Source organism: Plectropomus leopardus, chromosome 17 (assembly GCF_026936395.1).
Source record: "Plectropomus leopardus strain MGB_pleo_1.0 chromosome 17, ASM2693639v1, whole genome shotgun sequence".
NCBI classification, from domain to species: Eukaryota; Metazoa; Chordata; class Actinopteri; order Perciformes; family Serranidae; genus Plectropomus; species Plectropomus leopardus.
In genome coordinates this window covers 3489038-3715144 of record NC_142192.1, presented here as the reverse complement: position 1 = coordinate 3715144, position 226107 = coordinate 3489038, and the positions used below count along the sequence as shown (strand labels likewise).

At 39.7% G+C, this 226107-nt stretch overlaps 2 protein-coding genes and 2 long non-coding RNA genes across 7 annotated transcripts; 1 reads left to right on the top strand and 3 right to left on the bottom strand.

Moving 5' to 3' along the window:
- The first annotated feature begins 4951 nt into the window (after nt 1-4951).
- Nucleotides 4952-195333, top strand: nrsn1l (neurensin 1-like). Of its 4 annotated transcripts, XM_088090302.1 has the most exons (11): nt 4952-5475; nt 51571-51754; nt 95049-95117; nt 117207-117291; nt 153163-153263; nt 173904-174020; nt 178483-178550; nt 188853-189005; nt 190772-191114; nt 192266-192358; nt 194832-195333. In XM_088090302.1, exons 7-11 carry the CDS (start codon nt 178497-178499, stop codon nt 194921-194923), a joined length of 735 nt encoding a protein of 244 aa, XP_087946428.1. In that variant the 5' UTR covers nt 4952-5475; nt 51571-51754; nt 95049-95117; nt 117207-117291; nt 153163-153263; nt 173904-174020; nt 178483-178496; the 3' UTR covers nt 194924-195333. The 4 variants fall into 4 exon arrangements, with proteins under 4 accessions (XP_087946428.1, XP_087946430.1, XP_042362764.2 ...); XM_088090304.1 differs by lacking the exon at nt 192266-192358 and having other exon boundaries at nt 4958-5475; XM_042506830.2 differs by lacking the exons at nt 192266-192358; nt 194832-195333 and having other exon boundaries at nt 4964-5475; nt 190772-191966.
- LOC148186581 (uncharacterized) lies at nt 69693-73199 on the bottom strand. The gene is made up of 3 exons (XM_088090494.1): nt 72679-73199; nt 71150-71336; nt 69693-70764 (listed from the first exon to the last, which is right to left on the bottom strand). The coding sequence occupies exons 1-3, from the start codon at nt 72687-72689 to the stop codon at nt 70618-70620; spliced, it is 345 nt and encodes a 114-aa protein (XP_087946620.1). The 5' UTR covers nt 72690-73199; the 3' UTR covers nt 69693-70617.
- Nucleotides 78606-95311, bottom strand: LOC148186580 (uncharacterized). The gene is made up of 2 exons (XR_015779453.1): nt 95071-95311; nt 78606-79244 (listed from the first exon to the last, which is right to left on the bottom strand). It is a non-coding gene; the product is annotated as an uncharacterized LOC148186580 (long non-coding RNA).
- Nucleotides 195318-219343, bottom strand: LOC148186579 (uncharacterized). The gene is made up of 8 exons (XR_015779452.1): nt 219198-219343; nt 217539-217602; nt 217126-217155; nt 215682-215715; nt 198145-198567; nt 196594-198027; nt 196346-196446; nt 195318-196184 (listed from the first exon to the last, which is right to left on the bottom strand). It is a non-coding gene; the product is annotated as an uncharacterized LOC148186579 (long non-coding RNA).
- Between the last annotated feature and the right edge of the window lie 6764 nt (nt 219344-226107).

The window sequence follows — 226107 nt, the reverse complement described above, 5'->3', positions numbered from 1 at the left end:
CTGTCCTGGTGGATCGTGCAGGAGACTGCTCCCAAATCCAATTAATTCCTTCTGGATGCATTCATTTGTCTCGTGCATCTGACGAGAAAGAAAGAGAGAGAGAGAGAGAGACCCCTGAGGTACAGTATTTAGTGTGTATCAATTTACGCCCTATTCCACAAGAGACATTGGTAATTATTTCCATCTCTCTCTCTGTCAGGAGAGCAGAGTCGTCTCCAGCTTTCCTCTGACATGTCGGGCCGGGTAATGAGAAAGATAAGGCATGGTCATTACCCACACCATCCCGAAGACAAGACGCCGGCCCCCAGATGTCTGCAATAAGCCTGACATCACACAGGAAATGGTGTGTGAGGTGTGTTCGAGGTGTCCCTGTTTTAGAAAAAAAAGTCCAATCATGATACCAGAGACTAAGGGGAAGATACAAAGATGCTCTCCTCTCACACACACGCACACACACACACATGTTCACACATGCATTCATGAGAGGAGTAGAGGAAGACTTGACCCCCATGGATGTTAAAACAGCTTATTTGTTTCCTGCGTTAACCTGTGTGAGTCAGAGAAACATCACGTCCATAAAATACAAGCCAAAAATACAAATTCAGTTATAACAGTGTGCTGCAAAACCTTCACTTTTTTTTGGACTTTGAAGCAGAATAAAGCTATGTTCTAAAAAAATCATAAGGTTGTTTAAAGTTTGTAAAAAAAATTCTAAACTAAAAGCATGTTTTGTACTGTAAGAAATCAAAGCTACTAAAGTACATTCACTCAATTACTTTACTTAAATGAGCACTTCACTCACAAAATGATCATGTGTATAACAGTCACTCACTAAATTACATTGAATTTGTGTAGAAAAACATTCAAAAATATATCAAAACATCTGTTCAGATATAGTTTTTAGTTTTTATATCAAAACTTCAATTTACGATCTCTCACACAACTGATGCAGTATCATCAGGGGCATGACAGACATCTACTGTTTGTGATACACTGACTATTGGACTATTGGTAAGTAACTAACCCAAACTAACCCTTTAATGCAATCAAATCACCTCTTATTATGTCTCCTCTGGAAGTTTTTAGCAGCCATTCCTATTTAAAATCTTACATCATGACTGTATATCATTCTACACATTAGGGTATTTCCACCACTGCATTGTATGTACTGTATGAGAGCTTTTATATTTTCACAACACAAGTAAGTCCCCAGGAATATTGCAGTGATAACTTAAAAGATAAACATAGCATAAAGTGAGGAGAGATCCTGCTCAAGGCTGAGCTGGTTCACTCCAAGTCCCGATGGGAATGTTACAGGAGGACTTTAGAACATATGGTATTGATAGTAGAGGAGATCCAAATACCATTAAGCGCACACAAATGCGCCTTTGAGCATCACAGACGCACTCAGACTCCCTGCGGGCATCATATAGGAGCTTTGTGCTTTATTTTTTTTTTCACGCTGCCGGTGAAGTTGAAGGCGGGACACAAAGTCATAAGGCATGCACAGACAAAGAAATACACAAACGCCGCTGTCATGGCACGCAGCCCAACTTTTGTTTCATTGATTGCATCCAGTTGCGCTCCTGACGCAGCGAAGAAAACATGCAGATATTTTTATCCGATGGAGGTAAAAAGTTTGCGGAGTGAAACTTTGATCCCGGGCGGTGTGAGTGGAGACAAAGCAAAGAGCTGAACTCGGGATGTTTGTGTGTAAAATTTCGGAAAAGTGGAATCAGCAAGAGTTGGGAGAAACTTTGATAGGTAGGCACCTTTATACTAATAATAACCTGCTATATTACACTTTTATTTTGAAGCACCGTGTCCACGTGCTGTTTTATTTTCATGTCACCAAAAAGTTTCCTGTTATAGAAATGGCTGTCATCTTAAAGATGAGAGTTCGGTGTGCGTAAAGAGACATCTTCTCTCAAAGGAGCCACCGCGAGCTTTTATTGTTGTGTAAAAAGTGCTGTAAAGGTAGTTTGCAGGAGGATGTCTGATGCTAAATCTGGACTATAAAGGTAACCTCTGCCTGCCACACGTCAGCAGCTGCAGACAATACCAGAAAAAAATAAAAGTGTTGTTGAGTTAATTAGTGTGACGATTAAATACTGTTTGGAGTTCCTACTGACTGTTTCAGCATACACAGGGCTGGACAGCGGCTGTCTGGAATGGTTTTGTGTGTGTGTGTGTGTGTGTGTGTGTGTGTGTGTGTGTGTGTGTGTTTAAAACAGTTGTGCATACAGCAATGATAAGTTTGTTTGCTGTCTGATGGGTGACATATGGACATTACAGCACAATCCAATACAGTGGACAGTCACAGGACAGGGTTAAATGATGTCTGGCAGTGCAGGGGGTGGAGGGTATAGGACATGTTTGCCCTGCGGCACCCGGCTGGACAAACAGGGTAGTGCCCCCATTAAACCTCCATCAATAGATAAACTGTGGACTGACACACACTGACAAATCATAGCAGGAAAACAGTTGTAAACATATGAGTGAGTGGGTTAAAATAAGTCCTGGTGTTTACTGCTAAACAGTGATGCTGATTTAGGGACTGTATAAAAGTTATTGGGCAGGGGAAGGGGGATGAACATGTTTTAAGGAGCATGTCAATTTCCAAAAAGCTTCGTAAACTTCAGTATTTCACGCAATTAAAAAAACCTATGGTCATGAGCTTTGGGTAGTGACCGAAAGGTGGCTGGGCTCTCCCTTAGAGATAGGGTGAGAAGCTCGGTCATCCAGGAGGAGCTCGGGGTAGGGCCGCTGCTCCTCCGCGTTGAGAAGAGCCAGATGAAGTGGCTTGGGCATCTAATTAGGATGCCTCCCGGACGCCTCCCTGGTGATGTGTTCAGGGCACGTCCCACAGGTAGGAGGCCCGGGGAAGACCCAGGACATGCTGGAGAGACTATGTCTCTCGGCTGGCCTGGAAACACCTCGGGATCCCCTGGGAAGAGCTGGACAAAGTGGCCGGGGAGAGGGAAGTCTGGGCTACCCTGCTTAGGCAGCTGCCCCCGCGACCCAACTCCGGATAAGCAGAGAAGAAGGTGAAGAAGGTGAAGGTGTGACTTAAATCTTGCGCAAATCTGTAATTGAAACCCGCCCATTGATAACATACAGGCAAAGCACAAAAATTTTCAAAAACCGCCAATAAACATTGTAACTTTTATTGCACTTTTATTTTATTTTTTCAAAAAAGCTGAATTTCAGGCCGTAATAAGCCCCAGAACAGCCTGTGAAATGCTGGAGGGACTGATTATATTATGAGCTAGCTATACATATTTAACTTTTTCCTTTGTGTGTGATAACTACTGGTAGAGATAATGTGTAATATCTTATAAACTGAAGACCCAGTGCATTTGACTCTTTTTTGTCTTGCTTACATAAAATATATATCATGTGTGAGAAAACATAAGTAAATTGCCTCCCCCATGCTCCCGAAACAACTCAGAACAACTTCTGCTCAGCAAAAAGAGAAAAAAAAACATAAAACTTGTTTCCTCACCACATCTTCTCCCTGTAATAATTTTCATACAGTCCCTCACTGCATCAGCGTCTGACTCACTCTGTTCTGGCGTTCGTGAGTATGGACAGTGGTAAATAGCAGCATGTCCTCACAATACAAGCTCGTGAGGACACACAAGAGACAGTATCACTCCACCTACATCCAGGCCCGGGCCTCAGTGTGCAGTCAGACACTGTGGCACGCTGTGTACTGCACAGAGAGAACTCATTGTTAGGCACTGTGCAGAAACAGTTTAGCATGACAGAGGAATTCTGAGTCAGAGTAGTAGGTGTTGTACTGTAATATGCCTGAAAAGATAGGGACAAGTTCTGAGAACACTGAGGCTTGGATCATAATTTCTGAAGGCTTACGTGGCAGAATGTGCAGTCTGGTTTGTACAGAATAGGACACTCTGCAAACTGTTGTGCAAGGTGACATTGACACTGCAGTTAAATGGACACTGGTCCTGTCCTGGATGGATTTATCTCCTCTGACGTGATGCAGACATGCTCCTTTTTCAGTTGTAATCTGGATCATATGGATGTGAGATAAAAGACTGCATCCCGAGACAGGCGGCCTACATGCAGCTTGAATTTAAATGCTCAAATTGGAATGTGTCATTGTTACTGTGACACAACCTAAATTACATCATCTCCTTGGACAATTGTCATAATTTCAGCGCTCAGCTTGTCTGCCAACATGGAGGACTGCAAAAGGAATAATGAAGTAAAACGGAAGCAGAGTGACTCGTTAAGTACATTTTGGTTCAATTTAACCCTCTGAAACCTGAACAAATGGCCTTGATTTCTTTCAAAAAACATTTAGGCATTTATCCCAGAAGGGCAATTCAGTTTTACAGTCTACCCAGACCATACACAACAACGTCCACATGGGAGGGTGACGAGCAATTTAAAAAGAAATGACCCAAAAATTAGCAAGAAATTAGTAAAGCTATAAGAAAATTACCAGAATATAAAATAAATAAATATAATCATAATTGTAATAATAATGAAAAATAAATAAAAAATACATAAATGAGTATTATTTCTTCTGTGATGAAATTTGGAATATATAAATAAGACAGTTTTACATATAGTTTTCTGGACATTTTCCCCTAGTGTTTTGATAATATCTGATTATTCAATCCAGCCAAATAATTTCTTTGTTAGCCTACATAAGAAATTAAAAATCATAAGCTAAAATATGGACATGTATTGTAAATCTTAAACATTTATATCTTTAAAATCTATTGTGTACATTGTGAAATAATTTTAAAAAGAGCAATGTGTAGTAAAAATATGTCTTTGGAAAGAGTTGGTGGTTTAGTCTCTGATGTTACTGGTGACGATGAGCTGGAGTCTAATACTGTGTTCCCATTGGCTGATGCCTGTGGGCACGAGGGAAGTGCGTGATCAGTGAGGGGCAGTGAAGCAGGAGTCAGGGAGCGCCGTGTGCAAAACAGAGTTGGTAGAGTTAGAGTTTTAACGAATGTTTTTTGTTTGTTTGTTTTGAGTTTGTTGACTGATTCTTGGACATTCCACTGACGTTTAGTGACATTGACGGGATTTTGTTTGCCGGTTTTTGTGCGCAGTGGAAGAATCCATCCTATTAGGTTGTTTCACCAGCTGCATCATGCTAGCTAATTGAACAGCTACGTCCACTTAAGCGTAGCTAATTAAGCAGCTTGCTAAGCTACACAGTACATTCATTAGCGCAGTGAATGGACAGTAGGGACCCCGTTAGCGAACAGAGCTTATTTAGAGTATTCAAACGACGTTTTTGACGAGGAACAGCCGAGGAGAACCAGAAAGCGTTCTGAGCTACCGGCCGCTCAGACTTCCTCTGGCCGCGGTGCAATAAAGGACGCAGAAGGAGCGTCTCCTGCCAGAGGGCTCCATCACCACGTCCGGACATCAGGAGACACCGACTGACTGGAAAACACGCCATGGAAACCTACACCATAACACCAGGTAGCTTTTATTTTATTTTCTTTCTTTTTAAATTGGTGAAAGGACCATTGCACACAACACACATGTGTCACGCAACATTTAAACAATATAACAGAAGAGAGTGTGCTTTAAGGTGATTTGAGCAGGGCAGTAATGGGTTAGCATCTCTGTGGCAAGCATTACCTAAGTGGAAAGGTTCAGCTATCTCAGTCTTGTTATGACAAAGATAACAGCTGAAAAAACATTTTTTCTATACAGATTTAATTACTACATCTGCAAACTTGTATTTTATTATGCTAGTCACTCTATGTCTTGGCACAGCTAAAGAGGATGCCAGACATTTCCAATAACTCAAGAGCAAGGAAAAGTTAAAAAGTCATAATCAATGAAAAATGACAGACATATCATCATTTTAGGAAATGCACAAGGTGTTGTCATCTAACGGAATGTTTTGCTTCAACCCATATTTGATGTCCTTAGCCTATATTTCCCATCATGCCTAGACCTGGACTGAGTAGTTTTTAGTTTGCAGTTAGTTTTGTTGTTTATGTTCCAAAATGCAAATGTCACTTTGTGTCAGTGTTTATAATGTGTATGTACAGAACAGGGGGATTTATGCTGGTTAGTGTCATCTTTGTGATAGTTTATAGTTTACACTATTTGTGAACTGGCTAGTACTTGAGCTGAAACTAAATTTGAGCTGTAATTCACAAGTGCTTTGAAATATTTTTTACATCATACTTATCAATAACATTATGCTCTGAAAGGCTCCCTGAACATTGCCCTAATTCTGGATTTTATGCAAATGCAGTGTTTAAGAATATTTTCAGTGTTGAGGTTTGCTGTCAGGCAGATTTGAGCACATTCTAAATGTCTTGTTGACCAATCAGAGGGCTTGGTTGGAACTACTTGTTATATAATTGTTGTTTTAAAGTGGTTTGACTCGCCTTGTGTGTGTGAGTGGAGAGAGTGGGCTCAGTAAATGGAAGTGTATTTGAACTTTATGTAGGAAGTGTTAACATTTTGTGTTAAGAGTACAAAGCGCTAATTTTTAGATTTTGCGTTCATTTGATTTTGTATTTGTTTTCTTTTGTGTGAAAAAACATATCTTTGTTTAACTCTGACTAACTCTCTAACACCTAGATCAACATCAGTTTCCTTGTGCTACTTTTAGAAGCCTTTCATTGGGATTTAAACCTTTGAAACCTGGGAAAATTGGTTTGATTGTTTTCAAAAATATGGGAAAAACATGATGAGCAGATTGGCAAGAAATGCTCTGCAAACTGTAAAAAAAAAGAGTAAAAGTTAAAGGGTTTCAAGAACAAAATTCAGTTTTTCCTTCCCTCCCATTCCCATTAAAATATTACTGTTGATTCTAGAGCATCAATGGTAATTTTTACAGCTGCAAAGTCACTATATGAATAATATTCCTAATATCTCAATATTGAGTGAAGTTTAGCTTTTAACTGCCACTAAAGGCCATTCCCCCTTTCCTCTGTCCTGCCCTCCCTCTGCTGTTTTCATTCACTGCATGCATGTGGGGGAAGAGGAGCCGTTTGACTCAGCCAACAGCTATGTATAAAACAATTTGCCCAATTTAAGATAAATTGCAAACTAAGCTCAACAGTTAGACTCTATACAGACAGCTTTCATTTTAGCTTATTTGTAAGAATTTGCTTTTAGCTGAGCTAGCGCTCTGTGCTTGTGTAAAACATAATTTTAGTGGCGGTAGATGAGAGACTGCAGATGGAGCTTTCTACATGTTTTCGTGGTAATGCTCACTAGTGAACACAGGTATCAGTAAGTTTTGTCTTTTTGCTTTTTCAAAGGTTTAATTTCACTTACAGTAAGGAGCTTCGTTGCCCTCTAGTAGTTTTTTGAGTTAACTTCAGTTATCCACTGCAACCTGTGTGTACCAGTAACGTCTGAGCTTATCAATACTACTGTCCTTGTTAATTTAGCACCAGTGCTTGTTTAATCCTTTGTAACCTGGATCAGCATCACTTTTCTTGTGCTGATTCAGATGCCTTTCACAAGTATTTAAACCTTTGGATTGGTTTGGTTTCTTTGGAAAACAATAGTGAAAGGGCAATGGTCAACTTAGCCATGAAATGTCCTACAATGCAAGAAACTAGTAGATTTAGAAAGCTAAATTAAAAAAGCTTTTTTTTTTTTCCAGAAAACAATATCAAATCATACTTTTATATTTAAACTCATGTAACAAAATTAAAATTAATTTTAAGCCCCAGGTAATTTCCTTGTTTGTTTTTGTTCATACTTTCCCTTTTTTGGGTGCTATTTTTCTGGTATCTTATTGTACTTTGATTTTTTATTTTTACAAATGTCCTGCAAATTTTGGTATAATATATTAAGTTGCTCATTACCTTCACCTTTTTTTTAAAAAAAAGATTATTTTTTTTGGCTTTTTATGCCTTTTATATAGTGAAGTTAGAGAGCGACAGGCAAAGGGGGAGAGAAAACGGGCGTGACATACAGCAAAGGACGGCAAGCCGGAGTCGAACCCAGGTAGCTGCTAAAGAATCAGCCTACATGGGGCGCTCGCTTTACTTACTGAGCTGGAGGCCGCCCCCTTCTTCACATTTTTTGAAAGAAATCCCATCCATCCCTAATCTCCTGTGAATATTGTTGAGACTTGAAAAATGTGGCTTGATCCCTTAAGAAATATTGTGTTAAATTTATTTGATTTAAAATTACTATATCTGAAGATGCATGGTTTTCACTATGACACACTATGGCACATGTGTTACTTAGCACAGATTCATTCTGTTGGAGTTGGTGCAGGGAAGGCAGTGAATAACATGCTGAAAGAGATAAGCAGAGATATAGGCAGCAATTAAGCAGAAGGCAGGAAGGTGTGAAAGCAGACTACTAATAAATAGGATATGCTAAACAGCTTCAGTAGTAGGATTATAGCTCCGTAGGGGCCCGAGGTGGTTGGAAGGCTGTCAATACCAGACGGAAGCAGACAGACTAACACCTGAGCAAACTGTTTAGGTGTTTTGCTCTCAGTGGATCAGTGCTGTCTCTCAGATGAAAGTTTTCCATAAAACACAGGGATAGGAGACTTGATGACAATCTCTTTTGTCCTATTCCTCTGCCGGCTGCCTACTGAGAGGCGATACAGCGAGTCTTAGAGCAGAGGCGGACAGGAACCGAGGATGTGAAGATGTTTTGATTACTAAAGCTAAGAATGGGTTGTGAAGCTCTGAGCTACCTGCGGGGTCCTCGGGAAGCAAATCCTCTGGTGGGCTTTAGGAGATGTTCTCATGCTATTTGAGGGGATGATGGTGGACTATAGAAACATTACAGACACGGCTGAGTTCACTGTTTAGCCCTTCATCTGCAGCGAGATGATGAGCAGGCAGTTTCTTTCAAGTCAGTGCGCCATGTCACCTGCAGGCTTCAGTGCTCAGCTCTGAGTTATTATTCTTCCCCTCCTTCGAGACTTGCTTATTATTAATGGACGCACACATAACAGAGCCCTGTCTCTCAATGCAATACGAAAACCATATACCAAAAGTCAAATACTTTTAGTGAAAAGTGTGATAATATGTGATACGTGCTCTGCATGATACTCTGCCTCTGCCTTGTACAAACCAATAGCCAGAGAAAATGCTGGCGTGCATTTCTGCAAGCCACAGATGCGTTACATTTTGTGATGTAGCAGAAATGTTGAAAATTTTAAATTTTAATGTGTAGTTAGGTTCAGGCACAAAAATCACGTGGTAATGGTTAGGAACCATGTTTTGGCTTAAAATGCCCGTTTTGGAGGGCACAAACCCATTAAAAAAAGCAGCCATGTCCTGGTAAAAATTAACTGCTGCTGCAAATGCTGTTTTTGTCGTTTATTGGTGTTTATTTTTTTGTTTTTAGTAATTTAGTAATTGATTGAAACTTTTTATCTTATCTCTTTCTCTTTTATTATGAACCTGTATCTTTTATTATGTTTTTATATTTTATTATTCTGTAAAGCACTTTGAATTGCCCTGCGTATGAAATGTGCTATACAAATAAAGCTGCCTTGCCTTGCTCATCTCTAATCACAGTATTGCATGAAGGCTCCAAACAGGAGGTCAAGGTAAAATCACTGTGTACCAGAGACTTTCAGGCTGACTTTGTTGAAAAACAACAGCACAAAACATAAAAATCTCCTATCCTTAGATTTTTTACAATTAGTTTGATGTTCAGTCCCAGATGAATGCATTTATTCAGTTATGTTTTACTTTGACTTACATGCTCACTTAATTTCCGACGCTGTCAAAAGATGTTTGTGGCGGGGCGGTGAGATATCAGCTGATTAATCAGCTATTTGCTTTTTCCAGTTCCAAACTATTGTTATTATATTGGCCTCTAAAAATCCATGATTGGTCGACCTTTAGTCTGCAGGTTGGCAGGTGTCCTGCCGTCCATCATTCCCTCCTCCTCCAGCCGACAAAGTCAGCTCATTATGACATCACTCTTAGAAACCCTGATATACATATATGAAATAAATGTAACATATTCGTGACTTGCAGAAACATACAATGTCAACATTTTCCTCTGGTGACTGGGCTGCCTTGTGATGCCTTGAGAGCGCCACTTCAAGTGACTTGTTTTACGCACCAATAATTGTTCAGTGCCTGTGCCGTCCACAAAATTACGCAGCTTGACAGGAGCATTGCAGGAGGCACAGTATGAGGCTCTGGCAGCAGAGGAGGGGAAAGAGCAAAATATTTCTGTGATGCATTAAAGAGCAGGGGAGCAGGAGAGTAGAGCCATCCACATAAAGTGCCGTCTTTACATCAGGAACCACACAGCCCACTTAGAGATGGACTGGACTACATCAGGTACAGTAGAATAATTCATTCACCTTTTAATTATAATAATTAACTTACCAGTGCTAATATAGGGATGGAAAAAAAGACTTGGACATCAGTCTAGTACCGTGATATGAATACAGTTTCTTTATGACCTTGTGAATTTAAATGTGGGCCAGTGGGTGCATTGTTTTACTCGGTGTGGTTACGGCCTGAGAGTTGATGAAGTTTCATCCATGCCAGAGGCAAGGGGGAAAATCTGCAAAAGGTCACTTTTGTTAAAATATCCGCAGGGTCAGGGAGCAAGGAGATATAGATTTTTTTTTTTCACATGGAAATGCTGATCTGCGGTGACTTTAGAGAGCAATGCAGTGTTTTGAATTTTCTGCCGTTGCCTTAATAGCAGTTTAAAGTTCAAATATGGACTTTTGAAGCCCGTTCCCAAATGAGGCCCCTGTGGCTATGGCCATGCTTCTGAGTGGAGATTGAAATGAGTCCACTCAACAGCAAAATAAGTAATGCTACTCATTCGGGTGACTCACAGCAGCCAGTCTGATCTATTTCCTTTTTTTTTTTTGCATTATTTTGTTTCATCTAAATTGGCTTATTAATGATGTCCATGTGTCCCAAAGTGACCTCTGCACATTATCTGCAGTCAGTGACCTGTGCAGTCTCCAAACTCCTCAAAAAAACATGAAAGTGCTTCGTCAAGATTGGAAAAAAAAGAAAAATGTGTGTTAAAAAATAGCCTCCAGGTTGATGATGGATTTAACTGCGCAAAGCCGACTGAAAATATTTTTTTCAGCAGCCTCTGTGTCTCTAATCCAAGAGGTAGGCATGGCTTGTCAAATCATTTTTAGATGAATGCATTTATTTAGAACTGGCAAGTGAATTAGCAGATGTGTACAGGAGAGAAAAACTGTGTTATAATCTTTCCATTTTCTCATTTGTCGTCCCCATGCCTGTCAGCAGCAGTTAGGTGCAGAGTAATAATTTCTAATTGTATGCTTCGCACTGCCGCCAATTTCAGACCGTGGTAAACTGATGGTTAGTTCTGTCAGGAACTGCAAACGATCATTCCCCGCTACTTTTGTCCCGTCCCCGCCCTTACTAAGGTGAAGAAAGCCCAATCTGTTCTCCAAATGAACAGAGAAGTAAAATTTGAGCATGAAAGCAACGTGGAGGCACTCTTTTGTGGACCCATATGTGCAAATGTTATGTGCTTGTGCGTTTGAGCGCGGATGTGAGCGCATGTGCACGGCTGCACGTCTGGAGGAACTGCGAGATATGTTGTTGTGACATGCCTTGTCTTCCGTTCTGTAGAAAAACAAAGACAGTCGCTGCTGGATCCAGACAGCATAACTAATTAGTCACGAACACACATGCGAACACACACACACACGCAGAGACACACAGAAACACAGCATGGATACATGCGGGAGCCAGCGAGTAGGATATGATGTCACCTCCATAACCATAATTACCCATCATAAATCATGTGGTGTGACACCCTGTCACAGAGTGAATGGGTGTCCTATGTGCCAGCCAGGGATGGCTGCACTTTACTGCTGGGTGCCACCGTGCCACCGTACTACGGACTCAAGTGTGTGTTTTGACGTTCCTTTTCCTTCACTCATCATAGCCTCCTGTATGATACAAAGTGTTCCTTTATGGTTCCTTTGCTATCGTTTAGTAAAAGTCAGCATGGGGCTGACAACACTCCACAGTGGGGATTTTCTCCCGCTTGTTGTTTGTCTCTTTGTAAAGTGTACAGCATGGAGTAAGTTAACCCAGTGTGGCTAACTTTATTCAAATTGTAGCATTAACACATTAAAACAATTGCGAATAAATGCAAAGAAAAGGCATATATTTGGTGATATCCCAACATTTACCAATAAAGGGATTCATTCCTGAAATTCCATAATTGCATTTCAGTTACTAATCCCAGTACTACTCGGCTACTTTGACAATTTTGTTGATGGACTTGGTTGTGGTCTTACTGGGAGTCTGACTGAGAGAATTAATTTGTGCTCAGAGAACAGACCGCTGTGGAACAATAGCTTAGAGCTGCGGCCAGACGTGTTAGTGGTGTTTAGCAACTAGGCTACCAAAAGGCAACTCTTGCTTATGTAAAAGTTGTCATATTTACATATTGTTTTGTTTAAGCTGCCTGTTAGCTGCCATGTGGCACTGCCTACAATTTGGCTAATCACCCTTCAGTTACAGCAGATGTCCACCGCTTGCATGTGCGTTGCGTTACGGCTCCGCTGTGGTTTTGCTCCGCTGTGGTTTTGCTCCGTGCTCTGTCATCTGTCAATCCCCGCCGGTTGCGTTTTGAGTCCGGCATGGCGCAGCACCGCCGGATCAGCCAGAGTGGCGAGACCAAAGAGTTCTCGTGGTCATTAGAGAATCACGTGCAGTATATCAGTACAGAAGAAAAAGTAGTAACTCCATTCACTCCGTGGATTAATTATAGTGATGTCAATTCACTCCCATAACTCCCAAAAAGTTGCTCCACGCCATTTCCTGTCTATGGTTGTCCTTATAAAAGGATGTGTGGTGTCATAAATAATTTTGTGGTTTTCCAGCTTCCAAATTGGCTTTTCCTCGTCCGTGTTGCCAGTAATGACCTTCGAAAACCTGTGACCTGTTGAATCCAGGCCTGGATCTGCTCATTTTGACGTTTTGTTGATGTAGTTAAGTGAAATATGATCAGACATAAACACAGAGTGTTTTATTCTGAAAAGTAACCGGATGTTTTAATGTTGTATCGCTGTCCGATTTCCTGTCTGTTCTGTGTTAAAGTCGGCTAAATTTATGCGAAGTGATCCAGGGCCCAGCAAAAATAGGAGGCTTGCGTATCTGATCCGCAAGCCTCTGGACTGCCGGAGCGGGGACGGAGTCGATCCGCAGCGCAGTGGAGCTGGTGGAAATTGACACATAGACTATTGTACAATCTATTTGCTCTGTCTGCCGTGATGGAGCGGAGCCGGACTGCACACAGATCTGGTGGAAATCCGGGGTTAGGAGAGGGACTTCTCCTGAGAACTGTGTATGATCAAGGCTAACCCATTGGTGTATGGAGAGGGTGGAGCTGTGGAGGAGCGAGGCGTGAATCTGACTAATAGACTGTAGTGACGCCTCGCAGGCAGCCTGTCACACAATCAGCTTAACCCATAAATATGCGTTACATAACCAATGTTATGTAGGGAATCATGAGGACATGACAGATTCAGTTTGGCCGCATTCTCAACTGACACCGATCGTCAATATATCATGCTGCCATGGCAGGTGATGTCTGGCCATCCAGCGGCATATTAAAACACTGCAAACTCTCTGTCCAGACACGTCTCAGCTGATGCTGTCCAGGGGCATATCATGCGGACGCAAATGGTAACTTTTACAGTTGGGATCTTATGCCTAAAGCACTGCAAAAGTGGCGGTATTTGATGAGTGTGGAATGAGAACGGGCTGGTCACCCATATGTCAGGATGTGACCTGGGTGTGCGGGCTTTGATATTGTGACGGAGACGGGCTGAACGGGTGTGTGTGTGTGACAAGGTGTGATGTAAATAATTAGTTTTGCTGTTGTTAGTAAATTAGTAAATATAATTATTTTTTCAATGAGTAATGTAATGAGAAATCAATGACATTTTACATGTGACACTGAGTAGTAGTCATAGATATTCATGCCAACTTGTGTGGAATCCAATCAAAATGTCACGAGAATTAATTAAATTTAAAGGATCTCTGCATCAAATATTACATGAAATATGTTTAATCATGTACATTAAAAGGTGAATGAAAATGTGGCTGATATCTGAGTTTTAATAAAAGGTCCATATCAGTACGGTGGATGAGCTCATCCATATATCAGTCTACTAAATCATATGTGGCCATACGGTATGTGTGTACTTGTCCTTTGTGCCTATGTAGGAAAGTGTCCTTGCTTTATGGAACAACAACACGGGGAGTTTTCATTCCCCGTGGATAGGCACACATGTACCACACATACACACACACACACACGCACACACACACACACACACACACACACACACACACACACGAGCAAAACTGCTGACGGTGCTGAATGGAGCAGCTTCCCTGTCACTGAAGCCCTTGAAGTGTGGAAGTAGCTCCAGCAGTCCTTCTGCTGTTTAAGTCAAACCCACACCTCCACTTCCCACACCTCCACCTCCTCCTCTTCCTCGTCTCCCTTTTTTGTTCTCACACTAATTCAATGCATTAACTTGACTGCTGTGACTTTCATCTCAAACAATACTGCCAAAGTAGTTGTATAAAATGTGAATTTCCAACAGCCCAAACAGTTTATACATTCGAGCCGCGCTGAGATGATAAATTGCTCTCTTTCTCTCAAACCACAGAGAATGTGTGCAACCCCCTGCCTCCTTCCCCTCCATCTATGCCTGTGTGCCCCCCACCCCTCTCTGACATATAGACTCATGCACATCCTTCTTTCCTTCAAACACACTCCACTGCTCCCCTCACATACACTGTAGCTCACACGCTTGATCAAATATACACGGAGATTCACCGAGCTATATTCGTCTGCTCCTCGCGGTGTTTTTTTTTTTTTTTTCGCTTGTGTAATCCTGCCTTATATAAGTGGACTGGAGGCAGGCGGGGTCATTACATCTGATACAGTGCACTCAGGAGAAGCACTCGGGTTTTGTTTGTGTGTCACGGCTCGTCTAGACGCTGATCAAGGTCGAATATTGGCAAACTTATGAGACTTGGCACGGAGGCTCTTCAGAGTTTCGTGTTTGTTTTATTTATTTATTTTTTAAGAAAATAGTTTGGAAAGAAAAAGCAGGAGTATTCAGGTTGGGCATGAGCAGGGATGGAGCTGATGAAGATAAAGGCCAGAGTGTGACCTATAGTAGCTCATCATGAGGCACACAGCTGCCAATAAAAGACAATTTAACTGTGTTTAACTTCTCTCTCAAGTGTCCATGTGCTTTTGTGTCATCTTTACATTCTTGTGCGCTGCCTGAGTTGTCTTGTATCTTTGGCCTGTAAATTTTTATCGCTGTTACATCAGAAGATGTATTTTTCACTTCAGAGTTCTCTTGAATTCAAAGTTCTTGTGGAAGTATTTGTGTGTGTTACAGAATATAAGATTTTTTTCAAGTTTGGTGGGTTTAATCCTATGGTAAGAGGGTGTTACCACAGGCCTCACTAAGTCTGTGCTAACATTGTAGCCTAAAATCTGAAACACCAACTTTGACAGTACTTTGGGTGTAAGTGCATGACGCCAAAAGGCACCTTTCGCGTGCGGATGAAACGGAGGATGAATGGAGGGCGTCAGCTGAGGACGTGGCCAGACAGAACTGCTGGCTGTGTTATTTTACGCTGGCGGATGACTAGATGGCAGCTTCTGCGTTCACATGATACATGCATGGGCGGTGTCACTTGAGAACGCGGCTGGACGGAACCTGTTAAGTGCACGAGAAACGCGGCAGGACGGCATCAGGTTGTTACGCTACCGGTACCATCATAATATCATAAGGAGCACGACTGTGCCTAAAGGGTGGTGGTAACGGGTCCCACAAACCCAAGACTTTCATGTGGGAGTCTGATGTTCGCTTCCCTTTCTGAATGTGATGTTTTTTTTCTACACCTTGCCATGTGCCTCCTTACCGTAAACCCAACCATCTGTGCAACCATTTGTGTTGACATTCTGGTGTTGGTTGCTACGTGCTGTTGTTTCTGAAACATAACCACGTGCCGTGTCATCCCATCATGTGCATTTGTTGACATCACACTAGCAGCATTTGGAATGTAAACAGCAGAGAGATACCTAGAGCGTAATATGGAGTTTGGATAAGAACGTGTTGGACACACATACCATATGGGTTTATAGGGCAGATCTTCCTATAGGCAACCACCACGTTCTAATCCCATCTAGTCAAAAACCTGCTGCTTTGTCAGTGGACCTACACATCAAAATATGAAATTCTAGATGCCCTCTAGCATCAGTTTTGGATGCTCAGGGACAGCATGTCAATTTACGCGTATTATGTGCACTTTGTCTTTCCCAAATACGCTTCCATTTTCACAGTAAATGTACAGTTTCTGCTTATTCAATGCATACAGTCTTTAACAAAAAACTTGCTTTGGTAAAACACCTCATATTTTGGTTTACTTCTTTAAGGTTAGGCATTAATAGTCTGTGGTTAGGTTTAGAAGAAAATATCCAGATTTGACCTTAAATAATTATGGTTGTTAGTAACATAATAGGATGTCACAAGACATAAATCATGTGATGTGCGTCACCAGCGTAGCATGTTACATATATTCACACACTACATTGTTATTAAATTAACTTAATTGACTTTTTTTTTGGGATTCTGAGTTTGTTTGACTGATCCACCTCCCCTCCTGCCCACACTTTGCTGACTTTCTAAATTTTTATACTAGTTACATGTGGAAAATTAATTGATCAATAGATGCAGTAATTGCTATGCAATTCTGGTAAAGTATGTGCAACATGTTGCTGTGAGCCTGATTGAGGCAAAAACGCATTTGGTATTATTTGAAATAATTAAAGTTTTATTTTTTTCAAATAACTATGAACTAATAAATCAATTTTTAATTTTATCAATAATGGATTAGTAAAGTGCTTACCAATTACAACCCTAGACTTTTAGCATTTAACAAGCAGAAACTGTACATTTCCTGCGAAAACGGAAGTGTATTTTGAAGACAATGCATTAAACAGGCATAAATAGACAGGCCGTCCTGGAATATCAACAGACGCAGGAGGATACTTAGTGTATTCTTTGTAATCCTTCTACCTCCTTGTAATCGTTTTTTCTTTCTTTTTTAAAATATATTTTTATTCTTTGTCGTCCTTATTTTATTGTCATTATATATAGTTTTATACCTACTCTGCGTGCCTTACAAATTGCCCCTCGAGGACGAATAAAGTGAATTGAACTGAAGTGTTGATATTTGCAAGTTGGGATGAGAATCTGTTGAAATATATGGACGAAAGGGTGCCTCTGTGCATCCTTGCCTGTTGCTAGTGTCCACTGACAGAGCAGTGGAATTGACCAGGTGGGAGTGAGAATGAGCTGAGGGGAAATAGACAACTGCCTATGCAGCCACCCAGGCATCTATAAATACACACCACCACACACTGCTCAAAACAATTATGGTTAAATGAATGAATGGGAAAAATGATACAAAAATCAAATGCTAACAGTCGCTCTTTAGTAGGGTTACCACCTCTAGTCGTTGACAATGCAGTTCACCTGTGGCGCTGAATGTGCTGGGTCTGGCACTGTAGGTTTAGTCCAAATATTATGTCTGTTTACGTAAGTAACATTGAAGTTACTAATTACTTTTTCTATTGACTGCTGAGAATGGAATGCTAAACGTGTGGTAAAGAGGACATCAGCACTTAGTGAAGTGCAGGCAGCTCTGTGGCATTTTGACATGAGCTAAATATAGTGTGAAAAACAAGTGCACTTAACTCTCACTGCAATATTGTGAAAAACTTAAATTGAATGTACAACAGAGTTAAGATGTCTTGGAAAATGTATGATGAGGTCAAAGAAAGTCGCATGTATCCAATTAGTGTGTCAAACCACTGATTTATTTCATTAGTGGAAAGTGACAGGAAAATGAGAGGTTGTGGACAGTGGATGGATTTAACTTGGATGAACATGATTTTTTTTAATACTCAACACAGCCTCTTCTTTCAGAGGGTTGTTGAATTTCTCATTTATATCTTGGGTACTGAATTTGTAAAAACAGATTCAATGGTGCACTTGCAGTGGCCTTTCTATCAATCAAACAGCATGTTCATTACTGAACATCTTTCCTGTTGATGAATCCTACCTTTCTGTGGGTGGCACTTTTATTTTTAACACACTGCTGCTGCCTCTGCTGGGGAGAGACACATCACATATCTGAACCAGAGATGTTTCCAACAAAAAGCTTTCATGAACTGGCTACAGGTTGAGTCACTACTTGTTGGCAGAGATTGTAGCAAAAATGGAACAATATTTTTAGAACATGGTATTTTTTCACTTTCCCTTAAGCTTTGTTAATAGCAACAGAAGTTATGAGCATTATTTTTCAGATATTGTCATTTATAATAGTATTATATACATATTTCATACTATCAATCAGAAAAATGTTACTAAATGCTTAAAGGAACAATTCATTCCAAAATCAAAAGAACAGATTTTTCCCATTAGCTGAGTGCTATTTTTAAATCTACATAGTTTTGGTGTGAGTGTTGTAGATATCAGCAATAGAGATGTCTGCCCTTTCTCCAATTAAATGAGACTAGAGGGCACTCAGCTTGTGGTGCTCAAAGCACCAAAAATACATTTGAAAAACTCAACAATAAGGTCTCCAGAAATCATGACCCGGTTAGCCAAGATAATTCACAGACCATGCTGTGAGCAGTTTCAGGTAGGAACTACCAACCAACCATATCACTACGCAGGAGGAAGAGCGCGTCTAATTATTGATGAGAGGCTAGTGACAGTGCAAGATGTAAACATTAATGGCGTCCTTCTCAGCTGAGCTGTTTTGTTAATTAGCTCATCGGTGCTAGGTGAGCTAGCAGTCGATACATGCTTCCTTCTGTGTGGTCAACATGCTCTCATCCTACCTCGTCAAATATCACTGCTTGGTCAGTGCCTTTCACTGCTTACATATGACATGCTTCGTATCCATCTGGGTTTGTTGTTGACTTTCCAGGACGGTGTATCAATATACACATGTTAAATGCATTTTGTCTTTTCAAAATACACATCTGTTTTCGCAGGAAATAAACAGTTTCTCCTTGTTAGATGCAGACAGTATTTTTTTTTTTCTTAAATTACAACATTGGTAAAACACCTCATATTTATGTTTATTTCCTTGTGCAACAAACACACATGGTTAGGTTTAGGCAGCAAAAGCATATGGTTTACTTAACAAAAAAATCATCTTGGTTTGGCTGAACATTCAGATGGAAAGTGAACAGCGGGCTCCCGGGTGAAAGTCTGGGGTTTCGCAAAACTTATCCACTTCCACTCCTGGCATCCGGTGGTGTATCATACAACTGCAACAAGTTCTGTCTGGCCATGCTCTAAACTGACATGTATCATGCGGCTGTGGCGTGGCTTTTAACGTCAGTTTCTGAGTCCCAAACCACTGATCAGGCTGCGGTATTTAACTATCCAGCATTATATAAGAATTAAAAGCTCCATCTTAAACAAACTTCAGGTAAATTTAAGCACATTGTGTTGATAATAGGCACCTCTCCTGACTGCAGGACTCTGACTTCAACTTCTGTTGTGTGCTATTAATCATTTACTTCTGAATTTTTTTTTGAGTAGGCCTATTTCCTCTATAGCTGCCAACAGCCTGCCAACATTCCCAGTTAGAGAAAGAGAGTGTGGCCCCAGGTCCCCAAAACATTGCATCTGCGCCTGGTAATAATAATGAGAGCTCAGTGCGAGCGGCTGGATGAGACATGGAGCGATGCATCTTGGTGTTTCTAAATAATTCCATCCAAAGTCTGATTTAACTTGAAACTTAAACAAAGGAGTCCATAGAAATCTAAACTAGTCACTTTCTGAATGTCTGTCTGTTTGTCTCACTGTGCTCCTGTCGGACCATCAACTGTTTGATGTGCGATAATGAAACGGCGTGGAAGTACACACAGCTCGGTTGTCAAATACTCTACTGCATGAGAGTTGGTAACCTGGGTGGGGAAAGGAATAACAGAATTTAAAAAACAAAAAACCCCCCGAAATAACCGACATGGGGAAGATTATGCCAGTTAAAGGTACTGAATGTTGGTTTTGATTATTTTTTGATTAACTGTCCAGCCCTACTGTTAAATTTTTCAAATGTTTTTTTTTTTTGCGCTTTGAGCACCACAGGCCGAGTGCCATCTAGTTCCATTAGATTGAAGAGAAGGCAGACATCTCTACAGCTGATCTCTCCAACACTCTGCAACTTGCACCATAACTATCTACACTGATGAATAGCATGACACGTTTGGGGAAAAAATATGTATTTTTGATTTGGGGGTGAATTGTCCCTTTAAGATCCCCAAAGTCAGAATAATCCTCTGAAAACCATACATACGTATCTGTAGCAAGTTTCAAGTTGCAAACCTTGGTTAAAGCCTGAACAGTTGCACACCTCTTTAAAATTTCACACTACATGTCGTTTATATACAACATATTTTACTAACATATTATATGACATAATAGCTTTGTATTTCTAAACTAAATGTTGCTGAATAGGTTTGAATTGCTTTCCCCTCCCCTGTATGTCTGATTAGCAGAGGAAGAGAAGAAAGTGCTTTCCTCCTATGCCTCTATACATCGAGTGAAAGGATATATTTTCCAGATGGAAAGCTCTTTAAGTGTACACAGACACAGTGCAAGGCACAAGGCAGACAACCATGTACTAAAGTGCAAGAGAGAGAGAGAGAGAGATGAGTTTACAGAGAGCACATCTGTAAAAGCAATTTCTCTATAAGGTATGGAGAGGAAGAAGGGAATAAAGATAAATGTCCTGTGACATTCTGAAAGTGGGCCAAACCCGGGTGTGTTTAAACTGATCCATATGGGGTTTGAAAGAGAGAGGGAGAGGCTTTATCATCTTAATACAGTTTGAAATATAGCAGTACAGTATTAACCAGTGTATGTTGGCTTTAGAAATACTAGGTTACGCTCACTGTTTTGGCAGCAGTGTTTCTGATTAAAACACATGCCAATGTAGTATATGAATAAATCCATCCAAGAGAGAGACAGAAGACAGAACAAGAGAGCGCTTTTCAGCTATTAATCCAGAAAATACACTCACAATTTGGCCAAAAGTCTATAGACACCTCTTTTACCCAAGTTTTCTTTTCTTGTTAGCGCCAATTAAGAGCACTCTTAAAGGGGTACTCCAGCAATTTAACATCCCACTTGCATTTAAGATCCCCTCTTCAGACATACTTAACAAAAATCTATATTAGTTTTAGTTGTTTGATTTTGGCTACTTTTAGGCAGTTTTTTAGTAGTTTTTGTCAGTCATTTTTGTCTTCTAAAACATTTTCAGGCCACAGCTGATTTTATAGTCTATTGCGAGGTTACATGGAGTGCAGTAGTGGAAACAGTATCTTAGGAATGTTTGCTAAGTAGAGTTAGTGGCGATCAAGAGGAAGAGGTATCTCTCTGAGACCGGCTCTGGGTTTACATTAAAATGGAAGGCAAACCTAAATAGATATCAGTCTCCTCTGTGACTATAATTGATCAAGTAGCAGGATTCAAGATACATGTAAGACTTGTTTTAAGGATTTATTCATTTATTTATTGTACTATTTTCTGTGTTAAATATAAAAGATGTTCCATGTTTACCAGTACGCTGAAGAGAATGTGGTAGCAAGCCTTTAAAAAATTATTCATCATTAAGTAATATAACAAAAATTTTGGGATGTTTTGCTTCTTAATTGAAAAGTCCATTATATGGGCACTAAGGCTTCAAATTCCCATATTGCATTTGGTCAAGTTGTATATACGCGACCCGAAATGACTTCCAGACTAGTTGAGATATCACAAAATCATGCTGGTGTTAAGATTTAAGGTGAGCACAGAGAAACTTTAACCCTTCAGATGCCACATGTGTCAAACTCTGCACAGAAAAGGTCAACCATCAAAGTGAAGTCACAATTAGTTTAACACATGAGTGACAGGGGGCTTTAACTTGGGGATACTTGTGAGAGGCAGGCTTAAAAAATTAATGGACAAAATTGAAGCCACAGAGGCCAAGATACTTAGACTTATAGTCCAGAATGGGTCAAAGTTTAAAAACACTGGATCCTACTAATTCCCATAATGCAACTCAACAGTGCCTTCTGTCACGGTGCGTTCCATTAGGATAGTCATAATTATGGAGTTCCTGGAAGTCCGAATTTCCTAGTTTCCATTTGAAAATTTAAAGTTAAAGGCCCCCTAAAGTCAGAATTTTTACTTGGAAAGTCGGAAATGCCTCACTAAACCTGACCTCAAGCTCCCAAGATGGCTGTTCTGCGTAGTAGTGAAATCTCAACCAATATATTTTTTTATTTGATTTTCTGTCTTATTTATGTCTCATTGCATCAGTCATACAAGTGCTGTACAATTTATATGTGGACATATCGCTACAGTGATTGCATCCATGAAACACAACAGAATGTGTAGATATCAACTTGTATTGCTAACAGTGGCTAACCTGACTGGAACTGGTATTGCTAACAACATCATGTAAAAACCTTGTTGACATAACCAGGGATTATTTTCTAGATTACATCATTGGGATTATCTGGGGGTTCCTGTATGCTCCAATCCATTGTTAGTCGGAAGTTGATCATTCCATTTTGTATTTAAATGAGTCCAAAAAAACATTGACCTCCCCAGCAAACTGATGTTTGCATGGCAAATCTGTGAGTTTCACAAGCATCTACACATGACCTATATCAAGTGCTACAGCATCATTAGCAAAGAGGAATGACGTGAAATAAGTTGACTGCCTTGCCTGTTTTAGCTCATTTAAATACAACAGCTCAAAATTGTGTAAAATGACCTCTGACTTCAGTCAAATACAAGTAATTGGAAATGGCAGCTACAACGTTGTTACAGCACATTTTGTTGTGAAACAAACAAAACACAAAACACTACAAAAAGTAATGTTATTGATGAACAGGTCATTGTAGCTAGATGAATCCTGCCTGAGTCTCTGACTTGAATGACTGTTTCATCGCACTTTCTGAGATTGTTTTTTTCCATGGATCTAGAGAGCTGCTCAGTGGCGCATGAAGCAGAGGAAACTCTTTATCCGGGTTTAGAAAACATGTTAAATACCCGGATCTGTTGGCCCATAGAGCATGTGTAGAAGTGATTAACGACAGCTGAATGCAGCCGAGTGTACCCGAGCACTGACTCCGACTCACTGGCTCGCTCACACAGATGACCCGAGTGCTCGAAGCGAACAGCGCTCGTTCACGAGCATTCATCTTGTAGTAGCTTATTATTAGCAACAGCAGCTAATTGGCAGTATGACGACAGTGGTGCCTTCGGTTTTTACGTGATAATCAGATAATGGTATATTTATCTGTCTCTACACACTCACACACACACACACACACACACACACACAAATATACATACAACTTAACAGGGAATCATATCGTAATTACGACCGGAGAAGTTAAATTAACAGAATCAAAATGTGTTGTGCCCACAAAAATATAATAATAGGTGGTGCCTTGTAACATTGTTTTATTAAACAGCTCAACTGTAAGTAAATACTACCTTCAGTACCTTTCAATAACTGTCACTAGTGCTCCGCGCTGCTCACTGATAACCGGTAGTTTGAATACTGACTGTAGACTGTATATACTCTCTGATACAGACACGGTAAGACGTCCATATTACAGGCTTTAGCGCCAACATTGATGTGTTGTAAAATGGTTATGATTCCAAAATATCCATTACTAAGGCCGTCACGAAGCCTATGCTGTATCAGGGACTCCAAGAGTTACATGCGTGTGCATGTGGTAGAGTCCCGCAGGTCCTATGCGCGTTCATTTTCTGTCTGGAGAAATACCGAATTTCAAATCTTTATTCGGAAAATGGCGCATTTTACATCTTTAGGACTTAATGTTTTTAATAATGGCTATTAAAGAATGTGTTCTAAAAATTCAATGTCTCAAAAAAAAATTATCTAGTGATTTAAGGAGGTCTCTTTTCCAATGTTAAGCAAATGGGGAAAAGTCTTTCTGTGCATCACGTGATGCTGTAGTTCCACTTTCTACTATATAAATTTTGCTTAAGAGGGTGGCGCACTTTCTGAGGGCCTGTTTTTTTCGAGCACAGTGGATCGCTGCATTAGAATGAGATTGTTGGCAATCATTAAAGGGTGCATGGTTTTGGATCTCCACATACTTTTTGGTCATATAGTTAGAGTTGCCTCTTTAATATTGCTAAATACAAAACACACCATTATCTAAATAATACCAACAAAAAGCTTGAGTCTGCCCCATTCAACTAAGGCAGGGTGATATGGCTTTAAAATAATATTGCAATATTTCAAGGCTATATTGCTTTTCCTTTAAACTAATGTTAACTACTAAAAAACAAAAACTATTGAAGAAACTACAGTTACATAAAGTTAAATAAAGTACTTATTGTCATTAAATAAAGTAGAATACACTGTTAAATTAACATTTCATAAAATGTGGTTATATGGAAGTTCAATTAAGTACTTTCATAGTGAAGTTTGAAAAAGTATGGTCATAATTAAATCAGAGCGGGACTGATGGTGCTTTTATTTTGAAAGACCTGGCACGTCTCAGGCCGGTAGTGTCAATGTTTTTGCTGTGGACTTAATCATCCGGTCAATCGTTGGATGCTGGTGCTAGCAGACAGTTAAACAGACACCGTAGTGCCTTTAACCGTTGGGATACATTCACTGTGAGCGGGCAACAAACTTAACAGTGCTCCAGTCCATATATTGCAAAGATTTCTAAGTCGCACTGGTACTGCGTGGTCGCAGAACGTGACTAAATTGTCGTGATTGGAGCTCTGCAAACACACCTCACCCGCTCACACTACTGCCACTACCACTCATTAAGTTAGACTTTTACTGCAGGGTCATCAAACTTAATGATTTATTCTCTGAAACCTGGAAACAAACTAACAGCTCTCCACTTCATATATAAATAATATTTGCAAATCGCAGTCGTGCGCAGAGTGTGTGTTTGTGTCTGTGTGTCTGTGAGAGGCAGAGAGCTGTAGAAGACAACGGTATAACCGATATGCCAGTGGCTTATTAAAACAATACATACTCAATGTTTGCGGTGTTCATTTTATAAATCGCATGTGGAACAAGCTGCGATACCTCAATTATATTTGATATATTTTGATATGGAATCATCCACTTTTCCTAAAGCATTCATACCAGTCAAATGTAAAACTATGAGAAGAGAACCTACGGAACCTAGTCTAAGAACCACATTCATGAAGTGAACATATTGTAATACAGCAGTAGGGACATGTGATATGTAGCTATTCCCCTGCCATTAGTATTGTACTGCTGGCCAATAGATCACACATGTAGAGGCCATGTTTGACCCCAGATTCGCCAGTTTCCATAGCTTCATAATCCCATGGGATGAATCTGTTGCGGTGCATCCCCCCTCCCATACCTCCTCCCCACCATTTAACCAGCCCATTTTACAGTTCTTTTTCATCGTAAGTTTTGATGAATTACATTGGAGATTTGTGCTGTATTGGAGAGGCTGGTATAACAGTTTGAGCTTTTCTTGGTAATGAAATGTGAAGTGGGTGGACTCGAGCCTTGCCATGCATGTGTGAGAGTTAATGTAAACCAGCTATACTGTAGAGGGGAAATGTGATTTTTGGCAGGCTAAGATGTGGTTTGCAGTCTCCCTCTTTTTCTCTCTCACACGCCAGCTGGGGTTAGACGGATATGAGTTTTTGAAGGCCAATAGTGATATTTTTGGTTTGATATTTTTCAATCTTGAATGTAACAGTTTCAGTGTCAAAAGATTCCCTACACAGCTCTATTACTGGTGCAGTGCTTATAGGTGGATCAGCTGCTCCGAAGGCAGGATCGGCTCCTAATCCCACACCACATTTAAGTTATTTCTGACATTGTTTGACAAGTTTTATCACGGAAATAATATAAAATAATGCCAAAATATACACTCCATGGTCAGGGAAGATCACATCATGATGATAGTGATTGGCAGAATGCCATCCTCTACAGGAAGCTTTTCCTTCTTCTCGATTAGGTTTTGTTTCTATAGGTTTTATTGCTCAGTGTAATTACATCTCTTAGAGGGCATCTGACATCTTTTTTCATGAAAAGCTGAAATGTGATATTTGGGTTGAGCTAAGTTAGCACTCAAATTAAAAACTTGATAATTTAAATAAAAATATAAGACTGAAATTTGAGTTTGAAATTCATAATCTTGGGAAAAGTAGCTTTGCAGAATAATGGAGGTCCAATAAAAAAGGCTTAGAAGCTCAGGTAAAAGCTGGTACTGTAAAAGTGAAAAGATAAGTGGACTTTGAGTTAAGAGTCTCTATTGAGTTTCTGACTGTGCTTTTGTACTTCTAGGCAGCCTGTAGTTTTTATGACCAGTAGTGGTGCTATGGAGCTGTGTTTTTGAGAGCAGATGAGAGGAGGTATTTGCAGTTTGCAGTTTGCAGTGTTGTTTCGCTAGATCGGCGCCCATCTAGCGATATCTAGAGAAATGGTGGCTCGCCAATTTTTTTTACACGTGATGCGTGCGTTTGTCAGCAGGAATAGACAGTGACTTTTTACCATAGTAGTCTCTCTCTGTCACAGAAATGAGGAAATACAAAGATGTCTGTTTTACTCCAACTTCCCTGCTTCCCTTTCAAAACAAAAGCCCTTTGACAGTGTCTCTGTGGACAGAATCCCATCAGTTCCTGAGACAAGGCATGTTATTTTGAAACATTTACAGGTCTATGTTGTCAGCTGTGCAGGAGCTTGCACAACTTCATAAACGAGTGGAATTTGTGCTTATAAATGTGGAAATACAGTACTAATATCTGTGGGCCGTGATGCAGCACCAACGTTGCAACAACGCTGCATGTGTGAACACCACAAGCATGAAACACGCAGCAGTTCACCAAGGCTGAAGTCACGCACAGCCCCAAACTTTTGAAGTTTTTGTACGATACGCTGCGCGTCTCTGGAGTTACTGCACTATAAATAACTCAACAGTGTTTTAATACGGCTTTTAATTAACAGTCCAACTCCATTGAGACTTTGGCGGGACAAATTAGACTATGGTAGCCCACCATAGTCTTGTTTATTAATGGTAAACACTGCACTATCATACCATCACCAAAATCACTCTCCTTATTGTTCAGTTTAAAATAATTCTAATGCATTTTTGTACGCCTGCCACCACAGACACAAAGAGTATAAGTGGATTGAGAGAGAGAGAGACCTTCCCCTCTCTTATCCCTCTTTCTGCTAATACTAAATATACTAAAATAAACTGTAAACCAAGGCAGTGTTGATCCACTATAAATCGCGATTATGTTACTGTATTGACCATTTATCACCTAAAAATGTCTTCAGAAAGGTATTTTAGTGCACTCTTTGGCTGTTTAGGAGAATTTGTGAACAGGAAGTATTTGCCATACTGTTTCCTGTACTGTTAAAAAGGAGGCTGAAAAAACTGAGATCAAACAGTAAACCTACTGATCAAATATAAACTAAGATTATTTTACTCTGTTGCATATTTCTCACTTTAGGTGTTTTCAAAAACATATTTTAGTGTACTGTTTAGCTGTAATACAACATTGTTTGTTACCAGCCAGCGGTCCTATTGTTTCCAGTGTCAAAACAGCCAAGCTGGCTTTATGTCACCTACCAAGGGTGCATTACAGGAAGTCTGGATACAGCCATGTGGGTGGGGCCCTGTTCATTCCCATGAGAGCTGCTCATGAAGCAAGAAAAGCTCTATTTATGGATGTAGACTCAGTGTAGAATACCCAGATCTACTGGCCTATAAGGCATGCGCACTAGAGACTTATGGCAGCTGAGTGTGCATGAACGGGTAACTTCCACTGGCGGAGCGACTGACTTCTGGTTTAGTATTTCGCCAGCTTGAATGGCGGTCTAAAAAATTTAATCTTATGGCTCTATTGGACTTTCTAAATGTTATTAAACTAGATCGCTTAAATCTATATAGCGAAGTGAGTCATTTGGTGGGGGTTTTGACTAGGGCTGAAACGATTCCTCGAATAATTCGAATAACTCGATTACAAAAAATGATCGAGGAATTTTCTCTGCCTCGAGGAATCGTTTAATTTTGCCAGCTCAAAGCATGGTATTTCGCCCGGACTACTTTTAATGCGGCACAACGCGCTGACGTCACGCACGTAAAGGAATAAAAAAGAGGCGGCGGATATGTTTGGTTTTAACCACGGATGTACAGGTAACGACGAAGAAGGCGACGAAAGCGAAAGGCACAAAGAAAAGGCAGAAAATGTTAAAAGTGTGGGAGCATTTCAAGCTGGACACCAAGGCGAACACTGCTGCGTGTATTCACTGTAAGACAGCGCTTGCATACCACAACAGTACGTCTTCAATGCTGCAGCATCTCCACCGAAGGCACCCTGTTTACTCCGAGAGCGGAGGACCGTCACCCGAGACAAGGCAAAATGAAGTTAACGTAGCGCTAATTAATGAGATTAACGTTACTGTACCTTGCTAACATAACTAACATACTGTACCTGCGGAGGGCTAGGTTTCTATTAATTATGACTACTGTGGATGCGTGGCTAACGTGCCTTTCATACAGGCTTTATTTAATCTGTAAAAACACAGCGCTGCAGAGTGATGAGGGTGGAAAATAAAAACATAATAAAGCTAACTGGGTAGTTAAAAAAGGAAACCAATGGTTCATTGTTAGGTGAAATGTCTTATTGTCCCATGTATATTTATAATTGCTCTTTAACTAAACAAAAATATGTTTTATCCGATTACTCGATTAATCGATGGAATTTTCAGTAGAATACTCGATTACTAAAATATTCGATAGCTGCAGCCCTAGTTTTGACCCTCACGAAAAAATATTTACTGATTTACTGAAGTCTTTTATAGTTCAATAGGGAAAAGTCTTTCTGGGTCAGTGGGCATCACATGACCAACCCACACGGTGTAATTCCACTCCTGGCCTCTGTGTAAAATTTGCTTCAGAGCCTGGTGCACTTCCAGGAGAAGGCTTGTCACCCACCATTGGGTGGTGGTCCAGTGGGGCATAGTGCATTCAAGTAGTTGAAGTTTTTCTTCCTCTTGAGCAAAATCAAATGCCACAGTCCCTTTTCTGTGTTTTGTCTTGTCATGTAGTACCAGTTTCAGAAGTATTTGCATCTTTCTACTTCCTAGACAGCCCAGTTTTATGAAAAGACCATCTTTCCAGCAGTGAAATATTTCTTTAAACAGAGGTTCGGACATTGGCAGAAGATCACAGATGTAGGCCTTTTAACAGCTTTGATGTATTATAGAAAATCCATTATAGAAGTCTGTTAACAGGACACATTAAAGGACACACAGGGTGGATTATTTACCTGTGCTGTGCTTCAAAAAACTGACCATTTAACCAAGCTTAAGTAGAACTCCCTTGGATGTCTATGACACTGTAACAAAGTCTATGGGGCATGTTGGTGGGGCCATGGAATTACACTAATGAGTAAGTGTCACTGAGTGGCTCAATGCAGAAACAAACAAAGGAGGTTGAAAAGAGTAGAAGCCACTGCGCTATGAGATATTAGTGGTGTATAACACATGTGCAGTGAAATCATGTCTGTAGTTGCAGAAAGGCCCAATAGCTGGCGCACTATAAAATAAAAAAGTTCGTAATAGATTACCATGAACAAACGCTTTCTATATGCAAGCATTCTGTTGTATATTGGCCACCATCAATGTGAGTATACCCAAAAGTTCTGTGAGGTCAAACACACCTAAGGATGCTAAAAAGGGTGCAAAAAGAGAGCACCTGAGCAGACGTCATGTTTGTCCCGCTGGCCCTGCCCGCAGGTTCCGGCTTGGCTCAGACTTGATATTTTTATGACGCCATGCATTTATAAATCACCTTTCTCAGCTTGACCATGCCAACATGGCTCAAAAATTACACATTGCATAATTGTACTTCAACATAAACGTTCTTGAGTCACTTGGGCTCCATTCAGCATGGACCAGTGACCTACTTTTGGACCACGACCCACTAGTTGGGAGCTACTGTTCTAGTGTGTGCAGAATGAGGCACTTAACTTTTTTTCCCACTTCCTCCATTTCTGATTCTGAGATGTTACCTGCTAAAGGTTAGTTTTAACACACTTATTGTGTATTAGACTTTTATTTAGTGGTTGAACTGAGTGTTCTGAAAAGAAGAGTCATTCCCCCTCAACTACATACAGGCCTAGTGTAATCCACAGGTGGAGACCACCCTCACTGAAGGCACTCGCACACATAGTTTCATATAGATGTGCATAGACAAAAACACACACACACACACACACTCAAAAACACCTGGATGTACATTAAATATGCACATGCATGGGCCCAAAAATATGCACACATACACACAGTTATACTGATGTGCACACATGTTTATGCACTAAAGTGGACACACACACACACACACACACACACACGCACACACACTGGGGTGAAAGGATCCCTTGTCCTTTTGTCACAGTGAGGCCCTCCTGGATTGAGATGACATGGCGAGTTTGCTAATGTCAGAGAGGTTTTCTTCTGCTATTACACACACACACACACACACACACACACACACACACACACACACACACACACACACACACACACACACTCATGCATCCCTTAATGCCAGCAGCTGGCTCACCGAAAAGACCACACACACACGCTCACACACACATGCCACAAACTGAGTCACAATCAAGACTGCTGATCCCTATCGCACACACGCACACACCCTCAGCGGTGCCATATGGGGAGCAGTGGTGGTGGCTGTGTGTGGGATCAATGGGTACATGGTGGCAACTGCAGTAAAGCTCTGGAGACAAAACATTAACCTTGACAGAGAGACATACAGACAGAGAGACAGAGGGAGTGACAGAAAGCATGACAGATATCTGCAGCTTTAGACTTTTCAGTACACTGCAGGGGAAGCTGTCATACAATCTCTCTTATACATTTCTCATGGTTTTTATCTTCTCTTTCTGTTTCATGCTGTAAGGCCTCCTTCACATAGTGCGCAGTAATAACTGGGTCATTTCCACTGTGGGAAACAGAAAGGAGCCCATACACAACCCATCCATTTTCCCTCCTCCTGTATTTGTTCCTGTCCTCCGTCGCTCCCACTGTCTGCTTCCTCTCTCCCTCCTTTTTCTGGGATCCTGGGGAAAGTCCCAGTCGCTCTCCCTCTCTCTTTCTTTCTCCTTGCATTCCTGTACAGAGTGGAAAGCAAGGGCCCCTTCACACTGCAGGAATTCTGCTGTGTTTGTGTGTCAAACTGTGTGTGAGTGTAAGAAAACGCCTGTCCGTTTCTAATTGCAACCCGAGTGTTGAAAGTGGTCTGTGAGAGCTGTGTCACTAAATATAACAATAGACAGTAAAAGGCAGGAAGCTGCAAATATGTTGGGGTTTTGCATTGTGTGTGTGTGCGTGAGCTTGTGTGTGTTGTGCTCAATTGCTTCTACAGCTGCAAGCCCCCTTACAGGCCCAGTGTAATCAGTACACTTCAGCTGCACAGTTCTCCCACTCAGTGGACTTAAGCCATTATGCTACTTTCCTTACTGATGTCTCAATTTAGAGTTGAAGGAGGACACTGGAATACTGTAGTTTCACATGATGTTTAATACACATATATTACAGATAACATTTATTCTTTATGGAGTAATTGACTGTGGAAAGCACTCAGTGTGAAATGATTTCAAATAAACATTCTTTGAATTCTAAAAATGTACACACAAAGGTTGTACAGACAGTCCATGTAGTAGCTGTGATTAGTAGTATGTATCATGAAAGTAAATGTAACAGTCCAGCAGTAGTATTAGTAGTATAAGTTGGAGTCAAAGAAGGGTAATATACTGGGAGCTTTTAAAACAGTGTGCAGATCTTCTGTTTGATAATTGCCATATTCATTCCCAGGTTGTCAAATACCAGCACATAGGCCACTTTTAGACAAAAACAGCCCTGCTAAAAATGGAAAAGTTTTTCCTTTAAAAAAAGAATTCAACATTCATACGATAACACTGTAGAAATAATCCTCGTGTACACGGATCCACAAAAACAACTGAAAACGCTGTAGTATGCATGCCAGGCAAGTAGTTGGCGGTACAACTTTGTCACACCATAGAAGAACACCACACATATGCACAAAGTGCAGCTGTGAGGTCACTGTTCTCACAGGATCTGCGCATTGGCAGTTTACAGGGCGACAGAAGGGGTTGCATTTTGAAAAGTTTGTGTTTTCAGGCCCCCAAAACGCTGTTGTTGTGTGAACGAAAGGCTAAACCACAACAAAAGTTTAACATTTCATGCAAGAACTGTTGCTGTGTAAATGGCCCCTTAATCACTCCCCTTGGCATGTGATAACAACACCAAAGGCACCCTTAAGCATCTTTATGAGACACACCAGGCTTTCAACTAACTCCAGTGTAAACCCATCCATGGCAATATTTGACTCTGAGAGGAACTTGTTGTATAAAGAGCTGGAAAGTCTGCAGAGGGTGTGAGAGACGGGAGGTGGATGGGACAAACATAACAGGACATCAACTCAAGAGATGGCTATTCAAATTCTCATGTAAAACCAAAAAGTCAATGTTGTTTTAACATAACGTACCATAATTTATGTCACTCATGTTACATATTTACATCATGTTATGTTACTTAACAAACATACTAATTTTAACCCAGAAGATAGTCTTTTTTTCTAAACCTATTAAGTAAGTATTTTTGTTGCCTAAACCCAAGTGCAACAGTTAAAACATTAACTTAGTGTTACAATATGTTTCCGTTTTGTGTAACATTGAGACTCAAAAGGGTGCCCTGTGCATCGCTTTGAGATGCGCATGGACATGACAAATCGTTTGTATTTTATGACCTCTAAGTGAGAATGGGTTGCAAGTGTAGTAGTAGTCATAGTAGTAGTATTTTATTTTAGCCAGAGCTAGTGGTATTAATTTTTGATAGTAGTTATTAGAGTGTAGTTAGTATTAGTCAGAACAGAAGTAGTAGCACTAGTGCTTATTGTAATACTAATAGTACTATGAGTACTATGAGTACATTAGTACTAATAGTTGGACTGGTAAAATATGTAGTTCTTGTATTACAACTACTAAAGCTACTAGCAATAGTAATAGTATTTGCACAGACAGTAGTAGTAGTAGCAGCAGCAGCAGTAATACATGTGGCCGTAGAAGCATTTGTAATGGCAGTTATTATAGCAGTGGTTATTACTACTACAATGGCAGTAGTAATACAAGTAGAGGTAATAGTAGTTGCAAAGGCAATGGTAGTAGTAGCAGTACTAGCCATGAGAGAAGTATTACTAGCAGGTAGTATAGTTATAATGGCAGTACTGCAAAAATAGCACTGGTGGTGAAAATAAGTAGTGGATGTAGTATATATAATAAAGGTCTTAGTTATTGCAGTATTAGTAGCTGTTACAGTAGTAGCAGAAGTGGTAGCAGTAACTGAAAAAATATGAATATGTAGGCCCATAGTAGTAGTATTAGTAGTAGAAGCAGCTGTAATATTCGTAGAGTAGAGAGGTAGGGTATTAGTAATAAGCAGCCTGTTACATTAGTTTTCAGTAGGCAGTAGTAGCCTCCAGGTTTTTTCACCTCTCCTGAAATGAAATTCACGGAAAACATTGAATAATGTAGAATGATTTGTAAAAGTATTGAGTATTGGCAGCTTCAGATCCCAAACCATGAGTATCAGCCTTCAAAGAGTGTGTATCCTGTGAGCTGGAGTCTCAGTGAATCAGTGTCCAGGCTAAGCCTGAGTTCCTGTTTTCACTCCAGCACGGCATTAACTGCACTGTATTTCTTTTTTGTTTTCATTAGAGGGTTAGACAGCAGCGCCCCAGAGATTCCTCCATTTCTTCTACTTTGCTCACTTCTGCCTATGCTTCAGTGATTGATATTAAATCTGTTCTGTTTGATCAATAATTAAAGGTGCAGTGCCTAGTGTTCCCAGACTAGACTGAGTGTTATGAATTATAGATTGTTATTCCTGCTGGTCTGATCAAAGAATAACAACAACAGCCCTTCGCCGGGTTGGAGCACTACCAGTGCTGATGCTCTCTACTGACTGGATAACACAGGATGATTATTTAATCTTTTTAATACTGATACTTGATCAGGGTTTTTGCTGCTTGGTGTAATGGTCCAAGTTTCTATTCAGGAAGAGAGAGAACCTAGAAAGAAGAAGAGAGAGGAGATGCGTTAAAACGAAGGTCTTTGGCCAGATGGATTCGAACCCTGCCATGTTAATGCCAACATTGACCAGCATGTGCAAAAGACAAGCTTGTTTTAATTATGCCTCAGCACAACAAATTGACTACTGTCACGCTAGGACAAGGTACTTCTGTACACTGTCAGTGATCAAAGTCAGAGCACACACAGGAAGACAAATGAACACATGCTCATGGGCTTCTCTTCTTCTCTTGTTTGAATGAGAGCTCAGTTGTGCCTCCTATAGTTACACCAGTTATTCATCAGTTTAGATTTTCAGACATGAAAGTTTAGCAGTTTGAATTTTTTTGACATGCACTTCATTGCTAGCTTAGTTAAAGTTTGATGAGAACATACTCTTATTTGTTATTTATGAAGCTACAACAGCAGCTAGTTAGCTTAGCTTAACACAGAGACTGGAGTTAATCTTCTAGCATGTTTGCCAGCTGACCTGTGCTGTGTGAGCTGTTATGTCAATGCACTCGCCAGAAGAAAATGTAAGTGTTGTATATTTCTGCAAACCACAGATACATTACATTTGTCCAGAATAATGCGCCAGATGTGTTGGAACTTTTCATTTATTTATGTTTCAATAATGCTTTGGTTAATGTGTGGTTAGGTTAAGGCTCTCTTGGTTATAATAAGGAAAGGATCATGTTTGGGCTAACAAAAATGGCCAGAAAAGCTGTGACAAATGTAACGTATAACTCAAACCCTGTAGATAATGATGAAATATATAGAGGGGAGATGGATGGGTCAAACAAACCCCGGACTTTCAACCCAGGATTCCACTGTTCGTTTCCCATGAGTTGAGCCAAACTGTGATTTTTTTTTTTTCAAAATTCTAACTACATGCTTTCATAGCACAAGGAAATAAACGTAAATACGAGGAATTTAACCAACATTGTAAGTTTGTTTTGAAAAAGACCATATGCAACTAATGAGCTGTCTCCAGAGAGACATGCATCCACACATACATACATACATATAACATACATTTGACTGACAATTTTGTGATTACACACCTGAAATACAGAGACTGGAACGTCAGCCCAGTAGATGTAGAAGGATTCTTAAAATGTTGTTGGTCTTTTTTGCATTGTCAAAGAGAAAGAAACTTGGCAGGTTAACAAACAGCTTTAATGGGTTTACCCCTTTGCTCTGCAGAGTTTTGTCAATTTTCCAAGGACACTTGTGTGATGTGCATATTTCCCCTCTTCTACAGTACAAGAAGACAGCACACTGCCTGTCAAACCACAATGTGCCGTTCTTGCACTTTTTGTAAAAACAGATGAGATTTAACATGTTAACTTTTATTCACTGGAAAGAGCACGGCTTGATGTTTCAGTCTAAGCTAACCAACTGCTGGTTTCATTCTTCAAGAAATACTTTGCCAGTTTCCAGCTTTTTATCAAAAGGCAAGGCAGCTTTATTTGTATAGCACATTTCATACAAGAGGGCAATTCAAAGTGCTTTATAAAGTAATAAAATATGGAACATACTGAGGATAGAGACTCAAATAAAAAAATAAAGAAAAAATATAGAAAAGGTAAAATGATTTGCTGAATGATTTACTTAAAAACAAAATTGATAATAAAGATAAAAAATAGCTAAAGTGCAGAAGAGAGGTGCAGAGATAAAAAGGTTGTTTGAAATGAATTGAAATCAAGTTTAGAAGAGTTTGCAGTTTGCATTACTGTTTGGAGTGGGCCAGTGGTTCCCAACTGGTCCAGCCACTGGGCCCAGATTTTTCCTTAGTCAGTAGTTCAAGGTCAGCACTTAAGAAAAAATACCACATATTCAGTTTTATTTGACAAAATGTAAATAACGTGTAGGCTTAAAAAGCAATGAAATAAAACATATTGCAAGAATAAAGTGCAATTGTTTTAAATAAGGGGTGTTTTCTAGGATTATTAAAAAAAATACAGATTTTTTATTTTTTTAATTTTTTTGTTGATTTAAAAAAAAAAAAAAACAACATGCCAAATCGCAGGCCTGCTAAAATAAAAATCACCAAAATGACACCAGTTATCACAGCCAGAAACTTTTAAAACAGAAATTATCGTTGGATTTGCACATTTCCGACGGTCCTTGAACACATCGTGTGGAAAAAAAACACACATGCATCTTCCCTAAGTCACTCATGGAGGCTCACGTAAAAATATTTGTAGCTTCTGGGAGGGTTAAAAAAAAATCTTGTCTTGCATCATCTGGGAGGTTAATCCAGGTTTGTGCTGCATGTTAACAAAACACTGCTTCACCATGCGGGTATGATGTGTAAATGAACTGAGGTAAACTTACCTCCATCTAAGCAGTGCCTCGATCTCTCTCCCCGTTTAACTGTAATACGAGATTGTTACTTGCTGGCCATCACTGTTTTCTTCATAGGGAGCATTTTTTTGGTTTGGTGTACCACAGTGCATTCTGGTAGTTGTAGGTTTTCTATTTCTTGAGCTAAAGTGTCTTTTTTTCTCCATTTTCTTTGGTCATGTAGCACCAATTTCAAAAGTATTTGCGTCTTTCTACTCCATAGACAGCCTAGTTTTGTTAAAAGGCCATCTTTACAGCAGTAAAATACTTCTTTAACAGACAGATACGAGAGTGGCATCAGTCCTCATCTTACTCTTGGTAGGAAAGCGATTTAGCATATTTCCCAAAATGTCAAAGTCTTCTTTTAAGTTTCACTGCAGGGAGTGTAAAGTGAGCTTGTTTGATCTCGACGTCATTTCCCTCCACAGCTCAGGGACCACATATCAAAACTTGCGAATAAGCAGAAGGGGGAAAACAGGCCATGGCAGCCTCCATGTCTCCATGTGACACTATTGTTTGACACTTGAGCATTGTGTGTGTGTGTGTGTGTGTGTGTGTGTGTGTGTGTGTGTGTGTGTGCAAAGCCCAGACAGAAGCAGTCAAAACAGGAAAAACCCACAAAACAGCTGCCCCTGTCTGTCAGCCTGCGCTCACCTCTGGCTAAGGTTGAGCGCAGGAGTGTGTGTATGCAATTACAGTGTGTGTGTGTGTGTGTGTGTGTGTGCGTGTGTATGTGTCTGTGTGTGTGTGTGTGTTTGTGTGTGTGCATGCGTACATGCAGCATTAACACCTGGCAGCCTCTGTCTTGTCCAGTCATTAATAGAGAGGCTGAATGGGCCAAAGCTGCCTGTAGAGAGAGGAACATTGTTTCAGAGACAATAATAGATCATTACACTGTGGGAAACTGGAATGTCTTTTCAGGGTCTATTCATTCATACAGGAATTGGAGAAATATACAGAAATCCACACACACACATCCAGCAATTACATGTTTCCTTTGTTCACACACTGTAACAGAAATGAGTTCATTAGATAATAGGCATGTAGAGCAATGGGACGTATTGCTACCTAATATGGCTAATTTAATAAGTTGATTCTGGATTGGGGCCTTGTGTATTTATATCCACACTGTCTTTTGGCACATTTTCACATGGCAGCTCTCCAGATCTGATGCCTCGTTTTCAACTTTTGCCAAAACCTCTAAACCACCGTCCTCCATTCTAATTCTAATATTCAGTCCCTCTCTCCTCACATACGTGCACACACAGCCCCATGCTGAGCCTGGCTGTGGTAATTATATACAGTCTGTCTAACTGTCAGACATCAACTGGTACCAGACACCAGACTCCAGCCTCATTGGCTAATCCTCCAGACGCTGCTTCGCATTCCGATTGGCTGTTGCCTCCTCCGCTGCTCTGACTCTGACCCAGTAAACTCGTGTATGAACCAAATCCCCATATTTCCATTGGCTGTCTCTGAGACACATGACTGGTGCTCACAGACGCTCTGTGGCTCAGCTGCTCCCAGAGGAGGATACAGTTATCCTCCTTACAGAGAAAAACAACACCATTCATCACCTCCTTCTCTCTCTTGCCGTCTCTCCTCATCTGTCTCTCTCCCTGTGTTTAGGTTGTTGTGCTGTGTTGTTATGTTTCTGTCTTTGGCCCTCTGAAGGTTCTGTAGCCAGTCCAAGTCTTCAGTTTGCCCGGGTCAAACTGAATTACCTCCTGTCAGACTACTCAACAGCTGAAGTTGATTCTATCAGATCCAGGCTGGAAAGAAATAATCCCACAGGACGTAATTTATCTAGATTGGTCCCCTTATACAGTCTCATTTTTTGACTGGGAAGCCTAATTATTTTTACATCCATTTCCTCCCACATTAGACTCTCACTCCCCCGTCATGCCAATGACCAGTGAGCAGGATAGGCCCAGTCATGGAGCCATGAATGTTTATCCAGCTCACTCATCTGGCTCTTAATGCTCAGCACCAGTTTGATGAGCCAGGATGGGTTTTACACAACATGTTTGTGATGTCATTTCCTGTTGCTGACGGTAGCTTACAAACACTCTGCTGGTCCCAGAGGCTCCAAACCAGGAAGAATGTTTGAATTCTTCCTTTACTTTTACCTTCTTTTACCTTCTTTTCGTTCTCTCGTGGTAGTGTGCTACATGAATGTGTATGGGGTCATATAGCAGTTATAATGGCTGACTTGTCATCAAAAGTCCCAGATTTTTAACCCCGAAACTGGGGTGGAAAACTGCAAATGATGTACTCCACATATACAGGTAACATATAGGCAACTTTGAACAAGGAACTTAAATGCAAACACAGAAAGAAGGAGTTATCATTGGGTGTCCCCTCTCTAAATCTGGACATTTTTGCGGGCCTGTGAATGCAGCACATGCAGAACTCCTGCAGAGTTTTTTTTTTTACTTGGCAGCAGTTTACAGTCATGCAGTGGATAATTAGTCAATTCAGTCAGAGCTGATCAGATTGATGGATGAGTGGAGCAGCTGCTACAGAAGCAAGTGAATACAAACTTTTTGACCGAGTGCAGTTATTGATTAAATTTCACTTTCACTGCACCTGGCGTTCTGCAGCTCTGTCTGTGCCCTGAGTAGGTTCTGCACTTCAAGAGTGTGGTGCAGTGGATATGTGAACGGTATATATCAGTCCGGCCCGTTGGCTGGAGTTTTCACATTATCTTATCTGGCCCCCATTCACAAAAGTTTGGACATCCTTGGTGAATACATGCCAAAAGCAATCTTAATGATCTGTCCAGCTCTAAAGAGAGAAAATCGGCTGGCAGATGTTTTAAACATGGCGCCCGCCACAAATAAATTAATGTAAAGGAAACCTTGGGTATCTTAACCTTCATATGTTCCTGACCTATCAGTGGGAAATATGGGATTTGATGGCATTTGTACGGTTGTACAACCGTGTACGGTTCTACCCACTCAGCACCGAGATGGGGAGTTCATAGCCTACATAGCCTACCACAAGCTCTCTTAGGTTATTCTGTCTGTTAACAAATAAACTCAGAAAATGGCATGAAAGCACACATTCTTACACCTATTTTTAAACATTATTCAAACTGAAAAATGCACTCGCATATGTCCTGAATTCACATTCCTCTCTCTCACCAAACCAAGACAATATTTTAGATGTCTAACAATATTAGAAATTGACGTTGTTTGGACGTTAGCATTATGACATTTTGCTGACTTTGGGTTTTGTCGTCGATACCTTATGTATACATGTAATTTTTCTACATAAAGATGACATTGGCATGAGATGCTTGGAAGATGTTGGATTTAGGTTCCCTAAAAACCAAACTTTAAATCAGTAAAATATCATCATCTGTAGTCAGCAATCTCCGTCAAATTGACATTGGCATTAGACTTTGTCCTGACACAGAATCTTGATCACCCGATGTCACACCTAAATTCCACCAAATATGGTCTAGAAACGATGGTGGCTAGCTGGGCAATCACAAATTCTAGTTTGGCTGAAATACATTAATTCACTGTGTTGGATATGAAAATATTCTATTTTTTTCCTCTGCCTCTCCCCGCCATTGCTGGCTGGCTGTTTACCATCCTGTAACATTATCCCCACCACTCACAGTTGCAGTGTTTATCAGCTCAGCTGTGTGTTTCACTAATAAAGTATGACCTCTGGTGGCCGTGCTGTGCACTACATACAATACATCCTTAATATAGCATCTCCGTTTCACTTCAATATAAAGAGGAGCCGTCCGTCTGTATTTCTAATGACAAGATTTCTAATACCCCGTAAACTTTAATACCATGATACCGCCCAAGCCTTATGTAGGCCTATATATACAGTATGAATACCTCCAATATGTACTGTGTATTACCTTCTTCCAGGCAAAGATGCCAGTGTACACTGTAATGTATGAGGGTCAATTGACTTTACGTCACCCTCATATCCTCGCCAACGATCAGAGGATATTTCATCAGCAAGTCCTATTCACACATACAAAGCGCAAAGCATCATGGTACGCAGAGCTTTAACACACACAGAAGATCACAGATAGAAAGCCATTCAGCATTCTGTATCGGCGTGTTCACATGTTTGGTCAGGCTTTGTGTTTGCTCATATGAAGTGTCACTGTATACGGGTCTATGTACACACTCTCAATTATCTCTTCTCAATAAGCCCTGACTGGATCTGTGGAGCCAGCAGACCGGTGGTGTGTGTAATCCACAGCGCCTGGGCATTAAGGCTGGTCAGTCATGCTTGTGCACACATTTGGTAGCATGGCTAATGGTCCGATCAAAGTTTTTTTTTTCCCAAGTAAATTTATATAATGGAGGCTCCTTGTGCGTGCATGTTCTTTTTTTAGCAGTGCGTTGTTTCACACTTGCACACTCGGCAGATTCCTGGTGCATTTTAGTGCCAGCCACTGAGCAGCTCACACGCTAAAATTGGGGGTTAAATGCCTTGCTCAAAGACACACTAACAAGTGGCTGGTGAGAGGATGGAGCAGGGTTCCTGGTGAACTTCCCTCTCTGAAAAGATGTTTCCAGCTGGTCTTAGATTTGAACTGACAGCTGATCAGGCTCAAAACGGCTTGAAACAAATACCAGTCTTATAGTTTAACTAAAATAACAATTCACTTTTCCAAAAAAACATCATTGCTATATCCTCTGTGCTTGTTTTGTCTTCATTTGTTTAGTCAGAACTGTAATTACCAAAACGAAGTCTATATTTTAGTTATTTTTTATAAATAAGGGTGTGTGATTTTTTTTTAGTACCTACTGAAGATTTTTGGTACTTCAATTTAATTGGTACAGTATTTGTATTTTGGCATGTCGGGTCAACTTTAACAGCACACACAGTTATTTAGCTGTGGGTGATGTTATTAGCTTTTAGCCTCATCTTATTTGAACACGTCTCACAGTACTACTCTGTGACTCCATGTTGGCGTGCTCCATGCTGTGATATGAATCAGGGAATAACATATAATGCACTCTGGTTGCAGGACTAAACACTGGTTTTATTGGGGGGTTTAATTATAACAGAATTAACATACAAATAAGATAAGATAATAAGTCCTGGCAGTAAATGTGGTATACCATAAAATGAAATGGCAAACCAAAAACAAGACATACAAACCAAACCAAAACAAATTACAGCAGAGGTGAAAAGCAGTTGTTGTTACAGTAGTTACAATGTGAAGAAGATTACATGGGCTTAAACATTTAATATTCTTATTTCTAGTTGCCCCTATCCCACTCCTGTCCTTGGTTTTATTGGTCTTTAACATCTGTGTAGGTTCTCAGTCATCCAGGCCATGGTAATCCAAGGTATCTTTTAAAGTGACAACTAGACTTGTTGTCAAGCCCTCCAACACCTTAAACAAAACAGAAACTTGTTCATCCCAAATACCGGATCCCAAGGCACAAACAGAGTAATGTGGTCCATGCCATAAAATGCAATGAAGAATGCAAGGATCTGTACATTGGAGAAACCAAACTACCCCTCCATAAATGCATGGCATAGCACAGGAGAGCCAAATCTTCAGGTCAGGACTCAGCAGTCCCCTTGTATCTTAAGGATACTGGACACTCATTTGAAGACAGCAAAGTCTGCATACTGGCCAAAGAAGAGGGTTGGTTTCAACATGGAGTTAAAGAAGCCATCTATGTCAAGCTAGAAAAACCATCTCTGAACAGAGGAGGTGGTCTGAAATAGGCCAGAAATACATTTCATCTGCCATCAACAACCCTGCACTCCAGAAAACAATCACCAAAGCCGACTAAGAAAACAACACCCCCCCGTCATTCATCCTAAGACTTACCACTGACCCCCTGCCACCCATCTCTCCATAATTCAGAAGTCTCCTCCTCACCACTGCTACATGTAAACACCATACATTACACACATAACATAGATAGACATGCATGCACATGCACACACACACACACACACACACACACACACACACACACACAAATTAAAAACAAAACATCATACCACACTCCACCCCTGTACATCGGTCATTTACCATCACCACATCTGTACCCTTAAAGTTAAAGTGTGTATGATTTTGCGGGAATTTAGTGTATGTTTATGTAGCGATGAGGATTGCAGATTGCAACCAGCTGAAACTTCTCCCAGTTTTATGTTTGTTTTATATCTTGTTTTATTTATCTAGCAATTAAACATTTTAATTGTATGCCCTCCATGTCAATTTTGTCCTGTGGCATTAAAAATGGTGCCATTTTTTTCCAAGGTCTTGTATCGAAGTTAGAAATTTCAGTATCATGGCAAGACTTCCATCTTCCAAACGACCTTACTGCTTTGTGCATGCACAACATTTACGATAATGAATTCAGGGATATGATTGGTTGTTTGATTTCAGATAAGTAGGTGGTGACAACATGACTACGGTTGTAATTATTGATTTGTTTTTGGGTAACACTCAGTGTCAGCGACATAGGCTGCCATGGAAACCATCCGTGTGGATGCTAGTTCTACAGATAGATCAAAAATGGTTTTATTCTCTTTTCAAAAATATGCATCATATACTTTTAACTTTACTTAAACTAAATGTGAGGAGAATTCAAATTCAAGTTTCAGATGTTCCAGATGTATCCCTGTTAGTTAAATAGCTCCAGAATGAAAGCTTTTTCAGAAGAGATGATGAAATTGTTTCACAAGATGGCTAAACTATCCTTTATCTTACTTCCTGATTTGAAAAACACTCAAACACAAACACAAATTGGAGCTCTCTACATCACAACAATGATATGAAAAGGCAAGGACAGTTCACCGTGCCTGTCTCAAGATTTGTGTGAGAACTCAAGTCTCCTGAACATCCTGGAGAAAATCCTATAACTCTAACAATGTGAACCCGATTTCATGCTTTCATTCTTTACACCCAAATAAGCTGAGAACTCCTTGAGGTATATGAGTCACGTACATAACTGTGGCAGCGTGTCACCACCCATATTGTGCAGTCCTCCTCTTGGCCAATCAGCAACCAATATGTCACCTTTAGCTGACCTGTAATTGTATGGGGCCCTTTTAAACCAATTAGTATGAAGAGGAAAAATCTGCTGTGCTGAAAACCATCATGGTCCAAGGTTCAGATATTTTTTGGATAAATGGATGATGACAGATGAAAAAGCAAATAAAGGGAAAAGACAAATCTGTAGAAATGATTGACTGTCATGCCCTCACATAATTTGTCAGGAAGACTATCACGGTTTTGTTTATCAGTGCGGGTATTTTCCAAATTGAATCAGCGGGGGGAATTTCTAAGCTTATCAGCGGTGTAACTTTACGGAGAAAGGAGTCATTTCTATCTGAAGGATGCATTAACAGATCTAGAATGCTTTAAAAATACAGTAAAATTGTTTAAAATTTGGAGTTGCTGATCTTCAACCAGTGATCCAGTCAAAGAAAAGGTGAATTCATAGTAAATATGTTTGGACATACACATGTTGTTTATTGAGAGGGGAGTTTATGAGGAAGTGCTGTTTAGAAGTCTGTGTTATTTGAGGTCATGGACAAGCTTGAGTCATATTGGCTGTCAGAGGAGGAAGAGCAGCCACAGTCAGTGAGTTAGTTAACCATTTATTGGAATAAATTGGAATAATTTTTTTCCCCCAAATCTGTTTATTGAATTTTTCAAACAAGACAGTTAAGGACAGTAAAAAAAGAAAGTAATAATGAGTCAGACTAAAGGAGATTTAACAAAAGTATCTGTCACAAGTGAAAGGAGAGGCAATACGAAACCAAGACAGGACTAAGACAAGACAAATACTACAACTCAAATCAGTACCCAGACAAAAACAAAAACTTAAACTTAAAAATCAGTTAAGATAAGTGGCCTAAGTAAAACTGCAGCAACAACAACAACAAAATACAAACAAACAAACAAAAAAAAAACATTAAAACTTAAAATAATTTGTTGGTTGTCATATCTGTCATATCACAATTTAATGTCTCTTAAATACATGGTCAATCATTCTAGGATATCTGGAAAGTCCAGCTCTTGTACGTGTTTGAAAAATCATGTAAAACTTCCTCAGCGAACCCTTCATTATGCACCTGATTCTTTCTAGCATGGCAAAATTAAGGTCATCCCTTATTCAAAGGGTGTGTGAAGGGGTTTTCGGAGACTTTCACTTAAGTAATATCAGGCGCCTGGCTGGCAGCATGACAAAGGCTGTAAAGTTTGCTTCGATGGGGAAGAGTGGCACTGTGGGTGGGGTTACACCGAATAGTGCAATCATAGCATCAGGCTCTACAGATCTCCCAGTAACCCTCGAAAATGATCCAAAGGTTTCTCTCCAGTAGGTTTCTAATGCAGGACAAGACCAGAACATGTGTACATGGCTAATATTGTTTAAGGAAACTGGTTGCAGGGTGTGAATTTGAGCATATATATATGACATCATTCCTTTCAGGGCAGGTGTTGGTTTGAGGAATGTGTCCAGAGGTGAATCAGTGGGTAAATTAGGAAACTGAGGGAACCTACTGCTGACAAAACGACGGACCTGAAGATATCTAAAGAAATGTTGCTTAGGTAGGGAAAATTTTTCAGATACTTGTTGAAAAGATGGAAATGTATAATTAAAATATAGGTCTTTGATTGATTTAATGCCTAGGGTGGACCAAATTGTAAATGCACCGTCTATCAAGGATGGAGGAAAGACATGGTTTGCAGTTATTGTGGCTAATGTAGAATATGACTGAAGACCAAAATGATGTCTGAACTGACTCCAGATTCTTAATGATGTTTTGACAATTACATTTTTTGTGAAGTCTGAACAGGAACTCTTAATGGGGGTATGAACTAATGCTGGAAGTGAGACTTGACCACAGGAGCTATTTAAGCCAGATAGGAGGGGTGGGGGCTGTATCACACTGTAGCCAGAATTGCATTATTCTAAGATTGGCGGCCCAATAAAATTTGGTAGAGCCATTCCCCCCAGCACCTTTGGCCTCTGTAAAAATTGTTTTAATATTGTTAGAAGTTTTTTATTCCAAATAAATTCTAAAATAATGGTATCAATTCTACTGAAAAAAAAATTGAGTGGAAAAAATAGGTATACATTGAAATAAATATAAGAATTTGGGAAGAGTGTTCATCTTAATGGAAATGATTCGGGCGACTTAAGATAGATTCAGTACCAACCGTCGGCCAAAGTCTTCCTGGACACCAATCAGAAGGGGAGCAAAATTAGCTTTATATAGGTCTCTAAATTTGTCAGTTACCTGAACTCCTAGATAAGCGAAGCATGGCTTTGAAATCTTAAATGGCAGGCTGTGTAGTGGGTACTCATAATCAGCCTTATTTAATGGAAATAATTCATTTTTATTTAAATTTTATAACCGGATATAGCACCAAATGAGTCAAAAATGGTAAGAGTGGGGGGGGGGATAGACACTGAAAAATTGGAAATATAAAGGAGAAGATCATCAGCATTTGGTGGGACTCTGTTCCAGTCCATTCCTGAAGACACCTGTAATACGGGGGTCACAACGAAGCGCGATAGAAAGGGGTTCAATGGCTATAGCAAATAAAAGAGAACTCAAGGGACAACTCTGCCGGGTGGAGCGATGGAGAGGGAAGTATACTGACTGGGTGTTATTAGTCTTATTACTCCAAGGTGTAGAAAAGATACTTCCACTCCACCCAGTCAAAAGCCTTCTCTGCGTCTAAGGATATCACATCTTCTGGTACAGAGGTTGTGGGGGGATAGTAGACTATATTAAAAAGACATCTTAAGTTAAAAAAAAGAATGCCTATTCTTAATAAGTCCGGTTTGGTCAGGAAAGATGATGGTTGGTAACACATTTTCTAAGCGCAGTGCGAGCATTTTGGACAGCAGCTTGAAATCCACATTTAACAAGCTGATTGGTTGGTAAGAGGAGCAGGCAAGGGGATCTTAATTCTTTTTCAATATAAGGGAAATAAGAGCTTGATTGAGCGTGGGGGGGGGGGCTATGAGATTTAAATGATTGAGTAGTTCAACAACATGGTCTGCCATCAGTGTGTTAAATTGTAGGAGGAGGTGTTCCTTATACACATCTGGGGTTGGTGAGGTGGCATATATACTGTCTAGTTGGACAATACGGTCGGAGCCTCCACTGCATGCTGGAGTGGTTCGATTGAGTTCCTTAATTCTTGTCTCACAGATGATATTTCAGAGCGCAGGCTCGTGGACAGGGTGTCAGTTTTCCCAAATATATCGTTCATAAGGGAGTCCATCATTGACTGCAGCAGCGTAGCATCAAGGGCGCTAGTAGCGTTAGCGTCCTCTGTTACCTGTGTGATTTTCTCAGGGTGTTACGGTGCTTTGGGGCCTCCTCCTAACAGCCTCTTGTTTTGGACAAGAATTAGACATTGTGGTCGATTAAGAACCAGAGTGAGTAAGCCAGAAGGTTCTGAAGTTCTTTATAAAATGTTATAGACTATTACTAAACAAAGCTGTACAATAAATAAGTGTATTTGAATTACATTCTCTTGGAGCAGTTTAGGGAAGCGTCTACTCTCCTCTGTGCTCCATAGCGCCCCTCCCCTAATTGGACTTTCTTAATTGAATTTTTCCTGTTTGTGCTTTGTAATACATTTATGGTTTTAATATGTACTCCCAACACATATACATTTACATATACATGTGACCCACTAGGTATGCTGCATCTGACCTTCTCAGACTGCGTGTCAATTTATGGCTGTTAGCTGCATTGCGTCTTTTCAAAATACACTTTCGTTTTCACAGAAAATGTACAGTTTCTGCTTGTCATGTATAGTCTTTTTCAAAATAAACTTGCGTTGGTAAAACACCTCATATTTACGTTTTTATCCTTGTGCAACACAAGAACATGATTAAGTTCGACAACAGAAGCATGTGGTTAGGTTTAGGCAAGGAGAGGTATCTAGCTTAGGTTTAGAAAAGTACCGCAATCGACATCTACATTATCGTTATTTCAAAAACATCTGAAAAGCACTCTTGCAAAGACTCATAGCACTTCACTGATTCATTTTTTGTCTTTTGTATGTTTTTATCAACTTTGTATTACTGCTTAGTCTTGAAAATTTGATTGATTATGCACTCTTTGTTTTTATCTTTTTGTTTTTGTTTTTATGTATTATTATTGTTATTGAATGAAAGCAATATCTCCATAAGCGATTTTTGGCTTCGAACTTCTTCTGCAGTGGTTAAACTTTTAAATTTTCGTTTTTTGTCTTTTCTATACAGACGTGCAATGTTAAGTTTTGTAAGTTAGGTTTAGGAAAAGAAATGTGGTTGGGTGTGGTCACATTACAAACTTAATATGAAGTTACATACTTAAAAAATCTTATGTGGGTTAAATAAAGAATGTAAACTTACATAGGTTTATGTTGAAAAGCACATGGTTGTGTTAAGACAACAAAAGCAGGTGGTTAGGTTTAAATGTTTTGGCTAAACATTCATATGACGAGCGGCCAGTGGACTCCCTGGTGAAAGTCCAGGGTTTGTTGGGCCCATACACCTCCCCCTCCTCTTGCAACACAGGGGCTTTCCAACCTCTTTGTCTCTCTAAACATGATTACTGGCAGTGTTCCAAACTGATGCCCTGTCCTACTGCAACATGTGCCATTCAACCTCATTGTAGACTGATGCCCACTGCCGGCACATTAAACCACTAATCTGTGGTGTCACTCTAATATCTGACGTTTTCGTGGGTCCATGAGTGCAGCACAGCAGTTGGAGTTCTTTTTATCTCCTTCGCAGCTGAAGGTCACTTGTGGAGTGGATAACTGATCTGTTGATAAGTTCACAGCTGATCAGATCGATGGATGAGAGGAGGTATTTGCAGATATTTTAAAGCAGCTGTTACTCTCCAAATTTCACCATAGGATAGAAAAACTCACATCAGCTCTCCTCATGGTCAGTGCCTTAACAAAATTCAAGACTATTCTTTACTTTGATCCTATTCCAAAGTGGTTATTTCCCTGTAAGTTTGCATATTATGCAGTATTATAAGGGCACTCATGTCCTGACCTTTGCCCTTTTGCACTTTTTGTTTACTTGTAACTTCTCCTGAAATGGGAGCTTATTCTACAGCTGTGCACATTTTATGTCCCACCGGATAAGAGCAAGAGCTAAATACCTAAATATGAACGGAAACGAATAAATGAAAAACAGAAAATCCCTGAATGCTTTCCATTGGTCTGATCTGTAACATAAGCTGTTTTGAGATACTTCTTGCTCAAAGCTGAGGCGCACATCCACAACTCCTTGCTGACACCTTGGGGTTAATCTCAGAGACGATTTAGACTCACACACATACACACACATGCACAGAATGAGAGTTTAGTGCAGATTAGGCTATTAGATGAGCATCAGCACTATTCTGAAGCTGATTCAGGACTTTTTCCAGACTAAAGAAGGAAAATGGGCTAATCTCCTGCCCGCACACCTACAATATGTCTGTCAGATGAGGATTTACACCTACAGGGCTGTCTGGGCATATGCTCTGTAAGGAAAGGACCATGTGCACTGAAAGGACTTTGGTTGTGTGTGTGTTGGTCAGCTTGAGGGTGTGACTGCCAGCATTTTGCTGGAAGCATGACCGCTTCTTTACCAGCAACTGGGCTGATGATTAAGTGACACATGGTCTCATTAACTTCCCTCCATTGTCCATCCAGTAAAATGAACCACAAGCAGAGAGCAGGAAGACACAGGAGGGGGATTTATTGACAATGATTATGCCTGTGTGTGTGTGTGTGTGTGTGTGTGTGTGTGTGTGTGTGTGTGTGTGCGTGTGTGTGTGTCTGCTTCTTTATTTTCCTTTTCTTTCCGTCCTCTTTTTTCCTCTTCTTTCATTTCCTCTTTTCTGTAATTTTACCGCTTCCCTTCTGCTTTAAGCCTTCTCTTCACTTATTTTCCACTCTCCTCTCCTCTACTCTCACTTAATTTCAGTTTCCTTCCTTTCCAGTAAGCTATCCCATGTTCTTTTCTTTTCTTTTATTTTCCTTATCATCTCCCCCTTTTTGCCACTTTTTTCTTTCCTCACCTCTTCCTACTTCCTCCTCAAACCTTCTTTACTCCATTGTCCATTCTTTTCTCTTTTTCCCCTCCCTGTCCTCTTCTTTCCTCTCAGATGCTCGTGTCCTTCTTTTTCCAATTAACTCTTCCTTTCTTTCCTTTCCTCTCTCCTGTCCATTAATTCCCTGTCATCTTGTCTCCCTCACCATCATTCCTCTCCTTATCTCCTTTCATTTTCTGCCTTCCCTGTCCTATGCATCCTAACTTTCTCCTCTTTTCTCTCTTCCCCGTTTATTTACTCTCTTTTGCTCCTTCCCTCTCCTCTCCCATAATCACCTTTCCACACCCTCCATTCCCCTCTTCACTTTTCCCCCCAATGTATTGTCTCCATTACTTCTCTTTCCTTACTTTTCTGTGCTTTCCTTTTATTTCCTTTCCTTTTCTTTATTTCATCTTATCCTCTTTCCTTTACTTCCCCTTTTCTTCTCCCCCACAGTCCCCTCTTCTTACTTCCTTTCCACTCATCTGTCCTCCTCTCCTTTCCAATCACTAGGTTTCCCATGGTCATGGGAAAAAAGTCAGAACATTTTTTTTCTTCCTCTCCTCTCCTCTCCTCTCCTCTCCTCTCCTCTCCTCTCTTCTCTTCCCTCCTTCCTGTAATAGCTCAAGGAGGCATGCCTGAGTCGCAGCCACCCTCATTAACCTTATCATTAAGCTGACCCCCAGCTGGACTGCCCTGCCCTCACACCGCTGTGGCTTTGAGGAGCTGTGTCAATACATACACACTTGGCCATTAAACTGGAAAAGCGGGAGCTGGGAGGGAGCTGGGAGGGGTGGAGGCAGAGCCGGTGGATGCACAGTAAATTTATATAAGCGCTGAGGCAGCGAGGGAGGAGAGTGTGAGAGAGGAATGAATGATACATCCAGGTTGATCTGAACTTTCCATGTACTCCATTCCTTTTGATGTGCCTTGAGTGTGTGCGTTCTCAAAGCCCGTGGTGATTAGCCTGTCTATGTCTCGGCGATATGAATAAGACCCCAGGGGAGTAAAGATGTCTAGACTTATTCAGAGAGGAAGGTTTATTATCTGCTGTACAGCAACTATGAAGAGGCTCATATTCACTTTGCAATCCAACTGCTGCAGTGGCCTTACGCAACAGTCCAATAGCACGAGTCAAATCCCAATCAAGTCATCAGGCAGCAGAGTGAATGAGGGCATAGAGAGTGAATAGAGAGATAATGTTTCTGTATATAGCCTACACATTATCCATTTACCATTTCTATGTGAATACACCTTTAGTTCCAAAGCTGTGCAGCTCATTTGAAGCAGAAAAGTGATTAATTTCTAGATATTACTGGAATTTCTATGAACAAAGGAGAAGCATGCATGTTTTATTATATTAAAATAAATGCCATTTCTTCATATTGATACAAATAGATTCCTTTACAAACTGAACAGATGTTTGATTTCAAACAGAATTGCCAGATAGCTTTCAGTTGCAGATGGTGGAAAAACTAAAAGGCTCATCTGAAAATACATGTTTATCTTCTTCAGTAGAATGACGTTGACCAAAGGAGCAATGACAAACTTTTTTTCACATAAAAAAAAATGTAGTCTTCTCTTTTGCATTTGCAAATAACGTTAAATACCTTTTTCCTTTTTGGATTTGCAAATAACGCTGAATACAAAGCACAGCTGAGTTGCAGGTATGTGGTCATAAAGTGATCACCAAAGTTAGCATATTTTATCATGAGGAGGACATGAATGTGTACACCAAAGTTTATGGCAATTCTACCAGTGGTTAAAAAGACATTCTGCTCTGTAAATATTCTGTTTACTTAATTAATGTAGTATCTTTGCAGCTCCTCTGAATCTCTTCAGTTTTTGTGTCTTTCTGTTACCATTTTGAGTGGTCATTAAGTGTTACTTTGTGTGACATTTTGTAGATGAAGGCCAGGCCCTGCTGACACCAGTCCGTGAGGCCTGTTCAACCATCCATCCATGGACAATACGGTTGGTGGTTGTAGTGTGCCATCTAGGTCCATTATTGTGGAGAGAAGACCGACAACTCATCGGCCAACATCTGGCATCTCACACCAAAACAATCAAGACTGATAAACGGTACTACAGGTAAGAGGAAAAATATGTATGTTGGGTTTGGGGTAAACTTTCCCTTAAAGATACATTAGCAACACCAGAATTATCCCCTGGGGACAATGACAACATGTAGAAAGTTTCATGGCGATCCTTTAAATGGGATGAGATCTTTTACTGGGTGAGATCTATGTGGTGCTGCTGGAGAAAAAGTCAGGGGTTCGTCCTCTGGGGCCATGAATATCTTCCAAGTTTCCAGTATCCAATAGTTGATGAGATATTTCGGCCTGGGCCAAAGTGGTGGTCTTACTGACCAACAAGGCCCTCTTCAGAGCCATGACTTGTTGAAAAACATCAGGAGTTCGCAAGATCTCTATTTTATATATATGATTATAGAAGAAGGTAGAAGGTAGATTTATTGGTCATTTTTGAAACCAAGTTTAAAAAAATACCATGGTATTCCACCTTCAGTGGAAGGACTGCATGGCTGGACCTGAATACCTTATCTAATGCCTCTTGTTAAAAGTCAAATATGCCAAAGACTGTTTTTGCCAGCCTCTGAAAAGTAAGGCCTGCTCGTTTCTTTTTGCACTCAGCAGCGATATGTTACATAACAAAACAACACTTCCACTACTAGTCTAACTGCTATGTATTAGGGCAATGGTGGTAATAAGGGGCTGTGATTACGCGTTTGTTTTTCCTCATACTCGCAGCGAGCGGCTATTTAAAGAAGTGTTGCTTTCATTGTAATCATATCCAAGAGATCTCACTGTGCTTCACACATTGTCATGGTGATGAGAGAGGGGGTGGGGGTGGGGGGGGCACTGAATCACACCACTTCCTCATCTCCAACAAGGTGAGAACTTGTCGTCATTGAGCTAAAACACTCAATGAGTAAGAGGCAAATGATTTGGTGGATTTCTGAATGACCACTCTGGCCCTTACATTACCTTCCGTCTTTGATTCTTGGTGTATTTCCTGTCTTTTCCTCCTGCCTGCTCAGATCTTTTAAAGTCAGGTCTGAATGATTGAACTGAGGGCCGAATATCAGTGTAACATGTATGTAATGTAGATGAACATGTAAATGAATCCATAATGTATTCAGATTGGCTCTTTGTCTTGGTGTTTGGAGCTCCTATAGGTGATTCTTGCCCGGGGCATAACAATCATTCAGCGTGTTAATGGGTCGCACACTGAGCTCGTTAGCTATGCACAGCCCTCATTAACATACAAATTCAATTAACTTTCTCTGCACAAAAAAAGAAGGAAAGAAAACAAATCTTTTGTGTGATGCCTACTCTTCCTGCATTTTATCTTCATCTTAGTCACAGTGAGTGGAGGAGAATGCCAATGTTGCAGTGACTTTCTCTGGTTTGATGAATGCTTTATGGCAATGAAACTCAACTTACGGTCTACGGGCCAAATATGGCCCTCGATAGGGTGAAGAGTGGCCCCCCAACTATTTTCTAATTCACAATAGAAATCAACACTGCTAAATATTTTGTACCTTAAGTATACATAAGTTGCCAGAGTGCATAAAACAACATCAAAATAGAGCTTGCTTTAAAAAAAACTGCCAGTGGAGGATCCCCCACACCCCTGACAAAGATTATAGCCAAGCCCCTAATGTCCTAAATCCTATAAGCGTCCTTAAATTCTAGAAACGCCTCAAAATCTTAGAAACTTCTTAACATGCTACAAATATGCTAAAATCTGAGAAACGTGCTGAAATCAGAGAAGCATACTAAAATCCCCAAAACGTGCTTTTATCCAAGAATTGACTTAAAATCCATGAAATGTCCTTAAATCCTAGAAACATCTTAAAATCCCAGAAACGCCCTAAAATCCTAGAACCTTCTTAACAAGCGACAAACTTGCTAAATCTGAGAAATGTCCTTAAAACCTAGAAACTCCCTAGAGTCCTAGAAATGTTCTACAATCCTAGAAATGTCCTAAAGTCCTAGAATTTTCCTTAAATTGTAGAAAGGTCCTAAAACATCCTAGAAACTTGGTATAATCCCAGAAATTTCCAGAAATCCTAGAAATGCCCTAAAATTCAAGAAATGTGCTAAAATCTGAGAAATATCCTAAAATCCTATAAAACGTGTTATATCCCAAGAAACATCCTAAAACCTCACAAATGTGCTGTAAACTGAAAAATTCTAGAAACCTTCTTAAATCCAAGAAATGTGCTAAAATCCTAGAAATATCCTAAAATGTCCTAAAATTCAAAAAACATGTATTGGTCATTTTGCAAAATTCACCCCTATGCAAAGCAATTAGAGTATTCCTGCTTTATAGATTTTTTGCAAGGTGATGCAGTTCAGAGGCAGACATCCTTGCGCGAAATGAATGTTTTGCCCTCACGCTGTATGAAGGAGACTGTCAGGTATTTGTCCTCTGCCATTAGCTGTCTGCGGAGGCTGGATGGCAGCTGTTTTAGGAGGCCATTGCGGGGGAGACAGCCTGGGTTTCTAACTGTGGCAGAATTTAACAGTCCTCACTATGTTGATTGAAAGCCAATTTTCAAAGTGGTGTGTAGTCTGAATGTTCAATAGCTGTGGCCTAGCAGGCAGAGCCTTCATCTTCCATCATGTATTCTACGGGCAATGCTCTTATCATGGGAATTGGTAATTAGTGGCATGCATTGTGTCAGAGGACAGAGCGCTGAATATCAACGACATTAAAGGGCTGATGAGATAAGAGGAGTGTGTGTGTGTGTGTGCTTGTGCTTGTGGCTGTGTGTGTGTGTTCCATGCTCCAGGGACAATGGTTAGGTGCCTCGGCCACAGCAATGCATGACTTCAATTTACATGTTTGCATATTTGACAATTAACCAAATTGATTTCCTGCGTGTGTTTGAGCGGCAGCCCCGGATGTCTGTTTTCCCAAGGATTTTCAATACCGCGGCCATCCCCATATCAAACAGGTCCAATAATGGCAGTGTCTCATTTGCATACCATTAATTAGACATTCATATTAAATGGCTAATTAGCATATATAGCGTTCTGTGTTTTGTTAGAGTGAAAGCTATAGCTGCAATAACTTTTCCTTTCATATCACTTGTTTTTGCTATCTATGCAAATGTGAGTAGTTTGTGATGGTTTTAATCAGTTAGCGTGTGTGTGTCTGTGAGTGTTCGTGAGCAAAAAGGGAGACTCAGGGAGAGATGTTCAACATACCTTTTACAGTAGCGGCTCAGAAGAAAAGCTGTCTCGCAGGCATGGCGAAGGAGAGAAAGAGATAGAGAAACACACTAATGATTGTGTTTTTTTCTGCCACAGAAAGAAAAAGAGACTAATGATGCTTTTTTTGTTTGTAGTTGACATTTTCTTTGAAGGCTGATAATGAAGCTCCGCAGAGAGTTGCAACCACAGCCAAACTTATCCAAGCAGTTCTCCCATTACTATCACTGTTGTTAATGTCACCCAGGAATGTAGCCCAGGATAAACCCACCTGAACTCAGATGACCCACGTCTTCATGTGAAAAACAGGGGGTGGAATTTGGATTTGAAGGGTTGGAGGGGGACACAGTTCCTATATAGAGGTACAAATCCTCAGAAGGGTTTTAGTTTTTCAGATACCCGAGGTAGAAAAAAACATACAGCTTTGTTTTTCATAATTTTGATATGTCCCCTTCATGAGTTGGATGGTTGTAACTACAGTGTTTCATACAGCAAAAAGGGATGAAATTGATCAACACATTTACTTACACAGTGGAAAAAGTGCAGAATAAAACCAATATGGAGACGGTTAATATTTCAACCATTTCTTGGATTTAGTTCAAAATTGTACTTACAGAACCCTGATATCTGCCCTACACCTCAAAACAATATGAATGAGAAAATATGTCTTTGTTTTAAAACTAGAGGCCTTTAAATACTATAATATTAATAATAATAAATAACATAATAGGCAGAAATATCACAGGGCCACTTTTTCAAAAGAAAGTTACTTTTACTTAAGGTATTAAATGTGGGCATAGGTCAGGCCATCATATCGATGAAGAAACTTTGCATGAAAACATAAAGGTAGTGCAATAAAGCAGAATGTGTAAAATAGGGGCTGCATGCATTTTTTCACGTCAGTTTGTCAAAATTAATTTATCTCTTTAATATTTAAATATATCAAAAATAACATTTTAACCCTATGAAGTTCAGGATTTCAAAATGTCCCTCCTCTTACAATGTCTAATGAGATACTCCAAGCTCCACTATAACTGATACTGTAACCACTTATTAAGATTTTACTCAGATTTGTAAAAAATCTGTTTAATATTATTAAACATTTATTTGTTTTTATGTAGTTTTTGGACTGTAAAAACTGGAGGTTTCTAATGTTGTTGCCTTCTATAAAAGTGCTGGGGATATGCCCCCTGTGTCCTACCAATAAATAATGCCCATGGAGCAAAAGTTTAATAATTTACAGAATAATTAAGTCAGCAGGGGCAAAGCTAGTATAAATGAGTGTTTTTTTTTTGTAATGTGTTATTGATTTCCTTAATTTAAATGTTTTGCCTAAAGGCCATGTCACATCAGAAAGAGCTACCACAGAATTAATTCGCGTCTTTGCAGAAATATTTGTGTCGAGAAAGCACTTGAAGGAATACTATGGTTGGCGAGCTAACTGCTAACAGGCTAGCGAGCCAGGAAATGCTAACGCTAACATTCCCTCGTATTAGCTTCCATGAACTTCAAGCCTGTTAGTTTGCTACTCAGTTATTGGTAGGCCGCTATTAACAACTGTCTTTCCAAAGACATCTCCACAGATTTAAAAATAATTATCATTGTAAATTAATATGGTCCATACCATTACAAGTTTTGACCTGATGAAGATCCAGGCAGGATCTGTGTACAGGCGTTACCTTTTTTCCCTCATGAAAGTTGTTTTTTGATAGACTTATATGCGATGTGCGTATAACTATCCTTTTTCAACTTATCACATTACAAGTGAAAAAAAAAGCAGATTTTCAACACTATAAAAAAAAAATTCAGATTCTGGCTGGATCTGCTAATGGCTGTGTTGTGCCACATCTCTGTTGGTGAACAATTTGTTCATTGCCTACCACTGAGAAAGTTCAATAAAATTGGGTAATGACATGAAGCTAGTAAGTTCTGATAGCTCTTCATTCCTTCAAAGGTTAGTCAAGATGACTTGTAATTGTTCAATGGTGAAAATTTGTGGGTCAGAGTGCATCAAAGTTGAACTCAGATTGACTTCGGCCTGTGACCAAATCCACTAATTGTGTTGATTCAGTTGGAATGAATTGATGTCATTTTACAGTTCCGTGTGACCAGGCCTTAAGGATGACCATGGTCCTGATGATGATGGTCAGGGATTACTCTTTCCATGTCCCACTAAACGCTGCTATCAGCTGCAGAGCCCAGACTTCTGCTGCAAGAAAAAAGAGCAAGGAATGGCATGGAAAAAAAAGTTGTATAAATAGAGGAAGACAGAGAGAAAGAGGTGGGAGGGATGGGAACGGAAAGAAGGATGAGGTAAGCCCTATGGGAGAGGCCTGCGCCGACTCGCTAAACCCCTCCAACCTCCTCCTCCTCCTCACTCCTCCATCACCTCTCTTTCCAAGGCGAGACAACAGGAGGAGAGATTAAATAAGAGGAGCAAAAATTAGGGGGGAAGAAGTGACATCAATGGTGACATCAGGTGGAAGTGAGGTCAGAGGTCAAACAGATGATACTTTGTTTTCGCAGAGAAACGACAAGAGTTGATGGCTTTGGAATTTATCAAAACTGAAGCCCCGAGGGCCAGGGTGCCCCTTTTTGTTTGATTTAATCTGTTGGTGTCTTCAGGGTTGCCTGTCGGGTGCTTCCCCGGGGGCGAGGTCATTTTAGATGAACTTTAGCCTTCCTCTGCCTCACTTTGCTCTGACTGAGCTTAAACACAGACCGGCTTGTGTCTCATGGTGTGTGTGTGTGTTTTTTTTTTTTGGGATGGAGTCAGCCCGTCTGTAAACTGTGTCTGACCCCCTGTATCTGGAGGGCTCTCCCCATGCAAACTCTTTCTCTCTCTCTCTCTCTCTCTCTCTCTCTCACACACACACACACACACACACACACACACACACACACACACCACACACACACACACTCCCTTAGTGGGGTACACACTGCTTACAGCATGATGTGATGACTTGCTTCACTGTGAAAGGCCTCTTTGATTGGGTGGGGGGTTGGGGAGGGGGGTGTTCCCATCATCTCATGCGACGCTCGCTGAAGGAAATGGCGTGTGAAACTGAGCAAGGCTACAATAGCAATTCACACTGCATAAGCTTTTGATTCACTTCACAACCACTACTCGACTCTACCACACAGTAATTGTTAGTCTTTGTTGTGCACCCACAAGAAACATAATTTTTCTCTGTTTACAAACAAGAAAAATGCAATCAAGGTGATTCATGCAGATTTTCCAGCAGATTCCTTATCAAAAAACTTAAATGAAAGAGTGTGTGAATGAGCATCAGCAGAGCATGAGAGCGTTACTTTTTAGTATCTATCGTTGGAAAAGCACCGCGTTGAGAATGCTATAAATTGTGGTGTTTTGGCTCGGGCTAATCTCTGTGTTTGTTAATCGTCTCCTTAGAGGAAGGCACATTTCCCTCCCAGTCCCTAATGCAATAAAAGCCTTTTAGCAACTCCTTCAAATGCATCACAACTGCGCTTTTCCCTATTTCCTTTGTATCTCATTAATTTCCATATTTAATTAGCTCGCCTCATTAAACACCATGCACACAGGAATGTATGCAGGAATAATTGCATGCAATGTTATAGACACAAATTATCCATAATGTTCTTGTGTGAGTTGTGACAGAACATGTAGGCCTTGTTGATTAGTCCACTCTAATGGACATGGCACTTGATTTGTTTGTCTATCAGTGTGTGTGTGCGCTGTGTGTGTACCCTTGGGTTCTCAAGTGTGTGTGCGCCATGTATATGGTATTTGTGCATGTGTGTGCCAATCTATCCGTCAACTCTAAACCATGTTAAAGAGTGAAATTACCCATCAGCTCTAGTAAAAGCATGGTTGACAACCTGTAATCATGGTCACGAGAGAAAACAAATCAGTTTCACATTGCGGGCGGACACGTACAAACACACGCTGCCCGGTCAGGACAAAAGATTGGGTGACTAAAGACAGCAAAACACAAAATCAAAGTACAAAAATACAAATGTGTATTTATCTGTTTGCTCTCTTTAAGCAAGGAAATTATAACAGAAAGATGGGTCATGATGTTAGGGACAGCATTTGAATTTTGCATAGGTGCCAGACTCTGGTGACAGAGGCATGAAAAGTCCCATTGTAAGCCATCATATCTGTGCTGTTTCACTTTTTACTTTAAAAATACTTCCATGAAATTAAAAAACCCTACAAATGATGTGATGTTGGCGACTTTAAAGCAGAATGTGCACGTTCATTTTTCCTGTTATTGGCCTTCAAACAGTTCATGACTCTGTCTCAAGCCCGACCAAACGGGACAATTCAGACCTGTCATCACTGACCAGACAGAAATTGTAACCGGATCACGTCATTAATGTCTCTGATTATTATTCTGGCTGGACTCACGATTTAGAAAAAAATATCTGCCAAACAAGGAGTTGACCCAGCCCCTTTTCATTCCAAACTCATAGAATAGCACCAATTTGACAGTGATTTTGATGTAAGATTGTGACACAAAAATTCACCACATAAAACACTGCTGGACGGGGTCAGGTGTGAACGTGACCAGACAGAACTGGGTGAGTTGTTGTTATTACAGGGCAGCGGATGGACGGCACCTGCATCCACATGAAATTCACACAAGCAGCGTCACCTGAGAATGCAGCTGAACGGGAACCTGTTGATCTGGATGAAATGTGGCAGGACATAATCAGGTTGAAACGCTGCCTGCAGCTATAGGGTGGGTGGGAGAGGCAATGGATGGGTCCAACAAACCTTTGACTTTCATGTAGAAGTCATGTGTTCGCTTCCCGTCTGAATGTCATGTTTTTTTCTATACCTTAACCCTAAAACCTAGCCATCCATGCCAGCATGTGCATTTGTTGACAGTCTGGTGTTGGTTGCCATGTACTGTTGTTGCCTAAAAATAATCATGTGCAGCATATTCCCACCATGTGCTTGTGTTGACAGCTTGGTATTGGCACCCTGGAATGTAAAAAGCAGACGCAGACAGATACCTAGAGTGTAATATGTAGACGCGGAAGTTCACTTCAAAGCAGCAATATATGATGACTTGGGATAAGAACATGTTGCTTGAACGTATACTACAACGCCTTGCAGCTTGCCTCAGTGATTTACAATAATGTCAGTCATCTAACGTCAGTCTATATTAGCTGGCACACACATAAGTCATGACAGCAATTAAGCTTGAGCAGTTCAACATTTATCACTCCCCTACATCGCAGTTTCCTTTCTGTTTCTTCTACACTTTTACACATAAGAATTGTTTTTACAAACGTTAACAGTTTTATTAAATTAAGGTACGACGTCTCAACAGACATATAACTGGCTAATATTAGCTAAGCAAAGTCCAAATGCTAACTTAATTAATAGTTAAAATGAATAAGCACCTGTAAGTGATAAAGGTACGGATTTATAATAATTTGCTGATTAGCGCCACCTCTTGACTTGATAGAAAATATTGTAGAGCTGATTACTGTTAGCCCTCTTGAATATTGCATACCATTAACTGTTTGAAGGTTGGTTAGTTAATAATGAAATACCAACACCCTCTCATCCCAGCCTGTCAAATAACGCCACTTTGTCAGTGGACTTTCATGTCCATAAATTACATGCTAGGTATCTCCCTGTGTGTGCTGTTGATGTTTTGGAACACTGCAACCAATCCTAGGATGTCAACAAAAGCACATGGTAAGGATTAGGCAACAAAAGCATTAGGCAGCCAACCCAGGGACATCAACAAAAGTACATGGTTAGTTTTAGCAAACAACATCATGGTTTGCATCTACATTTATATGAGACGGGAACACCAGGGTGAAGGTCTGGGGTTTATTGGACCCATCCACCATAAGTACCATCCAGCCACGTTATGAAGGCACGCCGCCTATCTGTGTATCATACTGCTGCGGCAGGTACCATGCCGCCAACTGGCGACATTTCGTAACACTGCAAAAGTTTTGTCCGTCCTGGCAGCCTATCATACCTTCCCAAAGGTGGCTTTTGTTATTGGAGTCCCATGCCGAGGTCACTGACAAAGTGGTGGTATTTTGTTGTCTTCGGTATGACAATGGGCTGTGCAACACGTTCTCATCCCAAGTACTACCTGCCAATAGCAGATAGCTTTAGCTGTCTTAGATCAGAGACTTGAGTTGAGTTATATGCAGCTGTTGGACAGAGACATGAACTGTTTGGAGACTAATAACAAGAAAAGGGAATGTAACTAAAAAACATCAGCCAACATCATGTTATGCATGTTTTTTTAATTTTCTGAACTTTTTTCAGTAAAAGTTGAAACAACACAGATATGATTGGTTACTGTGGGACATTTCATGTCTTTTCCATTAACTTCAATACAAATGCAGTGCAGAATGCAAAATTTGAATGCTGTCATTGACATAGCAAGTCTTTCTTTTATCGTTTCATTGTCTTTGTGTGTATTTGCATGCAGCAAAGCTAACACGTTCCACTAAGAAGGGGGAGAACGATTAACAAGAGAGCAACTTTGTCTTAATCGTCTCACTGTTGAATCGTCCCCAGTCTCTACCCTGCTTTTTATACATCAGAGCAAATTAATGAGGAATTCTTCCCAGGCACGCTGTCTCCCACTCAAACATATATTTACAGCTTTTCTATGAGATGTTCTCTATCACACATGTGAAAAGAGCTATAGGTGATTTTTAATCATGTAGCGTGGTGAGATGCGCATGAATAACTCTGACATTTACAATTAGCTGTTGTCAGCAGTCAAAGGCAGTAGTGCAATTTACTAGGTACACATTACTGTCGCAAATGGAAGTGACAACAATTTGATATGTTGTTTGAAAGTGGCGTGATAGCGAATTGTATTTGACCTTGTTAAAGTGGGCTCGCTCTTGATAGGCGAACACCCTTTATTCAAAAGAGATAATTGGTTTTGTAAAATGTTGTTCGCACAGGCCCCCAGAACGTTTTGGGAGAGAAAGTAGCGGGCGTTGATTAACCTTGTCATAGTTCTTGACATCTCACGACCACGCAGCTCTCAAACTCAATGCTTCAGATGTCGCCCCAACCCCACCCCCCACCCCCCATCTCCCCTCCCCATGCGTGCAGAGGATAAGTGTTAAATTAGTGTTTTTCTTTATCATTGTCTTTGGCATGACAGATGCATTCAGAGAGGAGACACTGTTCTTTCAAGCAGGGCTAGAGACTGAGATGTTCAGTTTCTGATCCTGAACTTCTGAGGCAGTGATAGTTTATGACTCAGGAGGCTGAGCAGAAGTGGGGGGGGGGTTGCAGTTTGCAGGCGGGGTCAGCCTTTCTGGTCTCTTTGGTCTCCTTGCTGTGGTTTCCCCACACTTGGCTGGCACACAAGTGTATTGTGCACGAGTCCTCTGTGATGTGGCACTGCGATGATGAGTAAGCACACATATGATGGAGTGGATATGCGTGTGGTATCCAGAGCTCTGCCTGACACATGGCCATGAGGAAATAGAGAGCCGGGATCCACGAGGGAGTTTGGAATATATATTACACAGCGCTTTACGGGCCAAACTTTTTCCCCTTGTCTAATTAGAGGACAAGCTGTGGGTTCCGCCAGTTACGTAACCTCTAAAGACTTCCTGCTGAAGAAGTGATATGTTCAACATGACACATCTGGGTGAATTATTCATAGATTTGGTTCCAGTTCAAGGATATAGTTGAGGGTGAACTCACCTAAACTTTCCTAAGGTTTTCCACTCTTCCACTCTTTTAATGTGCATTAACTAATTAAACTAATTGCTATGACAGATTTATTGGCTTTATTTGATAGGACAGATGTAGTGGGGGGGTTGACTTGCAGCAAAGGGCAGAAGCGGGACTCGAACCTGTGGTCGCTGCGGCGAGGACAAAGCCTCTACACTCTGTTCATGGGGCACCTGCTCTACCAACTGAGCCACTGAGCACTCCGACATCTAATCATCTTGCGTCCCATTAATTTGAATTTTGCAAACACTGGGGGGATCCCAACTTCTGAATTGGGAACCACAAGTACATTATAGTATATAATATTAAGCATAAATGAATGTTGCACCACTCTTTTATAATCCAAACTTTACAACAAGTCTTTTAAAAGGATAGTTCACCCAAAAATGAAGATTCAGTCATTATCTACTCACCCTCATTCCAATGGAAAGTTGAGTGAAGTTTTATAGTCCACAAAACACCACTGGAGGTCCACAGGGAATTCAACAGTATTTTACTGTTGAATTTATTACAGTATTCTACAGTGGAATTTGAAATTTGCAGTGTAATATTGGTGGAAAAGGATCAAGATTTACAGCGATTGACTGTATTTGAAAAGACTGTACTTAACTGTTAGAATTTGGCTGTATTTTTACAGCAATATAATACAGTGGCTGCATTCTGAATAGGGCTGGGGCGAGTATGTCGATTCACGTAACGCGCGTCGACGCATCACACCTTTTCACACAGCGCGCGTAATGAGAGCGTGAGCAGCGCAGGGCATGTTGTTTTAAGTTTTGGCGCACGTGTATCAAGTTAGGATGTGCACACTGCTCGCCCGAGCAGCGCTTGTCAGGCGCGTCTGAACTGCGTGTGAGCTGCAGCACATGTAGAGAAACGGTGGCTCGCTGTTTTTTTACGCGTGACGCTCACGCGTAAAAAAAATACCACTTTATACTGCAGTTTAAAGTCTCTCTCTGTCACAGAGATGAAGAAATACAAAGATCTTTGTTTTACCTCAACTTCCTTGCTTCCCTTTCAAAACAAAAGCTAACTGACTGTGTCTCTGTGGACAGAATGCCTACAGTTGCTGAAACAATGCATTTTATTTTGAAACATTTACAGTACAGGGTTGTCAGCTGTGCAGGAGCTTGTATAAATTCATAAATGAGTGGAATATGTGCTTATAAATATGAAAATACAGCACTCATATCATCAGGCAGCGGTATACCTGAAGGCCCAGTTAAGGCTGGTCTATTTTGATGCAGAAAGAATGTACTAGTTATAATTATTTCTGTTAGAGACAAGTTATAGTGTTATTCAAATTGCACTAATTTTACTGTAAGATGTTTTGCTGGACTGCTAGATTTGAGGTTTGTTACTGTAACAAAGAGTAACTGTTTTGTTAAGTGACTTGTTTTTTTACATTGTTTTATTTATTTTGCTGTTGTATTGTTAAATGTAGATTACACTACATTCCTTTGACTCGAGTGAAACAAGCTCTTGCATTAATTTTATTTTGGAGAGACTTTATATCAGACTGTAAAACACAGATTACCAGTTAAAACTGGGCTTTTTTTTGTTGGAGAATAATGCCCTGCAAAGTATGACATGTTTTAAAATGATATTTTCAGTAAATTCGTTGTATATTTATCGAGTAATAAAGAAATAATAGTTAGATCAATTAAAAATTATTAAAATTATTTAATTAATCGTTAGGTCCAGCCCTAATTCTGAACCAGTTAGAGGCAGGAGATTGATTTATGGTTTATGCCAGTGAGGAGGAAGTCGCAGTAATCGAGTCTTATGAAAACTTTGTTAAATTAAGGGTTCATCCTCTGGGAACCACAATTATCTGCGTGCCTTCCTCAGAAATCGTTCCAAAACTTGTTTAGATTTGGTGTTTCGATAATGTTTGAGACATTGTCATCCCCGGGTCATGCTGCTACTGTGGCACAAAGTTTAGTTGTCATCAGTTTGTCTTCTAATGAGACTTTGAGGCCAGCTGGGTGTAGGCTACATCTTTTAGCTCTTACTCTTCATCGAGAATTTGCTAACATCTAAAACTGACTGTAATAATCAAGCCTGAAGTATCATGCTGTGCTGCGACCCCCACCCACCTGGCACACCCAGGAGATTAAAACAAACAGAGAGTTAATTGCACACACTGTTCCATCCGGCTCACATGGTGTGTTTGTTCAGTCAGAGGTTTTGGAGTAGCTTTGATTGAGGCAAAGCGTTTGAGTGGGTTCAGGTTGCGTGTCATTGAGGTGGGCCTATGTTCATCATCATCAGCTCATAATGACGCTAGCACCGCCGCTGTTATCGCAACCTCTCTCTGTGGGTGGTTTTTCCTCTTTGTGTGTGTGTGTGTGTGTGTGTGTGTGTGTGTGTGTGTGTTCTTTTAGAAGTGGGATTCAATAGTTCTTCTGCCCTTGATCCCTCTCACTCCCTGTACCTCTCTCTCTTTCTTTTCTTCTTCCTTTGCTTTTTTTCACGTGTCAACGTCTGAAACTCCCACAGAACTCCCAAGCAGCTCAGATTCAGAGGAAGTCCTTCCTGGGATTAATACACACACACACACACACACACACACACACACACACACACACACACACACACACACATACACAAACTTCCTCGTCAGATTTACCCCCTCTCATTCGTCCACCCACAGACATCCTGTTTGTCTCCTTCAGCTCCTCTGCTACCTCAGATGAACATAAGCCAGGGAGGCACGGAGTAAACAGCCGAGCAGTTTGTGAAGAGAAGGCGGCACGGAAGCACAAAGAACTCCTAAAAAACAAACCGCGAATCCTGTCACCCGGGTCTCCAGCTCACATTTTTATCCTCTGTCACCTTGTGGTTTTTTTTCTCTCTATATTTAGAACTTGTCGCGGACCAAATTCGGTGACAATCAGTTTTAACCAGGATCTGGGACCTCGCCAATCATATTACTGCCACGTTTTTCAAGCAGTGCTCCTGGAATGAGAGAAACCTTGTTGATTTTTTCTGTAATCAGTTTCCATTATCTCTAACTGCGGCGGTAGGCATCAGCTCTCCGTCCTGTCTTCTCATCCGTAGAGCGGTCTATCCAATCCATTTTACCCATCTGCCAATCTCCATCATTTCGATCTTGGTTTGTCCCCTCTTCCCTCTCCTCTCTGTCTCCCTTCACTCTCTCCGTGGCTAATCCATTACATCTTCTAATGACTGTTGTTTCGCTCTATGAAGAAAAGTGTGGGGCAGATTGGCATTTCTCAAGCCATATGTGTGTGTATGTAGTAAAGTAGAGTAACTCTTACCTCTCCTGCATAATGCCTTATCTTACATACTGTAGCGTCTGTATCTTTACAAAGAAACGCCATGAGCAGATTTTTAGTACCAGAAGTCAAATGATTCCATTCAGAAAAAAACACTTTCTGATCACAGTGGGTCACTGTTTCAGTGAAAGCTCCCTCGGTCCTCTCATTCTGTTGTTTTTATCTAAATGAATTAACATTTCTGTGTGTAGGATCTCTTCCCCCAGTTATTATTTTCAGCACTCTGCGACTCCTGGTTAGTCATAGCAGATATTTTAGTCTCCTCTCCACATTTTTTAAAAATAAATCTAGAACAATTGGATAATATCAAGTAGTCTGATATATCAATCAGGGCTGCAAATAACGATTATTATTTCATCGATTAATCTATTGATTACTTTTTTCTCATATAATCTATTGATTATTTTTTCGATTAATTGATTTATCTATCGATTATTTTTTAAATTGATCTAACTGTTATTTTTTTATTACTCAATAGATATAACAACAAATTTACTGAAATTAACATTTTAAAACTTGTCATACACTGCAGGGCATATTCACAACAAAAAATATCCCAGTCTCAACTGGTAATCTGTGTTTTACAGTCTGATATAAAGTCTCTCCAAAATAAAATTAATGCAAGAGCTTGTTTTACTCAAGTAAAAGGAATGTAGTGCTATCTACATTTAGCAATACAACAGCAAATAAATAAAACAATGTAAAATACAAGTCACCTAACAAAAGTTACTCTTTATACAGTAACAAACCTCAAATTTAGCAGTCCAGCAAAATATCTTACAGTAAAATTAGTGCAATATGAATAACACCATAACTTTTCTCTAACAGAAATAATTATAACCAGTACATTCTTTCTGCATCAAAATAGACCAGCCTTAACTGGGCCTTCAGGTATACCGCTGCCTGATGATATGAGTCCTGTATTTTCATATTTATAAGCACATATTCCACTCATTTATGAATTTATACAAGCTCCTGCACAGCTGATAACCCTGTACTGTAAATGTTTCAAAATAAAATGCATTGTTTCAGCAACTGATGGCATTCTGTCCACAGAGACACAGTCAGTTAGCTTTTGTTTTGAAAGGGAAGCAAGGAAGTTGAGGTAAAACAAAGATCTTTGTATTTCTTCATCTCTGTGACAGAGAGAGACTTTAAACTGCAGTATAAAGTGGTATTTTTTTTACGCGTGAGCGTCACGCGTAAAAAAACGGCGAGCCACCATTTCTCTAGATATGCTGCAGCTGACTCGCAGTTCAGATGCACCTGACAAGCGCTGCTCGGGCGAGCAGTGTGCACTCTCTTACTTGATACACGAGCGACCTTAACAAAAACAATACGCCCGGCGCTGCTCACGCTGTCATTACGCGCGCTGTGTGAAACGGTGCGATGCATTGATGCACGTTACGTGAATCGATGTATTCAAATAATCGATTGATCACGTCGCCCCAGCACTAATATCAATAGAAATTTCATCACCAGGCGAATTTTAATTAACCCTTTCATTAATTGCGCAAATTGAAATTACGAATGTAAAATACGCCTAATGGAAACATGTCAATTTAAAAAAAAACAAACAAAAAAACTTATTTATTGCAAAAAAGTTTTGACACTTGCATGAGGTGGTTTTCCAGGCGATTTGAAAAAGCCATATTTCACGAACGTGCAATGCAGCAGGCACAACAAGAGGTGTTACTGCATCACATAACTCTTCAAAAGTTGAGCGACGCATCTGGAAGTTTTGAATCCACAATTCCTCTGTGTAATCGTGGACTATCACTCCCCAGAAATCGTTATATATGGCCGCTCCCACGTATAAGGGGCTCGCCTTTCCATTATTGCTCTATAACACGCCACGTGGTGGCTGCAATAGAAATTAAGCTGATAATGTTTTGAACATCCATCATCATGCTTCTTGTTATGTTATCGCCAGAGGAAAAGTCGCAGAACATCACTCCGTGGAAATGCAGTCATTTCCCAACTGTGTTTTATACATTTCGAAAATCATCAGTATTCAAGTTTTGCGCAAATCTGTAATGGAAACCTATTTACATTCTACTACCTGGGGATGTAACGGTTACTGGTTACCACGATTATCGCAGTGAAACTCCCCGACGGTTAGTACTATCATTCAAATTTTAATTATAATAACCGTGTGTGGTCACCGTGCTTTGAAATCACAGTGAAAACTGTCGGCGGAGTTCAAAATTATCACCAAATGTGATCTCTGAAGGTTATCCACCACACTGGCTGGTGAATGTCTGTGTTAAAATAGTCATGTATTAAACTCTGCTGAGAGTCTCCGCTGCATTCTTAGGGATGCACAGCTCTGCTGCTCTGTGCAGCTGCTCCCGCTGTCTCCGTGCCACTCTCACACACACCTGGGCGGTGTGGCGAAGCTGTCTTGAGCTCTACTCGTTCTGTGGCTCTGTTTACAGCACAATACATCAGCTGATCACTAAACTATCAGCAGCTGCCAGTCTGCTGGGAGCTAACGCTGCGTGCATACTGATGAAGGTTATGAGATATTAAGACAGAGGCCCTGTAGTTTGAACCAAGACAGCAAACTGTTCCTGCCTCTCACATCGACAGCGTCAGTGCAGGAGCTGCACTTCTTCCGTTCTTACCTTTCACAATAAAAGCCCTAGAGGGATACACAGCATCGCAGCTTGCCAGAGGGAACTCATTTAGACACTGAGGCTGTGGTGATGAGCTGTTCAAAATATTCAATACTTTTCTTAAGATTTTGCTCTGGCCTTTTCTATAAGTTTGCATTCATTATTATCTCAATTACATTTACAGACACAAATGTATATGTGAAACTAAAAATTAAAATTTTATATTGTTACATCTCTACTACTACCTCTGCTGCCATTTCTAACCAATGAATAGTGATTATCAAGCAATGTGTGGAGTCCTTCTCCAGTGGGTGAAAGTCACAGCCATCCATGGGTGGCACAAGGAGTTCTGTGTCCCTTAGCCTACAATAGCACATTTATGAGTTAACCTCTCAGCCCATGAAGTCTGTAGTGTGCCTGCTCTGTGGGCTCAATGATGCTGAGGATCTGGGTAATTTTCACACCCACGATGTCAAACTTTATTGGCTTAATTTGTCACTGATTGACTTTCAAAGGAACGAATGGGATAATGCCTCCAACACTGTATCCAGTTCTGTTTAACCATCCATGCTTGAAACAGTAAATATCTTTGCTCCTTGGCTTGTTCTGTATTTCCTGCCAGCTCAGCGAAGCAGTTGTTGTGTTCTGAGAAATTATTCACTTTTGTTAGGGTGCAAATTGGTGTCTTTTTCTGTGATTTTCAGTATGGTATGGCACAGTTGGCTGAACCGCTACTAAATCAGCTCACCCAGGCTTTGATTAACAAGTCAGGCAACAGTGACACACACCTGGAGAAAGCAGCGGTGCTCAGTCCTTGTCTCTGTCCTTAACTCATGGTGTGATTTATTTGAACTAGTCAGAATTTCCAGATATCTCAAAACCCAATATGGCTACTCAGCACATCAACAACATTTAAAGCTGTAGTGTTAATCAGCACCTCTGTCTTATTTGTGTCTTACTAAATCAGTCGTTCACACAGTCCTGTCCAACTTCTATCCGTGGACATGTTTGTACGGCAAAAATACTCTGTAATGCATCGTTATCTTACCTGGCTAGGGCTAACCCTCTGTGAAACAATGGTTTTCTGACTGGTACTGGGACATGGCCAACTCAGATGTGACTCATTCTGAGCTCCTGCTTCTGACTTCAGAGGCAAATAGAACACATCATTAGTTCTGACAGTTATTCTACTATAATGCATTAAGTTTGCAGTTTGTGGGTTAGGTTCAGGTATCAACACAACCTAATAGATGAGTTTGGACTCCATGAATCATTCCAGGACTCCATGAATCATTCCAGGTTTCCATGTCATCTTGTTTTTATCATTCTGTGCTTTTAATTATAGTCTTTCACATGATCTTTTTAGTCATTTAACAACTTTGTCCACAGAAAGACTAATATCTTTATTTTGATGCAAATTAAAGATTAAAGTTCTTAACAGACTAATGAAGGATGGTTCTCTACAAGTACACTTGCGATATAAGTCTTCTTTGCCATGCACGACTCTATTACAACTGCAATGACATTAACTGTGCAGTCACAATAGTACATTGGAATTGCTGGTATTCCTGAAGATATTACCACAACAGGCAAAGATATGGCTTTTTATACCGCTATCTTACCTCAGCACACACACTGCACACTGCTAGGATACAATCGCAAAATAAAAAACATCTCTTCATCTAACAGTTATGGTGCCCTTGAAATTGTAAAGGGCCATTCGGAGACAAATTAGCAGTTGTAGTCGCTCCGCTGGAACCCCCACTGTGCCAGTCAGCGGCGCTCCCCTCTGATTTAAGATCATGAGCCTTCAGTGTTCAGCCACATCCACATGACAACTCTCTCCATTCATATGCTTTATGGAATCATCACTGTCGCCACCCAGCAAATGAGCGTGGCAATATTTAGGACAAATGCCACTGTGGAATGGCCCTGCGAAACAATGCTTTTGAATATTTCATCACTCTGAAAAGCCATATTAAAGCCAGAGGGGGGAGATGACATCCATTTCCTAGAGCTGTGTGGGTGTTGCAGCACTGTACCTTACAGGGAGGTACCGGGATTAGCAGTCGGCACTGAAGCGCTGCTGTGGCTGATGGGTTGTTTGTGTTGCAGGGTGCAGTTTCCTCAGTGCAGCGAGGTCTGGCTGCCAGAGAGGCTGTGGAGCGCGCTGGCTGTGGCCTCTGCTGACTGGCTTTCTACACAGCGTCTGTGGAGGCAGAGATAAGCAGTGACACACACATGGTACACACACACTCTGTATGACGTCATGGGTGGGTTTTGTGTGTCTGTGAAAGTGTGTGATGTTTTTGGTTCATCTATTTTTAAGAGCCAGGGGGCATCTGGGTGAGGTTCCAAACAGACCCCGAGGCCAAAAGTTCGGTGATAGGCAGAGGGAGAGGAGCGAGTGGCAGCTTGTGTGGATGAAAGTGAAGGGAAGGGGATGAAAGACACGTGAGATGACGGTGAAAATGGTGTGAGTCGTGGTGCTGGATGCATCACAGTTGGTTATTTTCCATTTACTCCCATTTTCACAAGCTCTGGTCACAGAAAACAGATCACCATATTTATTATTAATCCAAACATCTCCCTACCTCCCACCGGGTCCACTCGCCCTCAAAGCCGTGCGACCCTCCCTTGCCTCGCAGGGCCAGCCTCCCTGCGAGGCAGCTCCAGGTAATGGCCTGTGAAATGACTGGGCTTTTGTTGGTTGGGAGGCTCGCTGGAGGCCCGTGCAGCTTATTTATGGAGCTACTGTGGTCTTTCTCCTGGCCTAGACACCTATAAATACACAGGGAAGGTTAGCCTGCTAAAACAAACAATGATGTGAGCCCGGGCCGTCCGAAATAGAATATGCAATTCTGCAGCTTCGCCCTCTATAAAAAGAGCTGGAGTCTATCTTTGGTGGGAGGAGATTAGATTTAGAACTGTGGTGTGAATGCTGGTTCAGATCTAGTGATGACTTTGAGATGTAATAAGATGGTTATTAGAGTTTAGACTTTATTGACCTGAACTATACTTGGTACTCAGCCTCCTACTGTCAGTCCAAAATGTTTACAGTGGGGTTTGAAGGCAACCACAGTGTGAAGGCAGATTTAATTTTCTTTTACAATGACGCAAACCTTTGTATTTCATGCCTTGATAATCAATCAGGCACCGGATGCACTGTAAAATCTGATAAGTTGATCTTACTTAAAATAATCTTGGAAACCAACTGACTTGAAAAAGTAAATGTTACCTGTTTTTTAAAAAAAAATTATGTTTACTTCATATCTAGTTGTTAAGTTTTCTTAAAAATTGAGTTGTTAAGTTTACTTAAAATGTAACTGTATTTACCTAATTTTTTTGAAGACACTTAAAATATTCATTCATATTCATGATTTCCAAGCAGTTATGTGAATTGAACGTGGTAATTGATTTAAAAACTTAATTCTTTAAAACTTAAAAAATATTGATTTAATTAAACTTGTCAGTTTTTTAAGTTGCAACGACTTCACACAATTAAGTAAATCAGACTAAATGTTGAATAAACTTACCCATTAGATATAAAGTACACATAAAGTCAAATAAGTTGATCTTATTTAAAATAACCTTGGAGACTGATTGCCTTGAAGAAGAATTGAATATAACTATTAATCTTAATTTTTGTTTGCCTTATATCTAATTTTTAAGTTTCTTAAAATTTTGTTGTAATCACTCAATTTTGTGAAGTTGTTGCAACTTAAAAATGACACGGGAAATCACCTTGTTAGTGTTAGTGTTGTCAGTAAACCAAGTTCGTCTGACTTGACTTGATTATGATAAAGGGGATTTAGCCAGTTTGCAGTAAACTTATTACCGAGGTTGGTAAAACTTTAGAAGAAAGATTTATTTAATCAAACTTGTCATTTTTAAGTAGGGACAACTCATGTTGACACAGTTAAGTAGATCTGCCAAAATTTTAAGTAAACTTAATAATTAGATATAAAGTAAACATAAATTAAGACAAATGGTTATATTTACTTACATGTTGTAAAGCAACTGGTTTCCTAGATTTTTCAACTAATGTCAACTTGTCAGATTTTACAGTGTGTGCTTCTCGTTTGTATGATTTATATTGTGATTTTTTAATTTAACTCCGTACCTTGCTTCCATGGCCCAGAACACATCAGCATCAGGCTGGAGTTGGAAGAGACCAAGTGTCAGTGAAATAGGTGTTGGCAGGCAGGTTCCATATGTTAAACCTGGACAGGTTTCAACACATATACAGCACGGCAGCGCACACACGCCAACGGTGGGAGCTACGGTAGATCTCCATTTTGAATATACAAGGGGCTCTTGTTAGTGTCTGGTTTTAGCTGAGTGGAGCTGAGCACACAGCAGACAGGACTGGAGAGCAGCCCAGTCCTGGAGATGGCAAACGTGGTTAAACTGATAAAACTGTCATTACCGTGTTGGAGGCAGCTGGGGAGGTGCAAGGGCGAGAGAGAAAGAGTCAGAGAGAAATGGGAGTGAGAGAGCACACATCCTGTCAGGGTTGCTGGCTTGTAGACTTCTGGTTTCAACCAATATCCTGGGCCAATATTGGCCTGTCAGATATTGTTCAGTTATGGTTCTGATATTAGAGGTTCCTCTCAGGCCAAAGCTAGAGAATCTATTTCTATCTGTATCCCAGGCTTTAAACTGTAAAGGATATATCTGGTTTGGCACTATGTTAGCCAAATTTATTGGAAGGAGAAAATGTACAAATGATTAACTTAATAACCAAACTGTCCATTTTAATTTTCCCTCAGAGCTTACTGAATAACTTTCTGGTAGTGTTTATTTTGTCTGTCTTGGTCTTAGTCCTGTGACAAATGTGCTTGTTAGTTTTTTTCATATTTGGTCATCATTCTGTTTTTTCAGTCAAGGTTTAGTTGACTGAAAGTCTTACATTTTAGTTGGCTGGGCAATATGGAACTAAAATAATGCAATATTTTAAGGGTATATCCCAATACACAATATTTATGTTGATATTTTTAAATTCCCTTTATGCTAATGTTAACTACTAAAATACAAAATTATTGAATGAACCACAGTTACAATAAAGTTAAATAAAGAAGCTCCTGTCAAATAATTAAGTTGAATACATTACTGCTATAATAACATTTAATAAAATGCGTCTATAAGGAAGTTAAATAAAATAATTTTATAATGGAATTTTAAAAGTACTGTAACATCCAATAGTTTAGATACCGTGGCACTTTTAACTGTAAAGATTGTGATGTTTTTTTTTTGTTTTTTTTTAAGATTATTTTTTTCTGGTAAATACATCCTTCACCTGATCACACTACCACCACTACCGGCCATTAAGCTAGACTGTTAACTCCAGCGCCGTTAAATGTGATGATCTATTCTCTGTAAGCTGGAAACAACAGCTCTCCAGTTCAGAAATTAATAGAATTTGAAAATCATAGTGGCTCTTCATGGTTGCAAAATGTCACTAAATAGTCACGGCCTGGAGCTCTGCAAAAGCCCTGCTATGTGTGTGTGTGAGAGGCAGAGAGCCGCTGCACCAACAGGGACACTTCAAGTATGTGAGTATTATCAGCAAAATGTACCGAAAGTACTTAAGAAAAAGAATTCAGTTGAACAAAGTTGTCATAGATATTTCCAGGTTTTCCTAAAGTTTCAGTCTCAGAGAGGCTTGTAGCCCACTCTGTCATTGGCCAAACAGATAAAAATGAAGGACGGATGGACGGAGCTGCTGAATCAACTACAGAAGTTTCATTACTTTCAGTTGAGCATTTTCTTTCCTCATGGTCTGATGCTTTTTTTCACAGCTTTTTCCACTGTGAACAAATGATGAAGGAGCCACTGAGCAGACCTAAGTTTTTGCTATCAGCAGTTTATGTCCAAAAATATCAGTATCGGCCTTGAAAGCTCATAAAGGTCAAACTCTAGCAGAGTTAGCTCCTGTAAAATCAAACATGCTGTTCTGCCGTGCTGCGAGAGGAAAAGGGGAGCAGTGCGAGGGAGGGAGGAGGAGGGTTTGGAAGGTGTTATGTTGCAGTGTGGTGCCAAGGGAGCTGTGAGGCTTGGCAAAGAGGTGTGTGTTCACATCCCCGGTTTCTCTACTGCTGCTGGAGAAAGGGGTGGGATGGAGCGCGAGGGGAGGGAGGGTGAGATGAATGGAAAGACAGGAGGCGGGGATGCTACAGAGACATACGCCAGGGACAATTTACCCATCTATCACTCTCCTGCATTAATCAAAGGCTAAATGTGGGGCTAAGGTTGCAGAAAAATCCGCATCACCTCAGGTATGCTGTGTCATTATGTATATGCATCTCTGAAATGACAAGCCCTCAAAGCATTTTCATCCCAGGTGTAAATAAACTGCACAGATCTGTCCTGCTGAGTTTGTCACTGCAGCTGACCACATGTGGCTGCAGGAGTGTGTAACATTTAGTCTGTGCCGCTCTGCCCCAAGTGGAAGGCTAGCAATCACCGACAAAGATATTCTCTTACAGCCACATGAGCGTGCTGTGACTTAAACTAACCCTGTCTCCGAGAAATTATGCTGCGCTTTGTCCCACTGGAGGACGAGTTTCCCATCCATGAGTCCAACATGTGGTTAGATTTAGACAACACAAGAACCAGCTTAATACAATTAAGGGAAACACGTAGTTTGGTTTAACAATTGAAAACTAAACTCACCCCTCACTTCTAATCATGTTTTCTGTTCACTACCTCAGATTCTTCTAAGCCTTAAACCCACACTAGCTGACTTTTGGGTGTCTTTGCGGCAGCAGAAGCAAGCCGATTGCATTAAAAAAAAACCCCAACTTATTCACATCATCTTTTCAAGGTTGACACTTTGCGACATCCCTTTTCTTGTGCTGCTCTCAGACGCCTTTCACAAGGGCTCAGAGGCTCTAAACCTCTGAGCCCTGAGCTAATTGGTGCGACTTCTTTCAAAAACATTTGGAAAAAAAGCAACTTAGCAAGAAATATTCCACAAATTTAAAGAAATTATGGGATAAAAGCTATTAAAAAGCAAGGGAAAAAGGTCTAGGGGAAAAAAAGAAAAAGCTAGAGAAAAAAAAATTTAATTATAATAACATTAAAATTTTGTTACAAAATTATTAGATTTTTTTAAACGCTTTTTACAGATCAGTTCTTTTTTTATCCATAATTTTTCAGGTAATTTTGTTGTACTGTTTACAAATGTCTCACAAATTCTTGCGTTTCTTTAGCTCTCACCGCTCTTTGCCTTCTTTCTATGTTTTTGATAGAAAATAACTGTGGGAATCGACTCACTTTTGGAGCCAACCCCAAGTGGCCTTTAGATGGCTTCATTTTTCAGCCACCAAGGTTGTTGCTTGGTTGCACAACAACAATGCAAATTGCACATTGTAGTCCCTTCATGCTACGCAAGGAAAAAAAATTAAAATAAAAAAAAAATTAGGAGTTCCAAGTATGAGTTGAGTCTGAGGACAGAAGATGCTCAGTAGTCTGGTGATACAGCTGTGAATTTTTTGTACCGTTTGCCAGACAGCAGCAGGATGAACAGGCTGTTGGTGGGGTGGCTCTTTGTGGGTGTGTCTTTTAGTATCCTTTGGGCTCTATGCTGGCACCTTGCCTCACTAATGTTCGGTAGATGGGGACTAAGGATGATATCGATTAATAGACAAACAATTAAGTAGTTGTTAAAAACTTTATCGAATTTTCAGGGAATATGCAGTATGTCTCTGTTAGCTTTGATTGTGAGAAAAAAACATTCGGTTTTGTTTGGTATTAGCAAATATGTAATGGTTTTTTAAAATCATGATTAATGGATAATTGACATAACCAATGATCGACAATTTGATTTAGAAAATTGTCTACAATTAGCAACCCTTAATGGGTACCACTGATATTCTAGGTGGATTTAATCGCAAGCTGAAGAGTTTTCCCGTCCTGCGCTGTGCTCACACCATGCCAGTTCACAGTGTTTTTAGTCTGGATGCTTTCACATTTATACATTACACAGTTGCCTATGATTGCAGATTCTTGCAGTGGTTGATTTTTATACATTAGAGTCTACTTGGACTAGTTCCCTCTTATTTGTGTACATGTGTAAAAACCAAAGTGAACATAGCCTGTGCACTCGCAATATTCTCTTGATGTTGGTCCCCAAGGTTCACACAGAACTTTGCAAAAAGCTTTTAAATATGCTACCCCCTCTTCTTGGAATAACTTACACAAGGACCCAAAATAGTCTGAGCTGATTACTATTGAGGAATTTAAGTCACTTTTAAAAGATCAAGAAAATAGAGCCTTGGTTAAATAAAGGATATACACACTCTCTCTCTCTCTCTCTCTCTCTCTCTCTCTCTTATTTTCAGACTTATATATATATATATATGCATCCAGCAGAAGTACACCTACATTAGCTTTCTCTTGTAGTTATGTTTCTAGGCTATCTGGCCTTTTAGCTAAGAACTAAATGTTCACCAATTGTTGCTAACATTGCCTGTTGCTTAGTGCTGGGCAGGTAGCGTACAGTAGGTTTTTCATGGTTCTTTTTTTTTTCCTTAAAACAGCTGCCTACTCTGTCCTCCTGAGAACAGTGAGAGATTTACGGTTTTGAGCCATAAAACCAAAACAGTGTGTAGAGCTGAGGGGAACTGCACAGTCAGGTAATGATTATCTATGATCATATGGGTTCATTACTACAGTTAAGTGACCTCTTTCACATAACACGTTAGCCAGTGTTAATGTAAAATATTGATTAAAGCCCCTTTACCCAAGTGCTGTGAGTGCTTTAACATAAAAAACATGAATGGTAATGGTTCCTCTTTTTGGGAAACTAGTTACATACATTGTCAGTGATTGTTTTGCAGATATGTTCAGGATGAAATTTTTTGTGACTTTGCAGGTAATTTAAAGTTGTGTTTGCAAAATTCAGAGCATTAAAATCGAAAACCACTACTTCCTATGTGAAGATATAGTGACGTAATCTTTAAAAACAGATTTTCTAAGCAGAATCTGAAGGTTACGTTACAAGATTTTGGTTTAGGTAGCATTCTAAGTTCTGTTTGTAGTCTGAGTAGTTTTAACCAATCACATTTGAGTGGGCTTAATTGCCGCAAGTGAAGTGTTAGCACAGATTTCCATTGGCTACACCAGGTCGTCCGATGTATTGGCTGTTGCCCCCAGAGGATGATAGCAGTTAGAATCCGAGATTGATAGTGGAGTAAGGGCGTCCTAAGCAGAGAAGGAAGTCACACTACATCTGTATGTGCTGTAACCTGAGCTTCTCTGTGGTTTGCCCCGCCACTTTGCACTGTGCTCATCATGGATGTATTAAGAGGACTGGATCTGTATCCAGTCCTCTTAATACATCCAGTGAATGCAAGGCCTCGTTCATAAGTTACAAGACTGTAAACAGCCAGCGACCAGCGGGCAGACAGAGACTGTGGGGAATATGTTTTTTATGTCTAACTTGGTGAATTAAGAATTTATTTTGTCCAAAGTGGAGCTGGTGATTGTTGAAACAGTCGACTTACTAATTAGATTTCTTGCAAGGGTAATCAAGACAGTTTGGGTGGGTTTTATTTTGTTTCTATCAAGTTTGAATGAAGTGCGCTTTATGATGAGTTAATAAGGCAAAGAAGCTTTGTCAGTCTTCTGTAACCATGAGAAAGTTGAATTCAAAAGGTGTGCACTTATATTTCTCTGTCTAATAAGGACAACAGTTGGGAGAATATTAACATTTTGTGGGCAGAATTTTAGGAAGGTATGAAAGTATTAAATGTTACATATTGCCCAAGCCTTACTGCCACATATGACATTACTCGGAAGGATCTGGGGAAGATCTGAACTATTTCTGCACTGTACAATAAGCACACTAGAGACTTACTGTGGCCTGTTAGCTCTGTAAGCACTATTACTATTGTTTGGCGCTGTTTATGGAGTAAGCAACGTTAGCTGCTGGCTGCTGGCTCAGCAACCTCCAACTTGAGAGCTGTGTGCAGACTTTTTAAATCTAAATTTCACAGAGCTGTAACGGGTATATTGAGGACCCAGATGCAGTACAGCACAACTCACTGGCAGTTGGTAATAACTTTTATTAAAACCAACACGAATAATAATCAGGATACAAACTGAGAGTTCGTTCTTCGGGCTGTGAGCCCAAGCAATGTCTCTGGGAGTCACACGAAGCGAAGACACGAAGCTTGTACCCACTGTGGCTGGTGACGAGGAAACCCCGTAGCTCCGTGAGCCGACAACACGTGTGTGAGCGTTGTTGGGGATCGAGCGGAGGAGTGGTCGAGGGCAGGCGGGGGTTCGGTTACCGGGAAGTCCGTCCACGGGAACAACAGCACCAACAAGGAACAGGCAGGAGAGTTGTCGAAGCAGAGCAGAAAGGTCTTTACCAGGGAATCCGTCAGGTTTCCGGAATGCCGAAACTGAGCACGTGGTCGGGGACAGAAGGCAGGTAGGTACACGAGGAGTCAGGTGAGGAGAGCAGGTCGGGAACAGGCAGAGTCGGCAACGGAGGATCTGGTTGGAAAGCGCTGGAAAGACATGCATGCTGCAGAGGACGATCTGGCAATGAGTGTGTGAACAGGAGTGTCTTAAATACCGGGTTGATTGGTGATGAGCTGCAGCTGTGGGGAGAGCAGGCTGCAGCAGTGGGCGTGGCTTGAAGGTAGAGCAGGTCAGAGGAAGGTGAGTGGAAAGTTACTGGCAGAGAGGGGGAGGAGGAGAATGCAGGAACCATGACAAGAGCCCCGTTAAAAACATTTTCTATATATGAAACAATTTGGGTCAATATTGCTTCTCCAAACATGTTTACTGATGCAAATGACAAGATTCAAACGAACAAAAAATGTCTCTTTAAGCGTCACACTCAACTTTAAAAAATATTTTTCTTTGATTAGCACAAGATTTTTAAGCTTGAAGAGGTGAGAGAAATGAGGTTAGACCTATGGATGAGATGGTGGACTTGTTGAAGGTTGTGCAGACGCCTGTTGTTTGTTTGAATCAGCCGTTGCAAAACTTGAAAGATGTGAAGTCTGACAAAGTGTGATGCTACCAGGCTGATGCTGTTGATTTGATGTGTGAAATAGTGTAGAATGTGTTACTTCCAGTGCACTGACTCTATTTTCAACAGATGTTATTGACATTTACAACCAGCACAGGTGCAACTACATCAGATGACAAATTCTATGATTTTATGTTACTACAGCAAACACATGAATATATTAACCCTATGTAACCTAAGCAAATTAGCTTGATATCTTTTAAAAACATGAGAATAAGGTAACTTAAATGACCCAAACATTAGCAAGAAATTATCACAAAGAAAAAGTAAAAAAAAACAAAAACCAACAAATAAGGAAATTACCCAAAAAAGTGCTTAACCCTTAGTGCCCGCTTTAATATTGGACATATTTGTATCACTCAGCTTACAAAATGCACTTTCAGAATCCAGCTTTAAAAGATATTGTACATAATAAGAGTTTTTCTTTTTAACCAACATGATTCCTATTCATAAATATCAAATATTCAGTAATTGTCAGAATTTTATAATACAATAATGCCACTATGTTTTTAGATGAGAAAAAAAACCCAAACACAATAAATTACTTATTTTCAATGCACTACGTACAAAGTAGATGTTTGTCTTTTTTCTTTGATGATCACAGCCTGGGATATTTCAGTGCTTTGCAGCAACATTGATTGTGACTGCACACCTAGTGGAAATAGCATGTATTTTCTCCATATGCCAAATATGGTGAAAAAATGACATCAGGTGGAAAATAGTAAAAAAATTACAAATTTCAAGGCAAAAACCCGGGATAGCACCCAGAAATAATGCATGCTGCAACAATGCATGTTTTTATGCTTTGATGGCTGTGAGATCAAAAATAGCAGTTTGAATGGGTTTCAGTGGTGCATTTTTTGCACTTAACAGTATGAATGTAACAATTTTGTTCACACAGTGCATTTTAGACTTATTGTACGAGCTGAGCTGGAAATTCCAAGATTAAACAGAAGACAATCTTGCCAAAATGTATGCCCTATGCACGAACACAGCCAAAATTAAAAAAAAAAAGAATGAAAAGCACGTAAAATGCTCCCTGAGGGTTAAAATTTTTTGCGTTTTCCTTTTTCCCTTGTCATATTCCCCTAGCTTCTTTAAACAAAAAAATCTTAATACTAAATATGCTAATTTCGTGCAATTAGTGGAATTTTCTTTCAAGCTACTCATTGCCTTTTCCACCATGTTTTCGAAAGAAATCAATTGTATTTGCTCAGGGTTTATAGGTTTAAATACTTATTAAAGGTGTCTGAAAGCAAGAAAAGTAATGTTGATCCTGGTTTTTAAGGGTTAACAGTATATTGTATATATTATTGTAGTATATTGTAGTTGTATAGTCCAACTATTTCATACCACTTTGTCAGAAACAAAACCTCTTATTTCAAGAATGAAAACGATTTTACGAGAAGACTTGTTTTTTACAGTGCACTTGTATACAAAGGCGTGCAGTATACTGCAAACAAACAGGCACAGATGCTGCAGCAGAAAGTAAACCCGACGCCCAGAGGCTCCCATTACTGCAGTGTGAAGTCAGTTGAGGTCATTAGGATGATTTTATGAATACAAACTATTTCAGATGAACTATTCATGACAAGAGGCTGCGGTCGGACCGGTGATTAGTCCAAGATCTCTTTGTTGGAACGTTTAATTAGTCTCCCACATGATGAGTAGACCTAATACTGCTTTTTAAACACAAAAGAAATAAAAGGCATTGATCGTGAGCGATCAATAGAGCGTCGCCCCGGGGTCTTAGTGTTTGAACATTCATGAACATTTGAGCATTGTAGTTGTAAATTGCTGTTCTTCTTGAACGCCCCCCCTCTCTTGTGTGTTGTGGGAGAAGCAGGGGCGATAGAGGGCGAGGGGTGAGTTTAGGTGAGGCGAGGAGGGGAAAGCAGGGTGATGACACCAGAGTGAAACTGAAGGTGTTGGTGTGGAGGAGCGGTGCTCTGTGGTTTGGGATTGCTGCTGATGTTGAGTGTGATGTGTCTGTCACTTTGACTCACTGTCAACAGTGTTTGGCCCTGATAGATGCCTCACCTGCTGCTGGGATCTGGCCTGTAGTGTGGTGAGAAGTGGCACAGACACTTTGGTGTCATGTTGTCCGGAGCTCGCTTTTTTGGCTGCAGGCAACACGGGCAATGCTTGCTGTTACATTCATGACCAAAATGTTGGAATGACTCCACTGCTTGCCAGTGGGTTCTCATGCACATTCAATTTTTTTGCTCTCAGAGTAACATTACTCTGTGCTGCCCAGCCACCCTCGTGCACATGAAAGGATGTTGTCCAATTTAAATGCTAATTTCCTCATGCCAGGAGAATCACTGTTTGGGCAACATGGGCTTGACAATGTAGTTTAATATACAGTTGGTTTGATAATGCAGTATTTGATAGAATTTTTTAATTTTATTGTTTTCATTACTGACTATTATGGAGTCCTGCAAGGGTCAGAAGGAACAAAAACAAATATGTGCACAAACAAGTTTCTAATTAAAATTAGACAAATTAACAGAACATAGTGTTTAGCATGCTGTTAACTTGATTGTGGCGGTTCATTCTTGACCTTTGGAAAGTGTGTCCATTGTGAAATATTCCTTGTTAAACTCAATGTTCACTCTTCCAGAGCTTTTTATGAAAGCTGCGAATAGAGATGGGCAGCCCGTTTTCATTCTAAAATCGGCAAATACTGCCACTTTTGCAGTGATTTCTGCATAAGATCCTGACACCAAAAGCCACCATTCGTGTCTACATGATACGCCCCTTGACGGCTTTAGATGAGAATGCTGCAGCACAGAACTATTTGCAGTGCTATTTCACGGCACTGGATGGCCGGATGACCTGACAGCACATGTCGCTGCAGCATAGTATGCGGACAGGTGGCGTCAGTGGAGAACGCAGCATCTGCATGATACACTGCTGCGTCAGGTTGAAACAGGAGGGGTGGGCGGGAGGGGTGGTGCATTGATCCAACAAACCTCAGACTTTCATGTGGGAGTCTGGTTTTTGCTTCCCCATCTGAATGTGATGTTTTTTCTATGCCTAAACCTAACCATCCATGCCCTTGTTGCCTTATCCTAACCATCCATACCAGAATGTGCTTTTGTTAATGCCCCGGCATTGGTTGCCACATGCTTATTTAGCCTAAACATAACCACGTGTGGCGTAATCCCACCATGTGCTTGTGTTGACATCACAGTAGCAGCATCCCAGAACGTAAAGAGCAGAAGGATATGTAGAGCGTAATATGTAGACACTAAAGTCCTCTGTAAATTGGCAATATGTGACAAGTTGGGATGAGAACGTGTTGGGATGGGAATTGAGAAAGCTTCAGTTGAGAACCTGTACCAACTTGTCTGATCCAATGGAATGGTGTGCCTAGGAGCTTATCAGTTCTATGATTCATGACGTTAGGCTTTTTAAACTCGTGGGTCGATGCTGCTGGGAACTGGAAACAAGAGGGAGTCATGGTGGAGCAGAAGAAATTGTCCATAGTGTGGCTTCATTTCACCAAAACAGATGACAGACTCTGGGCTATATGGCACAACATACACAATATGTTGCAGGTGCTACGCAAATACCGTTTCCAATAAGTTCACAACATTATGTGACAGTATTTATCAACAAAATTTACATTTATAGCTCCCAAAATCCTAACAAAACTATAATAAACCCAGCTGGCTCATATAGACCCATGGCAGGAATTTTTCCAGGGGCCCAGGAACACCTTGAGAAACTCAGAAACTTTACTTGTGTTTCAACCAAGGTTTAAATGTATTTCCTCTGGCCCAAAAAATCTCCAGAAAGTACCAGGGTGGAGTACAGTGCTGGACACCTCCTCACTAGTCAAACACAAAACATGCAACTGCAACAACTTAGAAAGCACTGGGTACCACTTGAAACAATATTCGATAAAAGGATGGACATTTTTTGAAAAATATTTATTGACGTTATATGTAATTTGACTTTCCAAAAAGTCTATTCAAAGAAAGATAAAAAGTGAGCGTACAAATTAAAAAGAGAGATATTAGAAGGAAGTAAAACAAAGCAAGTTAGTGAGAAAAAAGGGTAAACCAAAACAGTGCCTCCATCAGTCAGTTCAGTGATTTGTGAACAGGTTCTCATCACTAGCGGTGGCAGTAGCCACAAGTACTTTTTTTTTACTAATGCTAATTTTACGTCAACAAGTTCTTTGCTGTGTCATTAAGTGTCATTAACTAGCTGCTAGCCCATATTAAGTGACATAGAATTCGACTCTCTCAGCTCTGTTGTCTCAACTTGTTTTGCCAGACGATATTATTGTAATGTCACTTAGACAAGTGCCGTCGGAGAAAAGCAGGCAAGCAAGAACGGGACCAGCTGAGTATTATGTAGTATTCCTTCCATAGGGCCCCCTGGGCTCCTTGGGTAATTCAGTTCAGTTAGGGCCACCATGGCCATAGAACTTGATGTGGAGAGAGCAGTAAAGAATACTGACAGGTTGTGAGAAGTTTTTTGGGAAAGAAAAAGTAAGGATACACCAAAGAGTAAGATGCAAAACTGCCGGTACTGCATACTGGTACTCGCCTATTTTAAGCACTGCATGTGGAGTATTAGCTTCTCTCTACCTCTTGTCTTGCTTGTCTCATTTGCATCTTTTCAGTTCAGTGCCGTTCAGTTGTGCAACAGTAAATACAAAGAACAACTCTGTGTTGATGGTGATGTGTGGAAATTAATGTTGTTTTGTTAATCCATCAGCAGACTAATTGACCTGATCGTCACAGTTCTTGAGCTTCAAAGGAAATGCAAGCAGTAATGCACAGAGAGGACTTTTAGTTCCAGAGTGTAGTTCTTGGAACTATGGGTTGAAAAGGGACATTAGATTGTTCATGGCCATGGACTATTTTCTCTGTTCTGTACTAACTGAGAGCAGCCAGAACGGGTCAGTATTCAGCATGGCTACCAGAGGAAAAGTTGGTGTTGTTTGTTTCTATAACCCACGGATATCACTTTTGTACCTTTCATACATATCATATCAGTATCTCTAAAGTAACAGTGTATAAGCTGATTTTGTCAACTGAATATAGCATCCTCTTTGCAACTTTGGCCAGAAGCCTGCCAAACTGCAGGCCACTGATGGAGACAGACATGCAACCAAAACCAGTTGTTTTTTTTCTTTGCATCATTGCTATGTTTCTAGCAGGTAGAATGCCACCAGGTGGGTTTCCATTAACCCTCAAATTCAGTGAGAACGTCAGTGCACATTCAACAATTTAAACTTTTTCTTTTTTTGGTAAATGTGGCCCTCCACCAGAACCAAAAAAGGCCATACAGGCCACAACAACCTGTAACTTGACTTCAAATTCCTGCATAAACTCAGCACTTATTTAAGAGCACAAATGACTCATTTATGAGCACAAGTTAAAAAAGAAATGAGTCCTGTCCCCTGCAGACTCCCTAATCTGACAAAAGTTCTGCTCGTCTTTTGATGCTGATTTGACTGATTTGGCATCCCGGTCCTCTCCTAATGATGATGTTTTACAATTAGCTGTGAAAACTGTGCGAATGTTTTCCCCTCGTCTTGGCAACTGCTCTCTTTGGCAAAGTGCATTATGTTTAGAGAGTGTGCTTTCTTGGCCAAATCAACATTTATGATAGACTATCCCAGATGGGATGTTGCAGATGGTCGCATGATCTGGCCTCTACTGGGACAGTTTCAGTCCTACCCAAACAGTGCACAATAATCATTTATGAAAAATATTAGCTTTCCAATGAAAGTGCATGTGTTGTATTGTTTTGAGCCTCCTCTGCAATCAATAACGATAACACAAATGTGAGTTTTTAAGACAATCAGGTGTTTCCTTATGTGTAATATATCCTGTATCAATTCTCCTCAGCACTCTCTCCATGTAACACACTCATAATTGCACACATATGCACGCATGCACACAGACAAAATCAGTCATATCCGTTCAGACGTTTACTGCAGCTGTTATGTTTGTGGCACAGCCTAACTGCAGCGTTAATCATTTCTGCATGGTGAAGAAATCTGCCCATCCCTCTCACCCATCTCACAATTAATCCACATCCTCCACGCTTGGAAGGGTTAACACCGCGAGACGACAAATTATTCCCAACCGTCCGGGAACCCGTGTAAGTGCCTCTCTGGCGTCGCACGGATTGATCGATTGCTTTGTTTATCAGTCATAAAATTATTAACAATCAATCTTTTTTAGCCCCTTCTCTTCCATCTCTCTCTTCCCGGAGCAGTTTTGTATATGGATGATTATACATTCATTAATGCATGGCTAGTTGTGCGTTAGTCAAATGATCCATGTGCGACTGGGATGCAGTGAACACAGATTACTGCACAGATGCCCACTGAGGAATCTTTTAATTAACAGCATGGTTTACATCTCAGGGAGGACCTCTTTGTGTCGATGGAGGCTCCGAGTGAAGGATAGAGATGGAGAGATGTGAGGCGAAGGGGGGGGTGACCCAATTCCTAAGGGAGCTGATTGAACATGACAGCAATAAAAATAAAATGCTGAGACCTTATGTGCGAGCTGTAACAGGATCTGTTGAGCAGAAGTTCAGCGTGACCCTGCTGGGGTCAGACACCATCTTTGATTTTTTTTTTTTTTTTTTTAACTGCAGCTTTAGCTTGAAGCTACGGCTCTGCACTGTGGATCGACTCTAAGTTTCAATCTGTTGCATAATGTGTCAGCACACTGCGGAGAGAAAAAAAAACACTTGTTGTTTTTGTCTGTGTACTTCAGCTCTTTGCATTTTTGAAGGACATGCACTTGGATTGTTGTTGTTTTTTTTTCCGCTGTGTACAGGCTGGCTGTCCATCCTCCTGCTGCCCAAACTTCCACTAGCATTGAATAATACATCCAGACATGCTGTCAGAGATCAGTTGACCCTGAAACTATTGGATTTCACATTAAAAGCCCCAGTGCCGCAGATGAGTGCAGAGTTCTGCAGACAGTTTTGTAAATCTATGCTCAGACCTTGCCTGAGGGCACGCGGTGGTGAGGTAAACGTGGCATGAGTTATGGTACATATATCCATCCAATTACTGAACTTCAATGTTTTGACCGTGCAAATGAAAGGCGAGGGATCCAAAAAAACACACGTGCGCACACACACACACACTTGAAAGTGCTCAGGGGTAGTGTTTTTGTGTACTTCTTTCGAAAGATGAGGCCAAACAGCACCAAGGCTAGCAGGGAGCTGGCAATAGCCTGGGGTTTAAACCAGGGGTCTTCAACGTTATTCAGGCCAAGGACCCTTTTGCTCAAAGAAAGACGGTAAATATTGTATAAAACAGAGTTGCACTTGAAATGGTTTTCTAAATATTTTAAAGCCATCTCATTTGCACTTTAGAGGATTCTCTTAATATTTTTTCAGGTCTTCTCTTGTTTTCACTTGCCTGTTGTAGCATGACTAGATCCATTAGCCTCACCCACTTCACTTTCCTTGGTGGTTTATAAGGTAGCTGGTGTGTCAGAGTCTCCTTCTCGAAAAGTTACACAATGCTGTGGCTCACAAGAATGTTCACACACTTGGAATTATATAGCTGATAGGTCAGTATGTTACAATAGTGCGTAAATGGTAGCTAACTATTTCCACTTGTGGTAATGGATTGGTACCACAAAGTGGTTTAGCATTAGCCAGCTCATGTGATTGCAGAAGGGTTCATGGGTTATCTTATCACTACTCCAGGGATTAAATTTGGGCCGCTGCAGAAGTTAGTGCCGTGGTTCCCTCGTAAAAAAGCCAGTGGGATTTTTCCATTGGATTTTGGATTATTGCAGAAAATCAGCTTGATGGTAGACATTTATGATACTTGGGCATTTTGTTCAGCAAGATAATATTCCCAAATGAACACCACTTTTTTGAATGTAATCCCCACAATACTTCCGGTTTAAGGTTTCGCAAGCTTGAATGGCGGTCAAAAGAGTTAATCTTGCGGCTCTTGTAGACTTTCCAAATGTCAACAAACTTGTTGGCTTAAATCTTGATAGTTAAATTAGTCATTTAGAGGGGATTTTGACGTTCACAAAATATTATCCACTGATCCACTGGAAAAAGTCTTTCTGGGCCCCATGGCATCACATGACGGACCTGGGCAGATGGTGTAATTCCAGATTTGGGAACTATGCAAAATTTGCTTCAGAGTCTGGTGCGCTTCCGGGGGGCTTGCATTTAGCCACATTTTTGAGACACATTAGGCTTAAAGTTCAGAGTTGGAGTTGGGCATTTACAGATGTATTTTATGTTGTATAACATGAGAGTCTTTCCATCTTGTGCTAAGCACAAACCTTGTTCCAGGCCTCTAACCAAAATGATTCCTTAGGCACTCTTTATCAGAGTTTCTTCTTTAAAAAGTTACGAAACAATCTATCGTTGGACACAGGAATGTCTGTACAACAAGTGGCTAAATGAGACTACAGAACATCATCACACCAAATACAGCCTCATTGAGGTGTGACATCAAGTCATGCAATGGTTGTGTAGTTGGTTTATAGTCCAACAATAGCTTTTTGGCAATTGCATGTAGGCTTATGTATGTATCATAATAGGACAATAAAATAATAGTAAGTGTCATAAATGTTCGTTGGCCACAAAGCTTATTTTCTGCAGTAATCCAAAATCCAGTGGAAAAGTCTCATAGGCTTTTTGGTGAGGGAACCAGGGCAACACTAACGTCTGCGTCGGCCTAAGACTTTTGGATATTTCTAGGATTTTAGGACATTACCAGGATTTTAGGATATATCTAGGATTTTTTTAAAGATTTTTTTTGCCCTTTTTTGATGGGACAAGATAAACATGAAAAGGGGAAAGAAAGTGGCCGCATGTTGGACTCGTATCCGCCACTGCTGCAGCAAGGACTAAGCCTTTGTACATGGGGTCCTGCTCTACCAGGTGAGCTATTGGGCACCCTGGGACATTTCTAGGATTTTAGGATGTTACCAGGATTTGTGGATGTTTCTGGGATTTGAGGATATTTCCCAGATTTTAGGACATATCTAGGATTTTTGGACTTTTATCAGGTTTAAGGATGCTTATAGGATTTGGGACATTTCTCCAAATTTAGAATGTGTCTAGGATTTTAGTACGTTCTGGGATTTTGGTATTTCTCTAGGATTTTAGGATGTTTCTAGGATTTCAACCGGCACTTTTTTGATCAACAAGCTCTATTGTGATGCGGTTTTATGCACTCTGGCACCTTATGTATACTTAAAGTACAAAAACAATATCCAGTGTGAATCACTTTATTTTTGTTGTGAATTAGAAAATGGTTGGGGGGCCACCCAGTACCCCATTGGGGGCCAGATTTGGCCCGTGAACCATGCGTTGAGTATCAGTGCCCTACAGTCTGTCTGAACAGCTGACTAATAGCTCACACCGGGTAATTCCTCCTACTCGTTCGGAAGCTCTCATAACTGCGTCCTTATTGGAGACTGTGTTCCTTTGGATAGCATCAATTATTGACACTAATGCTCAAGTCTTTGCCTCAGCCAGAGTGTCATAATCATCGGGCGCAGATAAGAATAAAAGATTCATCAGTGTGGCGTTGTACTGATGAAAAGCGTTCTTATTGAAGGTAGCCTGCCAAGGCTCTGTTTAGGAAGAACGGATATGCCAAAGAGAGAGATAGAGAGAGAGAGAGAGAGAGAGAGAGAGAGAGAGAGAGAGAGAGAGAGAGACGGGGCAGAGAGAGACAGAGTGTGTGTGTATTCCAGTAGGGATTAGATAACATGAGTTCATCAGGTTTACCGTTATGTTTCCTCCCCGAGGCGGATGTGCTGGCATTTGTGTCTGTGGATGACACTCTCTCTCTCTCACACACACACACACACTCTAACCTCACTTAACCACCTGACCTTCCTCTCTCTCTCTCTCTCTCTCTCTCTCTCTCTCACTCATGTCAGCTTGGCAGCAAAGACACAACAAATAACATGTAATGTCTTTTGCAATCACTCCCCCTCTCTTCTTCTGCTCTTCCGTTAACAGTGTAAATTGAGGCAAATGTAATCTGGAGGTTCATGTGCCGCTGCTGCAGATGATGATCTATGACCGCCGCCGTTGTTAGTTGTTGATGTTTGTTTCTTGCGCGATTACTCCATAATCCTTGTTCACAGAAACTTCACCACGGTAGCTTGTTCTTATATGTGTGGTGTCATAAGGAGGAAAGTGATAGAGATTGCAAAAACAAGACAAGGAGGCAATGGAGAGCAGTGATGGTGGGTCTGGTGTGAATCACAGAGAAAAAAAACTGGAGTGAGCAAGGAGCAGGCGTGTTCCTCTGGCAGCAGACAAGCTGGTAATTAAAAAGTATGGGAAACTCCTGCGAGGGATAAGCACAGATCTGACAACTCAGAGAGAGGGATCAACAAATGTTATCGGACCGTATGGAATATTTAGCGCGCACGGCTGCTTCTGATGCCGATTCAATCATCTGTTTTGTTTTCACTCCCCACATCTTTTATGCTTTCTGATTTGTCTGCAGCTAAAGGCTATCCCTCTGTTTTCACTCTGTGTGTTTCCTCCCCAAAAAGTTTATCAGAAAATAATCCCACAACTTTTCAGATCCTCACTGCCAACTCTGAACCTGCCTGCATGTGTTTATCGCCCTGACTTCTGACTGGTGCAAGGCTAAAGTGTGTCCCAATAAGGGAGGGCCGTGGTGAATAGTGGCGTCTAAAGAGGTGCGGGGGCTTAGCCGATCAGTAAGACACAAACTCCTCACACCAGCGAGATTTCAGCCCCAGCTTAAAGGCTTCAGGGGAAAGGATTTGGACTAACATCACATGAAATTGCTTCTTCAAAGTCTCCTTATCTAGGCACGGGGAAAATCTCAAAATGGTTTTGCAAGTGGTTTTACCGCTAAAAAACATGCAATCACGTTTCACACTTTTAAATTACATACTTAGCTATTTTCTTTAGCAGGGCAGGGGGTCAAGTGCTTAAAGATTTGTCCTCTTTCAGTCTTTTCATAAAGGTGCAGTATTCGTGTTATCTTACTTTTACAGCCAGACGACTGCCCATTCTAAAAATGCATATTTCTAACAGATGAATACTGATGAGCACGGACACACACACTCACACGTATGGTGGTGTAGTCCCTGTGCGGTTGAAAATTGTGCAGGAAAACAAACCCTGAAAGGGATGATGGGACTCAGTTCCCATCTGAGAGACTTAAAGTTGACTAATCTGATAAGTACAGAGCTGGAACCAGCGCTGTAAGCTCACTGTTGTTTGTTCACCTGAAATATGGGACGTCAGCAGTATTTATAGTTAAAGCCACACTTTCTGCATGCTTGACAGTCCCGTCTCCCAAAGGATGCCAAACATGCTCACATATGGAGAAATGGAGTCACACATGCCGCTCTAGTGATGAAATTCAGGAATGAAATCATGCGTCGTTATTGCAGCAACAACCATGAGGGAGTTCTTTACTCTGATTACAGGTGTGATGCTGATGTGGCTACACATATGGCGCTTGCATCATTGCAGCTCCTATAATCAAGGTGGTGATTGGCCTCTTGAGTAACACTGATTTTGAAATGCACTTATCAGCCAAAACATTGAAACCACTGACAAGTGAGGTGAATAACATAGCTAACCACGTTACAATGCAACATTCTGCTGGGAAAGCTTTGGTTCTAGCATTCATGTGGATGCTACCTGACACGCTCCACCCACACAAAAAGTGCCCCCTCTCATGGCAATATGGCAGTGGCCCCCTAGCAGGACAATGCACGCCGTTTTATTTTGATGATCACTGATAAAATCAACTAAAAAGTGCAACGAAAGTGTTTCCAAATATTGGGTATCAGTCTCATTAACTACTAATAATTGGTATCTGCCCTGAAAAACTATTATCAATCAACCCCTAATCCACATGAATTCCAAGACCTGAGGTACCCCAGGAGAGCATTGCGTTTAACAAGATCAATTCATTAGCTTCATCTCTCAGTGGATTTAATGTTTTGGCTGATCTGTGTAATACACATCCCAAGAAGTGAAGAAGAAACCAGACTTTTTTCAGAATTACTGACTAACAGTTAAATCTGTCTGATGCCAAATATCAGATTTAACCCCTTGTATATGTTGTTGTGATGGCAGTCTTGTTACACAAGAAACACTGTTGTATAAAAGAGGTCATGGGAACATGCAGTGAAGTCCGACTGAAGATTTTCAGCCATCCAGGTCAAAGCTCTCTCACAAATTATCAGCCACAGGCAGACATCGCAGGCAGTTTCACAACAATTCACACCTGACAGTATTTCATGTGGCCACAGTTTCCTAGTGACCCTAATGACTCACATATGACTTCAGCCAAACACTCATGTGACATAGTAGGGTTGATAACCATCAGAGGTTTGAAAGCTGAGGACTCCCCTGCCATCTGTAAAGCCTCAGCCAATCAATGAGACTAAGGAGCAAGTGCTGCCTTCTTTTCTTAGCACTTATGTATATTATATTATATGTCCAGTAAAGGTCTTCATGGGTGGAAAACCTACCAGGACCCAATGTGCTTGAAAGAACACCCGACTGATTAAGCACTGCACTCATGTAACATTGTTGTGCTCATAATGGATAGTTAAAAAACACTAAAATCAATGCAGCATAACCGGAGATATTATCTTTTTCTTTATTTTTCTTCTTTATGAAAACCGGGTGCCTTCAGTATCCACAAGAGTGGCTTTTCACACTGTGTGAAAGTAGGCAAAGGCAGCCGAGACTTGCTTCTGTCTCTCTGCTGCTTCTGTTGATAAAGTGAGCTAAACCATGGCACAATCAAGTTTTAAAAGACACTTTTAGTATGCCGTATTGTTTTAAAAATTAAACCTGTGCATCCTTATTAAACCCTTAGGGACTGCTTTAATATTACACACATTTTTATGAATCTGCGCACAGAATGCACTTTTCATAATCAAGCTTTAAAGATTATTATACATTAATATTGGTTTTGTTTTACTTTCAGTGAGTTCATTTTTTAACCAATATCAGTCCTAATCTTAAATATCAAAAATTCATTAATGAATTATGTTTAAAAAGGGAAAAAAAACAGCACAAAATTAATTATTTTCAATATACTACATCCATAGTAGATTTTTTTTGTTTTGTGTTGTTATCACAGATATATGTCAATGATTTGCAGCAGCATTGACAGTAAAAAAGCATGTATTTTCTCCATATGCTAAAGATTATACACACACACACACACACACACATAGAAATATATATATATATGTATATATATATATATATATATATATATATATATATATATATATATATATAGATATATATACTGTGCTGTATATATATATTTATATGTGGGGCCCATGTGGGGAGTAAATGGGCTGAAAATGAAAGAGTCCTGTATGGGACTGTCCATAGGTTCCATAATGGCCCATTGCCAATTTACTATATGGGTGGGTTTACCAAAGTGGGCCCCAGATATGATGCCCATTTTCAGCCCATACTCACTTGGTGCCCAGGCAGCCCTTGCAAAACCCATATGGGGCCCACTTTGGTAAACCCACCAAAGTAGGCTAGAGGGTCTGTTAAGCTCACTTATTTCTAACTCCACACCCCCAGATTTTTTTTCATTTACAAATTGTAGTCTACAGCTTCAACCCAGTCAGCTTCAAGTGACCCATGTGTGTGATCAATGGAGGAAATATATCAGCTTTTTTGTAGCTCCCTCTGAAACCACAGAGGACCTAATGCAACTTTTTTGTCAGTGTTTTTAAAACATTCAGTATTTCAAAAATTATTTTTAAATAAGTTAAAGAAATAACTAAAAGTCTTTTTTTCACTTCTCGCACCAAGGATAAACTCTAGCCAGCTAAGCACAAAACACAAGATAGTGATTTTCTATTTGAAACTAGTTTCTCCTGGGATTGTTATGGAAATAAGACTTATTGACACACAGACCCAAGACCGGTGGCAGTAAAAAAAGACGATACCTAACAGGATTAGGCCTATTTGGACACAGTCCCTGCTTCCCCAGAACTGATTGGACCTGTGAGGACATCTAATGTCCAATAGCAATGGGGCTACACTAATACTGTAGTGATGAAATGGCGAGATAATGGTGAGAAGAATATTAAAAGGAGTTTATGTGTGGTAAATAGTAAAAGTGATGGTTGGAAAATAATCATGTGGCCATTAGAGGAACTGCAGTTTTTGGCACTTCCGCACTGACTTTCTTTTTTCTACCCAAAATTTAAGTTTTCCGTCTTTCACTAAGTATATATCTCATAATACAGTTAGAATAGAGTGATTTATTAGGACCGATCTGTGTTACACGCCCAGGTTCTCAGACAGCATTTGGCCAGACAACACTTCGCCATTTGGACAAGTCTTATACTTATTCCCAAGCACTTATTGATCTTGGCTGACTGGACAGATACCTATGGGCCTCTAAGCCAAAACACCCTCCAGCAGTTGATTTTCACAGAAACAGAGCTGAATACACAGGTAGTGAAGAGACCTGCTGCTGAGTTGGGGGTTGTGAAAGTTTGTCTAAATTACAGGGCATCCTTAATAGCAACACTTTTTTTCTTCTTAATCAAGTAAATATTAAAATACATGTTACCTGAGCCTGTCACCGTAATTACTTTTGTCGGACAACACATTGTCCTAGAAATAATTGCGAAAAACAATATTATTGTCATTTTGATTCAATCCCCATAGACCTCCATATTAAAATGTCAAACTTTACAGCAGAAATAAACATGTTTACAACGTGTTGCAAAAATGTTTTGGGGCTCTATAGTTAATTTCAACATTCATGACAACTCTACGGGGTATACATTTTAGCATAACTCACTACATTTTGTCAAGGCTTAACATTATGCAAAATTAATCGACAGGCCATCTTTCCTTAGTGTCCACAACTTCTCAGTCAGATCTATGGTTTCTATGGTTTTGCCATGATGGCTGTTGCCGCTTAAAGACACTAACCACTTCCCCAGAAACAGGTTACACAATACACACTTCCTCCTTTGGGTCACTTGTTTCTCCAGGAAAGAGCTACAAGACAGTTTTACAGCAGCAAATGTGCAAACTTCAAAGACCTGGGTGTAGATGAAATCCTTATGTGAAATGGGAACTAGAGGCTGAACATAACAAACTATCAGTTATTTATGAAAATGAGATATGATTTGAATATGATGTTACATTCATGCAACATGTCTGTGACACAACTTCAGTCACCAATGAATCTGAGCTGTGGTAAGGCTGCACAGAGAGCAGCAGATGTGATTATAGACAGAAAGAGGCTAATCCATGGAGGATCTGGTTACTATCACATCATTCACTCAATCTAACAGCAGGACTCTCTCTCTCTCTGTCTCTGTCTCTCTCTCTCTCTCTCTCTCTCTCTCTCTCTCTCTGTGTGTGTGTCTCTCTCTCTCTCTCTGGTTATATATGTATCACAGATTCGGATAGAACATGACTCACCACTCCTCCGCTGTCCTCTGCTGTTCACCACTTCTGATCCTAAACTGGTAAGCACAAATGATTATTTAAAAAAAAGAAAGAAAGAAAGGGACACAGGAAAAAGCACATTTTGATGAACACACACAAGCAGTTGCACAGACAAAACAACACACACGCGCACTCACACACATGAACACACTCCAGGGTGTAACCCTCCCATTGGCTTAACATGTTGAATAACCTGCGTTGCATAACCGAGGTCAGATATAAAAAGAGGCACATCATCCCCTAAGACACACTCTCACTCACTCATTTCATGCTCTATGTGGGTCACAGAGTACAAGAGAAATAATAACACAGAAGTCATTTCAGATTACATAGCTGAGATCAATAGCCCTCACTGTCTGAGCATGAATGCTTCATTTTGCCTCGAAAAAGGCTGATTGTTGCTGGGATTGACTGTTTTATGGCATGATGATTATGATGCGTCCCACACAGACAGACCACACACACACACACACACACACACACACACACAGACATAGACATGCACAGCATACATCATGCAGAGACGGAGTCATCAAATTGTGGAAAGGAGAACAGAAGATGAGAAAAAGACTGTTTAACGGGAAACAGACACCTCATACAGACAATCATCCTGAGGCATGAAAACACATTTACACTGCCACGTCCGAGTAACGAGAAAAGTTCTGCAAATGGGTTCATGATATACAAACCAAATTCCAAAAAGTTGGGACACTGAATTGAACAAATAAGAACAGAATATAATGATTTGCAGATCTTTTTTTTAAAACTATATTCATTTGAATACAATAAAAATGTATTCATAAACATATTTATTTTTTAAACTGAAAAACTTTATTTTGCTTTTTCACTCATTCGGAATTTGATGTCTAAAACGCGTTCCAAAAAAGTTGGGGCAGAGGCATGTTTTGCACTGTGATATAACTTTTTCATTCTTTCATTTTCTGTAACCGCTTGCCCTCGCAAGGATCGCGGGGGGGCCGTAGCCAATCCCAGCTGTCATCGGGCAGAAGGCGGGGTACACCCTGGACAGGTCGCCAGACTATTGCAGGGCTGTGTGACATAACTTCTTTTTTAATTTTTTTTTTTTCTTTAACATGACTCAGTGAGCATTGGGAAACTGAGGACACACATTTTTAGTGTTTTTTTAAGTAAAATTATTCTAGTACCTGCACTCTGTTACTATGAAGCCAAACTGTTGTAACAAGTGCTTAATGTGTCTAATTGTCTTGCTGGAAAAAGCAGGAACGTCACTGAAAAACACGTTGTCTGAATGGCAGCATATGTTTGTGCAATCATTGTGCAAGTCACCCATGCCATAAGCCAGTCCGTTCTCTTTCTGAAGTCGTCAAATAGCGCTGCTTTGACAGTGCTTTCAGTGTATGATCCCAATGCAAAAAGCTAGCTTTTGCCTCCACATGATATGCCCCTGAATGGCATCAGCTGAGAACGTGGCCGGATAGACAGCTGCGTTGTAATTATGAACTGCCGATAGGTTGGGCGGAGAGGTGTTTGTTGACGTCCTGGTGTTGGTTGCCATGTGCTTCTGTTGCCTAAACATAACCACGCAGAAACCCGCCATGTGCTTGTGTGGACATCACGGTAGCAGCATCACATAACGTATATAGCAGACACAGAGGGATACCTAGACCTTAATATGTAAACACAGAAGTTCACTGCTAAGTGGCAATATGTAACTACTTTCAATTAGAAGGTGTTGTTTAGTCTGCATTTTGTACTTTTGTAATGCCCCACACATTTTCATTTGGAGATAGATCTGGACTGCAGGCAGGCCTCTTAAGTACCTGCACTCTTTTATGACGAAGCCACACTGTTGGAACACATGCAGAACGTGGCTCATTGTCTTGCTGGTAAAAGCAACATCCAGGTCAAATGGTAGCATATGTTGCTCCAAAACTGCTGTGTCCCCTTTAGCAATAATGGCGCTTTCAAAGATGTGCAAGTTGCATTCTGGTTTTTCTTTTGGAATTGAGTATTTGAAATGTCCTGTATGGTCATGTGAAAAAGGTAAACAATTATACTTACATAAAGCACACCACACAAAGTGATTGAAGGAATTGTTTGTCATTTAGGGATTTTAGAGGACTTGGTGATGAAGATCAACTTCACCGTCTGAGAGTGCTATCCATCTTCTTTTCAAACTCTCAGTAAAAGAGAAAAGTAAAAGTAAATAAAATGTGGAACTATTTATTTAAACCTGCAATAAGTGATACCTTGTCCACGGCTGCAGTGGAAACAAGTTGTGAACAAAACACTGACATATCATCACCTTGTAAAGCTGTTATGGTGAACTTGTTAGCAAACTGTTTTTTTTACATATTTCACACATATGGCACCACATTATCATTCATTTAGAGTTGTCTTTCTGGCCTCCTGGCAAATCTAAGCCCAAATCTATAAACTCTCTTTAAGTTTCAGGGTCTCTGCCAATATGTAGCAAGCCAGGCTGCCTGCCTGGCCAAAGTTGACCCTGTGCCTGGCGCATTGGGGATTTTATAAAACGTGTATACACAATTAGAGTTACAGAGGGGTAGCTTGGTTGGAAACACAACTATGACATTTGTTGATTAAAACCAAGGGGCAACCTCTGAGGTTGAAAAATGAAGTCAGTTGTTTACTAAGGAGAAGAACGGCAGTGGGGCCCTGGCTCTTTCATGTTGAAATGTCCTTGTGCAATATACAAGAAAAGGTTGTGAGTGTGTTTACTGAGCAGGTAGCACCTTGTATGGTAGCCTCATCCAACAGTATGAATGTAACAGCATTTGGAGTGGTTGGAAGACTAGCGAGGAGCTACACAAGTGTAAGTCCATTAACATCCATTTTCAGTCGTTTGTTCCGCTTGAAGGGCAACTGCTTTGATTATTTTTTTATTGACAGTATTTGTGTGCCATAAGTGTCACTGTAAGAATTATGACCAATGAGTGACTGCTGACTGTTTACTTTTTTTATGATAATGAAAAAAAAAAATGAGTTATATATTATGTTTTTTTCTGCAGTAGTTTTCTCTGCTGTACCAAAAATGTTCCAAACTATGACCCCAAAACCAAGCTACATACCAAAAAGAGAATTTTGTGTAGAATTACACCCCAATATAAGCACTTGTCCTGACAACATTTCTAAGGTAACCCCTAAGCTCTTTTTTTGGTCTCAAAACACAATATATCTCTATTCACCAGTTGATGACTGAAACTGAAAACAGCTCAAATGTTGCTATCTCATTGCCCCACTGTGAGAAAATAAAAATAGTAAAGTTGCGTGGCAGAAAACCAACAGAATGAAAAGACTGAAAAGCTCTGTAGAGAGCAGAGGAGCTAGATTCTGGTGATCATTCTCTGTGAGTTCGTCACTATAAGCAACTACTTTAACTTAAATATATTGATCAGTTAATTGTGGCTGCTGTGTGTTTCGTGCCGACTTCTGCATTGCACAGTGCGTAGTTTGCACAAGTAAACTGGTAACATCGGAGATGTGGTTATGGTGTCTATCATGCTGTGTTTTGTGCTGTTGGGTATGTTTACTGATCTTTGTTTTGTGGGGCCTCTGCTTTTTGTGTGTTCTTTACTGTACCTGTATGTATTGCATTAGTTTCTTAATTGTGGGACTACAGATGGAAAATAGTGTGTAAGCTTAAAAACTTGCTTTAATCAGGCTTTTTTTGGTTTATTTGTTCCTGTGTTGTTCTCTTTGTTAATTTGATTTCCTTTTATTAGATATGAACCTATTTCCACCGAAGTAATCTGAGAGCTTGGACTTGAGTCAAGGAACAAGTGATTTGATTTTAGTAGAGTCTACTATGAGCCATGAGGCAAACATAAGTTTTAGCTGTTGGTAGGTCAGTTGACAGAAATTTCCCCAGCCTCTGGCCTTCGGTGTGTTTGTGTTTATGCCTATTGGCTTAAAAGAGTGGGAGGTCAGTGAGAGTGGCCTGTAACAAAAAGGTGAATAACTTCCACATGGAATCAAAGATGTGCACAAGATTTTGTAGAAAGTTTGTTCATGAGCTGAGACAGCTGATTAACTGTTCATGCCAAAGAAGAGCAGTGAGAGTGTCTTATGACAAAAAGGCCCAACATGTTGTCATCCCAACTCGTCAAATAGCGCTGCTTTGTCAGTGCCGTTCATGTCTACATATGATTCATTAGGTATCCTCCTGCTTCTGTTACGGATGCTCTGCGACACCATCACAATTTACACCTGTTAAATGCATTGTGTCTTTTCAAAAAGCACTTCTATTAACACAGGGTGCACAGTTTCTACTTGTTAGATACAGTCTTTTTCAAAATAAACTTACTACATACTTACTTACTACAACCCTTTTAAGGTTCTTTTCCTTTTGCAACAAAAGCACATAGTCATGTTTAGAAAAAAAAACATCCTGGTTCAGCATTCATACAAGAAGCGAGCAGTGGACTCCTGGGAATAAGCCTGGGGTTCATTCCACCTTCCCTCCCACCCACCTTATAGGGACTTTACAGCACCTTATACAGGGCTCAAAACTGTGAGCGTTTAACTCACATTTTCAACTAAAAATTGATGTCTGCGAATTGTAAAATATGTGTGTATGTGAAAGTGGCATTTTTTGACACTGTGCAATATCCCAACCATTATCTAGCCTGCTGAAAAGAAAGAGAAGAGGAGTCACTGTGTAAAGATCACGTGATCTGCTCCTCACCAACAATAAAAACCATCATTCATTAATTTTAAAGATGATGTGCGTCAAAAACTGTGATAGTTTTGATTGAGCGAGATATAGATGAGGAGGGTGACAACTAATGTTACCTGAAAACCCCCAAAACAGGCCATTTCATCCTTCAACGCTGTCAACAGAAACAAAACTAAAGTAGAACAAACAATTTCCATGGCTCATTTTTTTTTACGGACAAGCAGACAACTCAACCTCTGTTTTGATTAAATGAGATACTGTAGTGAAACAGTGAATCGTGGAAGCATGCGCTGTGCAGAGATGCTTCATTGCAAATGAAAACAAAGGCTAGAGGGCCATGCAGGCGGTTATAAGAGGACAGGTTCTGCCTAACGAGGAGGAAACAAGGTGACAAACAAGGTGCTGAAAATCAAATTTAATATCTCATACTATATTGCAAAAGAGTAGGTGGCCCTTGTGAAGTTTAAACTTATTACCCAACACAAGAAAAATGAAATAGACATAAATTCAACACGAGAGTGAAAAAAGTTGAGCAGAAATGACTAGAAGAACTGCAGACAAGCAGTGACTCTGGGAGCAGCACATTATCCGTAACTCTATGTAACTTTATCTTCAAGTTAAAGAGATAAGTTTCTTGTTCCACAACATGACACAGTGCGGTTCAGAGGAAACTCAGTTGCAGATACCGAATGTACTTTTTGAATTCATATAATTGCATTCATTGTTCTGCTTGTAAATGTCTCCTTGAGTCCCTATTTTAGGGAAAATCACAATATTTCATGTACTTTTTCAGATTTTCAATGCGCCCCTGAATTTTTTTATGTGCTCCTAAATTTTTTCAACTGAGGACCACATGTGCTCCTTGGAAAAAATGTTACGTTGTCATCGGAATTTTTTCAAATTGGCGCCGTCCATCAGCTTATCATGTCTTGTCATGTCTGACGGCATTATAAACTGACACCTTCCAGCAGCATATTATACTGCCACAAAAGGTGCTGTCTGGCCACTTCAAACTGACACCTTCAAGCAACTTATCATACTGGGTGCTGTCCAGAAGCATTAAAAACTTCATACTTCAAACATCAACAGTGTCTTGTACTGCCACAAAAGGTGGCTTTTGGCTTCACTGAAATCACCAACCAAGTGGCAATCTTTGTCAAGTTTGTAAAGAAAACGAGCTGAAAGGCCACGTTCCCTTCTCATGAATACCCAAATGAGGCATCATTTGACTAGTGCACTAGTGACTAGTTCATTAGTACTTATTGATAATGATTACAATGAGTGTTTGTAAGGTTGTAAGGTTGTAAGGTTGTGAGATTGGGATTTGCACTTGTTGAAGCCATAACCATCAAAGAAACGGATAAAACTTTGATTCCAATCCCAAAAAGATTAGGGTTGCCACAAACTCCAATTACAAGGAAAGTAAATCATGTGTTTGAGTTGAAAAGCTGGATTGATGTTTGTGCTTCCTGAATTTCCTTTGGCTCAAAGAAGGGACCCTCTTCCCCCAGACTCAGGATAGAAGACTGCTGGCAGTCCTCATAACCTGTGTCTTCCCCTCTCATCTAAGGCTTCTATGCATGCACACACACAGACACACACACGTACACACGCAAACATTCCTGCTTTGATACAAATCCCTATGGTGAGCTTCTATCATCTCGAGCAATAACGAGCTGTCATTGGCCCTCAGTGATGTATCTGTCTGAATGTGTCAGCGAGCAGGCAGGCTGACTGAACGCCGGGCTAAAGCAGTTCTCCACTTCCAAGGCCTGCCAGTCAGTGCTGGGGGCACCTGAGACAGCCCTGTGTCGGTGAGGGATCATTTCTGAAGGCTGACACTGGATCAGAGACGGAGCGGAGGGGGGGGAACAGCCATGTCGACGTTTGACCCCACCCCCACATACGGTTAAAAAAAAAAAATCTGGGAAGATGCAGTAGTGAGGTGATGAGGTACTGACAGCTAAATGCCAAATAGGTTGTCTCAGGAGGATTTGATATCTGACCGGCTCCTATTTGAAAGATAAGAGCGAGGCATCTGAGTTATTAAAGTTTTACTGCAGCTATATACATGTATGCATTTACATGGTGAAATGAGCTTAAACTAAGTCAGCGGGCACCTTGGATATGTGAATGATACAAGATAAACCCAAATAACCCCCACCGATAACACTCAGATTCAGCCATCACAACACCTAATGTATTCCCTCCACATTGCATGAGATATATTATCTCGCCTTCCTTATTGTGTCGGTGATAAATGCAGCACACATTAACTCCACCAAATGTGTTTCTCCTATTTCCACAATAAAGGGGGCCTTACTTTCCTCTGACCTTCAGCGGGGCTGCAAAGCCAGCACAAAATATGCATTTAGAAGAAGCAGCAGGAGCGGATGTGAGGGGTTGCCGAGAGATTGCTTTCTTTTGTACGGCGTCATGCAGGAACATGCATCACTGTCCGCCTCCAACAAACAGCCAGTAATATGCAGAAATATTAAGTAGGATCAGCAAATAAATATATGGAGTGGAGCTGGCGCTGTGACAGATGTTGGCTATTTGCATGGAGCTCCTCTGTCATGTCATTAGCCAAGTCTCTCAGCCAAGCAGGCGAAATGAATGAACTGGCTGCTGGGAACGGGTCGGGGATTCTGTTGAGTTGGGGTGCTTTGTGCGATAGTTGCTTTGTGCGATCGAGGAGCATGTGGAAGTATCCACAGCTCCTGCAGCCAGGTGTTTGTTCATGTGTGAGTGAATCACAATGGGCCGACATACAAATTTTCTCTTTTTTTTTCTTTGTTCTTATTTTGTTTGTACCCATTGATTTTTGGAATTATTCAAAGTTTTTTTTTTTTTTTTGCTCTTAGGTAAGAGAAAACTGTATTTTATATATATCCTGTATGCTTGGGTCAAGCGGTTGTCTTTAAAACCACATAGACCTTTTTAATGATAGTCACTTACTGACAAAGCTGTTGTTGGCCTAATTCCAGCATATCTATATGTCTATATTAAATTTGAAATGGCTCTGCTCTCTGTTCACAGAACTTGTTCTTATTGTCTACACCAAGGGCTCGTATGGATTTTGGCAAAAGAGCCTTTATGTATGCAGCTCTTTATATATGAGCATTCTTCTGCAGAAAGATTAAAAGCTGCACTCACTGGTTCCTCAAGGCCGTTTCAAAGCTCTGTTCAGGACTTTTGTATGTAATCTTCTGCATGTCAGTGTCAAGGTGTATCTGAGCTGATCTTGTAATTTTCTTGTTTTTATGGTTTACTAACAGTGCATATTACCATACTTTTTAGTCCTTTCTTGTGGTAACTTTATTTTGTGTTCTTTTTGTGTTTTATATTGTTTTGGACTTGTATATGTTGATTTAGTATTTTTGCTCCCTTTTGTCTGTAACTTTTGTCACTGCCTGTCTTGGCCCTGACACTCTAAACATTAGCCTCTTTAGCATGGCTTGCTAATCGCTGCCTTTTCTGTGTTAGAAATTTACAACATCTCACTACACAGTCCACATTTTGTGTGACTCGGCCCAGGGTCTTTCTCAAGCCATGCCTTGTACTTGTCCAGACATTATTAAATCAGAATTTTCTAGAATTGAGCTAACTTACATCTTGTCAAATAACAAGGTGCAACTCTGGTCGGAGTTTCACGTTACCCCAACGGAGAACATTACAACACAACATCAAGTGACATGATTGATCCACACGAAATTAAAGTGTTAACGGTCGAATAAAGATTTTTTTCAGTCGATCTCAACTGAACCACATATACACTAATGGAAAGGTATTTGTGAAACAAAATTCCATGACTTTTCCAAAACCATATGGGTAAATTTAATTTTCCAAAACCTTTCCAGGCCTAGAAATCACTGTTTACAAATTTCAGGTTTTTCATGATCGTACAAACCCTGTTCAAGAAACATTTTTAACGCGAGGCTTTGAAAAGTAACAGAGCATTCTAAAGGTGTGGTATTACTACTTTTACTTAAGTAAAGGATCTGAATACTTCCCCTGACATGGCAAGTATTTTGTCATTGCTGGGTTTTTGGTTTTTCAGTGACATCAATACTGATACTCTGGAGAATCACATTTATGTAAAGTTTAGTTAACAGTATGTTTATTTCACAACTGCAGAAGTTTTTCTTCTTTCTGCCGTTTGTTGTTGGCATCTCTCCAACTCTGTACCATGTGCTGGAGTCTTTGCACTCAGCCCAGCACCTGCTGTTATAGTGTTTAGGGCGTGTTACCTTGCTAACAGGTGTATTATGATCAAGTAGGATTTATCATTGAGCACACCTGGGTAAGAGTAGATTTGGATGATCAAGAATGTGTAGTGCATTTGGAGTTGACGTAACTACAAAAGTAAAAGAAAAGCGAAATTTCAGAGACTGTAGCTGCACGAGGCACGATGTGTGTATTTTTCATGCTGCTGACCTTCTGCTGCAACTGGAACTTTGTTTGGCGTGCAGAGAGGTACGGGTCCAAGTTTGAACCTGCTATAAACCAGCATGCTTTATGTGGTGTATTGTGTTATTATTTCATAATGCACATCTATGCATGTGGGCACACACACGCGCTGTACACGTATGTGCCACATGGTCCATGGTTACTGTATTTCTTATCATTTCTTAGATGGCAGCAGCTGGGCGTATTAAAGATTGATTTAGTCAGTGAAGCGGAGAGTGTGTTTTCACACTGTTCTCTGTGTTCTCTGGTCAAGGCCACTGAGTTTCATCTCGCTGAAAACATACACTCTACTGTATGGCTTCAGGGACACTACATCTGACCTCCACCTCGCTGAACATAAATGAGTAAAGAGAAAATACAACACAGAACAATCCCCTTTATTAACCCCCCCAGGAACATACAGGCTCTTACAATCAGCCCCGGCATTGTTCATGCCACGCGGCGTATTGAGCACGTTGCCGACGCACCTCACAGTCTGCTCTAATGGCGTGGGTCATCAAGCACTATTCAAGATGGGGGGGGGAAAATAGACACAAGTATTGATTTGAAAATGTCTTGTTCTGTTATTTCTAAAAGCTTTCATCTGTATTTTTTTTCTCTGAGCTGCTGGAGTGCCTCGGGTCATGGTTGGGGAGTTTATAGAATGTTCTGTGATCAGCGTGTTTTACCTGTGTGTGTGTGTGTGTGTGCCCGTGCATGTATCAAATCTTGTCAGCCACAGAATACATATGAGGAGGCAGGAGAGTCGTATATCTGACGAAGTGCAGCCAATAAAGTATAATTCATGACCGTTACAGTGCCCGTGGATAGTAGTCATTACTCTTGTGGTGGTGTGCGTGTAGTATATCAGGCCTCAAAACAACAGCCCTCATCACTATATTGATTGCCTGACATCTTTTTTTTTCTTGAGAGTGCAAGATAGAAAGAAAAAAGGCAAAGAGAGAAAGATAGATGTTGTAGGAGAGGTGGGAAAGTAGCTCTCTCTGAATACTGCTGCAGCAGTGTTGTTGTCTGGCTTGTGTAGGTGGTCTCATGCCACCAGTACATATACTTACACATGAACTCAGTCCCTGGCTGATTCCAATCTCCAGGCCTGTTGTCATTGTGTGAGACATACAGTATGTGTTCAGTTTCCTCCAGTGCAGTTGTTTTCACACACAGTACACAGCATTGTTTACTGAAGAATTTCTCAAGCAGGCCACAGTCGCTCCTCTGTGGACGCGCTGCTAATGTGTTGCATGTGAAAGAACACTTCCATGTGATCATCATCCATCTCCTTCTTTCATGAAGTCGTACCCTGAGCAGGCTTCCCCCCATGAGGAAAATCGCACTGTCTGTGGCGTTTTCTGTCAACTTTCCCCCTCAGTGTTGTGTCTCCTTAAGTGTTGGCTCGTCAGTCTCACTCCATGTCAATTCACTGCGTTTCATAGATGTGTATGAGCTGGTGGTGGCGAAGACACTTGACATGTTCGATTTGAACCCTGAGGAGCCCACAACATTAAAAGAAGGTAATGAGTAACTGTTCAAGAAATGACCAAAAAATTAACAAGACAAACTGACAAGAAAAACTAAGAAAAGAGAGGAAAAACTAAGAAATGACCTGAAAAACTGCTTGATATTCAAAAGAATAAAAGTAGCATGCAGCGTTACAATAATTACAAATGTAGTTTTCTAGAAATTTTCCCCAGTTTTTTGATAGTTTTCTTAGAATTTTCTCTCACTCTCTCTCTATCTCTCTCTTAAAGCAAATTTCCAGGTTTTTTTTCTTGTCACCTTTTGCGAATTTCTTGCAGTTTGTGGAATATTTTTTTGCCAAGTTGCTTTTAAAAGAAATGAAACAAATTTAGTCAATTTTGATAAATATATGTGTGTGTGTGTGTGTGTGTGTGTGTGTGTGTGTGTGTGTGTGTGTATACTGTGCATATATATACATTTTTAAGATTAATAGTTTTTTAAGATTAATTTTTTGGCATTTTTGCCTTTATTTGTCAGGAAAGGGGGAGAGAGGGGATAACAAGCAGCAAAGGGCCTTGAGCTGGAAGCAGACCCGTGGCTGCTGCTGCAGGCACATTGCGTTTGTATGTGGGGCACCAGCTCTATCCACTGAACCACTGGGTGGCCCGAGTTTAAAAGATTTTAAGGCTTGTGAAAGGCGTACTTAAGTCAAAGTTCACTTGGTTTTACATGGGACACATACCCCAGTCTCCTGGGGGAAAAGTCCTGTGTTTGTTTGACCCATCCATCAGCCATACCTACCTCCTTACATTGACTTTCACTCTTCATACTATTTACTTGTCTACTCCCATCAGTGCATTCACCACATAATTGCAGCATTCACAATTATGTGGGTTTATACATGAATTCTGATGCATTACATTTGGTAGGTAAACGCATACCAAAAATGCATGAGCGCAGCCTCATTATCTAGCTACATTCAAGGACCCCCAGGCTCAAAAGTTAAAAACAATATACGTATTGCTATATGGCACCCATATGGTAGCTACTAAAGGCACTGTATATTTACATTCTGATGTTGCGAAATAATGCAGTCACATGTATGGGTGACTGCCGATGTCCCTACAGGTTCCACATTCACCCAGCTTTACAGGTGTAGTTTTTCAGGCCCTTTTTTTTCTGGCGCGTGCTGTCCTATCCACTAATTCTCAGTGTCAAAAATATTTGCTGGGTGTCATTTCATGTTCTTTCTCTGATCAACGCTCTATTTAGATTTTTTTTCTCCTCATTCCGTCTTTCTTCATTTAATCAACCACCCCCCCATGGACTGTTCATGGGCTTGATGGAACCTCAGATTTTTATACGACGGCTGATATACGGCCGTATTAAAGACGGGTGCTTTCCGTTTGACGAGCATGGTTTAATCTAAATCAAGATACGGGTCCCTGGAGGCTGGTGCTGTAATCATGTCAAACTGGCGATACCGCTCACTGTCATTCTCTCTCCATCTAGTTTGATCATCATCTGCATTGCAATTATTGAGCGGATTTAGATGGTATCTGACTCTTAGGTAATCAGGGGGAGAATGGGATTAGATGTAACGTTATATGGTTATGTTGTTAATCTCAATGAGTTTGCATCACACAGCTCATCTGGCTGTGGGATATATGACATCTGGATGTGGGGCTTTGTGTTTGGTTCAAGGTTAAACTACAGATCATTGATTACTCAAGCCAAAAAAAAAAAATCTCAGAAACAGAAAAAAATGTCCTGATGTGCCTGCAGTGAAGATAATTGCTCACACAATAAATGAGTTTTAATGTGCAAGCATATACACACGCATGCATGGCGATATTATAAAGTCTCTATATTACTTAATCAAGCAGTCATGTTAATTGTGTAATAGGCTTGTATATTTCCATGCTGTCTCATCTCATTTACATATTTACGCCTGTGTTAATGAGGAGGGCTAAATTAAAGAGGGGGAGGAGGGCTCAGCAAGTGGCTCCTCCCTCAATATCACTGATTTATTTATACTCATTAAGCGGAATTGCACAGATCTGCATTCCCATCTGTAATAAGGAAAGGATTGTATTAAATTTCATGGACACATCGCAGCAAAACCATACTGTCATGAATTATATAAGTCGCTTTTGTGAGTAGTTTAAATGAATAAATTACTAAGACAGATGGAGGTAACATTTTAATATGAGAGGATGAATTAATTTTCGGAAATTAGAAGTGGATGAAGTCAGGACTCCTTTATCAGGGGTGTTTCTAGGATTTGAGGACATTGGGAGCTTAGTATAGACCTCTAGGGGGTCCTCCTTTTTGATGAACAAGCTCTTTGATTGGTTTTTATGCACTCTGGCACCTTTTTTACCCTGTACATTTTTTTTTACTTAAATTAGAAATTGTGATGTTAAAAATATTAGTACTTTTTAGTAATTAGTACTGAGTAGAGACAGAATACTTCACTACTGCTCTCATTAAAAACATGTTGACTAAGGTTGGAAAAATAGTATATATTTCTTTTGAAAATGTCGGAATCAACAAGTACATGAAGTCAAGTATAAGTATGGACGAAATGAAGAACTATTAGATCCAGGCCTTTTTTAAAAATCATTTTAGGGGACTGTTTGTTATTTTTAAGGAGAGAGGGTGCTGCAGAAAGGGGGAGCATGACAGGTAATTCTTTTATGCACTGTGTTTTTTTTCTCTTAAATTCTTTACAATTTTGGGGGGTTTCTATAAATGATTTTTCTTTTTTTATGCCTGCACACCAGCAATAGCTGAGGCCAGGGGCATTATGTTTTTGGGTTGTCTGTTTATGCGTACTTACGCACTGACATCCATCCACGCTCAGCACATTCTTGTGAGCACAGTATCTCAACAACGCCTCAAGGGAATTTCCTCAGATTTTGCAATAATATTCACTTGGACTCAACGATGAGCAAATTAGATTTTGGTGATTTTGGTGGTCAAAAATCAAAGTTCAAGGTCACTGTGACCTCATCATTCTCATTCTTGTGAATGTGATATCTCAAGAACACCTTGAGGGAAATACTTTACATTTGGCACAATATAAACCTTCTGTAAAAGGTTTTGCATTTTTTTTTCTTTAAAACTTTTTGTCTTTTAAATGTTTTGATGATTTTAAAGGGAACATGCCTTCCAAACCTACAGGCCCGCCAAAATTGCACCATTTATTATGGCCAGAACCTGTAAAACCAGAAATTATTATTGGATTTTCAAATTTCTGACAGTCCTTGAACACATCATGTGGCCAAAACAATCCTCTAATAAATAAAAAGCAGCAGTGCCTTAGGTCTTTTCTAGTTTTTGAAACTATATATATATATATATATATATATATATATATATATATATATATATATATATATATAATTTGATCTGGGGCTATTTATAAAACATTTAGGGCTGAAACCCTGGACACCGAGGCCTAATGATGCCTCTGATCAGGACGTTGTTGCTGCAGGGTTGCTATAGAAGTAGCGAGCCTGTTCTCTGCGGGCTGTAGCAACGATGCAGAATAATGAAAATAAGTGTGTCCATTAGACCATTTAATCTTATTTGGCCTGTAACATTGGTCTATGTTTTCATCCCAGACTAAAGGTCTCTTGTTCTCTGCTCCTTTTACACGCACATGTACTTTGGAGGGTCAAACACCACGCACGCATGCACGCACAGGCACACACACACACACACACACACACACACACACACACACACACACACACACACACACACAGATGCACATGCATAATCCAAGCCTTCATGCAGACACAGTGATTAAGTGCTCACACACAGACAGTGGCTCATATCTCTGTTCTCTTGCTTTTGCACTCCTCCTCCTCCTCGTCCTCGTCCTCCTCCTTCTTTTCACAAAACAACACAGGACTCTTCTGAGCCCTGAGGAGAAAGAGCAAAATTTACAAGAGGGACACAGGGGATCAGTGGTGCTGTTGTATACTGGTGAACAGCACCCCTTTGACTGGGAACCAGAGGTCAGGGCATTGCTCCCAAAGCCTGCTGGGTGCTTTGGTGTCTATGTGTGTTTGTGCATGTGTGCGTTTGTGTTCCTTGAATGTGTGTGTTGGCATTTGCATGTGTGTTAGCCTCCAGGCTCATGAAGCCCCGCCTGCTAATGTTACGGGAAAGTCACAAATGGTTTTTGTGGCAAACTGAAGTCACATGACAGCACAGCCTGTGCATAATCTTTTTACACACACTGGGAACTATAGTATTTGGCTTGTGTTGGTGTGTGATGTGCTAGCATGGCAGGGGGATGAACATTTAGCTCATGTGTGGTGAGTGACATTGAGAGATACTCTCACAACAGAGTTTCACTTCATTCCCCACCGCTCCGTAAGTAGCTTATCCTCTTTAACACCAGTAAATAGCAGCAACGCTCAGTTTAATAAGATTAGACCAGTAATTTCACCAAAGTGCCCCCTAAAGACAGGGTATTTTTGGTCTTCTTGGGGTTCAACTTTACCACCCCACACAATTTTTTTGTGTGAAGGATTGGTTCTTTTCTGGAGAACATTTGCAGCCTTCAGTTGTGAGTGTGTATTGATGGGGCAATCTAAGACCTCCACATCCAATTCTAGGCTCCATAAACTGCCTACATTCCACATGTACAGTACTGTCAGTAGATGTAGGGCACAGGGGAAAAGATGAAGGACATCTTTAGCATGTAATGTAAACACGGGATGTAATAGGAAGACAAGGTCGAAAGTGGACTGTAAAATAAAGGAAATGACGCAAAGATGTATGCTCAAAGTTTTTGAGATGTAGGGTGAAGAATGTCCAGCCCTTTCTTGTTCCAAAGTTGGCAAATACCGCCATTTTTACTGTGCTTTTGGCCATTGGTCATTTTGTTCACCTAAAAAAGTCTTTGTCAGTGGTTGTTTGTACTAGAAGACCCTCCAAGGAGTCGGATGTTCAGTTTTTCCAGGAAATACATCTTGTTTTAATTTTTTTTAGCCTGTTTTTTCACTAGCAAAGATGAGCTTTAACATAGTTAACTATAACTTTGAATGCACTGCCCGACTAAGCTAGCAGCTAACTTTATGATTATCTCCACCCTCTAATCCAAATATGGTCACTTTTAGCTCAAAAAATGCAAGATGGCGATGGTCAAACTGCCAGACTGCAAACCATTCCAACAAGAAATAGAAAGGGACCCATTCAGAGTGTTAATGTTGTCATGTTATAGAGGGTCTACATCAGGGATACTCAACTTGCTTTGCTTGGGGGCCACTTTTGTAAAATGACAGGAGGCCAGGGGCCAGTCACAGCAGCCCCATACATAGGATTTTGGGGCATTTGTGGGATTTTAGAACATTTGTATGATTTAAGGACATTTCTAAGATTTTAGGGATATTTTGTGGATTTAAAGATGTTTCTCTGATTTAAGGACATTTCTTGGATGTTAGGACATGTTTTAGGATTTTAGAACATTTCTAGGATTTTAGAACATTTGTAGGATTTTGGGACATTTCTAGGATTTTGAGACATTTCCATGACTTAAGGATGTTCCTAGGATTTTAGGATGTCTCAAATGTTAGGACTTTTCTCGGGTTTTAAGACATTGCTAGAATGTTAGAACATTAGGGTCTGAGCTAGGACCTCTGTCAGGAGGTGGAGGGGATCCTCCACATTTTTTTTATAAACAAGCTCTATTTTGATGCTATTTTGTGCACTCTGGCTCCTTATGTGTACTGAAAGAAATAAAATCCCAGTGTGAATCACTTTATTATACTGTAAATTACAAAATGGTTGGGGGACCTCCCAGCATCCCACCAAGGGCCACATTTGGCCCAATGGCCGTAAGTTGAGTGTCTCTGTTGTATAGAGTGAATGATATAAGATGGAGGACAGGTGAGATGATGTAGGACAAAGGACTTGAGCTATGCCTTAGACGGTATGGACATAGATTTGATATGTCATGACTGATTTTATTTATGTCAGGATGTGGACAGGGATCTCAAATGTGAAACAGACCAAAGTGTACACCGCACAGGAGTCTTGATTTTTCTGAACAAGAGGATGTTTCCTTCACAAACGCCAATGATGACAGAGGATGACTAGTTTTTAATGCATGGACACAGAGTGGAGAAGCAACATCAAAACACCATTTGGAGTCACAGAGATGACTTAAAACAGGGGGACAGCGTCCATAACGGCTGAGTGGTTGAACGGATGGATGGAGCGGAGGAGCTACAGGGTGTGGAAGTGTTTCATCTCCAGCCTGTACTCCGAAAGGTGTAAGTAAGTAATGGGTGCTAGCTGCCTTCTAACATCCCCATCATCACTTTAGTCAACACCTGCACTTGAGATTGCACAGCATACACACTCATATCGGCACGCACGTAAACACAACCTGAAAGCACTTTATGACACAAGAAAGCAAGTGTTAAAGGCGAGAGTCTGCAGGGTCAGAAGTCATCGGCTAAGGGGCCTGAAATCATGTCAGACTGCACTTATCCTATTCCAAAGCCCTCACATCACATATCTCAAACAGATGTGCAGCCAGCTTTTTTTTTTATTACTGTTGATGCCTTTCAAAAATGGTATTCAGGAAACTCTCATTGATATATACCCAGTGGCAAGGTGATAGTCCCTGTCCCTTCTTAATTCAGTCCTCCCAGGCATCCAGGCTGCCTGAGTGCTACCAGCAGAGCAGTGATGGATGACGCAAGGCTCATTAGGATAAGACAACAAAATCAATAGACCAAGCTCAGAGGTGTCAGCTCCTCAGACACGCCAGTAAAAACCACACTGATAGTCTATTCGCCGGCACTGAAGTGTATCTGAGTTTTGGTGTTTGTGCTCCCGTGCCTGTGTGTGGCTGTGGACGGGGAGCAGTTACGGGGTGAGTGATTGATGCTGATGGATACGGATAATGGATAAACTCAAATATAAGAGCTCTCAATGGGTGGGGGTTGTGTGTCCGTGTCTGTGCATGAGATGGAAAGGAAGAACGAGTCACATTCGGGGAGAAAAAAGACAGGTTCAGAGCAAAGACACAAACAATGTTCTATTCTTTTTAAAAGCGTGATATTAAAAAGTTAGTGAAGTCATTGTTCCTGTTCTAGATACGGTGCCATAAACAGCCCATTGTCTTAGATCTACATCAGCTCTTATCTGTGACAGAAACTGTCTGCTCTCCTGCCTGGGAACTTCCTTTACGCTCCAAGGTATATTACCATACTGCATACTGCAAAGAATATCCACCAAAACAAGTCATTCAGTTGAGGGTCGACTGTTGAATTCTTATCTTCTTAAAAAAAAAACCCAACAATATTCTCTTCCTTGTATCTTGATTTTCAGTTTGGATTTCTCCATCACAATGTCAAAGTTTCTACCTATTTCTCATTTTTATTGCACTATCATTGACAATAAATGCCTTCACAGGATGAAACTGCATTGAAAACATGTTTTTTCTCTATCAAGACATTTTTGGAAACCTTTTTGCATCCATCCATTCTTCTGTTATCGTTTGCTCCCGCGCTGGGTCACAGGGTCAGCAGGCCAAACAAGACATTCCAAAAGTCCCTCAACATTTCTCAGCTCCTCCTGGGGGATCCTGAGGCGCTTTCAGGCCATTTGAGATATATGATCCCTCAAATCAATTCTGGGTCAACCCTAGGGTCTCTCTGCAGTAAAATGTACAGTGTTGCATTTTTGTAATGCTTTATATTTTATTTTATTTAGTTTCCCTTTACTTTGTTCCCACTGAGATCAAACATCTCTTTACAAGAGTACCTGGCCAAGTTTGCAGAACACAGTCTCAAAATTCTATACACAGTGTGTTATCCTGCATTGTCATGTGTATTCATACAAAAAGTATTGCTCCAGAATTACTGTATAATCCAAGTAATTATAAGCTGTAATTTGTGTATAAACCACATAATCGTAAAGGCTGCGATCACGTGACGAATGTGCTTAGGGAGTAAAGAAGGAAGTAGTATAAAGAGCAAAAATCCTTGTAAGGAGGCAGGCTGGGGCAGTGTATGGGTCACACAAACACAAGACTTTCCCCTGAGAGACCAGTGTTGTGACCCGTGTGAAACCAAGTGAGCTTGGAGATATTTCGAGTTGAGTCATAATGTCGTCACATTCGTCACAAGTACATAATTTTAGCTAAATTGGTAACCTGACAATGCTTAACCATGTTTCTTACCCTCAACCTAATCTACGTAATTTTACTTTCTGAAACCAACCATGTAAATTTACTTTAAATGCGTATTGTTATGACACAAAAAACACAATTCTTTTCCTAAACCTAACCAAACCTAATTATATAGTTTTCTTTTCTTTTTCCCATAGACATTTTCTCCTAGCTCTATAAACAAAAAAACCCAAATCCTCAAATTCTTAAATATTCTTAATTCTTAATAAAATCTTAACCTATCCTAACAGTTTCTTTACAGGTTGCAGTTACATTCCTTAACAAGTTGCTGACTGAATTTTTTCCCCCATGTTTTTGTTGTTCAGAGTTCGTAGGTTTAAACACTTGCGAAATGCATTTAAAAGCAGCACAAAAAAGTGAAGTTGATCTAGATTTCAAAGTGTTAAATCCATCACTAAATATAAGAGTTTCTTTATTTATTTTTTACAGCTTTGAAACATTGTTTCAATTTCACTGCACAGCAGGTCAAACAAAGACAAATGCAAAATTAACAAAAATTAACAAATAATTTACAAATGAACAGAAATTTCTGTGGAAGTCAACAACATTCTGATAAACTCAACACACTTGGCCTGACAACTTTGTCTCTGTTTTCCTGATGATCATTACCAAATTCTAAAGTTCCTTACAGGGAATATCCTAGGGAAGAATGAGGAAATTTCAACTGGGGTGCCCAATACGAAGCTCGCCTGGTAGAGTAGGCACCCCACGTACAACCTGCGGCCCTTTGCTGCATGCCATCCCCTCTCTCTCCCCCTTTCACACTAAAGCTGTTCTGTATTATAAAGGCAAAATCCAGAAAACAAAATCTTAAAAAAGAAAAACAGAACCATATATTGATGATGATGATGATGATGATACATTTTTAATAAGTTCTTCCACAAGAAAATAAAATTTTAAGACTTTACATGAGACAAAACAGCTTTATGGGACTGGGCATTTTTTTCAGTGGGCTTGAGGTGATAGCCGGCCTCTTATCTTCAAGAGGTGGTAATTTATGGTTGCACATGCTGCCACCGAGATGCGTTAATGCTTATCTGTTGTTCTTGCAGTCACAGGGCTGCACACACACACACACACACACACACACACACACACACACGTGCAGAACTGCACATACACAAACACGCAGTGAGGGAGGTTGTGGGGGAAGATAGTTGTTGACAGTTTGCTGTTTGTGGTCTCGCATGTAGCAGATGTCTTCCTGTGTGAGGCTCTGCACTTTTCTGTTGAAGCAGAGTCTTCCCTGTTTGACTCGCAGCGCCACTGAGGCAGGCGGCTGACTGCAGACAGTTAATACTCCACTTCATTTGGAGGGAAATAGTGAGGGTTAATATCAGCCTTTCTGTCTTCTACTACCCTATTCCCATCCAGATTATGGACTTGAATGACTTTCTCAGTGGTAATGGAATTCCCAAGTAAAGTTCATTGAATGGATCTCCACTCTACTCCCCTAACAGTCCAGTAATTGAATTGAAATCAAACCTAATTGGATTGCTGTAGGAATGCCACTGAACAGCATGTCTTTTCCTGGGAAGGGGACGTACAGCACAGGACACTGTGTGTGTGTGTGTGTGTGTGTGTGTGTGTGTGTGTGTGTGCGTGCGTGCGTGCGTGCGTGCGTGCGTGCGTGCGTGCGTGCGTGCATGTGTGTTTCTCTGTGAATGGGTCTGGAGATGGATATGAGGCGTCCCTCAACGATCAATTTGATTAGACTAACTATGAGATCAGTGTGAGAGCTCAGACTGGGTGGTTTTGGCGTGGAGGACGGTTCCCGATGTGCCGGTAACATGCTGACAGTCAGCAGAAGCGAGACCTCACTCCAGCTCACTGTCACATCACACAAACAAATGAACTGAACATCCTGTACAAGACACAGTGTGTGCCGCAGCCTGCATGCAGCACACTTACACAGTGACACCTGCTTCTGATCTGACGTACAGCACGTCTTCTGTCCTCCTGACCTGCTGAACTGTGCTTCTCTGGAGTCTACTCCTGTGTGCTGCACTCCCCTTTCTCTAATCCACTCCCGTTTCCTTTACTCCAGTTTTACAAGCAAGCGCCTCGGCCCTGATCGCATCATGGTAGTGCCACAAATGACGTTAAAGCACACCCTCGAGAATTAAATTGCGATTATACAACTGTTACCAACAAAATAAAACATAATCAAAATCTATTCATGTTGAGGGACAGTTAGCTCTCAAAAATGAGAAGCTTTTTGCGGCTTTTAAGTCTGTTTCCATGGAAATAAACGGAGTCTGACTGAAACAATCACGTCAGGACAATCCTATATTGAATGAAATCCAGTTTACTACTCAAGCAAGTAGGCTGAACCTTACTAACAACTTGTTGAGTCCATCAGCCAATTCAAGCTTATATTTTCTAGAGATGGTGGGGTTTCCCAAATTATATAAATACCCCTGAAAATAAAGCGCTGACACAGATTATCACCAAAATGCCAAACATCAGCCCAAATAATCAGCTAGGTCGATAATCTGTCAAACCCTAAACTGAAAAGCGGGTGGCACCTTGGGCAGTAGTTTTGGCCACCAGTGTGACAGTGTGACAAGAAGTGTAAAAGTGCTTTGACTGGTGAAAGACTAGACAGACACTATAAAAGTACGTTTAGTACCCATAAAGTACCTATTTAAGATTGAGTTACTCTGTACTATACTCACTTTAGCCCTCATTGTTATTCTCTGCCCTATTCTAGATCTCTATACTTTATTTCTCTTAACTATAAGATATCAGAACTTTACCCAACTTTACTCTCCTCTCCTTTACTCGATTACTCCATTTTACTTCACTATACTCTTCCCTATTCAGTTCTAGTTGACTTCTCTTCTCCTCTGCTCTTCACAAACTTCAGCCCTGCTCTATTGTACTTTAATCTCCTCTCCTTCACATACTTCTCTTGTTTATCAGGCTCTGCATGTTTTCCTTGTTCAGCTCAGTTTCCTTTAATTTGTGGCCAAGCTTATGGTTTTGATCACAGCCATAATGAAAGACAAAGACTTGATGCACTGATGCCATTACAACCAGAGTCGCCAATGATGCCACAGTTGTTATGACTGGGACTCCGGGGTGGGGCTCTGATACGCATGTAGGGAAATGTAATTACCCAAAACTGCATGTTTTTCTCCCTTTATGCTTACCTTTATCTTATGTAACAACAATTTGAGTAGAATAGATCTGCAAATACTTATCTTAGAATGTATCTTTAGTTTATTCTCCTAAAAGGCATACTGGGTGATTGATCTTTTCTGTTGCGCTCCTCCACAGAGTGTCCGCTGAAGAGCCACACAGATGCAGCCCAAGTCTCTCGTTAAAGGACATTTGAGCACAGTTGAAGTGTCTGTAACAGTGAGTAAGTATGTGAAAATATGAAAATATATGGCACTGGTCGCTCTGCTGTAGAAAGGGGATGATGAGAGAGTCTATATTGTAATCATGTATTCACTCTTCAGAACTCCTTAGAAATAAATGTTAGTAAAACAAGTTTACTAACACATAAACTGTACACTGAACTGTACACACATAGATTTGATGCAGCCAATTATAATCAGTGGGCTAATAGTTGAAATAATTGATTATTTTAAATATCTTGGTGCACACATCATCAGCAGTTTAACCTTCGACATAAATGCTAAGCTAATTTTTAAGAAATGTTCACACTTCCATTTACTACGCAAGCTCAAAAACTTTTTAGTTAGCCAAAATGAACTGGAAATTGTATAAACAACCTAATGAAATCCTTTTTGACTTTTAACACGATCATGTGGTACAGTAATCCAAACATAGAGAGGAGAAACAAGCTGCAGAGAGGAGTGCACACGACCTCCCCAATCACAGCAAAGTCACAAAGGCAGCTCAGTGGCATGTACAAAGAACTCTAAATGAATTAAGCAAACAGAATTATTAGCAACCATTTCCATCTGTTGCACAGTGAATTTAAACTTTTAGCCCCTTCTCATTCCAAGCTTGTGAAATATCTCGACTTTGACAGTGCTTTTGGCGTAAGATTGCAATGCTAAAGTCACATTTTATGTCAGCATGAAATCCCGTTGGACGACGTCAAATGGCAACTTGGCCAGACAGGCCAGTGAAGGTACCTGATGCTTCTGCATGATACAAGCATGGGCGATGTTGCTTGAGAACATGGCTCGACAGAGCCTGTTGCGTTCAAATAAAATTCGGCAGGATGGCGTCGAGTTGAAGTGTTGCCGGTAACGACTTAATATAAGGAGCTCGAGGGTGCCTGTAGGGCAGACAGGAGGGGCGGTGGATAGGTCTAACAAACCCCAGGCTTTCATGCGGGAGTTTGTTGTTTGCTTGCCGTCTGAATATAATTTATTTTTTCCTACACCTTACCATGTGTCTCCTTCCCCTAAATGTAACCATATGTGGCAGCATCTGCATTTGTTGGCGTCCTGGCGTTGGTTGCTGTGTGCTTGTGTTGCCTAAACATAACCAAGTGCAGCATGATCCCACCATGTGCTTGTGTTGACATCACTTTAGCGGCATCCCAGAATGTCAACAGCAAATGCAAAGGGATACCTAGAGCATAATATGTAGATGTGGAAGCCCTCTGCAAAGTGGCAACATGTGACAATCTGACATGATATTGTGTTGAGATTACAGATGGCTAATAGAGATATCTACAAGAAATCCTTTGTCGAAAGTACTGATAAGGCAATAAATGAAACTGGGATACACATGTTAAACAATCATGTAGTGATGCTCCTGACACATTGCTGCAGTTCTTTGCAGAGTGGGCTTTTTTTGTGGACACGTGTATGTTGTGTATATTACTGACTTGTTTGTTGTGAGCTGCATTTTTAATGAATGTGTATTTCCAGGACTTCTCAGTGTTTTGTATTTCCACTTTTGAATGGTCTACATGTTGTTGTATATATGTGCGATGGTGGTTGCATATTTTTTAGTAAGTCTTCAAGGCATTTGTTAGGGTGAAAGCAAAGGAAAGTTTCCACATTGTGGACATGAAAGTTTTTTTTAACTATGTCAAACATAATATTCTGCTGAAGTGCACAACATTTTATTTTCTGCCTTTAATGCAAATCGCAGCTTGATGGTGAATTTCCCTCTGCTTTGCAACATCAGTTTGTCAGATTATAAAGTCCAGGTAGGCCTCCAGTCTCATTATTTAGAATGAATACCGTCCAATTTTAATCAGCGTCCAACTGAGGGAGTTGAGGGCATCCCAAGGGTCTGCATTGTACATGAAGTCTTGATTTTGCCCAAGGTTGTTCTCCAGATATGAGTAGCTCCAACTTTTTCCCCCTCATGTCTTTTTTTTTTCTCATTAGAACTCGTTTCGGACTTCATTTTAGCTGTAGGGTCCAACAGGGCTCCAATTAGATGGACGACAGAATTAATGAAGTCTGTCTCTCTCTCTATCTCTCTCTCTCCTCCTCCTCCTCCTCCTTTTCCCTTGCTCTATTTATCCCAGTGCTCAGGGGGACACTCGGTCTGGATTCAGTCAGTGTGGCGGCGTTTCTTCTCTTACTAAATTAAATATGTGTAATTGATGGTTTCATAAACAGAGCTAACCTTGCCAGCAGCGAGCGGGAGCTGCCGCTGAGGAGGTCCATGTGAATATGTATTGTGTCAGAGAGAAGCCCGCAACTTAATCCACAAGTTGTGCGCTCACAATGGGAGACGGAGAGAAAAGGCAGAACGCGCTGCAAGATATTGACTTCCAGAGTTTCTTTGCCAGGTGTAACACATGACATAATGTCTCCTGCAGACAGCCTCAGCTGAGAGCAGACATTATTGTTGTGGGGTTAACTCTCACTCACAGGATGTTCTGTCTTTCTTTTCACATGCTCTCTCATTGTGCTTTCTTACCACTATGAAACCAGAGAGATGAAAGCAGTTTGAACTGTACAGACACAGAGATAAAGGCTGTTCAACATAAATGTCAGGTACAGTACGGTGCAGAGCGTGTATTTACAGCCGCCATGTGGGAAAACAAACATTTTGACAACATAAAGAAATGTGTCACTGAAATATCTGTAAGAAGACGCTTTCAGTTTCAGCTTTCAACTTGAGCTGTGAACACAGCGTCTTTATTACTTAAGTTGTCACTTTATAGCTGTGTACATTCACACATTCATGTATTCACACACATCTGCACTTTCATGTCAGAAAAGTATGTTTTCTGCTACAGCCTAACTAATGCTGACATAAAAAGTGAAGCAGCTGATTCCCTATCACAAACAAAAAAAAAAAAAAACCCAAAACATCTATCTTTTCTAATAGTTTATCATTTAATTTTTTTGATGTCTTGATATATGAACTTGGTTCTTTTTTAATTTTTTTTTTATGTTTTGGCCACTTTAAAGCAACACAGCAAGCTGGAGCAATGACCTAATGAAATGTATTAACCCTTTGGAACCTAACCTGGCTTGAGTTCTTTCAGAATCATGGGAATATGGCAATGAGCAATTTGAGAAGAAATGCCTCAAAAATTTACAAGTAATTTGTAAAAAGGAAAGAACACATTGCCTATATGCAGGTATTACTTAAGTTGTCACTTTATGGCTATGTATATTTACACGCATTCATGTATATGCAAACATCTGTACTTTCTTATCAGAAAAATGCATTTTCTGCCACAGCCTTGTTATGAAACAAAAAGGAAAGCAGTTGTTTCCCAACACACTTTTGTTTTTAAAATCAAAATCTAGGTTTTCTTAAGGTTTAATTTTTCAGTATGAAAATGAGACCTTTTTTTTGGTCACTTAAGGGCAACACATCAGGCTGGAATAGTGACCTAATAAATTTTATTAAAACTTTGAAACCAAGAGAAATTGGCTTGATGTCTTTTAAAAAACAAAGAAAGAAGGCAATGAGAAATTTGAGAAAAAAATGACCCAAAAATTAGCAATACATTTGTGATAAATAAACAACAAAATTAGCACTAGAAAAGAAATAAAAATAAGGGAATGACTTGAAACAATCATTAGAAATTGTTATCATTCAGTAACATAATTTTAATATATTATCATGATAATTATGACTATAGTTTTCTGTACATTTTCACCAGCTTATTTTTAATACATTTCTAAACCACTAATTTCTTGCAACTCGCTCATTGCTCTTTGGCCTATTTGTTTGAAAGACATCAAACCCAATTTCTTAGGATTCAAAGGTTTAAATCCTTGTGAAAGGCTTCAGAGAGCAGCACAGGGAAAATGATGTCCGTCCGGGTTTCAAAGGGTTAAAGATTGTTTAAATGTCTTGCAGAAACTGTGTAACATTAGCAGTCATTGAGAGTAGGGTTTGTAAACCAGCTGGTGAATTAAAGTCCAGTATTCTTTTAGCTCTGTTTTGGTCTCCTGCAACTCCTTAGGAAAATCTCTATCTTTAAATGCTGATCTATGTTCACTAGCCACCCGGTATTTTTTTTTCTTTAATGGTGTTTGGCTTTGGATAGGTGGTGTACAGTGGGCTTATCAGAGTTTTGTGCTTAAAAAAGATACCTGCTGCTTCTGAAAACAGCTTCTAAGTGTATAGAGTGAACCAAGGCTGTTTTATCTTCCATCCTGCTCTCATTCTCATGATATCTCACAAACACCTTTAAGGAATGTCCTCAAATCTGGCCCAAAGTCCACTTGGACTCAACTGTGGACTGATCAGATTTTGATGGTCAGAGGTCACTGTGACCTCACAAAACACATTTTTGGCCATAAAAGAATTCATACACTGATTTGTGACAAAATTTCACACGAATATCAAACAGGATAAAATTAAGTGATGACATTTTATTTCCAAAAGGTGTATATTGTTCTGCAAAATCACTTTATGTCAATTATTTAATGCCATAACTCTGAACCAGAAAGAGAGACACTTGGCCAGATACTTAATTGGGGACTCTAATCTTAAAACTGTGCTGATTGCAAAGATCCTCTGTGCTGTGCTGACGTGTGTGACGCATCCATGTTTTAGAATGTGTGGCTTCTTTGCATTAACATCCATATTTAAAGCATCGTCTGCTGCCATGGTTACATGTGAGACTGGACAGACATGGATGTAAACTGCAACTTGACTGGTTGGCAGAGGCAGACAGCTTCTGGGCAGTGATTCTGGTTTTCTCTTGGTGTGGAATTATGATGGGTCCAGTCAGGCCTTACTCCAGCACTGGCACAGCACACAAACATGGTGTGCACACAGGTGAGGTGTGAGTTTAATGTGTTGGTGATATACAGATTGAGGCTCTGACATCTTGGGATCACGCTGACATTACTCTTTTCCTGTTTATGAAGATTTCCTGCCAGTGTTCATAGCTAAAAAACTAAAGTTTTATTCAGTTAAATTAACCCTTTGAAACCTAAACAAATAAGAAAATAAACAGATAATTGAAATGTACAAGAATATAACTGAACCATTAGAAGGAGAGGAATTTTTTTTAAGCCAAGAAAATCACCTACAAATTATTAAAAACAAAATTAAAGAAGAGCTTTGGAAATTATCATAGGAAAGAGCTTAGGAAATGATCTCAGAAAAAAACATTTCTTTATAATGCTTTAAAATACATAATAAGATAATTAGATAATTAAAAACATTTTTTTTAAAGCTAGTAGGTGTGAAAGGCTGTTTTTAAAAAAGCGAAGGAAAAAAATGTCTAGTGAGCTAGGTTCATAAATATATATTTAGAATTATTTTACAGACTTATGATAATTTTTAAGCATACTTTAAGGTCATTTCTTGCTTTGAATTTTTTTTTGTTTTAGTTTTCTTTTTTTGTCTTTTTAGGTTTTTTAGCAAATTTTCTGGTAATTCTTTTGTACTTTCCACTGATTCCTTGCTAAAACTTTTTTTTTTTTGTTGCTCATAACCTTCTTCCCATGTTTTTGAAAAAGAAATGGGAAATTTGTCTAGGTTTCAAAGGGTTGAATAAACAATTTGATTGTATTTCCATCTTTGGTGAGCAACAGTTTTATGTGAAAGGAATTAAAAAACAGTCCAGTATAGGTGCCTGTCCCAAATATAAGCCTGTGAAGTTTAATGATTTAAGCAAATAAGAGCCTGGGCTTTTAACTGAGGTTCTACGGTGATTTAGAGCAGCTTTAACACAGATCAGTATCCAACTTCTTTATGCCAAACTGTTTGCTCCGTAACAAAGATCTCACTGACAAGGGTAATGAGACGTCACCTTTATATGGCTACATTCTAATGAATGCATAAAAAAGCGTATACACATTTTTTCCTGCAGTCCTACTATCAATAACACAGACATATCCATTAGTGCGAGAGAGGCTAGTCCAGGGCAAACACTCCCCCTAGCATTTAAAAAAACCTCCACTGGGACTCATTCTCCCAGACTCCCCTGGGGCGGGGACACACCAGAGCCAGACCGTTACTGTACTGCTGGGATCTGTCTCCTTCACGCCCGCAGTGCTCGTAGCAGCAAGAGAGGCAGGGAGACACACAAAGACGGAGAGAGAAAAGAGGGGAAACAACACACATCAGGGAGCACGCTCGTTTCCGCCGCCACCGCTGTGTTTGCCTAGAACCGCTCGGTTGGGGTTGGGATATTCAAATTAATGAATGAGAGTGAGGAAAGTGAAAGATGAAAAATGTGCCGGGAGAGGCTCTGACTTTGAGTAATGCTGGTAATTGGAGGGAAACATATAGAAATGCAGTGGGCATGTTTTAGCAAATGAATGTGGAGAAAAAAAAAAGAAAAAAAACATTCCTGGTGCATGTCTCATTACTTACTGCATCTTTGTGGTTGGGACAAAGAAAGCTGCAGTGCAAACACAAAATTGTCCCTGCAATCCAATGCTTTGGAATTGGGAAAGGAGCCAGCTGCTTATAGCGTGCCGCTGTATTGTCAATTTATCAAGTGTGTTAAAGCTGCAGCGCAGCTGATATCTTCTGTTAGTGTGTTACGATCTTATAGCCTTGTCTGATTTATCTGCTGTCTGCCTTCAGCACTCTCCTGTGTGTTTAGGTGCTAATTAGAGTACAACACACACACCCTCTCTCGCTCACACACACATCCACGCACACACGAAGGGACCACAGGCTCACAGGTGATATAGCCAGTGTTTTATCACGAGAGAAAAGTGTGTGTTGCACCAAAAGAGGGCCTTAAATTACAGGTGACATCTCAAACAAGGCTCACACACACACACATACACACACACACACACACACATACACACACACACACACACACACACACACACACACACACACTCTAAAGGATAAATCAAGTGTTCCTGTATTGGCCAAAAACAATCTTCTCTCTTATCATTCTTTCTTTTTTTGGAAATCACTCCACTTCTGGCCTTCCATTTGTCTTTTTATCCCTCACTTTGAGATCCCACTTCTCTCCCCTCTTTCCACTGACCACCCCTCCTTCCCCCCCATGCCCTCCACAACCCAGACCCCTTCAGCTTGCCACAGCTCAGTATGTGCAGTAATGCTGGATGCCTTGGAGGGAGAACTGCACCGAATCACTCCATAAATGTATGAGTGTCCAAAATGAAGAGGAGCTGAGAAATGTGTGGGCAGCGGGCTGGGAAGCATGTCCAAGCTTACTAACAGGATGGGGGGGCACAGTGTGGGCGGGTGGTGCTGTAAGTGGATGAGTGGGTGGCTGGGGGGGTGTTGTAGGGAGAAGGGAGATGGAAGGAGGCTCAGATGAAATGTCTATCTTGACAGAGGGGAGTCAGACTCAACAGCAGGGATGCTTTTTTGCGATATTTATTTTGAGATGTGGACAAAATGTGATCAAAATTTAAGCCCTCGTCAGTGTCTTTTTTCCTTTTGATTTTATGCATCCAGGCTAAGCATCACATAATCTTTCAGTGTATGTGAGTGACTGCAGCAATTGGGGTGGGTGATCTCCTTACCTTGGCTGGGTATTGGTACAATATTCCTTTAAGGTCTCGACCAAAATAATCCAATGCCAAGTTCTGTTGAAATGTCTACAATCAAACGATACCTGCATTCGATCTTTTTTAATCTGACAGCAGACTTTCTGGACTCCCCACCAGATCAGCAAACTTTCTGTTGCTGCCTTCGTCAAAACATCTTTTCTCTGCAAACGTACGGTTCAACTTCTGCCCAGTCAGCCTGAACCAATGCAGCAGCAACTAACATTCAGCACAGAGCCTTTAGCCAACCCAACAAACTTTCTGTTGTTGCCGTCTGTGGAGCCCCTCTACTCTGCAGTCAATTCCAGCCCATTCTCATACTGGACTTGTAAAATACCACCATTTTGACAGTACTTTTGGTGTAAGCCACCTTTCATGTCTGCATGAAATTTGCTTTACAGTATCAGGTGAGAACACTGCGGGACAGTTTGCAGTGTTGTTATTCGCTGGCAGACAGCCAGACAGCACCTGCTGCGTCACATGATGCACACACGGGCGGTGTCATTTGAGAATGTGGCCGGACGGAACCTGACACATGATATGCCACAGAACTGCATCAGGCTGAAACGCTGCCGGTAACGGCATAATATAAGGAGCACGAGGGTGCCTATAGAGTGGGCAGGAGGGGTGATGGATGAGTCCAACAAATCCCGAACTTTCCTGGAGTCATGTGTTTCGCTTCCCGTCTTAATGTGATGTTTTTTTCTGCACCTTATCATTTGCCTCTTTTGCTTAATTCTAACCATAGGAGCATGTGTGTTTATGGACATCCTGGTGTTGGTTGCCATGTGCTTCTGTTCCCAAAACAAAATCTCATGCAGCGTAATCCAACCATGTATTTGCGCTGACATCACGGTACCCACATCCAAGAACGGCAACAGCAGATGCAGAAGGATAGATAGAGCGTAATGTGTCTGCGCAGAAGTCCACTGCAAGCAGCAATATGTGACATATTGGGATGGAAATTTAAGTTAACAAGCTTTCTGTTGCTGCCAACTCTGGAGCCACTCTACTCAGCGGTCAATCTAGCATCTGCCCAGGCAGCTCGAGCTAACATAGACAGCAGCAGCTAGTATCCAACACCAAGCTGTTTATTGGTCCCAACAAACTCACACTGACACCAAAAGGCTCAGCTCTGTTGCTGAAGTGTTAATAATGAGTAGTTAATAATGTGTGTTATGCTGGGCTTACTCTTACCCCGGATTTCCACCAGATCCGTGTGCGGTCCGGTTCCGCTCCGTCACAGCAGACGAGGCAAATAGATTGCACTATAGTCTATACGTCAATTTCCACTGTCCCCGCTCCGGCAGTCCAGAGGCTTGTGGATCAGATATGCAAGCCTCCTATTTTTGCCAGATGCCGGATCACTTTGCATAAATTCAGCCAAATTTAACACAGACATCGGACAGCGATACAACATTAAAACATCCGGTTACTTTTCAGCATTAAACACTCCGTGTTTATGTCAGATCATATTTCACTTAACTACATCAACAAAACGTCAAAATGAGCAGATCCAGGCCTGGATTCAACAGTTCAGAGGTTTTCGAAGGTCATTACAGGCAACACGGATGAGGAAAAGCCAATTTGGAAGCTGGAAAACCACAAAATTATTTATGACACCACACATCCTTTTATAAGGACAACCATAGACAGGAAATGGCGTGGAGCAACTTTTTGGGAGTTATGGGAGTGAATTGACATCACTATAATTCATCCACGGAGTGAATGGAGTCAGTACTTTTTCTTCTGTACTGATATATTGCGCGTTATTCTGTAATGACCGCGAGAACTCCTCAGTCTCCCCACTCCGGCTGATCCGGCGGTGCTGCGCCATGCTGGACTCAAAACGCAACTGGTGGGGATTGACGGATGACGGAGCACGGAGCAAAACCACAGCGGAGCCGTAACGCAACGCACATGCAAGCAGTGGAAATCCGCCTTTACACTGCAGCACTTACAACCGATAGAGTTTGTGGTGAAGTCGAGTGTAGTGTGAAGCACTCTGTTGGTATTAGTATAATTTTGAAGGTACAAGTATTAGTACTGGTATCATATTTTTAAAGCAATCCCCAGCCCCATCCCTCTGCTTTAAAAATTGTTATGCTTGTAGTTACCTCACTTTGATGACCTTTATTGAGCAGAATGATGTATGTGCAGTTTGACATTCGAATACCATTTCACATCCAGGGAAAAATTTCTCTGCACTCACTTCTCTCAATCTGACTTTAAGACATGTATATATAAGCAGGACTTGGTAACATCACAACTAGAGCCAATAATGGTCCTATGTGTAACACAGTTGTGATGTGGACACCAGAAGCCTCCAACACACATAGACTTAGAGTGGACTTTTCAGTGAAGTGTGCAACAGTTAAACTTTTGAAATGAAACATATTAGCATATTCATAGATTATGGATTTTCCCATGAGGGAGAAGGAGTACATGTGCTTTTCAGAAATCTTTGCTACTTTATTGATTTTTTTGTGGAAACACCATATCAGACACGCATTATTATTCAAAGCAGAGTATTTTTATTAGCTCTTTCTGAAGAGAACCTTGAAAGGATAATACTGTACTGTAATACTGTACTTATTTTTGCAGTCATGTTTTCTTATATTCTGGCCATTTTACTCACCAAGCCAATTGCTGATATTCAGGAACACTGCCAAAAAATGGTCAGTGGGGCATGGGATATGAGCAGTCATATTACTACTCAGGTCTCTTGCACTGTTAATCTTTGTTGTAACAATGCCACTCTAATTCCTGCTATACCTGGACAATATCTGCACATGGCAGCAAGATTGTAGATGTGTTGAATTATGGTTAGAAAATTATGGGGACTCTCACATCAGCCATCCTGGCCTGGACCCGGGTACACTTGACCCCAAAGTCCATTTAACTTCATTTGTGTTGTAATGCTTTGTACCATACCCAGGCACATTGGAGTGGGATGGAGCGAAAGATAAGGTGATGCTTTAGCTCTTTATAAAAGGCGCTCCTCCAGCTTGCGCACCCCGCTCCGCTCACATGCTCTGGAAACAACATGGTAATTTTGAAAGCTGAGCAGCGGAGAAGTGGCAGTTGTACTCAGGAATGTATGAATCTGTTTACACCTAATAAGAAAATGCCCTATAACACGTGGTTAAGGTTCTGGAAATATTTTTGTAATAGTTTTGTTCAAAGTTTCCACATACTGCACGAAATCCTACGAAAATCCACAAAGAATAGTTTGCATGATGTTCTATGAATTAGCTTCCAAATAATGACATTACTTCCTTCATGTGAAGTTACAAAGGTTAAGTTTAGGACAGTATTGTGGTAGGGTTTTGGAAAGGAATCATGGTTTGGCTGCTTTAGGTTTAGGTAAGCCAAGTTACTGTGGTTATGGTTAGGAAAAGAAACATGTTGAGGACTTACCTTACAATTATTTGAAGTTCACTGAAAGTTCACATGGTTTTAACACCACTCTCATGGGGAAACTATAGGGATGAAGACCTTCGCGACACATCTTCCATCCCTACTTGTCTCTTTACTGGACAATTCCAAAGTGCTCCCTTCTTTACTCCTGTCAGTTCATTGACCGCAGCCTTCCAAAATAGGTCAGTTATGAACAAACTACTAATTCATCTTAATGTGTGATATGGATTAATTATGGTGCATTACTTTTTAAGGGAAATGTACGAACAGTTCATGAAACAACCTGTTACGTCAAATAAAATAGACAACAAAGTCCTGTCTCAACACCCCAGCTCTCCACTACATTACCTTGTTTAACATAAGGGCACATGACTTCCATCATTGATATTGAACACTGGCATAAGAAGTGGAATAAATCTTAAGTTAAATAATGCAATTGACCTATCACTAACCGCATTCCCTTTAGCTCACACGTGCAAACAATTGGCACACTGCCTTAACTAACAATGGCAGCTGTCAGTGTCAAAGACATATCCAAAGACGCTGTTCAGAACTTTTGGGGATAGACGCTCCTTATTTCACATAGAAGCCATCAAAAGGATCTTCACCATGCCGTGGAGTTAGTCAGCCTCACAGCTAAGTTAATGCTTATCAGTTGCTACAGTTAAAACTGATGTCTAATTCTCAAAGAACAAAAAACACAAAGACTTAGTTGAACAGATGACATGATTAGCTAGCGTTATGAAGCTGAAGTTGGCCATAGCGGCTAAAATCACAGGCAAATCAAAGTTCCTGATGCTATTTCATTTTACAAAGGTCTACTCGCAGGATATCCTAGTGCATTGTGTAGCTGCACAAAATGTGAGTGGCTCGAGGTGTTCGAGGGAGGAGCTTAGCGATAGGCCAATTGCTTATCATAATTGATAGGAATATTGGCCAAAACTACTGAAGTTAAGACCCAAGTTGTAGTAAACTAAATTTACCCTTAGATTCCAAAGCATCTCACTCTACCACATCCATGTTAAGAGTTGTTGAAGAAGTAGAGAGCATTACTTATTTACATCCAAGGACCGTTCTCCCTGCTGATTTGACCTGAAAACCTTCTATTCCCAACCTAACTTCAGTCACTCTCTACATTTCCACTTCCCTGCCTCTGTGTTGCTTTCCTTCCTTCTCAAGAAGAATACTTAAGGGTCAGAGGTGAAGTCATTTAGTTGAGTTCAGTTATTCATATTGAGTGGGATTGAATCAATAGATATTAATAATAATACTGCAAGTGGGAAATCTTTTGAGCTACATGTAGAAATCCATATGTGTTAGATACCACAGATCAATAAAGTATGTACAGCTTGAGAAGAAGAGACTTGTTGAGTTGCACTTTTATGCCAAAATCTTGAATTATAGAGGGTCAGGGCCAGCCAGAAAGAGAGCCTGAGGAGCATTTCTTGGACGGCTTGTGTTCCTATTCCTCCCATGGCTTCTCTCTCTCAGTCTCTATACCCCTCTCTCGTCCTCTAGTTGTCCTCTCCTTCCTACCCCAGTCCGTTTGGAATGATGCACATTTGTTCACCCTGTCACATCTTCGCCACTCTTCCCTCATCTATTCTCTCTGTTGTCTGTCCCTTCCTTAGCCCCCCAAGCCCTCCCCCCATCTCCTCACTCCCTCGATGACTTTAAATGACTACAGGGAAAGTTATTTGGAGTTCAGGTAGAGTTCAGACGCAGACCCGGTAGCCTCTCTCTATTCTCCCCATCTAAGCCGACACGTGAAAGTCTCCCCTGGCTTCCTCTTGACATGGGATCAGCCTCGGAGCTCAGAGCCCCTGGAATGGCAATCGTAATTCAGTCCCCTGTGGCTCGGACTTTGTGTTTGATCAAATGAGCTGCTGCGTCTGTGTTTGACATTGGGCTCACTTGTGTTTAATAACAATTTCTTTTCCTTTTTTTTGGCATGGATGTATTGTGAGATAAAGGGCCCCTGATTAACATGTAAAAGCCCCCCATCTCTGACAGACACCAAGGCTCAAAGACACAAAACACCTACAAACGAGGCAGCCATTGTATTCATTTTGTCTAGATTTATGTGTCTTCATATTCATTTTGTTGCTCTGGTTATATGGTGTCTGTGTTTAGTTGTTTTGCACCTCTGAAGTCATTTTTTGGTCTCTTTGTAGCTGATTTGTAACTCTTGATAGTCATTTTATGGTGCTTTGTAGTTGGTTTGCGTTGCTTAGTAGACATTTTGCATTTCTTTTCATTTTCTGTCTTTATTGGGTCGTTTTGTGTTACTTTGTGGTTGGTCTGTGACACTTTTTTTGTCATTTTGTGTCTCTTTGTAGTTGATTGTCTCATTTTAGATATTATGACTTTATGGCTTTTTCTGTCTCCTTTTAGTCGTTTTGTGTCACTTTTTAGTCATTCTGTATCTCATAGTCATTTTTTGTCTCTGGTTGTGTCCTTCAGTTTTTAGGGGGGCCCCTTGTAGTCATTTTCTGTCTCTGGTTGTTTTGTGGTTCTTTATAGTTGTTTTGCATCTCTTTTCATTTTTGTCTCTTTGTTGTTATATTGTGCCTCTTTTCAGTTTAGTCTCTTTTTGTGACTTTGTGGCTGTTTTTTGTTTCTTTGTAGGCATATTGTGTCTCCTGTAGTCGTTTTCTGTCTCTGTGTAGTCATTTTATGTCTCTGTGGTTTCTTTCTGTCTTTTTGTAGGTGTATTTTGACGTCAATTCAATTTTTGTGTCACTTTGTAATCATTAGTCATTTGTCTCTGTAGCAATTTTGTGGTTCTTTAAAGTTGTTTGTCATCTCTTTTTAGTCATTTTTTGTCTCCTTTTAGCCATTTGTGTCTGCTTTGTCACTTTGTGTCTCTTAGGGATTTTTTTTGATGGTAGTTTTCTGTTCTTCTGATGTTGTTTTGCATCTTTTTGTAGCATCTGTTGTCTCTTTACAGTGGTTTTGTGTCTCTTTTAGCAATATTTTGCAAGTGTAGCAGAGCTCTCAGGTGCTGGTTGAAAAACTCCAGATGAGCTCCAGTTTTTGGTTCACTCTTGATATGTAGAGTGGCTGTGTGACTCATGTCCAAAGCTTTGAACTACAGCAAATCCACATTGAAACTTGTCTACAGAGAGGTTTTACTAAAAACTACAGCAAATTATACCATATATTACACACAAATTTGCATGAAATGTTGCTGTTGCCTCAGTATGAAGGAAATAATTGACAAAAACAAATATTGGATCGGGTTTGGTTGGCAGTTACTGAATATTCAAGAACTGATCAGGAACAAAAGAACATGTCAGGACACCCAATGTATCGAATGAGCTCTGTGAACCAACAAGACAATATTCACAGACACTTCAAAAAGCAGCTCTGACCCAGGAGCCCCCTGACCCCGTGGACCCCTGAGCCTGTGTTCTGTAGGTTCATTCAGCAATCTATCTCTCCATGCTTTTAAGGGAAAGAACATAATCAGGAATGTACAGAACAGAATAATAATAAAGCTTTATAGAGCAATGTGCTGACAATAAGAGCTAATATACAGTAAGTATGCATAACATGATCTGTTGCTCAGAAGAAGGACTTGACAATGGGATAAGTCATGTGTGTAATTGAAGATCCTGCATTTCAGCCTGTTATGAGGAGCTTCATTGGCTTTCCGTCTGCGTTTGGCAAAGCTCACCCTTGCCTCCTGGTGGTCAGGGAGCAGGTTGCACCTCTCGAATTGAGCATGAGAGTTGTGTGTGTTTTTGCAAGTGTCAGTGTGGGTGTGTTTCTGCCAAGGACCTGTCCGTCTAGTCTGTGTGTGTCCTGTAATCTGCCTGACACGCGCGAGGCCCCCAGTGACTCTCCGTTATTAGGCCCATTAGACAGCCCACGGATGAGGTTGAATTTTTATTAGCTCAAGTGAACGTGTGCACGTGCTTGTGCGCTTGCATGTGTGTATGTGATGAGTATGTAATCTGTCTGACACCAGCCAGCCAAGAGGGAGAGACACTCGAGGGATGACAGATAATAACTCGGCGTTCACAGAACAGAGAGAGCAACCCGCAGTGTGTGGACGCCGGCAGCGCTTCAGTCAGTTTCTTGTTGGTTGATGAAAGTATTGATGGTCTGTCACATCTTAAGTGTATCAGTTTGACCTTTAAGGTTCTCCAACTTACCACTCCGATCACAAATGTAAAACTCCAGCTGCAACTTTATTTGCTGCATTTCTTATTCAAGTCAGGCCTCTAATTCCACGACATTCTCTTCTCTCTCAGCCATATCGTCCCATTCCATACTCATTTGTTGCCCCTCTATCATATCACACTGCATTTCCCAACCAATAAACGGAGGCACTCTTCTGTAGAAATGTATTTATCTTTCACATAAACTCCATTCCAGCTCCACTGGTCTCTCTCCAGTAGCTCTTGCTGGCACTTAATTTCTATTAATGGTTCTGCAACTGGCGCTCCAATCCAATCCACCGCTAGTCAGGGAGCGCAAGGAGCGCACATGAGGAAATATGCATTGGCAATTATCTTCTGTAATGTGCATGGGCCCCAACCACTAATGCATCTGTGCTCATTGTGTGGCGCAGGAAACATTGTGCATGCATACATTAACTGTGATGCAGAGCCCCACGTGGAGGGGGCAATGTATGTGCCGAAGTGTGAGTAAGTCAGGTCACATTATTGCAGGGATGCTCAACTTGCTTTGCTTGGGGCCCCTCATACATGTTTCAAGGGTTTTAGTATGTTTCAAGGATTTCACGATGCTTCTAGAATTTTTGGACATTACTAGGATCTGCTGATGTTTCTAGGATTTCAAGACATTTCTAGGACTTCTAGGATTTTAGGATGTATCTAGGATTTCAGGACATATCTGGCATTTAAGGACATTTCTAAGATTTAATCACACTTCTAGGAATTTAGGACGTTTCTTGGATTTTAGGACATTTCTAGGATTTAAGACATTTCTTGGGTTTTAGCATGTTTCTATGATTATTGAACATCTCTAGGATTTCATCACACTAATGAGATTTCATGGTGTTTCTGGGATTCTAGGACATTTCTGTTGGTGGTTACAGTGGCTCCTCAGCTGACACTTTTTTAAATAAACAAGCTCTATTTTGATGCTGTTTTATGCACTCTGCCACCTCATGCAATTCCCAGTGTGAATCCCTTTGTTGTTATTGTGAATTAGAAAACGGTTTGGGGGCCACCTGGCATCTTACTGGGGGCCAAATTTGGCCCACAGGCCATATGTTGAGTATCACTGTGTTATTGTAACCATTGTAGTAGCTTTCTTGACAAACAAACAGAAGAATTGGCTGCACGCGCACACACACACACACACACACCTGGTATCTATCAGTGCAGCACAGCAGCAAACCAGCTCGCGATAATAATCATCATCAGCATTGTCCGCTGAGTAGCTTGTAAAGCCTTGTCTTTTTTTTTCCCTCGAGTGATAGCAACAGTGTTTCTCTCGCCGTGCCATTGTTTCTGGAGAGTCCTCCAATATCTGCTCAGCTGTCAGCTGGTTATAGATTTAACACGGCTCACTGGGACAGTGACAGGAGGCCAATAACAGGCTCCTGGGCTTGTAAAGCCTCCATCTGCAGAGGAAACACAGAGCAAATAAACCCGGAGGAGCCGACACACACGCACAACCCTATTAGAGCCACTGTAATGACACTGTGGAGTGTGTTCACGCACACCAAGGTGTGTTAAAGTTTTATAGTGTGAGGTCAGTGATGAGGTGGGCTCAGATATGATGGGATGAGACCTAATAGGGTGTTTTATAGATGCTGGGTGTGTGATTGTGTGTCTGTGTGTCATGACGGTTCTTTGTGTGTGTTTGTGAGCTCATGTGAATAAATATTTCTGAGAGATGCCTGGCGTGCGCACGCGTGTGTGTGTGTGTGTGTGTCCTTAGCAGTGTAGTAACATTTTGCTGTCATGCTTATCAGTATCGGCATGGCAGCAAGATATCTGATCTCTGCAGTTCACTTAAATGTTAAATTTTATGGATGGGGGCATACCCGATACATTACACCTTATCCTTCTGAATATGTTGAGACACAACACACAGACACACAGACACACACACACTCGCTCCCACATGTAGCCACCTCCTGACCCTACCTGATACGAAGGTTTACCAGCCGTCTCTCTCTGGTGGAACTCATCTACCTTGAAACCTGAATGCCTTACGTGCTTTCCGCATGATCATATTGTGATTCTTTTACTAGACATCCATTGAGTCCTGTAAAAGCCGAAACAACTATACCCTTTTTTCAGTTTGCCTGCAAGGGCAGTGGATGGAGGGGAAGCTGTCTATTGTGGCATGAGAGGCAGGTAGCCTTCCTTATGATGAACACAAGGACCCCCAACAATAGACTTGTCTGTCAGACTCTGATGAGCAGGAGAGCGGGAAAAGGTGCCTTTAGCTTTGTTGAATGCATCAGTGAAGCACAGTGGGGAAGTGGGTAAAAGTGTTAAAAAAAAAAGTGTGAGCACCAATTGATTTTCTGATGACCGGAATTAGACAATTTTCAGCTTGGTTGGCCATGACTGGTGACAGGACGGTCAGTTTCACATATAGTCCGAAAAGGTTCATTTAATCTCCACTCAAACTCACTAATTCTTTTCTTATTGACAGACAGAATTTAATGTGTTCTTTTGACCTCAGCTTGTTTTGACTGCTGTCTTCCTGCAGTCCACCTCAGAAGAGTCAGGTGATGTTGTTGTAACGTGTCTTGTCAGCTGTAAAACAACACCTGTGTTCACATGGCTGACAGTGCAGAGCAGAGAATTCTGGCAAAGGTAGATGGCATTTCCATCCAAAATGAATTTTTTTCGAACTTTTTGCTGTCCTCCAGAACAGAACATTAAGGCAGTTACTACATAGCTTCCACTCAAGGAGACACATGGCCGATCTGGACAAGGAAAAGCTAATAATTTGACATACTATATTTATTGATGATCAAAAATTTTAATCCTACAGAGATATTACAAGAAAAGTGAATACGTGGCAGGCGGTCAGCGCTGAGCTGGGTGGAATGTCAGGTGGGTAATATGGAAAGTGTGTTGTGCCATATTGGCTATCCAGCATTAGCTGATAACTATCTGGCTAATGTCAGCTATTGAATTAAATAATGAAATAATTTTATTTAATAAATTTATTCCATTTTTTGACACGTGACCACAGCAACATATCATCATGCGTGTTGTATTTTGCTGTCCTGTCATTCCATTTTTTTTTTTGTGTGTGATTTTTTTCTTTTTTTCCTGTGCCGTCCAGGAGGTAGGTAGATAGATAAATAGATAGATAGATAGATAGATAGATAGATAGATAGATAGATAGATAGATATACTTTATTGATCTCAAAGCTGAGAAATTGGGGTGTAGCAGCACCATACAGTAAGAACAAAAGTATCTCCAGTCTGCCATCTACCGTTTGCTGGAATCCTTGTGAACACAAGATTAGTCAACATTAGGCAGGTTTGCATTACAGATTTGCGCAAAACTTAAGTGATGTTTTAGAAATTTTGATAAAACACAATTGCCAGATGACTGCGTTTCCATTGAGTTATATTATACGACTTTTCCTCTGGCAATAACATTCCAAGAAGCATGGCGATGGATGGTCAAAACAATAGGAGCTTATTTCTATTGCAGCCACCGGACTAGCCGTTATTTCCATTGCAAGGCGACAGAGAAATGTCATGCAAGCAATAATGGAAAGGCAAGCCCCTTATACATGGGAGTGGCCACATATAAGGGATTTCTGGGAGGTGTTAGTCCACGATTTCACAGAGGAATTGTGGATTCAAAACTTCCGGAAGATCTGCTCAACTTTTGAAGAGTTATGTGATGCAATAACACCTCTTGTAGCTCCTGCTGCATCATGTCGGAGGGAGCCAGTTCCCACTGACAAGCAGATAGCCATAGCATCATGTGACCTAGAAAAGCCAAAAAAGTGTTTCCATTGCAGTTTTGTGAAATATGGCTTTTTCCAAATACCTGAAATACCACCGCATGGAGCATAAAAACTTTTTTGCAATAAATGTTTATTGGAAATGTGTGTGTTTCCATTAGACGTAGTTTTCGCTATTTCAGGTTGTGCAATTTTAGGGTAAATGGAAACCTGCCTACTTATGACCCACTACAGCTGTGTGGTGGTGTATTTTTGTACAGAGGACAGAGTCTCTGCCCGGATGTTGTGTTATTTTCTGTGTTTGGGACGTTTATGGACATGTGCCTCCACAGCATTCAGGCAAGGTCTGGGCTTTATAAAAGGTAGCAACCAGTTGCCAGACTGTAGACAGCAGGCATCAGTGCCAAAAAAAACGCAAATATAGTGAAGCAAAACGCCAAACGAGAGAAATACAGGGTTGGCTTTTAATTTCACTTTATCTGGCAAGTGTGTTAACAAACAGGAATGGACAATTCTGCAGAGTATACCTTAAAACAGCTTATCCAAAGTACAGCCTGGGGGCCAGTTGTGGCCCAAGATTTTATATGTCCCCTGGCTTGTTTTTCAGAATATACTGTATGTGGCCTCAAAATGGTTGGTCAAATAGGATCACTCTGTAATTTTTTCCCTTCACTGCACGAGAGAATTGCACAGTTTATAGACATTCACTAAGTAAAAACTGCACAGACAAACTCATGTGTTTCTATTGACAGACAATAAACAACCAAACATACAGTTTTTTTTTTGTTTGTTTGTTTTTAAAGATTATGTTTTGGGGGGTTTTGTCTGTATTGAAAGACAGATTTAAGTGTTAAATGCAGCGAGAGAAGGGATGCGTGCAACAAAGGGCTGAGGTTGGAATTGAACCCGCAGCCTCTGTGGTGAGGACGCAGCCTGTGTACATGGGGCACTTGCCCTACCAAACAGAGCTACTGGGCACCCTGGCAATTGTGTGTTTCTTTTTTTTTCTGGTCTTTTTTAAAAATGTTTTATTTCAGTGACCCATATGATGTGAGAAGGTCACATCATCTAACCTGGCCTCCGTTCTAAAAAGTTAGTTCACTCCTGCTTTAAAAGGTATGAAAGTTCCAAATATGTTTTTATTCTATCAGAAATAATTCTTAGAAAGCGAGAAAACTGGAATCGGAATAAGGCAAGAAGATTTGTGATCTGTGCACCTCTAAATGTTTTACAAAGAGAGTGCAGCATGTTAATTATTTGCAACATATTTGTTTATTTTATGTATGCGCTATGCTGTGCACTGGTGCGCGCGCAGAAGTGTGTGTTAAAAGCAGGCCTAAGGGGAATGAAATTCTAGCCAGTGAGCTCCATCCCAGAGCCAAATTACACAAGCCAGCCATGATTTCATGCTTCACTACATTACTTCTCCTTTTTCCTCTGCTCCCTGCACTCTCTCCCCTCCTCTCTGCTGGCTCATGTACCTCTGCTTTAACCCCGCATGGATCTTATCTGGTTAAAGAGCAAAAAGAGGTGAACCACACAAGCCATGCGCCATGAATATTTCATCCGTGTTTGGATTACCATTTTCTCCAAAGATTCATTGTTCAATGTATAATACATGCAGCGTCGCACCTCGGCGCCTAGATCATAACCCCTGCCCCTCTAATCACAGGCCAAGCATGCCCTCACCTAGCCGGCCATGCCAGCACTCTGTGTGTGTGTGTGTGTGTGTGTGTGTGTGTGTGTGTGTGTGTGTGTGTGTGTGTGTGTGTGTGTGTGTGTGTGTGTGTGTGTCAATATTTGTGTGTTAGCAGGGTGCTTTCTGTGTAGGTGGATGCCAGCATATAGTTAGTGCATATATGTTGACAGGATTCTTTTATGAGCACGCGTTTTGTGTGTGTGTGTGTGTGTGTGTGTGTGTGTGTGTATGTGTAAGGAGCGCGGGGTTACAGTGAGGCTAAGACCGGCTCATCTTTCACACACACACACACACACACACACACACATACACACAAACTCCTCCACCCTCAGGCTGGATTAGATGATGAGGTGGGAGAGTGAGTGAGATTGGAGAGGAAAAATGTGTTGGTAGGAGGGAGAGAAGAGAGCGAGTAACAGATTAAGAGTGAAATTCGAGTCTTTTGGCTGCTGGGCTCAGCTCTAGCTTTAAGTTGCAGCTGTAATATTCTTTCAAATGATCCACCTCCTTTTGGATATACACTGCAGAGTGTGTGTGCACCGTTTTGCCAGCCCACACCGTTTGGCTGATCTGAACGGCTCGCTCCTCTCTTCATCTCCTCCCATCTTTCTATCGCTAAATGAGCACTGAATAGAGAAGCGGGCGAGGCTGTATAGATTTGAATGGCTCACTCGGTGGGTGTTTGATGGAGAAAATGGGTGCACAAGTTATTCTGACCTAAACTGCCCCTATCTCTTCATAGCCATAGAAATGGGCTCTTTTAAATGTATAGTTTCTCCAAAATTACCATACAAGTAATTCAAAACAGTGAGGCTCAGGCAGGCAGGGAATATATCAAGTGCGTTTGACCTGAGTGCATCTCAGAAATCTCTAAGCATTTACCTTTAACGCGTGTATGTATGTGTGTGTGTGTGTGTGTGTGTGCGCATGTGTGTGTGTGTGTGATGTATTACTGATGTTATGAGGACATACAGCTATTTGCAAAGCACTTTTAATTTTAGCAGATTTAGTCTTAGTTTTTAGATGAAAAAGCTTAGTTTCAGTCACATTTTAGTCATTTTTAGCCTTCATTGTTTAACTAACTAATAACTAATTTAAGAAAACTGAGATTTGTTTATAGGTTCACTGTAATTTCTGACTTATCGATCTCTAACAAAACATCCTGGTGCTGACCCTTTACTGGCGTGTACAGCTAAACAGCGTTCTGAACACGCATGGCTTGTATGGTATTAGATGATAAGTGGAAGAACGGTAATTTTTCTAACATTTTTCTAATACATACGTTTCATAAAATAATTTATCATTCTGTTCTCCTCTTCTCTCAACTCCACCACTAACATTGTTGTCCAGTCAAAAAAGAATGAAACATATGTTTTGTCTTAGATTTTATTATGAAGATCTATTTTTAGCTTGTCAGTGTCTCATATTCATTATGAACAAAAGGTTGTTGAATTATTTTTGTCATAATTCATTTGTTTTCATTAGTGAAATTTACAGTTACACAGCCACATTGTGGGGACTCCCCTTTCTTTTGGGGACCAAACTTAAATCCCCATATCATTAAGCATTGCTTTTTAGGGTGAAGGTAAGGGTTAAAACCAGTATTTTATAGAACCTATGGGCACAAAGGTTACAGAAGTGTATGTACTGTGAAAAAGTTCCTAAATGAACCAGTCTCGGTTAAAATTTCCTCCAAGAAGGGGTTTATCTGGTTAAAAAGCTCATAAAAAACCCAGATGAAATAGTAGATGGTTATTTAAAAAAAAAGAATTGAAAAAGGGGAAGGAATTAAAACATGATGGGTAAAAGCACGAAGACTAAATGGTAGATAAAACAAGTTGTTTTTCGTTCAAAAGGAGAGAACGAGAGAGTGGAGAAACAGGCAGGTGTAAGGGGAATCTACATTAACAATAAAAGATGATGGTTCTTCTAGCCTTCCCTGGTCTCCTCCATGGTCGGATAAAATGTGGTCGATATACAGGAAAATACAAAGGTAAATAAATGTAAGCGCTTTATAAAATCATTGGGTTGGTTAGGGCTCGGAGGGGGGCCGGACACACAGTTGTGTCTATCAAGCACACTTAAATTTAAGACAAGTGCTTCCATTGGGACTTCCTTTCCTTTTTGGGACCAAACTTAAGTCTCCATAACATTAAGTATTACATTTTAGGATAAAAACTTGAGTTAGGCAAATAAGGGTTAGTTTAAGGGTTTGTTTCCAGGAAATGTATGTCAATCAAAGTAATGACCGCTGAAGTGTGTAGTGTGTGTGTGTGTGTGTGTGTGTGTGTGTGTGTGTGTGTGTGTGTGTGTGTGTGTGTGTGTGTGTGTGTGTGTGTGTGTGTGTGTTTCTTTGTGTACATGTGTGCTCGAAAAATGATCTAATGATACTATCTTGCAGAGGCATGAGGGCAGGTGCCTGACATAAATAAGTAAAAGCTCATCAAAGAGGAAATTATTCCATTTCCTCCATAGGCAGGAATAATCAGAGTTGTCTTGGTGCTTTGGTCACACACTCACACACATTTACACGCGGGTATGCACACACACTCTTTGCATGGTTGCACGTATTAGTCATGCATATGGATTTAAATGCAATGTGTTTTGTGTGTTTCCTGCGACAGAAATAAACCGCAGAGACGCCACACTTGGAGAGCATTTCTCACTATCCTCAATTAGCCCAATTTATCCGTAATGTCAAAGCAAAAAGAAGAAAAAAAGAAGACATTTGGGAAGAGAAACTTTTGTAGCATTAATGCTCTCAGAAGCAAAGCGTTTACCTTTTTACTCATCAGATGCTGATGAAGGCTGTGAGAGATGAAAGTTGGTGTCTTGTTTTACTTTGAATTAGACTCCCTCTTTGAAGCGCGTCTTGTTTGTTTGTGATGGCGAAAAAGCTTGCAGCATTTGTAATCAAACCCCTCGGGACCGGCTGTCTCAGTTTGGCTCTTCAAACTACAGTGTGCATCTCATTGTGTTTCTTTTCTTTGTGCACATCATGAAGAATCTCGGGCTGGGCTTTGACTGCTCTGTTCACTATCCTCTTGGATAAAATTGACTTTTTTTTTGTTTGTTTAAACTTGCGACACGCTGTGAGCTGTTGTGCAGTTGAAACTAAGTCATAAAAGATGAGCAATCCACATGGGAAATATCCATTTAAAGCTGTGGAAATTGTGAACCTCTGGTGGCCTTGAGTACGGCTTTAAGTTTGCTGCAGTCATCTCGAATGTCAGCACAGCAAAATCAACAAAGAAAAAGGCGGCTTTATATGAAGGAAAATGTCTTAATTTTGATTGTTCACACTGCAGAGAAAAGGGATTCTTATTTTTAAACACATCATACAAAGCTCATGTTTTGTGGTGCTGCTGATGGCAGTAAAGCAACCATTAGATTTCCTGTGACAGATTGCAGAGGCCAGTACATCAATCTGCCAGCTCCCTTTCTTCTTCATCGTGTTCCTCTTCCTGTCAGACCTGAATGTTTCTCTGTTTCCTCTCCAGTTTTATTTGGACAGGCTCAGACTTCAGGTGTTTGCTTTGCCTTTTAGGTCCAAGCTTAACAGCACAAGTGTCCTTGTTGTCGTTCTTTGATTTGTTTTTGGAGTCTCCCCACCTCTTCTCCTTTTGCCTCTGCAGCCAGTGTGGGAACTGGACCATCAGGTCCCAGCCAGACTGGAACCGGCTTTGTAGACAGAGAGAGAGAGAAGAGGTGTCAAGGCTGCTGGTGGAAGGTTTCTGTCATGTGGGTCTGAAAATGAAAGGATTTATAAAAGATCGATCATTCATTAGCCCTCTGTGGTATGCATTATGATGCCAGATGCCAATAAATTACTCGTGAAAAGTTTTCAAGAAACCTTTAAATTTAAGTTTGTCTGAATGTTACCCTAAGACAACATTGTGTGAAGCACTGCGGGACAGCCCATTGAAAGAATGTGAGTATATTTCAGCACACATACATAAACAGTTTATCAATTGAGGATGTGTTGTAAAGTGTGAAGACCCAGAATGGGTCTGTTACGGAGAGACAACGCTGTATCATAAAGGGTTAAAGGTGAAGAGGATCTTAAAGTAAATGTCCCAATTTATCGCAAGAGGGCCACATCAGTGAAACTATTGCATAATAGCTAGGGCTATCAGTATGAACGTGTAAATTGCAATGCAGTTAAGGTCCTTTATTAACGCATTATTACAGTTTTTAACTGTATCTTTGCTGTAGAGTGAAGATACCAGAATAATATGAAACTAGATAACATAAGGAATCCATATATACCAGACATATCATGCTAGCTTCTCTGTAAGCAACCAGAATAACACTCCAAATGGAAAAAATGAAAATGGGTTGTGTGAGTACCCATGAGTCTCTCCTTTACAGACACACCCACTTAATGCATGTCTTTTACTGTCATTTTATTCCTAATCAAGACAATTTGGTAAGAATTGCTTCACTTTGTCAATATGGGCTTCAAAACTGTTTCACAGTGTGAAATAATTAAATTGAGAACGTGATTAAAAAATAGCAGTAATTGCAATTAACTATATACATTCAACGATTAATAGCTATTTAAAAAATTAATGGTTTTACAGCCCTAATAATAACCACAACTTTTTTTCATCACCAAATTGTTCCCTTTCTTTAAGGAGCACCAACTTAAATTCTGAAAATGTTCACAATTGATTAATCCATTTAAAAAACAGTTGATGAACAGCCAGCTGACAGCACTGGTCCATCCACCCGAACTCTATCCAGTGCTTCAAACAGAGAGCTGAAAATGCCATTGGCTGTTGTGGTGTCTGTCGTTGACATGTGCTCATCATATTCCTCGCCAGCAGTCAAAGTCTCATCAACACCATGAATGAATTGGGCTAATTGTAATGTCTGTTCTCTCCTTAATTGCAACTGGAAATGCAACAAGTGACCTAACTTTGTGCTATATTTGACCATCCAAATTTCCAGCACAGAGGCTTCTTGTCAGGCTGATGTTAGTAAAAACATGTTGCTTGTTGGGGAACATGATTTTGCCGCCTTTAGCAAGCATGTATTTATCATCTTGCCCTGGGCATATGGCATTGATGTTAATGCCATTTTATTAGCAGAGAGGTAGATAGCTTTTACAGCTGCATTGCTGATCTCCAGCTACAACTAAAAGCAGACTCTTTCCTCAAACCTGTCAGCAGTTCATTTATTTCCCTGTTCTCACTTGTCTTTGCAAGTTCTTGTACTTTTTTTGCCATGGTAGTCTGATGGTGGCAGTGAATATTATTTAGCACTGAAAGGTGCTGTGAAGAAACAATCTGTTTTCCTGTGATTAGACCCAAACTGGTCCAGTTTTCTTGAAAAAATGGAACACTCTGTGTCCACTTTACTACTTTTTTATAGACGTTTTCTACTGGCAGCAGCTGCATCAGCAATAATGTTAGCCAATGCTTAACAGTTTTGCTCTGAGGCAAATTGTGATTTGCAATAATGGGCTTTATAAATAAAACAGACTTGATTTGACTTGTGTCACGTAGCCCATAGACCTCCTGAACAAGTGAGATCTATCAGCCCGTATTCACTCCCAACTCACCCCATCCTGCAACTCACTCACCCCAGAGGCAGCATGATACGCAGCAGGTGCATCAGTTGTAAAGGCAGCAAGCAACAACCCAACTCGTAAAATACCTGCTTGTCATCAGTGGACATCAGCGTCAGATGTGGATGCAGCAAGGTACCTTTGGCATGCACCAGTCAGAAGCAGGTGTAACACAAACTTCCTGTCTTTTATGCCTCCACACCGGCGACCGGAAGTATTATGCTTTCAGGTTTTCCATCCATCCATACATCAGTCTCATTCTTGTGAACTTGATATCTAAAGAGTGCCTTGAGGGAATGTATTCAGATTTAGCACAAACATCCACTTGGACGCAAGGGGGAACTATTAGATTATGGTGGTAATAGGTCAAGTTCAAGGTCACTGTGACTTTGTCTGTCTCATTCTTGTGAACGGGATATCTCAAGAACACCTTGTGGGAATTTTTTCAAATTTAGCACAATTGTTTGAGTAGATTCAATGATGAACTGATTCCATGTTGACCTTGCATTTGCTTGATTTTTGTGAACACGATATCGCAAGAACACTTTGAGGGAATTTATTCAAATTTGTCTATTGGACTCAAGGATGAGCTGATTAGACTTGGGTGTTCAAAGGTCAAGGTCAATGTGACCTTGCATCAGTCGTTTGAGACTTTTGAGTCGCTGGGTGAATAATTGATCTGTTGGTCCGGTCAAAGCTGATCAAATCAATGGATGGGAGGAATGACTGCTGCACAGAAGCGAGTAAAAGCAAACTTTTAGATAGCAAACCACCTCCTGGCTATAGCTGTGCATATGGTGCAGGGAGTCGTATTGACTCTTAGCCAAATCTCAGCAAGAAAATGAAGAAGACTATTTCCCAAAATTCACTGTTCCTACATCTACATCAAGACTCAAGGCAGTAATAATTAGCTAGTTCTGGGACACCAAATTAAAAGTCATCCTCACATTGCACACGTTACTCAAATCAGCCAATTTCAGAATGTATATTGCCAGATTCAGTGTACTTTGATGAGGGTTTAACTTAAATCGCAAACTCAAAATGAAATATTATAATCTACTAGTCATTTAATGGTCTTGTTCTGAATGCATTCCAGATGAGAGAATATGGTTCCTTTCTTAATGGGCTTTACTGTAAGCCTGTTCTAAAGTCGGTACAGTGCCGGAGCATCTATTCATAACTGAGCACAGACATCACTCTCTAGTGCACTCTAATATATATCCGTTTATATCATTAGACACGTGGAAGGATTAGCCCCTAATTAGAATTTTACATACACACCTTCCTCTACAACGCACTGTGTTTGACACACTGAGCAGTGTGCGCTGCATTACATTCATCATAATGTAAGCTTACCTCATGAAGTGATTTAGCTCTCTGATAATAGTTGTAGTACACATTTGCCTGCAATTACACACACACACACACGCACGCACACACACACACACACACACACACACACACACACACACACACACACACACACACACACAGAGAGAGCTTCCCACACTCAATATTTCACCCTTCTGCCACGACTGGTGCGGTCCATCAATCAGAGTAAGCTGACAGCTATGGCTAATGCTCCCCTTTTATTTAACCGTGCTTCATAATTTACCATTAGATTACTGGGTTTACATCATTTACAGCATATGTTGTGCTGTTTGTAGTGCTCTTTAATTGTGATGCATGCTCTGAGCCACAAAATGCTGTCATTTTATGACATTTCGAGGCATTAACTCTTTAAATCCAAGATTTGGAAAAAGTATTTTAAATTAATTCTGTAACATAATTTTTATATATGTAAATATGATGATTATAAATAGTTTTTAGTTCCCTATCTTTCTTCTTTGCTCCTGAAACATTTCTCCCTAGCTGTTTTAAAAATAATTTTCTAAATTTACTAATTACTTGCGATTTGTGGAATATTTCTCACCAAGTTGTTCATTGCTTTATTCATCACCTTTTTTTACATGTCTTTGAAAGAAATCACACCAATTTGCCCATGGTTTAAAAGTTTAACTAATAGTTAAAGGCAATTGGGGTTGTAAAGTTTTAAATATCATCACATATACTACCTTTTGCATGTTTTACATAAACAGTGTCAAGAATAGACGCTGATACATGAAAGTGTGCTGTAAATAGTATTTTTATATATATATATATGTAGATTTACTCAATATCAATATAAGTGATTTGCTACAACATCTGTGCATAGACATGTTAACAACTTTGAAAGTCACACCCCATAATTGGCAGGCCGGGGCATGCTTACTTATTCAGCGATAATGAGAATAGCTCTCTCTCTCTCGTTGCATCTCTCTTACAAACACTCACACACAGCCATATTCTGCAGATGTTCAGCAGAAACAGTGATTTAAACTATCAGCTCTGCCCATCGCGCCAACTGGACCCGTGCCCGTCTCAGACTTGAGTAAACATCAGATCGTCATCAGCAGAATGTCTGACTTGAGGGAAAAAGCGCAAGGCAAGTTGAACTCTGGAGCCGTGAACTTTAATCGACCTCTCTGCAGGCTCGGATCTATCATCTTAACTGAGGCGATCCGCAGATGACAGCCCTGCTCATCCATCACGGGAACCGCTCAGCCCTGACACACATAAAAACTTAAACTGCATAGAGTCGGACTCGGTAGAACAGAGAAGTTTCACTTTGATATAGAGTCCAACTTTTGCTCTCTCAGGACGTCAATCACACCTGTACGACTTTACTTTGACTTTCACAATCACCCAAAACATACATATGGAAATATGCTGTTCCTCTGTAGTGCCCTTTGATCAACTTTACGTTCCATTTTAATACTTCTTTCCATTCTAGCAGCTGTATTTCTTTGTTAAATCCCCTCTGTTCTGGCTGCTGTATCCCTCCATATAGAAAGGTTAAACACACCTAAGCAGAGGCAATGTGACTGATGCCGGGGCTGTTTCTAAATGTTAATGACACCCTGCAGGCAGAGCGCTGTACACCGCAGTATCCTACTGTAGAGTTATAGCGTGGCGGTTATGCTATAGTGGCTCCATCTGTGCACGTACACATCAGAATGTGTGTGCTCAGCGCAGACACACACACACACACACACACACACACACACACTCACACATCAGGGACAGCCCACTGTACAGCTGGCACGCAGCCAGGAGTCCTTCCACTGAGTGGTCAGGGAGAGAAATCAATCAAACATGGCTTGTCAGGCCCCTGAATCCATTATGGCAGGGAGAGTGGTGAGGCTTGAGTAAACAGGGATGACAAGGAGAGACAATTAGCAAGAATTCAGGCTGTTGTTAGAGGCAAGCTTGGGGATTTGGTAGTCCTGCATGGCCTAGTTTGGCCCACCTTGGCTTAGCTCCGTCAACAGGCTCGGCTCGCAGCTTTATTGCTGGTAATTCACTAGCCCCTCAGTGTTTTATGCCCGCTCTCTTTACAGCCTGAGCAGGCCAAATCCATTTAAATAAACACCAGTGCTGCAGAATGATGGCCGAGGTGTTTAAAAGCACTGATGCAGGACCAGCACATCCACTGAATCACAGCTGGGGCCATTACAACATTTCAGGCCAATATACTGTACAAGTATTAGATCAGACACAGGGGATCTCAATGAGACTGAGAGCCTCTTTGAGTTTATATACCGTACAGTATTGGGTGTACATGAACGCTATTGTATAGTGTTGATTATACCTGCAAACACGCTCTAACACACCCATCTGTATGCAGAAGTTATTTGCCGAAAATCATTCCCCAACCTGCAAAATTAGCCGCAAGATTTACCGCACTCAGATCAGGAGAGGAACTGATTTAGAAACAATGTGTGGAGAGCTCTCAGTGCGAGTAAGTGTGCGGCCATTACTCATACGTAAACTCATTACATTGGTCTAATAGCTCTGTCTCGTGACTCTACCGCTGCCCGCCTATATGGAAAGAACATTAGTGTGGCCTATGTATGGAACACAGTGCTGGAGTTCATTCATTCTTCTCTATGGTATGGATCAGACAGATAATTAACTGCAGAGACATGAAGTCATTGTTCAGTTAGAGATATGGGCCCGCTCTAATAAGAGCTCACACTGTGGAGTGGCGAGGAGAGAAAGGGACGAAATTACAGGGATGGGTCTGCTAATGTTTGGTGGGTGACTCGCACTGTCTCTCTGCACTGTATGTTGCATCATATGCTCCCTGTGCTATAGCATTACTGTGTTCATTTTTATACTCAAAAATGTGTTTCGCTCATTGTTCCTGTACTTTGATGCCTCAGCTTCGCTGCGTAGAATAATGCAGGAGCAAAGTGTGACATTGGACGACATTCATCTGCCGAAGAATGGAAGTTTCTCACCTTAAACCTCACTCTGTCACGTTTATGTACGAGCAGGATTTTGACATCACATATAGTGTGGAGGCCAATAATTGCCCAGTATGCAACCTACACAAGTGTGGTTTGGAAACCTGCAATGTCTTTGAGGCCTAGCAAACATTTTAAATTAATTTATTTCCACAAGAAATGATTTCTTCAATATCCTGAATGGTTAAAATCTATGTTTGCTAGCTTGCAGTTGTCTTCACTGCCTTTGTTGGTGTATCGCTCAGTTTCTTTGCACGTTGCCACCAAGCTGCAACCTGTTGGGTTGAAAAATGAAGTGACGACTGAGGACGGACGGTTTAGGTGCCGGGTGATTTGTCTGTGGATTTACAGAGTGGAGGTTGAAATTGTTTGAGGGTAAAACTACCAGAGGTTGGCAAGCTAATGACTATCAGGACTGTGCCTTCTCTATTCCAAAAGTGCAGCTGCATGCTACCAGTGAGCTACACTGTGTCGTGTTGTTGTCACGCATGTAGACGGGAGTGGAGAAAACATTGAGAATTCAGGGTTGGAAATTAGCAGCAGGCACCAGCCAAATGCTGGTAAAATATGCAAGCGGCTGCTATATTTGCTGCTCACCAGCAAAACAAAACAATAGTTATCTTCTGAGTGGCTGGTAGATTTTGGAGTCCACCAAAGTGGCTGGTGAAAAAAAAAAGTAAATCTCCAACCCTTGTCTGCTGCTGTAAATAATGCAGATATTTCAGAACTGCTGTCTAGTATGTCTTGAAACTCATCTGTCGTCAATGTGCTGGGAAAACAAGACAGTTTGTCATAATTGATGAATGAACGGGTTGTGATGTTGATGAACGCAGTGAATTCTAAGGGATGCATTAGTGAGAGTGAGAAGGAGAGTAAAAACAGTAAGTGAAAGTAAGGCTATAATCATCTCCACCTCACATGGACATTGAGTTTTTAGAGCTGAGCAAGTTCCCCTCATAAAGTAAAATTTATGTCCCCTGCTCAGGTGTTGTCTGGGGCTCCCACACAAGGCCAGCCTGTACTCGCCCCGACCCATAAATTCTAACTTTTGAATTTTTGAATGGACCTCTGTGCAGGGCCCAGGAGCCCCTGTCTGCGAGGCCCCTAAATTACAGAACCTCCACAAGCGGTCCAGTAGGAAAACAACTATGAAGTTTATCACGTAATTCCAAAGACAGCAGGGAACCGTTTGCGCTGCAGGGCCGAACACTGTACAATACACTGACAAGTTGATCTTACTTACGATAATCTTGGGAACAGATTGCCTTGAAAAAGTAAACTAAATATAACTAGAAATCTTTTATGTTTATGTTTACTTTGTATCTTATTGTTATGTTTGCTTAAAGTGTAGCTGTATTTAGTCAGTTTTGTCAAGTTGTTGCAACCAAAAAATGACAATTGAAATTAACTTGCAACTTCAGTATACCAGTCTGACTTAACTTGATCATGACAAAGAGGATGTTGTGGATGATTAATTAGGAGATCTGTGAGTTCTGTTTTCTTAACATGTTTAAGAAAATGCAGATATAATTGACTAGTTTGCAACCAGCAGATACAGATGTATAGCAAAGTAACCTTGGTTTACTGAAGTTGCTGAAAGTTAGAAAAAATAATTTAATTAAACTTGTAATTTTTTAAGTAGCAACAACTTCACAAAATTGAGTCAGTCTAATTAAATTCTAACTAATTTTACAATTAGTTATAAAGTAAACATAAATTAACCCTTAGGGACTGTTTGCTGCACTTTACTCACTTTATATTCTTAATTCTTTGATCATTTTGGCTGTGTTCATGCATATGGCATATATTTTGACAAGATTTTGTATTTTGGTTTAATCTTGGAATTTCCAGCTCAGCTTCTACAATAAGTCTAAAATACACTGGAAACAAAATTGTTATATTCAGACTGTTAAGTGCAAAAAATGTGCCATTTAAACCCATTCAAACTGCAATGTTTGACCCCACAGCCATCAAAGCATAAAAACATGCATTTTATTATTTCTGGGTGTCATTCTGCTTGGAATTTATAATTTTAGCTATTTTCCACCCGATGACATTATTTTTACCGTATTTGGCATATGTCGAAAATACATGCTATTTCCACTAGGTGCACTGTCTCAATCAATGTTGCTGCAAATTACTGACATATCTCAGGCTGAGATAAGAAAAAAAAAATACTTTGTAGTGTTAGAAATGAACATTTGATTAGAGGTCTGGTGTTGGCTAAAAAAATAACTTAATGAAAGTAGAAAATCATATCAATGTATAATATTTTTTATAGCCTGATTTTGAAAAGCACATTTTGCGGGCAGAGCAGTATTTGACACAGTGTTTGACACTGCAAAAAAATGTTCAATGTTGCTGCTAATCATTGACATATCCTAGGTTGTGATAATAAAAAAAGCTACTTAACATGTAGTTTATGAAAAAATTCAGTTTTTGTAGTGTTGTTTTTTTTCATCTAAAAACAATGGCAATTTTGACAAAAACCTGGCATTTAAAGGGTGAAAATTCTGAAAATTAATGAATATTTGATATTTATGATAAGCACTGATTAAGTATAACTAAATGTAGAAAATCACATTAATGTATAATATTTTTTAAAGCTTGATTTTGAAAAGCACATTTTGTGCACAGAGCAATACAAATGTGTGTAATATTAAAACAGGCCCTTAGGGTTAAGACTGGTAGTTATGTTTACTTACATTTTTCAAGGCAGTTGGTTACCTTTATTTTTTTTTTTACAGTAAAATCAACTTGTTGTATTTTACAGTGTAGAGGAGAGGCATCTCACTTTATTTGTTATTTCAGTGTATTTGGTGAATATATAGAAAAGGGCCTTAAAATCCACAGATCGCATGACTTGGAGTGCATGGCTGCTACATTCGATCTGTCCCTGTGGGATAGCATGCATGTGTGTGGGTCTCAGTGGAATAGCTAATGCATTGTATATATACATGTCTGTGTGTGTCTGTGTGCTAGAATATTTATCAAAGGACAACTGCGTGGACTAAAAGCATCAAATAAGCAAAGACCGCATGCTTTTACACGCATGCTGCACTGTTCTTATGTTGGTCCCATTGATTCTCATCCTTTGCATGATGCTGGAGGCCAACACTGAAGACAGAGACAGGGCCAAGTGGAAGATTATTCAGAATAACATATAGCGCTCTTGTGAGTCCTGATAAAAGTGAGTGACAGCATCAGAACAAATGCTGATGAAACGGTTGCATCACGGCGATCTGATCGCCGTCTCTATACCCGGTATCCTCTCCTCTTACATGTATGATTTATATAGACGCATGGAGGATTTCTTCAAAGCTCTCACATGTTTATGACTCCATAACATCTGACGCATTCATGTTTACGCTCCCAAGCCACATTTGACATTTTCTGGATATGATGAATCATTAATGATGACCTCAATAGGCTTTCACATCTTTGGCCCACAGATCAATAAAGTGGTTAGGGGAGTAGGTCAGCGGCTCTCCAGAGGTGTTTGTCTGTGTCTGTATGTGTGTGTGTGTGTGTGTGTGTGTGTGTGTGTGTGTGTGTGTGTGTGTGTGGGAAGGGTGCGTTTGTGTGTGTGTGTGCGCACGCCTCCAAACAGTCACACCCAGCAAGCGACTGTAAATGTTGGTGCTAATTGGCGGCCAAGCGCAGCCCTGTCTCCGGCGCGACGCTTGGGGCTGGCAGAATTGCGGCTGGTTTTTCCAAGTTTTTCCAAGCAGTCCCTGCCTGCGAGGCTGTGGGAGTTCCATCCATTATTGATCAGATCCAGGGATGAAAGCAGGAACGCTCAGTGGGGACTGAGCATCTTTGGACCCACACAGGAAAAAAACTCCAACAAAAACCAGCCTTGACCACCAACTCTGTGTGAAAAGAGAAGAAGGAAATATCTTTTTTAATTTCATGAGGAAGTCAGCTGGAGAAGCAAACTGTGTGGAAAAGTAAACAAGCAGAATTTATGTAAAAGGAAATTAACGCGTCATGTGGTGTGAATCTTTACTCATGCCTTAACATTTAGAAGCCGAATCCTCACTGAGATTTTTTGTACCCAGATGATGACATTGTGTTACGCGCTGCTTTGCCAGGCTTGGCAGCCGCTCAGCGCAGCACTGTTCAATGATTCAGCTGTGTAGAATTGACCTCCACCTCACCTTGGCAATCCTCCCCAACCAAATGGACGTTTGGCAGCCAGAACACACACTGGATATACAAGCATGTGTGTACGCCAGTGATAACACACACTTAACTCTCAGAAACACACATGCGCACACACACACGTACACACACTCTGGGAAAGGTTACAATGCTGCTTGAAACAAAGGGGCAGATGGCTGACAATGATACAGTGCCAGCACTGGCAAGGTGGTTAAAATATGCATTTCTGTTTGTGTGTGCATGAATATGTCGCTACACATCTCTCTGAGGTGGTTCTGTGCGTCTAACATCAGTCTGAACTTCTCCCAACTGTGTGTTTTCATGATGCAGATCTGTGTATTTGTTTTGGCCTGTTACTGTGTCTCTGCAGTCCCACAGCAAAGCAAAGCAAAGCAAAGCGCTTTGCCAGAAGTCGCAGTAATATACTTAAAAATTCTATAATGAGCTGCAACCACTGCTGGTGTTGAATTATCATTTAAGGAAAGAAGGGCTCATTTGCAGACATGAAACATTTTGGGGGAAATGGAAAGAGCTAATTAAATGGCATAAAAGTGAGATTATCTTTTTTTTAAATTTATATTATATTTCCATTCTGATATTTTTGGCAAACACTAAAGTTATAACCCTTAAGCCTTGATTCTGCCAGTAGCGTGTTGATGGCTTTATGTCTGTGACGCTGTTTTGCCCCGCCCTCCTCGTGGCTCTATATCCCATCGCGAGCGTCTGTGAGCTCTTCAGAAGTGGAGCGTCCTTCAGGTTTGATACTGTAGACCTGCTGAGATTGGGCTAATTTTGTAATTTTCCCTTGATTTTGTGGTCATCTTCTCTTGATTTTTGTGATTTTACCATGGCTGAGTAGACTCTGTTTATTGATGTTTTTACTCACTTTGTTGTGCTGTAGCCTGCAGTCCTGCTAGGAATCAAGTAGAAAGAATTTAAGCCACATTTCAGTCAAAAAACATGCTCATCTTGATAATTTTACAGATCAGTTTAAAAAGAATCCAGTTAAAGATGGAATAGATTGAAGATTTGTGGCTGTGTTTTAGTTAAAAACATATACATCTTTATAATTATGCAGATAGATAATTAATAATTCATTTGTGAACGAAATAGATGTGTAGGAGATTTTTAAGTGTGTTTATGATAGAAATACAGTGCTGTTCTTAATTATTATCCACTTTCTTTCTATTTCATGTACAGTGGCTGTTAGCAGGGACATTAATTCTCCTGCTTGCCAGAATACAGAGGGCTGGATGAAGAAGAAGAAGAAGAAGGAGCAGATACTATTGATGTAACATTTGGTAAGTGAAACATGATCCTGAGTTCATGCAAGGTGTGGTATTTAGAAAATTGACAGGATGCAGTGCTGCTTAACTTCCTGCCTGGTACGATCTGCTCTATGTGGCTTGACATAGCTGCTGTCCTCAGCATATACAGGTCAAAAATAGACCTGTATATAGCACATATTTTCCCCAGAGCAAAGCCGTGAACCGCGTCTGGGATGCTGCTGAGACGCTCTGAAAAACCAGTGGAATCATGAGCATTGTCCAGAATGTCCACAATCAGCTCCGGAGGCTGTGCCGTTGCCGTAACACTACGCTGATGGACCCGGATTCCAGTCTTGGTTGATCTGGCAAGACCTGTGTTTGGTTTAATACCATTGCATGAACCTGATCGAAATTAGGAGTACTCATGTGGACAAAAATCTGATCCCAGAATTCTCGGGGTAGCAAGTACAGCAAAGCCTATTCATGCACACTTTACGTTGTGCTTGAGTAGGCAATTGAAATCCAACACAGAAATGGCAGACCCTGCCGCTAAAAATGAGAAAATGAGAAAGTGAGTCTATAGAGAGGAAATAACTAAATGGAAATGGATTAAATGTGTATAGAGTGCTGCAGTGATGATGAGTTCTTTTGTATGCAGACAGAAGTTAACGTCGCCTTTGTTCTCTCGTCGAAACACCTATGGGATTTTTCCATTGGATTTTAGATTATTGCAGAAAAGAAGCTCTGTGGCAAACAGATGTTTCTGATACTTACATGTTTTGTTGAGAAAGATTCTTCACAAAGGAGCATCGCTTTCATGATTTTTGAAGCACATATGCAAATGCCAGAAGTAAAAAGCTAAATGTAAGCTTTTTACTTCTGGCATTTGCATTTGTGCCTATGAACAAACTACACTACAGCCGCATGACTTCACAGACAACCTCAATAACTGTAAATTTTTTGTTTGGTGTGATGGCATTTTTTTGTCTCTTAGCCACTTATTAGCAACCGCCTTTTTTAAGACACATTAAAGTTGCAAATTTTACAAGAGTGGAATATATTGTTGCAGAACAAAACATGAAACTATTTTGATCTTGTCTTAACCACAGACCAAAAACCTTTTCAAAAAGCCCATTGACTTCAAGACAAGGGAACCAAAAGTACAGAAATGCTAACTTCTTTCCGTGTTTTCAGACTCATTCATGCACTGTTCTTTGCAGAAAAAATGCAGGCCATAAATGTTAGAAAAAACAGATTCTGTTTCATGAAAATCTAAAGGATTATAGCTTTGAAGGTTTAAGGTATGATCGTGAAGCTCACTCCTCCAGCTTCTGCACCTGACTCCTCCTTTACATGAATGAGACTGTCCACTCCATGTCATTGGCATATTCAATGGCCATCCACTCTAATCCATCCCAGGTCATTAGCTCTGTCTGCGAGGCTAATCATCATCTCCTCTGGCTGAAGTTATCCCAAAGAGAAAAGTGTCTGCAGAATGAGACAGTTAAATATTCATGTCCCACTGCAGTGTAATATCCTCCTAAATGATGTTTGAACCTTTTGACCCAAGGTAATCAGCAGTAATCACATGGTCACGCAAACCAGTGATAAATTTGATCTTCAGATGGTTGAGTCTGAGGAGCTTTTGACACCCCTCAGCGCTGCGGATCAGCCAAACTATGATCGCCACATCCAGCATACACACACACGCACACGCACACACACACACACACACACACACACACACACACACGCCACATGCGCTCAAAGGCGGCGTTCCTGGTGACAGACAGTTCATTCACCCCCAGGCATGTAGGTATGACATCACTCGATTAATAATGGAGCAATTAATTATGACCTATTAGACTGATGAATTAGATTAGATAGAGAAGAGGGATGTAGCCATGTGATAATGTTACACTAAGATACATTAATGACTTCTTGGGGAGCGAGGTGGGGGACGTTCTAGGATAGAATTTATATGTGCCAGTTTGGAATGACATACAGTCAGCTATCTAATTACATCAGTGATAAATGGTGTTATTGATATGATAATGATTCCTTACCCCTACATGCTGATATCCTACAGCTGTAATATGATTACACCGAAACCCATGGATCCATACTGTTAGACTCTGATGTCTCGCAATGTGACAGCAGACACCATCTTAAATGAAAGTTTCATATTGATGACACACTTAGCCTTGTGGAAATCACTGGTGCATTCAAGGTATCTTTGAAGCTGCCGTATGGAGGGTATTTATTGCTTAAAGACGTGATATGTTTTTTAAATATTTATGCAGTTGTGACGTCTCACTGGAACAACAAAGCTGCTCCATACATGACCCTGTATGAAATGAATAACCCTTTAAAAACCACTGTTGGTGTTGGATCATCATTTAAGGAAATAAGAGCTCATTTGCAGATATGAAACAAGTTTGGGAATATGGAAAAAGCAAATCAAATTGCATGAAAGTGATTATACTTCATGTATTTTCAGGGGATAGAACAGGGCATCCTCCAATCGGAGGGTTGGTGGTTCAATCCCTGTCAACTCCAGTCAACATGTCAAATTATTCTTGTGCAAGATACTGAAGCTCAAATTGCTACTGATGGCTGTTCCATTGTTGTATGAGTGTATATGAATGTATCAAAACAGAGTAGCAGGCGTCCATGGGGTGGGAGGGGTGGTGGACAGGTCCAACAAACCGTGGATCTTTATGTGGGGGTCTGGTGTGAGCTTCCAGTTTAAATGTGGTGGTTTTTTTTCTACACCTTACCAGGTGTTCCTGTTGCCTAATCCTAGCCATCTGTTGCAGCATGCGTGTTTGGTGATGCGTTGGTTGCCATGTGCTTTTGTTACCTACATAAAATCACGTACAGCATAATCCCACCATGCGCTCGTGTTAACATCATGGTAGCGTCATCCTGGAACATCAATAGCAGACACAGAGGATACCTAGGTCCACTGCAAGGTGACAATATGTAATGACTGTAGACTGTGGACTGTATAACTAATGGACGTGGCTACCATGACATCACCTATTGATTTATGGACTGCCATTTTGAAGCCTCTTGGTTTTTTGGGGTCCAGAGGTGACCAAATTTGGATGAGAAGCTTGGGCAGTTGAGAAGTGAATCGCAGTCTGTGGCCTCGCAGACAGCCCATAACTTAAACAGCCCAGCCCTAAATTGTGTAGTTTTGGGCCTCCTGCAGGCGGCTACGTTATTTGCATAATTTTGTTTAAATAGATCTAAAATTAGAACCATCACAGCGAGAGCATTCATTCTTTACATTCATCCTTTTTTACAGTAGAGAGATAAGGATTCTGTCTTCTCTGTCATCACATTATGACTGAACATTACATTACCTTACATACCATGCAGACATGGTATTTTGTCACAATTACAACAAGAGTTGTCCACAATGGCTGTGAAAGATTGCATAATCCTACAAATATATATATATATATTAATTGACAATTAAAACCATAACAGCTAGAGCATTCATTCTTTTTGCAGCAGAAAGCTAAGACTTCTCATGTCAAACACAACATTTTGTATGATATCGATCTATATATATGAATAAGCACTCTAGCAATGACATTATGTCCTTACTTAGGTTAGATGTAGGCAAGTTACTTTGGTTAGGTTACATTGGTGAGAGAAACATGATGAGGACTTTCCTCAAAATGACTCCAAGCTGGGGCGTCTGGTGGCTCTGGGATAGAGCAACACCACATATACAGAGGTTGCATCCTCACCACAGCAGCCACGGGTTCAACTCCAGCTTTGGCCCTTTGCTGCATGCCCCCCCTCCCCCTTTCACACTCACACTGTCCTGTCAAATAAAGGCAATAAAAGCCTAAAAAAAATGACTCCAAGTTCACATGGTTTGCAGTCCCAGGGCAAAGTCAGACTTTTGTGACCCATCCACCACCATAACCTGCCTCCTTACAGACCCAAGGGGACTTTCAAAAGTGGGATATGTATGAATTTAGGCGCATCACTTTTCAGAGGAAAACCAACTAACAGTTTGTGAGAACAGCCTGCATGATGTCATTGTGCTGCGTTGCAGTGGTGTTAAGACGTGTATTGGTGCCAGCAACTGAATAATGAATTGATCACTTCTTTGCACTCTGCTCATAAAAATAAGCATATCTCAAAACTTAAATACTGCACGTAGTTCAAATAACTTATGGTGTGTTGAGAAATATGTGGTACATGTTACATTTAAAAATCTTTGGGATCAATATGTTTTGTGGTTCCATTTTGTAAAATTGTATTTGTGGAAGAATTTCAATACTTTTATCAATTATTGTGGTTTATTTACTTACATAACCTTTCAGCTCAGGCTGCACAAATTTTAGGGATATGAAACATTTAAATATACTTAAAAAAATGACATTACAAAAAGCAAAAGTACCAATGTAGGCCCCGGTGGATAATTTCCGTTCAAAGGGTTAAATAAGTTTTATTCACATGTGTTTTTATTCTAATAGAGAAAAACAATCTGACTCATCGAGCAGAGTGTTTACACATCCCACTGTCTTCTTGGCAATATCTCACAGACGCCATTGATGTCCTCAAGTTCAAATGGAAGCTACCATCAACAGCAATCAGAGATAAACACATTTGTAACAGATAAACATGTTATAAGGCTTCAAATATGTATGTTGTTATTGCACTGAGTGAAGACTGAAGAAACAAAGGATCCTGCACTGACAAGGTGAACAAAAAGCCCTGTGCTTGCACTCCAATGACATCTAGTGTCAGATTTGGGAACTGAGATAACACACTGTGTCTGACCCTGTGCAGGTGTGTGTGCCCCCCCCTCCAGACACACACAGATGTTATCCACTTCCCCATACATCAGTGTAGTCTTATTGATCTGCTCGATATGACCTTGAATGATCAGACAAGTGGAAGCGCCGTGTTGGAATGAAACCCATCCATTCCCTCTGTCTGCTATCTGCCGCTGTAATGACTTGAGGGAAGACGGGGAATAAAAGGAGCCCATTGAGATGGACCCCTGAACCAGTCAGCTCTGCAGCGGCCTTATGTCGCGGCCAGTCTCCCCTCCAGGCACAGTCTGTTGCGGGTAAAGGAAGAGAAGTGGGTCAGCCTGTCTGAGATGTGAGACAAGACTGAGCTGGGTTATTCTGTATATCTGATCATATAGACAGATAGACAGATAGAGCTCCATCCTTAGCAGGGTTATGTAAGTGGATTTGTTCCCAGGATGGCCTCACATCTGAATACGTTAATATAGTGTATTAAAATGATAATCAGTGGATGAATGATGAAATTTATCCTCTTGGGGCGAAAGATGAGGTGGAGCCATGCTTCAGGGTTTTAGTTCGGTATGTTTCATCCTCTAACATGTAGATTCTAACAGGATATGTAAAACATTTTTTTCCCTGCAGCTGAAACATGGCTGGAATGGTTAATAATGATGATTTTATCCTACTTTCATATAACTTTGATGACGACTGAAATCAGGATGATCTGTAAAAAATGTCACAAATGATGTAAAGGCTAGGAGTACCCAGGCCTGCTTTCAATCCAAGACAACCCAGTCGCCGGGAAAGTTGTCGTTGTACATTTACACAAACCATAGATATGTTACATTTGTACATAATTTATATGGTTACCATGCATTTTTTTTCAGAAGCCCTCTGGTGAATGTTGGGCACAACAACCAATTGGTTATGGTTTTGAAAAGATAATGTTTTGGCTTAAAATACCCACATTTGGTGGCATAAACCCTTTAAGGAAATGCACAATGTGTTACTAAAAAACAGTTTTGGTGCCACAAACACCAGTAGGAACACTGAAGAGGGTGGACAAAAAACAACAGGTGTTAGTCTCAAGTATTGGTCTGCATCTTTACAGGCGACCATACCCCTCACCTCCCACTAACACAGCCTGTTCTCACGCTGAACTTGTAAATACGTCCACTCTTTCAGTGCTTTCGGCATATCAGCTTCATGCCAAAAGCCACCTTCCACGTCCAAGGGGAACTCGTTTGGATGGTGTCAGATGAGAATGCGAACACAACTGGTGGCATTATTATTATATGCTGGCCGACAGCCGGACAGTACCGGGTGTCCACATGCAACCTGCACAAGCAGCATCACTCGAGAATGCGGCTAGATAGAACCGGTTGTGTGTGCATGAAACGCTGTTGCAATGCAGTTGTTCTTATAAGGCAGGCGTGTGGGGAAGTGGATGGTTCCCAAAAATGACTGACTTTTGTGCAGGAGTCCTTCTCATGTGGATGTGATTTTTTTGTTTTGTTTTTTCTACACCTTACCATGTGCCTCTTTAGCTGAAAACTGTCCATGACTTTGTTGGTGGTCCACGTTGGTTGCCATGTGTTGTTGTGTAAACATAAGAACCTTGCAGCATCATCCCATCATGTGCATTTGTTAACATCACAGTAACAGCATCCTGGAGTGTAATCAGCTGACACATAAGGATACCTAAAACGTCAATAGAGGCAGAAGGTCACTGACAGAGCAGCACCATGTGATGAGATAAGATGAGAATGTGTTGAATGTTATGTTACTTAGAAATGTTGATATGCAATGTATTCTCATACTAACATATCACATATCACCACTTTGTCTGTGGGCTTTCACATGGAGGTACCCTCCGGTGTCTGTTGGTTGATTTTCCAGAACGCTGTGTCAATTTATGCTTGTTACAGGAAATGAACAGTTTTTTGCACACACACACACACACAAAGAGAGACACAGACACACACACACACACACACACACATATAATTAAAGAAATAAAGGGGAGATTAGATATTGGTCTATAGTTAGCTAAAATCCCTAGATCGAGAGTGAGCTTCTTTAGAAGGGGTTTAACGACAGCTACTTTAAAGGACTGTGGTACGTAGTACATAAAGCAGCATTGATTATATCTAAAAAAGATTTTTTATTAAGGGTAAAGCTTCCTTAAGTAGCCTAGTTGGGATGGGGTCTAGCAGGCATGTTGATGGCTTAGATGCAGAAATCAAAGTAGAGAGTCAGCAAAGGTCAATGGGGAAAAAACAGTACAAATAAATTTCAGGCCTTGCTGCCGTATCCAAGCTACCTGTGTGCGGGTTCAGGTCAGTTAAGGGTGAGAGGTGATGGATTTTATCTCGAATAGTTATAATTTTATCATTAAAGAAACTCATAAAGTTGTCACTGCTTAGGGCCGAAGGAATACAAGGCTCTATGGAGCACAGAAAGCAAGACTTTTACTTACGATGGATCACCTCAGTAAAAAACAAATCAATCAGAGCCCCAGTCAAAACATTTTTCAACGGAAGTAACTGTCTACATCTCGCAAAACTACAGACATATTGTGACAGCTTTATTTTTTGCCTTATGTCTCCTCCACACCTCCGCTGTCTGCAAATCTAATTACAGCATATAATGCACATGCACTACTTGCAGTATTTTCAAAACCAGATTTTTCCCTCCTGACAAGCACAAGTGAGAAGCACCAAGCCCAAAATGAGAATGTATTTAAAAAGGTTTTTTGAGAAAATGTTTTATAACCCGTATTGAGCAATAACGAGCGGCGCGGTCATGCAGGCGCACATCAACACATTCACACAAACAGCCAGACACATGCACACACTCCTCTGCCTCTTCATCATCGAATGTGACACCTGACGGCCCATTAGTTCCCAAAGTGCTATTCTATTCTATGAATTCCTCTCCTTATAGAATATTTAGACTCTGTGTGTTCCCCTCAGCTTGTCAACATGGGATGCATTATTCATGTTAATGTGCCATTATCTGACGCTCTGCGTGATGTAACGGAGCCATTCCGCGGCCCCTCACCCACAAACACATCCAGTGACCTTCTGAACTGTGCACTGCCATCACCCCGCCTGCAGCGCTGTAGCCGCTCCGCTTCATATAATATACAGAGGGAGAGGAAATTTGTGCTTTACAGAGGCTTTATTGTGCAATTAAAATGTGTGCTTACTAAAAGCACAGTTACATTGAAGATAACAAAGAAATATGAGGCTTTAACACAGCTTTGGTGCATCAATAACTGTAACCGCCTACAATACCTGTTTTCAACAAAGACATAGAGAGCAGCAGAGTGAATTAAGCCAGCTTTTAATTATGCCATTATAAAGGTATGCCTGTATTTGAGATAGAGTGATGTATCCTGACTGTGTGCTTGAATTTAAGAGAGATGTGACACGAGGAGAAAAGAAAGGGTATTTGAGTTAGCAAGCCTTTAGTGCAATTAAAAGATAAGTCAAGGCCTGCATTTGAGATAGAATGACAGAATGATTTTGAGTTTTAATATGGCTTTAGTGAATCCATAAGGTATGCCTGGATTTCAGATATAGAGAAGAAAAGGAAAATAGGTAGGCTTTAACAAGCTGTAGAAATATAAGCATATGAAACGTGTTTGAGATGGGTAGAGACAGAAAGAAAGTGTGATAAATATCAGCCCGTTCTCACTTCTAATTCGTCAAATACTTCCTCTTTGCTTTTGACGTAGGTGTGTGTTGCCAAAAGGCTCATTGTCCACATGGAATGCTGTTGGACAGCATGGACTGAGAATGAAGCAAGACAGAACCAGTCGTGTTTTTATTACACACAGGCAGACAGCACCAGGTGTGTCAACATGATACGCGCACAAGCAGTGCACCTGAGAATGTGGCCAGACAGAACCGGTCATGTACGCACATAACGCAGAAGGACAGCATCATGTTGAAATGCTGCTGGTGATGAAGTACTATAAGGAGGGCACCTTTAGGGCCGGTGCAAGGGGCAGTTAATTCGTTCTACAAACAACTGACTTACATGCAGGAGTCTGGTGTTCGCCTCCCATCTGAATGTGATGAGGTATTTCTGCATTTAAACATGTGCCTCTTTTGCCTAAATCTAACCATCTGTGCCAGCATGTGCATTTGTTGACGTTCCACATTGGTTGGCATTTGCTTATGTTGTCAAAACATAACCACGTGTAACGTCATCCCACCATGTGCATTTGATAACATCGCTGTAGCGCCATCCTGGAGCATAAACACCTGACGCCAAAGAAATATGCCTAAAACGTCATAAGTAGCAGATGCCACAGCGGCACCATGTGAATAGTTGGAATGAGACTGTGTTGTAAATATGCAACACGTTCTCATCCCAACTCGTCACATGTTGCTGCTTTGCAGTGGACTTCTGCTGCTACATATTATGCTCTTCTTCTGTGTTGGTTGTTGATGTTCTGGAATGATGCTGCACATGGTTATGTTTAGGCAGCAAAAGCACATGGCAACCAACGCTGCAACGTCGACAAACATAAATGCTGGCACAGATGGTGGTTGGGGTTAGGCAAAAGAGGCACATGGTTAAGTGAAAGTGAACACTGGACTCCTGCATTAAAGTCATTTGTTTGTGGGATCCATCCACCTTTCCACCCTATAGGCACCCGGCATAATTTCAACCTGACCCTGTCCAGCAGCATATCATGCAGCTTTCTCAACTGACGCTGCCTATCCGCACATCATGCTGATGCGGCAGGTGCCATCTGGATATCCGGTGGCGTGTAAGAACACCACAAATGGTTCTGTAAGTTTAGTTTTCAGTTATCATGCAGACGCGAAAGGTGGCTGTTGGCGTTGGGATCTTATGCCGAAAGCACCGCAGAAGTGGCTGTATTTGAAAACTTTGAAATGAGAATGGGCTGGAATAGGTAGCTCAAGCCAATTACCACTTTGCTTTGTTTAGTTTAGCTTCAAGTATGAGCTGGCAACAAGGTGACCAGTTTCTGTTGTTTTTACAATCCATTTTTGAAAAAACCACACCCATTTCTGCATGACAAAAGGGGCTGCCAGTACAATACGCCCACTGGTATGTGATGCCAACACCAAAGGCCTTCTTTAGCATCATTATGAGATGCACCCGGCTTTCAACACGCTCTAGCGTAACCCATGCATGGCTGTACTAGATGCAGACAGCAACTGACATAGAATGAAGAGCAAGAAAGTCTGTGTAGGACAGGACTGAAGGTAGGGGAGGTGATCGGGTCACACAAAACAGCTGCAGTTTGTGTTCTGTTTGCAACCTAAAGTCAACATTGTTTTAATCAACCCTTACGCCTTAGCAATTACGTTTATATGCTCCCAATTTGAAACAGCAAAGCGACTTGAGGAAATGTAATGCTGAGCGAGTTATGTTATTTATTAACATAATCAGGAAATGTTGCTCCTTAATGTGTCTGATAAGTTGCAAAAATGTTGATACTGAAAATTTTGGTAAAATGTTCACTGACAATCGATTTCACATTTCCTATGATATAGGCAATCTTGAAATGCGGTATCCAGTTGTTGTGAATACTGCATTATTTTTTTAATTTCCTTTTTATTAATATTTAACCAACTGTCCTTGACCAAAGTGCATTTGTTGCCTAAAACTAAAGATCTGTTCAAACTACAAACAACAATTCTGTTGAATTGTCCTTTGCAGTTTAGTCACCATTGAAGTGTTGCTCAGGTGCTCATTAATGTAGTTACTCTGCCACTCTTTATTTTGATTAAACAGATATCTGTGCTTTTCGTTGATGTCTGAACCCCATTTTAACATCACATTTCACCACCACATTGCTTCTCTGGGTGCACTGCAAGGCACATAAGCTTGCATAGCAGCAGCAAACTTTACTAAATAACACAGTACCACAGCTAGAAACCAAAATGTGTGATTGGCTGGCACTTCACTGTGTCACTGGAGCGCTGAAAAAAGTTTAAGCCATCTCTACGTCTTTGTAGCGCGTCATGCCTGTCATGTAGTGGCAACTCTTGGGTGTCAATTTGCAGCTTCATATCGCTGGCTTCCACTGAATATGACTGTAGCTTGTTGTACATGAATGTAGTGTTTTGTTACATGAAAGAAATGCCTTTAAACATTATCCAGGCAGTGATTATGTTGCCATATTAATTTGATTAATGTTAATGTTAATGTATTTACATATGCTCATTGTGCACTGACAGCACTCTTGTGACATACAGTATTTTAGTGATTTGAAGTTATGTTAGCCTGTTCTCACCCCGGCATCGATGAGAACATACTCAGACAGAAGTCAAGTAACTTTTAGTCAAGATTATTGATAAAGCCCATTTTCACAAAAGACAGTTTGCCTCAGAGGGCTTTACAGCATACGACATCCCTCTGCCCTTAGACCCTCACATCACCGAAGGAAAAACTCCTGAAAAAGAACCCCTGTGGGGGGGGGGACACCTAAGGAAGAGCCGAAGAGGATGATGAGGGATCCCTCTTCCAGGACGGACAGACGAGCAATAGATGTCATAAATAACAGTTGAACTGGTGGCATTGTTATCATATGCTGGCATATGGCCAGATGGCTCGGGGCGCATCCACATGCAACGTGCACGGGTAATGGACGGAACCGATCGTGTGCGCATGAAACGCTGATGGTCCCACAAACAACTGACTCTGGAAGTCCGGAATTTGCTTCCGTTGTTGATGTGTATGGGTTTTTTTCTGCACCTCACCATGTGCCTCTTTTTCCTAAACTTAACCTTCTGTGCCCTTTGCCTAATCCTAACCATCTCAGCAGTCAGGGCTGTAAACATCAGGGCCATGCTGCTTCTTCCCACCTTTTTCATTTGTTGACATCACAGTAACAGGCTGCATCATCCCACCATTTGCATTTGCTGACATCACTGTAACATTATCAGGGAGAAGAAACAGTTTACGCAAAACAATACCTAAAAGCACCATGTGATGAGTTGGAATGAGAACACGGCTATTCTTACGTTACAAACAAATTTTTAACCCAAAACATGATCTTTTTTCTAACCCTAACCAAGTAGTTTTGTTTCCTCGACTTAACTGCAACTGTTTTTCAGTATTAATCATGTGTTTAAGCTGTGTTTCATATAGAGACACCATAGGGTGCCCTTGTGCCCTTCTCTATGAGACGCTGGGGGGCATACCTTTGGACAGCTGTTTGCCAGTCTTTGTGCTAAGCTAAATTAGCCAACTGCTTGTTCCAGCAACTTACCTACTCTTAAGACAGAGTGGTATCAATCTTCTCATTAACTCTTGGCAAGAAACTGAATAAGCTTTTTTTTCTGTGAAGGCAAAACATTCCTTCAGACTTTAAGAATAACATATTTAAGCATTCAAATGGTGCAAAAAATAAAAAGGAGATGGACTTGAAACGTATCTATCTATATTAGCACTCCACTTAAGTCATAAATCATCAGAAAGTCTCTTCCAGTGCATGCTGGGATTTTGGCCACCATCCCTACCACCCTGACAAGGATTAGACAGGTGGAGAAAATTAAAGACTGAAAGTCTCATATAGTCATCAAACCTAATTATTCTGGCTTTGGGAAATGTTTTACCCTTTCTATTTGACAAGCCAATAAATGAAGGCTTTTCAAAACAAATTAACATGATGGCTTGAATGTTCTGCAATATTGACAGTGGCTTTATGGGCTGGTGTGGGTTGGTGCACAGGTTATTTTTAAGATACCAGACAAGCACAATGCATAATTTATCACACCAAAGGATAACCCTCCTGAGGTGGTGAATAAAGGAAGTAATAAGGGCAGCAAGGCATGCAGCTGAAATGACTGATAATGCTTTACAACAGCTTCTAAATAGAGTAGATGGAAAAAAAAATCCTGTTTGCTCATCATCTTAAAGGGAAGTGTAATTATCTAACAGCCAATCAACACCTAGCACTCACTTCCTGTGTCTGACCTTGCTGGACTCGTAACCATGGAAATTCTGTTTTCTCTGTGATAGAGCACAGCTTGGTCATACAGAAACGTGTGTGTGTGTGTGTGTGTGTGTGTGTGTGTGTGTGTGTGTGTGTGTGTGTGTGTGTGTGTGTGTGTGTGTGTGTGTGTGTGTGTGTGTGGAGTTGAATGACAAACAAGACCAGTTTTCCATGTCTTTCTTTCAAAAGGGCACCTTGGAAACAGTCTTATCCTGCCTTTTATGCTTTACCATACTGTGTCCAAATAACAAATATGCAGAGATGATGAACCACTACACCCATGCACTCACACACACTTTTGCTGCCTGGTAGCAAATGTTCTTTGCACACACACATACACACACATAGGTCGGATAAATATGAGAAAATGACAGTATTTGTTTTCTTTTCATTTGGGATCTGTTATGACAGTCTGCATAAATAATGCATCTTCAGGAAACACTGAAATATTTACAGAACACATATTGGTGCATATCTGACTTTGTGTGTGTGTGTGTGTGTGTGTGTGTGTGAGGTTGTTTCTTTTAACATTATTTCAGAGACGGACCATGCCTTGAAGTAAGCCTGCCTTTAATGAGAGGTACCGCTTACAGAGACAGAAACGCTTCTTTAGTTTGCGTTCCCGGAAGCACTATCAGCCATTGACAGCTGCTGAATGCAGCACTCAATTTAAGTAGACCATCCTGTCAGATTGGCATTTGATGGACAGTTAAAGGGGCTCCAGAATTGTACAAAAACGTACCTTACTATACGATATTTACCTCATTGTTGGTGAAAAGTTGAAAAGACTCAGCCATGAAACTGAAGGTCTACTGCACATAGATAAAACGCCTCTGCATTTTTTTCTTTTGTGCTGAATTTAGACACTGAGAACTTTATAAAAGAATTCTCTGTCTGATTGATGTAGGTGCGTGAGGCTTTTTTATACTTTTTAGACAAAAACTTACCTTCAAACTGAAAAAAACATTGTAGTACTTCTGCAATAATCCCAAAGGATGCTGTGCTTGCTTCATAATACTCATACTAAGGTTGTGATAGTAAAAAAGAGCCATATTGATTAATAATAAGTACAAACCCCAATTCCAATGAAGTTGGAACGTTGTGTAAAACAGAAATGAAAACAAAATACAATGATTTGCAAATCCTTTTCAACTTATATTCAGTTGAATACACTACAAAGACAATATATTTAATGTTCAAACTGATAAACTTTGTTTGGGTTTTTTTGCAAATATTCACTCATTTTGAATTTGAGTTTGACTGCAACGCGTTCCAAAAAAGCTGGGACAGGGCATATTTACCACTGTATTACCTTATGACACTCAACACTCAATAATCTTACAACATTTAATAATCGTTTGGGAACTGAGGACACTAATTGTTAAAGCTTTGTAGGTAAAATTCTCTCAGATACTTGCTTGATTGCGACTTCAGTTGCTCAACAGTCCGGGGTCTCCCTTGTCATATTTTGTGCCTCATAATGCGCCACATATTTTCAATGGGAGACAGGTCTGGACTGCAGGCAGGCCAGTCTAGAACCCACACTCTTTCACTACGAAGCCACGCTGTTGTAACACATGTAGAATCTGGCTTGGCATTTTCTTGCAAGCAGGGACTTCCCTGAAAAAGATGTTGCTTGGATGGCAGCACATATTGCTGTAAAACCTGTACCTGTACCCTGTACCTTTCAGCATTAATGGTGCCTTAACAGATGTGCAAGTTATCCATGCCATGGGCACTAACACACCTCCATACCATCACAGATGCTGGCTTTTGAATTTTGCGCTGACAACAGACTGGATGGTCCTTTTTCCTCTTTGGCCCGGAGGACACGACATCCATGATTTCCAAAGACAATTTGAAATGTGGATTCGTCCGACCACAGCACACTTTTCCACTTTGCGTCAGTCCATCTCAGATGAGTTTGGGCCCAGAGAAGCGTTTCTGGGTGTTGATATATGACTTACGCTTTGCATGGTAGAGTTTGAACTTGCACTTGTAGATGTTGCAACGAACTGTGTTAACTGACAATGGTTTTCCGAAGTGTTCCTGAGCCCACGTGGTAATATCCTTTACAGAATGATGTCGGTTTTTAATGCAGTGTCGCATGAGAGATCGAAGGTCACGGGCATTCAATGTTGGTTTTCGCCTTTGCCGCCTAGTGTAGAGATTTCTCAAGATTCTCTGAATCTTTTGATGATGTTTTAGACTTTAGATGATGAAATCCCTAAATTCCTTGCAATTGTACGTTGAGAAACGTTGTTTTTAAACTGTGGGACTGTTTGCTCACACATTTGTTTACATAGTGGTGAACCTCGCCCCATCCTTGCTTGTGAACAACTGAGCCTTTTGGGAATGCTCCTTTTATACCCAATCATGACACTCACCTGTTTCCAATTAACCTGTTCACCTGTGGAATGTTCCAAACAGGTGTTTTTTGAGCGTTCCTCAACTTCCCCAGTCTTTTGTTGCCCCTGTCCCAGCTTCTTTGGAACATGTTGCAGGCATCGAATTCAAAATGAGTGAATATTTGCAAAAAAACAATAAAGTTTATCAGTTTGAACATTAAATATCTTGTCTTTGTAGTTTATTCAATTGAATGTAGGTTGAAAAGGATTTGCAAATCATTGTATTCTGTTTTTATTTACGTTTTACACGACATACCAACTGGTAATGATGATTGATAGATTTTGACTTGAAGCACACCATTGAAACTTACGATCTTCAATTTTAACTAGCCATGATGACATGTAGGAGGATATAATGCAACGCAAGGTGTGTGGACTTTAACACCTTTATCTGACTTCTCAGTATTTAAAACCATGGGTATTAATATGCTGCTTTATAAGACTACTTGAGGGATTTGGTCTTTTTGATTGAATAAAGCTGTGAAACCTAACAAGCTCAAGCTCCAAAAATACAGATTCTTACATTTTCTGCATGCAACCAATAGCATCATTTCATTTCATCGGCCCTTTAGGCAGCCCAGTCACCAGGAGATCATGTTGCCACTGTACACATATGGTGCATTTGTGCATTTCATATTCATATCATATCAATGTTTTAAAGTGACATAGTATATGAGCTGACTTTGTCATTGGGAGTTGGAGGGGATAGTGGATGGTCTGAAATTTTGGTGAGATTTCTGCCAAGTTGCAGACCTCTAAGGAACCCTGTTCAGGACCAACAAGGAACAAGATGGTAGTCTTTAGTGAGTCACTGCTTCTCCTTTTGGTGGCTTTTTAGCTACTTAAATTTTTTGTTTTTTCACAACCTACTGTTGTTCAACTGGGCGTAGTGCCATAAGGAGTAAAAGTTTTTTTTTTAATTAATTTTTTTTTACTGAGATATCCATTTATTTCCTGCCAAATTACTGCCACAGAAGGTGGGTATATTAAGCCAAAACACTCAATTCAATTTTATTTGTAAGGACCAATATCACAGTTTGCCTCAGAGGGGTTTACAGCATACAGCATCCATCTGTCCTTGGACCCTCACATCCAATAAGGAAAAAAATCACCCCTCAAAGAAACCCTTTAACAAAAAAAAAGTCTGAAGTCAGCTCCTAAATGTGAGGGTGGTGTCTGCCTCCTGGACTGAAACTGGAAGATGGTTCCACAGAAAGGAGCCTCATAGCTGAAGTCTCTGGCTCCCATTCTACTTTTGGAGACTTAAGGAACCACAAGTAACCCTGCATTCTCAGGATGCAGTGCTTTGGTAGGATAATAGCACACTATAAGCCCAGTAAGATATAACTGAGACTAATCATTTAGAGCTTTGAGAATTTTCAATTCTGGATTTTGAAATGAAAACATGATTTTTTCCTTACCATAACCAAGTGGTTTTTGTGTCTAAACCTAACCACCCATTAACCACAGTGTTGTTGAAACATAAAGCTTGAATGTATCCGCTACGTAACAACGTGCATATGTAATATATCCCAGGCTTACAGAAACGTGCAATGCCAAGATTTATTCTGCTAATTGGGTTATTAAATGCCATACCTTCTAACCCTTGAGATGCTTTCTCTTGTAAATTTGTTTTCAAGCAGAAGTCAAGATAACCTTGATGACATCATCTGGGTTGTTTTCTCAGAATTTATCTCCCTCCAGAGCAGGATAAGATATGAAACTGTTCACAGGTTGAGTGGGAATCCTAACTCAAAGTGAACATTTTTGATTGAAAAATCAGTGGTGAGGCCGTTTAACAGCCACCGATTTTCTTGAAAGGCTTTCCAAAAGAGTGAGGTCAGCCACTGATATTTGGAATAAGGCCTGCATCACTCGCAATTCATCTTGAGGTGTTGGGTTGAGGTCCGAGTTCTGTGAAGGCCAATCAAGAAACGGCTCATCCCAGCTGAATCACTGACAACAGTGGTAGACCTCAACTTTCAGAACACTTCTAAATATATAGGCAGTTTTAGTCTGGCTTTCATATAATACTGCTTAATATTCCTTTAGACAAGTAGTGACTCTGTGGTGAGTGGAGCAGCTGGTGCTTTAATCTCCTGTGGTATATAGACACATTTTCAGGGTTTTTATTCCTATAGCATTTTTACGTTCTGGTGTGATTGCTATATTGTAAAAAGCCTGGGTCATCAACAAGGGGTCCATGACTCCGAAGGGGTACTCAGGACTACTGTAGGGGGGTCGTCAACTTATTTGGTATTTATTTGTTTCTCAAAATTTTAAACATGTCTGAAAATATACATTTACACAGGTCCAACATATTATTTTCAAAGATAAATTGGCCCATGTGGGGGAAAAAGAAAACACTTAATTACACAACAATGATAACAGGCTAACCAGCTAGCCAGCGCTGAATCACTGTGTGGCACCTGTCCCTAACAGTGAGGTCAGCTACGTTGTAGACAGTGGCATACAATTGAAAGAAATTGGCCAATTAGCTGTATTATTATTTAAAGGGTGTGGTCCTTTTTTTGTGAGCCACAGTCATAGTAATATTATAAGACAAATGGCTCCAGGGCCCCACCACCTCTCCTACATAGGAGCAAGTCACATAGACTTTGTGTTGGTTATGCTTCTCTTTGTAGTTGTTATGCATTAGTCTTTTTTTATTTTTTGGGGGGGGGTCTTTTGTGTTTCTTTGTAGTTATTTTGCCTGTTAATAGTAGTTAATACATGTCTATGTGCAGTTCCTTTATTTCTTGGTGGTCATCATGAATCTTTTTTGTGGTGTTGTTACTCTTTATGGTCATTTTGTGTTTTAATTAAATAATTTTATAGGGTTTTGCTGGTAGTTTCATTTAATCCTTTTGTGTTTCCTTGGGGTCATTTTGTCTCTTTGTTATCGTTTTGTGTTTCTTTGGAATGATATTCACATTTTTTGTAATTATTTGTGTCACTGTGCAGGTCCTTTGCATCTCTTTGTAGCTGTTATGCATCATTTTGTGGTTTTGTGTCGTGTTAATCTTTATGTTTTTTGTTGTTTTATGTCACTTTGTGATGGTATATACGGTATGTATACCCTAGTGGTCATTTTGTGTCTTGCACATGCATTTAAAACACTGCTGCTTGGCGAGGCTGACGTCTTGCACTCATGCACTGTGTGAAACGGGCCTTACACTATAGAGTGGAACATTCCCCACTCTATAGTCTTATGCGTCTTTGCATAATCGATTACGTCGACGCGTCGCCCCAGCACTAGTTTTGTGTCTGTTTGGAGTAATTTTGTGTCTTAATGAAGTTATTTTATGTCATTTTATTTTTTGGTCATTTTTTATCACTTTTGAACTTTTTGCCCGAACGATTTATCAGTTTACTGATATTATTGGTTGAAATGAGCCTCTCACAGAAATATCGGAGCATATCGGCATTGGCGTATATTTTTTCCGATGTGCACCAATAAGTAAACTTTTTTTACAGACCATATAATGCAGAAAACAATGCTTGGGTGGTTTAGAAATAGTTTCATTATATAGTTTGTCCAGCAGAGTGCACTCCAACTCAATTGTTTGCACTACTCTTAGCACTCTGAAGCACATGTAGTAGAGCTAGCTTCATAACGGAGCAGACGGTGGTACAGTCAGTCAGTCTAGAGTTGTTTTCACAGTAAAACAACTCAGTCATACTGTTAAGTTAATGAACAATGGCCCCATTATTTTGCAAATGAACAAGATAATCTAAGGTCCCAGGGTGACGGAAGGAGAGGACTACTAACGTGTTGACTTTATCACTATTGAGCGGCTTTCCGGACCTTCTCATTGGCGTTATATTTAAAAAGCAACAAGAGACACATTTAGCAACTTATTTAGATCATCAGGGAACAAGGAGGAAATATACTGTCATTTATCCCCATGCGCGCTGCACTCAGTAACTGCGGAACACCACTGTAAGTGTCCGTCAGCCCAGCGTCTCCCCTCTCTCTCCTCCTGCGCCAGGTGTGTGTGAGATGGTGACAGGGGAGAGGAGACGCTGCTTGCGGTGTGAATTCAGGTGTAGTGAGTTTCCAGCCTGGTTATGTTGAAAGAATAAACTTATGTCTAATGTTCGATTCCTCAACTCCCAACAAGCAGAACAACATGTAAATATTCAGAGATCACACCAAAGCCGGTAGGCCTACTCAGGGACTGTTCTGTAGCTGTGGTGCTTCCTGACATTTCGGGGAATGTTCCACTCTATAGTTCCACTATGACTTAAGCAGAATACTATACTATACTTTAGCACAATGGGGAACATTTGTGAGGACAAGAGGAGCTCCCTGGCAGTTGTAAATGCTTAGAAGCTGCTTCTTGTTTTACAACCTGCCCCTAATTGACTGGCTGTATTAAAATAGTAAGCAATTGACTGATACTGAACAGTACTGATGTTTATTTAAGTATTTATTTCATTGTATTTATTCTTTATTTAAATGGTCAGCAAAGACCATACAGTACTGATGTGTATTTTATTTTTATATTCTTCATTTGAATGGTCAGAAAACAGACAAAATCATACACTGACACGGTCAATCCTATTCAGGCACGGCCTGTCACACTCCAACACGTTCAAACACTTCTTGCTACACTTACTGTTCATTTTTGACTTGACCCAGGCATAAATAAAACGTCCCATCGATAATGCTTCACCTGGTGTGGGATGCTGGTACTGCAGGTGCTAAAACTCAAAAGTATATTCTCAGAATAACAAAAGCGACAAAATAGTATCAAGGACATGTAAACATGCAGCCAATTTTTTTTGTCTATTTTCTGGTTTATATTTCCACTTAGAGTCTTTAAATTGCAGACATGGATTAATTTCTACCTATCTAAGAATATTACAACAAAGGAAATTTTACATTATGTAACTGATCGCAATAAATATCTGTTGACTTAAGTTTACTACAGTGCTCGTCATGGTGTAAATACTCAGTAAATAACATGAAAAACACTGATAATTTGTGAGTAGCCAGAAGCTGCCACAGCAAGCATGCCACAAGCTGTCACTGATTGCCACAGCCTACCAATGCCACTAGATCTCACTGCTGCTGATAAAAAGGTAAAAAAAAAAAAGGTTTGTACATGGCACTTTAGGCCATCCTACTCAGTTTAATGCAGTTTATGTTTTGGGGGTCCTTGCTCCGTCTCTTTTTCAGCTAAGGGGGCCTTAGCCTGAAAAATGTTGAAACAACCTGATGAAAACTGTAAAGATGGTGAAATTGTTAATAAAGTAACTCACCCTGGCCCTACCAATACTTTAAAGAATTGATTGTGTTTCCTGGTTGAATCTGCTGATTCACTATAAATTGTTATGTCACCAAATAAGTCAGTCAAGTAACAAAGATCTTCACACTGAATAAACTGCATGGACGAAACGCTTTGAATCGTCTCCCGGTATAAGATAGGAAACGGTGTCATAATTTACGACACAGGTGTCATAAATTATCTTTTTTGTTTTTTTCCAGTTGTACGCATGCTCAGTGTCTCCGTCCAGCTGATTGTCATCAGCAACAGCATAGGAGATTCAGCGATCCGACCTGTCATGGAGCCCCAGTGAAAAGAGCGAGCACTCCGGCCCGGGGGTAAGACTAAAAGTCTGTCAGCGGTTGTAAACTCGTTAGAGTGATCTGAGGCGGCTACCGGTGCGGACAGAACGGGAAAAAACGAGCCGCCGTAGATGAAGCGCGACAGAGAAAAGTGTGACATGAACCGAGGCTGCATGGCCGCGATGACTCACCGGTGTTTGTGCTCAGTGCTGCCGGTTACTGTGCGTGCGTGCGCGCGCGCGCGTCGTTTGTTTCTGCCTGTTGTGAAAGAGTGTGATCAAAACTGCGACATATCGAAGGCTGGTAGTTTAGGAAATGAAACGATACAATTAAAAACTGCATTCGTTTCGAGCAGTGAAGAATGCCTGTTGCATTTTCGGGGCTCAATTATGGGGCACCGATTGTAAAGTTGTGCGAAGAAACGACAACATTTCTCCACATTTAGCACTAAAACATTAAAAAAAGGTGTGACTTTTTCTAAGTCACTTTTTAACATAAGAGAAATATTTGCAAACTATCAGACTTATTCTTTCACGAAAAATATGCTCAACATAATGTCACTGTTAAAATAAAAATGTTTAAAATTAAATTTGAATGTTAATGTTAAGTTGAAATGTTATATGTCAAATCTAAATTTAATTATGTTTTAGAGCTGAGTGTGGAGAAATGTTGCAGAAACATTTGGACTGGGGGGAAAGTTATGGCAAAACTCTCAGCACCATGGACAGCGCTCTGAAATATTAATATAACTGTATAAGGATAGCATACAGTGCCAAAGCTTAGTCGAAGTTGCATATGTTTTATGATCTTAAAAAAAACAGAAATCCATTTAATAAGACATAAAAATGTTAAAAATAATTAAATAAATAAATGTCAACAGTTCTGAAGACCTGAATCCATCATGTCTGAATAATACACTGTCAGTAATCAGTCAGTGCTCTACATGTTTATATTTATTTAAAGCATAACTATATACTAAACCGCTTTTCATAGAAAAGAAATATATACTCATATCCTTTAATAAAAGCACTACTAAAGACCTAAAAGTACCCCATTACAACTAAGTCCTGCATTTACTTAAATAAATGTTTGTGAAAACTGTACAATTTTCGCTCTTCAGGGCTCAAATAGTTAATTGAAATTATAGAAGTTTTGAGGGGACATGTCTCTCTGGTGGAAACAACTCATACACATCTAAAACATAAAAAAGTCACAACTAGCCGCTTCTTTTTTGTGAGAAGTCACAAGCCAAAAAGTTGGGCAACACTGCTTTAATATTTAACAATGTGTTGTTTTTTTATGAGTTCACAATGTGTTTTTAATGGAAAGTCTTTATCTGAAAAGTAATTATTTTATGAGTGAAAAGTACATTTCACCCTGAACTTTTGTAGACTAGAAGTTAAAAGTAAATGGAAATATTTAACAATCTCAAGATTGTACATACTTTTAAACACTTTGTGTGTGTGTGTGTGTGTGTGTGTGTGTGTATGTGTGGTTTATTGCCTTTAATGGATAGTTTTTAAGCATGAAAGGGGGAGAGAGAGGCGGGGCGACCTGCAGCAAAGGGTCGAGAATGGAATCGAACCCGCGGCTTGCAGAAAGGATACAACCTCTGTATATGGGGTGCCACTCTATCCACTCCTCCAAACACTGTTTATGATCATTAAAACAAAATGCAGGAAATAAAATTGTAAGCAATATTACAATGTAATGTAATGTAATGTAATAGAACTTACATTGGTGTTACTATGTCAGCAGCTCAAAGATATGTTGCTGTCATGCTATCATAATGGCCCTATAATACACTGTGATTCCCTAAACTGTGAAATGTATTTTGAATATTTACTTCAGGGTACCAACAATAATATAAAACCTACTGCTTTCAAAATGCTATTTAAATCTAAATATTTATGTGCATTTGTAGTTGCTATATAGTCTGGCCCCTTATTGGATCCAATTATTACAGCCACAGAAATGTATCAGCACCATATTAATATTGTATCTGTTCAAGTGGTGCTAATTTTAATATTTACGGTTAATTTAATTATGTTTGTATCTAAGATGTTACTATTTCTTTAGGATCTAAGTAGTATCTATAGCAGCAAATACATGTAATACATGTAGTGCAGTAAAATCACTAATTAGTGCTCTGCACATTTACTGAAAAGGATGATTAGAAAGGAAGTCACATGAAGTTGTCCATTGAAATGTATGTTAGTTGTGGACTTTCCTTTTTTATTCATGCCACTAATTGTGTTGACATTTACCACAAATAAAACCAGAAAGGTCAGATTGTTTTCATTAAAAGGGAAAACTACCCCGGAAAATAAATGGGATGTCAATACTTTAAAAATAAAAAGGTTTTAAAGCGGCACACCACCTAGATTAAGAATTCCACCATGTTAATTCCAAACTGTGGAGAAAGTTCAATCAATATGAGTGAATATGAGCTGCTCTTTGTCAAAGCCAGAATCCAGAGAAGGAAGTTTCGAACTTGAGTATGAGGTCTGGAGTTGCTCCATAGACAATGAATGGGAGACTGATTTTCATAATGATAATAATAATAATAATAATAATAATAATAATAGTAACTATAAACTTTATCTATAGAACACTTTCATACAAGGAATGCAGCTCAAAGGGCTTTAGAATAAAAGAAGTGCAACAGCAAAAACAAGATTAGACAATCATAAGACGTGGTGATAATCAAGGTATAAGAGTCAAAGTGGAAAGTACAGAGACCAGTTAAAACCGTGCAAATAGCAGAATTGACATAAAATAATAAATACAAGAATTACGTTAATTAAAAGCCAGACTATATAAATAGATTTTCTATTTTCCTATTTTCTTATGCGTATGAGCAGTAGAGGATCTAAGGGCTTCTGAAGGATTATAGAACAACTGAGAGTCTGCAATGTAGGCCAGTCCCAAACCATTAAGAGCTCTGAAAACAATTAAAAGAATCTTAAAATCTATTCTAAGAAATACTAGGAGCCAGTGGAGTAAAGCTAAAACCGGGGTAATGTGCTCAATCTTCCTTGTTTTGGTTAAAAGTCTAGCTGCAACATTCTGAATAAGCTGGATTTTCTCTATTGACTGTTTCAGGAGACCAGTTAAATAAAACTACAATAGTCTAATCGGTTTGAAATAAAAGCATGGATAAGTTTTTCAGCATCTCGGTGGGATAGGAACGGCCGTACCCAGTGTTGCCAGATGCACGATAATTATTGTATTTGCACGATAATTCTGCCCTATGTATGATCGATAATTCCAAAATTGCCATAATGTACGCTAATTTGACCATTGTGACACTTACAATAAGCACTTTAGTTTACATGAGAATTCAGTCCATCTTGTGACATTTAATCAAATAACTGATATAATCAAATAACTGAAGAAGCGCATTTAATATTCTTTGAAATAGCAAAGTCTTTGTTTTGTTTTTGTTTTCTTTTTCAAATTACAGTTAATCGATTAATCACTAGTTAATTTTCACAATAAATTGATAATGGAAAATGCTTAAAATTTGCAAACCTAGTTTTTAGCATTCTAGTTTTTCGATTTGGGATTTGACTTAGACCACAGGAATTACATGTATGAATGTTGAAAATGGGCATTGTTCCCCTTTACTCTGATGACTGCTGGCCACAATCAGCATTTTCTTTGGAAAACTTTGGAAACTGTTTCTAAAAGCTTTACCCAAAAAAAGTGAAAGCACAAACTGCAACATCATGACAATCACCTTGAAGAGTTGGGATATTCTGTTTATCTGTTTGATCAAGTTTTCTTCATCCTGATGCAATCACACACAGGTTCTTTCTCATGTTCATGTGCCCAAAATTTCCAATTACAAGGAGGACAGGGCTTCTAAACACAAATCACATGGAGTCACAGAAAGTCACAGAAAGCTGGTTTTACAGGACCGAGTCACAGCTCATCTTGTCAGGTTCAAGACTTTAGCCGTGTCAAAACCTAACATTACCTGAGAAGGATGTTCTCGTTTGGTGGTCGCTGATTTGTTTGTCAGGGTCTTGTTTGAAATTGCGCTCAGGTTAAAGTGACTGTACAGTTCAGACTGAGATCAGCCATGTGAAGCCGCTAAAAGAAACCGTTTGAAGGCAGAGAATGAAAGAAATCAATCAAACCGCCTTGGGAGAAAAACAACAGGGGGACATGTGTGCATATGCGTATGAGGAAGAACGGATAGTGCACACACTTGCATGTGTGTGACTCATCCGTGGGTGGTAATAGAGCCACCTCAGGGCCACAGCAGCCGTCATTCGTTCACACGCGGCAACAATAACTAGGGCAACCTGACGACACAGGCCCAGATTTATAACCTGTCTCTGAAGGGATGGAGGCTTTTATGAGGGAAATCCATATTCAGCAGATAAACTGTTTGTGTTCCGACAGCTCAGGCTGACATGTGCACAGATCACTGTGTTGAGGACTCTGAATATGTATCAGCCACTGTATGTATCTGTGTGTGTTACTTTAGGTGTACGAGGTGTGATGGCGCTGTGCTTGGAGCCCTGTGTTTCAGGAGGAGAGTCCTCCAGCAGTGAGGTGAGGTTCACTTTGTCTGTGTGATGATCTGATTAGGGGTTCAAGCCTGAAGGGCTGAAAAACTGTTGCTTTTGCTTTTTTCTTGTTTTTGGTATGAGATGGTGCATCATAGACCGCTGAAAATTTCCCCAATCATCAGAAGTTGTGTGCAAATGCAGCTCAAGAAATATGACACCAATTGGCCAGATGAGGACGCTATGATTTAAGCCCAAAATTTTAATTTTGGAAAGGCCACTCCCCTTTCACTCTAAGTCGGATTGACTTAAAAGAACACACACAAATGCAGCCAGGCCACTCTCATTCTGTGCTCGTAAAATAGTGCTACTCTGACAATTTTATTGGCCTAAGTCGCAACGCCAAAAGATACTTTCTGTGTGCGCTTAAAACACTGCCAGATTGCATCAAAAATGTGATAAAAATATAGTATAGCATGTCACAAATAATGTGATATAAAAGTCATAGTTTAGCATTGCTATAAAAACTGTTTTAAAAAAGTCAGAATCTAGTGTAGTGTGTTAATAAAAATGTAATTAAAAATGTAATCTTATAGAATACCATTAAAATGTGATTAAAAAGTCATAGCATGTCATGGTAAACTATGAAAAAACCTCATAGTATGTTAATACAATGTGAATCAAAAAGTCACAGTATAGGATGCCATAAAAAAATTATTTAAAAAAGTCATAGTATAGAATGATGAGAATAATTTTTTTAAATTTTTTTATTTAATTTATTTTATTTATAAATATTTATTTAAAATAAATAAATATTTTATCTAAATAAGTAAAAGTAATAGTATGTCAATAAAAATGTGAGAATCCGGCCAGACAGATCCGGTTGTGGTGTTAATATACGCCAAGTGATAGCCAGACGGCACCTGCCGTGTCCACATGAAAGGCAGCAGGACGGCATTAGGTTGAAACATAGCCAGTAATTTAAGGAGCGCAAGGCACCCATATGCTTCCTGTCTTAATGTGATGTTTTTTTTCTTCACCTTACCCCTACTCCTTCCCCTAAACAGTGTGCCATTGTCTAAACATAACCACATGCAGCGTAATTCCACCATGTGCATTTGTTGACATCACAGTAGCGCCATCCCTGAACGTTAACAGCAGATGCAGAAGAATACCTAAAATGTGATAAATAGACGCGGAGGTCCGCTGCAAAGCGGCAGCATGTGACGAGTTCGGATGAGAATGTGTAGGTGCAGCTCAATGACTTCTTGATCACATTTTTATTAGCATGCTATAGATACTGCAACCTATAATATGTCAGTTTTCTCATGTTTTTAGCAGTTCACTATACAGTTACATTTTTATCACATTTGAAATGACATGCTTTAGTTCTGACTTTTTCATCACATTTTCATTGACATCGATCAGTTTTTAGCACAGTCTCCATCATACAATACTATGGAGTTTTTTTTCCACATTTTTGATCACATTTATTATGACAATTTTATCACATTTTTATTGCATACGATACTATGACTTTTTTAATCACATTTTTATTGACATGCTATACTATGATTTTTTTTAACACCTCTTTTTGTAGCATACAATACTATGACTTTATTAGTACATTTTTATCGAATGCCAAACAGTGTTTTCATCACATTTTTTTGACGGTTATGTTATGACGTTTGTCACGTTTATATCATGTTTGACATATAACTTCCATCATATTTTATTTACATCTGATACTATGACCGACTGATGTTCACCATACTATGCTATGACTTTGTAATTAAAATTTTATGGCATCCTATACTATGACTTTTTGATACACATTTTATTAACGTTTTCCCCTTTTTCACAGTTACTATGACATGCTATGACTTTTATATAACATTGTGACAAGCTTTATTTGATGTTTTATCACATTTTTGAAAATTTTGATAATTTAGATTTTCATAGCCATATTGTGCAATAATGCTTTTATCACAATTTGTATGGCATGATAAACTAGGATTTTTTTTTCATAATTTTTATGACATACGATAGGCATTTTTTGATGACATACTATACAATTACATTTAAATGCTATTTTGAACAACCAAAAATTGACTTTTTATGCTATTTTGGAAGACTTACTATACTATGATATTTTATGCTTTTTTTGGACAACAGACTATACTGTGATATTATATTTTCTAATTTGACAACATATACTTGGACTTTTTCTTGTATTTTGGGCAAAATACTATACTATGACATTTTAAAGATTTTTTTGGACAACAAACTATACTATGATGAGTATATGCTATTTTGGACAACTTACACTACAATTACTTACACTACATTTTTCTGCTATTTTAGACAATATACAATATTCTAACTTTTTTTGTGCTATTACAGAGAACATACTAAGAATTTTATGCGATGTGTGACTACAAACTGTACTTTGAATTTTTTATTCTTTATTGGACAACTATACTAGTACTACTACTACTTTTTTATTTAGAAGACATATTGGACTATGACGTTTTTGTGCTAATTTACACAACATATTTCACTATGAATTCTTGTGCCATTTTGGACAACATACTGTACAATAACTTTTTTATGTTATTTTGGATAGCAAACAATATTGTACATTTTTATGCTATTTTACAATAGTAAAATGCTAATTTACACTGATGTTTTTTCTGTTAAAGGTCATAGTATAATGTGTCACTAAAAAATTCATCAAAAAACGTTATAGTATAGTGTGCTCAAATCCTCACAATCATTAGAGTACAGTATGCCATTAAAAAATAATCATGAACATCCTATTATACTATGTTGCTGAAAAGTCATTAAAAACATCATAGCATTATATGTCTTCCAAAAACATCTTACTATAGCATCATATCAACATTTCATGGTAAAGTATGATGCAAAAAAAAGATCAACATTAACATCAACAACATAGTATACTAAGTGGGGGGCAAAAATCATTAAACACATTGTAGTACACTCAACAAAAATATAAACGCAACACTATAAACAAAAGACACATTTCTCTCAAATATTGTTCACAAATCTGTCTAAATCTGTGTTAGTGAGCACTTCTCCTTTGCCGAGATAATCCATCCCACCTCACAGGTGTGGTATATCAAGATGCTGAGTAGACAGCATAATTATTGCACAGGTGTGCCTTAGGCTGACCACAATAAAAAATGATCAAAAACATCATAGTATAGTATGTCGCTGATGAAAATCATCAAAGACGTCGTAGAATAGTATGTTATCCAAAAATCATCGAAAAATCATCAAATAATGCCGTAGTATAGTATGTCGTCCATAAATCATCATTATAGAGTATGCCACTCAAGAATCATCAAAAACGTCACAGTATGGCATGTCGTCCAAAACTCATCAAAAAAAGTCGCTCAAAAATCAAGTCGTCCAAAAATCGTCAAATACATCATACTACAGTATGTTGCTCAAAAAATTTAAAAAGATGTCATAGTAAAGTATTTCATCCAAAAAATCATCAAAAACGTCACAGCAGTATGTCGTCCATTACCATCGAAAATAATATAGTATGTCGTCCAAACAACAACATATATTTCATACTATAATGTGTCACTCAAAAGTCATCAAAAACATCATAGTATAGTATGTCGTCCAGACATCATCAAATTTGTCATAGTATAGTATGTCGTCAAAAAATCATCAAAAACGTCATAGTATAGCATGTCGTCCAAAATTCATCAAAAATGTTTTAGTATAGTATGTCGTTCAAAAATCATCAAAAAGTTCATTGTATAGTATGTCGCTGATGAAAATCATCAAAGACGTCACAGAATAGTATGTTATCCAAAAATCATCGAAAAATCATCAAATATTGCCGTAGTGTAGTATGGCGTCCATAAATCATTAAAACATCATTATAGAGTATGTCACTCAAAAATCATCAAAAAGTTCATGGTATAGTATGTTGTCCAAAAATCGTCAAAAACATCATAGTATAGCATGTCGTCAAAAAATCATCAAAAACATCATAGTATAGCATGTCATACAAAATTCATCAAAAATGTTTTAGTATAGTATGTCGCTCAAAAATCATCAAAAATGTGTTAGTATAGTATACTACAGTATGTTGCTCAAAAAATTTTTAAAAATGTCATAGTAAAGTATTTCGTCCAAAAAATCATCAAAAACATCACATAACCATTGAAAATAATATAGTATGTCGTCCAAACAACATCATATATTTCATACTATAATGTGTCATTCAAAAATCAACAAAAAGTCATAGTATAGTATGTTGTCTTAAAATCATCAAATACCTCATAGTATAGTATGTTGCTCCAAAGAAATTTTTAAAAATGTCAGTGTAGTATTTCTTCCAAAAATCATCAAAAAAGTCATAGCGTAGTGTCACTCAAAAATCATCAAAAACATCATAGTATAGTATGTCGTCCAAACATCATCAAATATGTCATAGTATAGTATGTCGTCCAAAAAATCATCAAAAATGCCTCATAGTATTGTATGTTGCTCAAAAGAAATTTTAAAAAAATGTTACAGTGTAGTGTGTCACTCAGAATTCATTAAAAACGTCATGCTGTGTATGTCGTCCAAACATCATCAAATACGTCAGAGTATAGTATGTCCGCAAAAAACCCATTAAAAACATTATTGTATATAGCATGCCGTCGAATAATCATCAAAAATGTTTTAGTATAATATGTCATCCAAAAATCATCAAATATGTCATAATATAGTATAGTAATATGGTTGTCATCCGAAAACCATCAAAAAAGTCATAGTATATGTCGCCCAAAAATTATCAAAAATATCATAGTATAGTATGTTGTCCAAAAATCATCAGAAAAGTCATAGTATAGTGTGTCGTCAAAAAATCATCAAAAACATCATAGTATAGCATGTCGTCAAAAAATCATCAAAAACATCATAGTATAGCATGTCATACAAAATTCATCAAAAATGTTTTAGTATAGTATGTCGCTCAAAAATCATCAAAAATGTGTTAGTATAGTATGTCGCTCAAAAATCATCAAAAAGTTCATCGTATACTATGTCGCTGAAAAAAATTAAAAAATGTCATAGTATAGTATTTCATCCAAAAATCATCAAAAACGTCATAGTATTGTATGTTGTCCAAACATCAACTATGACATACTATGACATCATAGTATGGTATGTTGTCACAAAACCATCAAAAACGTATAGGATGTCCTTCAAAAATCATCAAAAAGTCATAGTAAAGTATGTTATCCAAAAATCATCAAAATGTGATAGGACAGTATGTCTTCCAGAAACCATCAAAAACGTAATAGTGTAGTATTTTGTCATAGTACATAGTATGTTGTCCAAAGACTATCGAAAACGTCGTAGTGTAGTATGTTGCTCAAAAATCATGAAAAACATCATCACATATGTATTAGTAAATTATGTCGTCCAAAAGCCTTCAAAAACGTCATAGTATAGTATGTCTTCCAAAAAATCATCAAAAATGTTTTAGTATATTATGTTGTCCAAAAATCATCAAAAATGTCAGAGTATAGCATGTCGTCCAAAAATCATGTAGGATGAGGTCCAAAAATCATCAAAAACATTATCTATAGTATGTTTTCCAAATATCATCAAAAACATCATAGTAAATTGCCCAGAAATCATCAAAAGCGTCATAGTAACATCGTCAAATATGTTGTCCAAAAACCTTCAAAAATGTCATAGTATAGCATGTCGTCCAGAAATCATCAAAAATGTTATAGTATAGGATGTCGTCCAAAAATCATCAAAAACATTATTTGTAGTATGTTTCCAAATATCATCAAAAACATCATAGCAAAGTAAATTGTCCGAAAATCATCAAAGCGTCATAGTAACATTTGTATGTTGTCCAAAAATCATGAAAAATATTTTAGTACAGTATGTTGTCCAAAAATCATCAAAACCACATAGTATAGGATGTCGTCCAAAAATCATCAAAACGACATAGTAAAGTCCATAGTAAAGTATAGGAGTATAGGATGTCGTCCAAAAATCTCTCGTCCGAAAATCATCAAAAATATCATATGACATACTATAGTATGTCATCGAACAGACATTAAAAACGTCAGTATGTTGTTCAAAAATAATCAAACACGTCATAGTATAGTATGTTGTCAAAAAAACATCAAAAACGTCATAGTATAACACGTCGTCCAAAAATCATCAAAAATGTTTTAGTATAATATGTCGTCCAAAAATCATCCAAAACATCATAGTACAGTGTGTCGTCCAAAAATCATTGAAAACATCATAGTATAGTATCTCTTCCAGGAACCATCAAAAGTGTAATAGGATAGTATGTCGCTCAAAAATCATTAAAAACGTCATAGTATTGTATGTTGTCCAAACATCATCAAATATGTATTAGTATAGTATGTCGTCAAAAAAACATCAAAAACGTCGTCCAAACTCATCAAAACGTCATAGTCCAAAAAAGTCCAAATATCATCAAAAACATTATTTGTAGTATGTTTTCCAAATATCATCAAAAACAGCATAGCAAAGTAAATTGTCCCAAAATCATCAAAAGCGTCATAGTTACATCATCAAATATGTCTTAGTATAGTATGTCGTCCGTAAACCTTCAAAATCATCATAGTATAGCATGTCGTCCAAAAATCATCAAAAATGTTTTTGTATAGTTTGTCGTCCGAAAATCATCAAAAACATCATAATATTGTCCAACAATCATCGAAAACCTCACAGCATACTGTGTCGTCTGAAAAAAACATCATACTATACAGTGTTTCCTCTAGGATTTTTTTCAGCAGTGGGGGCAGGCTCTCCGGGGAGCCGTGGCGGCGTAAACAAATGACACTTGACTGCAGATTTTAGTTTTATGCCCAGCATAATGCCCCTTTTTATTGAATGGTTGGCATGAAAATCGCTTTTTAAAGGCTGAATGTAAAAATACATCATGGCGTGTATATCGCTTAATGCTATCAATTAGTTTACTCACGTTAGCGACACTGAGTTGAGTTTGCACCGGGCCCAATTAACTTAAGCTACGTAACCTTAGCTGGCCATCAATATTTTGTGAATGTTTATTTAACTAATAAAATCTATTATAAGTTTTCTTAAGCTAATAAGTCTACCTTTTCTCCGGTAAGTTGCACGCTATTTTCAAGCCGACACTCCTCTGACTCTCCGACCTGATGCCTGGATGCGAAAGTATAGTATGTTATCCAAAAATCATCAAAACGACATAGGACAGTATGTCGTCCAAAAACCATCAAAAACATAATAGTGTAGTATTTTTACCAAAAATCATCAAAAGCATCATAACACATAGTATGTTGTCCAAAAATCATCAAAAACGCCATAGTGTAGTATGTCGTCCAAAAGTCATCAAAAACAACATAGTGTAGTATGTCGTCCAAAAGTCATGAAAAACAACATAGTATAGTATGTTGCTCAAAAATCATCAAAAACGTCATAGTATTGTATGTTGTCCAAACATCATCAAATATGTCATAGTATAGAATGTCGTATAGGACGTTGCTCAAAAATCACCAAAAAACGTCATAATATAGTTTGTCGTCCAAACACCATCAAATATGTCTTAGTATAGCATGTCGTCCAAAAATCATCAAAAATGTTTTTGTATAGTTTGTCGTCCGAAAATCATCAAAAACATCATAGTATTGTCCAACAATCATCGAAAACCTCACAGTATACTGTGTCGTCTGAAAAAAACATCATACTATAGTATGTTGTCCAAAGGCCATCAAAAACGTCATAGTGTAGTATGTTGCTCAAAAATCATTAAAAACGTCATAGTATAGTATGTCATCTAAAAATCATCAAAATTGTTTTGGTATAGTATGTCGTCCAAAAGCCTTCAAAAACGTCATAGTGTAGCATGTCATCCAAAAATCATCAAAAATGTTTTAGTATAGTATGTCGTCCAAAATTCATCAAAAACGTCACAGTATAATTTGTCGTCCAAAAAGCATTAAAAACTTCATAGTATAGTATGTCGCTCAAAAATCATCAAATGTCATAGTATAGTATGTTATCCAAAAATCATCAAAACATCATAGTAAAGTATGTTGTCCAAGAATCATCAAAAATGTCATAGTATAGTATGTCGTCCAAGAATCATCAAAAACGCCATAGTATAGTATGTCGTCCAAAAGTCATCAAAAACAACGTAGTACAATATGTCTTCCAAGAACCATCAAAAGTGTCATAGTATAGTATGTCGCTCAAAAAACATTAAAAACGTCATAGTATTGTATGTTGTCCAAACATCATCAAATATGTCATAGTATGGTATGTTGTCAAAAAACCATCAAAAGTATAGTATGTTATCCAAAAATCATCAAAACATCATAGAAAGTATGTCATCCATAACCATCAAAAACCTCATAGTGTAGTATGTCGCTCAAAAATCATCAAAAACATCAGTCACAGTATAGTATGTTGTCCAAAAACCATCAAATGCGTAATTGTATAGTATGTCGTCCAAACATCATCAAATATGTCATACTACAGTATGTCGGCAAAAAAACATTAAAAAACATTGTTGAATATAACATGTAGTCGAATAATCATAAAAAATGTCATGGTAAACTGTGTTGTCCAAATATCATCAAAAACATCATAGTATAGTATGTCTTCCAGAAACCATCAAAAACGTCATGGTATTGTATGTCCTCCAAACATCATCAAAAACGTCATAGTGGAGTATGTCGTCCAAACATCATCAGATATGTCATTGTATAGTATGTCTCTCATTTGAAATAAAAAAATGTCATAGTATAGTATTTCGTCCAAAAATCATCAAAAACGTCATAGTATAGTATGTCACTCAAAAATCATCAAAAATGTCATAGTTTTTTATGTCATCCAGAAATCATCAAATAAATCATAGTATAGTATATCATTTAAAAGAAATCAAAAAAATGTCATAGTATAGTATGTCGTCCAAGAATCATCAAAACAACATAGGACAGTATGTCGTCCAAAAACCGTCAAAAACATAATAGTGTAGTATTTTTACCAAAAATCATCAAAAGCATCATAACACATAGTATGATATGTACGCCATAGTGTAGTATGTCGTCCAAAAGTCATCAAAAACAACATAGTGTAGTATGTTGTCCAAAAGCCATCAAAAACGTCACAGTATAGGATGTCACATAAAAATCATCAAAAATGTCATAGTATAGTATGTCATCCAAAATCATGAAAAATGTCATGGTATAGTATGGCAATATACAATAATGTTTTTATGTTGTGTTGGACAATATACTATATTCTTTATACTATAATATAACTCTTTCATGCTATTTTGGCTGACATACTATACTGTTCTTATGCTACTGTGGATGATATCTTATACTACAAAATTTTTATGCTATTTTAGATGACATGCTATACTGTGATATTTTTTATTCCATTTTGGATGGCAAATATGGTATGGCTTTTTCATCACATATCTCCGTCATTCTATAGTCTGACATTTTATCACAGTTTTTAATCATCCTATACTATGATATTTACATCACATTTTTATGGTGTATTATATGATTTTTCTCATCACTTTTTTATTGTCACCCAATACTTTAACTTTTTTCACATTGTTATGATCATACTATACTATGACATTTTTAATCACATTTCTTGTATTGACATACTAAAAAATGACTTTCATTTTTTTCATCATAGTATACTATGTTTTTGGTATACTTTGCAATGATATTTTTAATCAAATTTTTATATGCATAATAAAGTCCTTTTTTCACATTTTTATCAACATGTTTTACTGACTTCATCGCATTTTTATAGCATATTATACTATGAGTCATTGCTCATACTTTCCTTACATGCTATACTTTTTTTTTCTTTGACATGGTATGTCCATTTTATCGACTTGCTATACAATGATCTTTTCATCATATTGTTTATTTATTAATTTTGGAATATAGATACCATTCGTTATCCATTGCACCACACTCTTGGAGCACAGAGCTACTCAAGGAACAGATCAAGTAGAAGAAGACCAGGCGCAGTCAAAGTTAAACATGGCCAGTCATTGAGCTGGGTCTTAAAGTCTGCTTTCAGCCGTCTCTCTGTACGGTTGATCAGTTATCCACCCTGCAACTAAAACTACAAAAACTGCTGCTGACGAACAAAAAAACTCATGAAGAGTTACAAGGGGATACAAGGGGACCGACAAAAAAAAGGGCTTTTGCGCGCTGTAATCTGAAGCCTTTACTAGCTCTCCTCAAATGTGTAAGAGCTGGAAGAATTACTGAGATTTTGCTCTTTGTGTATGTCATCCTTCCAGGCGGGTTCCAGCTGTCTTCAGTTTGGGGTTCGTTCCTATCTGCACCACTTCTACGAGGAGTGCTCGTCGTCAACGTGGGAGAGAGACCCGGAGGAGCAGGGGTTCGTCCAGAGCCAGAGGTCAGCCCTGTGGTGGAACTCGGCAGTCTGGAAGGTAAGATCCAATCTACTTACACCCTTTAATCTCTGCTGCTGGACTGTAAAACATCAGCTTAATAAGAGTAGTGACATAACTATAAGTTTCAGTGCCCACAAAGTGAAATAATTTAAAAGACATAATCATTTGTAAGGCTCAAAATGAGAAAAATAACGGTAAACAAATCCATGAAATGCATATCAGATGTTGTAGTTATTGTCTGTCTGTGGGTTTTCAGGGCTCAGCCTTCTGGGCAAGTCTTGCATTAATTAGTAGCAAGACAAGACCCACAGTGTACTTTACTTAATCAGTCCTACTCTGATATTTTATAGAAAGAAATATAAGTCACTGATTAATATAAAAAAATGTCCACTCCAGTTGTCAGTCCAGCACATTTTCTGCATTACCGTTACAAAGTTTGATCATATCATAATAATCATATTAAAAAAGTGGCCTTTTTCTTAGAGAACCACAAGTGTAGAAAATAAACAGTTTTTTAAAAAAGACATTAATACATTTGATGACAATAGACTAAATTAGAAAGTAATTTATTGCATTAATAAATGGGCAACACAAAGAGGAATTATAAGAAAGAAATCGATGACTAGTTCAAATTAAAGAGAGTTAAGAGTTTTATGTTTTTCATAAAAAAACATAAAAAAAACATAAAACAGTAAATAAGTAGGTCATTTAAAACAACTTAATGGATTTAAATCTGTTATGCTGTTAAAAATATTAAATAACTGGATTCACAGTTCAAATAATATTACAGATTTCAATAAAGAATTTTAAAGGGCATTTTTCTGCTTTTCCTTTCTGTTAACTATTCTATTTGCTTAATCATTTAACCTTTCCAGGAAACTTTGGACCCTGTTCTGGTAAAGGTAAAAATATGTATGGGATGTAACAGGCTATTTGATTGGCTATCATTTGTTTTATGCAAACATAAGCTGGATGTGGGAAGGAGGAAAAATCGTAGCTAAAAATGTGAGTTCAGGATGGATCAGTACTGGCTTTTGATCAATTAAATACTTAATTACTATTTTCATGACACTTGTGGTCCCCTACTGCAACTATAATGATGTTACCAAAGTTACTGACATCAGCTGGACCCATTATCAGTCCCTCCCTTGGTTACTGCATCAATCAGTAATATTGATAATGACCTATTTTGAGGCTTGCTGTGATTGTAAAAGCCTTTAGCACACCCCCCATTTAACACATTACATAAAGATCCACTTATAGTTTTCATTGAAAATTAGACATTCAAATTTCCCATGCTGTGCTGTTAATTTTTATTTATTATTTAACCCTTATCCAACCAGGAAAAAAAGTTGAAAAAGTTCAATAGTGTCCCGATCAAGACAGAAAGCAGCAAAAGTTACAGTTAACGAAGGGCAGAAATACATCCTGACATTGGCAGTTCTTGTCTCTGCGAGCCTCACTGTTGGTTTAGGGAGGGTGTCAGACAGTTGTGCTACCTCTATGCTTCACCAGTGTTATAACTATAGACATCTCTGATATACTCATGTATTATTGTGCAAATTCTGCATTTTAAACTCTGCATGATAAAGCTGTGGTGCTGTGGTATTTGTAAAGGTGAGGAATTGCATGCCAAATTGCTCATTTGGCATGCAATCACACACAACAAAATGCATCACACACAACAAAATGACCTTTCCTAACAAGAAATGAAGAGCACAGAGCAAACAGGACCACCTATAGAAGAAGGACCAGGGCTGCACAAATTTTTACTTGGGGTTTTTATCTCTGTCTCTCTCCAGGTGTCCTTGGCCCTGGGTCTCCTGATCCTGACTGCTGGGATTGCCAGCCTATCAGTCGGTTACTCCACTCCCCATAAAATTGAGTCGTTCGGAGAGGGGGACCTGTTCTTCGTGGACACCCAGGCCGTCAGCTTCAACAGGGGGCTACACCTCAGCACTTCGGCCGGAATCGGGCTATTTTGTCTTGGCTCGGCCCTGGCGGTGATGGGGGTTGTGGTTTGGATCCTTCCCAGGGCCAACCTGAAAGAGAAGCTGTTTCACAAATCGGGGGAAGGTGGACGGAGAGGAAGGTTATTTAGGGATCCCGGGGATGTGGTCACGAAGCCGCCAGGTACAGAGGAGGGTAAGATACCTGTCACACTGTCAGAAGTGGAAAATGTGCAGCCCACTCCTTAAAACGATCACTGCTGAGCTACATAGTGTACAGCGTTTTGTTCTAGTCCTAGGGCCTCATTTACTGGTCTTAGCGGTGTTGTTGAAGGAACAATCATTCCCCGGTTGGCATCCTTTCCAGGACACCACCTAGATACTCCAAGAAAACCAGGTACTCTGAACTGCTTTGTGGTGCATACGCACAAACAACAGTCAGAGACCTCCTTGTAGCTATTTGCAGCCGCATAGAGGCAACCCTCTCATTCCCTGGGGAGAGCTCCAACATAGTGGCACTCAGCCGGAGGCTTGTGAGTGTCCCCACACCTGCCGGCAGTTTTATGTGTGAGGAGTGAGAGAGACAGGTTCCTTTAAAACACCAATCTGCCCTTCAAAGCACAACTTGATCTGCATAGATCATAGATACTTTATAATCACTCCAAATTAAAATGTCTAAATGAGGCCCCAGGACTTAGACCAGAGACTTTGTGGCTCTTTTAAACACCTCATACTACAGGACAGGGATATAGTCGTTGACCGTAGACTGTGTTTGTGCAGTGCACTAGTGATATATTTTAAAAATTCAGTAAGTTATGTCCACCTCAGCACTCAGAGAGTTGAATCCTAATGACTGATGGTAGAAAATATGTTTTTACCCTCCACTTTATAGTATTTGCTGGATTTTTTTAAAAGTATTTTTTGGTAAGACTTTCTATGAAGACCACGTCTATGATGCATCATGAAGGCATTCATAATTGTTTATGTATGCATTCATAAACACATAGTGCTTACTGATGCACTATATCAATAGTCATAAACCATTATAAATGTTACTTATAATGATTTTTAAGTGGCAAGGGTCTTATGGATGCTCTTGACTTGTTATAAATTAGAGGTTGAATGCTGGGGCTTGTAATGCATTATAAATATTTATACTTACTTATTCACATATCGACAATTAACTGTAGTAAGGACTCAGTGTGATATAACAGTCCATGCTGTATCATAAGTTATCATTCCATGTGTTAGGTAAAGTGAGGTACATATTTGATGCTTTTATAATAATTTATGCTTCATCCTAATGTTTCATTGTAGGTAAAGTGTAATCTTTTTCATGCATTTCAGAGAGTTTTAAGCCACAGAGTCAGATTTCACAAAGACTGGGGATCTTGCAGTGTCAGAAGTGGACAGAAACTGCTGCAGTCCTTGAAATCCACAGTGAGTATGCTATATACTGTAGCTAGCTACCTCGCTAGCAACCACTGTCCCCATACCAAACAGACTATTTGCAAGCTAAGTTAGCCACTGGGATATTTATTATTAGCCTACAAGCTAACCATAGAAAATACATGATTACTTGATATATAAATTTTGAAGCTAGCAATCTTAAGTTGAACCATATGGTTATCTTGTAGGCTAATGGTAAACAATCCAGAAGCTAAAGTTAGCTTGCAGAAGGCCCTTGCAGTGGTCAGCATACAGCATACTCATCAGGGATTTCAGAGCAGTATCTCTGTCCACTTATTTCTTCAGTGTTTAGTGGTACAAATGAGAGGCCATGTCAAAGAGGCACTCTTTATCTCTGCTCAAATAAGATTTCTTCTTTGACATGTCTTCACATTTTGTACTATGTTAGAGTGGAAAAGAAAAACGTTGACAGTGATTGCTGCAGCTCCTGAAATCCCTGGTAAGTATGCTATATGCTGTAAGCTAGCCAGCTAACCACTGTAGGGTCTACCTGTTAGCTAACATTAACTACTGGATTGTTTGCTATTAGCTGGCGAGCTAACTGTATGCTTTAACTTAAAATTGCTAGCTTCAAAAATCATATGTATCCATGTATATGAGTGGAGCTAGCAATTGTCAGCTAAAACATATGTTTAGCTTATAGGCAAATAGCAAACATTCCAGTGGCTAACTTAACTTGCAAATAGCCTCTTTGGTATGGGTTATGGTTCGCTAGCTAGCTAGCTACAGCATATTACATAATCACTGTGGATTTCAAGGACTGCAACAGTTTCTGTCCACATCTGACACTGCAAGATCCTCAGTCTTTGTGGTCAAAATACAATCTTTTAAATGCATTTTCAAAGTATTTTAGTGTATGGTACACATTAATCACTTATGACGCGGCATATATTCTTATAAATGCATGAAAATGATTACACTTAACACCTACAATGAAACATTATGATAAAGCATGAATTATTATAAATACATCAATATGGACCTCACTTTACTTAACACATGGAATGATAACTTATGATACAGCATGGACTGTTATATCACACTATGAGTCCTTACTACAGTTAATTGTTGATGTGTGAATAAGTGAGTATAAATATTTATAATGCATTATAAGCCCCAGCGTTCAACCTCTAGTTTATAACAAGTCAAGAGCATCCATAAGACCCTTGCCACTTAAAAATCATTATAAGTCACATCTATAATGGCTTATGACTATTGATATAGTGTGTCAGTTAGCACTATATGTGTTTATGAATGTATTCATAAAGTGTCATGAATGCATTATAATTCACTGCATTAATGCATTATAGATGTGGTCTTCATATCAAGTGTTAACTATTTTTAAAATTGAAGTGGTACCAGCTTTCCAAGTAGACATGGTGGTGTTATTACATGTATCTTTTAGAAAACATATGTTTCCATTAACATACTGTATGTAACACAGGACATCCAGAAAGGTTGGCCACAGAAGGACAGCATGACTCATTCACCTTTGTATCTACATTTTCACATATCTCCACTAATGCTCAGCTGTATTCAACACATGTACAGTTACTGCACTCACCCACACACAAATCCATGCTCCATTGACAATATCGCCTATTCTCTCCACACTGTAATCTGGCTCTGTAATTGCCTGCAATGTGTCTCCAGGCAACAGTTGGGCTTCAAGTGCTCCATTCTCAACTCTGAACAAAGACTCTTTTCTGATTGGCCCAGCACTTCCCTTACTTTATTTTCACACCAATCAGATGTCATGTTTACAGGCACGCACAGTGAGTGGTGGAACGCCGAGGTGAGAGGAATTTGCACTGGCACCTTAGAGGCCAACTGTTTGATTAGATCCTTCAGGTATTTAAATGAGTTGGATTAACAGAGTACAAGGTAGAACAAAATGTAAAAAATGTTCCTGATTGGTTAACTGCACTGATTTTACTGGATGTTATTATTGATGTGTCTTTGTTTTATTGTGTTAGTGGCTATGATGAAGATAATATAATAACATGTGGATCAAGTAGTGTAAAGCAAATGGCCAAAATAAATTTGCTATCTGCATACCTAAATGTGTTAAGGTTTATTAGCATTTGGTTCCATTTTATCAGCTGTTTCACTGTGGCAAAATATCTATATTAAACCCAGTTTGTGATAGGTTGAAAAGATTTCATGCAGTGCTTTATCCACTAAGGACTGACACCCAATTTTGAAGCTTTTAGTTGCTTTTAGTTGCTTTTAGTGTCTTTTGGTTAATTGTTTTGGGCCTGTTTGAATTTGTTCAGAGAATTATTATTAGATTATTATCAAGCCAATTTCATTAAGATAGTACAACTTGAACTTTGGTTTAAATCAATTAGTTTAGAAATCTGAGATTAAATAATGGAAAAGATCAAGCTGAGTTCTTAAAATCTCCTTTGTAAACTGACTGATTCTGATGTGACTGATGTAGAGGACCTGTGCCATCCAGACTTGACCCTTTTGGACGGACCCTTCTGCAGCAGAGACCCACTCAGAGCTTTAGAAGTCAGGGTGCTGTTCTAGCAGATGTCCATAACATCAAATCAGGACCTCAACACTGCAAGACAATGGATCATTACATTGGACATCTTTATCAACCAAGATAAACCTTTATCTTCTGCACACACGTGAGACATTACCAGCCTGTTTACACCTGGCATTAATACGCGTCTCGGTGATTTAAGTACAAATGGACAGCCGATACACATTACACCTGTTTCTATCACGTGTCTTAAGCTGACCACCTGTGTGATTTTGTTACTCCTACCTCATTTACACTAGAAGGTCAAAGGACCGTGTGCACAGTTCTTACATCCACGCACGGGTGGGGCGTGCCATAGGCGAAATAGGCAGCAGCCTAGACGCCATCCAGAGAGGGATGCCAAAATTGCGCCCACGTCAGAGGACTTTTTTACACTCACCAATCAGCCACAAAGCCATTACAATATACAGAAGGATATATCTACGTCCTCCTCTGTAACACACCCACCTAACTAGTAGTACACTCAACTCATAAACTACCACTACAGCATAGAGGAGTGTATGTGAAGAGAAAGAACATAAAACAAAAAAACAACAACTAATCTGTGTTGAAATCGGCAGGGATGCCATTATGATACATTCAAGCTCTGTTCAATAAAAATGTGCTACAACCAGCACTGTCCACACTCTTGCTAGTTTCTCGATTCGTTTGTACAGCTGGAGATATTGCTGTCAGCAGAATTCAGCATGAATCCTACCACATAACAAGATGATGAATGGTCACGTTACACTTTGTCCAACTTGTGATAAAATGTGCAAGTTATGGAAAGTTAGCGCCGAGCCTCCAGGAACAGCGCTGGGCTTTGGAACTACTATCGGTGCATTAAATGTGCGATATCTAAATCTTTTTGTGCATCATTATTTGCGCGCTGTTATCAAAATAGCCTAAATTGACAACGTAATTTTCCTCTTACCTCTTACATACTTGTTGGGGCCTGACCACCTTAGCAAGTGGTTTGAGTGATCGGATCACAATGTGTGTTGTTGAAGGTTTACACATCTATTTAAAGCTGTCCAGTTGTGATTAGATCATCGAAACATCTTAATACCAGGTATAAACAGGCTCAAAGAGAGCTATAAGTCATTATATGTTAAAAACAATGTAATCATAAGGCAGTTTGATCTGCTTGATCTGCTTATCAGCATCAAGCTGGAGCACTGCCTTCAGCATGTCCACAAACATCAGCCGGTCATTCAGGTCTGCAACTTCATCAGCAGAATTCTCAGGGCTGAAGACCTGGACCTGCAACATGAATAATAGCAAAGATCAGGGGGATCCTTAATGAATTTCAGGAGTGAATAAAAAAAACCCTCTCAGGAGTTTTTTAAGTGTATTCTATGTATGCTTGAGAAATAAACTTATGTTCAATTCATTTACAGTGAATTATCAAAAAGAAAACCTACATGCAGGAGGATTCACAGGGTGGTGGTGAGTGAGAGGTGAGCTTCCTCCTCCCGGTCTCCATCAGCTGAATTCCTGTCTCTTCTTGGCACCGCTTTAGTGTCTGAAAAGAGAATGTTATTGTTAGCAATGACATTCTGAGTGCAGTAAACCTGCATTAGCAAACAAAACTAAATATTTTGTTACATGTTAGAAATGTGAGAAAGGAAGAGGAAGATTGAAAACATTTAAAAGGTGGCTGTGGACGTACACAATTAACTTAAGTTCTAGGTTGTACAATAAGTCAGTGAGATCAGAGTAATGAGGAAACAGCAGGTACATGGAGTTTCCAGGGACTGGTGGTGGAGTTGTGGTCTATCTGGAAAAACAGTGAGTCTTCTGTCCAGGGTTGAGCAGGCCGTCTGGTTGACCCTGAGTCTCCACTACGTAGCTCATGTGAAGATAGAACACAAGGTCAAGTCACACTGGGAGACCACGTCGAGGACTTTCAGTAAGTTCTAACAGACTCGTTTCTGTATTCATTTCTATGAATAACTTAGCAGTAGTTTCCATACTGTCCAAAACTGTTAAGAAAAGTAAATCAGATGATCAAATTCCAACTAACACTTACTATATCCTATTCACACCTGCTGAGGTTTGCTGTCTTGGTTCAAACTACGGGGCCTCTGTCTTAATATCTCATAACCTTCATCAGTATGCACGCAGCGTTAGCTCCCAGCAGACCGGCAGCTGCTGATAGTTTAATGATCAGCTGATGTCTTGTGCGGTAAAAAGTGCCACAGAAGAGAAAGTCAGGTAATTTCGGGCCCTGCTGACAGTATTTACCATGATTACAAAGCACGGTAATCACACACGGTTATCATGATTATTTAAATTTGAATGATAGTACTAACCAGTCGTGATAATCGTGATAACCAGTAACTGTTACATCCTTACACGTAATATAAGAAGCACGATGGACTCTTTAGGGCGGGAGGGAGGGGCAGTGGATGGATCCAACTTAACCCAGATTTTTATGTGGGAGTACAGTGATTGCTTTGATGGGTTTTCTTCTGCACCTCACCATGTGGCGTTTTCGACGAAACCTAACCATCTGTGCCCTTGTTCCCTAATTCTAACCATGCCTGTCAGCATGTGCTTTTGTTGACGTCCCCGCGTTGGTTGCTATGTGTTTTTGTTGCCTAAACATAATCCTGTGCTTTTGTGGCTTAATCCCACCATGTTTGTTGACATCCCAGCATCAGTCGCAGCATCCCAAAACGTCAACAGCAGACGCAGAAAGATATCTAGACTGTAAAATGTGGACGCGGAAGTCCACTAAGAAAGTGGCAATATATGATGCCTTGGGTTGAGAGAGTAGTGGCATTTCTTGCTACCTGGAGTGCTATGTTTGATCTACTATCACTGCTGTAAAACCCCTCACAGAGAGTGTGGATGTCATATTCTCAGCATAACAACTTTTTATTAGCCTGGAGTACATCAAATACAGCTCCACTTAATCACCTAAATGGGCAGGTAGGACTGTATGAGCCAGCCTAGCAGATGACACGCTGCAGGTCAGGCCGAAGTCAGTCACTTTGACCCTGTACGGCTTCCGTAGATGGTTCACCAGCATCTCATTCTCCAGCTTGAGGTCTGCATGTATTATCCCAACAGCCTTCAAGTTGTCGAGTGCAGTGGCGAGCTGAAAGGTTATTGAAGTCATTCATTAATAGTAAGGTCAAAGATATGCCATCAGTATTCAGTATTTATCAGTATTTAAAGTGCCTCTTAATGCAGAGAGAAATGCAGCAGAACATACCTGCCAGACAATCACTGATCTCCCTCAGAAGGATAGGTTGGAAATATCTTTCCTTCATGAAGTCAAAAAGACTTTAGTCCAGGTGCTTATCGGGGAAGCCACCGGGGGGAAACACGACAGATCACAGACAGATTTTACATTAGCTTGACCCACGCTTAAAGTAAGACTTTGAGAAGCATGAACAGTTTCTATTTCTATCTCTTCTTCTGCCTGCGGGACGAAAGAGTCCTGTTTTTTAACATTTTGATAAGTCTTCATCCTCGCACACTTCGCAGCTGTCCCAAAGGTGTCCTGCCCCAGGAGAGACTGCACCAGGTAGTTGGATGATCCAGAGCATAGCCAACCTCCGACGCCATCCTGGGTGGGAGGAGTGGAGGACGTTTGCCATCAGAAGATGTGACACTGGCTGCTGGGAGCTGGAAGCTGAAAGGAAAGCAGCAGAGAGTAGATGTGGATACATTTAGTCACCATGTGATGCTATGATAGTAATTTGTATCACATAAATACAATTTTTGTTGTGAGAAAAGAGAGGCAGCTGACATCACTGGGATTTCTTGGGAGTTTCTCTCAAGATGTTCTTCAGTTCTGACTTTAATTCTTCACTCATTCATCAATATATAAAGCGCATAAAGTTTACCAGATAATGGAGTGTCATTTTAGTGGACAAGAGCAGCACGGTAAAATTATGAGAGGCCTGCAGAGAATACCAGCACCAGCACCAGTGGACAGCACTGCGACCCAAAGTTAAAATATTTTTACATTTAATTTACTGCTGGATTTTATGTAGCTCAATTATATAATGAGAAAACATGGGTGATCCGGACAATTACTGTACATTAGTAGAATAATTGTGTTTTTTTCCACAATGTACTTTTGGTTAGATATGTCAAATAAGGTCTCATATTAACAACATTTTTAAAGACTTTCCAGGTTTTTTCTATGACATAAAATACATCAGTAAATACTCCACTTGTCAATTTTGAAGATTTTGTGTCATAAAACAGGTGATCGCTAACAAGTGGCTAAATGAGACGACAGAATGTCACATCAAACAGCCTCATTTTGGTGGCTATGTTGTGTACAAAGCGGCTAAGTATTGCTTGTTTGCCTCAGAGCTCATTTTCCTCAATAATTCAGGAGCCTGTGGAAAAACATCATAGGCTTTTTGTCAAGCCAACCTAAGCAATTTCCGGGTCAGCTGGAAAAAAAAAAAAAACTCATCCCAGCACCACTCTGTTAGCATGGTTACTACTTTTAAAAAGGTGGTATCTAAACTGTGTTTGACCTAAACTCAGTGCATATCAAACTCACTCACAGAATACAGATGCTCAACGGGACAAGCAGATGGTAGCATCTGGCCCGGCAATAACTACTAACAAGTGTGAGCAGCGGTGTGTACAAAGTAAGAGAAAGAGAAAGCATGCTAAAACGCTCCTGCAAAAGGCCCATCAGTTTTTTGGTTAAGTCCCACCATTTTCAGCCTCTCTTACATAAAAATATAAAATCACAGGAGGTTGTTTCTAGTGAAAGAGCGCGGAGGGCGTGCTAATCACTCAGCATGACACTTCAAGTGAGCAAGTGGGGTGGGGGGCTCTGTTGGGCTCCTCCCCAGCTAATTGCTAATGTCAGCATGCTAACATGCGCACAGTGAATGTTAGCATGTAGATATGTATGTTTACCATGTTCACTACGGCTTAATTGAGTCTGTTAGCATGCTAATTAGCACTAAGCAGACAGAGGTTGTCATTAAGTCGTCAGTATGATTCTTCAGAGGTGGCTGTTAGATGGTTGATTACCTTTGAACAGCTTTGGTATTTCATTTAATCACCATGGATAATGTTCAGTTTTCATGGAGTATCATAATTGTATATATTGCACTTAATAATGACCTTTTGGACCAAGATAAAAGAAAAATAGTTTTTGGGACAAAACCAAAAATTCTTTGACTAAACTGTAGAGCTACATTTTTTATATCACTGATAAACTGATTTCATACCGTAAATTTTCAATTAATAGTTGGGCTATTATTTGCTTAAATCACTGACCTCAACAGGCTTATATTTGGCACAGGCGTCTATATGGGACAGGCTTTTGATTTCATTCACACAAAGCTGTTGCTCAGAAAAGATGGAAATACAATCATATTATTTATTTAACCTTTTGAAACCTGGGCAAATTGGCATATGTTTTCAGGAGGGTAATTAGCAACAAAAGAAGACATTTCCTAGAATTTAGCAAGAAATCTGTGAAATGTTAAATAAAATTTCCAGAAAATTTGCCTAAAAGTAAATAACGTAAGTACGAAAGTAAAACAAAAGAAATGACCTGGGGGAAAAATGCTTAAAAATTATATTAATTCTGTAAATAAATAATTATTATAATCACTGATGTAGTTCACAGGACATTTTTCCCTTGCTTTTTTAAAAATAGTTTTCTACATCTACTACTCTCTTTTTTTGAGTCTCTCTTGATTACTATGCTGGTAATATTCGCTTCTTTGGTGCTCATGGTGTAATATGTGTAATATAAACTGAATTACTGAATCGTAAATAATCTTACCAAGCTAACATTGTGAGTAGTATGTCCATATTGACAAAAGTCTAAACATATATTCATACTGTATGCATTATCTAAAGAGCTAATGTTATCTCCAGCAGGTAGCCAACAACCCGGTTTTACACATCTAAAAAAATAAACTTCATGGCGTCCAGACCGGGCCTCTAACTGAGACAGTGCTTCAAAAGATGCAGCATTTTCAGTGATGCACAGTGAAAGGAACGGTTAGCATTAATTGCCAATGTTTCGATAGAAAAGAATTACAACAAGAACAGCACGAGCAACTAAAAGCAATTTGCAAAGTGTGTACTACATGTACAGAACAAAATGTGTTTGTATCATTCCTCTGTGAGATCTGGCGTGTGAGGTCTATCTGTGGGTTTGTGCAGGACTGTGTGTTAGTGAGCTGTATTTATGTCTGAATGAGTACATGGTGTTACTTTGGGGGGTGAGTCATAGCTGTGAGTGTGACTCATCTCATCTCGTCTCCCAAGTCACACACGGGCAGGAGGGACACCTAACGTCTCTAATGGAGACAGTTTGTACGTACACAAACAGGAACTTCCTCTAGGTCACCACTTGTCCTCAGAATCATACTAGTTTTTTAGCACAATGCTCCGTTTACTGGCCAGCTGATCGATGATTGCATTTTTGGTTGTTTTTTAAGCACTATTCTAGAGGAAAAATGCTTTTGGGTTTTTGAATTGTAAATTACAATAATTAACATCATTGATTGTTCAAGGTCACCCTTAAATAGCATCCTAAAAACAATAATAGTAAGACATATTTTTCTTTTTTCTTTCCATCTCTTTCTTCCTGTTGCAAAATCATTAACATATGTCTGCCTATGAGCGAGCGTCAGTGCCATCACAGGAACTATTTTCTGTCTGTGTTGTCAACATGCTCCTCGCACACTTTTGAGCGTGTGTTTGCACGGCTGATTTGTGCATGCTGGATTTATTAGCAAGTGTATGTAAGTGCATAATGAGATAGAAAAGTGGAAGCAGTGGCAGCGTTTCCTGTGAAGATGGAGGTTGCTGTACGCTCCACTAACTGCAAAGCTCAGAGTGTGAGTCACACTGTTGTGGGAGAGAACTGCACAGCCGAGGATTGGGCTGCAGTCTGCTCGGCTGATTGGCAGACCCATCCAACCCTGTGTGTGTGTGTGTGTGTGTGTGTGTGTGTGTGTGTGTATATATATATGTGGGTGCTGTATCTCTGGGTGCCTGGGAGTCTGCTGCTCTGATATGATACTGTAACATCTCATCTGCTGTGGAAAACAGATAGAAAGCTGGAATGTCTCTCAGACAGTGTGTGGGGTTGTGTACTCTTTGCACAAAAACAGATCTGTTGGCAGATATCTGGAAAAAATAAATCAGTCAATATATTTATTATTTTAAATTTCATAACAAGAAATGATAAAAGAAGAAATACTTTCAACATTTGACCAGGAAAACTTGACTGAGATACAGTATTTTGTTTTTATTTTTAAAAAGAGGACAATCTGAGGAAATAAAGTCATCATCACCTAGTATAAAACTTTAACATGAATAAACATTATGTTAGGAGCCACAAAAGCATATGTGCATTTAGTTTCAGTAGACTCTAATGAAGGTCATGGAGTCAGAATGTGTTGCCAAAAGATTTGTAAGAAAAACAAAAGCTTGAACTCTATGTAAATAACAGCTGCGTTGGCTTGATTTTTTTGTTTGGTGTTGTATTTTCCCACAGATGGCAATGCAGATGATACGACACCATGTTGAAATATTTACAACAGAGCCTCAGTGGAAGTGACAGAAAACATCAACAGGTAGAATCAAAAGCTGCTGTTCTCCATCCAAGTGTATTTCCATCCAAGAGCTACACCATGATTTACAAATGGCCAGAGTTTACTGTGCTTTTATAATAAATTGTTAATTTTAAACATATTTTCCTTACAGGGCTTAATGCACATTTGAAGTCTGACAAAGAGATGCTGCTCAAAATGTAGCATATATCATATCAAAGCTTTAAAGCCTAGAATAAGTGTTGTTTTTAACCCAAAGGGCCTGCCTTAATATGGCACACACTCGTATCACTCTGCACAAAATCCATTTTTCAAAATCAAGCTTTAAAAATATTATAAATTAATATTATTTTCCACTTTCATTGAGTTTTGGGTTTTTTTTTAACCAACATCATTCCTAATCATAAATATCAATTATTCATTAATTTTCTGAATATTAACCTTTAAATGCCAGGTTTTGGTTACGATGCCACTATGTTTTAGATGATAAAAAACAACCAGAAAATAAATTATTTTCAATATTCTACATGCTAGGTAGTTTATTTTTATTATCACAGCCTAGAATATGTCAATGATTTGAAGCATTATTGATTTTTATACATTAAAATCAATAAAGCACGGTGGCTTTGTGGTTAGCACTGTTGCCTCACAGCGAGAGGGTCCCTGGTTCGAATTCCAGTTGGAATGGGGTTTGGTCCGGGCGGGGGCCCTTCTGTGCGGAGTTTGCATGTTCTCCCCGTGTCTGCGTGGGTTCTCTCCGGGGTCTCCGGCTTCCTCCCACAGTCCAAAGACATGCAGCTTAGGTTGATTGGTGACTCTAAATTGCCCTTAGGTGTGACTGTGAGCGTGTCTGGTTGTTCGTCTATATGTGTCGGCCCTGCGATGGTCTGGCGACCTGTCCAGGGTGTACCCCGCCTTCTGCCCAATGACAGCTGGGATTGGCTCCAGCCCCCCCCCACCCTATTTTTTGTGCAGAGTCAAATATTTACACTCATACTGCTCTGCACACAAATTGCGCTTTTCAAAATCAGACTATGAAAAATATAACATTTTAATATGATTTCCTACTTTCACTGAGTTTATTTTTTTTTTAACCCCCATCAGTCCTAATCACAAATACTTATTAATTTTCAGATTTTTAACCCTTTGCCAGGTTTTTTTTTTTGAATGATTCCACTATGTTTTTAGATGTTAAAGACCCCACAACAAATTAACTTTCAATATACTACATGCTAAGTAGACTTTTTTGTTTGGATGATCACAGCCTGGGATATGTCAATGATTAGCAGCAACACTGACGGTGATAGTTCACCTATTGGATATAATTTTAATTATAATTTAGGACTTTGGCTTCCCTCAATTTTCAAAATAAGATAATCGAGATAAAACAATTATATGCAACGTGTGCAGCGAGAGAGAGAGCACAAGCGACAACAAGCATGAGTGGGGAGAGCAGATGTGTGTGTGTCTGTGATGGTGACAGCGAGACTGCAGTGAGAGGAGCAGAGAGTGTGACGTGAAATGCAGCTGTGTGATGTGTCAAATGGCAGCCCACCATAGTCTTTGTAATTAATGGGGAACACTTGTGGGGCTAGACGGTAGACGGTCTGTGTGCACTGTGAAATTATATTGTTGATTGGAAAAAACAGTGGAATTTGGATTTTATCTTCCTGGGTGGGTCTCAATTTACCTGGGCGGGCCAGATAAATGCACACACACACACACACACATATATATACGTATGTGTATGTGTGTATATATATATACACACACACACACACACACACACACACACACACACACACACACACACATATATATATATATATATATATATATATATATATATAAACATGGGAACTTGTGTGCATATAATGATGAACTCTGAGGTCTCCGAAAATTTCCACAGGGTTGTGAATACTGTAACATCATGTTCTCTTGAACACAGCAAATACGATCCCATTTGAACATACCCAATTGTATTTTTTTCTGGGATGCACCAATTTTTTTTTTTTTTTTTGGCAAAAATACCGAAAATTTACGACACTTCTTAAAGCTCTTGTTTTTTTGTTTGTTTGTTTTGGGTTTTTTTTTAAATTTTTGTCTTTAAAGATACAATCATAGATTGACAGGGAAGGTGGGAGAGAGATGCAACAAGGACGGCAGGTTGAAATTGAACCTGGGCAACTGCAAAGGACTTAACCGGTGTGGGGCACACATACTATCAGGTCAGCAAGGGGTCATCCGAATGCACTTTAATTAAAAAATAATAATAATTTAAAAAAAAACTTTATACATATTTTGCTTACAGGGCCTGAAATTTGTTCAGTCTTCCACAGAGATGCTGCTCTAACTTAGGCTGGGCTAACACTAGATTCTACAGCTAAGTGTAAAGCCTTGTCTAAGTGCTGATTTGAGCTAAATATAAGCTAACAAGCTAGTGTCAGCATGCTAACATGCTCATAATGACAACTGCTACGATCAAATGGAGCTGATGAGCTCGCGTTGACGACATGAGAAGTTGTGTACGAGAAATTGTGAACCTGGAGCTCTTGGAAAACTTCCAGGGTGTGAATACAAGCACGATCTGATTACATTACATTACAACCAACCAATCAGCAGCATTTAGTTTAGCTTAGCACGTAGAGCTAATGCTAACACAAGTCCAGTAACATCTATTTTCATGCATATTTTTTCTCATTAAATAGACCCAGAGGTTAGATATATATTTAGTAATTCCCACACCTAAAAAATGTGCTTAAAATCCAAGCAAATCTCTGTATGCGGTTGCTGCTTGAACGACTTTGAAATGGGCATTTTTTTAAAAAAACATTTATTTTCTTATGGGTGGTTATCTGCACGGTGCACTGTGAATGACATCACAACAACAAAGTGCTGCTGATTGGTTGGTTGTAAGTTGTAAACAACGTAGTCATCAATCCAGGGACAACACTTACTTGGTGACATCAGATCGTGCATTAATACTGTAACCTCGTGTTCTCACGGTAAACACGACCTCATTTGAAAGCAGCAAACATGCTGATGTTTAGCAAATACGTTTAGTCAACTATCTTAGTTTTGGAAAAAAAAATGCTAATTACTCATTTGCATCACATAAGTACAAAACTGAATTACTCAGACCCCTTTAGAATCTTTGTTATCAATCAATCACAACACTCCGTGCTCACTCCTCTGCCTGCAGAAATCATACATGTGAACTCACTGCTGCCATGCTACACTAATGGAGCACAAAGCTAATTCAGGAAGATTCTTACAATCAGCGATCACATTCTCACAAGTCAATGAGGTGGTGCTTATCACCTGACAACCATTCATGCTTGCTGCTGCTGTTTCTGTTTACGCCGCCTGCTCCTACCTGCTACTGCTGCTGTTACCCTCGCCGCTATCTCCACCCTCCTGCCTCCTCACCCTCTGCTGGTTTCTCATTACTATACTTACAATGACATCTGTTGCCTCGTGCATTTATGTATCTCTGATATCGCAGTGATCCGTATCTGCTCATGTATCTGTTCATGTGTGCATCTCTTGGGGGGGATTTTATGTGCTTCCCTTAAAATCTTGTACAGCTTGGATTCATTTGGGGAGCAGCCAAAGAGTAACCACCCGTATTTGTCACACTTAATTCTAAGGGCTTTAAGATAATTTAAAATGTACCAAACACACAAGAATATTGAAATTTCAATTAAGCTGATAGAGATTAGGGGTCAACAGATAATCGGCCTGGTTGATTATTGGGGCTGATATTTGGCATTTTGACGATTATCTGTTTTGGCATTTTATTCTAAAGATTGTCAATAAAATGAATTAATCAAAAAGTGCAAAGAAAGTGTCAGCATGGTAGGAACTTTTACTTTGAAAAACACAAGGGAGCTATTTTTATTTATTCATTTATAATTAATATTTTCATTTGACCTTAAAAAAAGTTGATGGGAACTTGCATTTCAGTTTTTATTAAAAATTTGCTAAAGGTATTTTGTGTTGGAGTTTGCTATACTCCAAATTCTAAATATTGACAGAAAGATTTTTATTTTCATTGTAAATGCATATATCGGTTCCAAATATTGACTATTGGTCTCATTAACTACTAATAATCAGTATTAATATCAGCCCTGAAAAACCAGTATCGGTCAACCCCTAATAAAGATGTAAAAACAATGTCAGGCAGATGTGAACATTGTAATGAATATAAGAGCTGGATAGGAAATATGAGTCATACGCCAGAGCAAAAAAAGCCATAAGAGAGGCAGAGAGGCAGAGATAGCAGTCTCACTATCACTCTCATTTGTCATTTCATGCCTTCAGGCTGTAATTAGCATTTTTCCTTTAAAAAAGAGCCAAATATGCACATAGAGTTGCTCCATTACACGTGAAGCAACAGCAGGCAATCACGTTGCCAATGAACTCATCGAAATTCTAGAAATGGTTATGGTTGACCATGCTGATGTCTCACACATTACGACATGAAGAGATGTTATTTCCCTCCACAAGCACAACTCAATCTAAGCATTTGCAATGGCCAAATTCTTATCCGAGCAGCGCATATACAGTCCATTACCATGAAATGCCATATGCGCAGGAAGCAGACAGAATGCATAGTCATATAGAAAAGTCATGTCAGTTAGTGAATGTTTGGATCCAGTATCATTTAACTGTAAGAGCCGTTCCACTTTTGCACTCCACTGCAACATGTACTTGTACCAATTCAGGCTGTGTCAACCCTCAGATGAACTCTCCATGCATTCATGATGAAGTACTCTACATCCCACAACCAATCAACCTTTGCTTACTTGATGTTAGAGGCTCTGAAGATGAAACAAGATATGGTGGGCAGACCAGCAGCCTGTTTCATCAGCCAAAAGTCTCATTACACCAGCACATCCTCCTACATCAAAAAGAAAATCTGCTATGAAGAAAAAAACAGATATTTATAGCTGATAAATATACTCCAATTAGACCGTCTATTTACAGGGTGAAAGTCTCATTTTAAAGAAATTAAGTGGAAAATGTCAACTATAACATGACTGATTATTGACCTTGTTCAAAGAGTGAATTAACATTAAGACTGATCCTCAAGAAGGAACCTGACTGGTGCAATTAAACAAACATTTAGTGAATTTACAAAAAAAAAGATTGAAGTTGAGGAGTTATCAACCTACATTCTGTTACACTGAGATCATTGTTGTGATTATTTTTAAAGTGATTTTGCTACAAGTGTAAGGCAATTGACTTATATTAGATGAAATATAAGTGTTTTGCATATGAAATATGTTAACTCTTTAATGAACTCGACTTTTCCCTCATGTTAGTGGTATGGCAATATCAGTCTGCTGGTTGTTCCACTGTTTTGATTCAGACTTACAGAGAACCTATTAGGCTCTTTTTCAGGTTTATACTTGCATTTTGGGTTTCCATTAAGACATGTTTACTTGCTTTAATAGCCAAAAATCATTTTACATTCCTCATACTGTTTGTACTTAAACACCTGTACTGTGACCCTCTGTCTGAGCCAGACAGAGAAGGTTATGGCAGCACTTTCTAGCATAAAAATCACCAAGAAAAGCCAAAATCTCCACAACAAATATTTCAGCAGGAACATTTACCATAAAGGAATTTACAAAACAAGATTTCATGTTTCCCTGATGCAGCTACATGTAGCAGTGTACTTGCAGCCAGAAGAATGACCATCACAGAGTACAGGATAGGCACCTGGCTGCAGATACAGCACGGGTCCACAGGTGCATGCACAATAGGCATCTCCACAGGAACATGCACAAGAGTCGCAGTTGACAGGAAATCACACGTTCTAAGCAGTGGAAGTTAAAGTGAGGTGGAAGTGGACAGAAGTAGGAGAACTTAGGTAGCAATAACAGAGTAGATTTTGTGAGTATTTGGAGTTTTGTGGAGTGGTTTGTTTTTGTTGTTGAAATTGTTGTTTGGTGAAAATGAGCCCGATGTAGCTGCTGTTTGCAAGTTAGCATCATATATGAAGATGAAGAATACTAAGAAGTAAGCATCATGGATGTATTAACTGTGCTGCTGATGAAGGACAAGAGAGGAGGAGGCCGTGCTTAACTCAACAAGATAAGGTCACTGAACAGTTTGACACAAAACTACAAGGATTTTTTTTAAGACTTTTTGTGTATTTGTACTTGTAGATTCCAGCACTTGTTTGAATCTTATTGTCATTTGATTAAACCGTTTTATTGGTTTAAAGTGTGTTTTATTCTTTCCGTCCTTAAATAGATACATTCAGGGTTTCAGGGAAACCTCAGAAAGAGTGGCAGAGGATGATGAGGGATCCCTCTTCCCTATCAAAAACATAGGAAGAAAAGAATGAGCAATAAAAAAAATACATCCCCCAAAAGTCTGCAAGAAATTTGTAAAAAAAAAAAAAACAAACAAACAAATAAATAAATAAAAGGAAAAGAAAAGGGAAAAAAGTGTTTTGAAATTATAATAATTCTGTAACATAATTTTAGATATATAATTATGATAATTATAAACATAGTTTCCCCATGGCTTCTTCCCTTTTTTCTCAGTTTTCTAATTTCTTGCAATTTGTGGAACTTTTTATACTTTTTAGTTGCACATTGTCTTTTTTCTCATGTTTTTGAGAGAAATCGCACCAATTTCCTCAAGCTTTAAAGGTTTAAATACTTGAACTTCTTAAAGCAGCATCAGAAAAGTGATGTTGCTCCAGGTTTCAAAGGGTTAACTGTCCCACTTTAACAGTATTCACTGCTTTTTATATTTCACACAGATACATGGCATGACAAGAAACAAGACAGAAAGGACAAAGTTAAGGGTAGTGAAAATTAAAAATGCAAAACTCAAGATCTTAAAACCTTCCAAAAACTCAGATGAAAATGTATTGTTCATCTGCTGTTATAATATTATGCCCATACACCCAGTGTGATTGAAGCAACAACTCACTTCTTCTGTGGTGGTTGTCAAAAGTTGTCCACTGAAAAGCAGGAAATCACTAACTGAGTGGAGGGGATGAACCAAAAAAAAGTAGATTAAAACACTTCATCACAAAATAACTCCAGTAATACATTAAACATTAGATATTGATGATATATAACAACGTCAGATGATCTGAGGTGGACTTTAATTTTAATAACTTAATTTTAATGACCAGCAAAAGGCGGCCCCTTTTTTACAACAATTTCCTGTACTGTGTTGATCTATCTTGGTTAAGTATTTATGAGAGGAAGGTAATAATAAGGTAGCTAAATTCAAGGCTGCAGGTATGCAAAGACAGATGTTAATAAAGTCATATTGCTGGAGCATTTTGGATGATTATTGTGTCTTGAGAGAAATATGTTGTGTAATAAATGAGTAGAGTTGTGTTATCCAATTTCCTCCTTTTTATTAATACCCTAAAAAATGAATCTTGATGTGCAACACTAATTTACAGGCTTTGAATGTAAATCTATGTGCTATTAAAGGTTTTATGTAAGATTGCTTCACTCAGTGTGACAACTGATAGCAGCTCAGTCATCTTGTTAAGAAGGATGACATGTTCCAACAGGAGCTGGATCCAAAATCGGAGAAAAATTAATAACATCATCATATTACAAATCTTCTACAACTGGTATATAGCTACCACTATGTAGCAGTGTACTTGCAACTCCAGTACTAACTTTCACAGAGTTCAGTGGCGCTTTCTACAGTGAAAAATCACCAATAAAAGCATCTTGACCAAAATCTTCAGAACTGGACATCTTCCAACAGGAATTGCATCCAAAATTGGGGAAAAATTAACATCACTGGCATATAGTATTTCATGTTTTGTGATGTTTGAATTAAGCTACATGTAGCAGTGTAGGTATACTTGCAGCTGGAAAAATGACTGTAAAAGACCATAGCGAGACATTCTACCTTGAAAAATAATCAATAAAAGCCTCTAAACTAAAATCTTCACAACCAGACATGTTCCAGGAGGAAAATGAATTAGAATTGGGGAGAAATTAACAACCACTGCGACTGAGATCGTATTTTTTCATGACATTAGCGTGTAGCTACATGCAGCAGCGTGCTTGCAATCTGGAAAATGCCTGTAACAAAGTATAGCAGCACATATTTCTCCTGTGAAAGATCACCAATTAAAGCTTCTAAACCAAAATCTTTACTCATGGACATGTTCCAGCAGGATGATGATCAAAATAAGAGAGGAATCACACTCTTGTTTCCCTGTCGTGGCATGTAGCTACATATAGCTATGTAGGTCGCTGAAGAAAAATGAATGTAACAGAGTATAGCGGCGCATGTTTCCTGATGTTCTAAATAATTCGCTAAATGTTTCTTGTTTTTTAAAAAAAAGAAAAAAGAAACAATGCTTAGCCTGGCGAGGGGTCAGATCAGGCATGGCAGCCCGCCAAGTCTATTATACATTGAACCTGCAGTGAAAAATAGGCATGTATTGTGACACGTATCCCCCCTGCTGCTGACTGACAGATGTCTAACTTCTGCTGTATGACACAACACTGCCGGCAAGCTGTTTGAATCTATCTAGGTCTATCCATAGAGTAAAAATGACCATAATTTATCATCATCATTGACGCACTTTTTATTGGGATCCCATATTGAGATCGTTTTATCGCCTAGCCCTATTTGAAATCGGGACGTGTAATTACCACTGACACCCTAGATTACATGTTTCCATGCTGTTAGCATGTCACTACATGTAGCAGTGTTCTTGCAACCTGGAAAATTACTATAACCGACTATAGCAGCACATATTTTTACTGTGAAAAATCACCAAATGAAGCTTCTAAACCAAAATTTTCACTAGCAGACATGTTCCAACAATTACATGGTCTAAAATAAAGTAGAAATGTACACTACTGGCATCCAAGATTACATGTTTCCCTGACACTAGCATTTAGCTACATGTAGCGGTGAAGACTCCCTTGCAGAGGAAACATGACTGTAACGGAGTATAGCATTGCATTCTCCCAAGAAAAATCACAACAAAAAAAAAAACAAAACAGGACAGGAATATGATCTGCAACTGGGACATATCAATAACATGGGCACCCAAGATTACATGTTTCCATGCTGTCAGTATGTTGTGAGTGTAGCACATATTTCTACTGTGAAAAATCCCCAAATGAAGCTTACAGCAAAATCTTCAGTAATGCACTTGTCTTTGCAGCAATATTATCTGAAATAAGAGAGAAATGTACACTATTGGCGACCAAGATTACATGTTTCCCTGACGTTAGCATGTAGTTACATGTAGCTGTGTAGGCCTACTTGCAGCCAGAGAAGTGACTATAACAGAGCATCGTGGCACTTTCTACCATAAACAATCACCTATAAAAGCTTCTAAACCGAAATCTTCACAATCAGACATGTTACAGCAGGAAAATTAATTGGAATCGGGGAGAAATTAACAATTATCAACATCAGCTACCAAGACTGTATGTCTCCCTAATGTTAGCATGTAGCTACATGTAGCAGTACTTGCAACTGGGAAAATTGCTATAACAGCACACAGCAGCACATATTTCTACCATGAAAAATCAAGTAAAGCTTCTAAACTAAAATCTTCACTAATGAACATGTTCCAAAAGAAATATAATCTGAAATGTGAGAGAATTTTAGTCTATTGGCTATTTTTTTTAATGGAGTATAGCAGCACATTCTACCATAGAAAATAACAAATAACCGCTTTTAAACCAAACCAGACAGGAATATGATCTGAAATCAGAACATATCAATAACATGGCATCCAGAATTACATGTTTCCATGCTATTAGCATGTCACTACACGACGCAGTATAATATCAACACTGTTATGAGACATCTTTCACATGCTAACACTAGCTTTTCTCAAAAGTAGACAAAAGCGTTGGAAACAGAGTATTCAGAATGGTTTGCAGCTTGAGGTTTTTGCTCACACTGTCTTAAGAGAAGTATGTTGTGTAATAAATGGGTCAAGTTGTGTTACTCTAAACTAATTTCCTCCCTTTTATTGAGGCCTTAAGTGTATCTTGATGCGCAGTACTAATTTACAGGCTGTGAATGTAATTCAATGCCATATTAAAGGCAGCATATAAGATTGCTCCACTTAGTGTAACAACAGAAGGCAGTCCTGTCATCCCTGATAAGAATGATGAATGTAAAAGAAATATTTTTGTGTTTATGGGTAATAACAGTACGACAGTGTTTCCTCCATATTTAAAGATTATCACTCTTTCCACAATGTCAATTTAAAGTCAACTGACAGGAGAGCCCAAACACGGCACTCGCCTAATCAAAAGTTTGCATTGTGCAAAAGTTATTTTCCCCTCTCGTTTTGTCTGAAACCCATCAGGAGATTTGGCACAGTCAAACACCTCAGCATATTTGCAGTCACCATTGGTTTGTTGAGCATTAAAAATGTTAATTGGAATTTTTAAAAAGGAAAGAAAGTATCGCATTACCATCCCACCTCCTCCAGTCACAGGCTGTCAAAATGCAATATTCCAAATTAGATTGTATTTGGATAATCTTTTGAACTGTAATAGGTTTCCAGCCAGCAGGCATATTACTATTGGCACATCATTATTAAACAAAAGTGACACCGAACCATCACTTTGCAGGCGGCGCCAGATAAACGTTCGACACCGTGCAAATAATATTAGTTCTGCTTCCAGAGTCACTGGCTTATCTCTGGGATGCTATATTGGGTTCATATCCCTGTCGGCTGGCGAGGGCCTTCTGACGGAAGTGTCTAAATTTATGAGTAGTCCATATGTGTGAGGTGCATGTATGAATAGGCTGCTGTGTGTGTGTACTATGTAACGTGTGTGTCGCATATTAACGCTTTTATATGTAAATGCTGTGTGTGTGTGTGTGTGCGTGGGTTGAGAGATGTGCGCCTGCTTTGTGGGTGTGTGTGCAAAACTGGATGCATTCATATGTAAATAGGCAGTGTATGTGTGCCTGTATATGCAGACGCGACCCATATCATGGCATAATGAGATCCGCCACTGTTGGTTACCCTCAGACAGTGGTAATTATGGCTGCAGTGAAAAGGACTGATGCTGAAGGCAGGATGGACGCTCACACACTAACATATTCCACCACACACAGGCCTCAGTCCCACTGACAGCACGCTGCAGGCGAAATGACGACCTGTCCATTTGACGGCGGCATGGGAATAGGATGCCGCTAACTGGATATGATAAATTAGACCTGCATCCGATTTCTAATCAGCTTTACAAAACCTTCATACCTGTTATAATATCAACGCCAGGGAGATACAGGACATTCACAGTGATGTCAAGTCAATAAAAAACTGATAAAGAACCACAATATATAAGACAGCATGATGCTAACAGCTACCAATAACAACAAGAAATATGAAAAAAGAAAAGCTTTTCGTCTCTTATTCAGCCATATCATGTAAGTCACTTACCTTGATATTGCTTCCAGTAATGTCAAATGGAACAACACACCTTCTAACAGCTAGTAAAGCCGTCCATAGGTTGTGTTAAATGGACCAAAAAGATGGTCTTTTATTGCGATGGAGGGAGTCTGATGTATCCATTTGGTCAATTTAATTCTAAGGATAAGTCTGGTTAACCCATTTAAGACCAAAACCAACAACAAATTGATTCATTCAACAAAAAAAGGTATTTCACATGTTGCCAAAGCCCGATTCATCTTATTTCTCTGTGCTAGAAATCTATTGGTGTATAAAAACAAACAGAAAAAAACACACCATTGAGCTTTATTCTTACTGTCCCTTCATTTACATGACAATAAGTCCTAGTTTATTTTGAGAAAATCCCACAGACACTGCCCTGCTGTTGTGAAGACTTGCTAGAGCACCAAACATGAGTTCGCAGCTGAAAATAGTCCCCAACAAATGCACTATTTAAGATTCAAGATTATTTTATTTGTCCCCAGGGAAATTTGCCTTGGATATAAAGGCTGCCACACAGAAATACATTCATAGTGCAGAGACAGTCACACAGACAAGTACAGACATAAAGTACATTCAAATGCATGCAGCACTGCCCCTCATTTTACACTCTCCTTATTCCTGAGTTTAGTCTAAATACCTATTCAAGTGTCTCCGCTTGTATTTTTACTTTACTTGTATAAGATTTACTACAGTTTGAATAATGTTTGCTTTGTTAAAAGCCTATTTCCAGTTTAACACCTGATGCCTTTTAACAAGACATATGCCAAAAAAAAGATGTAGTAGATGTAGAAGCCTATTTTTTAAAAAGTTAAAGAAAAAATGTCCACGGAACTATATACATAATTATCATACTTATATATTTTTTACAAAACAAAAGAAAGTAAAAGAATTCAGTAAAATTATCCTAAATAATTTTTTTTAAAAACTGCCCAGGTTTCAAAAGGTTAAATAAATAATTTGATTGTATTTCAACAAACAGTCTTGTGTGAAAGGAAATAAAGGCCCATCCCATGTGGACGCCGATCCCAAATATAAGCCTGTTGAGTTCAATGATTTAAGCAAATAATACCCCATGCTATTAATTAAGGTTTTATGGTATGTATAAATTAATATATATATTTGTGATCTGATTTAAAAATTTACATCTTGAGTCAATGAGCTAGGGTCAGAGAGCTATAGTGGGTTAATAAACAATTTCTTAGATTATGGTTTTTAGTTAAACCGACAGGTGACAAGATGACTCATAGCTACAGACATGAGCGTGCACTCTGAACACCAGCTAAGAAGGGCTGAGATGGACATGGAACTTGCAGATGCGTGCACAACTCCATCCTCCTAAACCACGCCCATCCGGGGCGAAACAACATGTTTTTAGAGTCCAGTGCTGTGACAATCACAACACCCACAAACGTGACAACAAGCAGCTGAGAGCAGAGCAGCTGTCCATTTCACTGCCTGCTGAGATGACCACAGACTTTTTCAGTCCAACAACCTTACAACTGCACTCCTCCACTTAAAGGCAAGAGATGATAGTAAATAAGAGGGAAGAGAGCTAAAATACTTATCAACAAACGACGCCATGTCCCAAAAACTGCAGCTACAGTGGACGCACACAGTTTACCCACAAGTCCACACACACAATGAAACAGGTTCTCAGCAGCAACCTGACTCCCAAATAATAAGCTTTGATACGGGGGCATGGCAGCCCAACAGATACCCCAAATCCCATTAAAAAAAGACACTTGTACTCACCTATATGAATGCTTCTGTCTCTGACTGGTTAGACCTGCAACCGAAAATTAAACAGATATTTAATGTTAGTGTTGCGGGTCTCAGAATCAGAGACACAATAACAATTAAGAAATTTAGTTTAAAAAAAAAAAGATTGTAGCAGTAATGAAGACACAAAGTGCTAAGTTTGTCATCAGGGTTGGAAATTAGAAGCAGCCACCAGCCAAACTGCTGGTAAAATATGCAAGTGTCTGCTAGATTTGCTTCACTCACCAGTTAATAAAACAAAGGTAGCCCACTGAGTGGCTGGCAGATGTTTGAATCCACTAGCTACTACTCTATTTAACAACGAAAAAAAAAAACACTCAATGCACAACATTTTCTGAGTTTCAGTCTTTGCTTCGGTCCATATTTTTAGTGCATAAAGCTATAAACTATTTATCTAGCTGGGCAATATAAACGATACACAACGTTACCGTGATATGAGACCACATACCATCTGAGATTTTGGCTATCGTCATGTCATGATATCAAACAAGTGCAGTCTTTATCTGATTTGATGTCATTTTCCGAGCTTATCAGGCTGTTCTACTTGTTCTAATACTTGCGTTCACCCACTTAAGTCATTAAATCCACATTACTGATGATAATCAAAAATCTCATTCTGTTAATATTTTGTCCAAATGCAAATAGTCCTCCCTAAAATATTGTCACAGTATCAATATCTACAAATTTCGTCATATCGTTACATTTGACTTTGTTGCCCAGTCCAGCATTTATGAAGCTTTTGGGGAAATTTAAAATATTGTGATATATACCATGTACCGTGTGATATGGCCCAAAAATATTGTGATATTATTTCAAGGCCATGCCGTCCAGCCCTAACTGCTCGTGTATTTTCAGTATTTCTACTTTAATAAACATCATAATACTCATCATCACCCTTGTAGCAATCTATATTTTTATTGGTAACATTGCAAAAGTCTCTGTGCAGTGTGTGCTAAGAAAGTAAACTAAGCCTCTACACTAAACTCACTGAGTGCATTTAACGTCTCTTATATTTTGAAGTGCAAAAATAAAACAATCAAAAAAAATTTAAAGTTTCAGGCATTATTATGTAAACCTCTCCTGTGTTCATTGAATGTTTTGTGGCCTATTTAAATTTTTTTATGTTAATATATGTATATACACACACACACACACACACACACACACAGTATATATATGTGTGTATAATCCCCCAGAAAAACAAGTACTGACTTGAAAACAAATTTCCTCCAATTGGAGGAATGGATGGATCTATCAATCAGCTGTGTGATCAGCCAGGTGTGATGTTTGTTTTTATTAGGTACACTTTTTGTCAGTGTTTGAAAATAGTAAAATTAATCTCTTGGGCTCAGTTACTTTGGTTCAGACAGGAATGTAGATTCACAGGAACTTGCAGTATCCAAATGCGCACACTCACCTGGCCCATAGTCTGTATTCAGGCACGTTCCTGAAAAAAAAACAATAGCCAAACTATTTCTGTGCATTTTCAGTACCAACTCTCTAACCAGCTGCTGTTGGATGTTTGTCTCTCTTTCGTATATTGGGGCAGATGTGACCCCCGGTCCCCCTTAGAGATTATGCACATGGTTGAGGGAGAAAAATGGGAGAAATGTGACGCTGAGAGGACACTGAGAGAGGGCAGGGAAAACAGGAATCTCCTAAGGGGAAAAATTACAGAGTACTTTGTCGTCCTGCACAAGCCTCGCTAACGTTTAGGCCTAGCAGAGGGTCTCGTTGGCCTGGCGCACTGCCACGTCTGTAACACTGTAGGGAAACACTGTAGCACTCATATTGATTTACGCTAAATGCAATTGTTTGCGTTAGCATTACCTTGTCGTGTGGGTTCACTCTGACTGCCTCCATAGACTGGGTGCTTTCGGTTCAGATGCTGGAGCTGAAATAGAACAGAAATAACCATCAGTGCTCTATATGGTACCCCTGGATTAAAACAATTAAATGAAGCCGTAAGGCAAAATTCTCGATCCTCGATTTTTAAAAAAAATCAAATTGTTCAATTTACTTGAGTAATCGTTTCAGCCCTTAAAAGTATAGTGCAAATTACAGCCATGCTCCACTGTACTAAACACATGCATCATCTACCCTGCAATTATTCTGGATTTTCACACTTTGCAAGTAACTATGACTCAGAAAAATGCAAAATACTTTCAATGTGAAACCCATGCGGTCGTAACTAAACATCAACAAATACTGTACTTTTAAAGTGGAGAGGCACCTGGCTGCAGTCACAGTGGAGATCTGCAAGCACATGCGCAGTAGGCATCTCCACAGGAGTATGTGCAAGAGTCACGGCTGACAGGAAATCACATGTTCTAAGCAGCTGAAGTTAGAGAGTGCGGTGGAAGTGTGGGGAAATTGTGAGAGTATTTTGAGTGAGTTTTTGGAATTTTGTGGAGTGGTTTGTTTTTTTGTCATGGCTGGAATCGTTGTTCGGCGAAAATGAGGCAAATGTAGCTGTCGTTTGCAAGTTAGCATCATTCATGATGAAGAATGCAAAGACGTTATCATCATGGATGTATTAACTGTGCTGCTGGCAAAGGACAGGAGAGCAGGAGGCCGTGCTATACTGAGCGAGACAAGGTCACTGAGTGGTTTGACACAAAACTAGATGCTATTTTATTTGGAGACTGAATTACTGTACTTGTGTAAATGGACTCGTACATCCCATCACTTGTTTGAATCATGTTGGCATTAAAATAAACTATTTTGTTGGTTTAAAGTTCTGTCTTTAAATATATTCAGGGTTTTCCAGTGAGGCATAGTCTACTCACATTATTTATAAGAAAAAACATTTATAATTTGATTTGATGGAAGCATTTCAAAAATTTTAACTGGTGAAGATTTAAGTGACTTTACATGTACTAACTTACAAAATCTAATTATAAACTTTTAGATCCACTGCAACTAACTTCTCGATTTAACATACATTTATTACTTGCAATGTTTGTTATTTAAAATATATAGAGCCTATATTAACTTTTAAAACTTTTAAAACGTTATACATATGTCTTTGAATCCATTTGTTACTTCACGGGAAGTAAAACACAGAGAAGGCGGCGGTCTTACTGCGCATGTGCTAAAATGTAAACATCACAGCATTCTCCATAAACATAATACCTCTTTAACAATAACCTGTTTTACACTGTGGGGGAAATATTTATAAAATACTTTCCTTTAAACACTGTCTTCTGTGTGTTGGAGCCGACATAAAACAATATGCAACGTAATTAAATCAAAACTGTCGCGGCCTGCCTGCAGGACAATGCAGGGTTAAAATAAACCCACTACCAGCAGCGCTGTGCCTGTGCGCCCTGCGACCTGAACCTGCCGCCTCACAAGATGGCCGTACTTTGAAGTTTCTAAAGCTCGACAAAAAATGTTCACAACAATACCAAATAACACTAATAACACTGGCCAAAGTGAAGTTACACCTCATGAAGTTGAAATTAGTAATTTACACCGACTACTGACCTGTATAAAGCAGACAGAAAGCAGCAGCCACGAGGACAGGTGTTCTCAACTCGTCATCCAGATCCCAATCACATGTGCGAGTGAAAGTTTCCCCCAATAGACAACCCGGGGGCACCTCTTTTTCAATAAAAGTTCCACTTCAGGGCCGCTTACATTAATTATTCTCCTCCACATTACATATGAAAGATAAAATGACGTGGTTGTCACGTACATTATTTTACATTATCACAATCAATACAAGACTCTGTAAATAACAAAAACTGTCCAGCTGATTACATTAAAAAAGCACAAATTTGGTCGAACAATTTTCAGATGTCCCACACAGACTGTGTGACGTTAGCTCACCTGCTGGATGTTTGTTGACACAGAGGGCAGCATGAGGGGCTTCTCTGTCAGCTTGCCACTGTTGGCAGTAAAGATCATCTCATCTAAAGAGCTCTGCAGCCGTCCCCTCCTCGTCTTTTCTCTCCTGTCTTTTCTTGCAACCGCTTTTGTGATTAAATGGCTTGACTGCTGGTTAAGCTTAGCTTCACCTTACCAGTCTTATTGTTTTGTCACGTGATCAAATACAGACTTAAACTTGGGCAACATACACTTTATTACTAAATGAAATACACTCACGGATAAATTAAAATAAATAAAAATAAAAAATTTGATTGAATCATTTTAATAGTTTTTTGATTATATATGTAGAATAAGCCTAGCATTTTGTTATAGTTAAGTTGATATTGACATTTTTTTTCTTACCATGATAAGGTTTGCATATTTGAGGATCTATATATCAAATGGAATCAGACTATTTAATGAAGTGAGGCTTTTTTTTCTACATTACAAACAATTTTACCAGGTGCCCTCTCTCCATTTGCTGGAGCCCACTTGTGCCATTGGCCCCTACAAAGTATGGGCCCCAGTGCAGTTGCACTATTTGCTCTTTCCATACTTCCACCCCTTGGACAGACCGTTGGATATGCTGCGACCCCGAACTCTGCAGCAGGATCATTATCTCAAGCAACAGTTTCGGCATGTGGTCTATTTTTTCTGCAAGTCCCTGGATTGGCTGTCACAGCTGTCAGTCATGCCAGAGAATTGAATGCCTCATTAAAACCAAAACTTTTAGTCTTGCCTATGTCCCATTCACTATCATGGAGGGGTGGGCTTTATGACTTACACTGCAGTCAGACATCAGGGGGCGATCAAGACTTAAAAGCTACACTTTGGGGGAACTGTCATGTTGTTTATCTTTATATACAGTCTATGACTCAGACACACAGCCAGAGACACACAAGCAAGCAGGGACAGAGCCCTCTGTGTCATTAGAAAGGAGAATCACTGCTGACCAGTGTAATGCACTCCTGGTGTGAAGGGCCAGTCAACTGCTGACAGGCGGCTGTGTGACAATCAACATATGGGGGCGCTTCTGTGTCCAGTGTGATCACAGGAGGTAAGGAAAAGAAAATGTGCTACCTGCACCATCACAGGGAATGGTTTTCATTAATTCCATACAGTGTGAAAGCCAATTAATAGACTCTAAAGTAATAGACTTTAAACCTGATTTTGATTGATCAGAAGAAAACAAAAATACGTCACTTGTATATAAGACTGTATAAAAATGAATGAGAGCCAAAAACAACTCTGAAGGTAGGACATGCTTATTCAAAAAATTCAAAACACTAGAACCTGGTTTAAAAATAGTCAGCAGTAATGCATATGATTAATGATCTGTAGTAAGTGGACGGAAACATGAAAAAACAGCGCTCCTGAAGCAGCCTCATTCACAGTGTTTGTATCCAGGCCTGTAGTGTCCCATCTCCATTTACAACATTTGTCATCACTGTAATTGTCCTTGTCCAAGTGTCTCTCCTTTCCAGGAAGAGCAGCCTGCTCTCTGCTGACAGACTGTTCTACCTGATAGGCTCTACATCCTGTTTTCACACTGACAATCACATCAGCCAAGTTCTGATTTATTTTCTTGGCACTCGCCTTGAACCTTTCAGCCACAATCTCACTCTCTTTTACATCTCTCCATCTCTGAGTACCAGTGTTGCCTCCCTGCTTGTCTCAGTAGCTAATGGACTCCACAAAGCGCAGAGTGTCCTTTTTGGACAGGGTTCCTTGATCAAGTGTATGTTTCAATGCCGCATATATGCAACAGAGAGGGAAAACATAAAGGATGAATTATACTTGTATGGCAATATTCTATGGGTTTAACCCATTGTCCATCAATAGGCAGCACTCAGAGAGTAGGCACATACATGGAACCATTTTTTACAGCTTTTTACTTGAATACCTTTTGGATGGGAGGTGAAAGGGTTACGGCTGCTTGTCAACATCTGTCTTTTTTACAGTTCCAAGCCACTTATTGAGCATGTTAATATCACAGACTGTAGAAATAATGGACATAGCAACCTAGTGGTTTGTGGACTGCCGTTTTGAGGCCTTGAGTTTAACATTTCGGCTGTCGCCATGTTTGTTTTTTCGGAGCCAGAAGGGGATGAAAGGTTGGAGCTGTGAAGAAGTGAGGGGTGCATCTGACTCTAAAAAGCCCACAAACACCAAACTGACATCAAAGAACAAGCAGTGACAAAAGCAGCATGCCCTGCTGCCTCATGTCACTGTGTCTCGGCCAAAAAGTTGCACATGAACACGCCGCAAAGCCCACAACCAACAGCCGACACCCGATGTATGCATGAAAAGAAATACCCCTACATACCAGCAGGTGGTTCGTAATCATCATTCAAAAAGGGAAACTGGAAGACCGCCATGTCGCTGGTTAGCCAGTTAGCACATTAATAAAACAATCTAATGTTGAAAAAGCAAAGCATATTTACCATGCACCAGTGAACAACAATATAAACCACCAGGAAACATTTCTGCTAAAGAGCTCAGTGGCAAAAGGAAGACAAAATGACCTTATAATCCAAGTTTGTTTAGATGTTACTTCCTCTTGAGTTTAGCTCTTTGTTACTCTTGTCATTTCCATTTCTCTTCTCGTGCGCCAAGCTGAAATGCCAATCAGGGTATTTTAGTAGAAAATGAGTGGAAAAAAAGCCGATAAGGGCTACTGGTGTGACCAATATTGAACAACGGCTGACGGACAACTTGTTGTGTCAGGGCCATGCAAGCCCCCCGGGAAATGCGCCACTGAAGCAAATTTTATATAGTCGCCAAAAGTGGAATTACACCATCCGGATCCATTATGTGATGCTATAGGGCCCGACAAGACTTTTTCTCAATGACTTACATTGGAAAATAGACGTTTGTAAATTAGTGGATGAATTTTTTTAGGCATCAAAATCCACTCGGCTGCCTTATTGGCACCATAAACTGGAAGATCCAGGTACTTTCATACAACAGAAATAGTGTTTTTGGCTTAATGTGCTACTGAGCAGGTTTCATAGGAATGAGCGGGGCTTGTACCAGGAGCCAAGGAACCTGGAGAAAAATATAGTGTCAGTAGCTGATATAATGCACAATATAATAATACAATATAAACCACATAACGCCCACAGGGAATTTTGAAAGTCTGAATGCTACAGGGATACAAGATTTGGAATGAATGGTTGCTGCCTGGTTAATACTTTGTATGTTCTTTCAAATCAAAATCATAGTAGTAGCTGTGATGTAAATGTAAGTAAAAAAGAAACATGAAGTCCTCTAAAAAGCACCATGCTTTTTAACCTTTTTCAAAGAAATTATTTTTCTTATTGTCCAAAACATATTTGGATCTAACATGTGGGAGGGATGTTACCACGACCATGACAACATGGAAAGTGACTCAATAGAATCTGATACAGGCATGCATCCCTCCTTCAACACCTACAGCACTCTGTTTTTGGAGTGGGCAGAGCACGAAACCCTCGTGAGGAAAAAGAGGAGTGTAGTCTCCTGTGTGAGGCTTAAACAGAAATACAGTCAGAGTGTGAAACCTCCACAGGCGGCCCACAGATGTCGTGCTGCTCCTTACACCCAACTAGAGGAGAGCGAGCTGAGCCAACAGCCAATCACTGAAAGCCACAGTGTGGACTATTTTTACCAAACGTTGATAATATCATTGATAAAAGTAGAGATGGAGAGATGAGGAGGAGAGGCAGCCTACTTTGTTGAGTAGAGTCAGTAGGCTGCATCACTTCTGGGTGAGAGGTGGTTTGTTGTTGTGCATTGAATGAGGGGGAGAGCTGGAACTAAAGTAACACTTTTTAGATTAATCTCATCTTAGAGGTCTAGATTCTTAAGTATTTAATCAACTGGAAATTAGAGTCATAGTGATTTTGTTACCTAAGGATGAGCTGTTTATATCTACATAGGAAGCAGGTCTTGGTCTACAGAGATTATCATGTTGCACCAACGTGTTTCTACAGTAACCCACAATGGACAAACTAAACTCTGGCTCCACACAGGACCCTTCCTGTTTTTACATCGACCACCGTAATTAGAAGACATTCCACAATGAGGACACTGGAAAAACAGTGTCTTAAAGTACATGGGTTTCCGTTAACTCTCAGATTCCCCAAATGGAAGCATGTCAATTTCGAAAAAACTCCCATTTATTGCAAAAAATTTATCACGCCGCATTAGATGGTATATCAGGCGATTTGAAAAAGCCACATTTGGCAAAACTGCAATGGAAACACTTTTTTGTCTTTTCAAGGTCACATGATGCTATGGTTATGTGTTTGTCAGTAGGAACTGGCTCCCTCATGATGCAGCAGGAGCTACAAGAGGTGTTATTGCATCACATAACTCTTCAAAAGTTTAAATCCACAATTCCAAATCATGGACTATCACCTCCCAGAAATCCCTCATACATGGCAGCTCCCATGTGCTGGCGTAACACACCGAAGCTTCCATTGATTGGAAATAATGTCGGCTCGTGTGGTGGCTACAATAGAAATAAAGCTGCTAATGTTTTGAACATCCATCTTCATGCCTCTTGGAATGTTATCACCAGAGAAGAAGTCACAGATGATCACTCAGTGGAAACACAGTCATCTCACGATTGTGTTTTATCGACATTTCTGAAATGAAACCTGCCTAGGCCGTTTGTTTAACAATAATGATAAAAATACAGAATCCTTTATTTTAAGTAAGCGCATTACATGCGCATGACAGCTAGTTAATAAGTGAGCAGAGAAGTCTGAATAGGCAGCAAAAAGTAGTGGATAAATGTACAAAATAGATACAGTAGCTATAGAGAAATAGTTAAAATATTTTGCTTAAAGTAATGAAAAAACAACAACTGGAAGTTAACATTAGCTAATAGTAATAAAGAAACAGCTGAAATAGTTAAAAGAAATTAGTTGAGATCATTAACCTAAAGAGGCTTAATGAATAAATAATTGAAACCTTTAGTAAAAATAATGAATAAACAATTGAAATAGATAAAAGTGATGAATAGTTGAAATAGTTAGCTTTATGTAAGGATTAAACAATGTAAAAGCTGAAAGTAATGAATAAACAGCTAAAAGTAGTCGGCAAAAGTAATGGGAAAACAATTAAAATAGTTGGCAATAAAAGCAATGAATGGTACGGTTATTTAATGAATTAACTGAGAAGTTGAGTTCAGCGGACAGGTTTGTGGGTGTAGGCGTACTCTTTACCTGTATTATTCAATTAAACAGCGTTTCAGTGGCTTTAGTCGTGACCTGATTCTGCCTAACTATTCACTGTGAGTGTGAAATGTATTTTGGGTGAAGTGATTGATGACACATGTGAGCAAACATGTCTCCTGCCACTCAGCTTCATGTTGTGCTATCATCACGCTCATCAGCCCACTGCGTTCACTGACAAATATAGAACGTTAAATAATCACCCGGGAAATTCACCTTTCACTATGGCAGCACAGCATAATTCACTCATTAGGAAAAAAACATGTCACAAGGTATTACACGATCAGGAAAGATTTATCCACATATATTCTTTTTATGATTTACAGTGGAATGACAGGCCCCCCAAATTAAAGAGGGATTGAAAGGCCATGTCAGACTGAAAAGCAGTGCTCTCATCAGGAAAGAAAAGCACCGTAGAGGTGATTTATGTGACTCACAATAAAAATAAAGTGATTCACACTTGGAAGTGTTTTTGTACTTTTACTATACATAAGGTGCCTGAGTGCATAAAATAGCATCAAAAATGAGCTTGTTTATAAGAGTGCCAGTGGAGGATCCCCCGCAACCCCCGACAGAGGTCCTAGCTAAGCCCCTGATGTCCTAAAAATCCAAAAAGTGCTCTAAATTCCTTCAGTTATCCTAAAGTCCTATGAATGTTCTAAAATTCTAGAAACATTCTAAAATCCTAGAAATGTCCTTAAGTCCTAGAAGTGTCATAAAATCTCAGAAACATACTGAAATCCTAGAAATGTCCTAAATTCCTGGAAATATCCTTATATCCTAGATATGTCCCAAATTCTAAGAAAAACATTCTTAAATCCTACAAATATACTTGCTGCAAACAAATTTCCTTTTTGGATCAATAGTTATTTTATTCTGAATCAATAATATCAGTAATACTGCAAAATTTTCTTTAACAGTTACTGTTTTTGGCAAATGTTTTATAAAATGAAACGTTATACTAATGTCTTTAAAACGCCTTTATTGAGTAACTGAGCTACTCCACAATCTTTCCGCTTATCCCTGGAGTTCAAGTCCCCTAAATAACTGCAGTGACATGATGTTATATAATAAAACCTATAGTGTCACATTATCCCTTATTAAACACAAGATAAAACTTGTTTTAAAACATTTTCCTGTGTTAAACTAATGTAACGGCCAAGTGCAGACCTGCATCACCTGGCTCTGAGAGAAGCAAACAGGCTAATTTCCAGGCATAGACTATCAAGAGGCTCATCCACTTGGCCTGTGCAACAAAAATAAATAAGACCACTGTTAGCTGAGCTGCAACTTTGACCCTGCGA

What these genes read in the sequence shown, in the direction of transcription:
- LOC148186581 (XM_088090494.1), bottom strand. An exon ending in GCGAGTGGACCCGGTGGGAG is followed by an intron (nt 70,765 to 71,149) that starts GTAGGGAGATGT and finishes CTGCCTCCACAG; the next exon opens with ACGCTGTGTAGAAAGCCAGT.
- nrsn1l (XM_088090302.1), top strand. Translation starts at nt 178,497, where the DNA reads ATGGCGCTGTGCTTGGAGCCCTGTGTTTCAGGAGGAGAGTCCTCCAGC. An exon ending in GAGAGTCCTCCAGCAGTGAG is followed by an intron (nt 178,551 to 188,852) that starts GTGAGGTTCACT and finishes TCATCCTTCCAG; the next exon opens with GCGGGTTCCAGCTGTCTTCA. An exon ending in TGCAGTCCTTGAAATCCACA is followed by an intron (nt 192,359 to 194,831) that starts GTGAGTATGCTA and finishes TGACTGATGTAG; the next exon opens with AGGACCTGTGCCATCCAGAC.